This window comes from Sorex fumeus, unplaced genomic scaffold, assembly GCF_029834395.1.
Source record: "Sorex fumeus unplaced genomic scaffold, SorFum_2.1 ptg000063l, whole genome shotgun sequence".
In the NCBI taxonomy this organism is placed as follows: domain Eukaryota; kingdom Metazoa; phylum Chordata; class Mammalia; order Eulipotyphla; family Soricidae; genus Sorex; species Sorex fumeus.
This window is the reverse complement of record NW_026606120.1, coordinates 32,899,276-33,187,633: the sequence shown is the minus strand read 5'-3', so window position 1 is coordinate 33,187,633 and position 288,358 is coordinate 32,899,276. Positions and strand designations below refer to the sequence as shown.

Here is a 288,358-nt window from a genome sequence, read left to right as displayed (position 1 = left end):
TGTAGGCACAACTCTCCAGGACATTGAAGTTAAAAGCATCTTTAAGGACGAAATAGCACTGACCATGCAACTGGAAGTAAACATAAACAAATGGGACTACATCAAACTAAGAAGCTTCTGCACTTCAAAAAAAAAACAGTGACCAAAATACAAAAAGATCCCACAGAATGGGAAAGAATATTTACCCAATAATCATCTGATAAGGGATTAACATCCAGGATATTCAAGACACTAGTAGAATTGTACAAGAAAAAAACTCCTATCCCATCAAAAAATGGGGAAGAGAAATGAACAGAAGTTTCTTCAAAAAAGAAATACAAATGGCCAAAAGACACGTGAAAAAATGCTCCACATCACTAGCCATCAGGGAGATGCAAATCAAAACAACAATGAGATATCATCTCACACCACAGAGACTGGCATACATTCAAAAAAACAAAAGCAACCAGTGCTGGCGTGGATGTGGGGAAAAAGGGACGCTCTTTCACTGTTGGTGGGAATGCTTACTAGTCCAACCTTTCTTGAAAATCATACAAAAACAAAACAAAATACAGCCCTTCAAAAACTAGAAATTGAGCTTCCTTATGATCCCGCAATACCACTTCTGGGAATATATTCCAAGGACACAGAAAACCACAATAGAAATGACATCTGTACCTATATGTTCATTGCAGCACGGTTCACAATAGCCAAAATCTGGAAACAATCAAAGCGCCCTAGAACAGATGACAGGTAAAAGAAACTTTGGTACATCTACACAATGGAATACTATGCAGCTGTCAGGAGAGATGAAGTCATGAACTTTGCTTATAAATGGATAGACATGGAGAGAATTATGTTAAGTGAAATGAGTCAGAAAGAGAGGGACAGACATAGAAGGACTGCACTCATTTGTGGAGTATAAAACAACTTAACATGAGGCTGACACCTAAGGATAGTAGATACACGGGACACAAGACTGCTCCAGAGCTGGAAGTCTGCCTCATGAGCGGAGGGGAGAAGGCAGCTGGAATAGAGAAAGGATCACTAAAAAAATGACGACTTGAGGAACCAGTAGGGATGGGAGATGTGTGCTGAAATTAGATAAAGGACCAAACATAATAACCTCTCAATGTCTGTATTGCAAACCATAATTCCCAAAAGTAGGGGGAGAGTATGGGGAATATTCATGGAGGCGGGGGGAGGATGGGAAAGGGGAGGTATACCAGGAATATTGGTGGTGGGAAATGTGCACTGGTGGAGGGATCGGTGTTTGATCATTGTGTGACTGTATCCCAAACTTGAAAGCTTATAACTATCTCATGGTGATTCAATAACATTTTTTTAAAAAAGAAGAAATAAAAGAGGACACGAGGAAATGGATAGATATCCCCTGCTCATGTATTGGAATAATTAACATTGTCAAAATGACAATACTCCCCTAAGCATTGTAGCAATACCTATAAGGATACCCATGACATTCTTCAAAGAAATGGAGCAAACACACCTAAAATTCAAATGGAACAATAAGTCCCCATGAATAGCTAAAGCAATTATTGGGAAAAAGAAGATGGGTGGCATCGCCTTCCCCAACCTCAAAGTCTACTACAAAGCAGTGATAATTAAAACAGTATGGTACTGGAACAAAGGCAGAACCGCATACCAATGGAACAGGGTTGAATATCCTGACACACACCTTCAAATATATGATCAGCTAATCTTTGATAAGGGGGCAAGAAATGTGAAGTGGAGTAAGGAAAGCATCTTTAACAAATGGTTCTGGCAAAACTGGACAGTACATGCAAAAAATGGGCTCTGACCTCTACCTAACATCATGCACAAAAGTAAGATCACAATAGATTTAAGACCTCAACATCAGACCAGAATCTAACAGGTACATTGAAGACAAGATTGGCAAAACCCTCCATGACATTGAAACTAAAGAGATCTATAAAGGTGCACACCATTGGCCAACCAATGGAAACAGATAAACAAATGGCACTACCTTAAACTGAGAAGCTTCTGCACCTCAAAGACACAGAGACCACAATACAAAGACAGTCTATGGAATGGGAAAGGATATTCACCCAATACCCATCTGATAAGGGGTTGATATCAAGGATTTACATGGCACTGGTTGAACTCCACAAAAAGAAAACATCCTACGCCATCATAAAATGGGGTGATGAAATGAACAGAAACTTTCTCAAAGAAGAAATCCAAAAGGCCAAAAGGCACATGAAAAAATAAATGCTCCTCAACGCTAATCAGGGAGATGCAGATCAAAACAACAATGAGCTATCATCTCACACCACAGAGACTGGCACATCCAAAAAGAACAAAAGCAACCAGTGTTGTCATGGATGTGGGGAGAAAGGGACTCTCCTTCAGTGCTAGTGGGAATGCCGACTGGTTCAGCCCTTTTGGAAAACAGTATGGACCCTTCTCAATAAATTAGAAATTGAGCTCCCATTTGACCCAGCAATACAACTTTCGGGAATATATTCCAGAGATGCAAAAAGGTATAGTCGAAATGACATCTGAACTTCTATGTTCATTGCTGCACTGTTTACAATAGCCAGAATCTGGAAAATACCAGAGTGCCTGCAAACAGATGACTGGTTAAAGAAATTTTGGTACATCTACACAATGGAATACTATGGAGCTGTTAGATGAAGTCATGAAATTTGCATATCGGGTGATCAACGTGGAAGTGAAATGAGCTAGAAAGAGAGGGAGAGACATACAAAAATTGCACTCATCTGTGGAATATAAAGTAACAGAATGGGAGATGAACACCCAAGAACAGTAGAGATAAGTACCAAGAGGATTTCTCCACAGCTTCGAAGCCAGCCTCGCATGCTGGGTGAAGAGGCAGCTCATATAGCGAAGGGAACACCAATTAAGGGTGCAAGGAGGACCTGCTTGGGATGGGAGATGTGGACTGAAAGTAGACTACAGACCAAACATGATGGCCACTTAATACCTCTTTTGCAATCCACAACATCCAGAAGGAGAGCGAGAGCAAAAGGGAATGCCCTGCCACAGAGTCACAGTTGGTTGGAGGGTACAAGGCTGGGATGGTGGGAGGGATGCTGGGTCCATTGGTGGTAGCAAATGGGCACTGGTGGAGGGATGGGTACTTGACCGTTGTATGACTGAAATGCAAGCACAAAAGTTTGTAAGTCTGTAACTGTACACCATGGTGATTCACTAATAAAATTTTTAAAAAATTATAATTGAATAAATTATAACTGAAAAATTGTAATTGAGGAAAGATCTTATGTGGTAATACATATTTCTGAGTGGAAAAAAATCTTTCAAAATATTTGAAGAAAACACCACAGTAGATCAGCTGGTATAGATTTTTTTTCTCATTATGCTGGGTAATTGACTTGTTTACTAGGAACACAATTTCTCAGAATAATCTGACATTTTCCACACAATATGAAATGTCATATCACATGCTACTAACCTGGAATTTGAGAAAAGGCAAGTGGAGTGTTTCATCTTTCTGCCTATTAATTAACACTATGGTTTCTAACACAGTGTTCTCTGTAGATTAAAGAAGAGTATTTTCCCCAGGAGACTTAATGACACATGGATTTTGGAAATGACTGAAAGATAGGTTCGTCTTTACGTTAGAAGGATCTGTTAAAATGTCTTTAATCTTGTCTTGGACACAAAGAATATCTCAAGAACAAGATCCCTTGTACTACAAGCATGAGGCCACAAGTTCAACGCCTGTTGCCATTCATAAGCTCTGGGGTGGTCCAGTGGCCCTGCTGATGAGTGTGCAATCTCTGGAATATCATAAGCCATGCACAGCCACAGATGTGTGAATATTTGTGAATAAAGTGTGTGGCCCTGGAGAACACCACAGCTAAAGATGTTTGAGCCCTACATCCCAGGAATGAGACTTCCCAAGTACTATAGCAAGTGCCACAATCCTAATGTGCATGTGTGCCACAACTAAAGAGCTGAGACCCCCAGTCAGCACAAATGCAAGTACCACTAAGGCGTTAGTCCCTGGGGAACACGCCAGCTAAGTGTGCAAGCACAGCAGCCAGATGAAAAGAATCACAGCCATGCAGTGACTAGGGTGTGACATTCCAGTCATTTTGGGACATTGTTCCAAAAATGATAGCAAAAGGGAAAGAAAAGTGAAAAAATAATAGAAACCCACAACTAATGAACTGTAGGATTCTCCAAATATTCTTTCTTTCTTGGTCTTATATGTTTATCTTTTTCTTATGATTGACACAGCAAATTAAATTATATTTGTAAATTAAGATTATCCAGGCATTTTATAGTAGATCTTTATGAACAAAGGACAATTATCTAAGATTACCTTTAGCTCTTCCTTTCCTCTTTAGAGGAAATAATTATCTTAGGTTAATGGGAATCTAAAACTGATTTCCTTAAACTTTCCTTTTCATAATACTCAATGGGACAGGAGAGATCGTACAGTGTATTATACACTTGCCTTAACATGAGTTAGGTTCACATGGGTTAGATCCCCAGCACCTATATATAGTCTCAGAACCAGGAGTAAACCCTGAGTATCATTGAGTGTGGCCCAACAACACCCCCCCCCCACACACACACACACAAATTTTCAACTAATACTGTATGATATCGGGAATAAATTATTGGACAGATTGCCAATTATGTCGCTGATGTTTGAGTTCTTGTAGCAATAGACTACCCAATCCTGAATGATTTAAGTGAAAAAGGAAAACTATTGGATCAAAAAGGTGAAAAGTCAGTGGAAAGGAAAGACTTCAATCTGAGACATTGAAAGAGTGATGGCAGGAGTTAGCTGGTTTCTCCATCCCTCAATTCCATTTCCCCGGGGCTCCTTCACTTCTCAACAGCTATTTTCTTTTTCAGAAAAATGGCAGCAGCAACCCCTGGCAGCACATCTTGTAGTTCAATTGTAGCACAAAGAGCAAGTGCCTAGTTGTTAAAAGTTGTAGCAAAACGTCACTCACACTTCATCAATGCCAAAGAGATCACGTGCCCATACCTGAACCAGTTACTACAGCTGGGGGGAAGAAGTCTTCTGATGTGTTGTGGCCAAGTAATATCTCTATTTCTGAGCCAACCCTGGACCCGGCCCAAAGCCCTGGGCTAAGGATGAGAAAGTAAATACATGAAATAGAGAATGAGAGTTGGGGTGCGTTATCCAAGGAGGTATAAACAAAGACAGGACGCCAGCTATTCATTTCAGAAAAATGTTTTTTCAATGAAAGTCATATAATTTCTTCATATATCTTCACAGAGTGTGTGATCCGTGAAATGGATACCTTAAAAACAGTAGCTTTGCTCAGTCAATCAAGAATTAAGAGTGCACGAATTAGAGAGCAAGGGAGCAATTATCAATCTACCTTATGGAGACATTATTTGTAGATATTTTCTGATTCTAGTGGTAGAAATGTTCCTACCAAAGTCAATTTCAGTTTACCAATACTGCACTGCTCCTAGAGAATTTAGGAATGGATAAACATTTAACTTCATGAACCTATAAACCAATACAAGCCAGAACAAGTTGGATTCAGCAAATCACTGACAATAAGTAACTTCAGAGATTTTCAAACTTAATATCCTTCATGCCACCAAAATAATCAGCAAAATCCCTCAAAACTTATCAAATGAAGACAACATGAAGATTGGAGCAGGGGAAGAGAGTAGTTACAAGTAAGCTTTGTTACCTGTTCAAAAACAAATATATTTTTAGCTACTTTTGACAGAAACCATGCAGATCCATCATTTGGTTGGTCATATAACCACATTAAAATTGCTTTCTTCATTCTAAATAAAATGCTGGCAAAAAAAAACAGCAATTAGGTAACCACAACCCCCTCTTTCCAGTGAACTGCCATACAGCCGAAGCATTGCAGTCTACATTCCCTAGGGCGTCACTTACTCCCCAGGCTGGTCTCCTGGGCTGAAGGTTTTCTAGTCATAGATGGCACATGTGTTTGCTGATATTTTTCTAGACTGCTAATTACGTGAACCCCATGATTTTCCACTCTACTGAATGACTAAAATAAGGCTCGTAGTCAATCCAGAACTGCAATTCTGAACACTGGTGACTTGTTATGATAATGAAACAGTCACATTGGAATAGGCAAATGTAAATGCTAAGAAAAAACATCTTGAAGGTTTAAGTTGACTCTCTATAGTCAGCACAGCAAGTAAAAATATTGAATATAAGCAAACTTCTTTTTTGAAAGTTTCTGGAAAACCAACATTCTTTTTTATAGCTTTTCTGTTTGTTTGTTTGTTTTGGAGAGTCACACTAGGCAATGCTCAGGGCTTACTCCTGTCTCCGCACTCAGGAATTACTCTTCATGGGGTTAAGGGAACCATATGGGATGCCAGGAATAAAATCCAAGTGGACCATGTGCAAGGCAAATGCCCTACCTTCTGTACTATCGTTCTGTTTTCCCTACCCCCTATATATCTATTTTCATTGAGGTGCCAGGATTTGCAATACTTTTTGGACATACATCATTTCACCCATCATCAGAGAGCCCCTTTCCCTCCACCAGTGTCCCAAGGACCTATTTCAAATAGTCACCACCATGTAATCTCTTTTCTACTAATAAAATCGTCAGTTCTGATGACTTTGACCATTTTTTATTCCCTTCTCTATGGCACACCGTGTAACCAAATTTTTCCCTGTAAAGAGAGTGATAGTACTAAATCTGGAAAAGAGTCCCTTCAGATTGCTTCCCTTCTGTCATATCGGGACCTACTTTGGAGTATTTAGTTGACAAATATAAATCAGTCAATATATTGGTTAGAAAAATACAAAGCTGCAAAAATTTTTTTCAAGTCTTCTAACTTCCCCCTTCTTTTAACAAAAATGCATAAAATTTGAGGTGCTGTACAAATGTTAACACAGTTAAAAATATATGTCTTTCATATTTCAAATAAGTTGCACCAAAATACTGGAATATCATCCAGTTCTTCTTGGGTATCTAAGGGGGCATACAATTTGCAGTAGCCAAACTAATATCTTACTAAAATGATTAAAAATGAGCTTATATAAGAATACTATCTGGAAGAAATTGAACTCCTTCCTACCGATAAAGACAAGATATTAGTACACTTCTTAGTAAGTCAAACTGCCTAAAAGAGCAATCCCCAACTATTGCCCAAATATCAATTTTTAAAGCACTATGAGTAATAGAAAAATAACACTTATTCCAGGTTTCCTTTGGTAGCACTGTAGCACTGTCCTCCCATTGTTCATCGGTTTGCTCGAGCGGGCCCAGTAACGTCTCCATTGTAACAATTGTTACTGTGTTTGGCATATTGAATACATCACGGGTAGCTTGCCAGGCTTTGGCGTGCTAGTGAGATACTCTTGGTAGCTTACCGGGCTCTCCAAGAGGGGCAGAGGAATAGAACTCAGGTCGGCCATGTTGGCTACGTGCAAGGCAAATGCCCTACCCACTGTGCTATTCCTTTGGTATGGAAACCAAGTCAGGCTCTTTACATGGACACATAAAGGATGGTCAGAATATCACCACCCTCAGAACAATGCCAAGAGATAGGTTCATTAAGTAAATAAATGCAGTGGGGCTTAAAATATTCAGTGGCTAAAATTCACAAAAACAAGGTTTGGCAGAGAAGAAACTGGAATGAGCTCTTAATCATAATGAATTTCCAAGTCAATTAGACAAAAATGTCAAAGCACATAAATGGGAAAAAATTAAGAAAATCTTGTGATGATTTACCTCAATAAAGCCAATAGCTTTGACCTCTGTCTAACAGGGCTGGTCACAAAGAATTAGATGATCACTGTTTGTCTAGGTAACAAGCTAGTCTCAACAGCCCCAAACAAGTGTTGCCAGGCTGGCCTTTTATTAGTTTAGTGATACCTTCCTCCTGGCTCCCATCATGAGGGCCCTTCTTTAGGGGATAGCATACAAATTAGATAAACACTGATATATTTAGATAGCTGTGGCCATGGGCACTTAGAATGGCATCTAACACAGTCATAAGGCCCGAATGACATAGAAGAATCTTTTACAAAAAAGCAAGTATTCAAAGTTTCTAGTAACTTTTCTCCCTTTAATGTTTAGCAAAATCCAGTATGAATAGTTCAATACTGCAGAAAAAATAGATGTTACAATAAAATGTCAGATGTTATCTATCATTTTTCTTGAGAATTGTGAAGAAAAAGGTGAGTGAAGTTGAGCTGCAAGATTTCTTGTTTCTTGAATTTTCCATCCTTTCATGTGATAAGAAATTTTTACAAAAGATATAATTAACTCCTTCAACATATTTTTGATACCATTAATTAGAGTATGAAGCATTTGTTATATTATCAGCTTCATATACATTTGAGAGATTGCGGTAGCTATTTCTAGCAGTTTAAGGGAGAAATCATGGTGCTTATAACTGCAGTTTACACCACACAGCAGTACTATAGTGCATACTGAATCAAGCATATATGCTCTAAAGTAGGAGAAGAAAATGAGATGTTTAGAAACCCACCATAAAGGGAAAATATTCCACTTAGCTGATATCTGTGCATAACTTAACTATATGAGAAGTCTTCAAACAAAGCCATAACGTTAAAAGACCATAATCCAGCTCAGTCCTTCCTACTACAACCTTGCCCCCTGTCTATAGAGAGGACTAGGCACACATCCAGCCCTGTCACCAAGCAGCTCTCATGATGAACCATGACTGAGTCCATGGATGGACTCTCCTCTTTTACATGCTGACAAGTCTTGATCTACACAAAAGAGGGGTGTTTCTTATTACAAGTATAAGTAACCTACATGGTCCTTAAAATCTAAAGCTATTGACAAAGAAGAAAACACTGGCATCTTCTCTCTCTCAGTGAGAAATGCCACAAACCTTGAGCGATAGCACAGCGGTAGGGCATTTGCCTTGCATGCAGCCAACATGGCCAACCCAAGTTCGATTCCTCTGCCCCTCTCGGAGAGCCCGGCAAGCTACCGAGAGTATCTCGCCCGCACAGCAGAGCCTGGCAAGCTCCCCGTGACGTATTCGATATGCCAAACACAGTAACAACAAAGTCTCCAATGGAGACGTTACTGGGCCCGCTCGAGCCACAAACCTTATCAGATCACATCTTGTATGACTATTGAACACGTGCAAATATCTCCTATCCTCAAAATCGCAACCACACAACGAAGAAACTAGCTACTCCTTATTAAACACATGGAACCCATTTTTGTCTGTTAGTCTTATTTTGGGGCACACCAAGCAATACTCAGGGGCCATAGTGCTCAGGTATTTGTGGGGCCGGATTAAAAGTAGGGCTTCTGCATGCAAAGTATTTGCTCCAATCCGTTGTGCTCTCACCCCAATTCTATGTAATCTAACTTGAAGGAATTACTGCCTCCCTACATATATGCATCGCTGCTAGGTTTGAATAAGTTCAACACAATTTATGCTCAGATGCTTTGAGATGAAGCCATGCATGAAACATCTTGTACATCTTTTCTCATGGTGCCAGAAATGGCATGTTCTGAGGGGTATTAAGCTAGAGCCCAAACTTCTGTTAGAAATATTAGTAGTTCATAAAAATGTTAAAAGAGTGGAAAGAATGAAGTAATTTTTTTCTTCATTTCTTTCTCCTCCGTCCCTAAGTCTCTGAAAGAACACAGTCACTCAAATACCTGATCTACAATTTTTATTTCAAAATGCTGAACAAGAAAACTATTTACTTCATTGGAGATACCCCAAAAGGAAGTTGATTACCATTGTTACACCTTTGTATCATCAACAACTGTAGCCTTGCACTGTCCTCCCATTGTTCATCAATTTGCTCGAGCAGGCCCAGTAACGTCTCCATTGTGAGACTTGTTGTGACTGTGTTTGGCATATAGAATACGTCACGGGTAGCTTGCCAGGCTTTGCCATGCAGGCAACATACACTCGGTAGCTTGTTGGGCTCTTCCAGAGGGGCGGAGGAATCAAACCAGATCAGCCGAGGCGGCCGTGTGCAAGGCAAATGCCCTACTGCTGTGCTATCGCTCCAGCCCAACAATAACGTAATAATAATAATAATAATAATAATAATGGTTTAGCATGTTAGAAATTAAAACGAGTTCTAATCACATCAAATGTTTAAAAACAAATGTTCAAAAACAAAAATGTTCAAAAACAAATTCTCTACTTGCAACATGCAATGGCATTTAGAAAAAATTAAAGCCACCCAGATCAGCTTTAGTCTTACTTCTTTGGGCTAAAGCTGAAGTTTTACTTTACAAAAATTGTTTGTAATTTTTGTACATGTAGAAATGAGTGTTCTTTGCTGCACCTTGATCACTACATAGAATTTGGCTCATAAGCCTATGGAGGTTGGTGAACTTTGTCTTACTCACTCCTGTGTATCCCCAGATACCTTGCTAGCTGGATCCAAATTTTAGAAGCTATTTTAAACTGCACAATCCACCCTAAATGTTTTGATTTAACATTATAAATCTAAAAAGTTAATTTTTCCAATAAGATTAAAATGGATGCATTAAAATGAATCCTTAAATGTCTATTTTTAATTAGACAATTTAATTCAAATATGTTTACAAGACAAAATGTCACCGTGGGCTAATTTTACTTCTTTTTAAACACTGAGAAGTGAATATTGTAAATAATCATTCTAAGAACTACCCATCAATTAGCTATAGTCCAATAAGAAGTGAGATTGTAGCAATTTTCTTAGTTAGAAAACATACTAATTTACCTTAAGTGTTTCCACTTCCTGATTTGTTCCATAGAAAATTTAATGTAAAATATACTCGTGCAGGGCTGGAGTGATAGCACAGCAGTAGGGCATTTGCCTTGCGCACAGCCAGCCTGGCCGAGCCAGGTTCGATTCCTCCGCCCCCTTGGAGAGCCTGGCAAGCTATCGAGAGAATTCAATATGCCAAACACAGTAACAAGAAGTCTCATAATGGAGATGTTACTGGGCCTGCTCAAGCAAATCGATGAACAACGGGAGGACAATACTCATGCAATAAAAAAATTAGCCAGACTTGAAAAGTGGCTCAGTGGCAAAGCACTTGTCTTACATATGTGAGGTTCTGTGTTCAATTCCCAGCAACATGTTCCCCCAGGAATCACCAGGAGTGATCCCAGAACCCAGAGAAGAGAATAGCCCTCGAGCACCATTGAGTGTGGCCCCTAAAACTCTCCAAATACTCAAAGTTTCAAGGAAATTCCATTCATTGGAGGCTCTTCGTTTGGGTAACTGTATTTTTTAAGTATTTATTTATTTATTTAAATTTTATTTGTAGTCTCATTTTTTAAAATTTTTTATTATTATTATTATTTTTTTTAGTGAAACACCATGAGGTACAGTTGTAGATTTACAATATTTTGTGCTTGGGTTTCGATTATACAATGATCAGATACCCATCCCTCCACCAGTGCCCATTTTCCACCACCATGGATAATATCCCCCCACCCCCATCCCCCCATCCCCCCCTGCCTCTGTGGCAGGGCAATCCCCTGTGTTCTCTCTCTCCTTTTGGGTGTTGTGGTCTGCAAAAGAGGCATTGAGTGGCAAACATGTTCAGTCCATAGTCTACTTTCGACATGTATCTCCCCTCCTGGGAAGATCCTCCAAACACCCTTTATTTGGTGCTCCCTTCTCTATCTGAATAGCCCTTTCCTCTAGAATGCTCAGTTGGCCACTAAGCTATGGAGTAATCCTCCAGGTGTTGATCTCAGCTATTCTTGGGTATTAATCTCATATTTTGTTGCTTTATATCCCCCAGATGAATGCAATCTTTCTATGTCTATCCCTCTCTTTCTGACTCATTTCGCTTAGCATGATACTTTCCATGTTGTACCACTTGTATGTAAATTTCATGACTTCATCTTTTCTAAGAGCTACATAGTACTCCATTGTGTAGATGTACCAAAGTTTCTTTAACCAGTCATCTGTTCTTGGGCATTCAGGTTTCTTCCAGTTTCTGGCTATTGTAAAGAGTGCTGCAATGAACAAACAAGTGCAGATGTCACTTCGACTATACATTTTTGCCTCTCTGGGATATATTCCCAGGAGTGGTATTGCTGGGTCAAATGGGAGCTCAATTTCTAATTTTTTGAGAATCGTCCATACTGTTTTCCAGAAGGGCTGAACCAGTTGACATTCCCACCAACAGTGAAGGATACACATACGTGCCAGCATCGGTTGCTTTTGTTCTTTTGAATGTGGGCCAGTCTCTGAGGTGTGAGATGGTATCTCATTGTCGTTTTGATCTGCATCTCCCTGATGATTAATGATATAGAGCATTTTCTCATGTGCTTTTTTGCCATTTGGATTTCTTCCTTGAGAAAATTTCTGTTCATTTCATTGCCCCATTTTTGGACGGGGTTGGATGTTTTCTTCTTGTGGAGTTTAACCAGTATTTTGTATATCCTGGATATCATCCCCTTGTCAGATGTGTATTCGGCGAATATCCTTTCCCATTCTGTAGACTGTCTTTGTATTTTGGTCACTGTTTCTTTGGAGGTGCAGAAGCTTCTTAGTTTAAGATAGTCCCATTTATCTATCTCTGTTTTCACTTGCTCGGCCAGTGGCGTGGCATATTTGAAGATACCATTAGCTTCAATGTCATGGAGGGTTTTGCCAACTTTGTCTTCAATGTACCTTATGGTGTCTGGTCTGATGTTGAGGTCTTTAATCCATTTTGATCTTACTTATGTACATGGTGTTAGGCAGAGTTCTGAGCCCATTTTTTTGCATGTAGCCGTCCAGTGATGCCAGCACAATTTGTTAAAGAGGCTTTCCTTACTCCACTTCACATTACTTGCACCTTTATCAAAGATTAGATGATCATATGATTGAGGGGAGATGTCAGTGTATTCAACCCTGTTCCATTGGTCTGCAGTTCTGCCTTTGTTCCAGTACCATGCTGTTTTAATTATTACTGCTTTGTAGTACAGTTTGAAGTTCAGGAGGTTGATTCCTCCCATTTTCTTTTTCCCAAGAATTGCTTTAGCTATTCGTGGGGGCTTATTGTTCCATATAAATTTCAAGAGTATTTGCTCCATTTCTTTGAAGAATGTAATGGGTATCCTTATAGGGATTGCATTGAATTTATATAAAGCTTTTGGTAGTATTGCCATTTTGACAATGTTAATCCTCCCTACCCATGAGCAGGGGATATCTTTCCATTTCCTCATGTCCTCTTTTATTTCCTGAAGTAGCGTTTTGTAGTTTTCTTTGTACAGGTCTTTACTTCCTTAGTTAAGCTGATTCCTAGGTACTTGATTTTCTGGGGCACAATTGTGAACGGGATTGTTTTTTTCATGTTGCTTTCTTCTCTCTCACTGTTTGCGTATAGGAAAGCCATAAACTTTTGGGTATTGATTTTATAGCCTGCAACTTTACTATACGAGTCTATTGTTTCTAAGAGTTTTTTGGTGGAGGTTATTGGGTTCTCTAAGTATAGTATCATATCATCTGCGAATAGTGATTTCTTGATTTCTTCCTTTCCTACCTGAATGCCCTTAATATCTTTTTCTTGCCTAATCGCTATTGCAAGTACTTCCAGTACTATATTGAACAGCAGTGGAGAGAGTGGGCATCCTTGTCTCGTCCCTGATCTTAGAGGGAAGGCTCTCAGTTTTTCCCCATTGAGGATGATGCTTGCTGTAGGCTTGTGGTAGATGGCTTTAATTATGTTGAGGAAGGTCCCCTCTATACCCATTTTGGCTAGAGTTTTCATCATAAAGGGGTGCTGAATCTTGTCAAATGCTTTCTCTGCATCTATTGATATGAACATATGCTTTTTATCTTTTCTTTTGTTGCTATGATGGATTATGTTGATTGATTTCCGAATGTTAAACCATCCTTGCATCCCTGGGATGAACCCTACTTGGTCATGGTGTATGATCTTTTTGATGAGTAGTTGGATTCTATTTGCTAGTAGTTTGTTGAGGATCTTTGCATCTGTGTTCATCAGGGATATCGGTCTGTAATTCTCTTTCTTTGTGGTATCTCTGTCTGCTTTTGGTATCAGTGTGATATTTGCTTCGTAGAAACTGTTCGGAAGTGTTTTTGATATTTCAATTTCGTGGAAAAGCTTAAAGAAGTTTGGGAGTAAGTCCTCTTTAAAGATTTGGAAGAATTCACTAGTGAATCCATCCGGGCCAGGACTTTTGTACTTGGGGAGACTTTTTATTACCATTTCAAATTTCTTGATGGTGATAGGTCTGTTCAGGTATTCCAGGTCTTCTTGGTTCAGCCTTGGTAGTCTGTAGGAGTCTAGAAATTTATCCATTTCCTCGAGGTTTTGATATTCCATGGCATAAAGCTTCTCAAAGTACTCCCTGAGAATCCTTTGAATTTCTGTAGTCTCTGTTGTAATGACCCCCTTTTCATTTCTGATTCGGTTTATTAGGGTTTTCTCTCTCCCTTTCTTTGTGAGTTTTGCTAGAGGCTTATTGATATTGTTAATTTTCTCGAAAAATTTTATTGAGTTGCTGTGAATTACAAAGTTACAGAGATAGTTATGATTGCATTTCAGGCATATATTGTTCCAACACCAATCCCTTAAAGCATTGTATTTTTTTTATGTTTGAGGGGAAGAAATAAGCTAGTTGTGAAATTCAAAGTCACAGCTAGTGTAAAAGATGAATATTAATTATTGACTCTATTCTTGTTTTGTCTTTTACAAGCCATGGGACATTATTCTATAAGAATTTGGGCTGGAGCTATCTATAGTACAGCTGGGAGGGCGTTTGCCTTGCACATGGCCAACCTGGGTTCTATCCCCGGCATCCCATATGGTCCTCCAAGCACCTCCAGGAGTGGTTCCTGAGCTTTGAGCCAGGAGGAAACCATGAACATCAATGGGTGTGACCCAAAAATCAAAAATAAATAAAGATTTTTAAAAAATTATAAAAAAGAATTATATCCACAGGCACATCCACACAATGGTATCACTGTCACTGTCCTCCCATTGTTCAGTGATTTGCTCTAGCGGACCCTGTAACATTGTGAGACTTGTTACTATGTTTGGCATTTTGAATACGTCACAGGTAGCTTCCCAGGCTTTGCCATGTGGGCAAGGTACTCTCAGTAGCTTGCCGGGCTCTCTGAGAGTGGCAGAGAAATCAAACTCGGGTCAGACATTAGAAAAATTAAAAAGTGAAACCAGAGAAATAGTCCTAGGGTTAAGATGTTCACCTCGCATGCATCCAACCTTGATTCAATCCCTGCCCCCAAGATGTCCCCCTAAGCCCTACCAGGAGTAATCTTTGACCACAGAGCCAGGAACAATTCCTAAGAACAGCCAAGTCTGACAAAAACCAAAATTGAGAAAGAGAAGAAAAAAACAGAAATTAAAAAATAAATTTAATTTTAAAAGATATTAAATAGATATAAAGCACAAAGGCAACAAGCAAATAATCAAATATTATGAATTTAGTGTTCCCATCAACTTACATAAATTCAAAATCAGAACAGTTAGTCTGCTAGGCAGAATGATCAGTCATCTAGGGCTAAAATAAACCAAAGTTTCATCAACTACAAAAATCGTGCAAAAGTACAAGGCCCAAATAGTGAGAGAGAAGAAAGTGACATGAAAAAACAATCCCGTTCACAATTGTGTCCCAGAAAATCAACTACCTAGGAATTAGTTTAACTAAGGAAGTAAAGGACCAGTACAAAGAAAACTACAAAACGCTACTCCATGAAGTAAAAGAGGACACAAGGAAATGGAAACATATCCCCTGCTCATGGATAGGAAGAATTAACATTGTCAAAATGGCAATACTCCCCAAAACATTATGTAGATTCAATGCGATCCCTATAAGGATACCCATGAAATTCTTCAAAGAAATTGATCAAGCACTCCTGAAGTTCATATGGAACAACAAATGCCCACGAATAGCTAAAGCAATTCTTGGGAAAACAAAAATGGGAGGAATCAACCTCCCCAACCTCAAACTCTACTACAAAGCAGAAATAATTAAAAGAGCATGTTACTGGAACAAAGGCAGAGCCACAGACCAATGGAACAGGATGGAATATACTGACACCCCCCCCAAATATATGATCAGCTAATGTTTGATAAGGGTTCAAGAAATGTGAATTGGAGCAAGGAAAACCTCTTCAACAAATTGTGCTGGCAAAAGTGGACAGCTACATGCAAAAAAAAAAATGGCCTCAGATCTCTACCTAACACCATGTACAAAAGTAAGATCAAAATGGATTAAAGACCTCAACTTCAGACCTGCATCCATCAGGCACATTGAAGACAAGGTTGGCAAAACCCTCCACGACATTGAAGCTAATGGTATCTTCAATGATGACACACCACTGACCAATCAAGTGTGAACAGAGATAGACAAATGGGACTATCTTAAACTGAGAAGCTCCTGCACCTCAAAAGAAACAGTGACCAAAATACAAAGACAGTCTACAGAATGGAAAAGGATATTCATCCATTACCCATCTGATAAGGGGTAGATATCAAGGATATACAAAACACTGATTGAATCCACAAAAATAAAACATCCAACCCCATCAAAAAATGGGGCAATGAAATGAACAAAAACTTTCTCAAAGAAGAAATCTGAATGGCTAAAAGGCGCATGAGAAAATGCTCTACATCACTAATCATAAGGGAGATGCAGATCAAAACAACAATGAGATATCATCTCACACCACAGAGATTGGCCCACATCCAGAAAACAAAAGCAACTGGTGTTGGCACGGATGTGGCGAGAAAGGGACTCTCCACTGCTGGTGGGAATGCGGACTGGTTCAGCCCTTTTGGAAAACAGTATGGACGATTCCCAAAAAATTAGATATTTAGCTCCCATTTTACCCAGAAATACCACTCCTGGGAATATATTCCAGAGAGGCAAAAAGGTATAGTCAAAATGACATCTGCACTTGTATGTCCATTGCTGCACTGTTCACAATAGCCAAAATCTGGAAAAAAAACCGAGTGCCCGAGAACTGATGACTGGTTAAAAAAATTTTGGTACATCTACACTGTGGAGTACTATTAGAAAAGATGAAGTCATGAAATTTACATACAAGTGGTACTACATGGAAAATATCATGCCAAGTGAAATGAGTAAGAAAGAGAGGAATAGACATAGAAAGATTGCATTCATCTGCGAAACATAAAAGTAACAAAATAGGAGACTAACACCCAAAAATAGTTGAGATAAGTACCAGGAGGTTCACTCCATGGCTTGGAGGCCAGCCACACATTTTAAGGGAAAAGGCAGCTCAGATAGAGAAGGGAGCACCAAGTGAAGGGTGTTGGGAAGATCCTCCCAGGATGTGAGATACATGCTGAAAATAGACTATAGACCAAACATGATTGCCACTCAATGCCTATTTCGCAAACCACAGCACCCAAAAGCAGAGAGAGAACAAAAGGGAATGCCCTGCCACAGAGGCAGGGTGGGATAGGGTGGGATGGTGGGGGAGGGATACTTGGACCATTGGTGGTGGAGAATGGGCACTGGTGGAGGGATAGGTCCTTGATCATTGTATAATTGAAACCCAAGCACAAAAATCTGTAAGTCTACAACTGTACCTCATGGTGTTTCACTAATACAAATTTCTTTTTAAAAAGTTAATTTAGTATACTAAAAAATAAACAATAAGCTTTACTTCATGGTCAATTTTCCTTTAAGACATCTCTACGTAGAGCCTAGCGTTCATTCATACTTTTAGCAATATTCTATTACATATTCTTTCTTGTGGGTCCTGGGCAAATAGAGGGAACACAGGAGAAAATAGAGTCTCTGCTGAGAAATAACTGGGCATATAAATTAGTAATCACCACAAAACACTATAACTTATCATATAATAAAAAGAGCAAAAAAAAAAAAACCAAAACAGTTAAGCTCTGGGAAGATATGGTAAGGTAAAGGTAAAGGTAAAGGTAAAGGCCCTCCCGTTGATCGTCGATTTGCTCGAGCGGGCCCAGTAACGTCTCCATTGGAGACTTTGTTGTTACTGTGTCTGGCATATCGAATACTCTCGGTAGCTTGCCGGGCTCTCCGAGAGGGGCGGAGGAATCGAACTCGGGTCGGCCATGTTGGCCGCTTGTAAGGCAAATGCCCTACCCACTGTGCTATCGCTCCTTCCCCAGGGGGGAAGATATGGTATCACAGAAAAAAATAAATTGAATTATAGAAATATAAGGATCAATTATAGAGGGAAATTAAATATTACACCTCTGGTCATCCCTAGAGAGACAAGAAGAAGGATTTTAATGGCCATAGGAAATGAGGAATTCTGTCTTTATGTTCCAGTCAGAAAAATTGAAGTTCTGGGAAGTGATGGTGAAAGACAGATTAATAGACAAGAGAGAAGAATATGGCTTGAGATTTAGATGACAGGATTACAGACTGTGAGGCCAGGCAATACACACCCAGGCAAAGTTGAGGGTGACTGTCTTTTGGGGGGTTTACTAAAGTACAAGACCACTGAGATATTGTGACTTCATGGGAAAACTAAACTTTCTCCTCGTGTTGTCCCTTTCCTCAACTCTCCCTTAGGATTTTCTCAGCTCTGCCTCATCAATAGAGCATTTGTGAGCCTTGGGGACGGGTCAGCAGCAAAGCACCTGTATCTCTCTAGCATGAGACCTGTAAGGTTGGTCCCAATTCCACCCCACACCTAACTGTGACCCCTGGAGCTCTGTTTGGGGTCCCTGGTGAACAACAGTTTTTAGAGCCACTTTTTAGTGACATGACTGAAATGTGTGTGGGCACTGAGACCAGGCGCAGGGTCCCTGACAATCATCACAATTAAGTGTGGTGAATAATCATCACAGAAAGTCATCAAGTATATAATTAAGGGAAGGGGAAGCGATTCTGAAATAAATCACTTAAAGTAAAGAAAATACCTTGGATGAGCATTTCACATGTATTCACATGTATCATGTGAGTATTTCATATATAACAATTTTCATAAGTTATTGAAAGAAGGGGAACACGAGATAATACAAGGGTGAAGACACTTCACTTGCACTCAACTGATCCCAGATCAACCCCTGAGCACTGCCAGGAGTGATTCTTGAGCACAGAATCAGGAGTTAGCACTAAGCATAGCTGGATTTGGCCAAGAAACAACATCAACAACAACAAAAAAAAATGAAAAGAATCTGGAGAAGAAATGAGAGAAAGTTTTCATACAGTGTCCAAATTGATCACAAAATCATTTTTAAGACTATAAAATTTCCAGATTTAGTGTTGAAAATCTGCCTTTATCTCACAAGTTAATGTCAAATTAATGACAGCAAAAAACAGGGTTCTGGGTTGTAGAGATACTACAGCAGATAGGGAGCTTGCCTTGCATGAAGCCAATCAGGGTTCAATCCCTTGCACCTATATAATCTTCCAAACCCTTCCAGGAGTGATCCCTGAGCACAGAGCCAGAAATAAGTCCTGAGCAACACCAAATATTGCCTCAAGACAGCAACAACAAAAAGGATAATTTTATAATTCTACCTCTTGTAACATGCACTTGTAACATGTTTTAAGTGTTTGAACATTCTGTATTATTGTAAAATATTTATCATAGTCAATATATAGGAAAAGTGAAAATTATTCTATTAAATAATGGCTAAATATCTTTATGGCTAAAAATCTTACATTTAAAGATATGAGAAACTGTTCATAAACAGAATGAGTTTGCAAGTCATTTACATAATTTGCTCCTACTTTCATAACATCAAAAGAAAAAAATAATTGAAGAGTAATAGCCCCCAAAACACCCATGATTCTCTCCAGTCAATGCAATTGTGGGTCAATGTTATTTTCTTTATACTTTTCATCAGTTTCTGATTTTTTTTCACATATAATAATTGGTCCCTTTATAGTCAGAGATGAGCTTGAAGTATTCAGTTAAGTCAATAGTAGCAATTAATAAATATTATTAAGGTAGCACTGTAGCACTGTCCTCCCGTTGTTCATCGATTTGCTCAAGTGGGAATCAATAACGTCTCCATTGTGAGACTTACTGTTACTGTTTTTGGCATATAGAATACGCCACGGGGAGCTTGTCAGGCTCTGCCATGCGGGCAGGATACTCTCAGTAGCTTCCCAGGCTCTCCGAGAGGGATGAAGGAATAGAACCCGGGTCAATCGTGTGCAAGGCAAACGCCCTACCTGCTGTGCATAAACTCACTAATATAAATAGATTCAAACATGAATATATGAAGTTCTACTTTCAAGAGAAGTTCTAGAATTCCAGAGACACAAATTTGTTTTCGGCACTTTTGCAATCTTCATAATATTTTTGACAATAGTAGTCATGAGGTCTGTGCTATTAAGGAAAGAGCCTCTTGTTATTCCATACTCTGATGAAACAGTTTGTGATTTACAGTTTGTAATGACAATGACGGTGATGACAATGAAGATTGGTAATGATCACCAAGGATGAAGAGATGGATGACTGTCCAACTAATGTCCCTAATGTCATGTGGTAGCCAGTACAACAGTTCAAGCACCAGGAATTCCATGTAAAAACTGAATTCGGACTTCTTAAAAATGTTCCAACTTAAGGACTGAAAAGAGCTTTGGAAAACTCAGGAGGTGGCCTTCGATGCCCATACATCTCTAATTACAGTGATAAAACTGTTCAGAAGCAGTTTGTAAAGGTCACAGATCGCTCAACAATTAATTTGAAAAAGAAATCCTTGACTATGGAACTAAAAATTAATGTACCACTACAGAAAGAATTATTTCCAAGGTGGGAGCTATTTGGGACAGGGAGTTAGAAAGGTAAGAACATGATAGTGGAAGGAGGAAAAAGAGAAAGACAGGAGAAAATATTATGTGTTATCCAAAACAGGTTTTTCCATGGTGGAAGAAAAACCAAGATAGCATTTTAAAAATTATGGAGTTAGAACCAGAAATGACAGCCATAGAAATAGACACAAATAGTCAGGGAACTCTGGATAACTAGGCAAAAGCATGAGAAAAGAATGGAAATTTTTTAGAAGTCTTACAAAAGAAGATAAAATTCAATGTATTCAATTTCAGTCTTTTAAAATGCACTGTCTAAAATAAAATAGGCATCATTTGCCAACTTTAAGTAGTGCTCCTTCAGCCAAGCATGATCAAAGCTGGCTTTCTCTTGGTTACTAGAGGCCAAGGCCAGGTTCAGAGAATGAACAGAAATCTCAAAGCCTGCAGGCAAAAGAGGTGTTGCCCAGCTCTCTCCCCTGAGAGGAGGTCAGACATCGGGCAGCTACAGTTAGCCCAGAGTGAAGCAGCAGAGCATGTGCAGATGGCTCCTGACCATACCGCCCAAGCTGAAGGGCAGGATGCATATCTGCATGGACTGGCTTACAGCCCCAAGAGTTCAGAGATAGTTACAGCAGTTTGTCAACAAGCAAAAGGCCACAGCACTCAGAAAAACACCTCTCCTATGAGATCTTACGGAAGGTCTAAAACTAACCAAACTGGTAAGTCTTACTTTAAACAAAACATATGTTTATTATATTTGCTTTATTTTGTTTTGGGACAACACCCAGCATTGTTACAGGATTACTCCTGGATCTGGCTCAAGGATCACTCTTGGAGGTGCTCAGGGAGGCACATTGGATTCCAGAAATTGAAAGTGGGTTGACCGCATACAAGGCAAATGCCCTACTAGTTATACTATCACTCTGGCCCAGCCATACACTTTTTTTATGCCTTTTTTTACAGAGACAAAATAAGAACAATAGAAAGCAAGTGATCTGTTTTGTGCATCCTTTAAGTATTTTAAGGTATCATTTTATTGATTTTATAGTTAGGAATGACGATACTTATTCCTGTCCTCATTTCTCATCCTTCATCATCTCCCCTTTCAGTCCTGACACTGTACTAAGGTCAGTACTCTATTGTCTCACTCCATTAGTACAACAGCATTTTCTTTTCCTCTTATATCCTTCTTTAGGGTTTAGCATTGTAGCACTGTAACACTGTCCTCCCGTTGTTCATTGACTTTCTCAAGCGGGCCCAATAACATCTCCATTGTGAGACTTGTTACTGTGTTTGGCATATTGAATATGTCATGGGTAGCTTGCCAGGCTTTGCTGTGCGGGTGAGATACTCTCGGTGGCTTGCCAGGCACTCCAAGAGGGGTGGAGGAATCGAGCCCCGGTTGGCTATGTGCAATGCCCTACCTGCTTTGCTATCGCTCCAGCCCAAACATCTAGGATTAATAGTAATTTCTCTCCGACTCACTTTGTAATTGTTGCATACAAGGGGCACCATGGTATATGCACCCTTCAAATTGGAGAAACATACCCACCCCAGAGCCAAAATAATTCACTACCAAAGACTGACTGGCACAACTCATCTCTGGAAATTGTCTTTAGTAAAATAATGTATACCCCACCCAAAGTTACACCCCATCTCCAAGGGCAGCTGCAAAATTCCACCCCTGTGTCTCAGATAAGAGCAGCCCTTCCCTCTCTTGGGTCTGGTAAGGTGAGCACTAAAGCCCTAAAGCTAAAGCTCTTCTCTCCCCCTTCCTCCTTTACCCATAACCTTTACAAAGGCATTTCCCAAGAAACCTCCTGCCACAAATCTTCTTCTCAGAGTCTCCTTCAAGAGCACTAGACCTTAAGGCCAGTCCAGGGTGATAGTACAGAAGGCTAGGGCATTTGTCTTGCACATGGTGCACTTGAATTGGATCCCCAGTACCGCATATGATCCCCTAAGTCTGCTAGGAGCGATTCCTGAGCACAGAGGCAGGAGCGAGTCCTGAGCACAGAAGGTTGTGCCACCCACACAACACTCTCCCTATCCACTCCCCCCAAAATAACGAGAACTTAAAATACCTACTAAAACTCTGAATCTGCCATATCAACCAGAATCTCAAAAATAAATGTCCTCAAAACTGGTCATCCAAGAGAGTTTTCTGAAAGTCTATGAAGTTAATAGCACTATGAGAACAATAAGAGTATGTTAAGTGCTGCAGGAAACTGAAGCCCAATTGGTTTAGGTGGAGGAATACTCTGTTTCTTAGCTAGTAATTGTTTATATCAACAGTACAAAAATGAGCACTTGTTACAGCAGACTTGACATAGACTCAAGTTCTATGAAAGGTTAATAAATACTAAAGATAGTTATTGAACATTTACAATAAATACGACAAATAACCAGCTAATAACACAACTCAAACCTTTAGCAAATTATTGTGGCTCCATGCTGTGAATAATTTGAAAGTAAATTGTACCAAATCAACATCATTTCTGGAATCTTATAATAAGCAAAGTCATCCTAACACAAAAGGAACATTATTCTCCTTGCAAGACTAAATGTAGTCATAAGGATAAAATTGTCTTGAAAACATTTTAGGGTGTTTGCCTTGCACACGACCGACCGGAGTTTGATCCCTCCACCCCTCTCAGAGAGCCCAGCAAGCTACTGAGAGTATCTCGCTCACATGGCAAAGCCTGGCAAGCTCCCCGTGAGGTATTCGATATGCCAAACATAGTAACAATAAGTCTCACAATGGAGACGTTACTCGGCCTGCTAGAGAAAATCGATGAACAACAGGAGGACAGTGAGACAGTGCTTCAGTGCTACCAACAAATGTAAATGTGCCAAGAGACCCTGTAAGAAAAAGAAAATGACTTTACTTCCTTTAGTCTCCCATCAAATCTGCCTTTTATTATTTTTACACTGTTTAGTCCTTTTTTTAAAATTTTATTTTTATAACTGAGCTCCTCTCAGAGAGTCCAGCAATCTACCAAGAGTATCTCGCCCACACGGCAAAGCCTGGGGAGCTACCCGAAATGTATTAGATATGCCAAGCACAGTAACAACAAGTCTCACAATGGAGATGTTACTGAACCGCTCGAGCAAATTTATAAACAACGGGAGGACAGTGCCATAGTGCAGTACAGTACTGATTTTTATAAAGTTGTTCACAATATTTGATTGTATTTAATATTTGAACACCAATCCCAACACCATTACACCTTCCCACCACCATATTTCCATTCCAAACCCCAAACCTTACCCCAAAGAAGAACCAAAATAATTTATTTTGTATTGCTTTTTATGAATAATCCACTAAAACTGAGACAAAAAAATGTTTCTTAGAGAAAAACGTGTGAAGATTGTTGTATTTCACACAGGAGCCATCAAGCCCTTCTATAGGATATTAGTAACATGCTGTTAAAGGTTGAGACTTGTGTGCTTATATACATACCTGTATAAATACATTTCCCCCCTAAGATTGGTTGCCTTCTACTTTAAACCCAATCAAATGTGGTATGCTACTCTTGGTATATTTGCGGTGTAAAGTTTGAGATGTCACACGGCCACGAATGTGGCCATGTGGTCCAGGAGTAGATTCACTAATGGGTGAGGCTCAACCGAGAGTGTGGAGAATGGCTGTGAGCATGGCGGTGATTGAGTTCTGGAGGTTTTCAGCTGCCAGGGCTTGCTCCACTGGGGCAGGGAGGCACCTCACCCGCCCCACTCTGGAGTGCCCCAAATGAAACAGCCTGGCATGAGGTCTGGTGGCCTGGCTATGGTGTCAAGTCCTTTTTGCTTATAAAAATTTAATTTGAGATTACATATGTAAATATAAGTATATATCAGTTTCTTTATCTAGTCATGGGCTGGAGCACAGTGACTAGGGCATTTGCCTTGTGAGCTGCAGACCCGGTTTTGATTCCTCCACCCCTCTTAGTATACCCGGCAAGCTACCAAGAGTATTCCTGGCAAGCTCCCCATGGCGTATTCGATATACCAAAAACAGTAACAACAAGTCTCACAATGGAGACGTTACTGGTGCCCACTGAAGCAAATCAATGAACAATGGGAACAGTGCTACAGTGCTACAGTTATCTAGTCATCTGTTCTTGTGTACTTGGTTGTTCTTGTGTACTAGGTGTCAAGAATTGAAAGTTCAGAGTCATAGGGAAATTCAATTCTTATCTTTTTGAAGAGTGATCATATTGTTTTCCAAAGACGTTGAACCAGTGGCATTTCCGCCAGTAGAGGATGAGGGTTCCTTTATCCCCACAGTCACTCCGATGCTAATGGTTTTTGTTTTGCTTTGTTTTGTTTATTTATTTGTGCCATTCCTACTGGTGTGAGGTGATTTCTCATGCTTTTGAGGTGATATCTCATCTTCATAGCCATTTCCCCCTTTTTGTCTTAATTTATAAATAAAGATTTTCAGTATAGTTAGGTAGAAAATTGCCCTTTTTAATTGCAGAGTTAAGTGGTTGTAATTTACAATAACTTCATATTTACATGGAGTCTATGGTTTTTTATTAAGGAGTGAGTGACTTGCAAACAACCAACATTGATTTCATTAATTATATCAATGCAGAGAACATACATTCTTATACGTGTGTGTTTTTAGTGGCATCATTTTTTATTTCATTGCAGGTAAATGCCAGTTATCTATTCATCTTCCAATTAAATAGAATTTCTTGAGTGTTTGCCATATTCAAGATTATGGGACAAGATAGAAAGTCTAACAATTGGGACTCATGGTAGGGAAACGACAGATTTAAATACCAAGAAGCAATTACAACCAAACACTTAAGACCTCACAGATACTTCAATCTCTTAAAACAATCACTGAAAAATACAGAAAAATATGACCACTTTTCTTGTATTCAGGAGAGGATATTTAAAATATTTAGTATGTTCAAATAAGTGGAGCAAACACTCCTGAAATTTATATGGAACAATAAGCCCCCACGAATAGTTAAAGCAATTCTTGGGAAAAAGAAAATGGGAGGAATCAACCTACCTAACTTCAAACTCTACTACAAGGCAGTAATAATTAAAACAGCATGGTACTGGAACAAAGGCAGAGCTATAGACCAATGGAACAGGGTTGAATATACTGACATCTCCCCCCAAGCATACGAGCATCTAACCTTCGATAAGGGGGCAAGAAAAGTGAAGTGGAGCAGGGAAACCTCTTTAACAAATTATGCTGGCAAAATTGGATGGCTACATGCAAAAAAATGGGCTCAGATCTCTGCCTAACTTCATGTACAAAAGTAAGATCTAAGTGGATTGAAGACCTCAACATCAGACCGGAATCTATAAGGTACATTGAGGAAAAAGTTGGCAAAACCCTTCATGACATAGAAGCTAATGGTGTCTTCAAAGATGTCACACCGCTGGCCAAGCAAGTGAATAGACAAATGGGACTATCTTAAACTAAGAAGCTTCTGCACCTCAAAAGAAACAGTGACCAAAATACAAAGACAGTCTACAGAATGGGAAAGGATATTCGCCAACTACACATCTGATAAGGGGTTAATTTCAAGGATATAAAAAGTACTGGTTCAACTCCACAAAAAGAAAACATTTAACCCTATCAAAAAATGGGGAGATGAAATGAATAGAAACTTTCACAAAGAAGAAATCTGAATGGCTAAAAGGCACATGAGAAAATGTTCCACATCATTAATCATCAGGAAGATGCAGATCAAAACCACAATGAGATATCACTTTACACCACAGAGACTGGTCCATATCCACAAGAACAAAAGCAACCGGTGCTGGCATGGATGTGGTGAGAAAGGGACACTCCTTCACTGTTGGTGGGAATGCCGACTGGTTCAGCCCTTTTGGAAAACAGTATGGATGATTCTCAAAAAATTAGAAATTGAGCTCACATTTGACCCAGCAATACCACTCCTGGGAATATATCCCAGACAGGCAAAAAAGTATAGTCGAAGTGACATCTGCAATTGTCTGTTCATTGCAGCACTCTTTACAATAGCCAGAATCTGGAAAAAACCTGAGTGCCCAAGAACAGATGACTGGTTAAAGAAACTTTGGTACATTTACACAATGGAGTACTATGTAGCTGTTAGAAAAGACGAAGTCACGAAATTTACATACAAGTGGTACTACATGGAAAGTATTATGTTAAGCGAAATGACTCAGAAAGAAAGGGATAGACATAGAAAGATTGCATTCATCTGGGGAACATAAAGTAACAAAATAGGAAACTAACACCCAAGAATGGCCTAGATTAGTACCAGGAATTTTACTCCATGACTTGGAGGCCAACCACACATACTAGGGGAAAAGGGAGCTCAGATAAAGAAGGGAACACCAAATAAAGGTGTTGGGAGGATCCTCCCAGGATGGGAGAAGCATGCTGAAAGTAGACTATAGACCAAACATGATTGTCACTCAGTGTTTCTTTTGCAAACCACAACACCCAAAAGGAGAGAGAGAACAGAGGGGAATGCCCTGCCACAGAGACAAGGTGGGATGGGGAGAATGGGGGGTGGGAGGGATACTGGGATCCGTGGTGGTGGAAAATGGGCACTGGTGGAGGGATGGGTATTTGATCATTGTATAATTGAAACCCAAGAACAAAAATGTGTAAGTCTGCAACTGTACCTGATGATGTCTCACTATTAAAAAATTTGTTAATAAAAATAAAAAAATTTTTAAAAAATGAAATGTTTAATATGTAATATACATTTTAAAAGAGGCTTGTCAGTCTTGTTAATTATAAACTAAATGAATCTTTCCAACAGAGATATAACAGTCTAACTGAGATATCTACCACAGAACACTTTTAGAAAATATAACTACAAAGTCTCCAGATATTGGAGGACTAATCAAACGCCTTAAAATTACATAGAGAATATTTTTTAAAAGAGAGATCATTAGAGACTTATAAATAGTTCAAATTATGAAAATCAAATCTTAGCTTCTCAAAATTTGAAAGATGAAGCTTAAGAAATCCTTAGAGGAAAATTTTATTCTTTTAAATACATGAATTAGAGAAGAAACTGGTGTTTTAAATTAGTGGTCATAGTTTTTACCTTTACCATAAGAATAAAAGCAACAGCTCTCTCACGCCACCATCACGTCAACTCATCCACCAACACTGCTTTACCAATTCACAACTAAATCTCCAAGGAGATGAAGCCAAGCAGCTGAAATTCCTGGACATACCAAAGCCCCTCGCTGAGAGCTCTGGGGCACCCTTAGCGGGGGTTGGGTCCTGGAAACCCCCCGAATCCGCATCCACATCCCACTGAGGCAGACACACCAAGCGCTCAACTCCCCTACTTTGCTAATCCATCTACGGAGATACCAAACTGTGTCTGTTACCCAGGTGTTCATGCTGAGAACTCTAGGGTCTTCTCAGAGTAGGACTGAGCAATCTCTCCCCACCCGTCATACTTCCAGAAGCCCCAGTAGCCATGCCCACCTCTTACAGCCGCCGTCATGTTAAGTCACTGATCCAGACTATGGATCCTGAAGTTTCTGACACCTCAAATTCCTCAGTACTGAAATTTCATAGAGCATACCAAATTAGATGGGAAAGTAATATAGAAGGCAACTGAATTGAACAAAGACAATAACACAGAAGGCTCAACTAGCAACAAGCAGCTTAGTAAATCCTTAGAAAAGGACTTAACACTGTGGTGAGATTTTCATACGAAAATTGATTTTTTAAAACATTGATTTTAATATTGGATTTTGTTATCTAATCAGTTTTGACTCTAGATTTGTATCAACAGTTGTAGCTTTTGTCTATATTAAAAATAAATACATATTTTTGAAAGAATAAAAGAGGTAAATCAAACCCAAAATAAAGGTAAGGAAATGGTTTCATTAAATAGAAAATATGCAGTATGAAAGTGCCTCAAAACATTTATGATATCATATAACTCCACATTATTCTGTAACTCTACTTCTGAGTATTTATATGGAGAAAACAGAAACTTGGAAGAATATTTGCAACCCCATGTTCTTTGCAACTTTGTAACTTTGCTTAGTCAAGTTATAAAAACAACTGAAGTACCCATTAATGGAATAATAGATAATGTATAAAGATCATGTGGAGGATTTGCGTGTAGGTATGTGTATATTCTCATATATATACATATACACAATAGAATATCAGTCAACCATTTTTAGGAAAACCTTTTCATTTGTGACATGAAGAAACTGGAAGACATTATGCTAAATAAAATGTCAGATAAAACAAGTACTATATGACTCATAAATGTTTTTTAAAATGAAAGCAAATAAAAACTAAAGATATAAGATATAAGATATCACAAGTATTTCAAAACGTTGATTGCCAGAGACAGGGTTGGAGATGAGAGAAAGAGGTAAAGGGGTTAATACACAGAGAGAGGAAAAAAAATGGAAGTGGTACATCAACATTTTTCACTTTTTATTTATTCCTGATTGGATGAAACATTTAGAATTATAAAATTATGACCATAAAATTTGCATTAACATTTATTCTGACCCCAAAGTAAATTAATTTTTGTATACTCAAATAAAAGAGCCAATGTATAGCATGCTATTTTTCATTTCTCCCCTTTCCACCCACTACGTTTACTTTTTTTTTTACAAAGGCATTAATACGCATTCTATTAAAGCACAAAACAGACATGTGGAATTTGCCAAAAATATTGCTATTTTTGTTAAAGAGTAAATAAGATCCAGGGCAGGGAGATTGTTGGAGCACATGCTTTGCATGCAGGAGGCCTTGGTGTGATCCTTGGCATCATATCATCTTGAGAGCACCACCAGGGGTGGCCCTTGAGCACCAAGCTGTTAGCTCTGAACACCTCCCAATGTGGTTGAAAACTTAAAAATAATTTAAAAAAAAAAAACAAGAAAAAAAGAAGACTCAAACTTTTCTGTTTACAAGGAAGATTGCTTAAGAGTGAAGAATAAATGAAGAGGGGGCACAGCAAAAGTTACAATGTTTCAAATCACATTTTATTGGCATGTTCATGAGCTTAATAGGTATATTCAAAAAAATCAGCATGTTACATTTTTTCATCTATGCACTTTTCATGCACGTATTTTATAATCCAGTCTTAAAAGTTATTTCAGATTGTGAAAGCTTAGCGGACTGCTATTCCATTTCTCTGTTTCTCCCTCATACCTGGTAACAGCTGTTCAAATTAATTTGCAGCTTCAATTTAAGCACTGTTCTTTCTTACTCCAGCTAGAATTCTCATGCCGCATTACTTTTTTTTAGTTGAAAACTCTCTGCACAACTGAAAAAGCTTCCAAGTCTCTATTAATGGCATACGTGTCATGAATAATGTATTCAATATGTATTTTTAAAACTCAGGAATGTTTAAGCTCCTTGGAATTCAGCCTTGATGGGACACTGCCTATATTCATTAGTGGGCGTGTGATCATAGCACAATCAGGACTTTCTGGAAACCCAGTTGGGGTGAGTGGCCACATCCAGTTCCGTGGGAGGATAACTGTCTTGGTTACTGGAGTGTGCTCTAGGCTGGCAGACCCACCTGAGCTGTGGTGATTAAGATGGAGCTAGACTGTAGGGAGTTCAAGAAAGCTGCCAGGGCATTGGAGATGAACTCCAAAGACAGGTATCTCTGCATCCTTGTGGCTTTTTCTCCAGGTCACGGCACATAGCAGATAAGACAATGTCTACAGAAGCAGCAGAGAAATAAAAGATCTAGGCACTGCACACAATTCTGCATGGAGTTTTGCATAAAGGGAAATTGAGGTTTGTCTTCAGATGTACTTGATGTGGCAAGTGTGTCCAGATTCTGACCCGTAATCCCAGACAGAAGACTGAGAAATGTAGGGTCACTCCGCTAGTTTATATGAACTAGTTGAAACCACCAGTTTTCAAACAACTGTCAAGAAATTCCCTCTTATATTCTATTATTCCATCAATAAACATCAATAAACATGGGTAACATGCATTATGTGTGCCTGCTCTTGTACTGTGCTTGAAGATGTTGAAACATGCTTGCATGGAGTTTATAGTCTGCTGATAGGACAGACAACAAAATAGAAGGCAAGGGCTCATCTCAGAGCTTGAGGTTGCTGTGAGGCATGTAAAATAGAGTGGTGAGAGAGGCATGGCCTGTGCAGTATGACCTGATTCAACTTTAGAACCAAGATCCTAGAAGATCCCTGGAACAGTGCAGTGATAGAAGGCCTCAAGCTCAAACAGAGACTCCCCACTTGAAGATTAATACTTTGCTGTCATTGTATTGAAACTCAGAATGCATGGATAAATGCACCCAGCCACGCTCAGGTCCACAGGGACTCAGGTCTGTGATGTCAGAGATCAACTCAGTGGTCTCCCCAGTCTCTGGACAACTCATTTTTTAAAAAATTGTTTAATTGTTTTACTTTAGGCACTATAATTCATGTGATAGGTTTTCCCATGACCAGTGTTCTTATACACACTCCTCACCAGGCTCATAGCCCCACTCCCCATTCCCCTGCTTTTGGCTCCATATTTGGTATGTAGCATCTGGTGGGACAGCACAGCGTGTTTTCTAGGGTCTCAGAATCTGTGCTTGACCAGGCCTGGGGTACCACGGCAGAGAAACTGAGAGTGAAGCATGACTTCCAGATGCCTGAGAGGACCGCCCTTTTAGAATCTTCATGCCCTCGGGAGCATGGAAATAATAATAAAGATATCATGACAGTCCAGAGACAAGACAGTAGTAAAGAGCACTGCCCTTTCATGCTTTTGAGAAAGGAGCCTCAGGCTTCACTTTTATTTTGGAGGGAGGTGCAAATGGCAGTCTGGAACTACTGGAGAAGTTGTGTGCTCAGTGTGGGCAGGGGAAGCAGGTGCAGGAAAACATGAGCTGGTGTCTTTTTGGTCCTGAGTGACCAGTGGCAGGAACTCCTGAGTGGGCCATAGCCTGGAACAAATGGAACTTCAGGAAGCCTGGGATGGTTTGATGCATAGGTTCCTATGAGAAATAGACCTGCAAATAAGGAGAACTGACAGTGGGAAAAGAAAAAGAAGGGGGAGCACTGTTTACAATAGCCAAAATCTGAAAACAACCCAAGTACCCAAAAACAGATGACTGGTTAAGGAAACTCTGGTACATCTACACAATGGAATACTATGCAACTGCTAGAAAAGATGAAGTCATGAAATTTGCATATAAGTGGATCAACATGGAGAGTATCATATAAATGAAATGAGTCAGAAAGAGAGAGACAGACATAGAAGGACTGCACTCATTTGTTGAATATAAAGTAACAGAATGGGAGACAAACACCCAAGGATAGTAGAGATAAGGACCAGGAAGATTGCCCATGGCTTGGAAGCAACTCAGAGAAGGGACCACCAAGTAAAGGATGCTTGAAGGGCTTGCTCGGGATGGGAGGTGCATGCTGAAAGTTGACTATAGACAGAACATGATGGTCACTTAATACCTGTATTGCAAACCACAACACCCAAAATGAGAGAGAGAGAGCAAATGGTAATGTGCCTGCCGCAGAGGTGGGGGGATAGGGGTGGGGGTGGGGGTGTGAACATTGGTGGTGGATAATGGACACTGGTGGAGGAACTGAAATGTAATCACAAAAGTTTGTAAGTCTATAACTGTACCTTACAGTGATTCATCAAAAAAAAAAATAGCTGGTAAAAGAAAAAAAAGAAAGAGCAGGGGGGACTGGGGAATTCAAACTATGTACCTCACTTCCCAACTCCACCTGGAAAGTGTTGGGGGACCCAGACACTTAATTTATACTTCCTTCAGCTCAGTTCTGGATGTTAGAACTCCTTGTTTCACTCCTACTTTGCGCTGTGGCTTGTCCTGATCCTCCACACTGCCCTTACCTGAACACACCTAAGTGCTTTCCGTCTGTGCCTGTATTGGCGCCTGGGAACACTATTGTTCAGCCCAAATTTATTCCAGGACGGGAAATCCTCTTTCCCTTCAGCATTATTCCACTTTCAACATTTTCCAGGTCTTGCCTTTGCCCAGACACTTCTCTCAGCCACATCCACCCAGATCAGTTCTCCTCCTAAGACTCTTAGATCCTTTGAGAAGATGTCTTTTGCCCAAATTTCTGAACAAGGTTAGGCCTCTTCAATTGTTAGTTGACTTCTTTTGTGTCAATTGTATAATCTTCATTTGGTCATCTGATAATATCTGAGTCTGAAAATGGACTGCAAATGATTCTTGAGGGCAGGTTCTTGAGGTCCTGTTTCCTACAGTGGTGTCCTTAACACATTCCACAGGGCCTGGCACAGAAAAAGGTTCTTATTCATAAAGAGCTAAAGGGAAGACAGAGAGAAAGAAAAGTAACCTGCCGGGGGCAGCCGGGCCATGGAACATGCAAGAACAGTGAGGGAATGAAAAGCCCAGGTAACAGAAGCAAAGAGGAGGATGAGATTAACAGGAGACCTCCTCTATTACTGTCATGATCCTTGAGTGGGGAGGAAGGCAGCACATCAGTCTTCCCTCTTGCCTGCTCCCCTTCCTACCTTCTCAGGCTTTCTGATAATATTGATATCAATACTATCACCCCACAAAAACTGTCACCAAGTCTCTACTCCAAATTTTTGGTGTACCATCCAATGCTTGTCGGGGGGAAATATGCTCATGGAAAAAATATCATATAAATTTTCTACCTCCCTGGTCCAAGAACAAAGCAAAGAAAGTGAAGGAAGAGACTCTCTACAAAGAGGAAAATCTGCTGTGCAGGTATGCTTGCTTGGGAAATGTCTTTTGTAGCTTGGTCAAAGTGCAAACTTTAACTTATAAGACATTTCACTCTCCTCTTGGTGCTCTTGGCCCCACTCCCTCTTTTTCTACCTAGGATTTGGGGTTCCTAGGTAGAAACTGGTACATTAATGAGGCTAGACACAAAAACTTAGCCCCGGACAACAGAATCTAGTGAAAGGAGAGGCAGCCAAGGGGACCAGTTTCAGTTCCCAGCCCAAGAGCCAGGGTTAAATCTGACTTGCACCTGTGGTCTGCCCAAGGCTGGTTCTAACACCAGAGATGCTTGGGGCTCTGGTGCATAGGCTGGGAGAGAACATATTCTCACCGATTACATTTCTTTTAGGGAAGAGGAGGGGTCATCTCCCCTCAAAGTCGAGGTTAGAATCAACCCCCATGCTGACAACTTTGGGATTAGAGTTCCCCTCCTGAGTGCTTTCAGCATTCCCCAAAAGTTAGAGGTTGGTATCCCTGACTGAAATTTCAGACAAAGACTTAACATTGCGAGCATCTAAAGCCTTCTCACCATCTATATAATTGTTCTAATACCTTATGTTCAAAGGGGTCTGCAGTAAAAAGACTTTAACAAGTGCTACAGAGTACAAAGTTGTCATGAAAATGAAAAATTTTAGGGAATCAAGATTCCAACAAGTATTTTTTGTTCTTTAAATTGTACTATACTTCATCAAATGTTCACAGCTCTGTTTTGATCTATGACCTGCAGCAAAGGGGTAGATTACATTTTATCATGAGTAAAACTAGGACATTTGCTCTTCTCTTTTTTTTGACATAATTTAGTGAACACATTTCTATTTCATGGTAACATTTCATAAATTCAGAAAGGAGTTATTTTCTCTCTGCCCTTAATACAAATAGGAAATCTCAAGTCAGTTATAGGACCCCAATGCACAATTCCAGAGATTCAGAATGCCCAAAGAAGTTGGTTTTTAAAATGGCAAGAGCAGGTTCAAGTGATGGCAGTCACTGACACTAATGTCCTGTAAGCCACAGGTAAACCCAGAAGGACAAGTCAGGAAGAAACTGTGAGCATCATGCTAGGGAAGCAAGGACTCTTCAGATTGTGACCACTGCCTGGGCTGTGCTCTCAGTGTCAAGAGAAAAGTCTTGACAACAGTGATCTCTTCTAAGCTTGGTCAGGGATGGGCTGGGTTTCTGCATGCCAGGCACTCCTAAGAGAGAAGGAGAGGTCTGAGACTGCCTCCAGCTCACTGCACTAGTCTGATATTCACACTGTGCAGGCCTTAACGTAACAGGTAAAATATTAATTTATTTATTAATTTGAGTCACCTATTCTGTCATTAACCAATCCCCATGGCATCTCAGCAAAATAAGAGGGTACTACCCAAAAATAGAATATTCTCTAGTCTTATAAACAGCTAAACAGAGCCAAATAAAGCATAGGGAGAACATTTTAAAACTTTTAGAGGCAGCTCTTCCTCTTCATCCCGAATGCCCTGCCAGTCTTCTTCCCATCCCAGATCAGTTAATCCGCCAGCATTCCAACTTGGGAATTGGCTTTCGCCATCAAGCGCCCCAGGTATCCTCTAGAATGCTGGAACAAAAGCAGCCCTGAGCCTCTTCCTCTCCGTCCTGAATGCCCTGCTGGTCTTCTTCCCATTCCAGCTAGTACTCCCCCACACACCAGGTTCAGAAATGGGCGTGGCTTCCTCGGAAGTGGACGTGGCCTATTCTTAGGAGGGCAGCCAGTTAGTTTACTCATACCAAGAAGTCTCGTGGTACATCTCAGTTCCCATATCTACACACCAACATGAAGAAACAACACAAATTCCCATCACGTGGGGACAGAGATGAAGAGTCCAGAAGCCCCAGTAGGTGCTACTCACCTAAAGGACCTCTCTAAGATAGAATTCAGATATGAAGTCATGAAGATGTTCAATGAACTCAATGAAACTGTCAGGCAGATATCTAATAACATGACAGAAAAAATTGACAAATTACAAGAAGAAATGAGAGCAGAAATGTCATGAATAAAAGACTCTGTAGATGAAATTAAAAACTCAGTCTGTGCCCTCAACAGTAGATTGACCACAGCCTCTAGGACATAATCAGTGAGCTGGAAGATCAGCTGCACCAAGCCAACAGACAACAACAAACAATGGCAAGAGACCTCAAAATAGTGCGAGAGCGAATCAGAGTCCTAGGCGATGATTCCAAGAGGAACAACATTAGAATCATTGGAGTACCAGACTCTCAGGGAAAGAATCCCAATGAAAAAACCACAGTCAAACAAATCATTGCTGAAAAATTCCCAGAGCGGGACAGTGCAGCCATTCAGATTCAAGGAGCCTGAAGGGTGCCAGCTAAAAGGAACTCTAACAAAAACACTCCAAGACATATCATAGTTAGAATGATCAACAACAATAGAGACACAATACTGCAAGCAGCAAGGGCAAAGAAGGAAATCACACACAAAGGAGCATCCCTTAGATTCACAGCAGACCTATCAGAGGAAACCTTCCAAGCCCTAAGGCAATGGTGGGATATAATGAAACAATTCACTGAAATGAATGCTTCACCAAGAATACTCTATCCAGCTGAATTCTCACTCAAACTAGAAGGAATGGTATACTGTTTTCTGGATAAACAGCAGCTCAGGAACTTCATAGACTCAAAACCAAACCTAAAAGAAGGGCTGAAGGGGCTACTATAAGACAAGACAAACCCTACAAGCACAACACACACTTACAGAAAGATGACACAAAACCCCATAACAATAATCTCTCTCAATGGCAACCATCTAAATTCACCAATTAAGAGACACAGTGACAAAATGGATTCAGAGACAGAACCCAACATTCTGCTGCCTACAAGAAACTCATCTGAACAGTCAGAGCAAACACAGACTCAAAGTGAAAGGACGGAAAACAATCCTGCAAGAAAACAGTTCCCACAAAAAAGCTGGGGTGGCCATACTAGTATCAGACAACATCAATTTCACGTTGAAAAAGATTAGAAGGGACAGTGAAGGCTATTTCCTATTCATCAAGGGATACATACAACAGGAAGAAATCACACTTTTAAATGTATACGCACCTAATGAGGGAACAGCTAAATATTTAAAGCTAACGGATTTCAAAGAGGCCATTGCTAGCAACACAATAGTAGCCGGAGACTTCAACATAACCTTATCACCTCTGAATAGATCAACAGGAACAAAACTCAGCAAGGAAACAATGGCTTTGAAAGAAGAAATAGAAGAGAGAGGGCTTATAGACATATACAGGGCATTGAACCCAAAAAGGAAAGAGTATATATTCTTCCCCAGTGCACAAGGAACATTTTCCAAAATAGAGCATGTGCTAGGACACAAAATATACCTCAATAGAATCAGGAAGATAGAAATAGTATCAACAATCTTTTCAGACCATGATGTAATGAGGATAGAAGTGAATCACACACAGACACGGAGAACCAAATCAAACACCTGGAAATTAAACAACTCAATGCTGAACAATGAGTGGGTCAGGAAGGAAGGCAAGAAAGAAATCAAAAGATACCAGGAGGTTTACTCCATGGCTTGGAGGTCAGCCGCACACACTGGGGGAAAAGGCAGCTCAGATAGAGAAGGAAGGGCCAAATAAAGGGTGTTGGGAGGATTCTCCCAGGATGGGAAATGTGTGCTGAGAGTAGACTCTAGACCGAACATGATTGCCACTCAATGCCTCTTTTGCAAACCACAGCACCCCAAAGGAGAGAGAGAACAAGGGAAAATGCCCTGCCACAGAGGCAGGGTAGGATGGGGGGTGGGGTATGGGGGGTGGGAGGGATACTGGGATCAGTGTGGTGGAGAACTGGCACTGGTGGAGGGATGGACATTCGATCATTGTATAACTGACACCCAAGCACAAAAATTTGTAAATCTACAACTGTTCCTCATGGTGTTTCACCAATAAAAATCTAAATTAAAAATACCTTTGGACATTCATGTGGGGGATATAAAGTAACAAAATATGAGATTAATACCCAAGAATAGCTGAGATCAGCACCAGGAGGACTACTCTATGGCTTAGTGGCCAGTTGGGTATTCTAGGGCAAAGGGCAGTTCAGATAGAGAAGAGAGCACCAAATAAAGGGTGTTTGGAGCATCCTCCCAGGAGGGGAGACGCATGTCGAAAGTAGACTATGGACTGAACATGTTTGCCACTCAATGCCTCTTTTGCAGACCACAACACCCCAAAGGAGAGAGAGAACACAAGGGATTGCCCTGCCACAGAGGCAGGGTGGGATGGAGGGGATGGGGGTAGGAGGGATAATTATCCATGGTGGTGGAAAATGGGCACTGGTGGAGGGATGGGTATTTGATCATTGTATAATCGAAACCCAAGCACAAAAATTTGTAAATCTACAACTGTACCTCATGGTGTTTCACTAATGAAAATTTTTAAAAAATACCTTTGGAAGCAGTGAAAGTCTCCAGAGAAGTAGCAGTTACACAATGCAGGGGCCGTCAAAATGGGGATACTAAGGGAATTAATGGAAATAGTCAAACAGATGCTGTAGCTGAAAAGACTCCCTTAACTCTTGGGACTTACATTCCTTAAGAGAATATTTCTATTAAGCAGAAGAGGAACAATAGGCACTCAGTGTCCAAAAGGAAACTAAGGGATGGCTGATTATACAAAGAAAATTATTTATTCTTGGTCCAATACAATGGAAAACTGTTCAAAGATTCCATGAGGTTACCACTTAGGAAAAGATGCCTTACCAAACTAGTAAGACTATCTTCCAGATCAAAGTGTTGAGCAGACAGTGAGAGGGGCAACTTGGATCTCTGCTTTAAGTGCTATTGCTGAGTCTACTAGAAACCCTAGGTCTCCTTTCCATCGAAGAACTTACCCAGGAGAGAACTGACAGTCAGAATTCCAGCAAGTGCCGAAATGCTCAGGACTCAAATATTTATCAGTAGACCCCTTTCCTATGTGGTTAGTAGTGTTCCCATCCCACACTAAGAAAACCAGAAAAGTCTCTAAAGCATTACTTAAGGAAATAATCCCTAGATTTAGCTTAGCTAGGTCACTACAGAGTGACATGAATTTCTTTCATATATGAAGTCATCCATGACTTAACTTCTGCTTTAAAGATTAATGGTCAGATCCACACAGCCGGGATCCACAATCTTCAGAAAAGATGGAGAAACTCAATCACTCCCAATAAAGAATATCAGCAAAACTGTGTCCTCTGAATTGTGGTTGTCACTCTTACCTATTGCCCTTTATAGGTACAGAATTGTTTCTAAGGCCAAAATTCAACTTAGTTCCTCTTTGACCACAAATTTTTCTTATTGTGCTCTGAAAATGTAGAATTAACCAAGTATGTTATCCATCTAGGACAGGTGTAGCAGGCAATTCAAAAACATGGAAAAGCTGTTTTTCTCACCCAAATGGAGACTTATTACCAAGCAAAATTCAGTTTGGTGGTTAAGTCTTAGTGAGACCCCAGAAAAGTTGATCTCCTTTGAATCAACAACTGCATAAATAAATGGACAGGACTGCCCCAAGTTATACTGAGAAACTCCCATTGCTGTAAAACTTAATGAAATCTTAGAGATTCGTTAGAATCTCAACTTGAGATGGATCCTCTCCTCATTCTTGCCCTAAAGAAGTTCCTGTTCTCTCAACATGTATTGCTCTCTCCTGCAGCCTCCCCTTGTAAGTAAAGTAAAGGCCCTCCCGTTGATCGTGGATTTGCTCGAGTGGGCCCAATAACGTCTCCATTGGAGACTTTTGTTGTTACTGTGTCTGGCATATCGAATACTCTCGGTAGCTTGCCGGGCTCTCCGAGAGGGGCGGAGGAATCGAACTCGGGTTGGCCATGTTGGCTACGTGCAAGGCAGACGCCCTACCCGTTGTGCTATTGCTCCAGTCCGAAGGTAGGACACAGCGGTAGGGTGTTCGCCTTACAAGCGGCCAACATGACCGACCCCTTGTATGTCTCTAAATAAAACTATTTTACTTCACTATTAATCTCCTCCTGAAATTATTTTCTGAAAGGGAAGGCAATGACCCTGAAAAACTTCAGCAGAGATTGGGACTGATTTTTCTTCTCTGCGAAGAGCAATTCCTTGCTCCAGCCTTAGTCCGCGATTCCCCAAGAGCTTGGGTGGTGGCGACTCTGGGCACAACTTGACAGCTATCTTGTTGGATGGGTGGGATAGTAGCATCCATGACACACAGCTGCTTTACCAGTTGGAACCCACCCCAGGTGACTGAGGTGAGTCGAGGAGGGCAGAAGAAGCACTCGCTTCATGAGTCTTTCTCACTTGCTCCCCACACACATAAGAGACCATTGTGGACTCTGAAATGAGTCTTGTAACTCCCATGTATCTGTACACACATCCTTGAATGGCCTTACATATGAGCTGGACCTTCTGATTTTCTTCTAAAATATAGAATATGACAGAGTGAGCAGGTGTCTGGGATCAGTTTACTTTTTAAAAGACTGTGATTTCTGCCTTTACACCCCCTCAGTTTCTTCAAGTCTTGCTTGCTCTGGGGAAAGTCACGTGCCATGTCCTCAGGCAGCAACCCAAGAAGAAGCCCACATGGCAAGGGACTGAGATTTGCCCAGAACCACACAAACAGCCCAGAAGCACATTATCCCGACAAACTTAAGAGGAGACCTCAGCTTGGGCTATCAATTTGACATCACACCAAAGACAGATTTGAACCAGGGGTGCCTCAAAGTTTTCTGATTCATAAAAATTATCACAAAAGAAATGATGCCACAGTTTCTTACACAATAGATAATATACACCCCGTATTATACCTATGCTGAGGTTTGATACTTTAACATATTTACTTTATAGACATATCTGCACTATTGCAAAAGGTTAGTTGGAATTCCTTCCCACAATAAAGGAGCTAATAAACAACAAAAACTATAAGATATGTCTTGCTGAGAAGTTTTTTATAACTCTGGTTGTTTAAGCAACATTTAGAAATCCATAATCATTACCAATATCCTTTCCTTAAAAAGAAACTTATGAGAGAAAAAGAAATTTTGGGGGGTTGAGTCCTTTTTAAAGCATACATGGAAGCATATGTCTGCAATATGTAATTCCAAATTTACTTGACTTGGCCAGTTCTTTCTCATCTTGTATTCACAAATTGTGAATAATTCATTTCATACATAGTCTTTGAAGATCTTGCTTGCTTCTTCTCCCTCTTCCTCTTTCTCAGTCTCTCCCTCCTCATTCCCCTTCTATTCTTAGCTACTTCCTTCCTCCTTACTCTTCTCCCTTTCCTGCTTCCTTCCCTAATATTAGAGGTGAAACACTAGGAGTCCTTGGTTTATTGAATAAAGTGGCCCTAAATTATCCCAGTGTTCGTTGTATCTTTTAAATTTGAGCATCACACCTAATGCAAATAAGTATAAGTGTTATCTATATATAAGAAAAATTTAATATAAGGAAGAAAACATTTCAAATAGTGTAAAGAAAACCAAATCTGCAACTTATTAAACTCCATGGAAGCATAGCTCTCAGATCTTGTACATATAGCCTGGGAATCTTAGTAAAGGTGGGTCTAATACAGTACGCTTTGGAATGCCTGAGAGTTCACATTTCTAATAAGTTTCCAACCCATTAACTAATCCCTGTATTAACCTTTAAGGTTACCTACCTCATTTTCCTCTAGAGATTTGCAAGGTGCCCCTTCCCAACCTCTCACTCCTCAGTTTCACATGTCTGAAATGTATCTGTGGCATCCCAGTTACAGCTGTGGGTTTAATTTCCACCCATCTCTTCATTTGTAGTCTCACTCTGGCCTATGCAGATCATTGCACCATCTACATGCTATTTTTTAGGTCAATGTATCGTCATGTGTTTTGATAAGGTAAATCTAATTTGCAACACTTCAAGGCTAAAACCCTTTGATAATAAGGCATATTTGAACAGTTCTTTAAAAATATCAATATCTTTTTAAACCTTAGAAGCCTTTGCATGATTTGCTGGTCCTAGAAAGCCGTACTCCAGTCTAATCATCTTTTGGACATGGCTACCTTTGGTACAGCCTTATCTGATCCCCAGTATGGTTTAAATACTTTTTTTGGAGACTTTTAGCAGGTTGTATTATACCTTAATGTCAATAATAGTAATACAGTAATAAAATGTAAGTATAAGCCCTGAGCTGTTTCTGTATCTCAGTGTCAGCAAAATTCCTGTGTCTAGCTCGAGATTGGCACATTTGAACACAAAAATCAAAACTGTTGAAATAAATAAATATTTATCACCCACATTCAACACTCCTTATAGATATTACAACACTCTATATTAGATTGTAATGGGAACTAATGGCCTTTGCTAGAATTTTGAGTTGGGCCTCTCATAAATAACTAAAATTCCCATGATGTCTTGTAATTATTACATAATTTTTTGCTCGGTGTGTGCATCATTGGGTTAGGGGTGATAGTAATTAGTGGATAGATGCAGGGAGCATGTATGGCTCATATATTGAAGTTCCAAATAATTGGCATTGAAATAAAAAAAATTGACATGAACAATGCAGAGACAACACGTGATTTCCAGGCCTACTCCCTCATAATTTTAGTTTGCGTTCACTTTTTCAAATTTTGAAACAATAAATTAAAGAAGTAAATTCCTATATATTAAAATCTAGATCATTCCCAAATCATAAACAATCATGGCCAAGAAGAGATATAAACGGGAGTACCATTTCTGCAATACTTTCCCAACATGTGAATTCCACCAAAAAAAAGCATGTTTCTTCAGAATTTGGAGATCTTTGTTGAAACGCAAATATCCTTTGCCTAGCTGAAACATCTGAGATTAAAGAACAATATATCTTCAAATAGATGATATATAGACAAAACATACTAAATTTTTTAGATCATCTTTGTTTTTTATAGCAGCAAACCTCAACATAAATTCTATTTTTTAAACATATTTCTACATTTGCATCAATCTTCAAAGGTACTCAAGGAAATAATACAACTTTTGAAAGTATTCATGAATGATATTAATTCAGGCTTATAGTACTAAGAACCTCTCCAAATATTTAATATGCATAAGTGAAGTGTGTTCTCTAACAAAGCCAGTCAGCCAATAGGACCAACATCCCAGCCCACCAGTGTGTGATAGGCATGTGGAAGGGAGTTGATCGTCTCCTCATAGTCCATCTCAGAGCTTTTGTTTTGATCTTAGTTCATCAGTGGAACCACAGTCTGGATTTCCCAGCCTCCCTTGCAACAATGCTTGATCAAGGACCAAGCTCAAGGACCACATAAGCCAAAAGATAATGAGGTAATTTCTGGAAGCTTTCTTAAAAGAGTGGTCCATAGAATCTGTCTACTCTTTCCCTCTACCTTTGTCCCTGCTGATTGGGGTTTCCTACAGGGATGGAAGATGGAACAAACAAGCATGGAAATGGAAATCGGTACCCTGGATGAGTAAAATGGAAGAGGCAGACCAAGGGGCAGCCCCTGAGTAGACAACTACAGAAAAGAGAAGCAATCTACTTTCCTTAAGCTATAGTTGCCTGCTGTGTTACCTGTTTATCCAAACAGAATTCAACCATTGAGGAACATTTTGTTTTGTTTTCTTTGTTTTTTGTGCTAGTGATATGCACTGGAGCCACAACTCCAGTCCTAGGGAAAAAATATTTAAACCTTTTTATCATCCTACCTGGAATACTTTTCATAAAATAGAGCATTAAAGTGATTAAAATCATATAATCTTAGGTATTATATGATTTTAATTTAGTTAGTTGTAATTGACAAATTGGTTTATATCTTGATGGACATACAGATAGTCAATTTAAGAACTAGTTTTTAAAAACAATTTTGTCGATCTTCATTGAGGAACTGTAATCAATACTGTTAATGATGGTTTCATGCATACATCCTTCCTACTCTAATTCCACCATGAGAACCCACTTCCCTCCATCAAGATGCCAAAAGCCCATCCCAACAGAACTCCCTCCATAAAATCAGTTCTTTAAATCAAGTCTTCAGTTCCATTTCCTCAAGAACATATTTTAATAACATCTAAGTAACATGGAACCAGAACGATAGTACAGTGAATAGGGCGGGCATCTCATGCTGTCATTCCAGGTTTGATCCCTGGCATTCCATATGGTTCTCCAAGCTGGTCAGGAATAATGGAGTAATTCCTGAGCTCAAAGCCAGGAGTAATTCTTGAGTATCACTGGGTGTGGCTCCAAAACCAATGTGATATGTGGTGGAATGTGAATATGTATGCATATATATATATATTATCTGTGAATATGGATAATATATATATATCATATATGTTTGTATGTGAGTATGACCAAAATTGAAAATTTCTTTATGTTGATTATCTGAGTTCTAAAAAAAAAATAGAACTATTCTTGGATAATTGTATGCTTTCATCTATGTCTTTGCTATCTCTATCTCAAATGTCACTTATAACACTAATTACTTTTCTTGAAAATTACATTTTCCTCAATTTGGTCTTGTTTTTGTGATTTTATCTTTTATAAAACTGCCCACAATTTTCTTCAAAGTTACTTCCCGTGACATATGAAGTAGCATCAACCAAACTTATCCCAGCTTACTTTAATGCAGTTACTAAAAATATCACCTCTTTAAAATTGGGACAAATAGTAAATTCCATGGGACTCCAGGACCATAAGCTTACACTGGGACTCTCCCACACCATAGAAAACTGTTCCCTTGGCATAAATAAGGTAGAGCCAAAAATGGACCCTTCCATTTTGTACAGGGTACTCAAAAGTTTCCTTCAGTGAAATTAGTAGCCTAATTCACTCCCTTTCCTATTGTCAAATATTTGTGTTTCATCTCAGAGATATTGCATTTTTTTCAAAAACCTTAATATTCTGTAAAACAGATTCTAACATTTACTATTAATACTTTCATGTCAATTGTTTTCATTTCATGAATTTGATTCACTATACTTCTTCTAAACATGTTAGATGTGACAACCAAAATATCAGGACTAATGTAAGTCACACACTGTAAGTCACCACATCCTCCACAAAATAATAAGATGTAAGTCAGAATCCAAAGTAGCCTAGAATGTGCTTCAACGAGAGAGCACACACCTTTCTTGTGTGAACCCCTAAGTTTGATATCTGGCAAGCACTGTGAGAAAGAAAAAAGAAATAATCCAGGATCAACTGAAAGATGAAATTGTTCCTGAAAACGGGGAACAAGACTTTCATTGCAGCAAAGAAACAGCAGAGCTAGTGCAATCAATTTTGCTCTTATACCAGACACCATTTTTTCTGTGTAAGGAACATCTTGATTTTTTTAACCCCTACTTGGAAAAAATAACCATTTAAGGCTGTCAAACTGACTTTAACTGATAAATTTCCATTAACCACAGAAGCTTTACTGATTGTTTATATTTATACCAAGTAAAGAAAAGACCTCTGTTATTTCTAATGACTAAAGCAACTACAAACTAACTCATAGCATTCCTAAGCTTAATTTTTTTTACAATGGCTTTTCATTGTCTATAGAAAAAAAAATTAAACCTCCCTAGACTGATGCTTTATGAGTTGTCCTAAGGCGTTTCAGCCTCCTTAAAGATTAACCTCAGTGCCCTTTCCTCGCACCCTAAGTGTTGCCTCAACATGCCCATCCTAATTTGTGCTAGTTCCTTCTTGACTTTTAAGATTCAGGCTGTAGCTCATTTTATCTTGAAAACATCTCCAAATGATTCCTGCTCACCCCATCTTCTCCCCAGGCCTTCTCTGCACCCTGCATCCCACCCTAACTGTTTGTTATGCATCTCTGTTCAAAGTTCTCAGCACACAGACTTCGGGACAGTTCTTGCCTGCCACCAATAATTCTAGAAGTTTCCTAAGAGCTGGCTGCCATAACTGTGTCTCTGGATCCAAACACAGGCCTAGCTGAAGGTACAAATATCCAGGCAGCATTTGGTGAGCAAAAGAATCATAAACATAGCTTTTTCTCTGACTTTGAAAGTAAAAAAAATCAGTTTTTTAGCTGACTGTGGATGTATGGAAGTTTCAAAAGCCTGAATTAATTTCATTAAAAGGATCACCTCTCATCTAACCATCAGGGTCAGATTTCTTTCTGCACCAGAAGCTGTTTCTGCTAATATGCTTCCAAGTTTAAGGTATGGTTATATATATAACCTATCATTAATCACCCAATTAGTATTCCCTAGCAAAGAGAAGATGACCACACCCAAGAAGTATACATTCTCATGTTCTTAAATATGTTTAAAACAAAACATCTTGGGAAGTAAGTATAGGAAAGTTGTCTTCCTTGTCAGTTGACTTTTCCTCTTTGTTTGATTTTTGGTTTTTGGACCACACTTGGCAATATTCAGGGTTTATCCCTGACTCTGCACTCAAGGATCACTGCTGGCAGGTCTCGGGGGACCATATTGGGTGCTAGGGGATCATACCCCGGTCTGCTGCATGCAAAGCAAATGCCCTGCCCACCATACTATTACTCTGGCCCTTCTGTTGACTTTTCTGAGCTGTTATGCCACAGTGAGAGACACTGGGACAACAAATAAAGTTACACCTTTTGGTCCTTAGGTTTGGACACATCCTAGTACTTCTTGAAAACAAAAAAAATTCCACAAAGATGCAAATGTGGGAATGAGTGTTTTCATGCAAAGCAAGATATGTTCTGAAAGCAGATCTGAGGACTATGATATAAAATCATTTAAAAGCAGTAAAAATAATTACTGAACATGAGGTTTTGATAATATATAAGAAAGGAACCTTTGAGGCTTGAGCAATAGTACAGCGGGCAGGGCATTTGCCTTGCATGCTGCCGACCTGGGTTCCATTCCCAGCATCCCATATGGTCCCCTGAGCACTGCCAGGAGTATTTCCTGAGTGCAAAGCCAGGAGTAACCCCTGTGCATCGCCAGGTGTGACCCAAAAAGCAAAAGAAAGAAAGAAGGAAAGAAAGAAAGAAAGAAAGAAAGAAAGAAAGAAAGAAAGAAAGAAAGAAAGAAAGCTTAGAGCACTTGAGAAGGCTAAAAGATTCATGCTTCAGTGACTAAGCCAAACACAGCATCAAAACAGACCTCCAGCAGTAATTTTCCCCATACATCATATCCTGGTAGAATTCCCACCTCTTAAGAGGAAACCTTTATGACCACATAAGGGGTAAAAAAAGGTTTTAATTTCATTCCAGTTTTTAAACGAGTCCAAACTAAAACAAAGATTTTATGACTCTCTCTGTCTGCCATGCGGATTTCCGCCTCTGACAAATGCCAGGAATCCTTGTGGCTACTTTAGATGTTCAAACCATTTATTAAGAAGAATGAGGGTGGCATGTCAGAAAGGTAGCTAAAGCCATCACTTTGAACTTTAACCAGAAGAAGACTTTTCAACAATGAAGTAGGCGGTTTCACGAATTTCACAATTGCTTAAACTCTCCTGCACAATTTAAGAAAAGTGTTTTCAGTGGCAAGGAGGTACCACAAAGTTATGGATACAGATGGGAGAATTTTCTCCAACTAGCATTATTTGCTTAAAATATAAACCATGACCCAATAAAATGCTGCCATTATCCATCATTGGCCAATTCTGTTCTAAATCATCTTGGGTTATTAGATGAAAGAAAGAAAAATAATAAAATGGACCTATATTTGTAAGAACACAAATTTATTAACTTTCAATTTAATTGGAGTCAAGCTATTGATGGGAAGAAAAGCCTACTTTGTCTATTACATCTATTCTATAGCAAACATAATTGTCTTTTAATCAAGCTGAGACTAGATATTGCCATGATTATTTCCTCTGGATGTATATATGTCAAGTATTTAACTGCTAGAATGCATTTGGATGCAATGACAGAGGACTAGATGGAAGACCTTAATATTAGCTGGCAGCTATGTAAAGGAAATATTTATCAGTGAATAAAGTAACTTAGCTGTCCAGGCAGTCACCAGAATTCTATTCATGGTTGGTAGGGGGAAGATAATATGTATGCATATGTGTAGTTTAATTTGGTTAAAAGTAAGGCAAAATATTTAATGCATGTACAATCAAGCAAAAACCAAGTAAGATTTGTATCTAAGTTAAGATTGTGTCAATATCAGTTTGCTATTTTTAATAATGCACCATGATTACAGAATATGCTACCATTTGGGAAAGTATAGGACATCTTCTAACTAATATTTTTTAGCTTCTTGTGAGTTTTAAAATACTTAAAAATGGGGCCAGGGCGATAGTACAGCAGGTAAGGCACTTGTCTTGCATGCGGCCAACCCAAGTTTGATTCCTGGCAACCCATATGGTCCCCCAACACCACCAGGAGTGACTCTTGAGTGCAGAGCCATGAGTAACCCCTGAGCATTGCTGGATATGACCCAAAATCTAAAATAAAATAAAAACAAAAAGGTAAAAATTAAAGAAAGAAAAAAGAGTAAGGTATAAGATACATCCTTGATATTTAACAGGTTGAAGATGACTGAATTAATACCCAGAAGCCAGGGCCCAAAATGGCAAAAGAATGGAAGATTATTCCCACTGCCCTATGGATTAGCCCAATCTCATCCTGTGAGTGAGAAACAAATTTCTTACTCCTTTGCTTATCTCAGTTACCTTTGCCTTTTCTATCCTACTTGATACTGTCACTCTCCTTCACTGCCAGTGGATAATAAAGCTCCATTATGTACCTTGAAAACCAGGTTAATAAAACTATTAAAGAGTTACAAGAAAGAAAGAAATATGGTAAAAAAATATGATTTTTACATTAAACTTCTGAAAACAAAACGAAGCAAAAAAAACCCCACTGAGGGCAATTTTAGTTCCTGCTCTGGGATTTGTTTAAGTGCTCAGTGATGGGTAGGAAGAATTTTTAGCTATGAAAACAATAATTCAAATATTGTTTGAATGGGCTGGAGCGATAGCACAGCGGGTAGGGCGTCTGCCTTGCACGCAGCCAACATGGCCGACCCGAGTTCGATTCCTCCGCCCCTCTCGGAGAGCCCGGCAAGCTACCGAGAGTATTCGATATGCCAGACACAGTAACAACAAAGACTCCAATGGAGACGTTACTGGGCCCGCTCGAGCAAATCGATGATCAACGGGAGGGCCTTTACCTTTTACCTTTTATTGTTTGAATATCACTGTCACTGTCCTCCCCATTGTTCATTGATTTGCTTGAGTGGGCCCAGTAACATTGCTAGACTTGTTACTGTGTTTGACATATTGATTACGTCACGGGGTAGCTTGCCAGGCTTTGCCGTGTGGGCAAGATACTCTCAGTAGCTTGCACGACTCTCCGAGGAGAGCAGATGAATCAAACTCGGGTCAGCCGTGCTGGCCGCATGCAAGGCAGACACTCTACCCACTGTACTATCACTCCAGGCCTATCTGAATATAAACATTTAAATATTTTTGAATATAAACATAAAAAATATAAAATACTCTTAAGATGGAGATAATAAGACCCCACAGAGGAGAACAAGATCAAATAGTAATGCCTGTTCTTGTCCGTTCAAATAGCCCTTTGCCCTTTGAGGGGCTTTTGTGGCCAGCATCCCTCACATTTATGGATAACTCTAGATGATGGATGGTTTGTGATTACAAATCCAAAGTCACAAGTATTTGAAGACCATGAATGGTACACAATATGATATTGATGAATGAAAAAAATGATTAATTAATTAATTAAATAACCACAGAGCTGGCATTTTCTTCCAGTGATGTTGCCTGTGAGGTTAAAAAAAGAAAAGCAGTATTGGTCAAAGGAAATTCAACCCCACTGTATACAGAAAGTGTAAGGAAAAGAGTCTTCTAAGATGAAACCTTTATCTCCTGGTCTGGACAAATCATAACTGGGGTGTTAGTAGAACTAAAACCATCTAGAAACCTTGGAGGGTAATTGAGAAATAGGCACAAACTTTTTTCAGCTTCCACAGGAAAAAAATGATGGATCCTGAAAATGATGTGACTCAGTCTCAGAAAAGTGAAAAGACCAGGGTGGTAGCAATATCACTTCTGGGAATATACACTTGGGACCCTAAAACACACAGCAGACACACCATCTGCACTTCTGTGTTCATTACAGCGCAATAGCCAGAATCTGGAAGCAACCCAACAACCCAGATTCAACCAAGTGCCGGAGAACAGATGACTAGATAAAGAAAACTATGGTATACCTACACAATGAAACACTACACAGCTGTTAGTAAAAATGAAGTTATGAAATTTGCTTATAAATGGATGGACATGGAGAGTATCATGCTGAGTGAAATGAGTCTGAAGGAGAGATATAGAATGACTGCACTCATTTGTGGGATATAAAAAAATAATAGTATGAGACTAATATCCAAGGTCAGGGAAAACAGGGGCCAGGAGGACTGGTCAACGGTTGGAAGCATGCGACAAGTGTGTGTGTGGGGAAAAGGGCAGTTAGGATAGAGAAGGGACCAGTATGACAATAATAGTTAGAAATGATCACTCTGGACAAGAACTGAGTGTTGAAAGTAGTTTAAAAGATATACATGAAAACCTTTCAGTATCTGTATTAGACCATAGTTCCCAAAATGAAAGAGAGATAGGAAGAGAGAGAGAAAAAAAGTGCCTCCTACATAGTCAAGCAGGGGATGGGGGCAACGGGAGGGAAACTGGGGACATAGGTGGTGGGGAATGTACACTCGTGTTGGAACTGAAACCCAACCATAAACAACATTGTAACTATATATCTCACTGTGATTCAATTAAAAAATTTTAAAATAAATAAAAATAAAGACCAAGGTCATTGCTGAGCTTGCTGGGAACAAACCATTGCAGATGAACTTCATTTCCTTTTATGAAATGGTTGCTGGACATGTGATTGATGTCAGAAAAATGCTACTAGTAAAATATTTGACAAAATCGTGGTAATGCAGACAAAATGTATTAATAGGCATAAAGGGATGGTTGATCATTGACTGAATCCATTCATTCACTCAATTCATTATAGACATGTCACAGGACAGAAACCAGGGCATTGTTTCTGAACATTAAAGATTTAACTTTTGTAATAATATGAATAAACACATGGGTCACACATTTATTATCGAAACAAGAATCAGAATCTAAAATTATCTTAACAACTCTATTTTGGAAAGTTTCCCCATCTCAGCCTGAGATGTGTACTTTCACTCTGTCTCTCAGTCTCTCTCTCTCTGTCTCTGTCTCTCTCCCTCCCTTTCTCACTCCATACTTACCTAAAAACAAAAAACATTTTTAAAAAGAAAGAAATTCAGTAAAATGATCTAAGTTGAACCAAAGAATCTGGAAACAACCCAACCCTTCAAGAGCGTCAAAGAAATAGCTAAGAGGACAAAGAACCTCCAGCTCCAGGCACATCTCTTCGATTCCACTGTTCTTACTGGATTAACATACGCTTCAGAGATCTGGGCCCTACAAAAACAGGATGAGAATGCTATTCTGGCCTCCCAAAGAAGAATTGAAAGAGCTATGCTTGAAGTATTAAGTTTCACTCAAATGAGAGAAAAAATCCAGAGTTCTGACCTCCGTTGATGGTCAAGAATCAGGGATGGTGTCTTGTTTGCCAAGGCATCGAAAATAAGATGGGCTGGACACGTAATGAGATTTTGAGACGACCGCTGGACTAGAGTCGTTAACGACTGGATTCCACGGGACATCAAAAGACCATGTGGCCGCCCACCTACCAGATGGTCAGACTTCTTCATCAAGACCTGAACGATCGGTTTGAGGCTCTTCGTGTTCCTAGAACAAACAGACGCCATTGGGCTACACTAGCACGCAACAGGGACAAATGGAGACATTACTGGCACTCGCTCGAGCAAATCGATGATTAATGGGAACTCAAGTGATCAAGTGAACCAAAGAAGCAACTACTATTAAGAAGAAAATGGAAAAAAAATTAATTCCCAGGACTGGAGCAATAACACAGCAGATAGGGCATTTGCCTTGCATGCGTCTGACCTGGGTTCAATTCCCAGCATCCCATATGGTCCCCCGAGCACCACCAGGAGTAATTCCTGAGTGCATGAGCCAGAAGAAGTAACCCCTGTGCATCGCTGGATGTGACCCAAAAAGAAAAAAAATTCAATTCCCTTGATTTCTGCTTTCAACACCATGCCTTTTTCCCTCTAAAACCTCCCAAAGAAAACACTGAAAATGTAAAACTGTTTTTAAATTAGTAAATCATTGCCAAAACACAATAAGGATGCATTGCTCTTTATAGTACCAGAAACAGCATTCTTTTTGAAATGGACAGAAACAAGATGATCTCTCTCATATGGTGGGACTTAAAGATATACAGGAAGGTAGCAACAGCAATCGAAATGTAACATAAAGGAAGATTGTAAACTCACAAAGGTATGGGGGGTGGAGGGTAGTTAAGATAGAGGAGGGCCCATTATAACAACATTAGTTGGAAATTATCACTCTGGACAAGAACTGAGTGTTGAAAGTACTTGAAACGATATACACGATAACCTTTCAGCATCTGTACTGTCACTGTCACTGTCCTCCCGTTGTTCATCGATTTGCTCGAGCAGGCCAGTAACATTGTGAGACTTGTTACTGTGTTTGGCATATTGAATACATCACGGGTAGCTTGCCAGGCTTTGCCGTGTGGGCGAGATACTCTCGGTAGCTTGCCGGGCTCTCCAAGAGGGGCGGAGGAATCGAACTCAGGTCGGCCATGTTGGCCGCATGCAAAGCAAACGCCCTACCAGCTATGCTACTGCTCAGCATCAGTACAGCATATTATAATGCCTAAAATGAGAGAGATGGAGAGAAAAAGAGAGAGAGAGAGAAGAGGAGAGGAGAGGTGCCTGCTATAGAGGCAGGCTGGAATTAAGAGAGGGTGGGAAGAAAACTGGGGACACTGGTTTTGGGAAATTATACTGGTGGAGGGATGGGTGTTGGAACATTGTATGACTGAAACCCAATCTTGAACAGCTTTATTATGCTCTATCTCAAGGTGATTCAATAAAATTTAAAAAATTAAGAAATAGTATTGTAAACCAAAAGGTAAATTTTAAAATAGAAACAACATTCTTTCAAAACTGTTTGTTTTTAAATCTAATTTAGTATATTTCAATTTCTGATCATTCATAAAACCAGAAAGAACTATTTATTTTATTTTCCCCAACCTTTACAAAATAACACATATATTAAACCATTTCCCAAACAGCTGATTTGGAAAAGTGATTCCAAGGAATTTAACAGATATGGCATATAGAAACAATCTGAATAAAACTAAACTAAAAGATTTCATTTCCTCAGTACTTCTCAAAATCTTTAAGTGTGGTTGAATATGAAAATAGAAGATGCATGAACAAACTTCAATCTACAATACCAAGGCCAAATGTGGCTCAATACCTGCTTTTATTGGAATGCTATCACACTCGCATGTTTACATATTGTTTTTGGCTATAAAAGTAGATCTGAGTAGTTGTAGCATAGGATATATAAAACCTAAAACTCTAAGAATACTTACTTGTGTTGTTGTTGTTATTGTTGTAGGAACCAAATCCTGTAGTGCTGGAGGGCCAGGGGCAAGGAGAAGTTCAACCAGTATTGGAGACTGAACCCAGGGCCTAGCATATCTCTTTCAGGTGCTCTAGCCAGATCCCTAGGAAAAGGATCATTACTTTCATTTGAACTTTTAACAAAAAAGTTTGTCGATCTCTGAGATTTTCTTCAATTTGTCTAAGTACAGAACCGTTTGGTATAGCATTCCTATCAACATCTCTTAGAACTATAGAACACCAAGAAACTAATTCTTTAAAAGTAAGAAAACAATCTTCTAATGAAACCACTCAAGGGGTAGGGAGACAGTTCAGAGTTGGAAGGAGAATACTTTGCTAAGTTCAATTACCAGCATTTCATGGCCCCAGCACCATTGGTTGTGGCCCTAGTGGACCCCCAGCTTGTACTGGGTTTATTTATGAAATGGTGACATTCCATAACATTGAAACTGTCTATCCTGGTTGGGCAAGTGTCACTGGAAATGGACTTCAGGACAAATACCCACTATATGGGAAGCCCAGCATATTAAAAATTAAATCACTGGACAAAAACTTGTGTGGAGAGGAATTATGTCATGTTCTATGTTCTGCCTTATATTCATTTCTCTCATTTGGGCTTGTAGTTTGCTTAATTATAAACTTAATTCGAGCATTAAATTATTGAGGTTGTTTATTATTAATTTCTTGGATTTATCAAATAATTTAATATGGAAACTTTTAAGGGTTTTTATAAAATTAATTTTTTTATCACGGGTGCAAAAAATAAGTTAGTACAGTTGTCAAAAGGTAGAGTCACTGTATTTTTAAATGGAGATTTGTTTCACAGTGAGCTCAGGGTGACTACTATACTCTGTGGGTACTGTAAAATTGTATTAATGTATTTCTAGGAAATACATTACTAGAACATGATGGATAAATGGTGCAATTGCAGCATTCTATTCAATTCAGGCTATCAATTAAATGGCATGGAAAGAAATAAATCTCAGGGAATAATTTTCAGGTAGGAGAAATAACCTGAAACCAGAAAAAATAGTTTGATAGACTACAATTTTTTGCCAGTAGATAAAGTTCTGAGATCTTCCTGGCTGCATTCCAATATTTGAAGGCTCATTGTGAGAAAGAAATAGCAGCACAAACAAAAAGAACGAATTAGAACATTTTAAATTATTAGATACTCACCGAAATAAAACTGACTCTTTTCATGACAGCTAAAAAGTGCCCCATCATTAACCGTAAACAAGTAGAAGCTGGGCATTCATTTGGTACAATAGGGCAAGACAACTGATTAATGTGACTTGTAAAAACCAGCTACTCAGACTTTATACATAAGGATATTAAGAAGGTTTTTTGTTATTCTCCAAAATTCCTATTGAGTAAAGAGATCTAATTCTTAAATTCTAGGATTCATTCTTGCTTGTGAGTTTTTAAAAATTCTACCTATATGAAAGTTCCAAATCAAATTATCATCAAGTATTACTAATTGTTTAAGACTTTCTACTCTGATCCTTTAGAAACATCTATATCAAATACAGCTATTGGATTATGTTTTAAACTGCGACACTCATGCATAAACGTATTTAAATTGTGCAGAGAGTCCAGTGAAGTGTTTAAGTGAACGAAGCCACAAAACCAGTACCCAGACTAAAAATTAAAACATGACCAGTGTACTTCATACAGAGATTGCCACTGCGGTCACTTCTACCACTGCAAAGTAACCATAAACTTGACTTCTAAAGGCAGAAATTAGCTTCATTTGTTTATGAACTTACATAATTGAATGGAATTATATAATATGTTGAGTCTATTAATTTCTTTTATTGTTTTTCCCTTTCCCCTGAAAATTTCAAACATATAATAAAGCAGAAAATAATGTAAAAAATACCAATTAAACAATAACAAAATCATGGTGAATTTTAATCTATCCCTGTCCCTACCCACTTGACCCTTAGATTATTTTGAAGCACATCTGGGCATATTATCTTTTCATTCATTAATATGTCAGTATGTATTTCTAAAACATAGGTTCATAGGTATTCCATACTCATGGATTGGAAGAATCAATGTTGTTAAAATGACAATCCTACCTAAATTACTATATAGATTCAATGCAATCCCTGTCCAAATTTGAAGCATTCTTCAAAGACTTAGAACAGTCAAGAGTAAAACTTGTGTGGAATCATTAAAAACCCCAAAAAGTCAAAACTATACTGAAAAATAAGAAACTGGAGGCATGACAGAGACAGTTTCTTATTGTTACTTCTATCTGCTATTATAGTATTGCTGCTATTATAATACTACTACTATTATACTACTATTACTATTAGTCATAGTGGTAGTAGTAATAATAAAAATAATAATGTAGTGGGTCTGGAATGAGTGCAATGTGGAATTTTCTCCCTCCATTTGAACTTTCTGCTACTTATTTCTTTAATCCGGCTAATAAAAAATGTTACTGTTATCTTAAAACTGATGTTCTTTGCCAAGGAAGAACATTTTTTCCTGAGAGTACTCTCTGGGCAGCAAATGCTTAAAGGAAATTAGGAAATTGTCATAGCTGTCTCACCTTTGATAATAAAGCAGGGTCAGCATCAACAACTGCAAACAAATTCTAGGGAAACCTCTCTAAAGTTTACACAAAGTGATCCAATTAAGATATGACTGGCAGCCATGAAAACTTCGGTGCTGCCAATGCAGAGAAATTTTAGATGCAGAAATATATTGAAATATCTTGCAGGATAACAAAATATTTTTAAGACCCATATAGTATAGACTTAAACTTCCAAGATTTCATTGACTATTTTTCTTGCTCTCCAGCCAAAGATAACCTTAAACTAGGAAAAGACTGACTATCCCACGAAAGCCAGACAAGTAAACAGAAATTTGCCATGAATCTTTCTTAGTCTCAGCAAAGGCCAGGCCTAAAATCCGTCTTCAACACGTAAGACTGGAATCTCTTAAGTCAACTAACAAGATCCCATCTTTGAACAGTGCTGGCACATTGCTTTGGAATTCTCTGCTACATGCACCTCAATCTTTAGTCTTAAAGCAGTTTCTAAACAGGCCCCAGATACTTTGGGAATCTCTGAAAGCTGCCAGCTCGCCTTGACTCCAGCAGATTCACACTTCATTCACATCTGCTCCCATCACTTAATCACTTAACTTCCCGTTAGTCGTCGATTTGCTCGAGCGGGCGCCAGTAACGTCTCCATTTGTCCCTGTCGCGTGCTAGTGTAGCCCAATGGCATCTGTTCGCTCCGGGAACATGAAGGGCCTCAAACCGATCGTTCATGATCTTGACGAAGAAGTCTGACCATCTGGTATGTGGGCGACCACGCGATCTTTTGACATCCCATGGAATCCAGTCAGTAACAGCTCTAGTCCAGCGGTCATCTTTAAATCTCATTACGTGACCAGCCCATCTGATTTTCGACACCTTGGCAAATGAGACAGCGTCCCTGATTCTTGATCGTCGACGGATGTCAGAACTCCGGATTCTTTCTCTCATTTGAGTGAAACGTGATATTCCAAGCATAGCTCTTTCTATTCTTCTTTGGGAGACCTGAATAGCGTTCTCGTCTTGTTTGCATAGGGCCCAGGTCTCTGAGGCATATGTTAATGCAGGAAGAACAGTGGAATCAAAGAGATGTGCCCAGAGCCGGAGGTTCTTCGTCCTCTTAGCTATTTCTTCGACTTTCTTGAAGGCGATCCAAGCCACTCTCTTCCTCCTGCGTAGCTCGGGTGCCAGGTCATTTGTCATGTTGACCTCTCGACCTAGGTACACATAGTTGTTGCATTCGGAGATGGTCATTCCATTGAGAGCGAATGGGGCGTCAGGAACGAGGCTGTTTCTCATAAACATTGTCTTCGTAAGATTCAGCTGTAGTCCTACCTTTCCACACTCACGGTCAAAGTCGGCCAGCATTTGTGCCGCTTGGCTGATGTTTGGTGTTATTAAAACAATGTCATCAGCAAAGCGGAGGTGGTGTAGTTGCCGACCATCTATCTTCACTCCCATTCCTTCCCATTCCAGTCGTCGCATGATGTTCTCGAGGGTGGCACTGAAGAGTTTCGGTGAAATGATATCACCCTGCCGCACCCCTCTCTTGACATCAACGATCACTTCTTTGTAGAATGGTGAGATCCTGGTAGTGAATCCGCAATACAGCTCACGGAGGATCCTGATGTATTGGGCTTGAATGCCCTGATTGGCTAGGGCTTCAATGACCGCTTCCGTCTCAACAGAATCAAAGGCCTTCTTTAAATCAATGAACATTAAACAGAGCGGCATCTTGAACTCCCGAGAAACCTCAATGAGCTTGGTTATTGTGTGGATGTGGTCGATGGTGCTGAATCCTTTGCGGAACCCTGCTTGCTCGCATGGTTGTCCTTCATCTAGTGTTCTGCCAACCCTATTTAGGATGACTCGAGTGAACAACTTGTAGATGACAGACAATAGGCAGATCGGGCGATAGTTGCCAATGTCATGGATGTCTCCCTTCTTGAACAGTAGTACGGTCCTGCTGGTTTTCCATTGGGACGGAACCTTGCATTCAGACAGGTAGCGAGTGAAGAGCCGAGCCAGTGTATTGATGAGTACTGACGGCAGGTTCTTCAGGTGTTCAGGTCTGACCTTGTCTGGGCCGGGTGCTGTTTGCTTCTTTACCAACGAAATGACGTGTCGGATATCGGAAGGGAGAACGTTAGGAACGACATACCCATCCTGTGGAATTTGGTATGTCGGCAAGTGGACATGGCTATCGAAGAGATTTGAGTAGAAGTCATGGATAATCTTCTCCATTGCCGTTCTGGAGGATGTGATGGATCCATCAGGACGTCGGAGGGCAGTCATCTTGGTCTTATAGTTGGCGAAGGACAGGCGGGCGTTACGAATACTTTTCCCGGCTTCTGCCGCATCTACCAGTACTTCTGCTCTTCTCTCTTTGAGGTCTTCCTTGATCGCATCTCTGCACTGCTTTGCAAGCTCGGACGTTAGCTTGCGGTTGCCTGAGGCGTGCGCCAAACCACGCTGGTGAATTAGCTCAAGAGTTTTCGAAGATAGGCGATTTTTTGTGGCTATCTCTCTCTTGGCGTTCCTTGCACAGTCATGGAGGTGCTGAACCAGTCTATCGTATTCCTCATCAATGTTGTCAACAATGGCATCTTCCCATGTTGCCGCAATAGTACCAGAGAGTTCCCAGTTGGTGGTCATTCTGGGAGTTCTCTTTTTGAACTTTGCAGCCCTTTCTCCCCGCTCTGTGAAGTAGAATTTTGCACGAAGAAGACGGTGGTCCGATCCCGTTCGAAATTTTGGGACAACAGCGACATCAGTCAGGCAAAACCGTCAATTGAATATGATGTGGTCTATTTCGTTGTGGAATCGTCCACCGGGAGACTCCCATGTCCATCGTTTAGATTCTGCCTTCTGGAACTGTGAGTTACCATGAATGGTCTTGGTCGACATGATGAACTCAGACAGTCTCTCACCCTGTTCGTTCCATTCTAGGCCATGGGTCCCAATGTGAAGTTCTTCAGCTGATCTTCTCGGTCCTATCTTGGCATTAAAATCACCCACAATGATCTTGTAGAAGGTGTGGTCTTCTTTATAGAACTTCTCTAGCTCCATGTAGAACTTCTCGATTTCTCTTTCATCATAATGAGATGTTGGTGCGTAGACAACGAAGATAGAAACTGCAGGCAGTGAGTCACATCTATTCAAATGTAAACGTCCGATTCGGGTTGTTAGGCATTCGAATGAATCAATGCTCTTGGCCAAGTTTGTGTTGACAAGAACACCGACGCCTCCAACACCTCTTTTATCGCATGTTCCGAGGAACAATTCTTCTCCAGTTTCGAAAATGGCATGGTGAGATTCGTGCCTTCTTGTCTCGGTCAGACCAATGATGTTGTACTTGATCATTTGCGCTTGTACCATCAGGTCCTCGATGGATGCATCTGATGCTAGCGTACGTGCATTGAAAGTACAGACGATCATTTTTGTCTTCCTTCGTTGTGGCAGCCTAGGTCGGCCTCAAGATTTTGTTGGCCTCTCCTTTCTCATCCTTCTCAGTGCTGCCATGTCGGTGAAGCCTTCAGGGTCAGGTGAATGAGACCAGTTGTAGTTACTGGTTTTGGCATATCGAATACACAGCGGATAGCTTGCCAGGCTCTTCCGTGCAGGCGGAATACTCTCGGTAGCTTGCCAGTCTTTCCGAGAGGGATAGAGGCTTTTGGGGTGACCTCTAATCACTAATGGACACCAGTAGTGGACACTACTTTCACTACCCAGCCATCGCCACACTCCAGGACGCTTACCGGGCCCGCACGGCTGCTTCGCAGCTGCGCGACACATCATAAGACACTAAATACCCATCTTCCGGAATTGTCGTACCATATTTGATAGGGTTCAAATATGGTAACACCTACAAGGGTGATTAGAGGTCGCCCCAAAAGCCTCTATCTGCTCCCATATACAGTGAAATATCAATGGAGTTATCCTTTGACTTAGACCATCTTAGATGATGGGCAATGGTATTAGTTGGGGTCAAGAGAAGTTGGCATTTTACACACTACACAATGTACTTTTAAGAAAGAATATTAAATTTAGATGAGAGATTCCTTAAAAGCCAGACCTCCTGCCACTTCCCACTTTGAATGGTGACATAGAAGATGTCACCAATGAATGAAATTACCTAGAAACCTAGGAAAACGCCTCCCAAAACAAACTTCTCAAACTGACAGTATAATAAAATATCATTCTTCTTAAAATACATTACTTTACATATCCTATATTGTATTCTTGAATTTTGTTAATCAGAACCCTTTGAAATAAGGAAATATTCATTGAGTGTCTTTAGATCTGTTGTGCAAAGTTAACTCTTTTCTGGATGAGATTGAATATCAATAAATCAAAGAACATTGACTTAGATCCATCAAGTCTGCTCCTGAGGATACTTGAATCATTTTCCTAAAACTATAGAGAGATTATAATTGACTTTAGTCAGTATATTATGAAGTTGTAAAAGGTAGTTTTGATGAATATTGGCTTCTTAATTAGCAGTGCATGCTACAGTATAATTTGTTTTTCCATTTTCCCCATAAATAAGAAAACTTAAACTTTGAAGGTTAAACTTGAAAATGAGAATATTTATCACTTTTCTGTAAACACTAAAGGATTATTAGAGTGTATTCACAATAAATCCTCATTAATATTTCAAGAAAAAAAAATAACAGAAGTCACTGGAGCTATAGCACAGCGGTAGGGCGTTTGCCTTACGCGAGGCCGGCGAGGCCGTGCTGGGTTCGATTCCTTAGCCCATCTCCGAGAGCCTGGCAAGCTACTGAGAGTATCTCACCCGCACGGCAAAGCCTGGAAAGCTACCCATGACGTATTCAATATGCCGAACACAGTAACAACAAGTCTCACAATGGAGACGTTACTGGGCCCACTCGAGCAAATCAATGAACAATGGTAGGACAGTGCTACAGTGCTACACAAACTTCAGAGAACTAATAAAACATTACAGCCACAGAACAATACCAGAATATCCTAAAATAAATAAAAGGGAATCTTAAAAATTAGTAAAAATATCGGCAGTTGGATGATAAAGGCAAAATAATTTCTCAGATATTAATTGAGGACAATGAGATAAATCCACAGTCCATGGTCCTCCCGTTATTCATTGATTTGCTGCCTGCCACACATATTGGCCCCTGAGCCCCACCAGGAGTGATCCCTGGATGCAGAACCAGGAGTAAGCCCTGAGCACTGCCAGGTGTGCAAATATATATACACATACATACAGATACATATATATATATTTAACTACACATGCACATATATAGGCATATATGCATATATATGGGTGTATATATATGTATATATGCATATATATATTTGAATGTGTGTGTGTCCAGGTAGTTAGTGGATAGAATTTGCTCTGAGCAATAGTACAGCAAGTAAGGCACACAATCAACCGAACTCAATCCCTTGAACCTCATATGATTCCCCCACCCTACCAGGAGTGGTCTCTGAACCCAGAGCAAGGAGTAAGTCCTGAGCACAGCCAGGTGTGCCCCCACTCACCAACATCACAAAAACAAATCAATAATATAAACTTTCAGTCCAAGAACTTCTATTCTAGTTCCCTCTTGTTGAGTGACCTAGGCATGGACTGCTGGGAGTGAAAGAATTTACTCTGTTGCTTTATTGAAACCGTCTCTGCAGAAAGCAGGCTCCTCCAACGTTTAGGACCTTCGAGTCATGCTAGTGGGTGGTACAGTCGCATGTGTGATACATGTGCCTGCTATGCAGATGCCTCACATCCACAGCTCTCACAGGCTGGCACTGAGCCAAGGGCATATACTAATGAGACATTCGATTAAGATCAAGCCCTGCCCACTCATTTGAAGTGTGTGTTAACAAAGCATCAAAAAAAGGAATCTGAGTGCCAGTTCTTCAGGAACATGTGGGGGCAACTCATCTGTGTGTGTGCTGGCCGGGAGGCAAACATTCCCATTTCCAGCTGCTGGGAACCAGATGAGACTGTGGCCTGTGTCACACCAAGGCTGCGGGTGAGGGAATGAGCCTCTTGGAGCAAACATTTTAGATAAGATCTACAGGCCAGAAAAATGCTCCAAGGAAGTTCAAAGGCCTATGGAGATAATGCAGCACTCTCCCAAAGTGTGTTTGGATTTTGCTTCCCTGGGGCTTTCTAGTTGAGACCCATATCTGTGCATGGGGAAGGAAGACTGAGAGGAATTACAAAAATGAGCAAAATGCGCTACATATGGGTCTCTAAATAAGACAAAGCTGCCTCTGTGTAGGAGCTCTTGTTTCCAGGAAGGAAGATGAACTCCAGCCTCTCAACTTTGGGTCATAATCTGAATCTTCAATGCTTTGCATGCGAAAGCTGGCTTTACACATGTTTGGCTAGGGTGCATGAGGAAACGCTTATACCTAGAACATAGGAAGACTTGAGTCATACTCAGTGATGATAAACATGACCCAGTTCTATCTTTGACTTGGATTGTTAAGCAGATCTCACCTTCTGCAGATAAGGTTCTCCATCTGAGAAAAGCCAACCAGAGAATGAGAGTGCATTGAAGCTAAATTTATCTGGAATTTGGAGGGAAAAGGCATACAACATTCTTTCAGATAGAAAAAAAGAGAGAGAGCACTACCACAGACACCATCAGTCAAACCTTCAGAATGTACCACAGTCTGGGTATAATTACAATTTTTGCATCAAGATATCAAGATGGGGTTGATAATGGTGATGACAATGACTTCCATTTTTAAGTCCTTAGTATGGGCATATGTAAAGTGTTTAAAATACTAAGTCCTGAGTACTTTACATATGTTTGTTTATCTTTAAAATGATCCCAAAATGAAGAAGGAAACTGAGTCCAGGGAAAAGGTCATCTAAGGTCATACACTTAAGAACTGGAAGTTAGGGATGAGGCAGAGCATAGTACCGAGAGTAGAGCAACTGCCAGGCATGCAGCTCAGTGGATTCAATCCTCGGCACCTATTATGGTCCCTTGAGCCCACTGGGAGTGCTCCCTGAGCATGAATTCAGGAGTAAGCCCTGAGCACTTCCTGGTGTGGCCTAAAAACCAAAATAAAATAAAATAAACGTTAAAAAAAAAAGAATTGGATCTTGTGACTAAGAAGATATAATACAGGGTTTATGGTGCCTGCCTTAAATGCAAGAGACCCAGGTTTGATCCCCAACACCACATATGGTTCCCTGAGCACTGTCAGATCTGGCCCAAACATAAATTAAAAATTCTAAATGATTGGAAATCAAGTACCAAGAAGGTGGTTCAAAGGGCTATAGTGCATGCCTTGTATATAGAGGCCCTAAATTCTGTCCCCTGAACTGTGTGGTTCCCTGAGTACTGCCAGGTATAACCCTCACACTCACAGTGCCTCATGGCAGAGCTTGACACAATACATTAAATCTAGCCAATTTTCAGAAAGTTTGTAGTTGAACTTTAGTTGAAACTATTTAGGCTAATTTTTAGCCTAAATATTTGAATCTACCAAAATCACTGACCCATTCCAGTCCCTCCCACAGGGGTCTTCAGATCTCTTTCTACTGACCTATTCCAATCAGTAAACATATGCTATTAGTGATTCACATAATTGTGAGTCAAGAAGATCCCCCCACCCAGTCTTTCTTTGGCTAGTTTCTGTTCTAAAACAGAGCATAAATAATACAAATTTGCTTAGAAAACAAATTTTGATCTCACCTGTTCAATGTTTTACAGCAAAATTCAAAACTGTTAGAGCACTATCACCAACTCTATTCCCTCTCCTCTCATTTAATTGTAGGGTTCCTTTCCGGGTCTGTCACAGACCTGGTCCAGCATTTTACTTCTAACATGGCACTCACTATGCCACTTATCAGTAACTTTGGGTTTCAGTTACAAAACAAAAATAGAACCATTTTGTCCCCTCATACAAGACTACCACTAAGCGCTGATTCTTGGGAGCCACTGAACTCCCTGAGCCTCTCTTTCTCTCCCTTTGTATTCAATTATTTATTATCACTAGTCCTATGTTGCCTAAAATGCCTTTGAAGGCATAGAAGTTGCTTAGACCAGGATTTGCAAACCCATACCTACGAAGTCCAGGCCATCAGTGTGGTTGAAGAAGATATACTAGGATAAACTGGATCATGGATAAAGAAAATTGATAGATAGGTTTGGGGTTTGATGGTGAGACCATGGTCAACAGAAAGGGGACACTACTGTCCCGTCTGAAGAGGACAGCAATTGCCTTTTTCAGGCCAATTATTTCTCTGTTGAAATAAGGAATCAGGATGCCTCCACACCCCAAAGTTTTAGTTTCTTAAAAGATGGCAAAATTCAAGGGTATAGCAGGTACTTGCCTTGCGTTCAGTGAACCAAGTAGGGTTCAATCCTCAATACCCCATAGTTCCCCAAGATTTCCAGGAGTGATCCCTGAGCATATTTGAGAATGTAGCCCTAAAACAATAAATAAATAAATAAATAGAAAGAGAAGGCAAAAAAATAGCTTTTCATTAGAAATCTCAAAGTGTTTAAATATTGCTCACTGATTCAAATTTTCTACCCAACACTTAGGAACAAACAATGAGAAAACAGTCAAAAGTATATCAAGGAAATGGAGCTAGTATCCAGGCATTCCATTTGCAAACTTGGCCTGAGGGCTAGAGAAATAGAACAGCTGGAAGAGTATTTGTCTTGCATGTGACCGCGATCCAGATTTGATCCCCCCGCACCACATTAGGCACACACCCTGAGCCCTGCCAGGAATGATCTCTGAGCACAGAGCCAGGAATGAGCCCTGAGCACCATTGAATGATCCCAAAACAAAATAAAACAAAAGAAATCAGAACCAGGAGATATACTGACAGAGAGCAGTACTTTTCCCACAGGGTGTCTGTAGAGCTTTGTTAGTGATTAACATAATTGTGGGTCAAGAAGATTCCCCACCTAGTCTTTCTTTGACCGGTTTCTGCTCTAAAACAGAGAACAAAGAATACAGTCTCAGGTGACCCATCATTTGAAAGAACACCCCCCCCCATGCACATCCCCCAAAGAACTCATTGCCATTGTCTGTGAACTGAAAAGCCCCAAGCATAAATCTGACCAGAAAATTAAGAGAAAATAATAAAAGTGAGGACCAAAGGGGACTAAGGCCTAACAATTCTTTTCTCATTCGATCATTCATTTTGGTCTCACCAGTAAAACTTTCTTGTCTTATTTCTTCCATTAGTGAAGATTGTTCAGGAAATTCATAGTTGGAGGACTATGCAGAGCTGACTAACCGCAGGGCCGGCGAGACATAATGTACTGTACCTTAACAAAAGTATCCGTTATTCTGAAAAGAAGCTGTTTATTTGGAAACAAATTAGCAGAAATGAAGACAGACTCTAGAATACATTCACAAAACACCCATACACATTTCCCCAATACAAGGTCAACAACTTTCTACATAACCTCTAGAAAATAGAACCCTGGATTCATCTGGAGGGGAGGACAGTGGGGAAAGGCAGGCATGTTGGGTCCTGCAGTTTGCTGGCTTGTACATGTGTGGCCCGCCTGTCCTTCGCCAACTATAAGACCAAGATGACTGCCCTCCGACATCCTGATGGATCCATCACATCCTCCAGAACGGCAATGGAGAAGATTATCCATGGCTTCTACTCAAATCTCTTCGATAGCCATGTCCACTTGCCGACATACCAAATTCCACAGGATGGGTATGTCGTTCCCAACGTTCTCCCTTCCGAAATCCGACACGCCATTTCGTCAGTAAAGAAGCAAACAGCACCCGGCCCAGACAAGGTCAGACCTGAACACCTGAAGAACCTGCCGTCAGTACTCATCAATACACTGGCTCGGCTCTTCACTCGCTACCTGTCTGAATGCAAGGTTCCATCTCAATGGAAAACCAGCAGGACCGTACTACTGTTCAAGAAGGGAGACATCCATGACATTGGCAACTATCGCCCGATCTGCCTATTGTCTGTCATCTACAAGTTGTTCACTCGAGTCATCCTGAATAGGATTGGCAGAACACTAGATGAAGGACAACCATGTGAGCAAGCAGGGTTCCGCAAAGGATTCAGCACCATCGACCATATCCACACGATAACCAAACTCATTGAGGTTTCTCGGGAGTTCAAGATGCCGCTCTGCTTAACGTTCATTGATTTAAAGAAGGCCTTTGATTCTGTTGAGACGGAAGCGGTCATTGAAGCCCTAGCCAATCAGGGCATTCAAGCCCAATACATCAGGATCCTCCGTGAGCTGTATTGCGGATTCACTACCAGGATCTCACCATTCTACAAAGAAGTGATCGTTGATGTCAAGAGAGGGGTGCGGCAGGGTGATACCATTTCACCAAAACTCTTCAGTGCCACCCTCGAGAACATCATGCGACGACTGGAATGGGAAGGAATGGGACAACTACACCACCTCCGCTTTGCTGATGACATTGTTTTAAATACACCAAACATCAGTCAAGCGGCACAAATGCTGGCCGACTTTGACCGTGAGTGTGGAAAGGTAGGACTACAGCTGAATCTTATGAAGACAATGTTTATGAGAAACAGCCTTGTTCCTGACGCCCCATTCGCTCTCAATGGAACGACCATCTCTGAATGCAACAGCTATGTGTACCTAGGTCAAGAGGTCAACATGACAAATGACCTGGCACCCGAGCTGCGCAGGAGGAAGAGAGCGGCTTGGAACGCCTTCAAGAACGTCGAAGAAATAGCTAAGAGGACGAAGAACCTCCGGCTCCGGGCACATCTCTTTGATTCCACTGTTCTTCCTGCATTAACATATGCCTCAGAGACCTGGGCCCTACGCAAACAAGATGAGAACGCCATTCAGGTCTCCCAAAGAAGAATAGAAAGAGCTATGCTTGGAATATCACGTTTCACTCAAATGAGAGAACGAATCCGGAGTTCTGACATCCGTCGACGATCAAGGATCAGGGACGCTGTCTCATTTGCCAAGGTGTCGAAAATCAGATGGGCTGGTCACGTAATGAGATTTAAAGATGACCGTTGGACTAGAGCTATTACTGATTGGATCCCACGGGATGTCAAGAGACCGCGTGGCCGCCCACCTACCAGATGGTCAGACTTCTTTGTCAAGGTCATGAACGATCGGTTTGAGGCCCTCCATGTTCCCGGAGCGAAGAGATGCCATTGGGCTACACTAGCACGCGACAGGGACAAATGGAGACGTTACTGGCGCCCGCTCGAGCAAATCGACGACTAACGGGAAGTTAAGTGATTAAGTGATTAAGTGACATGTGTGGCCACTTTCCTTTTAGCCTCCCTAAGTATTAAATTTTACAACATATTTGCTTAACTTTCAGGGTCCTGAAAATTAGGAAAACTTCTATACCAGCCATAAAAAAAAACTAGCAAAAGATTCTCCCTTGTTTCTATTAGACAAGAAGTTTAGCCGACATAACAATATCTTAAACTCTTTCCAATTATTTTTGAGGGGGAGCCTCTCAAGTTGTGCTCAGGGGGTCCAGGAACTCCTCCCAGTAATCTCCAGTCAATCAGACAGCAGTTGATGCAGTGTGCAGGGCTGTGGGGTGCCTGGGCTCTGTGTGCGGTGGCTCACCCAGGTCTCCTCAGAACCTGCAGGGATGTGCCAGGCAATGCTAGGGAAACCAGGAGGTGCTGAAGACTGAGATGGGCTTGGTCACGTGCAAGGTAATTGCGTTAGCCCTGTTCTGTCTCTCTGGCCCAAATGATCATATTCTTTAGAAAAAGCATACATCATTCACTTACCTTGGTATTAAGTAGATTTCAGACAGTTCCTAAGTGACTTTTTTGCAGGGGGGGAGTTTCACCAGAAGTTGAGAGTGATGTGCATTGCAGAACTGAAGATATAGTAAGGTGTATTAGAACTCATCAGCCCCCATATACTCCTCCACTTTTCACTGATGCCCTTACAACTAAGTTGACCACATGACTAGATTTAGCCAATGAACTTGCATTTTTTGGTTGAAGTGGTCAAGTGTCTAGAGCTCCTTTAGCCCTCTCTCTTCTCTCTCTTTTTTTAGCATGTCTTTTTAAAATTCTTTTATTTTATAAAGCATTTCACAATATTTGATTACATTTAATATTCAAACACCAATCCCACCACCATTATTCCTTCCCACCCACCACCATATTTTGAATGTTACCATCCTGAATTCCAACCCTTGCCTCAAAGCAGAACAAAAATAATATATTTTATATTGTTTGTTAAGAAAAAACATTGAAAAAGCTACAAAACATTTCCTTAGAGGAAAGAGTGTGAAGATTGTTGTATTTCACCCAGGGGCCATTAGCCCTTCTATAAGAGATCACTAACATGTTGTTAAAGGTTGAGCCTTTTGTGCGCATATATCACGATCACGACCACCCTGCTGTTCGTCGATTGCCTCGAGCAGGTGCCAGTAACGTCTTCTTTGTCCTAGCCCTGAGATTTTTTTTTTAAAGTGCCATATTCAAGGCTTTTTCAGGGTTAGGAGAATGAGACCCATCATTGTTATTGGTATTTGGCATATTGGGTATACCATGGGGAGTTTGCCAGACTCTGCCATGTGGGCAGGTTACATTTGGTAGCCTGCCAGTTTGTCCAAAGTAGGAATGAGATGATAAGATGTTAAGATGATAAGGTTCCGGGAGCTGAGTGTGATAATCTCTGGATCCTGGCCGTTGTTGGAGTTACACGGCAGTTGGTGGGTGTAACTGTCTAGTTACTGGCAGGTCCAGTCCCAAACCGTGCAGGCTTGGAGATCTCAGCCCCGGATCCCACACACCTGGGTTCCTCTGCCAGTTCTTTTATGCGTGAGGCTCATCCAAGTGTGTGGAGAGTGGTCCCAGCATGGCCTTGACTGGGCCCCGGTGGTCTTCAGCTGTTGGGCCCTGGTGGAGACAGTCAGGCACAGGGTAGGAGACTCTGCCTTGTTCTCTCCCAGGAGCTGAGTGTGATAATCTCTGGATCCTGGCCGTTGTTGGAGTTACACGGCAGTTGGTGGATGTAACTGTCTAGTTACTGGCAGGTCCAGTCCCAAACCGTGCAGGCTTGGAGATCGCAGCCCCGGGTCCCACACACTTGGGTTCCTCTGCCAGTTCTTTTATGCGTGAGGCTCATCCAAGTGTGTGGAGAGTGGTCCCAGCATGGCCCTGGCTGGGCCCCGGTGGTCTTCAGCTGTATTATATGTACACACACACACGCACACACACACACACACATATATATATAGCACTGTAGCACTGTCATCCCATTGTTGATCGATTTGGTTGAGCGGGCCCAGTAACATCCCCATTGTGAGACTTGTTGCTACTGTGTTTGGCACATCAAATACGTTATGGGTAGCTTGCCAGGCTTTGCCGTGTGGGCAAGATACCCTCGGTAGCTTGCCAGGCTATCTGAGAGGGGCAAAGGAATTGAACCCAGCTTGGCCGGGCTGGCTAAGTGCAAGGCAAATGCTCTACCACTGTGCTATCACTCCAGCCTGTATATATATATATATATATATATATATATATATATATATATCTGTAAAAAATATATTTCCCTCTAAGATTGCTTGCCTCCTACTTTGAACCCCATCAAATGTGGTACGGTACTCTTTGAGTATGGGGAGGTTGTATGGTGTGAAATGTCACAGCTGTGTGGTCCAGGAATAGGTTCACTCGTGAGCCTGAGCATGTGGAGAGCAGCCATGAGCATGGCTGTAGTTGAGTTCTGGAGGTTTTCAGCTGTCAAGGCTGGGTCCCTTGGGGCAGGGAAGAGTCTCACCTGTCCCCCTCCAGGGAGCCCCAAATGAAGCAGGTTGGCACAAGTCTTCTCTCTATGTGATTTGAAATCCTTGACTCTTATGGCAAAAGCACGCACTAATCCAGTTCTGGTTCACTGCTTGGAGAAGAACTGCCACAGGAACCACCCAAACTCTGTAGATTGGGTACAAATGAGAAATGAACTTGTACAAAAGTCAATACAATTATGGGAATAATTGCTATAAAAGCTAGTATTAACTGCTATGCCTAAAACACAAAGAAGTATTAGAAAGACTAGCAAAATGTTTCTTATAGATCTTTCTAGCCCCTAGGCTGTACTTCAGGAGGGGAATTGAATGCCATTCCATCTATATAAGAAAGGTCAATTGTAACTGCTCCTATAGGTGTTGGGTTTATATGATCTAGACTTACAGGTCTTTGCAGTGTGTTGACATATGTTCTCCCCTCTGAAACACTCACATGATCACCAGTTTCCTTTCACTGTGAAACTTGAACAGGTTAGCTCTATTCAGTTCTGCTGGACACAGTGCGACTCACATCAAAGTAGCTTGTAAGCTTCAACAGTGAAAAAGTACTTTTCAAAGAAAAAAAAGTCATTACAAGAGACAAGTGGAACCAAAGTGAAATTGATGCTACTTGCAAGAAAAAAACAAATGTCATTTGCCACAGATGATGAACATAAACAAGGAGAGCCATGAATTGGCTTATTCAGCTTCTTTTCTCAAACATCGTTTTCCATGTAGTTTTAGTAGCATTTTCTATTCCAGAGAAATCCTTCTCACACACATATAAAAAGAGATGATTAACTTAGCTACATAGACATGGTGGGTTGGAGCGATAGCACAGTGGTCGGGCATTTGCCTTGCACGCAGCCAACATGGCCGACCTGAGTTCGATTCCTCCGCCCCTCTCGGAGAGCCTGGCATGCTTCCGAGAGTATCTTGCCAGAACGGCAGAGCCTGGCAAGCTACCCGTGATGTATTCGATATGCCAAACATAGTAACAACAAAGTCTCCAATGGAGACATTACTGGGACCGCTCGAACAAATCGATGAACAACGGGAGGACAGTGACAGTGACATAGACATGGTAAGAGAGAAAGGTTGTGGAGTACCAGAGCAATAGTACAGTGAGTAAGGCATTTGTTTTACACACAACCAACTTTGGTTCAATCCCTGGCATCCCATGTGGTCCCCAAAGGCTGCCAGGAGTGATTGCTGAGTGCAGAGCCAGGAGTAAGCACTGAGACAGGTGTGGCCCCAAAATGAACAAAACAGAGAGAGAAGTTGAGCAAGCTTCAGTCAAAAACGTGCCATCTTCATTACACAGTAAAAGAAGGAAGCAAAAAAGAAAAAGAGGAAAAGGAAGAGCAGAGAGAAGAGGAATGTGTCCTTCCTCTCAGACCTGGGTGAAGAATGAAACATATGTGTTTGACAGTTCTGAACTCCCGAGTTCTATTACTCATCAAGAGACTTCTGAGGCTGCGGTCTTAGAGACTTTCTCGTTCAATCTGTATTTGCAGATTAATTTTTTATCACCAACATAAAATAAACTCCTGGGGGCTTAGCCCCTTAATTCAACAATTCAGGTGAGTGAGAAAAAATCTGAGGGTTCAGAAAGATAGTAGAGGGGATAAGGCACTTTTCTTACCTTCAGTCTATCAGGGTTTGATCCCAGGTACCCCTGTGGTCCCTCAAGCACTGAAGAAAAGATTCTGTCTTGAGTGACATGTCTACCGCCTAGCCAGAATGGTGGCTACATGCCGTGATTGACAGTCTACCAGTTCCAGTGAGCTAATTTTCTGGAATGCAGAGAATGGGGGTGAGGTCACTTCTGGAAAGGAAACGGGGTGCTATTAGCATGAATGGGGAGCAGCAAAAGCAAAAGTCCATTCCATCTCCACCCTAAGTTCATCTATTTTATTTTAACCCAAACCTAGAGACAGATGGCTTAATCCAAAAATTGGCAGTCAGAAACAGATCTGCAGGCCCAATGAAAGGAGAGGGCTCAGTTCCAACTACCCCCCAACACTGGAATCTCACAAGGGGCTACACATCCAGTTCTTCCAGGTTAATTATTACTCTCCCATTTCACAGACGAGAGCAGGCAGAAAAAGTGCCTCAGCAGAAAGTGTGCCACGAACCAAGGAGCTTTGGTTCTAGGTTCTATCTTCTGACCCGAAGCATCTTCGCCTGCTGAGGAGAACTGAGAAGTACCTCCAAGGACTCCCTCAACTACCACTGGAAAAGCTTCCTAATTGACTATCTTCCTAGAGGCTGGGTGTGTAACTAGAGGACAGCCATTAGGTCCAGATTCCAAGATGGTAGGGAGATGAAAGCCAGAAAAGAAACCCATCACAAACAGTTTCAAAGGTGGAAGTCCTTTTCTGAATACACAGCATCTGAACGCAATAGCCGTTGACTTAACTGACTAAACTGTCTTCCACACAGAAAGGAATGGATATTTTCACAGGAAGAGGAAATGCATGGGCGTAGAGCTGCCAGCAGTGACAGGAAATTTGGACATTTCCAGGCATCTTGTCATGGCACAATTTATAGAAGCAAATCTTAGGAGAGCTGAAGCAGGACTCTGGACAGGGTGAGATTTGCTGGTTGTGGAGCCTGGTACCTGGCAGCCAACCATGTTGACCTAACTCAGCATGCATATATGTCAAGTCTGCAAGGAGATGTTATCTGGGCACTGGGAAAGAGCAGAAAAAAGAGGTACTCCCCCTCCTGTGGGGAGACCAAAATGTACCCCAGAAAGGAGTGGAATCATGGTGCGGGGGAAGGGGATGAGTGAGAGAAAGAGCTGACTGGGTGAGCCAGGAACAGCACACCTCTCCCTGACACCTGCCTACAAGCAGTCAGTAAAACGCGCCCTTTCTCTCTAAAGGATACACTGGGTGCGACCAACGTCTCTATCAGGGAAGGCAGGTGAGCCGGACCCTCCCCCCCCCCCCCCACCACCGGGAGATGAACAAATGGGCATTATGGGACAGAACCGAACAGACAGAGGCTTCCCTTTAGAATCACAAAGCCCAGAAAGCAGCAGCATATAGCAACTCTGCGAAAGCCAATTAGGCAGTAAAGCATGACAGTCAGCACGCGTGCTCCTGAGAGGCCCGCGCCAGTCACGCAGTGTTTACAGAGGCCTGCGCTGGTGCCAGAGCTAACAACCCGCACGCAAGGCCCATCTGGGCTGACTTGGAAAGTAAACTAGCTTCCTCTGGCTAGTGATGGCTGCGACTCAAAACATTTCGCACAGCCACATTTGATTCCCTCCTCCCAGCTCCTTCCAGAAAAACCCACACATCTGTATATACAGCTTTAAATAAATATGTATAAAAGCAGAATCCAAGTTTTAGGTTGGAGGGGGAAGGAGTTCTGAGGTTCTATCTGGGGGGAACCCTGCCCCCAAAGCAACTCTGTCAGCCCCCTTGTGCCTCAGCAGACCCTACTGTAACATTTTTTCAGAAAGTGTTAGGATTGTACAGTCTATCTCTGGCTCCCTGTCGAATACAAACACAATTTTGAGGTTTTCAGTACAAATTTTCTTTCCCCAAAGGCATCTAAAGCTTCTGAACTCAGCTAAGAAGGATAAAAAGTCCCATAGTTTCTTCCAAGTTCATTTCAACTCAAGACCCCTCTCAACCCCACCCCCATCTTCACCAAAGATTTCCTCCCCACCAAGACAGCAAAAGCCACAGGCTGCTTCTGCTCTTCATGCCTGATTCCTATTCATTTTCCAAACCCAGTCTGGCCCTGTGGATTGAAAGAATGGAAAATGCCAGTCTGGGTTTGGAAGGGTGGGGACCTCCGGTCTAAATTAAACTATTTTACTTGACTATCTCTATCGTTCTCTCCCCTTATATTTCTCTAGATAATTTTTTCTAATTAAAACAATTTGGCCTGATGCATATGCAAAAATTAATTTATAATTTATAAGCTTAAATAGTTGCAGGAGACATTGCTTCCTTAGTATTATAAAATGTTGGCATTTTTTAAAATAAAATTATTACATCACTCTTTGTAAGGTTGCCAATAAGGGCCAGGGATATACTCAATAGTAGAGCACTTGCCTTACACATACAAGGCTGAATTCCTTCTTTATTTTTTTCATTATTCCTGGTACTTCCTAGGTGCTAAGTATGGAGTCCCAAGTTCCAGGTGGTCTAAACAGGGAGTTCATAATATTAGGCCAGTACTTAGGAGTTTACTGATTCTTTCTAGCCACAGCTGTTGTAAGGAATTCTCAGTAGGACCAGTGTGAGGAGTATGAGGACCAGAACATTAACCATGGAGGAACCAGAGTTTTCCAGGACTACAAAGAAACCTGGTGGATTCAAAATATATTTAAAGCTCAACAACAACCACAACAAAACCATCCACATGGGGGAAAAATGGGGAGAAGAGATGAACATAATCTTCTTCAAAGAAGTATGTATGCCCAAGATATATATGAAGAAACTTTCTTCACAAATAACAGGAAATACTAGTCAAAAATGGGGGGTAAATAATGGGCTATCACCTCACATGAGTGAAATTGGCACATATAAAAAAGAATAAACCAAAAAAATGGCATTGCATTGAATGTGGGAAAACAAAGCCTTATCCACCATTAGTAGGAATATGTTGGCATGACCTCTTGTAAAAAACAATTCCAGCACTTTTCAAAAATCTAAGAATTGAGATTTCATACAATACAGCAACTCCACATCTTGATATATATATATATATGTACATATATATATGTACATATATATATCCCATGAACTCAAAAACTATTTCACGAAGACATTTATGTTCTTATGCATACTGCAGCTCTATTTACAATAGTAAAAGATCTGGAAACAACCCCAGGGTCCCAAAACAGGTGACTGAATAAAGAAACAATGAGGAGTGTATGTGTGTGTATGTGTGTGTGTGTGCGTGCATGCACACCGCGCACACAAGCACATGTGAGCATACACACACAATAGCTATTAGAAAAGATAAAATAATGCACTTGCCACTACATAAATAAAACTAGAGTGTATCATGCTGAGTGAAATCAGTCACAAGTTGAGAAACAGATACAGGTAATCTGTCTCACATGTGAGATATAAAGAAGCATAGTAAAGGAACAACAAGTGTCCTAAGGCAACAGAACCTGAGAGTTCATCTTTAGAAAAAACTTCCAGTGGTTGAAAAAGCTAAGTTGGGAGAGTGTTAGACTGAAGAAATCACCTTCCAAAGGGAAGAAATTCCATGCCATTAGCAATTATTCTTCATTTCGCCCCCCCCCCCTCCCGCCCCAGGAGTCAACACACCAAATCCTTTTTATGTGACTTCAGTGATCAACAAGGAGGGCTGTCTGGCACTATGACCACTCCAGTGAGAAGGAAAGAAGAGCTACACAAGATTCATATCTGGCACCAATCTTTAGGCCAAAGATTTTACTGATACCAAGCCAAGTTGTCAACTACGGGGTTCATTACCACTAGAATTGGAACTGGAGTATTTCCACAGGCCTTGGTGTCCCAAGCCTCAGGAGGTGTGAGTCAACCCTGTAGAGGATTTTGTACACTTTAGTGCAGAGATTATTGGGGATTGTGAGAGATTAAGGTGAAGTGGGGAAGTGATAACTATTTAATGCTTCACCTAATGACCTGAGAAACAGTTTCCTGCTAGAGTATCTGCCTGAATCAGAGATAAGGAGTCACCTCCTCTTTAACCTGAGGCCTAAGGCAGGGCCAGAGGAATGAAAACAGATACATGTCTAGAAACACCATATAGTCCAGAAATACCACTTCTGAGCACTTATCCAAAGGATACAAAAAAACAAATTCAATGTTATTTGCCCCTCTATATTCATCACAGCATTGGCCACAAGAGCCCAAACAGGAAGTCCCACTGTGACCCACTGATTGATGAATGGATAAAGAAGCTGCGGTTTATATATTCACCTGAAAACTATTGGATAGAACTATGCCATTTGGGACTAAATGAATGAAAGATGGGGTGTTCGTGCTATGTGAAATACTTAAAAAATCATTATCAAATGATTTCACTGATAAGCTGAATACAAGGTAAATATAGCAAACAAACTAGCCAAGAAACAAAAATAAGTCCTAGACTTGGGAAATCATGGTAATTACTAGAGTAATACATGGTGGATGGAAGGAACCGGGAATAAGTAGAGTTGTGAGGTGGCATAATCATTTTGTAACTAAAGAATTTTGATGATAGGTGTGTTAAGTTATATGTAAATATATATGTGCATGTGTGTATTTTTTTATGGTGCCAGGCATCAAACCCAGTAGATGTGCTCTTTTTATTCACAACTTCTCAGTCTTTATTAAAATAAATAAGTGCATCATACAAATCTTTAAAGAAATTAATATTACTGCCAATGTTCCGCTGTTCCCCCAGAACATCCCGTCTTGGTTGACACTAGTCCCCTCTTGGGAGAGATTGTCGGAGCTTGTGGAGAGTGGCCTTAAGCATGGCGACTTTCCAATTGCCTTCTTTCACCAGGAACTGGGAATGAGAAACTGCTCTTCTGAAGATTTTATAGATTGCTGCATCAAAAAAAAGAGGCCTACTGGAGAGATAGCGGGTGGGCAAAGCACTTGCTTTGTACCTGGCAGACACTAGCTCAACCTCTGGGAAGCAGTTCCCGAACATGGGTCAAAATCAGTATTTCCAGCTGCCAGGGCCCTGCTTGGGGCAGTGCGGGCAACTCAACCCACCCCCCTCCAAGTTGCCCCGTTGAGGACAGTCTGATGTGGGGTCAGGAGATTCTGCGGCGCTCTCTTCTGGGAGCTTTAGTCTTGGCTGTTAATGAGATTACATGGCACCAGGGGCAGTCTGTGGGTGTGACTGCCAAGCTACTGGAAAACTGGGGACCTGTCGGGAGGAGACCCAATCCCAATCCAAGCAGGCCTGGATCTCAGTCATGGGTTCCTGCCTACCTCTGCACTACAGGTCCTAACTGTGTCTTTTGATCTCTTTTGAGATTTATGGGTCTCTGAAATAAGGTCAATAAATAAGCTTGTATAACTGAGCCGGAGGTGGTTTGTGGGTGTGGCTCCCACATACCTAAATTTTTGCCATTTAATTTCTTGGTAAACTTGGTCCCAAGTTGTTGGGGTCTGGCCAAAGGCACAGCAGCAATTTTGGGATTTCAGGAAGCCTGAAGGCACCAGGCTGCTGATTCACTTGTCCCACAAGTACAAGGTTGACCTGTTGGCGACACCATACCCTCTGCTGTTAGTATCTTCACTTAACCTTTTCCTTCCCTTTCTTTATCCCTCAAGCTGAATCAGTATTTCTTCATCAGTACTGCTTGAACCTCAAAGATGTGCATATGAATCCCTGTTAAGTCAATATAAAGGGGCTATTCACGGGGGTTCTTAAGCATCCTCCAGGACCTACTATATCTGAGAAAAACCTCCAGACTCTGGGTGGTGACAGGTGGAAGGCTGTAGACTCTCCACAAGACTTCTCTCTCAAGAACCCAATCCTAACAGAAAAAGTTCCCAAGACCTAGGCTTCCTAGGTAGGACAGCAGAAAACAATGAAAGGGAAACACATTTCAGAATCAGGTCAGAGTCTTCCAGCCAGAAAACTTATTAGCTGCCCATTTAGAAGGGTTTTTTTTTTTCAGACCTCCTTAAGTCTACCCTGAAGTCTGTGTTTCTATATTTGGAAAATGTAGCTACTTCCAGCTGACTTTCCAATTGCCTTCTTTCACCAGGAACTGGGAATGAGAAACTGCTCTTCTGACGATTTTATAGGTTGCTGCATAAAAAAAAGAGGCCTATTGGAGAGATAGCGGGTGGGCAAAGCACTTGCTTTGTACCTGGCAGACACTAGCTCAACCTCTGGGAAGCAGTTCCCGAACATGGGTCAATTCCAATTGCTTGGATTATTGGTTACCTCTCAGCTGTGCTCTAGCCCTGATCTCTAGGTTCTGCTTCCCAAATATTTATCAATTATGCACACAAGAGGAAGGCAACCGAAGAGCTGTTGGTTTTGATGTGGTCTAGTTTCAATCTCAGTAATAGAGATAGATATAAGGAGGGTGAGTTTAAAAGTCTTTGAGTGCTGTCAGTAATTTAAAATGGAATAAAAACTTCCCCTCTCTTCCTTAGCACTGCCTATAGACGTGGTCACCATCTCCCACTAGAAGGCACAATGGTCACCCTCAGAGCCCCATGAAGTCCAAGCTTGTCAAAAAGGGGACCAAGAAGTCCATTAGGCACCAGTCTCACCTCTATGTCAAGAATAAGTGCAAATGGTGGAAGCCCAGAGGTGCTGGCAACAGTGTGTGCTGAAGATCCAAGGGCCAGATCTTGATGCCCAACATCAGTAAAGGGATCAACAAGAAGACAAAACACATTCTTCCCAGTGGCTTCCAGCAGCTCAATCCACAACGTCAAGGGGCACAAGGTGCTGCTGATGTACAATAAATCTTACTGTGCTGAGATTGCTCACAATGTCACCACAAAAAATCACAAAACAGTTGTGGAAAGAGCAGCCCAGCTGACTATCTGTCGCCAACCTCGATGACAGGCTGCACAGTGAAAAAAGCAAACAGACAGCTGCTGGGTACAGCACAGTGTGTTTGCAAACCCTACCACTTCCCTGGGCATTTAAAAATGGGCGTCTAAATAAAAGCTCTCTCATAAACCACTTTCAATTCCTTCACACTATGTTCTGTGTCAGGATGCAGCAGAGGCAAACACAATTCTAGTGGTAAATCCTGGTATAAGCAGAACAGATGATGCCTTACATAATGTAAGCCAGTTGCCAGGAAGAACCCACTTAGAAGGAGCCCACAAATGGAGCTCATGCAGTGCAGGATATGCAATGCAGCTTCTTGAATTCAGACACAAAACGCTTCATGGCACACTCAAATCCCTGGGATCTTCATGTCTTATATCCTCATTGTGATTGGTACATCCTACGTGTTAGATACATAGACACTATCATTAATTTTTCTCTAGTAATCCCGGATTACATGGTAACATACTTACACATGAGTTACACAAACGAGTTCTGAAAAAACACTTTAAAAGTTTTCATTTGAGTCAAAGGAAGAAACAAAACGACCTACGGTCGAAGACTTTCAGGTTCCAAACTCAGGACTATTCCAAAAGAAAGATGTAATGGCATCCAAAAAAAAGGATGTAATGGCATCAAAATGATTTTTCAAAGATTGTATAATCATTTCAGAATTCTGAAAAAATTATAAACATTTGTCTTTGTCTATGAAATATCTAGAAACTGCATAAGCAGTAACCTTACTATTGAATAAATTTCTATTATCTTCTTTTACTATTACTATGACTAATAACACTCAGTATTAGACAAACCCTCTACACAAATTTATAAGAAATATTATGGTCTCCACTTAATAAATTGAGAATTGCTGACTTATGTTTAAAATTTAAGATTTGAATCTCAATTTTTAATAGTCCTTTTTTCATATGGATTCCTCTGTCTTCCTTAGAGAGTGTGTATATCAAAAGCATTGAAACAACCCTTCTGAAGGGAAATAACATGGTAAGATGAGCAAACCAAGAACCTAGCATTCAAGGGTCTGATTCATAGTCTATATCCTACCATTTACACAATTAAGGAAACATCTTAGTCATCATCTTTACTTGTGTAAAGGGTAAAACCATATTCAATGGGGAAAACTAATACAATACATGCAAATTATAAACCACTTCACAATATAAAATAATGGATATAAATTATAAACAGTCAAAAACTTCATACTTGGCAAGCTTTTGAAAAGAAGTGAAAAGAAAGTTGGGCATCATAAAATGTCTCATCAAACATTTACTAAATTCATATGAAATTTGGTGCTTGAAACTGTGATGCTTACAAATTTTAAAGTAGGGGGCAGGCTATTACATGGAAAGCAGTTCTGCTCACCATGGAGTCCAATTTTGCCAATGCCCTTTGGGTAGTACATAAAAATATAAATTGCTGGACACCTGCCCTGGCCTATAAAATCAGACTTTTTGTGGGTGAGGTTCAGTAATCTGCCCTGTCACACAGCCTGCAGGTGATTCTCACTTACATTCAAATTCATAGCCTACAACAGTGTTTTCCAACATATTCCTGGCTGCGACCCACTTCCAACATCATTGACTTCCTGTGGATCCCTTGTCTCATGCTGTGGCCTCCTTGAAATATCCTGGAGATCCACAAGGTACCAGAGGGCTTTCAGTTGAGAACCACTGACTTAGAGGACTTCAAATTAGTCCCAATTAAGTATAAATCCACCTAAAATAAATGCACTAAAAGTTTTAGGCTCAAACTTGACCCACTGTGGGAAGTGGTCTGTATCCAGGACAGTCAGGACTCATTCACCACAAGAAACTTGAGTGAACAGAGGGTGCCCAGAACGGTTCAGCTTTGGTTGCACGTGGTGTGCCTCCTTAGCTCGAAGCCTGCCTCATGAGCAAAGGAGAGAAGGGAGATGGAATAGAGAAGGGATCACTAAGAAAATGATGGCTGGAGGAATTGGTCGGGATGGGAGATGTGTGCAGAAAGTAAAGGACCAAACATGATGACTTCTTGGTGTCTGTATTGCAAACCATAATGCCCAAAAGCAGAGAGAGATTATGGGGAATAATGTCTTCCATAGAGGGAGTGGGAGGGTGGGAAAATGGGGGTATACTGGGGATATTGGTGGTGGGGAATGTGCACTGGTGGAGGGATGGGTGTTTGATCACTGTGTGATTGTAATCCAAACATGAAAACTTGTAACTATCTCACAGTGATTCAATAAAATTTTTTTAAAAAGATAAGAGGAAATAAAGAAAAGAAAAGAAAAGAAAAGAAAAGGAAAGGAAAGGAAAGGAAAGGAAAGAAAAGAAAAGAAAAGAAAAGAAAAGAAAAGAAAAGAATGGCGGAGAGGACTTAGTGGAGGCCCTGGTGCAAGGAAGCTGGATGGCTGGTCCATCTCAATGGCTAGAGTTTCCGTGACTAGCCACCCAGCCAATTATCTGTGCTAAGTGAGGTTGTAAGAATCATGGGAGCGACTATATAAAGCACGTGGCAAGAGTTCAGTAAACTACGTCATCTCCTTCCAGATTGTAGCTATGGTCTCTGTATTTCTAGTGTGGGCCATGTCCATACATATCTGTGAGTCAACTTCTCCCCTTCATGTGTATCTATATTGAGAAATAGGTCGGGAAAGGGCATTTTCATGTTTTAAAACAGGTCTTTTGATCATTCATAGAAATACTTAGAGTCAATAGGAACCTCAGAGGGAAATTGGGGTACTGTTCTGTGCCCTGCAGGCTGCTGCTGACACTGACCCCATCATCAAAGGGATCGTGGTAAACCAACTGCAAACCAAACAAAACTGGTTTCTAAGATGAGAAGTGATTCAGAGTGTATAGAAGCTCATTAAAAAGGAGGGGGGATGGGGGTGTGACATTTGCTAATGACTCCAGAAAATACCACCACAGAGAGACACTCCATTATGATGGTCCCAAAGTTGCTCAAACCTAATTTTGCAACAGCAGGGAGAGAATAAAATATCTAAAGCCAGTTGCCCTCCTCTCAGAGACAGGTTAATCTTGGAGAAACATTTTACGGTGCATGACTTGAAGAAAAGTGCATTAGCCTCTTCTGGAAAAAAAATTATTTGGTTGACCTTGAAAATAAAAGCTTTAACGGTAAGTATTAGCAGAAGTTTTCATTATTCTTTAAGCCTCGCTTCAGAGAAACAAAAAATTTCAGCCTCCATTGCAACACCACAATGCCAAGTTGCCAAGCAACTGATCTTTTATGGTAGATGGCCACAGAGACTGATGTAAACAAAATCATAAATCCCATTACCCTGCTAAAAACTGGGTCTGGGTGAGAAAAGGAGCAGAAGAACTGCTTTTCAGGTTTAAAAAAGACCTTAAGAAATAGTGAGTGGCAAGATATTAGTCAGAGTAAATTGTCATCTGTGAGACTGAAACTAATGTAGCTCTTTACTTCAATATTCAGCAGCCGCTGATTTTCCTGGATCAGCCATCACAGGCAAAGTCATATCCAGCTGAGAAATTCACTCCCTATCCCCAAAACTGGAGAAGCTGTTTGCAATGGTCCCTTCCAGCCACCCTCCAGGGACCTTCATCAGCAAACTCTTAGACCAAGGAACAGTGACCATTCATAAAACAGCTTCTTAGAAGAAGCCTCCCTCTCTAAGCACTATCTTCCTATCCCTCTCAGCAAAAGGAAAGACAAATAGCACTGTGGAATGAATCTCTATGGCAAACACTAGGGCTGATAACCAATTCACACTGAGTCCATTCACACATCTACTCCCATTGAATGGACAGGAAACCAGAAGCCCTTGGGAAGAGAATATTTTATCCAAGGTCACATAGTTCATGAGCAGAGGCATGGAGATTCCAATTCTAAAGCCATACTAGAGACCAAATGTTGGGGTGAGGAAACCTCTGATCATTAGAAGGAAGGTCACACTGGTGGTGGGATTGGAGTTGGACCATTGTGTGCCTGAAACTCAATTATGAACAGCTTTGCTAATCATGGTCTTAATTTTAAATATATATTTGAAAATTTTTAAAGACTAAAGTGTTGCTGGCTTAGCTTGAATTTAAAGAGCAGAGTATCAAAGCATACAGAGGCTTTCTGACCAAAGTGTTTCACAAACCCCACACCAGAAACAATATCCCTTGAGAAGGGCACAACTAATGTTGTGGTTTCCCTGAGAATAGCCCATGAGTCGTTAGGAATGTATAAAGAAAGGGCTTATCCAACAGTAGAGCAAAAGCCTATTTTTAGAGATCAAGTAATCAACTAGAGAACCACTCCTGAGTTCTCCTGAGTTGTACTAAATAACATGGCACATACCAACATATGTCATTTCTGGTTTAGGCCCATTTGAGTGAAGTCACGTTGGGATTCTACCAGACTGGACCTCTGTTCAAAATGGAGACCTTACTGGGCCCGCTCGAGCAAGTTGATGAACAACTGGAGGACAATGCTATACCAACATATGCAAGAATAACAGCACCCTGGGACAACTCCAGAAAGGTCCAGCCAGAAGTCCCGGGCAGTATATATAAGTCTTTATATATTTAGTAAGCAAGTTTAAGTATTGAGAATCACTGGACTAGAACACTCTAATTAACAAAATCAATGTATGGAAATCTGCTGCTTTCTTATCTAGGAACTCACTAAAGGAGATAAGATATATTTAGTAAAAATTATAAATGACTTCTGAAAAGGAATAAAAAGCACAACGAAATGGAAAGATAGTCCTTGTTCATGGATTGAAAGAATGAGCATTGTTAAAATGACCATCTTATTGCATTCATCTGGGGAACATAAAGTAACAAAATAGGAGACTAACACCCAAGAATGGCCGAGATTCATACCAGGAATTTTACTCCATGGCTTGGAGGCCAGCCACACATGCTAAAGGAAAAGGGAGCTCAGATAGAGAAGGGAGCACCAAATAAAAGGTGTTGGGAGGATCCTCCCAGGATGGGAGAAGCATGCTGAAAGTAGAATATAGACCAAACGTGATTGCCACCCAATGCCTCTTTTGCAAACCACAACACCCAATAAGAGAGAGAGAACAAAAGGGAATACCCTGCCACAGAGGCAGGGTGGGAGGGTGGAATGGGGGGTGGGAGGGATACAGGGATCCGTGGTGGTGGGAAATGGGCACTGGTGGAGGGATGAGTATTTGGTTATTGTATAATTGAAACCCAAGCACAAAAATTTGTAAGTCTACAACTGTACCTCATGGTGTCTCACTAATAAAGAAAAATGACCATCTTAACCAAAGTAACTTAAAGATACAATGCAATTCCCATCAAAACTCCAAAGGCATTTTTCAGGGACCTATAACAAATACTTCTTGTTTGCTTATTTGTTTGTTCGTTTGTGGACTGCAGTTGGCAGTGCTCAGGACTTACTCCCGACTCTTCATTCAGGGATCACTACTTGCAATGCTTGGGGAACCCATATGGAGTGTCACAATTGAACCCAGGTCGGTCACATGCAGAGCAAGTGCATGACCGACTGAACTATGTCACTGGCCCCCACAAATATTTCTAAAATTTGTGTGAAACCATAAAATTTCCTGAGTAGTCAAAACAATCCTGAAAAATAAATAATTGAAAAAAATAAAAAAGATGGAAAACACTTTATTCCCAGACTTTACTACAAAGCTACAGTAATCAAATCTGCACAGAACTGGAACAAGAAATATCAATATTGGTATGAAGAAGATTCTGTTTCCTGATTCTGGCCTCTCTAGCCTCCTGGGTGGACTTCAAATGTAATAAACACCAATTAAAGGACCCTAAAATAAGGAGGGCCAGGACTGGGGTATAGCTCAAAAGTGCTAGTGTGATATCCAGATTCTATACTCAGAATTACATGTTTTCCCCGAGTACCACTTGGGGTGACCTTTGAACATTGAACTAGAAGGATCCCTCAAGCACTACCAGGTGTGCTTCTCTCCCACCCCCACCCCCCCAGCTCCCTGCTAAAAAAATATAAGAGGAGGCATCCAGGGTAAAGCTGCCAAGATGAAACCAGAGGGTTTTATAAGGAAAACATCTGGAGAGAAAGCCGGGCTAGACAATGCTTGGGAAGGCATCAGGGCCCTACAGCTCTTTTCTGCGTGGAAGGAAAGTTCATGGGACTTTCTTTCCATGGAAATGGACTAAAAGTCTCATGGAAGTATTAAGAGGTCCACCAGGATCCTCCAGGAGACCTCAAGCCAAGGTTGGGTTTCAGGAAAGCCCAGATCCCCATGGTTGGCCATGGACCCCTGCTCTGCTGAGCCAAGTGAGGCTTCAGAGCAAACACCACTGTGGAATTCAGTGCCCAGCAGAACCCATGGGGCAAAAAACATTCCCCTTTCTCACCCTGAAAAACTCTTAGGAATAACAAAAATGGTACTGAATTTTAGGGTGGGTGAAGGACAAAGCTACTTTAATTCAGACGAAGAGAGCATTCAGTGTGAAAGTGAGAACAGTGTTGTCTGAGCTGTGAGATAAGCAGAGATTTTTCCTTTGCCCTTTGCTTTATTTATTCATTCTGTTAGTCTGACTTGATGACTTTCACAACTGTGGTGAGAATTCCAGTCCTCCAGTCATTCACCTCTCCCTCTGCTAATACTTTTTCTCTCTTTTCACCTTTTCTTTTCTTTTTTCTTTTGGTGTGTGTGTGTGGGGGGGGCGATAGCACAGCAGGTAGGGCGTTTGCCTTGCACGTGGCCGACCCCGGTTCAATTCCTCCATTCCTCTCAGAGAGCCCAGCAAGCTACCAAGAGTATCCCACCTGCATGGCAGAGTCTGGAAAGTTCCCCATGGCATATTCGATATGCCAAAAACAGTAGCAACAAGTCTCACAATGGAGACGTTATGCACAATGCCCGCTAGAGCAAATCCATAAACAACGAGAGGACATGTTACAGTGTTACATTGTGGCGGGGGGGGGAGATAGTTGGGCCATACCCAGGGTGCTCAGGGCTTACTCCTAGCTCTGTGCTCAGGGATCCCTCCTGGTGGGCTCAGGACCATATGGGATACTGGGCATCAAACCAGTAAGGCATATGCCCCATCCACTGTAACATCATGCTGGTCCCTGCTAATACCTTTTTCTGAGTGTTGGGCACACTCGACTCTGTGCCCAGGTACTACACCTGGTGGTGCTCAGCCTTATGTGGGGCAGAGATTTGAGCCATTGTCTCTGCCACAGCCCTATGCAAGGCAAGTGCCTTCACTCTGGGCTATCTCTCTGACCCCATCTCTCAGCTAACACTTACAGACTTTTCTCCACACTGAATGGTGATCCTCTTCCATCAACAACAAAGACTGACTAATGCAGGAAATAGGCCCCTGCCTCAGTGGGCTACAGCTGGTGCTATTCAAGTTGCAGAATTCCTGTGGAGTCTGATCAAGATTTTATCTTTGAGAACTTCCAGACCCTTTCTTGCTCTTGCGAACTCCTTTATGCAAGGACATTGCATAATGGATTCTGTGCTTTAAAAACCTTGGTTTGAACTGTCTTTCTAGGAAATGCAACCTAGGACAGGGAAGTATTTGTCATATCCTTGTACAGGGAGCAAGTCATAGGTTTATATACTTTGGTAAACCATACATTGTGCTCTAAAAAAACTAATTTCCAAGATCATGTCAGTCTCTTGACATTGAAGTAACTTTACTTCTGGGTTGGAAAATTCAAATTGTCCTAGAATGAGAAAGATACTGATCATCATTAGCAACATATAAGGTCCAAATTAATTCACATATATATGTGCAAACTCCTAAGTTTTACATCTTGGCTCTGAGTTTTCTAAAGACCAGCTTTAGCTATTTGGGCAGTTTTGCCATTTTGATAATGTTAATCCTCCCTATCCATGAGCAGGGTATGTGTCTCCATTTCATGGTGTCCTCTTTTATTTCTTGAAGTCGTGTTTTGTAATTTTCCTTGTATAGGTCCTTCACCTCTTCAGTTAAGCAGATTCCAAGGTACTTAATTTTCTAAGGTACTACTGTGAACAGGATTGTTTTTTAATGTCTCTTCTCTTTCATTATTTGTTTATAAGAAAGCCATGGACTTTTGGGTTTGATTTTGTAGCCAGACACTTTTTTTTTTAATTTTTTTTTGTTTCTTTCTTTTTTTTTTTTTACAGTTGTAGATTTACAATTTTTTGTGCTTGGGTTTCGATTATACAATGATCAGATACCCATTCCTCCACCAGTGCCCATTTTCCACCACCATGGATAATATCCCCCCACCCCCATCCCCCATCCCCCCCTGCCTCTGTGGCAGGGCAATCCCCTGTGTTCTCTCTCTCCTTTTGGGTGTTGTGGTCTGCAAAAGAGGCATTGAGTGGCAAACATGTTCAGTCCATAGTCTACTTTCGACATGCATCTCCCCTCCTGGGAGGATCCTCCAAACACCCTTTATTTGGTGCTCCCTTCTCTATCTGAACTGCCCTTTCCTCTAGGATACCCGGCTGGCCTCTAAGTTATGGAGTAATCCTCCTGGTGCTGATCTCAGCTATTCTTGGGTATTAATCTCATACTTTGTTACTTTATATCCCCCAGATGAATGCAATCTTTCTATGTCTATCCCTCTCTTTCTGACTCATTTTCGCTTAGCATGATACTTTCCATATTGTACCACTTGTATGTAAATTTCATGACTTCATCTTTTCTAACAGCTACATAGTACTCCATTGTGTAGATGTACCAAAGTTTCTTTAACCAGTCATCTGTTCTTGGGTATTCAGGTTTCTTCCAGTTTCAGCCAGACACTTTATTAAACCGACCTATTATTTTTAGGAGCTCTTCTGTAGAGTATTTAGGATTTTCTAAGTATATTATCATATCATCTGCAAATAGTGATAGCTTGACCTCTTCCTATCCTGTCTGTATGTCCTTGATACTTTTATCTTGCCTAACTGCAGTGGCAAGGACTTCTAGTACTATATTGAATAGGAATGGCGAAAGCAAGCAACCTTGTCTTGTGTCCGATCTTAGAGGGAAGGCTTTTAGTTTTTACCCATTGAGAATGATACTTGTGTGGGCTTGTGGTAGATGGCTTTGACTATATTGAGGAAAGTTCCTTCAATGCCTATTTTGCTGAGAGTTTTAATCATAAACAGGTGCTGGATCTTGTCAAATGCTTTCTCTGCATCTATTGATATGATCATATGGCTTTTATCTTTTCTTTTGTTGATATGATGGATTATGTTGATCAATTTCCAAATGTTAAACCATCCTTGCATCCCTGGGATGAATCCTACTTGGTCATGGTATATGATCTTTTTGATGAGTCATTGGATTCTATTTGCTAATAGTTTGTTGAGGATTTTTGTTTCTGTGTTCATCAGGGATATCAACCTGTAATTCTCTTTCTTTGTGGTTTCTCTGTCTGCTTTTGGTATCAGGGTCATATTTGCTTCATAGAAACTATTCGGAAGTGTTTTTGATACTTCAATTTCATGGAAAAGCTTAAAGAGGATTGGGAGTAAGTACTCTTTAAAGATTTGGAAGAATTCATTAATGAATTCATCTAGGCCAGTACTTTTGTGCTTGGGGAGACTTTTTATTACCATTTCAGTTTCCTTGATGGTGATAGGTCTGTTCAGGTATTCCAGGTCTTCATGGTTCAGCCTTGGGATACTATAAGAATCTAGAAGTTTATCCATTTCCTCAAGGTTTTCATGTTTCGTGGCATAAAGCTTCTCAAAGTACTCTCTGAAGATTTTGAATTTCTGTAGTTTCTGTTGTAATGACCCCCTTTTCATTTCTGATTCGGTTTATTAGGGTTTTCTGTCTCCCTTTCTTTGTGAGTCTTGCTAGAGACTTATCGATCTTGTTTATTTTCTCGAAGAAACAGCTCTTGGTTTCATTGATCTTTCGGATTGCTTTTTGGGTTTCCAAATTGTTCATTTCAATTCTGAGTTTGATTATTTCCTTTCTCCTATTCAGATTGGGATCCTTTGTTGGTCATTCACCAAACTCTTAAGCTATGAGCTTAGGTTACTTATGTGGGCTCGCTCCTCCTTCCTGAGGAATGCTTGTAGAGCTATAAACTTTCCTCTTAACACAGCTTTTGCTGTGTCCCATAAGTTTTGGTAACTCGTGTCTTCATTTTTGTTTGTTTCCAGGAATCTTTTGATTTCCTCTTTGATTTCCTTTCTAAGCTACTTGTTGTCCAATAGTGAGCTATTTAATTTCCAGGTGTTTAAATTAATTTTCTGTGTGTGTGTGTGTGTGTGTGTGTGTGTGTGTGTGTGTGTGATTTACTTCTAATTTCAGAGCATTGTGGTTTGAGACGATTGTTGATACAGTCTCTATTTTCTTAATTTTATGGAGGTATGTTTTGTGGCTCAGCATGTGATCTATCTTGGAGAATCTTCTGTGCACACTTGAGAAGAATGCATATTCAGCTTTTTGAGGATGAGGTGTCCTAAATATATCTATCAAGCCCCTTTGTTCCATTTCTTCCCTCAGATGAAGTGTGTCCTTGCTAAGCTTGAGTCTGGTTGATCTATCAAGAGATAAAGCAGGGTTTAAGTCTCCCACTAGTATTGTGTTGCTCTCGATGTCTTCCTTCAAGTCTCTGAGTAGTTGTTTTAAGTACTTTGCTGGTTCCTCATTAGGTGTATATACATTTAGTATTATTTATAAGTTCTTTCTGTTGTACAGATCCTTTGATCAATAAGAAATGAACTTCACTGTCTCTTGTGACCTTCTCAGTCTGAAATCAATGTGATCTGATACCAGGATGGTTACCCCAGTTTTTTATGGGAGTTGTTTGCCTATAGGATTGTTTTCCAGCCTTTGACTTTGAGCTTGTGTTTGCTCTGACTGTTGAGATGTGTTTCTTGCAGGCAGCAGAATGTTAGGTTCAATTTTCTAATCCATCCTGCCACTCTGTGTCTTTTCATTGATGTGTTTATCCCATTGACATTGAGAGAGATTATTGTTATGGGGTTTTATCCCATTTTCTGCTGAGACTTGGTGTATTAGAGGGGCCTGGCTTGTCTTGTCTTAGAGTAGCCCATTTAGTTGTTCTTGTAACCGTGCTTTTGAGTCTATGAAGTTCCTGAACTGTTGTTTGTCTGTGAAACTGTATGTTGTTCCTTCTGTTATTAATGAGAGTCTAGCTGGGTATTTTGGTAAGGCATTTATTTCATTGAGTTTTTTTCACTATAACCCACCACTGTTTTCGGGTCGTGAGGGTTTCATCAGACCAATCGGCTATGAATCTTTAGGATGCTCCTTTATAGGCAATTTCTTTCTTTGATCTTTCTGCTTTCAGAATTTTGTCTCTATCTAAGGTTTTGGTCATTTTGATCAGGATGTGTCTTGGGGTATTTTTATTCATATTTCTTCTAGCTGGTACCCTTCAGGCCTCCTGAATGTGGTCACATATTTTCTTCAGTTCTGGAAACGTAGCAATGATGTCTTTGACAATTTCTTCTTCATCGGGGTTTTCTTCCTGTCCCTCTGGGACTCCAATAATTCTTATGATACAGCTCTTGGCTTCATCACAATCTTCTCTTGCCATCTGTTCCCAGATTGTGAATCTCTTTTCCATTTTCTGCTCTCTTCTGGAGAGTCTCTGGACTTCATCTTCAAGCTCACTGATTCTGTCCTCAGCAGCTGTTATTTTGTTGCTGAGGCCTTCCACTGAGTTTTTCAATTTGCCTACCAGGTTTTTCAGGTCTGACATTTCCATTTGCAATTTTGTTGGCATTTTCCGCATTTCCACTTGCACATTCTCTTGTATTTTATTGACAGTGCTTTTGATTGCTTCTTTTAGCTCCCTATGCATCCTCAGTAGCTCCCTTGTAAATTCCCTGTCAGAGAGGTTGCCTAGCACTTCATTACTTTTGGGATCTTCTGGGCTAGCCTCTTCAATAAGTAAGCTTGATGGGCTTCTGCATTGATTTACCATTGTGGGCTTGTGGTTTATCCCTTCACACTCACTGTTGCTATTCTGCTATTGGTGCAATGATAATTGAGGTGGGCTTAATTAATTCATTAATTATTGGTTAATATGGTTCTGGTGGCTAAACTAATCCACTGAAAGTTCCACCTAGGAGGGTAACTTATGGTTCTTAAGGCATATGGAGGAGAAGAAAAACTAGCGCCTGCATTAGCAGCCATGACTCTGGAAGGGGCCATGGATATCAGGAGAGTACCTGGATGGGATGAAGGGAAAGGAGGTCCGGGACGCCACAGCTTTGGGTCTGAGCTGTGTGCCTCAGTTCGCGTCCCCCAAAGTTCAAGGATTAAAAACTGGCCGCTCTAGGGGTTACTTAGACAGGCAATCCGGAAGGGGCCATGTATACTGGCGGGTACCTGGGAGGGATGAGGGCAGCAATGTCCTTTTTGTATAGATAAAGGAAGACAGTTGATGCTATGCTATGTAATATGGGAGTTATTTGATTCCAAAATAATATTTACTCCTGGGCATCCATATTTACTTGACTTAAGCCTCAGTTGCCCTTAGTTCCTAGCACTCTAAGTGTAGGGTCCTGACGAGGGACTGGATGGACCCAGGGCAAGCTGTGAGCTCCCCTGGTATTGAAATGGGCCAGACCAAGCTCCATAATACTTAACTATAAGTTAAGAGCACGGTCATAGACAAATTCTTTCATGATCCAAAGAGTAACAACTGGATTAGGACCCTGCCGGGGTTAGGAAAGACTAACCTTGCCTGAGGACTATGGTCTAGAATATATAGCGAGATGTACCCAGGAAGAGCCAACCTTTAAGCTTAATATATCTCTTACTGTGTTCATACAAAATGACATTGCTAGAAACATTACAAGAAATAAATTTACCATGACTGTTTAAATGGATTACTAGCTGAGGAAAGGAGAAAGTAATATATCCTGGATAGAATGCTGCCCTTGAGCTGATCTCCTAGTAATTTGGAGTAATCTCCTCAAATGAGATTTTTTCCTTGAGTTAATCCCCTGTAGTAGTGACTTTACCTCTCTTTATTGTTATGCTAATGTTCAACCCCACCTCTGTATCCCTATCGTTCATGATTTCTATATAACTATGCTGTAAGGGCTAAGAAGAAACTAGATGTTGAGGAGGAGATGTTGAAGATGCTGAAGATGAGACGTTGTAGACGTTGGAGAATGAGAAAATCAGGACAAGACATTGGGGACTAGACGCTGAAGATCAGATTCTAGGACTATACGTTGAAGACTAGAGTAGAACTGAGACTTTGGGACTTTGAGATCTGCAAGGACTAGAAGGAAGAACCAGAAGATGACAATGACTGAAAGTAAAGGACTATGAGAATATGTCAAGACGAGGAAGAGGATGTAATTAGGGAGAGGACTTTGAGGTCTACAAGGAGTCTAGGGTGATGGAACTGTGATGACCAGGACTACAACCAAACCTACAAGTACGATTGTGCTTTAAGGGGAGAGATCGGACTATGCTGTGGAGGAGAGAGAAATAAACCAACTACTGACCAGCCTGGAGCCCTGTTCCTGTTCCTCCATTTGTCACCTGTCCTTCACCCTTCCTTCATCCATTGTGCGGCCTAGGGAAGCAGCTCAGCCACCGAACACTCGAGTCCCACACATGTGCCACCACACCTTTTGTCTGGAAATTTACAAGGTCTGGACCAAGCCAAATAGGGGCACTTTAGCCACTGCACACAGTATGTTTCAGATGGGAACCATGTCAGATCTTGGCCTTAGGGTTATCACACAAAGGGTCTTGGAGGTTGGAGAGTACAGCAGAAAAGTTGTTTTCCTTGCATACAGCCAGTCCAGGTTCAGTCCCTGGCACCACATATGTTGCTTCAAACACCCCCAGGAGTAATTCCTGAGGATGGCCTTGATGACCACCCTAGTCTCCTTGTAGACCTCAAAGTCCTCTCCCTCATTACATCCTCAGTCAGGATCACTGGGTGTGGGCACATCCCCCAAAAAGAGGGGTCTTAGTGAGGCTTTTTTTAGCAAGTTTTGTATGATAGGGGGATCCCTCTATCACCATTTCCACCTACATGCTGATAAAGGGGACACTTCTTTGTCGTTGTTTCCTACCCTCATCCCAAACCCAGTTCCAACTCCTTGGCAAAGAAGCTCTGAAAATCTGATCCACATGAGAGAAATGAGAAACACAAAATCCTTGTCTCTGTCTGACAAAGATTTTAGGAAACATTTTGTCCTCCATGGTGTTTGATGCACAGCACCACAATGCCTCTTCCTGCTGAGATGCTTCTTGGTTGTTCTTAGAGTAGGACAATAAATTCACTCCAATCTGATTATCAACTCAAGAAATACTGAAAAGTTCTTACACTACCTGCCTCAAATCATTTTCAGATTAAATGTTCCAACCCTGGCTATGTCTAGGGTCTCTGCTGAAAAAGTCTCTGCTGCCTTCTGGGGAGGTCAGTTTCTCCAAGATCCTCTGGGACTTCAAATTGCCTACAAGTGTTGGAGGGTCAGACTAAGAGGACAAACCTCAGTCCCTCTAAGTCAAGGCCAGTGTGCAGAGAAAACAAGGTTTAAAGCCTAAAAGTTTATGTAGGAAGAGATCAAGAGGGAGCCGTGGAGCAACCCATTATGCAGTAAGTCCCTTTCCCCCAGTATCAGAATGGTAGCACCTGCTTCCCAAGGGGTTGAAGGATTCATTAAAAGGGAACAGAAGCTGGAACATGGATTGTGAATGCAGGACCTAGAACATGATAAGTGAATATCAACATCAGATTTGATATGGACAAAGGTGCTGGGAAGTCTGAGCTATTTCAAAGTATAGCAAATTAAGGGAAATATTAGTCAGAATAACCTTACCCTGAGAAATTTAAACTGTCCAGTCATTTGACAGATTTTAACTGAGGATACTTCTCACTGAGATGGATTTTTGAGTGCAGAGTGAACCACACTGAGTCTTTGAAAGGAATTGCATCACTGTATCACTGTCATCCTGTTATTCATCTATTTGCTCGTGTGGGCACCAGTAATGTCTGCATTCATCCTAGTCCTAAAATTTTAGCAGCCTATCCTTACTCGTCCTTTCCAACGGTGCCGCATTGGAGGCTCTTTCAGGGTCAGGGGAATGAGACACATCATTGTTACTGTTTTTAGCATATTGAATATGCCACAGGAGCTTGCCGGGCTCTGCCGTGTGGGCAGGATCCTCTCCATAGCTTGCCGGGGTCTCCGAGAAGGAGAACTAGACTATAAGTGGTCATAGCCACGTGCTACCGGGAGCTTTGTTTTATAGTCTCTGTGTCTTGGTTGATGGGATTTCATGGAATCGGGGGCAGTTTGTGGGTGTAACTGCCTAGCTACTGGAAAATGGGGGATCTGGGTGGAGGAGGCCCAGTCCCAATCCAAGCAGACTTGGAGATCTCAGCCTCAGGACCCAGGCACCTGGGTTCCTCTGTCGGTTCCTTCATGCGTGAGACCCGTTTGAGCATGTGGAGAGAGGCCTTGAGCATGGCTATGGCTGGGTTCTGGAGATCTTCAGCTCCAGGGCTCTGCTTGGAGCAGGGCGGGAAAATAAACCTGCGTGCCCCTTCCAAGGGGCCTTGGTGAAGACAGCCTGGCATGCAGGCAGGAGACTCTGTGTCACTCTCTTACAGGAGCTTTGTTTTATAGTCTCTGGGTCTTGGCCATTGATGGGATTTCATGGCACCAGAGGCAGTTTGTGGGTGTGACTGCCTAGCTACTGGAAAATGGGGGATCTGGGTGGAGGAGGCCCAGTCCCAATTCGAGCAGGCTTGGAATGGCATCAGAAAAAATAAATCAAAACGGGGAGAAACAAGCTTTCCATGCTGTATGAAAACTGAAAATCCCAGCGCACAAGGGGAAGAACAGAAGGAGTAGAAAGCAGAGGGATGTGGGAGAACTGTATATATCACAGTAAGAACGTTGTCTCAGACTATGAACAACGTGGGAGGTTGAGACCTGGACTCATTTGATTTATTTTCTAACAGAATCAGTTTGCCCACCATGTTGAGAAGAGTCAAGAGAACTCAGAATTAAGTCGTTAGAAACTACTAAAAAATTGACTACATGGCTGATGACTATTGTCCAGGACAGAGAATTCCTGGAGTTAATAATTGTTATATAAGACTGGAGTTCAGGAAAGAGCCCCAGCGAGAGAGAGCTCCATCATCAACCCATCAGGAATGCTTCAAACACAGGACTATAAAAAGTCCTTTAGGACCTAGAAGGTGAATACAAGAAAAAGAAAACTCAGAGGTCCGGACTTGCAGACAAATGTGTTCTCTCATAGAGCATAGCAGCTGCAGAAAGTTGCTTGAATACTAAAAAAGAAGCCATCTTTCTTTGTTTTTTTTTTCCCCTTTGGTGTTTTTTTTAACAAATCCACTGCTAGAAAGCAAAAGGAATGAAGAAAAACAGCCCCAAGTACACATCTACAAACTCACACCATTCCTTCTCTATGTTTTCAAAAAAAATTAATACTAAGCCTGGCGTTCTCTCACCAGCAGTGTTTAGTGGTCTCAGGCCGCTTCCCCCACCTGGGATGACTGATGGCAATGGACTGATGAAGGGGGAAACAAGGGCCAAACCGATAGGTGATCAGTTGCAGGTTACTCCAATCTCGTCTCAGTTCTCCTCCAATCCTCCTCCATTCTCCTCGATTCTTCTATTGTCAGTTCTTGATTCTCCTTTTTCCCACTCTTACAGCCTTAGTTATATCCCCAAATCATGAGGGATTGGGGTAGCAATTCATACAATCAAAAAATGTAAAGTCCCTCTTTCAGGGGAAGCTTCTAATAGGACAAATTCTCATCCAGCAAGATGACCTGCATAAGGGTGAAATACTGTCTATGGGTACGTTTCTCCTTTCCTTAGTCCAACAACCATTTAAACATTCATCTTAATTCTACTTCTTAATAATATTAATCATTTTGTATGGACATAGTAAGAGATACATTAAGCTTATAGGGTGGCTCTCCTAGGGACATCTCACGATAGATCTCAGACTATAGTGCTCAGGCCAGATTAGTCTTTCCTAACCCCAGCAGGGTCCTAAAAGGTAAAGGTAAAGGCCCTCCCGTTGTTCATTGATTTGCTCGGGCGGGCCCAGTAACGTCTCCATTGGAGACTTTGTTGTTACTGTGTCTGGCATATCGAATACTCTCGGTAGCTTGCCAGGCTCTCCGAGAGGGGCGGAGGAATCGTTGTTACTCTTTGGATCATGAAAGAATTTGTCTATGACCATCCTCTTAACTTATGGTTAAGTATTATAGCACTTGGCCTGGCCCGTTTTGATTCCAGGGGAGCTCACAGCTTACCCTGGGTCCATCCAGTCCCTCATCAGGACCCTGCTCTTAGAGTGCTACTGAGGCTTAAGTCAAGTAAATATGGATGCCCAGGAGTAAATATTTGGGGGTCAATTAACTCCCATATTACATAGCATAGCATCAACTGTCTTCCTGTATTTATACAAAAAGGACATTGCTCTAAAGTAACTTTGCAAAGGACATAAGGAAAAGAGAAAAGCAATATTGCAGTTACAAATAAAAATCCAGTGTCCTAGAAGGATCTGACCTTACAATTCAGTCTGATTTGGGGATAAAAGTGATTGACCAGTTGGGGAAGCAGAGCACAAAGAAGAGGTTACAGATAAACACAGAGGGATGGGAATGCCTTGGGAGCACTGTGATGGGTGTAACCCAATAAATCTAAGTTCCCTGTGGCAAGGCAGAGAGGACATACCAATGTTAAACTAAAATGTTTAGAGCTATATTCCAATAAACACTGAGGAATGGGAGTGTCTCGGGAACATTATGATGGGCGTAACCCAATGCACCTAAGTTCCCTGTGACCAGGAAGAAAGGACAAACCAATGTTAAGCCTAAAATGTTTAGAGCTATATTCCAACACTTCTCTTCTAAGAAAGTAGAGTCTTGATAGATTTAATCCTGGAAAATGTACATATAATGGTCCTTTTCACCCCCTCAGTATTTAGTTCGGAATTTTTACCTGTCACAGACTTCAGAGTCTTATTCACTTTATCAATTTTATTCTCTCTACTCCCTGGTGGGGAAACACAGTCACTATTCAGCCTTACTAGTTATCTATGAATTCTGTACATACGCTCTCATTTTTTTGAGGTTCTGCCATAAAACCTCTGTTGCAAAGCTGCTTGAGTCAACTCTAAACTCTTCAAAAGAACAGAGTTGTACCTCATAGGGAGATCCTTCCATTCTTCAATTGTGTCAGCACAATATAGGATGTAAATTTAACTAGTCTGTAATGTACTTTTTCATGGTTCATGTAATGAATCAACTTAGCTGGGACAAGCGAAAGCTGAGCATACAGATAGCAAAAAATGACTGAAGGAGATGACGTATATGAGGTGCTTTGAGCAAAGATCAGCACTTCAATCTATAGACTGAGAAAATGGACATCACCAAATTAGAGGGATTTCATCTCATTTACTGCAGGGTCTAAATAGAATATGCAGTCAACAGGCAATAAGGTTAATTTGGTCTTTGCTCCAATAGAATAGCCATTATCTCCTGCCTTTTGGCATTTGAACAATTTTTCAATCTACCTTACAAATGTCTTTAACTCTTTATCTCTTTATAGCAATGCTTCATGATACATATACAGATATCTTCCAATCAAGCATATGCATGCATCCCTGCACTTTGTAAGTCAGAAGCAACATTATAAAATATGCCCTGGGAATGCTTTTTGGCAGCCTTAAACCTCATTTGTTTGCATACTTGCTAAGAACTTCTGTGAGACTAAATAAGAAATAATGTATCCAGATGAGATGGTTCAGAGAGGTAGCTGACAGTCTTAACAGAGTTGGATTTAAGCAGTAGATGTAGAGCAGGCTGGAGACAGCGAAAGAGGAAAATCATTCAAGGTTTTAATATAATTTTTCTCACCCGGGCTTTATAAATAGGAGTAATAATGAAATTGGCCCTGGACACTTCACACCCAAATGTTTTGTTAATTTGACCTTTTAACCACAGGATTAGCAGGAACCATTTATTCTGGCTAGTTCTACAAATTCTTCCAGTTTCATAATTCAATCAAAGATAATAGTTAATGGAATGAGAGGCTATTCATGGGAAAGCAAAATATAAGGTGGAAATGAAAATAAAGGAAATCAAAGACTTAAATTTTATGTATGTCTTGATCTGGTTTGGCAGCAAATCAAATAGAAGAAATTTCTTCCCCTCATTAGTTGGCTTATTTCCACATCGCAAAAGCAATGTGTACTTGGCTTCAGCTGTGCAGCTTCTTCTTCTGAAAGGCATAAGCCCAGAGAAAATTCTGGTGCCAAGGGCAAGTAATGAACAGAGGGGTACAGGAAAATTAACTGGTGGTTTTCTTCCTGCATCCAGATTCATCCTATTCCCTGATGAAGATGCTTCCAGGAACCCACAAGTCTACAAACAAGAAAAAGCCAGTGTTTTTCATATTGTTACCTTTTCCTCAAATCCAATGGTTAAAGAGCACTGTATCCTTCTTAACTCTATTGGTTAAACTTGAGCTCAAATCCTGGAATTGTTAGTAGCATTATGATCTTAGTCATACTTCCCCTCCCTGAGCCCTGTATTCTCATCTCTGCAATGTAGAAAATGACATCTACCTCTTAAGGGTATGGTGAAGATAAAGAAATTGGTGCAAGGACAGAATTTACCCAATGCATGCATAAATAGAAGTTATTACTAATAACTGAAGGAAGCTTTGTTAAATTACAGGTACAAATGAGAATTCCTCTAATTTTCAATCTCCTGTGCTTATTGAAATGGAAAAAGAGCAAAACATGAATCATCTGCATACCAGTACTGGATTCTACCTATCTGTGTATACTACATGAAACTCCAAAAGAGAAGAGACTGGGAGACAAATGGGGGAGCATTCAGCCCAGGAGAATTCCATCCTCGGCACCCCCTAGGGTCCCCGAGCACTGCCAGGAGTAATCCCTGAGTGAACCGCCATGAGTTACCCCTGAGCTCTATCTGGTTAGCTCTCCTTATTGCTCCCGCAACATGGCCCCTGCCCTGGGCCTCCAACACACAACAAGGATTGATGTAGGCACTTCCCTTGCCCTGTTGAGTGAGTATATTACAGGTTCAGAATCAGCCCACATAGATTCTATTTTCTAACCTATTATACTGTAAATACCTGGAATTCCAGTTTTCCCCTGCCCAAAGTCTCTCTCACCTGTTCTTGAACCTGTAGGGTATCTTTCCCTGCCATGTAAGCCATGCTTCTAGACTTCAGAAATTAAAACTGGTTAAAGGCTGTTTGGATCAGGGAGATAGCTTGATGGGCTGGAGTACATGCTTTTCATGTGGAAACTCTGAATTAGGTCCCTGGCACTTAAATAGTTCCTTAGCTCTACCCAGCATGTCAATCTTCCCCCAAAAGATGGCTTTGCGCATGTTGTGTGGATGAAACTTCCAAGTGTTGGCCTTGCGTGCTGCCTACCAGGATTGAATCCTCAGCATACCATATGCTCCCCTGAACACCATCAGGAATGATTCCTGAGTACAGAGCCAGAGTTACCCCTGAGCATCACCAGGTATGGCCCCCAAATCAAAAAATAAATCAATCAATGAATTACACACAGATCTCTTACTGTGAAGAAAAGGCCAAGGATTCACTCTCCCTCTTCAGGAACTCCCAAGAATCCAAGAAATCCCATATAAATAAATGTAAATCATACCTAACAGTTTTTATGAAACCAAAATTACACTGATAATTAAAAGTAGACAGAGATATTACTAGAAAAGAAAATTTCAGGGGCTGGAGGGATAGCACAGCGGATTGGGCGTTTGCCTTGCACGTGGACTGACCCAGGTTCAATTCCCAGCATCCCATATGGTCCCGTGAGCACTGCCAGGAGTGATTCCTGAGTGCAGAGCCAGGAGTAATCCCTGTGCAATGCCGAGTATGACCCAAAAAGCAAAAAAAAAAAAAAAAGAAATTTTCAGGCCAATATCCCTGATGTTCACAGATACAATTATATTCAACAAAATCTTAGGGAATCAAATCCAAATAATATATCACAATGATAAAATAGGACTCATTCTAGAGTTTAAAATAATGGTTCAATATATGCAAAACAAATAGTATAAAACACTAAGTCAATAAAGGGAAAGATAAAAACCATATGATGATGAGCATATCAATAGATGCCAAGAAAGCATTTGACAAGATATAACAATCATTCTTGATTAAAATTCTTCAATAAAGTAGTGATAAAAACATTTCTCAAGATGATAAGAAGTTATATACAACAAATCCACAGCTTATATTATACTCAATGGCAAAGAAAAAATAAGATGAAGGCCTTCTCTCTTGGAGCATACACAGATAAAAATGTCTATTTCCTCCATTATTATTCAATATAGTTTTGGAAGTCCTCTTCACAATAATCAGACATGAAAAAACGAAATCAAAGACAATCAAATTGGAAGAAGAATCAAACTCTCACTATCTGCAGATGGCATGATACTGCATGGGAGACCATAAAGACTCCATTATAATCTTATAGATACAATAAGCCAATTCAGCAAAGTAGCAAGCCACACAAAACTAAATACATATTGCATTTTAGAAGGTTATTTTTGATTTAGGACCATACCCAACAATATTCAGAGCTTACAACTGATTCTGGCCCAGGGATCACTCCTGCTGGGCTCAGGGTACCTTGTGGAGTACCAGGAATTGAACCCAGGTTGGCCATGTACAATGCCAGCACCGAACACACTGTACTATCACTCTGATTCTCTACTGAATTTTTATATGCAAACAACAAATAGAAAAGAAAGGAGAAAAAAAGAGAGAAAAAACACCCATTGAAAATAGAGTCCATATGTATCTCACAGTGATTCAATTTAAACAATAAATAAATAAAACGGTGTTCCAAAAAAACCAAAAACCTTGGCATCAACTTATCAAAAGAGGTGAAATACGTATACATTATAAACAGGTCATTTTTGAAAGAAATAGGAAAGAAATAGAAAAAGATAGCAGGAAATTGAAATTTTTTGTGGTTATGGATTGGAAGAATGAATATTATCAAAATGACCATCCCACCCAGAGTGTTTTGCTGAGTAAATACAATTCCCATTAAAATTCAAATTATATTACTCAAGAAGTGAACTTGTATAAACTGTACCAAAATTTGTATGGAATCATAAATTTCTCCAAATAGCCAAAGTTCAAGGGTCAGATAGCCCAGCGTTAAGGCGTTTGCCTTGCATGCAGCCAGCCCAGCAGAGCTGGGTTCGATTCCTCTGCCCCCCTCGGAGAGCCCGGCAAGCTACCGAGAGTATGTCACCCACACGACAAAGACTGGCAAACTACCCGTGATGTATTCGATATGCCAAACACAGTAACAACAAGTCTCACGATGGAGACGTTACTGGGCCTGCTTGACCAAATCGACGAACAACGGGAGGACAGTGGACAACAACACCAGCCAAAGTTAATTCTGAGAAAAAAGAACATAGGAGATATTGCTTTAAATTATACTATGCTGACTTTTCACCATAAAACTATAGTAATAAAAAGACCATGGTACTGGAATAAATAAGGAAAATGGAACCCTCATTCACTGTTGGTAAGGATGTTAACTAACTTAGTCTCCAAGTAAAACCAGTATAGAATTTTCTCCCAAGTAAGAATTGAGCTTTTATATGACCCATCTTGGCATGTAGTTCCATCACATAAAACACTGATTAAAAAACTTTTGCGCACACCTATGTTTCTTGAAACACTAAGTATAAAAACTAGCCAAGATATGGGAATAATTCAAATGTTATTTATAACCAACATAACAGTGTTATTTATATCCAACATAAGATAAAGAAGTTGTAGTATATATACATAATGCAATTTTAAGAAAGATAAAAGCTTACAGTTTGTTACAACTTGGGTAGAACTGGAGGCATCACTTTAAGCAAAATAGGTCAGAAGGAAAAAGATAGACACTAGATGATCTCATTAATCTCTGGTATATAGAGAAATAAGAGAAGAGGGTGGACAAGACAATATCAAACAAGCAACCTTTGCCCTTGGGTTACAAAACTCAAATTACCCGGCAGTGGTGTGGGAAGTGATGTGGGGGAGGACGAGGTGAATTAGAAGTGACACAGAGACAGCGGTACAATCCTGGGTACGTTGGTGGTGGTAATGTGCAGTAACTTTACATCAAATATGAATATTGGGCATCCTACTTAAGAGACCTCTCCCAGAGGGAGCCTTCCTGTCCTTTGCCCCATCTTTCTATCCTTTATTTTCTTAATTGAAATTGTGTGGCTTACAATGCTATTAATAATGATTTCTTATGAACATAATTCCAACACCACATCCATCACCAGTGTACCCATTTCCCTTTTGCAAGGACCCCAACACCCCCACCTCTCAATCCCACCTCTGAAATCAATTGTGTGGGTCAATTCTCCCATTGTGTTGCTTTGGACTTTTGTTATTACCTTGCTGTACATTGCTAAGTCCCACATATAAAAGATCATTCTGCATCCATCCCTTTCTTTCATCAGCCTGGTATCATCCTCTAGTTCTATCCAGGTTGCTGAAAATCGCATGATCTCTTAAAAATTTTATCACTAGGGAAAAAATAATAAATGCCACACCTACTCATCCAAGTTGTTATGATATGTATTACTCAAGATGCAGGACGCTTATTAAACTTATCTTTAAATTTTATAAATTCAATTGGTATATATTTGTCAGTTGGCAGCATTTACATAATTTGTGGTACTCCACCAACATTTGGACCATACCAATATCAGAGACAGGCTGTCACTTGGCAAACTCCAGGAATTTAATGACTAGAGACTTAAATGTTACATTTCTTCCATTTTTTTTGCTTTAAGATCTCTGAGAACAGTGCTCAAAACAAGTTCACCACCCAGAAATGCAAGGAAAAGCCACAAACAGTGGTCTCATTTGAACTTGTGAATTCCACTAACTAATAATGCCAAAGTAGATCCTTAAACTTCTCAGAATAATTGTACTTATACCCCCACTCTACCTCACAGAGCCAGGTCTAATTAGGAGACTGTAATAGATAACATTTTCCAAAAATAATTGCAATACTATTTCCTCTCTGAGTGCTAATCTAGAACATTACCCTATAAAAAGATGAAGATCATGTCTCCTTGTATGATTATATGTGGCATTAATTTTTTTTCCTAATAATAAAATTTTGAAGAGATTATGCAATTTTCAGCAACATGGATGGTATTTGTAATTACTGGTTTTGGCATATCGAATACACAACGGATAGCTTGCCAGCTGAATCTTACGAAGACAATGTTTATGAGAAACAGCCTCGTTCCTGATGCCCCATTCGCTCTCAACGGAACGACCATCTCCGAATGCAACAGCTATGTGTACCTAGGTCGAGAAGTCAACATGACAAATGACCTGGCACCCGAGCTACGCAGGAGAAAGAGAGCGGCTTGGAACACCTTCAAGAACATCGAAGAAATAGCTAAGAGGACGAAGAACCTCCGGCTCTGGGCACATCTCTTTGATTCCACTGTTCTTCCTGCATTAACATATGCCTCAGAGACTTGGGCCCTACGCAAACAAGATGAGAACGCCATTCAGGTCTCCCAAAGAAGAATAGAAAGAGCTATGCTTGGAGTATCACGTTTCACTCAAATGAGAGAAAGAATCCGGAGTTCCGACCTCCGTCGTCTACGATCAAGAATCAGGGATGCTGTCTTCGTTTGCCAAGGTGTCAAAAATCAGATGGGCTGGTCACGTAATGAGATTTAAAGAGGACTGCTGGACTAGAGCTATTACTGACTGGATCCCACGGGATGTCAAAAGACCGCGTGGCCGCCCACCTACCAGACGGTCAGACTTCTTCATTAGACATCATGAACGATCGGTTTGAGGCTCTTCATGTTCCCAGAGCGAACAGATGCCATTGGGCTACACTGGCATGCGACAGGGACGAATGGAGACATTACTGGCGCCTGCTCGAGCAAATCAACGACTAATGGGAAGTTAAGTGATTAAGTGATGGATGGTATTAGAGGATGATACCAGGCTGAGTGAAGTCAGTCAGAAGGAAAGGGACAGATATAGAATGAACTTTCGTATATGGGACTTAACAATGCACAGTAAGGTAGTAACAAAAGTCGAAAGCAACATAATGGGAGAATTGACCCACACAATTGATTTCAGAGGTGGGATTGAGAGATGGGGGTGCTGGGGTCCTTGCAAGAGGAAAATGGGTACACTGGTGTACCATGTGTCCTCCCTGTAGAGACCTTTTGAGAACTAGTCCAACTGGCAGAGTTTAAAGAAGATACCACTCACATCAATGAGTTTGCAGACATCTAAAATAGAAGCAGTCAGAGCTGGTAGGAATGTTGGAAGAAAAAAAAAAGCACTCATTTACCATTGGTGAAAACATCCTTTGGTCAGCATATCACTGTCACTGTCGGTCTCCATCGTGAGACTTATTGTTACTGTGTTTGGCATATCAAATACATCACGGGTAGCTTGCCAGGCTCTGCCATGCGGGCGAGATACTCTCGGTAGCTTGCCGAGCTCTCCAAGAGGGGCGGAGGAATTGAACTTGGGTCGGCCATGTTGGCTGCGTGCAAGGCAAACGCCCTACCCGCTGTGCTATTGCTCCAGCCCTAGTCAGCATATATAAGATTTAAATAAAATAGTGTGGAGACATCTCAAAATCTAAGAATTCCTGGGCTTAGAGATAATACAGTAATTAACATGCTTGCTTATCTGTCACTGTCACTTGTCACTGTCCTCTCATTGTTTATCAATTTGCTCGAGCGGTCCCAGTAAAACCGTACAGGCGAGATACTCTTGGTAGCTTGCTGGGCTCTCTGAGAGGGGCAGAGAAATCGAACTCTGGTCGGCCATGTTAGCTGCGTGCAAGGCAAACACCCTACCCACTGTGCTATCGCTCCAGCCCATGCTTGCTTATCACGCAGCTCAGTTCCAGCCCCACATAAGGATATCCCTGGAGCACTGCAAAGATTGACCCCAGAGAACAGAATCAGGAGTAAACCCTGAGAATCAGGCATGGCCAAAAATATATAAATGAATAAAGAAGAAGAATGGGTCCAGAGAGAGATAGTACAGGGGTGAAGGAACCTGCCTTGCATACACTCAATCCCAGTTCAATCCCCAGCGCCACATGCAGTACCCTGAGCACCACCAGGACTGATCCTTAAGCCCAAGCACTACCAGGTATGGCCCAAAACCCACCCCCCCCACATTCACCCACACCCACAAAAGAATTAAAAACTGAATTTCTATATGACCCAACAATTTCATTTCTTGCTATTTGCCCAAGAGTCCAAAAACAAAATTTTGAAAGGATATTTGCTTTCTATTGTGATTAGCAGTGTTATTCACAGTAGCCAAGATTTGGAAACAACCCAAGTGCCAAAAACAGATGAGTGAATAAAATACGTGTTGTGTATAAACAATGAAATGTTGATCAGTTATAAGCAAAGATGAAACTGCAATTTACCATTACATAGATGGAACTAGAGAGGATCATGCTGGATAGAGTCAGTCAGAGACAGCGAGTGAGAGAGAAATACAGATTGATCTCTCGTTTAAGTGGAATATAAAGAAACATAATATGGGAATAGCCAATGGTAAAAGACCCTGAGAACTGGCCTAAAGAATTGAGTTTGCCAGGGAAAGATGAAGGTGAGTGTGAGGGAACCTTGATACAAGGTGGAAATATGAAGGCACTCAAGTGGCGGGTGAGGTATTGAAACACTGCATGCCTGAAACTATTGTTAACAGTGTTGTGAATTAAGGTGCCTAATAAAAATTGAAAGAAAAACCAACAAAGAAGAGATATCACATGGTTTCCAAAGCCTAATGGTAAAAGGCAATAGAGGGTCACAGGACTCTGCCAGGACACATCATATGAGAACCCGACTCTCTGCTCTGAAATTCCTAAGCTAAACACAAAGAGTGACCAGGGAGAGAAAGACACCCCTTCTAACGCAGGTAGGCTTCCCCAAACAGAGCTAGAGGCTAGAACTAGAGGCCATAACCACGGGGGTCAGGGTCAGGTTGCCCATATTTGTGGAGATTGCACTGAAAGGCTGACCCTAAAAGAACAGTCCTGTTGTTCTCTGATGATAGTCTACTCTGTGTGTGTTGGGAGAGATATAATCTATAAAAATGAGCAGCTCTCACTGTGCATGGGAACTGATTCTGCAATGTCCAGCTGGCCACAAAAAGGACCCAGTCTCTGAAAATCTGGTCCAAGGGCTCTGCTTACTCCCACTCCACGTGAAGCTGTGCCCAAGGCCACAGGGTATCAGCAGGTTTCTCTAATAGGAAGCAGGACTGATGCCTAATGCCGGGCCAGGATCCATCTAGAAGCATGACAAAAGGGCTGGCCTGTGAGAGTCTCCCTGGTTCCTGGGCTTGGTCATGCACATCTGAGGACGAGTCATGTGCAAAGACGCACCCAGTCAAAGCCCTGGCCCTGCTAGATTTGGTGGCTATAGGCGCTTAAAGGGACAACATACATGAAAATTGTGCCAAGAACTATCAACATTCTCTCAAGTCAAGCATGTAGAGGTTTCATTTCACTGGGTCAAATATTTTTTAATCCATTTATATCTTGTTACTGTGTTTGGCATATTGAATATATCACGGGGAGCTTGCCAGGCTTTGCTGTGCGGGCAAGATACTCTCAGTAGCTTGCCAGGCTCTCTGAGAGGGGCAGAGGAATCGAACCCAGCTTGGCCAGAATGGCTGTGCGCAAGGCAAACGTCCTACTGCTATGCTATCAACAAGTCTCAAAATGGAGACATTACTGGGCCCTCTCGAGCAAATCGATGAACAACAGGAGGACAGTGTTTGTTTGTTTATATCTTATTTTCTTATATGGCACCTTTCACAGGATACAGGAGTTGTGTGGCCATGACAAGAATTAAAAAAATAGAAATGTCAGCCAGGGCCACAGAGGAGATGTAAGTGGGTTCAGTGCAGGGCTCGGGGCAGGACAGAGTGGACACAAGCTTCTTCCAAAAGCGGCACTGGGAGCTGCTGAGTGAGAACGGCAGCCCATATTTCCCACATTCTTTTCCTCAAGGAGCCAGAAATTTGCATTTTTGCATGAAAGTTTTCTATTTTTTTTATAATTTATTTATTTATTGAATCACTGTGGGAAAAGTTACAGAGCTTTCGGGTTTAGGTCTCAGTCATGTAAATATCAAACACATTTCCCTTTACCAATACTTATTTTTAACCCCGAACCCCAATAGAACCCCACCTCCCACCCCTCCCAATTCCTGTGAGGCAGATGAGTTCTAGTTAATACTCTATCGGCTTTGACTAGATACATTGTTTCGATAGAAGATGCACAATTATTGTTTAGAGTTTACGACCCACCCCCCACAATCAGACATGCTGAAACAGCGTTGTGAAATGATTTGCTTTCTACAACTCGGTTCAAGAATAAAATGACTGCAATAGCGGCCACGCGGTTTTGGATTTCTGCTATTTTACTTATTGACCCTGGAAGAATTTCTATTAAAAGTTAGATAGTTAAGAGATTGGTTTCTGTGCCCTGGAGTCAGGGCCGTGCCGCTCGTGGGGGGCAGCTGGCGACCTCGGTCGGGCGTGAGGGACGGCCCACAATGCCCCCCTTCCCATGAGGTCCCTGCCGCTCCCACCAACCCCGGCTCAGACCTGCTGTCCACAAGGCTCCCGTGCAGCCGCCATCTTTCTTTCCAGAGAGGAGCGGGCGAGCCGGTCAACCGAAAGTTTTCTATTTTTTAAATATTAACAAGCAAGAGGAAATAGTGGGTCTAACACACAAATTCCAGGCCCTTCCACTTAGTGTAGCCAGCTCACCTCCAGCACCCAGTGATGACAGCTCTGGGTCTCAGGGGCTTCCTCAAAGGTAAGAGAATGGAACTGTAGGTAGAGAATGGAACTGTCAAGAGTTTATACCCTCAGGAAAACCACGGGTGGAACTGGCTTTGAAGCTTGCATCATGCACCATTTCTAGACTCTCCATCAGCATCAGTTTCACCCTGTGACTAACAAATCTTGGTTGTGTTCTGTCCTTTTCCTCTTCGAGTCCTCCTTGTCCTGCTGACTTTTTTTTTAAGAGAAAGAAACCAGACATGGCCAATGGATCTGGATCCCAGAAGAAGGTGTGCTGGGGATATATGTGAAGAATAGATACAATTTAATAAATGAAAGAATGCAAATTCCTTCAGTAAGTATGCTTCTGTTTAATTTGGGAGCCACCTCTAGAGGTTCTCAGGGGCTTCTCCTGGCTCTGTGCTCATGGGTTGCTCCTTCGTGGTGCTTGGGAGAACATGAAGGACTGGGGATTGAACCCAGACCAGAAGGATGCAGAACATACGCTCTTTAAACTTTCTCCAAGTCATGACAATTTGTACCTCAGACTTACTAGAATATAATAATTATATTGAGCATCTACTATGTGCTTGATATAGGCCCAGTCTTTCATTGAATTGCCACATTCTACACATATTCCTTTAATTATTATAATTTACTGGTATTTACTGTCAAGAATCAGGGATGCTGTCTTGTTTGCCAAGGCATCGAAAATCAGATGGGCTGGACACGTCATGACATTTGGAGACGACCACTGGACTAGAGCCTTTACCAACTGGATTGCTCGGGATGCCATCTCGTGGCCGCCCACCTACGAGATGGTCAGACTTCTTCGTCAAGACCCTGAACGATCGGTTTGAGGCTCTTCGTGTTCCTAGAACGAGCAGATGCCATTGGGCTACACTAGCACGCAACAGGGACAAATGGAGACATTACTGGTGCCCACTCGAGCAAATCGATGAGTAACGGAATGTCAAGTGATCAAGTGATTATAATTTAAGTTAATAAAAACAGTGACAATGATCGACTCCTTTGACAGAGCAGCCATGGTTTTCCAGACACCCAAGTACTTTGCAAGAGATTGATGCGGACAGCTGTGGGGGTGGGGGTTGTGCACGTGTGGTAGGGTGGGTTTGAGGGTGGAGGTTGGAGGAATGGAGGCATTGATACCTTAGTTTTATATACTCAGTTCCTGTTCTATTAGGGTCCACCTTCTAATTCAAACAGTGGCAGCGTCTGCTACTCACATTGATCCAGGACTGACCCTCCCGGTCAGTCTGACTGACTGACCCATCTGACCATCTAGCCCACTGCTTCCATGCATCTTCCAGAGTTCTCTGATTTTCTGTACAGTCTCCAGTCATATCTCCATCTAGTTCTCTTACACATAGGTTTCGATGGACCATAAATAAGAGTATTGCCCAGAGTAGGGAAATTTAAGTCTCTTGGAAATCAAAAAGTCAACACAAGCGTTTCTACTTTAGTTCACACAGTAAATATTTATTGAGTTCCATTTGTGCTTGGGCAGACAAGTGACAAAACAGATGAGTATTCCTGTCCTTATGTCACTGAAGCTACTTAAATAAGCACATTTTATTTTAAGCAATCTTTTTGATCTATAACACTCAGTCTAGAAAAGTAAGTACATGATGCAGTGGTTTATATTACAGTCAGAGATATGCAACCTTTCTGGTACCCCCAACAAAACTGCATATACATCAGCTGTCACTCTGTATCCAATTTCCTCCCTCACTTTAGATTATGACAACTGTAAATGTTGCCAGTTTGTGGTTTTGTTTTTATTTTTTGTTGTTGTCTCTTAAGATTTATTTATTATAGACATTTTCACATAAATGTAATCATACAATAGGGAATCTTTGCTAACTGATTTCTTTCACTTAGAATAAAGTGTTCAAGACACATCAATATTCACTGTCACTGTTCTCCCGTTTTGCTCATCGATTGCTAGAGCGGGCCCAGTAACATTGTGAGACTTGTTACTGTGTTTGGCATATTGAATACATTAGGGGTAGCTTGCCAGGCTTTGCTGTGTGGGCGAGATACTCTCGGTAGCTTGCTGGGCTCTCCAAGAGGGGCGGAGGAATCGAACTCGGGTCGGCCAGCTGTGTCAGCCACATGCAAGGCAAACCACCCTACCCACTGTGCTATTGTTCCAGCCATATTATGGTGAATAATTTGTATTGGCAAATAATATTCCCTTGTAAAGGATGCAAACCACTCTTTTATTTGTTCGTTCATCAGTTGGTAGGCTAAACCAGAGAGTGGCTTACATCTTTAAATCACCAAGAAAAGTGTTATGACAAGTATTTATGTTAAGGTAAGGTAAAGTAAAGGCCCTCCCGTTGTTCGTCGAATTGCTCGAGCGGGCCCAGTAACGTCTCCATTGGAGACTTTGTTGTTACTGTGTTTGGCATATCGAACATATCACGGGTTTCTTGCCAGGCTCTGCCGTGCGGGCGAGATTTGTGTTCAAATATGTATCTTTAGTTCTTTGGAGTAGAAACCTAGGTGGGCAATCTTGGCAATCCTATATTTAACTTTTTAAAAAACTGCTATGTTGCCATCCATGAGGCAGACTTCCAGCTATGGAACAATCTTCCTGGCTTTTGTGTCTACTATCCTTGGGTGTCAGTCTCATGTTATGTTATTTTATACTTCACAAATGAGTGCAGTCCTTCTATGTCTGTCCCTCTCTTTCTGACTCATTTCACTTAGCATGATGCTTTCCATGTCCATCCACTTAAAAGCAAATTTTATGACTTCATCTCTCCTAACAGCTGCATAATATTCCACTGTGTAAATATACCAAAATTTTTTTTAACCAGTCGCCTGTTCTCAGACAGTCAGGTTGTTTCCATATTCTGGCTATTGTGAACAGTGCTGCAATGAACATACAGGTACAGATGTCATTCCTACTGTGCTTTTTTGCATCCTCGGGATATATTTCCAGAAGTAGTATTGCAGGGTCACATGGAAGGTCAATTTCTAGTTTTTGAAGAACTGTCCACATTGTTTTCCAGAAAGGCTGGACCAGTTGGCATTCCCACCAACAGTAAAAGAGTTTTCCTTTTTCCCCATATCCATGCCAGCACCAGTTGCTTTTGTTCTTTTGAATGTATGTCGGTCTCTGTGGTGTGAGATGATAGCTTATTATTTTGATTTGTATCTCCCTGATGACTTATCAATGTAGAGCATTTTTTCATATGCCTTTCAACCATTTGTATTTCTTCTTTGAGGAAGCTTGTGTTCATTTTCTCTCCCCATTTTTTGATGGGATTGGAGGTTTTTTTCTTGTACAATTCTACTAGTGTCTTTTATATACTAGATATTAATCACTTATCAGATGGGTATTGGGTAAATATTCTTTCCCATTCTGTGGGCTCTCTGTATATTTTAGTCACTGTTTCTCCTGAAACCAGCCTACTTTTTGACCGCATATATACAAAGGCTTATTTATGACTCTTAATTCTTTGGGGCTTTTTTTTTCATTTCTACTTTGTTAGAGGACCTAGAAAAAATGGATAAATTATAAATTTTTGAACTTCTGTAATCTTTCAAGTCTAAATCAAGAGGAAATAGCACTTGAAAAATATTTATTATCAAAATAATTAAAATCGTATTAAAAATCTTCCCCAGAACAAAAGGTCAGGTACAGAGGTGTTCATTAGTAAGTTCCTTTAAACCTTTAAAGACCTACTCCTATCCTTTTCAGTCTTTTCTAGAAATTCAAAGAAAAAGGAATCCACCCAAACAGTTGAGGTAAACATTTCCCTGATACCAAAAACAGAGACACCACTAAAAATAAAAATTATAGACCTATGTGGGCTGGAGGGATACCATAGTGGTAGGGCATTTGCCTTACAAGCGGCCAACATGGCTGACTGGAGCTCGATTCCTCCACCCCTCTCGGAGAGCCCAGCAAGCTATTGAGAATATCTTGCCTGCATGGCAAAGCCTGGCAAGCTACCCGTGACGTATCTGATATGCCAAACACAGTAACAATTGTCACAATGGAGATGTTACTGGGCCTGCTCGAACAAATCGATGAACAACAGGAGGACAGTGACAGTGACATATAGGTGAATAGACCTATATTCCTGATAAAGATAGAGATCCTCTTTTTTGTTTGTTTTTGCTTGGGGGCACACCCAGCTATACTAAGGGGTTCATGGTTTTCTCCTAGCTCTGCACTCAGGGATCACATCTGGTGGAACTTGTGGAGTGCCAGTGGTTGAACCCAGTTTGGCCATGCGCAAGACAAGCACTCTACCCACTGTACCATCACTACAGCCCCCAACGATCTTTAACAACATATTAACAAACCAAATTAAACAACATATCAAGAAGATCATATGACATTGCCAAGTGGGATTGATCTCAGAGAGGAAAAGGTGGTTTAATATATGCAAGTCAGTCAACGTAATACACTATAGCAATACAAAGAAAAATAAGAACTATATAATCAGGAGATAAGGAGATAGCATTTGACAACATACAATATCCATTCATAATGAAAACTCTCAATTAAATAGAGATAGGATCCCACAACCACACCAAATACGCTCATCTACTGGCCCAACTTTACAAACTTATGATTAAATCTCAGAAGAAATTTTTTTTCTTTCTCAACTATACTTTTTTTAAATTTTATTAAATCACCATAAGATAGTTACAAGCTTTCATGTTACAAGATTTCATGTTTGGGTTACAATCACACAATGATCAAACACCCATCCCTCCACCAGTGCACATTCCCCACCACCAATATCCTCAGTATAGCCCCCCTTTCCCCCTCCCCCTGCTCCATGGCAGACAATATTCCCCATACTCTCTCTCTTCTTTGGGGCATTATGGTTTGCAATACAGACACTGAGAGGTTATCATGCTTGGTCCTTTATCTACTGACAGCACACATCTCCCATGCCGACCGATTCCTCCAGCCATCATTTTCTTAAATCTCAGAAGAAATTTACTTAGCTACAAAAATTCTCAGATACACCCCCTCCCTGGCTGAGACCTCTGGGGAACCCTTGAGAAGGGTGTGAACCAAGTCCCAGCCCTGCCTAAGCCCAGCATCCATACTCGAATCCCAACAGCTGGCACCATGCCAACAGTCAGATTTTACCTCCTCATGACTGAGCTGCAAAGAGATGCCAAACTACTGAAAATTTTAGGAACACCAGATTTTTTCTTTTTTTGGCTGCGAACTATGAGGACTTCTCAAAGTTGGGGCAGGCACCACCCCACCACCCCACCCCCATCTCTGTGTTCCCCGAAGCTACAACCACTGCCATGTAAACTCACTCCTCACATAAATACTGTGTATTGTCCAGCTTAATCAATGGCTGAATAAATAGCAGTACTCCTCCATTAAATAATAAAAAAATTAATTTTAAAAATTCTGGATTTTTTGGAATATCCAGAAAATATTCACAGCCCTGCAATATTTTCAAACTCCACAATACTAATATCCCAGCTAGAGCACACCAGATGAGAAGAGAATGTAACACAGAAGCCAAACAAGCTCAGTTACGAAAGCATTAACAACAAAGGCTCAACTAGAAACAACACCTTAATAAATCCTCAGACAAGAATTTAATGCCCCAATGATGAAATATAACAATTTTCACAAATTTTCTGTTACTGAAGTTGTTTTTGATAATTCCAGTAGCCTTTTAGTGGTAATAAGCAGTATAAAATAATTATTTTGGATATGCTACAGGAGCATATTGAAAGGTGGTTGGGGAAATGAGAACAATGATGGAGAGAAGGTCACAATGGTGATGTATTGATGCAATCCCTATTATGATACCCATGACATTTTTCAAAGAAATGGAGCAAGCACTCCTGAAATTTATATGGAACAATAAGCCCCCACGAATAGCTAAAGCAATCCTTGGGAAAAAGAAAGTGGGAGGAATCAACCTTCCCAACTTCAAACTCTACTACAAAGCAGTAATAATTAAAACAGCATGGTACTGGAACAAAGGCAGAGCTGAGACCAATGGAACAGGGTTGAATATACTGACATCTCTCCCCAGGCATGTGATCATCTAATCTTCGATAAGGGGGCAAAAAAGTGAAGTGGAGCAAGGAAAGCCTCTTTAACAAATTGTGCTGGCAAAACTGGACTGCTACATGCAAAAAAGTGGGCTCAGATCTCTGCCTAACACCATGTAGAAAAGTAAGATCAAAATGGATTAAAGACCTCAACATCAGACCGAAATCCATAAGGTATATTGAAGACAAGGTTGAGAAAACCCTCCAGGATATTGAAGCTATTGGTATCTTCAAAGATGGCATGCCACTGGCCAAGCAAGTGAAAACAGAGATAGACAAATGGGAATATCTTAAACTAAGAAGCTTCTGCACCTCCAAAGAAACAGTGACCAAAATACAAAGAAAGTCTACAGAATGGGAAAGGATATTCGCCCAATACTCATCTGACAAGGGGTTGATATCAAGGATATACAAAGTACTGTTGAGCTCCACAAGAAGAAAACATCCAACCCCATCAAAAAAATGGGGCAACGAAATGAACAGAAACTTTCTCAAAGATGGGATCCGAATGGCAAAAAGGTACATGAGGAAATGCTTTACATCATTAATAATCAGGGAAATACAGATCAAAACAACAATGAGATGTCATTTCACACCACAGAGACAGGCCCACATCCAAAAGAACAAAAGCAATCGGTGCTGGTGCGGATGTGGCAAGAAAGGGACCCTCCTTCACTGCTGGTGGGAATACCGACTAGTTCAGCCCTTCTGGAAAACAGTATGGACGATTCTCAAAAAATTAGAAATTGAGCTCCCATTTGACCCAGCAATACTGCTCCTGGAAATATATCCTAGAGAGGTAAAAATGTATAGTCGAAGTGACATCTGCACTTGTTTGTTCATTGCAGCACTCTTTACAATAGCCAGAATCTGGAAAAAACCTGAGTGCCCGGAGAACAGATGACTGGTTAAAGAAACTTTGGTACATCTACACAATGGAGTACTATGTAGCTGTTAGAAAAGATGAAGTCATGAAATTTACATACAAGTGGTACTACACGGAAAGTATCATGCTAAGCGAAATGAGTCAGAAAGAGAGGGATAGACATAGAAAGATTGCATTCATCTGGGGAATATAAAGTAACAAAATAGGAGACTAACACCCAAGAGTGGCCGAGATTAGTACCAAGAATTTTTCTCCATGGCTTGGAAGCCAGCCACACATGCTAGGGGAAAATGGAGCTCAGATAAAGGAGGGAGCACCAAATAAAGGGTGTTCGGAGGATCCTCCCAGGATGGGAAATGCATCCTGAAAGTGCATACTGGGACCTGTGGTGGTGGAAAAGGGGCACCGCTGGAGGGATGGGTGTTTGATCATTGTATAATTGAAACCCAAGCACAAAAATTTGTAAATCTACAACTGTACCTCATGGTATTTCACTAATAAAAATTTTTTAAAATAAAATAAAAATTTGTAGGAACTATGAAACTAAAAAAAAATAGTGGTGAATTGGTGGTGGAATATTGAATATCTGTAACAAATGCATCATGAACAACTTTGTAAACCACGGTGTTTAAATAAAGTGAAAAAATTTATATCCTATGTCTTAAAAAACAAGAACAAAAAATGAGGATAAAGGAAACTTTCCGGCTGGAGCGATAGCACAGTGGGGAGGGTGTTTGCCTTGTACACGGCTGACCCAGACTCAATTCCCAGCATTCCATATGGCCCCCCAAACACCACCGGGAGTAATTCCTGAGAGCATGAGCCAGGAGTAGCCCCTGTGCAACACCAGGTGTGACCCCCCCCCCAAAAAAGAAACTTTCCTCAATATGGTTGATGTTGATTATCACAAACCCACAGCTAACATTATACTCAATAGTGAAAAACTTAAATCTTTTCCCCTAAGATTAGGCTTCCCGCTGTTACAGCTATTAGTAAATATAATATTGGAAATCCTTGCTGCAGGAAGAGAAATTAAGAATAATTGGGAAAACAGGAGTTAAAATATCACTATTTGCAGATGACATAATAATATACTGAGAAAACCCTAAAGATTCTTTTAAAAAAAACTCCTAGAAAGAATAAACTTGTACAGTAAAATGGCAGCATTCCTATATGCAAAAAATGCAATAGAAAAAAGTCATTTTTTAATCAAATGCTTGTAATAAAATCAACTTCACAAAAAAGACATTTAAAAAATTAAAAATAAAGGGCTGGAGTGATAGCACAGTGGGTAGGGCGTTTGCCTTGAATGTGGTCGACCTGGGTTTGATAACCAAAATCTCATCTGGTCCCCCAAGCACACCGCCATTAGAAATTCCTGAGTGCAGAGCCAGGAGTAACCCCTGAGCATCACCGGGTATGACTCAAAAAGCAAATAAATAAGTAAATAAATAAATAAAAATAAAATCACCTCAGGAGTGAGCCCTGAGCACAGAGCAGGAGTAATCCCTGAGCATAGCTGGGATTGTCCAAAAAAAAAAAAAGCAAGGCAAATACCTTACCATATGTATTCTATCTCCAGCACCTGTACATATTGTTTTAGGCTTTTTTAAAGCTATTTTTAAAATTTTTATTAGTGAAACACGATGAAGTACTGTGTCTGGCATATTGAATACTCTCCATAGCTTGCCGGGCTCTCCGAGAGGGGCGGAGGAATCGAACTCGGGTTGGCCATGTTGGCTGCGTGCAAGGCAAACGCCCTACCCACTGTGCTATCGCTCCAGCCCTGGAGTGATAGCACAGCGGGTAGGGCGTTTGCCTTGCACGCAGCCAACATGGCCGACCCGAGTTTGATTCCTCCGCCCCTCTTGGAGAGCCCGGCAAGCTACCGAGAGTATTCGATATGCCAGACACAGTAACAACAAAGTCTCCAATGGAGATGTTACTGGGCCCGCTCGAGCAAATCGACGATCAACGGGAGGGCCTTTACGATGAAGTACAGTTGTAGACTTACAAATTTTTGTGCTTGGGTTTCGGTTATACTATGATCGAGAACCCATCCTTCCACCAGTGCCAATTCTCCACCACCAATGATACCACCAGTACCACTCCCAACCCCCGCAACATCTACCCATCCCACTCCGCCTCTGTGGCAGGGCATTCCCTTTTGTTCTCTCTATCCATTTGGGTGCTATAGTTTGCAAAAGAGGCATTGAATGGCAATTATGTTCAGTCTATAGTCTACTTTCAGCATGCTTCTTCCATCCTGGGAGGATCCTTCCAACACCCTTTATTTGGTGCTCCCTTCTCTATCTGAGCTGCCTTTTCCCCTAGCATGTGAGGCTGGCCTCTAAGCCATGTAGTGAACCTCCTGGTACTTATCTCGCCTACTCTTGGGTGTTAGTCTCTTATTTTGTTAATTTATGTTCCCCAGATGAATGCAATCTTTTTATGACTCCCTCTCTTTCTGACACATTACACTCAGCATGATACTTTCGATGTAGTACCACTTGTATGTAAATTTCATTACTCCATCTTTTCTAACAGCTACATTGTACTCCATAGTGTTAATGTACCAAAGTTTCTTTAATCAGTCATTTGCTCTCAGGCACTCTTGCAGAATCTGGCTATTGTAAAGAGTGCTGCAATGAACAAACAAGTGCAGATGTCACTATGACTATGCTTTTTTGCCTCTCTGGGATATATTTCCAGGAGCGGTATTGCTGGGTCAAATGGGAGCTCAATTTCTAATTTTTTGAGAATCATACATACTGTTTTCCAAAAGGGCTGAACCAGTCGGCATTCCCACCAGCAGTGAAGAAGGGTTCCTTTCTCGCCACATCCACGCCAGCAACGGTTGCTTTTGTTCTTTTGGATGTGGGCCAGTTTCTGTGGTGTGAAATGGTATCTCATTGTTGTTTTGATCTGCATCTCCCTGATGACTAATGATGTAGGGCATTTCCTCATGTACCTTTTTGCCATTCGGATCCCATCTTTGAGAAAATTTCTGTTCATTTCGTTGCCCCATTTTTTGATGGGGTTGGATGTTTTCTTCTTGTGGAGCTCAACAGTACTTTGTATATCCTTGATATCAACCCTTTGTCAGATGAGTATTGGGCGAATATCCTTTCCCATTCTGTAGACTTTCTTTGTATTTTGGTCACTGTTTCTTTGGAGGTGCAGAAGCTTCTTAGTTTAAGATATTCCCATTTGTCTATCTCTGTTTTCACTTGCTTGGCCAGTGGCATGCCATCTTTGAAGATACCAATAGCTTCAATATCCTGAAGGGTTTTTCCAAATTTGTCTTCAATATACCTTATGGATTCCGGTCTGATGTTGAGGTCTTTAATCCATTTTGATCTTACTTTTCTACATAGTGTTAGGCAGAGATCTGAGCCCACTTTTTTGCATGTAGCAGTCCAGTTTTGCCAGCACAATTTGTTAAAGAGGCTTTCCTTGCTCCACTTCACTTTTTTGCCCCCTTATCGAAGATCAGATTATCACATGCCTGGGGGGAGATGTCAGTATATTCAACCCTGATCCATTGGTCTACAGCTCTGCCTTTGTTCCAGTACCATGCTGTTTTAATTATTACTGCTTTGTAGTAGAGTTTGAAGTTGGGGAGATTGATTCCTCACATTTTCTTTTTCCCAAGAATTGCTTTAGCTATTCGTGGGGGCTTATTGTTCCATATAAATTTCAGGAGTGTTTGTTCCATTTCTTTGAAGGATGTAATGGATATCATAATAGGGATCATATTGAGTTTGTACAATGCTTTGAGAAGTATTGCCATTTTGACAATGTTAATTCTCCCAACCCATGAGCAGGGGATAATTTTCCATTTTCTCGTGTCCTCTTTTATTTCTTGAAGTAGCGTTTTCTAGTTTTCTTTGTACAGGTCTTTTACTTCCTTAGTTAAGCTGATTCCTAGGTACTTGATTTTCTGGGGCACAACTGTGAATGGGATTGTTTTTTTCATGTCATTTCCTTCTCTCTCACTATTTGTGTATAGGAAAGCCATGGACTTTTGGGTATTGATTTTATAGCCTTCAACTTTACTATACACGTATATTGTTTCTAGGAGTTTCTTGGTAGAGGTTTTAGGGTTCTCTAAGTATAGTATATCATCTGTGAATAGTGAGAGCTTGATTTCTTCCTTTCGTACCTGAATGCCCTTAATAACTTTTTCTTGCCTAACTGCTATTTCGAGTACTTTCAGTACTATTTTGAACAGCACTAGAGAGAGTGGGCATCCTAGTCTCATCCCTGATCTTAGAGGGAAGGCTCTCAGTTTTTCCCCATTGAGGATGATGCTTGCTGTAGGCTTGTAGTAGATGGCTTTAACTATATTGAGGAAAGTCCCCCCTCTATACCCATTTTGCCAAGGGTTTTCATCATAAACGGGTGCTGGATTTTGTCAAATGCTTTCTCTGCATCTATTGATATGATCATATGGTTTTTATCTTTTCTTTTGTTGGTATAATGGATTATGTTGATTGATTTCCTCATGTTAAACCATCCTTGCATCCCCGGGATAAATCCCACTTGGTCATCTTTTTAATGAGTTGTTGAATTCTATTTGCTACTACTTGTTGAATTCTATTTGCTACTACTTTGTTGAGAATCTTCAAATCTTTGCTACTACTTTGTTGAGAATCTTCACATCTGTCTTCATCAGGGATATCAGCCTGTAGTTTTCTTTTCTTGTGGTGTGTTTGTTTCTTTTTGGTATTAGAGAGATATGGGCTTCATAGAAACTGTTTGGGAGAGTTTCTGTTTCTTCAACTTCCTGGAAAAGCTTGAGAAGAACTGGCAATAGGTCCTCTTTACATGTTTGAAAAAATTCGCTTGTGAATCCATCTGGACCTGGGCTTCTGTTTTTGGGAAGACTTTTGATTACAGTTTCAATTTCCTTGATGTTAGTAGGTCTATTCGGGTACTCTAGATCTTCTTGATGCAGCCTTGGGAGATTATAGGAATCCAGGAATTTATCCATTTCTTCTAGGTTCTCTTGTTTTGTGGCTTACAGACTTTCAAAGTAGTCTCTGATGATCTTTTGAATTTCCTTGGTTTCTGTTGTGATATCCTCCTTTTCATTTCTGATTTGGTTTATTAGGTTTCTCTCTCTCTCTTTCTTTGTGAGTCTTGCTAGTGGTTATCTACCTTGTTTATTTTCTCGAAGAACCAGCTCTTGGTTTCATTGATCTTTTGGATTATTTTGTTGGTTTCTATGTCGTTGATTTCTGCTCTAAGTTTTATGATCTCTTTGCTTCTGTCTGATTTTGGCTCTTTTTGTTGATTCTTTTCTAAGATGTACATATTTTTTAATGAGGAAACTGAAGAACAATGAGATGACTTACCTGATAAATCAGCAACTTACCCAGATTTCTGAAGATTAGAAGTAATGTAGGGATTAAGGAAATGGCTCAAACTGTTGGAGTATATGCTTCATATGTGGGGACTTCAGGTTCAATCTCTAGGACAATGTGATTCCCTAAGAAATACAGAAAATGACACTCTTCCCACACCATTCCCATGCACTCCACTGATTATAGTCCAAAGACAAACAAAAACTGGTGCGGGCACGATTTTAATCCATAATATACATATGCCCACTATGGGTTCTAACTCATGAGAGTTCTCCAGAGAAACAGACCACTGGAATAAGTAATAAAAAAAAAACCGTGTTAGTTAATAGGTTTGTGTAATTATGAGAGATGACAAAATCCAAGGGTGAGTGAGCAAGCTTGAGACCTAGAAGATGCAGAAGAGATTATAATTTAGCTCCTGTCCAAGGGCCTGAGTCCCAGGAGAGACTAAGGTATAAGTTTTAGTCTGAAGGTGAGCAGGCCCAAGGAGAATTTAAGTTTCAGATCAAGTCTGAATGTTGAAAAGTGTCACTGTTACAAGAAGAAAGAATTTCCTCTTACTCAAGGAAGCATCTTTTATTCTATTCAGACCTTCAGCTCACTACATTAGACATTCCCACATCAGGGAGGGAATACTGCTCTATTCAATATTGATTTCATTATTGATTTCATCCAACACACCCTTTTAATCATGTCTGGAATCATATTTGACCATTCACCAAATTACCCATGACTCAGTCAAGTTGAGGCATAAAATTAATCATCACATATCATAAGTATCATTTGGATATTAAATGAGACACTAGATACAAAGGCTATATGAGGGTATACATATATATATGTATATATATATATATATTTCTTTTAAAATAGAGAGAGGATGTGGGGTGAGTCAAGAGACCTGACAAACCCTGATCCATTAATGGCAACTAAATTAGAAAAGAGGAAGATTAAGAAGAGTTGAATGACCTAGTTTCAATGGTTAATAAGTGGGTTTGGTCTGGCTTTGCTGCTGCTGTTGTTCTTGGACCACAACCAGCTGTTATCAGTGTTTACTTTCTGCACTCTCTGATCACTTCTGGCAGGCTCAGGGGACCATATGGGGTGCCAGGGATCCAGGTCAACCATGTGCAAGGCAAGGGCCTATGCTGATCTTAGCTTACCTACGGCTTGCTTAGCTTTTAAAAATAACTTTTACTTAACTCTTTTTTCATTAAATATGCAGAGAACAAACACTAGTGTACAGATCCACACAGATGACTCTGAAATGTCCAGTAGCTAGTACTAGAAACTCATAAGAACAGCATCCACATTCAGTCCCATTTTGGTGTTGGGAAGTAGGGGGCTGGAGTCAGACCCAGTGCTCAGGAAATCATATTTGGTCCCATAAATTTGAATTGAAGTAGATCATTTTCTAGGCAAGTGCCTTAACCTCTTTGTTCTCTCTGGCCCTCAACCACAATTTCAACTGGCGTATACAATAGACGCAGTGTCAAATCTGTTTAACTATTAATAAGAATCTTTGCTTCTAAATCACTTCTACTTGGTTTGAAAGGATTTGGCAATGAACCAAAAAATTAGAAATAGGTTGTCTTGTCCTCAGAGATCTTCCATAAACTCATACAAATCAACATAAAAATATATATGCTTTGATTCAGGTTTTAGAGTTGTCACTCTGAAGCCTCACTTTCTCTGAAAGTGCTAAGAAGGAAGACACTGGTTTATTTCTTTTAGTCCCTCCACACAGTCTCTGAGGTCACCAAGGGAAGGAAAAGTCTCAGCGAAGTTTCATTCCTTTCCTTTTTGTTTGCTTTTACCCCAGAATCAGATTTTGTGGAAGTCGATTGTCACAGCATCTCTTTCTAACCTTACTCTACAAATGGGCTCTCTGCAGGAGGGGAACCCTAGACAATGAAACCTCTGAGCCCAGGAGGTAGGCCCTGTTCTGCCCAGAGGGTGCCAGAGAGAGGAAGGTGGAAAATATCTCAAAAGGGCAGAAGGTAAACATGGGGTATCTCTGAGAGGCATCTTAGAAAAGTAAGGACTTCTAAAGAGACATATCTTTTAAGGGAGGAAGACTAAATGTCCTGACCTCTGAGAATGACATCACATTGACCCTGTGGCCTGATACGACACCAGTGGTGGTCCTTGAAAGTCTCAGAAGCACAGCAAAGAATCCTAGAGTCATTTTATGTATTTGAAAACTAAGGTAAGAGTATCAGACAAACAGCCGAATGCTGTTTGCTTCCTCTGAGGTCAGTTCTGTTTCCTTGGCTCAGTGAATGACTGATAACTGCCTCCACAGAGGCCCAGGCCAGGAAGGTCATTGGTCTGCTGGAGGTCATGAAGCACCCAGAAGATCAGCAGTCTCTTGTCACTTTCACACAGTACACCCAGTTAAATTCTACTGAGGTGGGTGAATTCTCTAATGCTAATGAGCCCAGCATGAAACCAAACTGCCTACAGCTGAGCTCCTGGTCCAGGCTTCTCTAAGAAGAGGTGGGGTCCTTAGAAGTTTCATTCCTGGGGTTTCGTGATTTGGAGATGTTTTCTGCCAAATCTTTCTGCTCAGCCCATCCTTAGTTCCCACAACACTGATTCTCATGAGCTTTAGAAATATTGTTTCCTATTTTTTCCCCAATTCCTAGTACATATAATACAAACCAAAAAACTTAAAATAATTTGAATTTTAATGACTTTAATTCCTAGTAGCCAGACCTAAATAAGAATCAGTCTGTTTCTCAATCCCTCTCTCCCCCTCCCTCCGTCCCCCTTCTCCCCCACCCCCTCCCTTGGCTCTTGTTTTTTTCTCCCTAACTTCTTTTTTTCCCCCTAACTTCTTTAAGAAATGGAAAATAAAAGCAAAAAGGACATGGGGCCCACGTAACTCCAGGAAATGCTTGCACAAAGCTTCTTTAGCTTCTAACTAACATTTGTAACCAAGGATTAGCGGAGCAGCCTCTTGTAATTACTGTTGTTGCCCCATTTGTGGCTATCTCAGTGAGGCCAGTAAATCTTGAAATTACAGGCTGACCACCCCAGAGAACTGAGACTAGAGTCAGCCACATCTCTCAAAGGCACTGCCCTGGGCTATTTGCCCCCCCTGAGATGACTTGCAGGAGTGGAAGAAGGCCCCGCCCGCCTGGGAGTGTCTCCGAAACCTCACTGTGGCTTGGAAGTAAATAAAACCGGGGTGGGTGGCCCAGGAAGCACTGACCCCCTGGTGCTAGGACAGGAGGCAGCTGGCTCTGACCATCAGGAACACACCTTCCATTATTCCTACCCCAGCTTGGATTCCTAGTTCGGGTTCCCAAAACAGACAAGACTAGGGCAGTGATAGGAACTATTAAGAGATACGTAGACATACCTTGAAAAGATTTGGCCATTTTAACTACTAATTTTCTCCACTGCGGGACGTAGTAGCTGCAGAAGATGTGTGGGCTCTTTTACATAACAACTTGTTCTATTGCGTACATGGAGATGATATAACCATGACTTTGGTGATAACTTTTAAATGAACACGAATATTCATAGCAGATGCCTATTCTAAATCTCTAGAAAAATGAAATCCAAAGATTTACTGAAACATCTCAGGATGAGATTTCATTGTTTTGGAAATGAAATTCAAGGCCCAAACTCACATCTTCACAAGGACCAAGACCTAAAGGGTAATGGTGGCCCCCCTTCTCTCAGCAGGAATTGTGACTCTTTTGTTATTCACCCCACTATGGCCCCAGATCTGTATTTATATGTATAAGGACAAGGAGTGGATGAAAGAATGTAGAGCCAAGGAGAGGCTGTCAAATCACACACTTAATTTAGTATATTCAATTTTGTCACAGATTCCTATAAAATCTGTCTCACTACTTGTAATGATCAATTCCATTGTTTATAAAAGCTCGGTGGCATATGACTTTTATGGTTCATTGGCTTAAATAACACATTCAGGTCGAACATTAAAATAATATTTCCCAAACCATTTAGCACTATCAGTAGTCTGCAGTCCAGATGTTCTGTCTTATCTACTCTTAACTTGGTTCTGCCAGCTCTCCGCTGATGATCCTTAATTCCCTACGCATGTTCCTTCATATCTCCAGAAATGTGACGCTGTGACTTTGTTTGGGTGGCAGTGTGTGACCCCCATCGTGCCCGCCCTCCCTTTCCTCTCCTATAAGAGAATGGCCCAGAACCTTAAAAGTCTTGCCCAAAGAAATTGAATTTCAAAGCCAGGAAATAAAATTCAGTTGACTTCTCCTTGCTGCCCTCTCTATAGGCTACAGAAACTGGAGTATGAGAAGCAGTGAGAACTGTGCAGCTGCGTTGATAAGAAAGTTCTTCAACTATCCGCGTTGCCTTATTATTTAACAACGGTACATATACAGACTAGAGGCAGTTATGAATTATGATTCTTACACCGGAATGAATAAAAAGCCAAGCAAAACAAAATAGTGCGTGGGGGGGTGTCGTGGGGGGGTGGCGAAGGTAGGACTAGGAAATGGAAAGAGGTTGGGAGAGAAAAAGGGAGCGGAAGGCAGGGATCGGTCGGGAAGTCCTTTTTGCAAAAGTCAGGTTTTCAGTTGTTCCAGAAGCAGTTGGGAGAGGGAGGGTGGGAGCTAAGGCAAAGAATTCGCTCCCCACTCTGGTCGGCTTGGGGATGTTTACAGCTCCAGAGCCCCGGGGAGCTTTGCCTGGAGCTGCAGACTTCAAAGTTCAGGTCAGACATTAACATACTGACCCCTCCACCCTTCCCACCCGCAGACTCTGGAGGGTTAGTTCAGGTTGGCCATTGGGAAACTGAGGACGAAAAAGAAACCGGTGAAGAAAGGAGGTAGTCACAACGATGAGCCATCAGAGTTTCCATCCTATCAGGCAGCTGGTCCGAGAGCCTCAGCATTTAAAGGAGAGTTTTCTCTGGGGCCAGAGACAGGAAGTCCCAAATGAATCATAAAGTCCAGCAGTTTCCAGTTCCTTTACTTCAAGGCGGGTAGTCCTGTTGGCCCACGCTGGTACGCTAAGCCAGACTAAATTCCTGAGGACTGGCAGCATCCTGAACATGCTCTCCCCTCAGCCCCCCAAATGTTTGTGATCTCTTCTCCGTCTCCTGTGGAGAAAAGGCTGTTGCAAACCCAGACACCCCTTGGAGGGGCCTGGTGCCAAGTCGTCTGGGGGCCCCTCCCCCGGGAAGCAAGAAGCACAGCCAGCCTTGTCACCGTGCCCGAAAGGAGGATGGATAGCCCCAGTAAACTGATCCTGGCCAAGGCAGCCATAGGTGCTATTTCATACAAATACATTCCCCCAGACACTTCCCATCAGCTCAGCCCTCTGCTCCCCCCAGCCTCTGCTCTCTGACAGCTTCCAACTACTGGGGTCAAATGCATGCTAAGGGTGGGGACCAGACTGTGTAAGTGTCTTTGCAATGGCAAATAAAGGGCCCCCAAAGTCTTCCCTTTCTTCATTCATCATCTTCTATAATGTACCTATCGCATCCACTACTCCTCTCATCTTTGCCAAATCAAACAGCCTTAGTCCTGCTAATCTCTCCTCAGATAGAGACAGGGTCCTATGTCTATTGGCTATAGAAAGGCCTCCCTTGCCATGGCTTGGGTACTTGGCGCAAGTCAAATGTAAAGCACACAGCAGATAATGGTAGAATCAGTGTCACTGGGTCTCATAGAGAATGCAGATGTTAGAATATGTACTTATTGTGAAGTTTGGGCTAAAGAGATAAAGAGCTAAAGGATTCATGCTAAAGAGATAAAGGACTATTGTTGTTTTGTGGCCATAGCAGCGGTGGTCAGACCTTACTCTTGGCTCGACACTCAGGATCACTTCTAGTGTGGCTCAGGGAACTATGTGGGATGCTGTGGAGAGAGCCCAGATAGAAACTAGAGAAAGAATGATCGGCATTGACCTTGCCAAGATAACATGAAATTAAATCCTATTCGCATTGACTTCTTTTCTGTTCTTTTTCTTGGGAGGGTGGGGGCTAGGCCACACTCAGCAGTGCTCAGGGGTCATTCCTGGCTCTGTGCTCAGAAGTGACCCTGGCAGTACTTGAGTCCTCTATGGTGCCTGGAACTTGAACCAGGGTCCAGCCTCTGCAACCACATGCAAGGCAAGTCTTTACCTCCAGTATTATCCCTTCAACCCTGCCCCCACTAGTTTCTTGAATCAGTTTTAAAGGTCAAAGTGGCTGGAGAGATAACAAGCAAGTCAAAGTACGCTTGCCTTTCGTGTGACTGACCTTGGCTCCATTGCAGCACTGGCAGGAGTGACATATGCACTGAGCTAGGAAGAGTCCCTCAACATTGTCATATGTGTGGCTTTCCCTTCCCCAAAATTAAATAAAATAAACAGCAAAATGACTTTATGACTCAGTAAAGCATGTTGTCTAGGTGCCTTTTTTTTAATTAATAGAATAGCTTCTTCAGTCCCCAGACCTCATTTAATATCTCCAACATGACGTGTTGAGATGATTTTCCTGTTCACCCCCTCCTCCAAATCACCCAGGCTTTGACAAGGATTCCATAAATTAATTCATGTCTCTTTCAACAAATTCTAAAATCCCAATGTCCTGCTCTCAAAAAGTGCTAGTAATGGAGTCTATTTTGCAACTTTAAAGAGAGAAACGTGAGCTAAATCTAGCCCTTTGCAAGAATGTTAAAAAGGCCTTGAAGGAAGGAGGATCGATCCACTGGCTACCAAGGAAACTAAATTATTCCTTTCTTCTCTCTTCTCCCCGTAGTGTTCAAAAGAGACAGGAGTTTCCAAAGAGATAGGAAACATGAAAAAGGAAATATTAAGACTGTTGGTACTTGTCATGCTTTAAATATCTTAATGGAACAAAGAGCTGAGTTTGAGACATGGGACACAACTGTTTTGTCTCACACTTGCACCCGTGGAAACATTCACCAAATCAGCGCTCCTCGGGCAGGATTAGACTAGCCTCACTGTTCCCAAATCTAGGACTTGTCTGACCCTCATTATAAACAGAAAATCTGGGAAACAAAGGATTCCAGGTGATCTGGTAATTTGTGCTTCTCTAACAGCCCAAGTGGGGAACTTTCGGAAAACATTCAATTCTAAGAATAAACATGGACCATCTTATAGAGGCATCAATTCATCTGATGGTAAGTAGTTGAAATACTAATATATACATATAAAGATATAACAAAGGAAGTGGATCAGAGAGATAAGACAGGATATAAGGCAATTGGCTTAATAAGCAGCTCACCCCTATTCAATCCCTGGCACTGCATAGAGTTCCCAAGTACTACAAGGAATAATGCCTGAGCATAGAGACATGAATAGACCTTCAGAACAGTCAGGGCTGGCCCCCAAAATAAACAAACAAATGCAAACAAAAAATAGAGGAAGAGCATACTTATTTTGCTTTAAAGGCAAAGTAACAAACTTTAAAGTGTTTGAGGAGCAATTGGATTAATTTTCAGTTTAATCTGGTCCCCACAGCCCTCAATATTTCCCACCTCTGCAAGTTTGAGAAGCATCTTAGTGGGCCATATATTCTAAGAACACAGAGATTAAAAGGAGAGGAAAGAATGGGAACAATGTAGGTTTAAAAGGGCTATTATTGAGTATTGCAGCTCAATGAACCATAGCACCCTGGATAAAAGTCAGTTGGTTCAGAAATTATTCTCATGGGGAACTAGGACAAGATGAAAATTGGAAATCAGGTATCTCCTCATCATAGATGAGGAAACTTCATTCTCTTTATATGAGTTTCCTAGAAACAGACAAAATTTAGTTATTTTTAGGGAATTCTATGAAACTCTGAAGGAAATGGGGAAAAATATGGATAAGGTAGTCATCAATTAGTGATGCATTTTCAACAAGTTATCACCATGGATGATTATAGCTTTATCGTAATGAATCAGCCTTCCCACAACTGTCAGAGCAGACCTTTCCAAGACATGTCATTTGGCACGTGACATTTCAAGCTAAAGTCAATCAAGGCCCTGAGGCTCAAGAGAAACTACCACTTCCTTAACCACCTAGAAGAATGACAACTTGGGGATAATACCCAAAATATAGGTTTCTTTCAGAAAAGAAAATAAATCTACCTATATGACAGATAAACATCTAGTTATAGACATCTGGTCTTTATCATATGAGACAATACCCTCTTCCTCTTTCTCGTATTTTTTTTGTTTTTGGAGTCACACCTAGATATGCTCTGGGCTTACTTTTGGCTCCTTATGTGGGGATCACTCCTGCCAGAGCTCAGGAGACACTATTTGGTGCCTGGGTTGGAACCTGGGTCAGCCATATACAATGCGAGTATCCTACCCTCTTTGCCATTTCTCTGGCCCTCCTCCTTTCTTTCTCCTTGAAAGACCAGGTTCATATCCCATTATTTAGCTCAGGATACATACCCCATTTTTGCTTCATTAGCTTCAGAATCAACATCTATACTGATTCCCCAAATATCCAGTACTTAATTTTTGTCCTATTAATTTGCTTAATTTTATTAATTCTGTGATGAATTGTAAGGGTAAGGAGAAATTTTCGTCCTTTTGGAAGAACACACAATTCTGAAGCATCGCACAAGATGGCACGGGGATGGGATGCTTAGATATCCACAGCCTGCAACTCAGGGTCCGGGAGCTGATCAAGGAGGTGTGAAATCATGAATTCTCTACACTTCTCTCTGCTTTGAGCAGAGCTCTCTCCAGAAGACAAAGAAATGTGCTCAAACAAAGAGCTGTAAAGCAACAGTTAGATGTCCACATGCAATGAAATTGAAGTTGAAATACTAATTGAGACATTGAGCTAAGGCAAAGGGGTCTTGGCACTTAGCAACTGGTGCTTAGGGACCTCTGCTTCTCTTCAGCAAAGGTTAAGTCGTGGTGGTTGGTCTCAGCCTTTAGGTAAAAATGAAGCACTGCCTACTCTAGAAGCTTATATATTTGGCAATGTGCAAGGTGCTTCTGTGGTTCTCCTAACAAAACTGATGGGGAGGCGGGTACTGTGATTATAGAGAGAAAAACCAATCACCACGTTTTTTTTTTTATCTCCCAGCAATTACTTCTGCCAGCCACTTGAAAGATGAGGCTGCAGTCTAGAGTCTTTGGTCATGAGCTCTGAGTGTCCAGTGTGGGATACCTACCTGCTCAGGTATTCTTTACTGCCATTACTGGTCCACCTATAGCCCTACCAATGAGATTTTTTAAGCCCATGCTTGAGCCTTCCTACCTAGTACCAGCTTTATAGACTAGGGAATGAGAAACTGACTACTGAACTACCCAGGACTACATATGGCCTGATGTAAAAAGAAGAACTAGATAAATAATCAGACTCTCATCTTAGCATTTGGAACTAGTAACTGAAGTCCTAACAATAAAGTGAAGTGGGAGGCTGAGGGTTGGGTGAGATGACATAGAAAGCATTTTTGTCTTTTGGCAGACCCTCCCTTTTTGTTCTGAGAGAGAAATAGAGAGAGATAGAAACTATTTTTAGAAACTACACTCTCCATTCTGTATCTTGGCATCATAGTCAGTTAAGATGTCAAGATGTCTCATCAACTCTGGCACCATCACTGACCCTACTAAGATAACTGGATTCCTCTTCAGGAATTTGATTTTTGAGTTTAATAGCTCTGGGGCAGAAAAGAGTTTCTATCAGTCCTCTGATGTGAAGTTCACTCTTCCCTGCAACTTAGATACATGAAGTATCTATGGAGTCCGGACATCAAATTTTTATTCATTCTTTGCTCTTCCTCCTCAGCATGCATGTTGGTATCCTGCCATATTCTCCACATCCACTTCTCCCTCAGTGTTCCAGTTACTTAGTATTGCATAACAAACCATCTCAAACTTACCAAAGTAAAACAATTTATTGTCATTTTCACTCATCTTATCATAATCCTAGGGTTTGATAGGATCTTGTTTGATAGATCTTCTATCTATCAAAGATAAGACTATCTTTGATAGTTCTCATACAATTGCAATATTTTGTATGAGACAAACTTCATGTATGGCTTCTTAACTATATGGTGCCTGGTGTAAGATGGCAAGAACACTGGGGACTATTCAGGAATCCATCAATCTCTTTTCGTGTGTCTTCTTATGTAACAATTTTCTGGGCTTCCTCATAGTATGGAAGTCTTGGAGTCATTGGGCTTCTAACATGGCTACTAGTTTCTTTCAGAGTACTCCAAGACACTCAGGAATAAGCTATCCCACTTAGTACAATAGCTAGGATATGGAGCAACCCAAATGTCCAACAAAGGATGAGTGTATAAGAAGTGTGGCACATACATAGAATAGAATACTAGGTAGCTATAAGAAGAGGTGAAATCTTACAGTTTTCTGCAGTGTGGATAAAACTGGAGCGTGTAATTTAAGAAAATCTGAATTGTCCACACTGTTTTCCAAAGGGGCTGAACCAGTCGGCTTTCCCACCAGCAGTGAAGAAGGGTCCCTTTCTCGCCATAACCACGCCAACACCAGTTGCTTTTGTTCTTTTGGATGTGGGCCAGTCTCTGTGGTGTGAGATGATATCTCATTGTTGTTTTGATCTGCATCTCCCTGATGATTAATGATGTAGAGCATTTTCTCGTGTGCCTTTTTGCCATTAGGATCTCTTCTTTGAGAAAGTTTCTGTTCATTTCATCGCTCCACTTTTTGATGGGGTTGGATGTTTTCTTCTTGTGGAGCTCAACCAGTACTTTGTATATCCTTGATAGCAACCCCTTGTCAAATGGGTATTGGGAGAATATCCTTTCCCATTCTGTAGACTGTTTTTGTATTTTGGTCACTGTTTCTTTTGAGGTGCAGAAGTTTCTTAGTTTAAGATAGTCCCATCTGTCTATCTCTGTTTTCAGTTGTTTGGCCAGTGGCGTCACATCTTTGAAGATACCGTTAGCCTCAATGTCGCGGAGGGTTTTGCCAACCTTGTCTTCAATGTACCTTATGGATTCTGGTCTGATGTTGCGGTCTCTAATCCATTTTGATTTTACTTTTGTACATGGTGTTAGGCAGAGATCTGAGCCCATTTTTTTCATGTAGCTGTCTAGTTTTGCCAGCACAATTTGTTAAAGAGGCTTTTCTTGCTCCACTTCACATTTCTTGCTCCCTTATCAAAGATTAGATGATCATATATTTGGGGGTAGATGTCAGTATATTTAACCCTGTTCTATTGGTCTACAGCTCTGCCTTTGTTCCAGTACCATGCTGTTTTAATTATTACTGCTTTGTAGTAGAGTTTGAAGTTGGGGAGGTTGATTCCTCCCATTTTCTTTTTCCCAAGAATTGCTATAGCTATTTGTGGGGAGTTGTTCCATATGAATTTCAGGAGTGTTTACTCCACTTCTTTGAAGAATGTCATGGGTATCATTATAGGGATTGCATTGAATTTGTACAATACTTTGCGAAGTATTGCCATTTTGACAATGTTAATTCTCCTGATCCATGAGCAAGAGATATCTTTTCATTTTCTCATGTCCTCTTTTATTTCCTGAAGTAGTGTTTTGTAGTTTTCTTTGTACAGGTCCTTTGTACATTTTCTTTGTAAGGTCCTTCCTTAGTTAAGCTGATTCCTAATTAAGCTCCCATTTGACCCAGCAATACCACCCCTGGTAATATATCCCAGAGAGGCAAAAAAAAGTATTGTCGAAGTGACATCTGCACTTGTTTGTTCATTGTAGTACTGTTTACAATAGCCAGAATCTGGAAAAAAACCTGAGTGCCAGAGAACTGATGACTGGTTAAAGAAACTTTGGTACATCTACACAATGGAGTACTATGTAACTGTTAGAAAAGATGAAGTCATGAAATTTACATACAAGTGGTACTACATGGAAAGTATTATGCTAAGCAAAATGAGTCAGAAAGAGAGGGACAGACATAGAAAGATTGCATTCATCTGGGGAACATAAAGTAACAAAATAGGAGACTAACACCCAAGAATAGCTGAGATAAGTACCAGGAGGTTCATTCCATGGCTTGAAGGCCAGCCATACATGCTAGGGGAAAAGGCAGCTCAGATAGAGAAGGAAGCACCAAATAAAAGGTGTTTGGAGGATACTCCCAGGATGAGAGATGCATGCTGAAAGTAGACTATAGACCGAACATGATTGCCACTCAATGCCTCTTTTGCAAACCAGAGCACCCAAAAGGAGATAGAGAACAAAAGGGAATGCCCTGCCACAGAGGCAGGGTGGGATGGGGAGATGGGGGGTGGGAGGGGTACTGGGATCAGTGGTGGTGGAAAATGGGCACTGGTGGAGGGATGGGTTCTCGATCATTGTATAATTGAAACCTAAGCACAAAAATTTGTAAGTCTATAACTCTACATCAAGGTTTTTCACTAATAAAAACTTTAAAACAATGAGTCATACACAAAAAAACAAATAATGGATGATTTCACTTATTTGTGCCTTATAGGAAAACAAAAGAAGGAAGTAGACAGCATTGAAATGATAAATCCTTCACCAGCATTAATTACATCATTGCTATTACTAAACAGAATTGGAGAGAATTTGGGGGAATTAAGAGGCAAACTATACGCAATATAAATAGATTTGTAGTGAGTACTGGTCATTTGGGTGGTGGGAAATTGTGAGAACTGTACATCAAGACCATATGTGTTTGGGGCCAGAAGAGATAGTAGAGCTAGGTAAGGCATTTTCCTTGCATGTGGCCAATCCCGCCAGGAGTGATACCTGAGCACAGAGTCAAGAGTAAGCCCTGAACAGCAACTGGGTATGACACCCCCACCACACCCCCCAAAAAAAGACTATAAGTATTTTGTAAACATGTCAACAACAACAATAGAGAAAGAGAAAGGAAGAAAGAAAGAAAGAAAGAAAGAAAGAAAGAAAGAAAGAAAGAAAGAAAGAAAGAAAGAATAGGCTGACAGTTTTCACTGTATTTTAAACCAGTGGCCAGTTTACCCAGATAGAGAGAAGAAGGACTCCATCTCTCCTAAGGGGGGCAGGGCACACAGCTTGTGCACCCTGGGGAGGAAGCATCAAAGCATGGTTCCTGAATGCAAACAGCATCAAAGCAAGGTTCCTGAATGCAAACAAACACCTGCCCAGGACTCTTCAGGCCTAGGGCATGTTCTCCACACGGAAGCATACTCTGCCTGCCTCTGGCAGATGAAATTAGAAACCTAACATTCCAGAAGCAGTGCCTACTAAATAGAATTGGGTGCTTAAAGTCCTAGCTTCCTCATGCTTGAATCAAAGGTGGAAAGAACAACCTGTGTCTCTGAAGACCTCAGAGAAAGGGGTTGAACTCCAGTTGCTCAGAAACATTTCACATATCTGCTATGTCCGTCTTCCTTTTTCCTGACTCCCTTTTTCTACCCTCTTATTCCTCTCCTTTAGATGGGCCTCCTGAAATCTTCTCTCAAAGGAAAGTGACTTACACCCACTTTTCTTCTGAGGCAACCTACAGAGCCTACGTAGCCCATATTCTCCCCCAAACGTTTTTTTTAACTCTACCTAAAGAATTTTGACATATTTGGTTCATTTTTCTTGCAACTGAAGTGACAGAATGCTGAAAGCAGACAGAGAGAAGATGTGAAAGGCCCTGCATCAGGGTCAGCAACCTCACGAAAAGTCACAAAAACAAGACCATAAAGGACAGTGCTCAGAGGGTGAGAATATAGCAAGTCTACAAAAGCAATGCCTGGCTGAGAGGCCTCACCAACCCTCACACTGAGTGCCTGTGGAATGTCTTGTCCTTGGAATGAAACTATGATTGGATGTCTTCCACAGAAGCAAGCAATCCATACATAGGTTTCAAGGGCCAGGTGGAGCTAAGAAGACACTCCCTTCAGCAATAGCACTTTAATTAAAAAAAATTTCTCTTCTTTCGCTTTTTCTCTTCTATCTATGCCCCACAGGAATTGGCTCTACCTGTGAGCAGTATGATACAAAAATCATATCTAGCTCTCAAACATTTCCATTAACAAGGCTTAGGAGGATTAATAGAAATGAGGGCGTTCCTAAAGAGCATCTGAAGATACTAATTTTTTTTAAATTAAATTCAGAATGTTCTGTGAGGAAAGATAAAAGAATAGAAGAACCCGGACAACAATCTGAGGCCACTTTGTAGCTGAGGGATGGGAAAGGACAGAGAAGGGGAAGGGCAAAGGTGTCTTGTCAGCTTTCCTACTGGGAGTTCCAAGCAGGTGTTACCAATCTTCCTTAAAATAGATGAGAAGGGCCTACAAACAGTACAGGGATCCAGGTGATTCCCTGCCTGTGGCTGACCCTGGCCCGAGCACCTCTGAGCTCAGCCCTCAGTTCCTCAATAACCAAGCAATAGTGCATCTTCTGACTCTTACATTGAACCACCACCCAACTGACTGAGAATCAAAGGGAGCCCCCTCATCTCTTATAAAAAGATAGCTGAGCCACCCATACATACCTTTGAAATAAAGCAATTCATAGAAGATCTGTTCAGAAATAAGTAGTAAAGAATTACATGAATGAAAACAAATATCTTGATTCTACACTATATTTGCATCAGAGAACCTAAAAACTTTCTAAAAATAGTCATTTTCATGCAGAAAAATGCTAATTAAAAAAACACAGTAGCATCTTACATAAAAAAAGCTCAATGATTTATATAAATACAGCTAGCAAAACTGAACTCTTAGATAGAGTTCATTGTCCACTGTCCACTGTCCACTGTCCTCCCCTTGCTCATCAATTTGCTCAAGTGGGCTCAGTAATGTCTCCATTGTCACACTTGTTGTTACTGTGTTTGGCATATCAAATATATCACGGGTAGCTTCATTGTAGAATTTTGAAATAATTGATCATCTAAACTGAGACTTTTCAGAGTAAAAGGGGGTGTTAAAGCAGTTTTGCCCAAGTAATGGCATGTGAAAATTGAAAACTTTCCACCTCCTACCTTGTTAGATAGGGAATAGTGGGAAATGCTCTGGTATTAGGACTCTTAAAACCTGGGTTCAAGTCTAGCTCTAACTCTTCTCAAAAGACGGGTCTAGAATCAACCACTTTTGCCCTTTGTTTGGTTTTGTTTTTTGGGCCACATCCACTGGAGCTACTCCCAGTGCTCAATATTCACTACCAGCAGTGCTCAGGACACTAAGCCAGGGAATTGAGCCAGGTTCCCAGCCCTTTGAGTTATCTTTGTACTCACTAAACGAATCTCTTTAACTTCAGTCAGTCCAATGTTGTTGTCTGTGAAGGGGGATTAATTCACCCTTTACAACTTTGTTGTGAAGATTAATGACAAATGTATGAAAAATGACTTTTAACAAATGTGTGGTGTTAGTGTGTCATTCATCAGTATACCTGGACAACTTCAGTGCATAATTCAGTTTAGATCTGATATATGGTTTCTTGAAAAACTATGTGAAGATTTGTTTCACGTTTCCATTCTGGCTGCAGGATGAATAAATTCTAGTTTTCGTGGGTTTTTTTTTTCCCATGTTGAAGCACGTCCTTTTTTCAGTCCACAAGACTCCTCCTTTCTTTCATTCAGCTTGAAGGCAGTTTTTGACCCTTGAACTTTTAGCACCTTTCTCATTGGGAGAAAGAACAGCTCACATTTAAGTGAAAACGCATGTATGTATTCCTGATTCCCTGCCTGGATCTGCGCAGTCTCACCAAGAACAGACAACTGGATTAGTTTATGTTCAGAACTTGGGCCTATTTGTGGCCAGCTTGAAGGGTAACATGGAAAAACTTATAGGGACATGAGAAGAATAATATGGGGGTTTCAACTGTAGAAGAAGACCACACACATGGCCCCATGTGGATTGCGCCCTGGACCATCTTCAAAAAACATGGAAGTTCCATTCTCTGCAGCCATGCGTAGGCCTGGTTTAATTAAATGTAGGCCACAAGCAGGCTGGCACACTTGGTGCCAAAGCACTCTTGATTTCTGTGGTAGAAATTTCCCATAGCTCAGTTCCCCGATAAGAAAGTATTTGTGGCGCATTCAACCTGAGTGCTTGGCAAATGGTTCTGTCTGTTTTTCCGTCATTTTGAATCTAGCAGGAAAACCTCAAGATGTGTTCTAACACAAGTGTGCTTTTCCCTTCCCCACATTTTGAAATGGCTGCATTTGGAGGCTAATTAAATTCATATGCTTCTGATTCATTTACACTTAACTCATCAAAATGTTGTTTTGTAATAGCCATTTGAAGTCAAAGGCGCCTCTCTTGAGTCTCTTTTTCTAAAAACCAGGAAGTAATGGTTTGCCAGCCAATGGCAGGATTCTCATACTGGAGGGTTCAAATACGGTTCATGACAAGATAACACACCCAGGAGATTCTCGTGGTTAGAAATTGTCCTAAAGCATCAACGTCAACTGTGGGGTGTGACTTTGATTCTTCTGTCACATTCCACTATCTTAACTATGCAGAATAGCAGAAAACAATTTATCAGAGAGGAAAAAATAGTTAGAATCACTGGGTACAATAGAAAAATTTAGTTTAAATGCCAATCGAATTGTTTCCATCTAATAAAATCCCAAGTTAATTTTGTATAGCAGAAAGAGAACCTAAAAGATTACCATTTTATTGTGTTGTGGGACATTAACCAATATTATACCTAACCCCACAATATTATTTCAGCATTTTTCTAGATATTTAGATAGCATTTTTATCATTTGTATGTACCTCCACAAGATTATTTCAGCATTTTTTCCTTTGGCTATGTGTGTATGTGTGTGTGTGTGTGCGTGTGTGTGGTATATTCAGAATAGTAAATACTGATATGTGCAATATATATGTATATATACATATATACATATATGTGTGTGTTTTATACACATACACACACACTCACATATACACCAGTATGGTATGTATATACATACCAGTCTTTCCTAGCCTCCCTCACATAAAATAAATCTTTCATAATAAATATGTGTATTTGGGAGTATTTTATTTCTTTCACTTTTTGAAAGTTGTACTCTAGAATTGCACAAGCATCAAGTCTGACTTTCCTATCTTTTTTTCAACTGCAGCTCATTTAAATTTTATAACTGTGTAATGCAATGGGAATTCCATTACTTTTAAATATAGTACAGGTAGCATTAGAAGAGACCTAAAGCCTCAGCCAAGAAGAGACGAAAGGAAAGGTTTGAGTATCCATTGAGTTTATAGACTGCTGCCCTTTCATCCATGTAACAGCCCTGGAGGAGGCATCCCCCGTCTCCCTGTGAGAATGCAAGGAAGGTGTGGGTCACTGTGCTGGAGTGGCAGCACCCAGCATTGTACCGGAATTTCCAATTACAATGCACTTATTCTCACAGAATCTGGTCCTACACTCTGTAGTTAAGGATTTCAGATGGCCTTTGAAGGCCTTTGATCTACCTTTTATCAGTTACAGACTCAACACTTTCATATTCATCTGCTTCCTAGCAGCTCTGATTCTAAATTCAAAAAGAAAACACCACTAAACCCCCAAGGTATGAGCCAGTTTAACACTACAGAAATCCAACAAAAGTGAACAAATCAATCTAAAGACAGAGTAGAAACAAAACTGCAAAAAGAATAAAGTTCAAAGTAGCATCATTCACTTACCAACAAGGGTAGGTGAGTCAGTTGTTTCCTGGACACTTTGCTGTCTGCAGTCATCAGGCTTCTCCATTCCACTGTTAGGGAAAATTTTCCCCAAAGTTTAAGTTTCTTTCCATTGAAAGTAGTCTAAAATTTAAATATAATTACACTTGAATTATTTGGGTGTTTTAAAATATATTGATGCAATAGAGGAAGACCTGGGTCATTGCAATGGCTAGAGATGAAAGCTTTTGGATGCACGGGGGCCAAACATAGGCCAGAATGCAACTTGTTGGAAAATGAAAATTTGTCTATGATCTCTAATACTCATAGAAGATATGTACAAAGTGTAGACAAGACATGAAAGAATACAGTAGCTTGGCTGAACCCCCAAGCTGTCCCCAGTGGAAGCAATGGGCTCTTCTCCAAGGCTGTACTTGCAGAGTCTGTACACAGACCAAGCCATACTCATTTCCAAGAGCTTCCCCATTTGTTCTTCTGAGCTGGGATTTCTTCAAAGATCTTTCCAGTCAATGATGATGAAGATTTTACGGTCATCCTTGTGTGTCTGGCAGGAAATCTAAGGAACAAAAAGCTCAGTAAAAGAGCTGTCCATCTGGTGGGTTCACAGGCATCTACCCACTTGCCTGGCATGACAGGCCGGACCTGACCATGACTCCCAGACCCGAGTGTGCATAGGAGGACCTCAGTCAGGAGAGGCAGATGCCTGAGATTGTTAAATTGAAGACCCAAAGGATTTTTCATAGACCAAACATCTAGCCTCAATAATAGCCTTGACCCTTTGCTAGGCCCAGAAGACAGTCAAAGAAAAGAAGCTCTCTCTCGGGATGCTACCATGCCTACTTTTCCTTCTCTTCAACATGCTTCTTAAATGAAGCCCCATGTGCTATCTGCACAATAAGAAATGAATTTAAAGTTGCGAGGAAGCAAACTTGTTCCCTAGGACTCTCTCAACAGTTAGAAGTAATAATTCAAATGCATAGTTGACACCCACTCCGCAGAGTTGGCACTGGCAAGAGCACAACCATCTTACAAGCATTCTTCCAGGAGGGGAGCTGAGCTCACTTCCTGAGGGACTTAGCACAGGGGTGTCTGCAGGGGCCAGCCAGGTCTGGCTTCCATGGTGTAATCGGGCATGAATATTGATTCAGATAAATTATGCATGTTTATATACTGGCTTATTATTTTATTCACATGCTTTCTCCATGCAGTTAGCCAGAGCAACTGCCACAAAGGCCAGTCAGGTCTTGGATGCTGTAAAAATAGTTGTTCTGACATATTTGGTGGTCAAAGGGAAATCCAAGTCATTAACTGAAAATTATAGACCAAATGACAACAAATTTCTGTTGCCTGGAATGGCTATAGCAGGTCGGTGTCATCAAGGTCAGATGTTGCTTTTTTCCACAGGCTTTCATCAGACCGGGAACAGTAAATACGGATGGCTCCAGAGCATTCTAGCAATTATCATTCTAACAAATAGGGCTCTTTTCTAATACTCGCATTCCTTTCTCATGGCCTCATGAAACACAAACATTCACTCCATCCTCAAAAAATGCAGGCGCTCTGGAAGGAGAGAGCTATCTGCATAGCCTGTAGCAAGACTGCGGGACCCAAGATGGACATCAGGTCTTGGGTTATGAGGCTAATTTCTCTGACTCTGCTACACATTTGGCCACACCTCAGGAGCATTGTCTTTCCTGTTCTTTGGATCATTCGGGAGAGGGGAAATCTCTTCTGGAAGCTACATGAGAGGCACTATCCAGAAGCCCTGACTTGAACAATCGGTAAAGGAGAGGAGTTAGCAAGTGCTCCTATTTGCTCTCAGGTGGAACTAACTTCACTGAGCAAAGCCGGGACCCAATAGTTCTTTGCATATGAGTGATGATTGGCTAGAAGCAGGTTTTAAGACAGGGACAGATGGAGCTTCTCACCAAGAGTCACACTTGGAGGGGAAAGAGGTGTTTCCAAAGTCTTGTGTTTTGAGGAATAAAGCTAACACTATCGTTTTATCTTCTTATTTCTAGTGTCTGCTTCACAGTTTTCAATCACAAAGAGGAACAGTAATAAAGAATTCAGATTCCCTCACTATTTGATCAAAGGTATCATATTTACCTCTTCACTTAAAAGACACTGAAATAAACTAGTATTTCTCTTAATAAGTATTTCAAAACATATTCGCACCCTTTAAACATGTACCAAAGACTATAGTAGTTAAAATCAGTGTATGACCCTACCTGTGTATGTGTGTTTGTAGGTTACTTTCTAATTTTATTGCACAAGAGAAAGGAAAGTTGATTTAAAAGTTAATTAAAAAAAAACAAAATAAACTTATTTGAAAGTGATTGGGATTTTCACCTTCTATATTACACCTCTTTACAATTTTTTTCAATGAGATGAATTTTTTCTGTAATATGAAAAGAATAACCTTTAAGGAAAGGTAAGGTAGCAATATACAGAAAAAGTAAATACTTAGAACACTTTGGGGAAAGAAAGCAGTAAAAGGAAGGGAAGGAGTTAGGAATTGTGATCATAATCCCAAAGTGCATTTTTCAGTTGATATTTTTTCTTGTTATTTTTATGGGGGTTTTTTCTTGCTTTTTTTTTCTTGCTTTGTTTTGTTTTTAGCATCATCTAGTGGTGTTTATGGCTACCCTCATCCCATTGCTAAGACTAGCTCCTGACAGTGCTCGGGGATCAACCCTGGGCCTCTGGAATACACAGCATGTTCACTAGCCCTGTGAACAATCTCCCCAGCCTTCTCACTTGTTTTTTACTGAAAAGGTTGATCAGTCTGGTGCCATATGGGCCCAACCTTAGAGTTATCGCTCTGAAAACCGAGATGGTGAACTATTGGTAAGCGATGAGATACTAAGTAGTGATAAAGCAGTATCTGACTTTTCTACACACTAGGGGGAAGGGGAAAAAAGATATCAGTGGAAAAGAAAGTTATGAAATTTATGAAAAATTAAGGAAAAAACAACATTGGGCTAGTTCCATTTGTAGTGTAGATCCATCCGATCAGAAAACATTGCATTCAACAAACCTTTGAAAGGATTAAAAAAGCAAAATGTCCGGGCAATAAATTTATCATCAAAACTCATCTGCAAACTAAACTGCTAGTAAAAAACTTTCCCAGCACTCGTCATGAAGAAATTCTATATTTTCAACTTAATTGGGTTGTTTTCATTAACTCATAGAACACTTAACCCAACCCAGAAAGGGAAACACCCTTTTCATTAATTTCTTAGTACATTCTAGGTTAAATGAAATGAGATGATTCAGGGACCACTGTTCTTTTATTAATGTTTTAACCCATATTCAAACATTCTTCCTTTGGAACTCCCACTATTTCATGAGTAGACAAGGGCAGGGATGGTGACTCAAGTATACACAGATTGACACACACACAACATCATGTTACCCCACCACACACACAACTCCATATGAACTATGCACACTTTACATACCATACACCATACATGTCACAATATCACACATATGAAAGTACCACACACATTTAAATTCCATATTTACATTACATACAATCCACACCACACATGAAGGCCACAAACCACAACACCCAAAAGGAGAAAGAGAACAAAAGGGAATGCCCTGTCACAGAGGCAGGGTGGGATGGGGGGGGGGGGACGAGGGGGGGAGGGATACTGGACCCATGGTGGTGGGAAATGGGCACTGGTGGAGGGATGGGTACTTGATCATTGTATAACTGAAACCCAAGCACAAAAATTTGTAAGTCTACAACTGTACCTCATGGTCTTTCACTAATAAAAATTTTTAAAAAATATGCAGATACTGCAAAGACACAGTATTTATGCCAGACACTTAGCATGCACATGCTACACAATGCTCTCATGTAAATACATATACCACATAAATAACATATATCTTACACATACACCATACATACATCACACACACCAAAATTTATATACACTGCATGTGCAGACATATAGATGCCACAAACTTTCCATGCATACACATGTATATATTCAGTGTACATAGCCGTACATAACATAAACACAAATTAACACCAGACACATGTGTACCAAACAATACATCTACACACACCACACATAACATTCATACACACACAACATGCACTTTATATTTAATAACAAATGCCCCCTCACATATATATAACACTTACAAGTTCCAGTTGCTCAGGTGGCATCCCATTGTGCTGATATTCATTTTTAAAGAGTGAACAAGAGTTTCAGTAGTACTGACACTAATTTTGGATACCATTGTGCAACTGGGTAGCCAAGTGTAACAACATCCTGTGCTACTTCTAAGAGGACAATAGACAACCTAGAGGGAGTTGAGGGGGGAGAACACTGGAAGTCATCAATTTACTGAGACAAAGTAGACTGCATGCCACATTGCAGAAAGTGTGATTGGCATTGATTGTATGAGTTTGTGAAAAGGAGCAACAAACCTCAACACTAAACGAGCACTCTCATTGATTGTGTTTTAAAGCAAGAGTCTTTTCAAAAATTTTTTAAAGGCAGAAGTAATCTGTAATCTGAAATTTTCCTTTTTCCTCTGCACATTTCCCTTAGGGAAGGTAGGGTTAAAAGATGTCAATTACTATAAACTCTTAAATAGAATGAGATTGGTCTCCAACAGTTAATATTCCCATAAGAAAAAGAAATCAAATAAAGGGTGGGGCCAAAGTGGCCAAATAGGAAGAATCTGTAAGCTTTCTAGACTCTGATCATGGAAAATCTGTCCCAGAAATTTGATTATATATGGACTCCTATCTGAAGCCATAGCAAATAGGGTGCAGAGGGGTCAACATGTCTCCCCAGAAGAAAAATTCCACACTGAGCAAAAACTGGTATACCAAACTTGAAAGCTAAGTGTACATCTCTCTCTTGGGAAACAGTGAACAACAGAACAGTAACCAGCAACTGGGGAGAGATCTCAAAGACCCTAAACACACCTCGCCCTGGGAAACGGGGGTTTATGCCAAAACCCAGAACCCCACCACACAGGTGTAAGTCCAGCACCAGGAGACAGGAGCCCAGAATCAGGCCTGCGTGCGGGGACCTGAGCAGCAGCAGTCACATAACAAGGACTCTTTGCAATCTTGCAGGGAGGTCAAATCATCGATATCTGGTAGAAATAGAAACATTCTGAGGATGAATTCCCAAGATGAACTCCAACCACCAAGCTAAGGACAGAGCAACTAGTGAAGAGGTTGAGTGACATTTGCTTATGCCTAGCTTAGCTCCAGCATCTCCCAGAATACATCTTACTAATAGGTGTGAGTCATATAGTCTTACCTTAGGAAATAACAGAAAGTTCAAATGAAAGAGCCTGATATCACAGACTGAGAAACTGAGATTAAAAACCATAAGGGCAGAAAAATGGATCCCAAAGGAAGAAGAGGGAAGGAGATCATAAAAAGTAGGAATTCACGTAATACAATGAAAAATACAATATAAAGTTTCAACAAAACCAAGAACCATTTGTCCAAAAGAATAAAAAGATTGATAAACCCTTAGCTAAACTTTGAGGCAAAAAAAGGAAAGGAAAGAAAAAGAAAGTTCAAATAAATCCTACCAGAGATAAAGAGATGAACGGGAAAAATTACAACAAACACCTCAGAGATAAAAAGTTACTATGGACAATTTTACGCCTATAAACTGGTGGGTCTAGAAGAAATGGATGACTACTTAGAAGCATACAATCTCCCAATGTTTAATCAGGTTGAAGTAGAAAACCTAAACAGGCTAATCATAACTAAGGATTCAAAGAGTACTAAAAAATTGCCCAAGAACAAAAAGCCCAGTTCAAGATGGGCTCATGAGTGAGTTTCAACAGCTTTCAAAGGATACTTAACTTCCTACACTCCTCAAATTCCAAAATATCAGAGTTGAAGAGAAAAATATAGGGGATAAGGCACACCTTTGGCATATGGCTGACCCCAGTTGCATCCCCAGTAGTTTATATGGTTCCTTAAGCACCAGCAGGATTGATACCTGAACACAAAGCCACTTGACCACTGTTGGATGTGATCCAAAATACAGGTATCTATATATGACTTATGGATGCCAAAAACAGGAATCCTTCCCAATATCCCTTATGAGGTGAATGCCACCCAATATCAAAAGCGAAGATATTGTTGAAAAATAAAATTTCAGACCAATTTCCCTGATAAACATCAATGCCAATGTTCTCAACAAAATTTTTGGTTGATAATCAAGAGGATGGAGAGATAGTACAGAGCGTAGGGCACCTGTCTTGCATGTGGCTGACCCAGGTTCATTTCTCAAAACCCCATATGGTCCCTGTAGCCCCACCAGGAGTGATCCCTGATCTCAAAGCCAGGGGTAAGCCCTGAGCACCCCAGAGTATAGCCCCCTCCAAATAAAAATAAAACAAAATAGCAAAGCAAATCCAATTATATATAAGGAGGATCACACACTGTGGTCAAGTAGTATTCATTCCAGGAATGAAAGTATGGTTCAATACAGCCAAGTCAATTTATGTAGTATACTATATCAACAAAAGAAAAAGATAAAAATCACATAATCATATTATGATGCCAAGGAAGCTTTTGATAAGACTCAATACCCATTCACAATGAAAAAAAAAAACCTTCAATAATATAAGGTAGAAAGAAAATACCTTAAAATTATAATTCAATTTATAATAAACCCACACCAATATCACAATGGAGGAATACTGAATTTCTTCTCTCTGATATTAGGCACAAGGCAAAGATGTTCACTTTCTCCACTATTATTCAAAATAACTTTGGGAATCCTCTCCACTGCAATCAGGCACAAAAATAAATTAAGATATCCTAATGCAATTTTAAAAAGAAGTTAAATTGTCACTCACATGTGGCAATTTAACATGTAATGTACCTAAAATGCCCTAAAAGCTCAATTAAAATAACTTTAGGAAAAGATGAACCAATATCGCAGAGTAGCAGGTTACAAAATCAATACACAAAAACCTGTTGCATTTTTTATGTGTAACCAAACCAGAAGATAATTTTTAAATCCCATTTAAAATAGTGTCCCAAAACAACAAAAATATATTAATCAAATGAGTCGAAAGATACACATGAAAATTTTTAAGTCACTATTTCAAAAAACAGAAAAGGAGGGCAGAAAATGGAAAACATGGAATCAGAGTGATAGCACCGTGGGTAGAGCGCTTACTTTGCATACAGAGAACCCGGGATTAATCTCTAGCAATCTATATGGTCCCCTGAACCATCCGGGTTGATTCCTGAGTGCAAAGCCAGGAGTAACCCTTGAGCCCTGCCAAATGTGCCCTACTCTATTCCCCTTCAAAAATAAAAGTAAATAGAAAACATTCCGTGATTATGGAAGAATTAACATCATCATAATAATCATCCTACCTAAAACATTATTGGATTCAGTGCAATCTCCATTAAAAGTTCAACAAAATTTTTCTTCAAGGACTTAGAACAAATTTTACTAAACTTTGTATGGAATCACAAAACCCGTAAAATAGTCAAAGTCATTCTAAGATAAAAACAGGATGGGAGGTTATATATTTCCTAAAGTTAAACTATACTATAAAGCTATGGTTATCAAAACAATCTGTAAGATACTTATTCCCCCTGACAGACTCAGAGGACCCTATAGGATGCTGGGAACCCAATCTGGACTGGCTGGCTGCAAGAGAAACAGCCCAACTACTGTACTATGGCAATGCCTTCCCCACCTAAAATTTTCTTAATTCATTTCAAACTTACAAAATCTTACATTTATATGATCATACATTTTATTCACATTTTAAAATGTATTAGCACAGAAACATTTATAATATTAATTTTTAAATGTATATATCCATAAAAAGGTATATAGTTTTTTTAAGGTAGGAGTACTATTTATTCAGCCACTGATTAGCTGATTGAATTGGGCACAAAGTCCACCTTACCTTTTTTCATAATTTTATTTATTTATTTATTTATTTTTCTTCTTATATTTATTTATTGAATCACTGTGGGAAAAGTTACTAAGCTTTCAGGCTTAAGTCTCGGTCATACAATGATCAAACACCTCTCCCTTCACCAGTACTCATTTTCACCACCAAGAGCCCCTCCTACCCCTCCCAATGCCTGTGAGACAGATGATTTCCACTTAACTCTTCTCCACATTGATTACATTCATTATTTCCACAAAAGATGCACCATTATTGTTTAGAATTCTCTCCCCCCCCCAACAATCAGAATCGCTGAAAAGGCATTGTGAAATACTCTGTTTTTTATAGCTGGTTAATAGACTCATATAATGATTTTGGATTTCTGCAAAGAGCCAGATAATTATGAATTGGATTTCCGCAAAGGTATATAGTTTTTGAAAAAGCTTTTTATCAACTTCTCATGGATTTACAGTTTTGTGTAATTTAGCTCTATTCATCTCTCTGTGTGTACTTGTCACCACCTCCACAATACATTTTTTAAACGAGCTCTCAAAACAGTATTGTACTAAAAATAAACTCTCAGACCAATGGAATAGAATAAAAAAGAGATTAATAGGCAGATTATGAACAATTAATCTACAACAAAGTGGGTGCATAAAGAGGAGTAAAGAAGGTCTTGTTAACAAAAGGTAACAAAATATTGGACAGCAACATGCCAAAAAAAAAACTGAAACTGGACCTATATCTCACACATACACAAGTTACTTCAAAGTGGGTTTAAGGACATCAATATTAGACCAGACTACATAAATTACACTGAGAAAAATACAGACAGAATTTTTCAGGATATGAACCTCAGATGTCCCTTCAGTGATTGTTAACTCCATCATCAAAGATTAAAAAAAAAATCTTAAAAATAGGACTACATAAAATTTGTAAAGTTTTGAATGCAAAAGAAACTCTGGTTGAAAATACTTATCAAGGATCACCAAAAGATATTAAATCTTGGCATGTTAAAGTGGTTACATTAAAATACATAGTCAATTGTTATATTAAAATAGCAATAAAATACCCCCTAAATCCAGTGGCTATATTGAAAGACCAGAAAAAACAAATGTTGTGAGGATGTGGAAAAAAATTTATCCTTATTAGGAATGTAAACTGTTTTAGGTTTCTATGGAACACAGTACTAATACTTCTTAAGTAATAAAATGTAAAGTACTATGTGACCCAGAAATTTCACTCTTATGTATCTATGCCAACAATATGAGACACAAATTTACAAAGATATCTGCACACCTATTTTTACTGCAGCTTTATTTACAGTAGATAAGATTTAGAAATAGTATAAATGCTTGTGGACAGATGAGTAAATGAAGAAATTGTGTTGCACAATGGAACACTACTCAGCAATTAAAACAATTTTAAAAGGTTGACATCTTGAATTTTGCTACAACAGAGATGGAATAGGGGATTTCTATGCTAAGTGAAATAAGTCATAAAAATAAAGCCAAATAACAAATGATTCCATCCATATGTGAATATTTTTTAAGCCAGGGGGAAATGATAATGTCCAGTGGAAACAAACCCATAGATTCTAACCACAAAACCGAGGTTGCCCACGCTGAGCAGGGGAGCAGAGAGAGAGAGAGAGTGAATTCTATGAATGGTGTTGGAAAGATATTTGTACGTTTGTGGTGGGTGTGGTGTGGTGATTTTGTGCCCCTAAAACATAAGCATTTATATTCTTGTTACCTCAAGAAATTAGAAAATATATTTTTAAAAATCAATTCATAAGGCCATACTTAGAATATGAAGTCATTTATGTGGAAAAGGAACTTCATTTCATGGCTACATGTATGTATGTGAGCACTTCAAAAAAAGATCTGTTCTAATTGCTAACTATTCTCTCTAAGGAAGAAAATAAAATTGTGAGAAGGAATAAGTGGTCACGAGGACTTTAACATTTTATTCTTTGTATTCACTTGAATCTATGATAAAGAAAAACATACTTTGCTATTACTTGTATTTTTTTCTTTAAAAAGAAATAAAATAATGCAAATGACATGCAAGTAATATTTACATTCATAAATAAGATTCTCCCCCCAATAGGCAGGAAAACGTTTTTCTTCAATAGGCAGGAAGCCCTGGTGTTTTGTTTGATTTTCTTCCAAACAGACTTTCAATATTGCTAGTAGAGAACAAGAAGCATTAGACAACTGGAGTTGGGTTCTAAGTCTGCCTAACTTCCTCAAGAGCTGAGGAGTTCCTAGAACTTGATGTCCCCAGGTGTCATTGGCAAAGATGCTTGAGACCACCAGATCGTGAAGGTTTTAACACTTGCTATGTGTTCTAGAACATCACTTCACCTGTCCAAGCTTTGGTTCATTTTCTTTTCCTTTTTATTTATTTATTTTTTGGACCTCACCTGGCAGTGCTCAGGGGCTACTTCAGTCTCTGCGCTCAGGGCTCATTCCTGTCAGTGTTTGAGGGGTCTATAGGTAGTACCAGAGATTGAATCTGCCTTTGTTGCATGCAAGGCAAGTACATTAACTCCTACATTATTGAATACTCCAGTCCCAAGCCTTGGTTTTCTTAATCTATAGACTGGAATTAAAAATACTAACTGCTTTCCCGGGTTGCAAAAGGCAACAGAGATTTGCCTTTAAAAAAAAACTCTGACACACTTAATATAGCACTAATATATAATTATTGTTCTGGGAATATTGCATATTGGTTTAATGAAACATCTTTTAGGATTACCACCAGAATTATATCATATTACTACAAATTTAGAATTAACTAGAGTATTCCATAGCCTGAGTCAAATTTCAAGTGTACATATTCAACATTCCCCAAACCATCATTGAGCAGTTTCTCTGTGACAAACATTGAAGACACTACTGAGAGCGACCCGGCAGTCCCCAGGAGCCTGTCTCAAAAGATCAGCAGCAATTACAGAAGAGGAAACGCACCAGGCGCCCTGACGGTCCATGGGAGGAAGTGCCAGAGAAGTGAGGTCTGTGCTAGAGAGAACTCAGTTAGGCTGCCAGGAGGAAGGGCCATCTGAAACTGTGAAAGTAGAACAGAAGGGTGTCCCAGACAGAACTTAGAAACAAACGCTCCTCCTGAGAAGTAAGCAGGTGCCTAGCAACAGAGAAAATTCCGGCAGAATTGGACATGGCTGTTGAGGTAAGCAGACATCAAAGATGAATCATGCCTTATAAATTTCCTCCTCAGTCATACATATTCCTGACAGGTTCTCCAAGACACGTTGAAAGCAAAGGCTTGGCTCACTGCACCTTCCATGATAAAACTTTATCAGGTCAGGGAGTCCCTGCAATGTCAAGAGGACAGATCAAAGATGAAAAATATCACAGCAACATCCATAGATAAGGAAAGCAGCTTTAAAATGTCCTGAACTTTACTGTACAAGTGGGGAGGACCAAAGCTTGGAATTCCCACAAAAATCTTTGCAGGACAAGTTTTCTGAATGTAGAGTCCTCAGAAGAGCCCACCTGGTTGCCAAATATCAAGGTGACCTCCCAAAGGGATACATTTCAGGTTCCTTTTAATGGAGGATGTGGAGCCTGGATTAGAAACAGTTGCCTCTGTGAAAATCCTCAGTGGGGAGAAAGAGTACAGAACAATACATGTAGCTGGGTAAATTAAGGTCTGAGAGGGAAAATTCCTGCTGCTAAAGTGAACCAGAAACGGGTCTCCCTAGAAATAGAGAATATGGCAGCCAATAACGTTCAAGTATCATTTGCTTCCTTTTCAGCTAGGTTGGAAAATTATTGTTCACTCTTGACGTTTTTCTTACCATCACTAGAATGCTTTAGGAATTATAATAGATTCAACTAAAAAAAGTAACAGAGTTGGGGTCAGTGAGATAATTCAAGGTTTGATGCCCTGCACTGCACACCTCATGCACCCAACTGCCAGGTCCACTGGATATGGCCCTAGGGGGCACTATTAAAATCTATCAATAAATAATAGAGAAACCCAATTGTCTATCTTGCCCACAAGTTCTTCTTTCTTAGAAGATTGAACCAAACCTCCAACAAGGTTCACCCTCGTGCCTTCCAAGAGTTTAGGTGCAGGTAAGTTGCTGTATGGACTTGCCAGGACTTGGCTCTGGGTTTCTTACTCTTGGATACTTTAATTGTGGAAGGATAGAGCTGAGCTATAGGAACTAAAGCTGAAGGGATGTATAGAGAAGAGAGAGATTTGAAGCAAAGTAGAAACTTCAAAAGGCCATTAGCAAGCTAATATCATAAGAAATATGTGTCACTAACGAGATGTGTTGCCAAAAGGTTAAAAGAAAAACGAAAGCAAGAAGACAGAAAAAAAAGAGACACTAAGGCAAGGTCCACTGAGTTGAAGGCAGAACACTCTAGAGAAGATGTTGGTGTTTTCAAGAGCAATGTTGGATCAGGTTCCTTTTCCAGTTCCTAAACATGATGATTGGGCATTCACAGGTTTGCGTAACATGTGTCTCCCTTAGATCTTGTTACACATTTGACACATTACCCATCTGACTTTAACTTAAAAAAATGTTGGATCAGAAAATGAATCCCAGGTATCCCAGCCCCCACCTTTTTCCTCTTCAGAGGATGACTCCTTTGTCACATGAGCTCAATAACATCTGGCCTTCCTGAATCAACTGGGAGTGCCTCAGTTCCTGGGAAATGCGGACAAGAGATGGCATCAGGAGAAAGCTGTACACTACTGGGACAAGAAGAGTGTGGGTGTTTTTCACAAAATATTTGCTGCTAATTACTGAATCACAAGAATGGTGCAACATGGCCGTGCCAAAATTGTCTGCATTTTGTAAAGGTGGGTAGGCTGTAGACCCCACCTCCTTGTACAACTGGAACTCCATTGTGCAGAATTCTGATTAATCAGACCAAAGAGGAGGTCACAAGAACTTGAATGGCTGGTGAAGAATCATTTGTGGCAGATTAAGTAAATTCTTTTTTTCTGAGAGTGGTGTGGAAATTCAGAGTCTCTAGAATACATTTCAAAGAACTAACTTTCTTAATATTTGTCCCGATATAAAAATATTTCTTGAAAATAAAGACTTCAAAAAGCTAACACAGCATAAAGGTGGCAATTTGACACTAATATAAGCCTACTTTAATATAAGTCCTTGAACATTTTCTGCTTCAGCTTTAATTTACTCAATGATAATAAGTAATTTTTCCGCCTTCCCAAATTCTTCATGCCAATTTACCACTACTTTATATTAGTAAGAAAACAGAGCAAAGCTTTCTTATGTAGCCTTAGTGAGTTAGCATTTTGCTAAGGGTTTTCCTCTTTCCTCCCCTCCTCTCTCTTCTTTTTTTCTCTTTTTAATATAAAGGAGTTTTTATCAATAGTTTATTTTCAGAAGACAAGAACACTATATATCAACTTTGAACTATCTCCATTCTCCACAAGTTCCCATTTCCCCCAGGGAGGAAGAAGTCACAAGTTGTCTTATTATTTTCAAGTGCTCCATTTTTCTCTCTTCTTCAATGGTATTCCAACTGTGAAATCTTCCAGCGATTCTGAGTTTTGCAAAATTGAAAAATTCCTGCTGGCAGGTAAATGATGAGGGAGTTATAGACACAAAGGAACCTGGACTATCCAAGGTTTTTCTTTTCTTTTTTTATTTTTTGAATATGTGCCATATGTGGTAGAACTCAGGGTTAACTCCTGGAAGTGCTCGAAAGACCATATGGAGTGCTGGGAATTTAACCCAGGTTAGTATGTGCGCAACTTGCTGTATTGTTGTATGCAATTTACCTGCTATCTTGATATCCCAAGGATTTTCTTTTTCTATCTCAGTAGCTTAGAACTTCATGAGGTTGATTTTTACTCACATTTCTTTGTTTCTTTCTTTGGGGGGTGTCATATCCGGCAACACTTAGGGGTTACTCCTGGTGTTGCTCAGTAGAGTCCATGGGATGCCAGGGATTGAACCTGGGCCAGCCACATGCAAGGCAAACTATCCACAGTACTATCATTTAAGCAGTCTCCTGTTCTTTATCTTTTTAAGTCAGTCTCGGGATTTTCAGAGTAACTGTAAGCCCAGCCCCAGAATCATTAGGATGAACCATTATGAATAGGATCTGGGTTTTGGTACAGAAGTCAAAGTGACAAATCAAACATTTGTTGTCATCTACCTGGTTCAGTAAACAAACTTCATGGTATAGTAGCAGAAGAGTTAATATGATGATCAGACTAGATGTTAGCCTCATCATTGAGGAGATCATGGAAATATTATCATTTTCCACAATGAAGATTTTGTCTGGTTGGACTCCAATTAAAAACAAGCACCGTCAACCATAGCACTATTTTCTTACCATATAAGTGAAGCTGGTTCTTACTGAATCCCTGCATGCACAGCCCCAGCAAGGGAGCCTCTGTGACACTAATCACCATTCTGAATCCAAGTATATGTATGTTTTAGAATCTCCATTACAGTGTTTTTCATTCCTACGCATTTCTTTTGAGTTCTTCCTGAATACTTATGTCTCTCTGCTTTTATTTACCATCTGTTTCAACATGCTGCCTTGTAGTATCCATCAGTGCCCCTAAGATCATTGTTTTTAATTTCCAAACTCATTACTTCAAAACAATCTCTGCTGTGCTTACTTCTATTCCCATGCCTGCCTCCTCAAACTGCGTTCTCATGACTTTTATTTTATTGACTTTTATTTGACTTTTATTTTATTTGGCTTTTTTCATATATCTAGACATGATAATTCAGATAGAAGAAACTGCTATACATTTGGAGTGGTAGTGAACCACTGGTGGAGCAGAAGTGTCTTGCCATACTATATTAAACATTGACCAGATTAAGAAATCAATAATTCTTTATGAATCCCAAGTGACAACACCAGGCAACATTTTACTCCAAAGATTGATGATATGGACTTAAACTGGATGTGGGCACCAGTACCAGGTAGGATAAATGAACCATCCATGCAAAATGTTGCATAAATCTGAATGCTGAGAATTCTCCAGGACAACTAGTGCAGGCAAATTGTTCCCCACCTCACTCAACCCTTAAGGGGTGTGTATTTAGGGAATAGGGAACTTTGGTCCACATGCAACTGTATTAGGGCTTACTCCTGATCAGCACCCAGAGATCATTCCTGGAGGTGCTCTAGGAATAAAGCTGGGTTGATGTGCCCGGAAGACCAGTGCTATCCCCTGCACTATCCCTCCAGCCCAGGGGACTGTATTTTATTAATTAATTAATTTATTTATTTTTCTTCTTAAGTTTATCTAGGTAATATGCCAAGTGTGTAACAAGATTTAGTGGAGGCACACATCATACAAATGTGTGTACACCCAATTGTCATGCTTATGAAAGGAGAAAGGGTCCCAAATGACAGTATTTAATGACATACACTGTCACTGTCCTCTCGTTGTTCATTGATTTGCTCAAGTGGGCCCAGTAAAGTCTCCATTTTGAGACTTCTTCTTACTGTGTTTGGCATATCAAATATGACATGGATACCTTGCCAGGCTTTGCCGAGCAGGCGTGATACTCTTGGTAGCTTGCCGGGCTCTCCGAGAGGGACAGAGGAATTGAACCCGGGTCGGTTGAGTCGGCCACATGCAAGGCAAATGCCCTACCGTTGTGCTATCGCTCCAGCCCCTAGGGCTATAAATTGCAAACATGTTCTTCAGTTCTGCTTTTCTCTCCTTGGATGGGGTAAGATGGCTACAGTGCCGTGGAGCTGGTTATTCCCCTTGACCATTTCCACTGAGTTCTGATAATAACTGGAGAGTTTAGGTAAACCTTATTTGTTGTTCCTGAGGGCAGAACTTGTAAGAAATAGCAGGTGCTGGAGATTTTCCAAAATGATTGTTTTTCTTCTTGTCTTCCTGTAAGGAGGCAGGAATTTTTCTCCCATATTCACTGCGAAAAGCTTGGTCTAGCTCCTGGAGGAAAATTTCATTGAAAAAGGGTTGAGTGGAGTGGGGAACAATTTGCCTGCACTGGTTGTCCTGGAGAATTCTCAGCATTCAGATTTATGTAGCATTCTGCATGGACTGTTCATTTTTCCTACCTGGCACTGGTGCCCACATCCAGTTTAAATCCTTATCATCAAACTTTGGAGTAAAACATTGCCTGGTGTTGTCACTTGGGATTCATAAAGAATTATTGATTCCTCAATCTGAACAATGTCTGAATTGTAAGGATGGAGTAGCCATTCCCAATCTTCTTACATTGTAAAACTGGAAACAGAAAGTTCCTAAAAAGTTTAAAATCAATTTTGACTGCCATTGCCCTATGAAACTAGACATTGAATGGTTTTAGCAGCATTCTTATTCTGTTACCTGATAGTATGCTCTGAATATAAGAGACAGCATCACCAAAATCAAAGACCTCACAGAAATTTTTTAAAAAAATTGAAAGTAAGGCCATGTACCTAAAAATGACTCTTCTGAAAGTGTCCATGTAACTTCCCTGGCAGAGTTGCAATCCTCAGGTGAATTAGATGGATGCTTATTTTTGTGCTCTGTTCTTAATGATGTAAAACTGATTCTGAGAAGAGGAGATTCCTAGAAGAACAATGTTTGCGGTAGAACTGCAGAGTTAGTACAGAGGTAAAGACACTTGCCTTATACCCCAGATCTTCATAGGGTCCCCTGAGCACCCCAGAAGGAATCCTGTGTAAAGAGCCAAGAGTAATCCCTGAGCACAGTTGGATATGAGCCCTTGAAGATCAACAACAATAAAAGAATATGTTTGAGAAATGTAGGTAAGAGCCAGGTAAATTTTTTATTTCTGAATGGGATTAGTGGCAGGAGGAGATGAGGTACTTGGGAACATTATTTCATTTGGTGATTTTGTTAATAATTTATGGTATGTACTAAGAATAAGTTTAAACATCATCTCTGAGAGTATCCAATCTAAGTCCCTGCCCTGAAGAAGTAAAATGGGAAAAATACCCTTCCCTAAGGACCTGAAGAAATACACTGAAATAAACCCATGGGGAAAAAATGGGGAGAGGCAATAAACAGACACTTCTTTGAAGAAAACATATAGACAACCAATAGGTATATGGGAAGTGCTCAGCATCATTTCATCAAGAAATGCAAATTCAAATGACAGAGATCCTACATCTTCTGTGTGAGGAATCATGTCCTATGTCAAAAGAACTGGAAACAACCTGTGTCAACAGAAGTACAAGGAAGTCAATAGGAATGCTCTCTACTGCAGCATCTATGGGAAATGATGTGGAGATTTCTCAGAAAGTTAAAAATATAATTGTGGCTGTTAGAAAAGATGAAGTTATGAAATTTACATACAAGGGTACTACATGGAAAGTATCATGTTAAGCGAAATGAGTCAGAAAGAGCGGGATAGACACAGAAAGATTGCATTCATCTGGGGAACATAAAGTAACAAAAAGGGAGAGTGACACACAGGAATGGCTGAGATTAGTACCAGGAATTTTGCTCCATGAATGGAAGGCCAGCCACAGACTCTAGGTGAAAAGGAAGCTCAGATAGAGAAGAGAGTACCAAATGAAGGGTGTTGTGAGGGCCCTCCCAGGGTGGGAGAAGCATGCTGAAGGTAGTCGATAGACCAAACATGATTGCCACTCAAAGCCTCTCTTGCAAAACACAGTACCCAAAAGAAGAGAGAGAGAACAGGGGGGAATACCCTGCCACAGAGGCAGGATGGGATGGGGGGGGGGATGAGGGTGGGGGGATGCTGGGACCCATGGGGATGGATGACGGGCACTGGTGGAGGGATGGGGATTTGATCATTGTATAACTGAAACCCAAGCACAAAATTTGTAAGCCTATAACTGTACCTCATGGTTTTTCACTAATAAAAAAAGAAAAAAATATATAATTGTGATGTGACCCACTGGTTCCACTCCTTGGCGTCTATCCCAGGAACACAAAAACATTAACCTGAAAAGACATATGCACACCTATGTTCATTGCCATGTTATTTGCAATAGGCGAAATATGACAAAACAATGCCTGATACAGATGAGTAGATAAGCTGCGATAGATGCATAGATAATGCATAGCTTTGAGAAAAGATGGCTTTTGTTACAACATTTTTTTCTATACTTTTTGTTGCTGTGGTTACTGGAGGTTTGTAGGTCAATACTTTGTAGTGCTTGAGTACTGCTACCAACTCTGTGCTTGGGTACTGAACCCAGTGGTGTCAGGGATTGAATCCAGGTCTTCTGTATTCAAAGCATGTGCTCAGTCCTCTGAGCCATCTCTACAGCATTCTGCTACAACTTTAATGGAGTTAGAAGGGCTCACGCTAAGTTGTTAGGTGAAATAACTCAGAAAGATGACAATATCAGATGATCTCACAAATCTGTGATGTATAGAAATACAAAGTAAGAAAAAGAATACTGTCTAATGATAATATACCCTTGGACTTTGAGTTCAGAATTGAGGTGACCAATCCTGGGGTAGAGCATGGCCAGAGAGAAAGGAGTACCGGAAGCAACAGAAGGAAGCGTGGATGGTCTTGGGCATATTGGTGCTGCTGGATAGGTGTTAACTTTGCGCATCATAAACATAAATGTTAATACTATTATAACTTCAACTACACTAAAACATTTCGGGGGGCTAGAGTGATAGTACAGCTGGTATGGTATGTACCTTTTTGCCTAGCATGTGGCTGACCCAGATTCAATCCCTGACATCCTGTATGGTTCCCCAAGCATTACAAGGAGTAGTTTCTGAGTGTACAGACAGGAGTAACCCCTAAGCATCATTGGGTATGACTAAAAAAGAAAAAAAATAAAAATTAAAAAATAAAACACTTGCTGGGATTTAGTAATATTAAAATAGAAATAACAGTGATATGGCAGCAATAACATATAAAAGAAACAGAAGAAAAAGACAGAACAGGTATTGTCAACACAGTATTAGTTAATACCAGCACACACACACACATACACACACACCACGTGCACGTACACCTCTTTTAAATATAGAAAGTATGATACAATTCCCATACTAGCTGGAAAACAGTAGTCTGGAACAGAAAAATGGGCTTGGGGGAAATAAGGAAGTGTAGAGAATCACCAGAACAAAATATCTGCATGAAGAAACAAACAAAATGGGTGGGGTGGGGGCAGAAATGCAAAACAATGAGACAATAAAAGATAATGGGGCAGTGGACTGGAGATACACTAGAGAGGGCAAGGCCCTCACCTTGCACACGTCTGACCAGATTCTATCCCCAGCTTCCCATATGGTCCCTGAGCACCACCAGGAGTAATTGCTGATGGCAGAACTAGAAGTAATTCCTGAGCATTTCCTGCTGTGACCCAAAAGGTAAAAAAAAAATTAATTTTAATAAAATATGCAGCAAGTGAGTCCCATTTATCAATAACTACCCTAAATACAAATGCTATGAATTTACCAATCTAATGATACAGATTGGCTGGATGAATGAAAACTAGGACCCATGTAACATATATATATATGTATATATATATATATGCCTCACATTTGATATATGTAAAAACAATCACAGTGAAAGATTGGAGCAAAATATTATAAGAAAATAAGAAAAAAGGGAGAAAAGGAGGAGACTGCTATTTTTTAAATTTTTATTTTCTTATTAAATCATCATGAGATACAGTTACAAAGCTTTCATGTTTGAGTTTCAGACATACAATGAAAATGTTCAAATGATCAAATGATCAAAAATGATCAAACACCCATCCCTCCACCAGTGTACATTTTCCACCACCAAATGTCCTGAGTATCCCTCCCCAATCCCATCCTGCCCCTTCCCCCACCTCTATGGCAGATAGTTTCCCTCTTATTTTCTCTCTACTTTTAGGCATTACAGTTTGCAATACAGATACTGAGAAGCCATCATGTTTGGTCTTTTATCTACCCCATCAAAAATGGGGAGAAGAAATGAACAGAAACTTCCTTAAAAAGAAATACAAATGACCAAAAGATGTATAAAAAAATGTTCTACATCACTAATCATCAGGGAGATGCAAATCAAAACAATAATGAGATATCATCTCACACCAGAGAGATTGGCACACATCCAAAAGAACAAAAACAACCGGTGTTTGTTGATGAGGATGTGGGGAGAAAGGGACTCTCATTGTTGGTAGGAATGCTGACTGGTCCTGCCTTTCTGGAAAACAATATGAACATTCCTTCAAAAGCTAGAAATTGAGCTTTCATATGACCCAACAATACCACTTCTGGGACTATATCCTGGAGGTGCAAAAAAAGCACAGAAGAAAAGACATCTGCACTTGTATGGTCATTGCAGCACTGTTCACAATAGCCAGAATCTGGAAACAATCTGAGTGACTGAGAACAGATGGCTGGTTACAAAAACTGGTACATCTACACAATGGAATACTATGCAGCTGTTAGGAAAGATGAAGTCACTTAATTTGCTTATAAGTGAATGGACATAGGGAGTATCATGCTGAGTGAAATAAGTCAGAAAGAGAGGAACAGACATAGAATGATTGCACTCATTTGTGGAATACAAAATAACATTATATGAGATTGATACCTAAGGACAGTAGAGACAGGGCCAGGAAGAATGCTCCATGGTTGGAAGCCTGCCTCATGAGCTGGCGGAGAAGCCAGCTGGGAGAGAGAAGGGATCACTGAGTCAGTGATGGTTGGAGGGATCACTCAGGATGGGAGATGTGTGCTGAAAAGAGACTGTATAAAAGCTAATAAAACAGATGTTTGACCAAAAAATTTAGTAAGAGAAAAAGATGGGCATTATGTTTTGATACATCTAACTAGAAAATATAATGGATATAGATATGTATGCAGTCAACAAAGGTGCAATTGTACAGCCACAAAAGCAGTTCACATTATCTTTCTACTCTTTTCTAACACTATCAAAGGATTAGATGAGCCTCCAGTGTTCTGAGAGGTGATTGTGGTGGACTAGCTAGGAGACCTGAAGCAGTGCTTAAAAACAGATCAGATGGGGCCAGACAGACAGCAGGGACTTACCCTGCATGCAGACAACACTGGTGCGACTTGTGGCACTGAATGGTCCCCTGAGCACTGTAGGAAGTACAGAACATCACCGGATGTGGCCCAAACCCTCTACTTTCCAAAAAAACTAGACTATGAATCAATCTGAAAAGTAAGACACACTGTTAAACTTATTATACTTCTGATATCTTTATTCTAAATGAAATGTTTTGAAGAAGTAAATTATAGCCTCTATTCTATTCTAGAAGCTTACCTAAATGGTCTCAAAATAGTTAAAATTTATTGTAAGAAAATATATTTGAAAAGAAAACAAGTTTTCTAATTCATTAGTGCGAGTTCGAAATAAGTTGTTTGAACACATTCATTTATATTTCTAAGTCCAAAGCTCTTTATTTGGATTTTACCATCATGTTTCAATGTCTATACTATTTCCCTCAAAAGATATTATTTAAACAATTGTATTTGTTTTGAAATCTATATCTAGATCTACTAATATGTCAGGATAGCTTTACCCTTATTTAAAATCTGGATATTAACCTGAATGTTTAGGTTTATGTAGTAATTAAAGAAATTAATTCACACATTGAAAGAGTAAAGCTGCGGACTCGGTGACCACACAATGAATAAATGGTGATGAAATGGGTAAAATGAAAGTGTTAAAAACAGGAGGTATGTTTTGTTTTGAGATTAACTATAGTAAGATATTGATTGGGACTATGACAGATGGGAGTGGGGTAGATTTTAGTTGCTACAAAAGGAATTTGAGGTCCATCTGAGATGTCCCCATGGTAGAAAAGGACAATCCCTTTCACCCAGTTCTGCAAGCCAGAAACCTGGGAATCATTCTCTGCACTGCCCTTCCCCAACTCTTCATAACTGATCCATCATCAGATTTTGCTCCAGCTCCAACAAGTTTGTTGAATTCATCCACATCTTTTCAAGTCTCCTGGCATCATCCTTCTTTGACTGAGCAGCATCTCAGCCTGGATGACAGCAGTAGCCTCTGAATCAACCCGCCCTTCTCCCTTGCCTACCCTTCTACAATCCCATCTCCCCAGAGCAGCCAGAGATTAAAGCAGCAGGTCTTTAATGCCTGAGACTCATGCCTGAGCCCTCACCAAAATCACCTCATCCTACTTTCCTCTACCAGGCTCCATCACAGTCTTGCTAGTTTATCCTTGCACTCCCCCTCAGAGTCTTCTCAGAGCCTCTTCCTAGAGCTGACTCTCTCTCCAGGCCATCGGTCCCCCTCCCTGCTGGCACATATCTGGATGGTGCCATCCATCTCAGAAGGCCACAGGGAATATTCCTACTGGAATAGTCATGATTCATAATTATACGCTTAAGTACATATTCTCTTGTTTATGTTTTTTCCCACATCAAACGTTAATCTTCTTGAAAGTCAAGCTCTTCACCATGGTTTTCCTAGGACCTCTCAACACCTACAGATCCTTATTCATATTCATTTCAAAGTCTGGAAAGCTGCAGAAATAGCATATGATATTCATTCAGGAAGATTTACAGTAATCCACCTAGGAGAGGTTAAACTTATCAACAGAACTCCAATTGTCACAAATAAGACCAGTATCTAGACAAATTGAGGGAATGAAATGGTAATGGTGGCTGTCTCCATCCACCAGCCTGCACTACTACAGGTAAAATTTCTTAAAATGGCCACTTGAAGTGAGCAGTCTGTGAACGAACTTGATTGTTCACCTCTATTCATTGTATCTTTTCATCTCTATCTCTTGAATAAACTTCCAAACAAAGAGTGGGTGAAGCCAAGAATGATACAATGTCATTAAGATCACAACTGCATAACTATGAGAAAATTAACCCCTGCAACATTTAACCACAATTGATCACTTTTCTTAACTTTTTTCATAGGGTGGCAGAGGGAGGCCCCACTTTTCTTCTAAAGGAGAAACCATATGATCATTGTTGAGGTTATTGTTGGATGATTGTCACATGTCAAGAGTCATCATTTGTCATGTGTGATATCAAAAAGTAGGCCCACTCCTGGCACATGCATTAACTCTGTGAAGGCTCCCGTTCAAAACAAATATGTCCTGCTGAAAATACTCTTTGATTTTCTAGGGAGACAGCTAGAAAATGCACGATGCAATGAACAGATCCAACATCTGAGCATTTCCTAACAACTCTGCAAGCTTCCCTCTCAGCAGCAGCTTCTGAGCCCTATATTTTTCCATGCACTCTTTCCACCCCTTGGGCACTGTGATCCACTTACTGGCTTATGCTCAATTTTGCAGCAGTTTATTGTAAGTGCTAAAGTCACCAATTGGAAACTGCTCAGCCTGAACTAGCCCAAAATACCCATTCACCAGAACTACTCAATATTAGATCCTAATGCTACTCACTGTGTTGCATCGGATTAGCTGGTTGTTCTGCATTTAAACCTCCAAGATATGATATCTTCATGCAGTAAGTTCTTCCCTTTCTCTCTTTATACCCTGCTTCCTTCTTGGATGTCATGACTTTTTGAAAATCTATGCTAAAGATTCCTTCAATATTGACTGAAACCAGACGAGTTTGGGGAACATCTGGAATCCCCATCATTCTTTCCCTGGACCCTGCAAGCAGCTTTGTCTGGAAGTCCCCTACTCTGATGGCCCACTTGCCCATGAGGATTCATCCACAACCGATGCCCTGTCCACGCTTCCCAAGCCCTAATTTTCTTCTTGCTCTGACCAGTCATTTCTGTGCTTTACCCCTTACCCTCCCGTCCACAGACCCTTAGGCAAATGGAAACTACTGAAACAGTTACAGCATAAAAATTAGGATGGGCTTTGAAGACAATGGCCGGGGGCACATGTCTGAATTTGGAAAGCCATGGAGGAAAAAAAGAATTATAAATATACAGGCACAGCCTCTTAGCACATTTTCCAGTGAGCTTAAATGAATTTTTTTTCAATACATACAAAACCAGAAAAACTGCAACTTTGTGGGTGGTATCGAGGAAAAAAAATTGGGCCAGGAGGGAAGAAAAGGATTTTCATCTCTTCTCTACCAATAAATAACATGGGTCCTTAAGCAAATATCCTGATCCTCAGTTTCCTCACTTCTACAAGAAAGTATCTGGATTTGCCAACAATTTTTCTAGCTAAAATGTTCTATAAATTTATGGATACATATTGTTCAGATTATATTATTATCAGAATAGGAGCAAAAACCCCAACTTCAGAATTTGCCTGCACTGCTTGTCTCTGTTAATCCTTTTCCTCTCTGGTTCAGCTATGTGATATGTCCAACAGTACCCACTTGGTTGAGTGTGACCTGCTTACCCAGTGGGACTGGTGCACCCAGGCGTCTGCCCTCCAGCATATGCATATGATCCTTTATGCTTTCAATAATCCCTTACTGCTCTCCTGCCTCATATTTGCCTTGCAAAGAAGAAACTATACAAATAAAATTGCATAACAGGAACAAACAATTAGAGTTGGAGAAATGTAAATTCGTCTGGAAAATTCCAACTGGAGAGAAAGACATTCAAATCCCACAAAGCTGTTACAGTTTGGTCTCAAATTTGACCCGGAACATCCTCAAAACCAAAAGAGAGAAAGACAGTTCTGAAGATACATGCTGAGCACTGAGAAGAGGACATTCCTGGAGCTACAACCCGGGGCTTTCAGATCTTGCAGCTTCCTTGGGCCTAGTTCCTAGAATATGGGTCTCTGGGAGCACTTCATTCCAAAATAAAAAGCAACAGAATAGACCATGTGCTGAGTAGTTGTCCTTACAGTGAAATTCATTTATACCAGCTCTCACAAAACTCGGCAGTAGTTTGACTGTGGCTAGATAGTCTAGTGACACTCAGTATCCCAAAGGAATGGAGGCTGCTAAGGACATCCCAAGCTGGGGTGACTGGTATGCTACTTCTATGGGGGTCATTAGGAAACCTCCACGAGAAGAGTCTCGGAGGAAGTAAGGTCAGCCTTTGTGGCCTCTGGGCATAGAGCCTTCAGGCAGAGAGAATGTGGGGCAGACTCTTTTGGTGTGTTTGAGGAAGAGGAGGCCACTGTGGCTCTAGCAGGGTATGGGCAGTGAATAGTGACTTCGGGACCTGTATGGAGAATCTAATGGGTATGGCCAGCAAGATCTCTGAGTCTCCCTGGGGGCCAGATGGAATCCTCTGCAGCTTTCCAGGCACACAGAGGCTTGATCTTGCTGACAGAGATAGTCAAAATAATCAGTAGCTTTTCCCTGTGTCTGAAACACCAGAAGCCACAAAGAGCCAGGATGCCTTCTCCAACAGTGTTGGGGCATTTTTTACCCACTCCAAAGATTTCATAAGGAGGGTATCGGAATGAGCATGAGAAAACTCCTTTAGTTTCAACACATTTACCTCGCACTAGACATAACCTTAACTCCAAGGGCCAGAATTCCAAGAGATCCAAGTGTGTTTTCAATTTGTTCTGTTCCTTCTAACTGAGGGTGTTTTTCAGAGACCCTAGGATAAATAGTCAGTGAGCCCTAAAATACCCCTTCTGAGCCTGCTTCAACAAGTACAGATCTGCTTCCACCTGCATCACAGCCTCTAAGTCGCTGATTGCTGGAAAATATCTGCCCAGAGTAATTGCAAGGACAGTCTCCAGATTTAGTGGTTATATAGTAGGTGGTCTAGAAACCAAGGTGGAGGAAGCCAATGAATGAAGGAAGAACTGGTTCTTCCAAGTTGTTTCAAGTTTGTACAATGTCCAGGCATAAAAATAAAGGTGTGGAGACTAGAGAGACAGTTCAAGGGATAAAGCATTTGTTTTATACACTGCAACCCTGGTTTGGTCCCTGACAGTGTTAGGAGTAATCCTTGAACAGATTCAGGAGACACACACGCACACACACACATATGTACCTTTATATGTACATACATACATGTACCTATACATGTGTGTGTTTGGCTCATATATATGTGTATGAATGTGTGTATATATATATATACAAGTGTGTATAATATATATTAAACCAGTAAAATTATCGGCAGTTGTCAAAATATGACCCTCCTAAGTGTCTGTTGGTTTTGGTGGATGCTATTTAGTCTGTATAAGATGCTAGAAGAGAAGTATTTTGTCCTAGTGGACAAACTGAAACTTTCTAGAAAAGGGAAAAATTGGGTTGATTCTTTAAGTGAGTCTAGAGTAAGAGTGTTGAATTGAATAATGTCTAACACAGATGCAGATGCAACTAAGTCAAAAGCAGGAGCATCTTTGTCATTGGTATGGCCTATCTCTTTGTTTCCTCGGCTTCCATTATGAAGTTCCACAAACTGAACAGATTTAAATGACTGTTATCAGGCTGGAGAGTACTTTTATAAGGGCTAAGTCACTTGCTTGCATATAACCTACTCCAGTATGATCCCTAGCATTGGATATGGTCCCTGAGAGATCCTATCCCCTATTAGGAATGACCCGGAGCACCGTCACCTATAGCCAAATACCCAAGTTCGCTTCTTGCATAGTTTGGAAAAGTTTATATCTAAATAAGAGTATCAATGGGAGGGAGGTACAGTGCAACTCTCCAGCTGTACGGTACAGAACAGAAGTTCTGTTCTGTTCCAGACAGTACAGAAGGTAGGGCACTTGCTTTGCTTATAGCCAACCAGGTTTGATCCCCAGCACCCCATATGCTCCAACACATTTATAGGAGAAATTGCTGAGTATCATGCCAAGAAAAGCTCCTGAGTATTACTGGGTATAGCCCAAATTTTCAAAATAGTAGCAATAGGGCCATACTTTCTCCAGATGTGCTATGGTATGACCAAGGCATTCTGATATCATTCCAGCCTTTTCTCCATCTTCCTGTGACCTCCTCCTTCCTGAGTATCTTCACAAGGATCACTCATTGGACTTAGGACCCATCCCAAATCCAGAAACCTTTAATTAACCACATGTAGAAAAACCTTCCTTATAGACAAGGTAGCACTCTATTACATGACCTATCTTTTAGGCACCCACCATTCAATCCTCCCAAGGGCCATTTCTGAAGACAATAAGAGTGACAATAAGACTTAGGGATGGACATTACTGCCTCTATGATCAGAGAGAGCAGAGAAGCAACCATTCAGAATCAGGTCAGGGTCAGAGAGATAGTGTAGCGGATAAGGCATTTGTCTTGCCTTCAGCCCACCTGGATTCTATCCTGGACACCACAGAGGCACCACCAAGAGTGATCTCTGAGCACACCCAGGAATAAGCCCTGAACACAGCTGGGAGTGGCACAACAAAAAACCGACAGAATTAGAAAAGGCCACCAAGTCAGAAAGCAAAAGGTAGAGGAGGGTTTATGGAACTAGGGGAGCAATGTGGCCACCCAGTAAGGATAGAACTGCAGAAGGAAGACAATGATTGGTGCAGTACAACAGCTTCCAACTCTGAGAGCACATTAGAATCACCTATGAACTTTAAAAAAAATATTAAGAGCCAGTCCCCTCCTTCCAAGATTCTGATTTAATGGGGTTGGGTTGGTGCCAGGGTATTAGTCCTTTTTTAAAGGTCCCCAGGGGATTCTAATGTGCAGTTCAGGTGGTAGAACACTGGCAGCTGCAAGAGAATGAGGTCAGGGTTAGCGACCTGGGTTCTCTGCTGCTCTCAGGCGCACACTGGACAAGTAATTTCACATCTCATGTGGGGACGTGGGTGTGGAATCATGGATAATAGCCAAGGTTTCCTTTTACTGTGCTAGTCAAGCACGCTCTTCACACGATTATTTTAATTTTCCTCCTGCTGCCAGGCCAGTTGAGATGCCTTCTATGGAACCACACTTCTGACTTTTCTTACCTTCTGCTTCTGCACAACTTGGTCTGTGCCTCAGGACTCAGGAATAACTAGCTGTTCACGTCAACACAAGTTCTTAACAATTAAGGCAACTTGCCTGGAGTCACCTTCTGGCCATGAATTCATTTGATAGGCCTGGTTAAAGACATTTGTGTTCTTTCAGAGAATTTCCAAAATAGCTGATATTTTAATTTTAGGACCCAGCACTCGATCCATGTCAGACACTCTTTTTCTCTACTTTGTCCCTCCAAGTACTGCTCTCAGCTCTCCCCACCTCCTGCTACCCCCCTCCTTCCCTTGGAGTCTAAACTGCTTTCTGTGGAGAAAGAAATTTTGTTTCTCTTCAAAATTCTTGAAAGGAAGAAGACACAAACTCAACAATTCTGTGTTGCAATTATTACTCATCCTTATGCCCCAGATTTTTATTATCCTCCTTAACAGTTTTATGGGAATATCTTATTATAAGTATATTTTCAAGTATTGAGTGTATTTTCAAATCTTTTGCTTTAGCTCCCTTCTCCACTCAGTCAGCATTGAGTGTATACTCTGTGTTCCTGGTCACATACATGTTGAGTGTATGGCCCTGTGTTCCTGGTCACATACATGTCCTAGATCCTCAGATGCTGCTCAAACAGAGCACAAACTCCTGCATATAATTACACTCAGCATGCAAGATTACATTTTCCAAAGATGATGATGACCAAGTCGGTCTTCTATAAGGAAGTGGCCCTCCCATCTTTCCTAAACATTCTAAACACCAAGACTTCAATCAGAAAACTGTCTATTTTGGGATGGGATAAATAATTTTTCCAAGATTGAGAGTTGACAGATGATCATAAGCAAAATATAATGAAAAAACTTATTGGGCTAGCAATATGGTAGCGATATGGTTTCGTAGTATTCGGATCAGCTTAAAGTTTGGATGAGGTCTTTTCTACTGTTCTCAGATTCCACAGTGAGAAGTCCAGACTTACAGCTACTACTAGGCCTTACTCACTCTAAATTCAACTAAAATAAACAGGGAAAAAACCTCATAAATAACTATGATGTGATAGAAATTATCACGCGGTAGGAAAGCTATTGAACCAGGAAATGAGAAATCTGGATTTCAGTGCTCACTTCTTCATGAACTAGTTATTATGTCTAGGATAAGTTATATAACATTTCCAGAGTCCAAGTTTTCTCACCTATTAATGAGGAGGTTGAATTACAACATTATTAAAGTGACTTTCTACACACAGACCACAATCTGTGTGTAGTAGAAGTAAGTAGGATATTAGATGTAAACTAATATTTATTTATTTAAAATTTAAATTTTATTGAATCACTGTGGGATAGTTACAAGCTTTCATGTTTGGGTTACAATTACACAATGATCAAACACCCATCCCTCCACCAGTGCACATTCCCCACCACCAATATCCCTGGCATACCCCCCTTTTCCCACCCGCTCCCTGCCTCCATGGAAGACAATATTACCCATATTTTTAATACTAAGAGCAAAGCACCGAGCTGAGAAGTGTTCAATGATATATGTTAACTCAACACAGTTTTACAAGATATAATGAGAGGCCGGAGAGGGACAAGCAGTCTTACATGCAGGAAACTCAGACTTTGTCCCAGGCAACATATGGTTGCCTGAGCACTACTGGGGATGACTCCAGAGCACAAAAAGCCAAGAGTTCCCCCCATGGCTTTCAGGTATGGCCAAAAATTAAAAGAACAAAAACAATAATCAAGCTATAATGAGGTAAGTAGCTTGTGTTCTCTTACTACCTCTTATTTAGCTAAGTAAACTAAGGTCCCATGGTTAAATAATTTTGTCCGAAGTTATACATCCAGTCAGGAGTGAAGTTGGAAATGCCCACTTAGAAGTGGCATGACTTATTTCAAGCGTCTCTTGGGCTAAAATCAGTCTTCAAAGATTGGTTTGATTATTGAACCAGGAAATGAAAATGGTGGGTTTCAGCGCTAAATTTCTCATAAACTAGTTATTCCATCTTAGGTAAGTTATATAACATTTTCAGGCCCCAAGTTTTCTCACCTATAAATGAGGAAGTTGAATTATCTTTATCAGCCAATGTTCCAGCAACTTGGAAATGAGTAATCTTGAAAGAAAATCAAGGCAGCACACTACAGTATCTGCTATACCTTAACTATTTCTCTTTTTACCAAATTCATTAGGTAGTTTGTTTTGTTTTCTAATCAAGTCAACCAATAGATAGAATCATATTTTTCATTCTGTAGTCTTTAGTTCTTCAAGGGGTTTAGCAAGCAAAGTTGAATGAGAAAGAAAAAAGAAGATTCACACAGAGTGGTGAAAGAATTCTATGGCAATTGTCAAGAATACTGACAAATTAGTGTTCAGATACTAAAAAAAAAAAAGCTTCTAAGGGATTTACACAAAACATGAGCATTCAAAATGAAGATTACAGATATATACAGGCAGGCTGATGGACAGAAAAACCAAGAGTTCTCAAGGCAAGCAAAATCTTAAATTACAGCAGCTCCTGGCTTATTTATTTTCTCCTATTAGACACTACATTCAAAGAAACTTCATGTGGTACATTAATGATCAAAGTAATTCTTTTCCCAGAGGAAAAAATCAAAAAGAACTAACTATTCAAAATATACATATGTTATGAGTTGTGAATATTTTCCACACTTTATTGTAGGAAAATAAGTTGAAAACAGGAAATAACTAGGTGATAGAATCAATTGTGTACATATCATTGTCAAAAGAAAATGCCAAATTCAACATAATGTTGGCCAGTCTGTAAACTTTTAGAATTTAACCTGATCAGGACTGACTCCTGGCTTGATGTAACCTTTTGCTATTACTACATTTGAGATATCTGTAAACGTATACTAAGACTTTCAAATACAACTTTTAGTGATTTCAGAATTTCTTTCTGCAAACAAAATTGTTTTTCTATGGAAATGCATTTCCCCCTTCTATTTCAAGTATAATTTAAATAATTGGGTCAGAGAGATAGCACAGGGCTTAAGAAACTTGCCTTGCTCACGCTGACCCTGGTTTGATCTCCAGTACCACAAAAAGTGTTCCCTGAGCACAGAGTCAAGAGTAATCTCCCATCAGGTGTGGGAAAGAGGAAGGAAGGAAGGAAGGAAGGAAGGAAGGAAGGAAGGAAGGAAGGAAGACTTTATTATCTTAAATATTATAAAAGAACACTATCATCCACCATGATCTTGAAATTCTTTCTCCTTACATATTTAACAACACAGATCAGCTCATACTGATTGTCAGACTCCTGTATGTAGGAAGTGTAACAGACATCAAGACTACATGGGTGGCCAAGACGTTTTAAATTTTAGTGCGTGAATAAGACAGGAAGTTCTAATATTAAACAGAAAATTCCAAAAGGATATGTTAAGAACAGATTAAACACTTTAGAAACTAGCCATTCCTGGTGAGGGAATTAATGACTGGGGAAAGGTTTTGTTGATAAGATGGTACATGAATGCATCACACAGCATGAGTGTGATAAGTTCTGGAAAGCATATTCTGGACTTTGAGAATGCTAACATATGACTTACTGTCACTGTCCTGTCACATATAAAAGGAAGAACAGGATGAGAGACCATGTGGACAGAGGTCAATGAAAGGACTTTAAATAAAGCTCAGAGTTACTGAAGAGGAACATTTGCTTTTAGACTCAATGTTCAGACAGTTGCATGGAGAAAGAATTTAAAGGAAACAATACAGAATAGAAGAAGAGAGCATTAAGGTGGTTCCTCCTATGATTCTGGTAACAGATGGTAAGAGCAAACCTTGTCAGGCAAGGGCATATAGGGACTAAATGAGGGATCAAAATCATTGTATAATTGAAACCCAAGCACAAAAATTTGTAAGTCTACAACTGTACCTCATATGTCTCACTAATTTAAAAAAGGTTAAAAAAATAAAGAATTTAACTATAAAAAATAAATAAATAAATAAGTAATAAAAGTGATGGGAGGGCTGAGTTATATATGGGCTGAAGAAGTGAGGGAGAATTTAAGAGCAGTTTCCACTCTCTGAACTGGGCAGCTGGACAGAAAGATGCATGTGTGTGAGCACAAACTGATAGAGGAGACAAGAGAGCAGGTACAGAACAAAGGGTTGAGTTGGAAGGGACCCAAGGTGGGGGGAGGAGGGGTCAAATCTAAATGTAAAAATGGACTTGGAAGTCATAGCATATTTCAGTATTAAAGGAGCATAAGATTTTTGTTTGATTTGACATTTTATGTGCAAAATTTATTCCCATTTTTGGTAAATCACACCAATGTTCCTGTAGAGGTACAAATCAGAAAAATGGAAGTCCCCCTGAAACCACATATTCCCTCTGTTCTCTGACTAGGCCCTCTCTGTATCCTGTCGGCCTACCAACTTTAAATAACTACTCATTTCAAAAAATAACTAGAAACTATCCAGTTCCAAATAATGTGCTAAAGTCAAAAATGCCGATATTTATGGGTATTATTGTTTCTTCCATTTTTTCTCTGTTTTGGGGGGCTACACCTGGCAGTGCTCAGGGCTTACTACTGGCTCTGCGCTCAGGAATCACTCCTGGCAGGGCTTGAGGAACTACAAGGGGTTCTGGGGATCAAACTTAGGTTGACTGAGTTCAAGGTAAGCACCCGACCAGCTATAAGATCACTCCAGCCTGATTATTGCTTCTTCCTTAAAAAAAAAATTATGACATTTGTTCTGATTAACACCTGAAAATGCTCTGGGGCTACTCCCAGGAGGGTGCTCAGGTTCCCCCTCAGCAGAACTAGGAGTCTGAGGATCTGTTGGGAGAAGGCAGGCAGAGCATGGCTATCAGCCTTTGGGCCATCTCTGGCACCTGGAAAGAAAATGTTGCTCTTTTGCACAGCCTTGCAAGGTAAAAGCTGCATGACAACATAAACCTCTCTAAAAGGTGAAAAGAAGAGAGCCAGAGAGACAGAACAGTTGGTTAAGGTACTTGAGTTGCACAAGGTCAATCCGGTTCAATTCCTAGCCTCCTGTTTGGTTCCCCAAGTCCACCAGGAGTGAGTTCTGAGAGCAGAACCAGGAATAACCCCTGAACATTACCGGATATCTTCCCAAAACCAGAAATAAAAACAAACAGAAACCAAAAAATAAATAAAAAACAAAAGATGAAGAGAGACACCAGAGCAATAGTACAGCAGGGATGGCACTTGCCTTGTATGTGACTGACCTGAGTTCAATACCCAGCACCGCCTATGGTTTCCCAAGGGAGTGATCCCTGTGTGCAGAGCCAGAAATAAACCCTGAGCATAGCAGATGTGGCCCAAAAAACAAAACAAATAAATAAATGTGAAAAGAATGGCTATTGAACATCAGGAATTACTGCTGAAAAGAGACAAATTTGCATCAAAGATTTTGAGCAGTTTATTGTAGCAGTTCCTGGAGTTGTGCTTTTAGATCAACTACACACACACACACACACACACACACACACACACACACTCACACACACATGTTACTCAAATATGTATTTTGTAAAGATCTACCAGCATGTTAAGTATCTTGGTGATTAACCCTTTATCCCAAGAGTGGTGGGCAAATATTTTCTCCCACTCTGCGAGGTGACTTTTTAATCTTCATCATCATTTCTTTTGCAGCACAGAAGCTTCTTATTTTGATGCAGTCCCATTTGTTTATCTTTGCTTCTGTTTGCTTAGCCAATGTTTTTGATCCTTGAATATGCTCCGAGCTTCAGTGTCATGAAACATTCTGCCTTGACTTTCCTCCGCATCACATATGGATTTAGGTCTGATATTCAGGGTCTTTAATCCAATTTAAACTGACATTTGTGCATATACTTGAGAATATGTTCTGGATTCTCAATTCTATTTTGTTACTCTTCGAGGTCGTCTTCATTCCAGTCACCCAAATGTTTAATATGACTTAACTTTTTCTTGCAAAAGGATTCTTGTACCAGATTTGGGAAATGGAGCCATATAAATGGTTAGACCTGAGGTCAATATTCATAATGAAAGTTCTTTCCTCAAGTTCAAAGTGATGGTTTCAACGTAAATTTTCTTTAAACTAATCCCCAGAAAGAATTTGAGAGTAGTTTATTTTGGAGTAGAAGGCCCTCCTGTTGATCGTCGATTTGCTCAAGCGGGCCCAGTAACGTCTACATTGGAGACTTTGTTGTTACTGTGTCTGGCATATCGAATATGTCACAGGGAGCTTGCCAGGCTCTGCGAGCGGGCGAGATACTCTCGGTGGCTTGCCCGGCTCTCCAAGAGGGGCGGAGGAATCGAACTCGGGTCGGCCATGGTGGCCGCTTGTAAGGCGAACGCCCTACCCGCTGTGCTATATAATAGGGAAGAGCAGAAGGAAAATGAGGGAGGACATGGAACCTAGAGAAGGTCTGTTACTGACGAAGCTACCTTTGAATTAGAGCTCACTCCCGCTTGGGAGTTCGAGAGCCGGTGTGAAGCATGAGGTCCACATTAGCCCCTTGTAAAGGCAGGGGGAGAGACGAAGTGCTTACACACCTGCTGATCCTTCATTGACAACTGCAACTCTGGGCAACTGTCTAAGCCCAGAGAGCACTCTGACAGAGAAATGCAACTACTGACAGTTGAAAGTTGGACAAGCATGTCCGCAGTGGCAGGAACATGAGGGATAGACAGGTGCCAGGGTATCCGTCAAGTGCTAAAATCCACGTGATTCCTATGATTCCTGTGTTCCTATGATCCCCATGCTCCTGTGGTGATTCCTGTGTTCCTTTGATCTCCATGCTCCTGTGACTGAGTGCTTGTACTGTGTCGAAATGAAGCCTTTACACTGATGATTTTATTTTCCAACTGTAAGGGAAGGCGGTGTCATTATCATCATTTTACAAAGAGAAAGATCACTAACTCTGCCAAGGGCACATGCAAATGCCCAGCAGGATTTCTCTGACTCCAAACCCTACAATCTAGACTCCCAGGTCTCTCCCTGCACCTCAGTAAATACTCACCCCTCATTCCTTACACGGAGGAATTCGCTCAAGACCAGCATTTCCTTCCTAAATGTCAAACACTGCACTCTTTGCCCTTACTGGTCCTTTCACATTGGCATTGAGAGCTGTGCCAAATATTCAACAGTCAGTTGACCGAATACAGGACAACTCTGTGTAGAGTAGCAGAGTTCTATGGGCTGTTGCCTGAGACTTCCAAACGAGCATTCCAGGTGACCAAGTGCTCAGTGAGAAGCAGGAGGCCTACAAGGTGTCACATGGTCCCCGAGTTGCTCTCAAGCACCCTACCAAGAGTAACCTAAGAACCTGCAGGGTGTGACAACCCCCCAAATAAATTAATAAATAAATGAAGTTTCCACCCCCAGCCCATGATCATGAGAACAAAATTGCATGATTTAGCACTTTGATCCATGAAGTTATTTTCAGAGGCATCCCCTGCAACAGAGAAAAACACATCTATCTAAAATAACCTCCCTTTTATAGAGCTCTGCAGCAGTAAAGAAAATTATTTTTATGGAGTTTGCTGTATATACAAAGTGAATTTGAACCAATAGCATTGCTATCTTTCTGGGAAAGTGTAGTAATGACTTTTAATTTAATATTAATACATTCAAGTCACAACATTTAAAGTTTTGTTAAGCAAACCAAATTCCTTTAAATTTATGTCTAATATCTCAGGGTTCTTGTTTCTTTTTTTCCTAATGTTTGAGGTTTTTGGGTTTTGATCCTATGCAAGGCCCATTGTGAAGGAAAAAGTTATCTGTCTTATATTCCTTTCTAAAACAACAGAATTGTTTGAGACAATTGTGCTTAAGTTCAAGAATAAATGTTTAGAAGGAAAGGCAGAATCAGACGACACTAAACCCTTCAGGTTCTGTCTGATGCTGGTAAATTATCTATATCATGCAAGTTAACTAATATAATTTGCATTTTCCTGAGGCAAAACAAAAAATTGTGGATGAGCAGACTCCACTTTCTGTAATGACTAATTAAAAGGAACATTGCTCCAGATAGGTATCTAGAACATCTGCAAGTCAAATTAGAGCACAAAATATGAGGGCTCCCTGTATTCCAGACAATAAGGAGCCCCCGTATCCCCGACATAAGCAATCTCCTGACATTTTAAAGGGAATTTATTTCATTTTTATTTATTTAATTTTTAATTTTTTTTGTCTTTGAGCCACACCCAGCAGTGCTCAGGGCTTACTCCTGGCTTTGCACTCAGGAATTACTCCTGATGGGCTCAGGGACCACATGTAGCTCCAGCAATCAAATCCGGGTTTATACAAGGCAAGTATCCTACCCACTATGCTACTGCTCATCATGGGGACACTCTTGGTAATTTTAGTCTTGACCCTTTAATATAGACATTTTACTTACCCCTTTATCTCCTGTTGTTCATTATTGTTTGTTGTTCTGAGCAAGATCATTGCTTCATTGTTGTTTGTGTTGTAACTGGGAGTCCCTTTGCTGCCTGCAGAGTTAGGTGTTTGCAGACACTTGTTGTGGCACTGAGCATCACAAACAGCAATCATTGTAGTAGGGTGGCCCTCAACTTGGGGACAATAGCAGGGTCTGGATTATGGCTCCTGCATGAAAGGAGTCACTCTACCACTGAGCCATATCCTCAGGCACCTTATAGACCTTTAAGAGGCCAATGTATAGTCACGGTCACTGTCACGGTCCTCCCGTTGTTCATCGATGTGCTCGAGCGGGCCCAGTAACGTCTCCATTGGAGACTTTGTTGTTACTGTGTTTGACATATCAGTACTTCACGGGTAGCTTGCCAGGCTCTGCCATGCGGGCGAGATACTCTCGGTAGCTTGCCGGGCTCTCTGAGAGGGGCAGAGGAAGAGGCCGATGTATAGTAGAATGAAAAAATCTTTTAGGTATCCCTTAGAGAAAGTCTCCAAAGAGTGGCCTTAAGAACAATCTTTGCTGGGGAAAAATAACTCAAAACTAACAATGCTGGATAAACAATGACATCTCATTGTAAGAAATAGAGAAATCATAGTATATGCATTTGGTATCTGTATTCCCCTAAAATATTACACACTGTATGAGAGATGTTTTGTTTTGTTCACTGCTATACCCCGTATCCCTAGAACAGTGAGTCAAAGCTCCAGTGCTCAGTGTTTATGAATGACAGCATCAATCATTGGCATACTCTTCTTTACATAATCTATATTTGTTAAAATGCACATAAATAAATAATTCTTTAATTTCTGTAAAAAAAAAAAGAACAATCTTTGCTGTCACCTCCCTAATTTAAACAGCCAGTCTTCTTTACTCCAGGTCCCAAGGATTTCCTTTCATCACATACTCTTCTAAAGACCAACTCAGTTGGGAAGTGGTTCATACTCTTTCACTGATCCGAAGGTCTCTTCTACCAAGGAGTGAAATGTTTATTGCTGTGAAATAAATTAGAGTTTGCATGAAATAATAACTCCTGACTTATGAAGACTCAATCTTATATATAGAGTTTGTACCTAAGGAATTGGCTTGGCAATCATCACTGCTATCATTGGCTTTTGATAGCAAAATATTGTGGTGCCAAATTATGCCACCCACTCAGTCAGCATTGATTTATAAAAAAAATAACTAGACTCTGTAAAGAAATAAGAGAAATTATGATTTTTCAAAGGGGGATATTATTTAGTCTGTGGTTTTCTCAGAACTAAAAATTAAAAACAAGAAGTTTTTTATGTTCAATCTCAACATATTAAGGGACAATGCAAAAATAAAATGTACCAGCTATATATACTTGTATAGTTAGGTATATAAAGGATCTGGGAACAAAGCTGGGAGTTGGCAGAGAGCTGGAGTTCACGCTTTGCATGAGGGTTTCATCACCAGAAATGTAAGGTCCCCTGAGCAAAAACAAAAGAGAACCCCTGAGCACTCCAAGTAGTCCTTAAGCACTTGCAGAGTATGGCTCCCAAGTCATTTGATAACTTTTAAATAAAAGAAAAGTATATAGATTACTTAATTGACTTATCATGGTCTAACAAACTTATGGCATTTCAGGGATTGATCTTCCTACCTTTACATGTGTGCAATTATCACTACCAAGTGCCAGTGCCATGCCCTCTCCTCCATCCTCTTCCCTTCCATTTTCCCTCTCCGTACAAGCACCCTGTGGAGACCACTCGAGTTTTCCTGCCTCTCAGAGTTCCTCGCTGTTTTACTGTTCACAATAGCCAAAATCTGAAAACAAACCCAAGTGTCCCAGAACAGATGACTGGTTAAAGAAACTTTGATACATCTACACAATGTAATACTATGCAGCTGTCAGGAGAGATGAAGTCATGAACTTTGCTTATAAATGGATAGACATGGAGAGTATCATGCTAAGTGAAATGAGTCAGAAAGAAAGGGACAGACATAGAGGGACTGCACCCATTTGTGGAGTATAAAACAACTTAACATGAGGCTGACACCTAAGGATAGTAGATACACAGGACAGATAGATTGCTCCAGATGAGCAAAGGCAGCTGGAATAGAGAAGAGATCACTAAGAAAAAGATGGCTGGAGGAATTGGTTGGGATGGGAGATGTGTGCAGAAAGTAGATAAAGGACCAAACATGATAACCTCTCAGTGTCTGTATTGCAAACCATAATGCCCAAAAGTAGAGAGAGATTATGGGGAATTATGTCTGCCATGGAACAGGGGGAGGATGGGAAAGGGGGGGTATACCAGGGATATTGGTGGTGGGGAATGTGCACTGGTGGAGGGATGGGTGTTTGATCATTGTGTGATTGGAACCCAAACATGAAAACTTGTAACTATCTCATGGTGAGTCAATAAAATTCAAAAAAAAAAGTTCCTCGCTGTTTTGTGCGAGTTTATTTGCTTTAGAAGTTCATACCCCACATATGAATGAAACCATCTCATAAATGCCCATCACTTCCTCACTTATTCCATGTGGCATAATTACCTCAAGATCCATTTATTTTGTCAAACAGGACACAATTTCACCTCTCTTTTCTTTGAAATATCATTGTAGTATTCCACTGAATATATACACCATAGCTACTATATCCATTTATCTATGAGTAGGCATCTAAATTGACTACATACTTTGGTCACTGAAGTAAAGCTGCTGTGAGCATACAGATGAAAATATCCTTTTAATTTATGTTTTCATTCAGATGGGCTGGAGTGATAGCACAGTGGGTAGGGCATTTGCCTTGCACGCGGCCAACCTGGTAGACCCAAGTTTGATTCCTCCGCCCCTCTCGGAGAGCCCAGCAAGCTACCGAGAGTATCTCGCCCGCACGGCAAAGCCTGGCAAGCTCCCCGTGACGTATTCTATATGCCAAACACAGTAACAACAAGTCTCACAATGGAGATGTTACTGGGCCCACTCGAGCAAATCGATGATCAACTGGAGGATAGTGCTAGTGCTAGTGTTAGTCCTTCAGATAAATGATGTTGCTGTATCATATAAAATTTTTGATTTAATTTAAATTTTTTTGTTTTTGATTTTGGTTTTTGGGCCATATGAGGGAATGCTCAGGGATTACTCCTGAATCTGCACTCAGGAATCAATCCTGGTGGTGCTTGAGAGACTATATGGGAGGCTGGTGATCGAACCCAAGTCAGCCACATGCAAGACAAGGACCCTACCCAGTGTACTATCCCCCCAGCCCCGTAGGCTTTTATTATTTTAAAGAAAACTTTGTATTATATTCCATAGCAGCTCTCCCAATTTACATGACCACCAACAGCGCACCAGATTTCCTTTTTCTCCACATCCTTGCAAACACCTGCTGTTTCCAATCTTTTGGAGACAGGCCATTCTCACAGGTGTACCTCATTGTGGTTTTGATTTGTACTTCCCTAATATTAAGTTGAGCATTTTCATATGTCTGTGGGCCATCTGTATGTTTTCTATGGAGAAGTATCTAGTCACGTCTCTTGCCATTTTCTAAATTAGGTTGAAAGAGAGAGCCTCAACAGACATTTATAGGTTCTCCACACCCGACGCCCCCCCAAAAGTTGATTATACATTTTTCTCTAGCACACATGCAACATTACCAAGGATAGACCATATGCTAGGATAAAACCATAAATATTGAAATAATATTGAGTATCTTTTAAGTTACAATACTATAAATTTTGGCATTAACATTAAAAGACAAGCTAGCAAGAAAATTTGGAGACTGAATATTATGCTAGTAACTATTGGATCATTGAAAAAATCAGAGAAAAAGTTAAATAGTTTCTGTAAACAAATGAGAATGAAGAAATGTGCCATCAGAACACATAAAGCATAACAAAAGCTGTGCTAATAAAATAAAAGCTCAGAGGCCAAAGAGATAGTACAGTAGATAGGATGCTTGCCTTGCATGACGCTAACCCATGTTCAATCCCCAGCACCCAATATGGTCCTGGTCTTATCAGAAGTGATTAATGAGTGCAGAGTCAGAAGTAATCCCTGAGCACAGCTGACTGTGCCCCCAAAAAACAAAAGGAAAAAATTTAAACAGCTTATATCAGAGAACAAAAACTCAGAAAATCTAATCTCACATCTTAAGAAATAGAAAAAAGATATGAAACCTAGAGACTGTAGAAGAATAAAAAGATAGACTGGAAATAAACAAATAGAAGTAAAAGTGACAATATGAAAGATCAGTGAAGCGAAGAGACCTGCTTCTTTGAACGGATAAATAAAACTGACAAACTCTTAGATAGATTCATGATAAAAGAGAGGAAACTCCTATAATATTTAACAGAAGTGAAAAGGAAGAAGATAAATTATATATCACAGAAATACAAAATATTTTAAGAGACTACATTGACTCATTTTATGCCACTAAATTAGAGACTCTCAATGAGTGGGTTAAGTTGTAGAATCTTACAGAATCCCAAAACTGATTCAGAAGGAAAGATAAAACCTAAACAGAACAATTAGAAATAAGAACAATTAAAAAGTACCCCCAAACAAAAGCATAGATCCAAATGGGCTTACTAGTGAAATCTATCAAACTTTCAAACGTATCATTCTTAAGTTGTTCCCCCAAAAGTAAATAAGTAAGAATTCTTCCAAAGAGTCACTTTTTGTCCAACATCACCTGATACTGAAAAAAAAATCGTGCAAAAAGAAACACACACACACACACACACACCACCACCACCACCACCACCACCACCACCACCACCACACCACCACACCATACCACAAAACTCACAGTCCAATATAACTAAAAAGCATAAATTAAAAAATTAAATAAGATCTCAGTGAACCAAATTCTACAATATACTAAATCAGTCAAATATCAAATATCAAACAGATGAAACATTCATTCAGGGATGCAATAAGTTTCAATAGGTGTGAATCAGTTAGTGGAATATACCATTTCAATGGGCTGGAGTGATAGCACAGCGGTAGGGTGTTTGCCTTACACGCAGTCAGCCTGGTCAAGCTGGGATTGATTCCTCTGCCCTTCTCGGAGAGCCCGGCAAGCTACCGAGAGTATCTCGCCTGCACAGCAAAGCTTGGTAAGCTACCCATGATGTATTCAATATGCCAAACACAGTTAACAACAAGTCTCAAAATGGAGATGTTACTGGGCCCGCTCAAGCAAATTAATAAACAACGGGAGGACAGTAACAGTGACAGTGACCATTTCAACAAAAGAAAGATAAATGTAATATGATCATATCAAAAAATGCAGAAGAAACTTTTGTCAGATTCATCATCTGCTTATATTAAAAACTCTCAATAAAATAGGATAGAAGGAACTTAGCATAGTAAAGGGCCTGTACAACAAATATGGAATTAATTTCAGACTCAGCAGCAAAAAACTGGAAGGTTTCCTCTAAGATCAGGCACCATACAAGAATGCCCATTCTCACCACAATTATTCAATATACTAATGGAAAGGGCTGGAGCCATAGCACAGCGGGTAGGGCATTTGCCTTGCACACGACCAACCCAAGTTTGATTCCTCTGCCCCCTCAGAGAGCCCGGCAAGCTACCGAGAGTATCCCTCCCACAGGGCAAAGCCTGGCAAGCTACCTGTGATGTATTTGATATGCCAAAAACAGTAACAACAAGTCTTGCAATGGAACGTTACTGGTGCCCACTCGAGCAAATCGATGAACAACAGGAGGACAGTGCTACAGTGCAGTGCTACTAATGGAAATCTTAGCCATGGCAACAAGGTCCAAAAAACTAATGGAAAAGGTCCAACTTGAAAGAAAAGTTTTTATTTGCAGATAGTATGCTATTATATATATACTGTGATGTATATATATAATATGTATTTATTTGCAGATGATATGGTATTATACATAGATAAAACTAAAGATTACACCCAAAACTACTAAAAAAATAAATAAATAAGTTCTACAAAATCTGTGTTGCATTTCTATATATAAATGATGAATTAAAAGACAAAGAATTTTTAAATTTCCATTTATAATTATATCTAACAATAAATTACTGGGGTCAGAGCAATAGTATAGTAGGTAGGGTACTTGCTTGTATACAGCTGACCCAGATTTAATCTCTGGCACCCCATATGGTCCCCTGAACACTGCCAGAAGTGATCCCTGAGTGTAGAGCCAGGAATAAGTCCTGAGCACCGCCAGGTGTGGCTCCAAGTTAAAAATCAAATACCTTAAGTACTTCATACAAGTGGTACTACATGGAAAGTATCATGCTAAGTGAAATGAGTCAGAAAGAGAGGTACAGACATAAAAAGATTGCATTCACCTGGGGGACATAAAGTAACAAAATAGGAGATTAACACCCAAGAATAGCTGAGATAAGTACCAGGAGGATTACTTCAAGGCTTAGAGGTCAGCCGGGCATCCTAGGGGAAAAGACAGCTCAGATACAGAAGGGAGCATGAAATAAAGGGTGTTTGGAGGATCCTCCCAGAATGGGAGATGCATGTTGAAAGTAGACTATAGACCGAACATGATTGCCACTCAATGCATCTTTTGCAGATCACAACACCCAAAAGGAGAGAGAGAACAAAAGGGAATGCCCTGCCACAGAGGCAGGGTAGGATGAGGGGCTTTGGGGGTGGGAGGGATACTGGGATCCATGGTGATAGAAAATGGGCACTGGTGGAGGGATGGGTATTTGATCATTGTATAATCGAAACCCAAGGACAAAAATTTGTAAGTCTACAACTGTACCTCATGGTGTTTCACTAATAAAAATTTTTTAAAAAAAAGAAACTTTGATACATCTACACAATGGAATACTATGCAGCTGTTAGAAATGATGAAGTCATGAAATTTATGAACAAGTGGTTCTACTTGGAAAGTATCATGCTAAGTGAAATGAGTCAGAATGAGAGGGGCAGTCATAGAAAGATTGCATTCATCTGGGGAATATAAAGTAACAAAATAGGAGATTAACATCCAAGAATAGTCGAGATAAGTACCAGGAGTTTCACTCCATGGCTTGAAGGCCGGCTAGCCACACATGCTAGGGGAAAAGGCAGCTCAGATAGAGAAGGGAACACCAAGTAAAGGGTGTTGGGACGATTCTCCCAGGATGAAAGATGCATGCTGAAAGTGGACTATAGACCAAACATGATTGCCACTCAATGCCTTTTTGCAAACCTCAGCACCCAAAAGGAGAGAGAGAACAAAAGGGGAAGGGTGGGATGGGGGGGATGGGGGGTGGGAGGGATACTGGGATCTTTGGTGGTGGAGAATGGGCACTGGTGGAGGGATGGGTAGTCGATCATTTTATAACTGAAACCCAAGTGCAAAAACTTGTAAATCTACAGCTGTTCTTCATAATGTTTCACTAATAAAATTTTTTTAAAAAATTAAAAAATACCTTAAGTACTTAACAAACAAATTAACTAAAAATCAACTTAATAAATGAGGTTAAAGATTTATTCATAAAATCAAGTCACTACTAAAAGAAATAGAAGAAAATTCAAGGAGACTGAAACATATTCTATGTATCAACATACCCATCCTAACCATAGCATTATATAGATTTAATAAACTTCCTACTAGAATTCTAGTGGCATTATTCAAGGACTTAGAGCAAATATTACTCATATTTTCACTGAACCACAAAACTCCTCAAAATAGCAAAACGATCCTGAGAAAAAAACAATGAGATATAAAGTTCTAACAGTTAAAAATGTGTGTTATTGAAATAAAAGCAGACACTCAGACTTATTAAATAGAATTGAGAATGTAGAGATGAATCCTCAGAACAGCCAATGCCTTACAAAGGCACCAAGGTAGAAAAGGAAAGAAAGACAGTTTATTCAACAAATGGTGCTAGGAAAACTGGTTAACCACACTACATACAAAAGAATGAAATGGGATCATTTATACCATGCACAAAAGTTAACTCAAAAATTGATTAGACTTAGATGCTTGACCTAAATCCATAAGATATATAAAATAAACAGAAAATGTTCCATGGTGCTTCATGTGTGTAATCAGTTTTATTCTATTCCATTGTCAAGGAAAACAAAAGTAACAAAAATAAATGAAATTATATCAAACTAGAAAGCACCTCTGAAGGAAAGTATCAAAAAAATGCTGCTGGATGGCAGATAATATGTACATACCATACATCTGATAAAGGGCTAATATCCAAATTCAAATAAAACACCAAACCCAAAAACAGAAAAGCAAATTCATTGAAACAACATAGGGATACGATCTAAGAAGACACATTTCTTAAGAAGACATCTGAGGAGCCAACATGATAGGACAGTTTGCCTTGCAACATGGCTGATCTGGGTTCAGTCCCTGGCAACCCATATGGCCCCAGCCCAGGTGGGAATGATCTCTGATACTGACATGATGGGATTGAGATCTGAAGTTGGGAAAACTATACACATGGAATTTGATGATGGATGATTGTAAAGTTGGGTGCTGTGAATAATTTTGTAAATTACTGTACCTCAATAAAAAAATACATTGAGCAATAGTTACATGGGGAAAAATGCTCATTATCAATGGTTATTAGGCAAATGCTAAGCAAACATCACTTTACAGCTGTGAGAATGGTCTATATGGAAAAAAGCAAGAAACAACCAGTGCTGGGGGAACATGGTGACAAAGGCACCCCCGTTCACTTTTGGAGGGACCATAAACTGAATTTGTCTATTTGTCTCTACAGAAAACAGCATAGAAATCCACAACCAAACGCCAAACAAACGTAGAAATATGACCACCTTATGATCCAGCAATTCCACTCCTAGGTATCCCAAAGAGAGCAAACACACTACATCAAAAATTTGTATACACACTTATGTTCATTGTAGTGCTACTTACAATAGCCAAGATTCAGAAAAAGCCAAGTGCTCAATGACAGATGAGTGGATAAGGAAGTTGTACCATGTATACACAGTAGAATACTACTCAGCTTTAAGAAAAATTTAGATTTGGTCTTTTTTCTACAACATGAATGGACCTAGGGTGTGTCATGCTAGATTAATACATCTGAAGGAGAAAGAAAGCTGATGAGATTTATAAAACCTCACTTATAAGAGGCTTATAAAAACACAAAGCAAGGAAATAGATAATATTAGTGACAATGATCAGAGGCTGACCATAAGAACAAAGTCAGCATAGGTAGGAGGATTGAATGAGCAGAGTCCTATGGCCTGTGATGGTGAGTTATTGTCATTCACTTTGGGGGTGGAAACTTTGTAACCTTTTAAACTTATAATCAACGTCATAGGGATGGTACAGTGGGGGAGGGCATTTGCCTTGCCCGCTGCCGACCAGGGGTTCCATACCTGGTATCCCATACAGTTCCCCGAGCATCACCAGAAGTAATTTCTGAGTGCAGAGCCAGGAGTAATCCCTGAACATCTCTGGTTATAGCCAAAACAAAAAAAATGAAACTTTTAATCATTTACACACCTGTAAACTAATGGTATCTCAATTAAAATAAACTGATAAGAATATTATTTGCTTATATCCTAATGCCAAGTTCCTCAGAATGTCAAGTAACTTAGAAAAAGACTCATTGCAAATATAATTAGTTACATTGAGATAATCCTACAGAAGGGTGGGCTCCTAATCCTAGATGAGGAAAATCCTTAGAATAGATATACGAGGAAATACCATGGGAAATATTAAGACAGAGTTTGGCATTTGCAAGCGAAATTTGAAAAAGATTGTAAGGCCTCAATGAAGTTAGGAGATAGATCTTAAATATATTATTCTCAGAAGTCTCCAAGGGAGCCAACAGTACCAGTGAATTATAGCTTCCAAAATTGAGTGAATAATTTTCTATTACTTCAAGCCACTCACTGTATGGTACTTTGTTATGACACCCTATGAAGCAAATACACATGGAAAACTAGAAAACCATGAAAAGTGTCTGAAGACATTTCAATAGGACATTGAAGAAAGGAAAAGAAATTTGTCTAACGAAGAATTTGTTAGAATTGATGCATAGAATTTCAGCAGGTACAAATCTTGGTTTTATTTTCAGATTTATTGAGGTATAATTGATGAATAACTGATGAATAATAACTGATGAGACAAAGTATACTAACTGGTCATTTATTATATGTATACAAAGTGGAAATATTCCCTCATTGAGTTCACACATTCATCTCCCCATTGAGGGTTTCAGACAACTACAATTAAACGAGTCATACTGTTCTCTTGGTTTCACTGTGCATATAAAAGTTATGCTTACACTATAATATAATCTATTAAGCATGCAATTATATTTAAAAATATACATAACTTAAATGTGACATAAACACAGAGTGTCAGAAAAAAATTGTCAATGATATGTTTGCTCAATGAAATATTTCCCAAAATCTTTTTGTGAGGCAAAGTAAAGTGAAATACAGTGAGTATGCCTGTGATCACTGCTGTCTACACTGTGGATCTGAATCATCTTAAATGTATGTACCAAACAACTCAAAGTGAACAACCCTGTGTTCTTCCACTAACCACTCACTATCGCCCCACTCCATGGTAATCACTTTTCCACTCATTTTTCTAGAAATTTGACTCACTTTTACAGAGATTCTACATAAATTAATACCATATAGTATTGTCTCAGCTTATCCCACTTAGCATAATGCCCCTTAACTTCATCCGTGATGTTGCAATTCCTTCTCTTTAAAAAAGGTAAGGTAAAGGCCCTCCCGTTGATCGTCGATTTGCTCGAGCGGGCCCAGTAACGTCTCCATTGGAGACTTTGTTGTTACTGTGTCTGGCATATCGAATACTCTCGGTAGCTTGCCGGGCTCTCCGAGAGGGGTGGAGGAATTGAACTCGGGTCGGCCATGTTGGCCGCTTGCAAGGCAAACGCCCTACCCGCTGTGCTATCGCTCCAGCCCAAAGGTAAAGGTAAAGGCCCTCCCATTGATCGTCAATTTGCTCGAGCGGGCCCAGTAACGTCTCCATTGGAGACTTTGTTGTAACTGTGTCTGGCATATCAAATACTCTCGGTAGCTTGCCGGGCTCTCCGAGAGGGGCGGAGGAATCGAACTCGGGTCGGCCATGTTGGCCGCTTGTAAGGCGGACGCCCTACCCACTGTGCTATCACTCCAGCTGGAGCGATAGCACAGCGGGTAGGGCGTTCGCCTTACAAGCCTTACATGTTGGCCGACCCGAGTTCGATTCCTCCGCCCCTCTCGGAGAGCCCGGCAAGCTACCGAGAGTATTCGATATGCCAGACACAGTAACAACAAAGTCTCCAATGGAGACGTTACTGGGCCCGCTCGAGCAAATCGACGATCAACGGGAGGGCCTTTACCTAGGGCCTTCTCTTTAAAGTTGAAGAATATTCAAGTCAGGGGGGAAGGGGTACTTTTATATTTTATTGATCCATGATGAACACTGGTTGTTTCCATACGTTGCCTATTTATTGTGAATAATGCTGTGATGAACATATGAATATAGATCTCTCTTCAAAATAATGCTTGTGTTTACTTGGAATATATACCCAGCATGGGATTGCTAGGTCATATGGCAATTAATTACATTTGTCATTTCTGAAAACTATTTATAATTTTTTTCATAGTAACTGAACAGCTTACCTCCCCACTGACTGTGCTTGAGGGATCCTTTTTCTACAGACCTTCACCAGTGTTCACTGGCTCTCGAACATTCGATAATAGCCATCCTAACAAGAATGACACCCTGTCTTACCATGGTCTTGATCTGCATTTCAACAAGTATCAGTTTTTGTTTTTATTTTCCCCTAAGGCTTGTCAAATGAATATCATGGGGGGTTGTGGTCATCAACATTGTCACTCAGGGACTAAGCAGGTCCCAAGACTGTTTTAACGGTTCCCTAGATTATGATCAATGTCTCCTCTATTGGGGAATGATGACAGTCTCATCAAACTGCTGTTTCAACTGCGCTTTGTGTTTTCTTTGTCCTACCTCTTAGAAGTTCCCCCAGGACCACATGACCAGGCAGAGACAGGGCCACCAGCAGCATCTGCCCTTTTCTTTTGATCAAATGTACAACTGGACTCAGCTATCAGCTAAGGACAACTCTTTGGTGATCTTTTGTCCAGATTCATCGAATGCCAGTCAAGTCCAATATGCTACCTACATTTGACCCTAAGGAAATCAATGTGTACAAACTGTACCATCTGTTCTGGAGGAGACTTTCGCTTCATACAAATGGAATGAGACCTTCAGCCTCAGACCTCAGATCTCCCAGTCCCTCATCTTGGCAATGTCATCACCAATCTTTCTTTAGGAGGACAAAGCTGGGTGAGGGTCAATAAAGTGGATCATTGCAGGTGTGGCACTTCACAGTTTGTACACATTGATTTCCTTAGGGTCAAATGTAGGTAGCATATTGGACTTGACTGGCATTCGATGAATCTGGACAAAAGATCACCAAAGAGTTGTCCTTAGCTGATAGTTGAGTCCAGTTGTACATTTGATCAAAAGAAAGGGGAGGTTAAAATTTTATCATCTAATCAGAAACTTACAAAAATAAACAGCCTGTTAGGTGGCCACTAACATCCCAAGGTTTCAAACCTAAAGCTAAACGTAATTAAAATTTTGTTACCTGATTAGGCAAGGTTTTAAATCTTGGTTATTAAACACCCTGAAGAAATCATTCTCAAGTGTTAGTCAGACAATTTTCCAGAACATCTTAAGTAAAAGTTGACATAAAAATTAATATTCATGAAAGGAAATTCAACTTTCTCAGTTGAAAAATTGGAAAATACTGGCTTTACACAAGTTTTATACTTAACATTTTTCCAGTGCTTTGTAATATTTTCTAATGATTTTACAATTTGAAAATATCTATTAAATATCTAACTCCTCCCCCAAACAAGTGCCTTCAAAACTCTTCCATTTATTCCCTGGTGCAATACCAATAAATATCATTCTCTATGTGTCAAGATGTAAAAGATAGGAAAGCACTAGAAACACAAGAATAAAAAAGCATTAAGAGATTAGAGAAGCCAAAAGGCGCTGACTGCAGGAGTATGTATGAATGTGTATGTGCACATGTGTGCATGCATGTGTATTTTGGGAGGAAAGAACATAGCTATAACTAGGTCATTAAGTGGAGGATTGGTTAGTAACCTGTTTCAGATCATGGAGCTTAAACAGCTATGTAAGCAAACAATAAACATGTCATCACAAGACAACTCCAGAAAAAGAAAAAGATATTTTTAAGGCCAGGTTGACCTCGCACAATTCCACAATTCCTAAATTCCAGTGTGTGTAAGTTCTTTCCCTCAGAAAAGATGAACGGATTTCTAGCTCACTGATGGTGTTGCATTGACATAAAACAACCGTTAAGGTAGTGACTCAGGCTGGTGAGATTTAAGCTAAAGTGGGGTTTGCATTCTAAGAACAGGATTGACTTCTGGGTCCCTCTGGTTTTCCCTTTGTTTCCCTCACTATGCCCCTTTCCTGTCCTTTTAATCCAGTCACAGTCTCCTGTCTTGTCTATCTATCCACACCCTTTAAATAGGAGCTCAGCGCAATGCTGCTCTCCATGGCCCTGCACCTGTAACATGATTCTAGAATTACTTGTGTGTTTCATACCCTGTTATATCATGTATTTTTCTAACACCAGGAATGCACCATTATTTTCTTTTATTTTTTTATTAAGGCACACCATGATTTACAAAGTTATTCATAGGAGGAGCCAGAGAGATAGTACAGCTGATAAGACACTTGCCTTGCATATGGCCATTACAGGTTCAATCCTTGATCCCCCAGGCACTGCTAAAAGTAATCCCTGAACACAGAGCCAGGAGTAAGCCCTGAGCAAAGCCAGGTGTGGCCTAAAACTCAAAGGGGAAAAAGCCATCCCAAACAGAAACAACAAAGTTATTCACAATAGTTTTGGTCATACAATGTTCTGACTTCAATCCCATCATCAGTGTCAACTTCCCACACAAGGGTCCCCAGGTTCCCTCCCACCCCATCGCCCGCCTCTTTGACAGGCACATTTTTATGTTTGATTGTTGGAGAGGGGATCTCATGCTTGCAGTACTGGTGGCTCTGTGGTTTAGATATACAAATATGACCCACCAATGTGCCTGAGATCCCTGTCCCCTGCCCCAGTTACCTCCTTCCTCTTCTTATTATTCCTCCTCACCTCAATTTCTTTCATTCCCAGTTCTTCTAATTTCTATACCCTAGTGTCCAGGGTTCTATCACTTAGGGAGCTTGCCTTGCAAGTGGCCAACATGGCTGACCCAAGTTCAATTCCTCTGCTCCTCTCGGAGAGCCTGGCAAACAACCAAGAGTATCTCGCCCGCACGGCAGAGCCTGTCAAGCTACCCGTGACGTATTCGATATGCTAAACACAGTAACAACAAGTCTCAAGATGGAGATGTTACTGGGCCCAATCCAGCAAATCGATGAACAATGGGAGGACCGTGACTGTGACCTACAGTGTCCGGGGTAATCTAGGCATACACCCTTTGATACCAGGAAAGTATTTTTTTTTTAAATTTTTTTTTATTAGTGAAACACCATGAGGTACAGTTGTAGATTTACAATTTTTTGTGCTTGGGTTTGATTATACAATGATCAGATACCCATCCCTCCACCAGTGCCCATTTTCCACCACCATGGATAATATTCCCCCCACCCCCATCCCCCCATCCCCCCTGCCTCTGTGGCAGGGCAATCCCCTGTGTTCTCTCTCTCCTTTTGGGTGTTGTGGTCTGCAAAAGAGGCATTGAGTGGCAAACATGTTCAGTCCATAGTCCACTTTCGACATGCATCTCCCCTCCTGGAAGGGTCCTCCAAACACCCTTTATTTGGTGTTCCCTTCTCTATCTGAGCTGCCCTTTCCTCTAGAATGCCCGACTGGCCACTAAGCTATGGAGTAATCCTCCTGGTGCTGATCTCAGCTATTCTTGGGTATTAATCTCATACTTTGTTACTTTATATCCCCCAGATGAATGCAATCTTTCTATGTCTATCCCTCTCTTTCTGACTCATTTCGCTTAGCATGATACTTTCCATGTTGTACCACTTATATGTAAAACTCATGAATTCATCTTTTCTAACAGCTACATAGTACTCCATTGTGTAGATGTACCAAAGTTTCTTTAACCAGTCATCTGTTCTTGGGCATTCAGGTTTCTTCCAGTTTCTGGCTATTGTAAAGAGTGCTGCAATGAACAAACAAGTGCAGATGTCACTTCGACTATACATTTGATACCAGGAAAGTATTTTTAAAGCAATGTTTTTGTTACAAAATTAATTATAGACTTAAGCTTCCACATGGCCATGATGGCCATGATCCAGAGACACACAAACAAATCTCGGACCCAAGCAATGTGCTGCAGAGAAGGCCCTGGACTTTGCAATAGGCCATTTCCACTGGGCTACTAGAGATGGGGGCAGAAGTCGTCCCTCCACCTGCCCTCTAGGAGCCCTGGTGACTGCCATTTTCTAGAAATCAGTGAGAATCTCCAAGTACAAGTGGCGGTGGCAGCAAATGCCAGACCTCACAGGACAGGGGAAGAGTGGACCCTTCTCCTTCCCCCCACCCTGATGGGTCTCTGAGATGATGCCACATCCAGCCACCATCTACTTAAGCTCCCTCACGGCCAAGATCCAGAGACACACAAATAAATATCGAACCACAGCAACTTGCTGCAATGATCTCTTCAGACCTTAATTATTAAAATTTTAGAATTCCTAGAGGGTGCGGCCGCTGTCACAGCCGCACGACATTATATTGTATCCATAACAAGCAAACAAAACACATTGTCTAGCATTGCCTTTTAGGCGGGTATGAGTGGTGGTGGGTCTGGTCTCAAAAATTAAATGGTAACTAAAGTAGAGAAGGAAGTATTGTGCAAATTGTTTGCCACACAGGCAGAGAAGGTATGAAATGAAAGGTGGGAGGATACTGGGGATTTTGATGGTGGAAAATGTGCACTGGTGAAGGGATGCGTGTTTGATGACTGTATGATCGAAGCTCAAACATGAAAGTTTTGTTACTGTACCTCACAGTGAATCGATTTTAAAAAAAAAACAAATTATATAATAAAAAGTATATTTATATGTTCATTTTATTTTTTATTTTTGTTTTTAAATTTTATTTTATCTTTATAAAATTGTTCACAATGATTTATTAGATTCAATATTCCAACACCAAGCCCATCACCATTACACCTTCCCACTTGATCACTTGACTTCCTGTTAATCATCGATTTGCTCGAGCGGGTGCCAGTAATGTCTCCATTCATCCCTGTCACGTGCTAGTGTAGCCCAATGGCATCTGCTCGTTCTAGGAACATGAAGAGCCTCAAACCGATCATTCAGGGTCTTGACAAAGAAGTCTGACCATCTCATAGGTGAGCAGCCACGCAGTCTTTTGATGTCCCATGGAATCCAGTTGGTAATGACTCTAGTCCAGCGGTCGTCTCCAAATCTCATTACATGTCCAGCCCATCTGATTTTTGACGCCTTGCCAAATGAGACAGCGTCCCTGATTCTTGACCATCAACGGAGGTCAGAACTCCGAATTCTTTCTCTCACTTGAGTGAAACATGATACTCCAAGCATAACTCTTTCGATTCCTCTTTGGGAGACCCGAATAGAGTTCTCATCCTGTTTTCGTAGGGCCCCAGTTTCTGAGGCATATGTTAATGCAGGAAGAACAGTGGAATCAAAGAGATGTGCCTGGAGCAAGAGGTACTTCGTCCTCTTAGCTATTTCTTTGACGCTCTTGAAGGCATTTCAAGCTGCTCTCTTCTTCCTGCACAACTCAGGTGCCAGGTCATTCGTCATATTGACTTCTCGACCTAGGTATACATAATTGTTGCATTCGGAGATGCTCATTCTGTTGAGAGTGAATGGAACGTCAGGAACGAGACTGTTTCTCAAAAACATTGTCTTCATGAGATTCAGCTGTAGTCTGACCTTTCCACACTCACTGTCGAAATCGGCCAGCATTTGTGCAACTTGGCTAGTGTTTGGTGTTATTAAAATGGTGTCATCAGCAAAGCGGAGGTGGTGTAGTTGCCGACTGTCTATCTTCACTCCCATTCCTTCCCATCCCAGTTGTCGCATGAGGGTGGCACTGAAGAGTTTCAGTGAAATGGTAACCCCCCTGCCAAACCCCTCTCTTGACATCAATGATCACTTCTTTGTAGAATGGTGAGATCCTGATAGTGAATCCGTAAAATAGCTCACAGAGGATCCTGATGTATTGAGTATGAATGCCCTGATTGGCTAGGGCTTCAATGACCACTTCCATCTCAATAGAACCAAAGGCCTTCTTTAAATCATTGAACATTAGACAGAGTGGCATCTTGAATTCCCAAGAAACCTCCATGAGCTTGGTTATCATGTAGATATGGTCGATTGTGCTGAATTCTTTGCGGAACCCGGCTTGTTCGCATGGTTGTCCTCCACTACCTCCACTACCATGTTTGTCCTTCACTACCTCCACTACCCAGCCACCGCCATGCTCCAGGACGCTTTACGGATGCCCAGGCCGAGACTCACGCACAAGTGAAGCCCCACAGAACAGGATAAGCGGAACTCTGAGACCTTGGACTCCAGGCTCAACGGACCTGAGGACAGAGATCCTCTGCTTGCTCCCACCAACCACAGGTGATGAAGGGATTAAAACCAGGAGCCCCACCCTACCCTGCCCTGTCTGCTTCCACCAACCACTAGTGACCCAGGGATTGGATTAGTCACAGAAGACCCACCCTATTGGTACCAGATAAATACCTCGCTGGCAGACCTACACTGCCTCCACTACCCAGCTGCCGCCACGCTCCAGGATGCTTTCCAGACCGCAAGGCCACAAAGCAGCCATGCAACACATCATAAGACACTTAATACCCATCTTCCAGGATTTCCACACCATATTTGATAGGGTTCAAATATGGTTTGAACCATGGGAACACCTACAAGGGTGATTAGAGGCCGCCCCAAAAGCCTTTATCCCTCTCGGAGAGCCTGGCAAGCTACCAAGAGTATTCCGCCCGCACAACAGAACCTGGCAAGCTATCTGTCGCGTATTCGATATGCCAAAACCAGTAATTACAGTGGGTCTCATTCCCCTGACCAATACACCTTCCCACCACCATTATTTCTAATTTTCCCAACCACCCCCCAAGCCTGCCCCAAAAGAAGGCACTAAATAATTTATTTTATATTGCTTGTTATAAATAATTTGCTAAAATGACCAAAAATTTTCCTTAGAAGAAAGTGTGTGAAGATTGTTGTATCTCATCCTGGAGCCATGAAGCCTTTGTGTAAGAAATTGCTAACATGTTGTTGCAAGTTAAGCCTTGTGTGTTAATATTTTCTTAATCAAGATTAGTTGCCTTCTACTTTACATCCCATCCAATGTGGTATGCTATTCCTGGTATATCAGTGGTGCAGTGTTTGAACTTCAGGAATTCTAAAATTTTGAATGGAGTGATACAGCTGGAGTTAAAATTTTAACTCGATGTTGACTTTGGGGCCCAGAAGCATCTGCAGATTGTTGACCTATTTCAAGATTTATTTATGAGTCTCTGGATCATGGCCAGTTAATGAGCTTAGATGGTGCCAGAGCAGTTCATGGGTATGACTGCCAGGCTCTCGGAAGAACAGGGAGATGTGGGAAGGTCGCCTATCCCTGATTCTGTGAGAACCTAGAGATTTTGGTTAAAAGAAAACCACCTATCTGAGTTTTTCAACAGATTCATTCCTGGAGGGGACTCATGCCAATCCTGTGGAGTCCATTCATTAGCATGGCGGCAATTGGAGTATGGAGGAGGTTTTGGCGGCCAAATCTCTGTTTGTGTGAGTGGTGGACTCAACCACCCCTATCTGGGGTGCCCCAGATATCTATATGTATATTTTAGAGAGCAATGACAACATTCTTTTGGGGAGTTCACATCTGGTGGACTTAATCCTGACTCTGCATTCAGGACTCAGCAACTGTTTGTGATACCAGAGATCAGACCTTGATCAGCCATGTGCAAGGCAAGCACCTTACATGCTATACTGTTGCTCCAGATAAAATTCATTATTTTTGAAGCTCCCCTATCCTATTACCTCCTATAGCTCTGAAGGCAGCTGCTTCCCTAGATGGTGATTTGTGCTCATCTCTTTTAATAAATTCTACTAGGTTTGATCTTTTTCATATATGGACGTTTATATATGCATTCTTATGTGATTTGCTGCTGGTCTAGGTTTTCCATTCAAGATTATGTATATAAGATTCATCTGTGTTGCTATAAGATGCTATGGCAATTTATTTCCACCTCTTGAGAGAATGCTACTTGTGAATTATTATAGTTCAATTTTTTCCTCTTTGATGGACATTTTGGTCATATCTATTTTTCATTCTTGTAAATTTTACTGAACCCTTTTCTTGAAACATATCTAAGAGTGGTGTCTGGCCTTTCAACATGATAACACATAATTTTCCAAAAGCACTGAGCCCAACTTAAGCAGTGTGTAAAAGTTCTTATTGTTTCAGCCATGCTTGCACTTTCTATGGCCAGATTTTTTGAGTCTGTCAATTGATGGGTATGAAATGGTATTTCATGGTGTTTTTAAGGAACATGGTTTTTTTCACTCCCCAACTACCTGTACTTATAGAGAATGCAGGTAACATATTTGATCTTTTTTATATATGGATGTTTATATATGCATTCTTATGAGATTTGCTGCTGGTCTAGGTTTTTCACTCAAGATTATGAAATTCTCACAAATTCTTTACTTGATTAATGAACAGCAATAGAACAATGTGATGGGTATCACAATAGAGGAGAATATAGAGGATAAATTTTCAAATTAACTGTGTGTCCCTTGATCTTCAAATATACTGATCATCAGTAACACTTGGGTATCTTTCCATTGTCTCATCAGCATTTTATGAAAATTTAACACATGCACCAAAATTAAACATCCATTAAGCACACACCTAATTCCTACTGACAGCATTTTACTACAGAGAAGATCCTCAAAAAATATTGCTTTAATAAAATTGTTGACTTGAAAGAAAAAAATCCCAATGGGCATTGAACAAAAAAATGCTATTTTAGGACCTAGTTTTGACATACATAATTCAACTTAAAGTTGTAGTTTCCAATAACTTATATGACATTAAGAATGCACTGCATTGTATTTGGAGGATTCTTTCTTTCTCTTCCTTTCCTTCTTTTTTTGCTTTCTTTCTTTCTTTCTCTTTCTTTCTTTCTTTCTTTCTTTCTTTCTTTCTTTCTTTCTTATTCAAAGCCAGAAAGATAGTTTAACAGGCTGAGCACATGCTACGTATGTGTAAGCCCCTGGTTTGATTCCCAACACCACATGGTCCCTAAAGCCATACTGGGAGCAACCAGGAATAAGATTCAGATTCTATAACTCTGGAATAGGAGTAAATAAGATATTTTTACTTTTTTTTTCCTTTAAAACTCCCTAAGTGATTCTGATAATCAGTTACCCTTGGAAACCACTCCCAGAAGGAACTCATTTATAGCAGATTTATATAGAATTACTCTTTTTGGTTTGTTTTTGCTTGGACCATACCTAATGATGCTCAGGGTTTATTCCTAACTCTGTAGTCAGGAATCACTCCTAGTTGGGTTTGGTGCCAGGAACTGAACCCAAGCCGGCTGCACGTAAGGCATGAGCCTATCTTGCTGCCATAATCTCCCTGGCCCAAGCACTCTTTCCTCATGGAAAAGAAAGTTCTTCTGGGTACATATGTTCATTCTAAGATCATCAACATTCCTAGAAAAGAAGTCATCACTGCCAGTTGTGTGGAGGTGTGGACAGGAGCTTTGGAGGTAGCTTCTCAGCTTTGACCAGCATCAGGCACCAAGAGGAAATGGATTCCTGTCTATATCCCCTCTACTTCCCCCCAACAGCCTCCCAGGAGAGGAACAACTTCTGTTCAGATTCAAGCCAGCTCCCCATTGTAATATGTGCTGGTGTTATAGTCTGTGATGGATCTCCCACCCTCCTCCAACTAAATTAAAGCCCTAAGCCCTGTATCTCAAAAATACCTTACAGGAACTGGGTTTTTCGACCCAAGGTATTCACAGGGTAAAGACAATGAGAAGATAGGGACAAGGCGCAGATGATTCTCTCCTATCAGAGCATAGCCAGTTCACACTAACTTCAGAGGAACCTTGATATCAGACTCCTGTTTTCCAACAACGTGAGAAAAAATCATTGCTTCAAGCCTCTGCAGGCATCTAAGGAAATATAAGCACAGATCCATCCTTATCAGGGGCTTGTTCTTCAGCGTGTGTGTGGGGTGGGGGGCGGGGAGGAGAGAGGAAGGGGTCCCTGCAAAACTGTAGAAGGCACTGAGTGTGTATGGCGGAGTGGGGGAGGGGGAGGTCAAGGTTCACCAACTCTAGTTCATAGCCGAAAGGCAGATCTTCAGGAGGCTGGACTTCCCCAGAGAGTTCAAATCCTCTTCCTAAACACTTACCCACATCTCAGCTTCACACAGCCTCTTTCCTGCACTCACAGAGGGCAAGTGCCATTCAGTGTACTCCCAATCGGAACCATGCAGCTTACAAGAAGTTGAGTTTGGTCATGTACCTTTCCCTCCATGCTCAGCACTACAGATGGTGAATCACGAATTGCAGCAAATGCCAGTTGTGAGGGCAGCACTTTTTGTCTGGTGGAGACTAGTTTGTAGATACTTATGTTTGATGTTTTTACTGAGTCTTTTAGATATGATTAGCACTTTGGGATCATTTGTCTTATCTGTGTAGTTGTAAAAACTATTTCTTCTTCCTCCTTCTCCTTCTTCCTACTTCCTCTTTCTCTTCTTCTTCCTCTTCCTCCTCTTCTTCCTCTTCCCCTTCTTCCTCCACCTCTTCCTCCTCTTTTTTTTTGGTTTTTGGGCCATACCCAGCAGTGCTCAGGGGTTACTCCTGACTATGCACTCAGGAACCACTCCTAGCAAGCTTGGGGGACCATAGAGTGTCAGAGATAGAACCCAAGTTAGTTGCATACCAGGCGAGTGCCCTATCCACTGTCCTATCTCTCCAGCCCCCAAAGCTATTTCTTCTGACCTGCAATGTCAGGAATTCATCAGTTAGCCTGGTCACACCTACTTGCCCACAGTTTAAAGTTTCCCAGGATATTTCATTTATTATTACAGTAATCATTGGCAAAATGCTGCCCCTGCAGTTTCCTGTCAGGGAAACTCATCAGAAAGAGTCTTTAGTGGGTATTAGCTAAAGAGGAAGCAGTCTCCACTTTTTGTGGTACGAGTTTCCATGCTTACCTCTCCCTGCTTCTGCCTGTTTGGAGATGTTCTCTCTTTGAATACTACAATGCCTCTCCTTGTGACTTCGTACTTTGTATTGAGAAAGCTGGGAGTGGGTTAGACTCTGATTTATGATATTCCAAGTTCCACTTCACCCCTTTTGCTTCTAAGATGCCTTTTTCAATTTCACAAGCCTGTTCGACTTCTTAGTTGCTGGCATTTTTTCAAACAATTCTCAGTTTACTTTTCCAGTAACCAGTAACCAGTTGTGAGGGCAGAATCTTACTGTGTAATTGTGTTCTTCACTCAATCTGTGTTGTAACATACCACTTTTAGATGGTACATTTCTTCTCTGTGGTACCAAATTCTCCTCCCTCCTAAATCCCTGATTCTAGAACCCCCACCCCACCAAAATCCCCTCCCTCTTAAGTCCCCAATTCTAAAACTTGGTTGGGCTTGTGGGGATGTTCCCAACAAGAATGAGGATGAAGATGGGTAGTTGTTTTAGAACTGGAATGCCTACGAAGCCAACCTGCTTTAGATGAAGCTCAAACTGCATGGTCCTATATTAAAGAGTGGTCACAGCTAAAATGAGCTGAGAGTATGCAAAAGTGAGAGTATGCAAGAGTGAGATGCTAAACTCTTTGAGTTTGGGCCAAACCCAGTGATTACTATTAGTGGGCATGGGAGGTCACGTGGGTGCAGGGGAATCGAACACCAGTTGGTTGCCTGCAAGGCAAATGCCCTTCCCACATTCTATGACTCTGGCTCCCGTTTAGTCCTAAGCTTTTGAAAGGTGAGTTAATGTGTCTTCAGAGCACACAGCTGTGGAAGTTGCTGGGGAATGGAGTGTTGGGGCGGGCTGTGAGTGGAAGGGCTTACCATCATTTTGTCAGGGGTAGCAGAGGGGAGCAAAAAAGGGGGCAAAGGCGTGAATAACTGCATGCGCCTGTACAAGAGACAAGACCTTATCTCAAGTCCTACAGAGAAGCCAGGTGCCAGGGCAAACCCTGCTAGTGAAGAGCATTGCCCATGCTTCTCTGGTTTTCATACTTGTTTAAAGGCCTTGTTAGTAGGCCCTCTCCAGCACTCCACGTGGCTCTGCTAGGCCTTTCTGAAACACTTAGTTTGGAATCACTCCTCTTGGCCAGTGCCCCATGTTCCAGTTAACTAGCAAGAGTGCTGTCTACAGGGCAACAGCACTCTTCCTGTGCCTGGAAGCTTCCACAGGCGTCTTGGTTTTGCTTCAGGGTGCACTGTCTTTGAACAATGACAGGAAAAGGCACCCATCACTTTGCAGGAGTGGAAACAGATACTCTGGGAGAAATCACTGCCGTAGGGGAGAGTTTCTGAGAAAGACCAAGTGGGTTCCTGCAAAGCTGGGCCTGGGAAACACAGCTGGGACCTGGTGGTTACCGGTCACTTCTAGCCTGAGAGATATTTGATCCAAAGCTTCTGAGGTCCAGAGCATCTCACAACAAGAGCCCTCTTTCTTGGCCCAGGATTTTTAATTTGGATTTCCTGAACAAGTCTTCCAGGGGTTGGGAAGCTTTGTAGGTGCCCCGGTTTAGACCTTGCTACAGTTGGTCCCCCTGAGTTCTCTTAAGCACTGCAGTGGTGATGTCAAAATTAAAGAACCAAGGCCCCCAAATCGAGATAAATCCTCCACTCACAAACTGCATAGGTTTCTCAGCCCCCATAACCTGGGTCCACCCCTACTTTGCAGTCTTGCCCATACTTAAGCACGAAGCCAAATGGACTTGTGGTCTTACTTGCATCAAGACAGGCAAGTTCCACACAATCTGAAATTTTGCCACAAAGCTAGCATGTATGCTGACCAGCTTTATCTGTGAGCCATTTAAATGCCTTTTCTCTTTTTATTTCAAACCTCTCAGCTCCCCACCCCACAACCCACACCTTTCTCTTATACTTTCCAGATTATTTTCCTTTCCTCTTTTTCCCCCCAGCCAAGTTTTCAGAGGGTATGAACAGGAGTCTTTGATTTGACACCAAAATAGTGAGGGAAATCTTGGAATGATTTTTACCAATTATTAATCCTAGGATCTATACTCAGCTAATGGACTGCCGGACACTCCAGCGATAATTACTTGAGACATCTCAAATGGAAACACTCAGAAAACCCAAATGGCCCTATTAAAGGATGGTCCATGTCTGGGGGGGACATGTTAGGTACCCACTGCGTCGTGCACAGTTTAGTTCTGAATAACTTCTGTTCACACACATACACCCGTCTCACAGACTAGGCCTAGGAGGAAGACAGCCGAAAAGGCTGGCTTGATTTGAAGACCACATCTACTTTAATGAACTCTTGAGAGGTTTCAGAAAAATGTTTTCACCCTTTCTTCCTGCTTGAAATTCGACATCATTAATAATGAAGTCCCAGGGGAAGAGCTAACTCAGTGGCCCCATTCTGCAGGCAGGATATTCGGGTTCACCCCAGCACCACATATTCCCCAGGCATCAAAAGGAGCTATGTAAACAAGCTCTGTGTGGTCCCCCACTGCCACGGACCACTGGAGTGTGGTCACCAAATCAAACTCAAGCATAATGAGGTTCATTGAAAACAGCACCTTCCAGGGCTGATCTAGCACACACTGGGTAGGGCATTTGCTTTGCCAGTGGCCAACCCAGTTTCCATTGCTGGCCTCCCATATGGTTTCCAGGAGTGATCCCTGAGAGCAAAGTCAGGAATAACCCTTTGCTGGGTGTGGCCCAAAAAGTGAAAGAAAGGGAGAGAGGAGGGAGAAAGGAGCTAAGGTGGAAGGGAGGGAGGGAGAGAGGGAGCGAAAGAAAACAGCAACTTCCCATCACAGAGAGAATGAGGGATAAGCTCCTGCATTGCCCATGTCAAACCCTGTTCAGTTCCAGGTACCACATGGTGCCCCCAGCTTCACCATTAGTAACCCCTGGGCATAGAGCCAGGACTAAGGCCTGAGCTGACTCCTATGGTACTGCTCAACCCCCATAAAAAGTCAAAATAAATAAGAAAGAGGGATCAGAGAGATAGTACAGCGAGTTGGGCATTTGTCCTGCACACTGCCTACCTGGGTTGGATCCCCGGCATCCCATATGGTCCCCAGAGCACTGCCAGGAGTAGCCCCTGAGCATCGCCAGGTGTGGCCCCAAACCAAAAATACATTTAAATAAAAAATAAATACAATAAAGCATCTTTCAGTCGTGTGGGAAACACAATCAACCCGTGTTTGCGGGGGGGTAAAACGTTAAAGCATTGTTCCTGAAAAAAATCTTTCCACTTAGGGCAAGAGGTTCAGACTACTTCTCCAGGCCTCACAGCACTTCCGTCTCCCCAATCGCCCCAGCTTGTCTCATTTGGGAAAGCAGCGTGGGTGGGAGCATTTGGGTGGCATACCCCAAAACCACAGTAATTGGAAGCGGGGGCGAGTGGGGGGCAGAAATCAATTAGCGATTCCTCTGCCAGCTACCAATCTGGGTTTCCACCGGACTCCACCTCGTTCTCCAAAGCAGCAGCTAGGGACCCGGCGAAGGAAGGACCCGAAAGCCCGGAAAGCCGGGCACGCCGAGGGCCGCCACCGCACCCTCACGCGGGGAAGCGCGCGCCGGCCGGGCGCCCGGCGCGGCGGCCTCCCAGCGGGAGCGCTCGGCGTTCGCGCGTCCGTGGGAACGCGCGGGGGGCCCGGGCACGCGGGCCGGCCCCGAGGCGGGCGTCCCGCTCTCCCCGCGGTGCCCGCCGCCCGCAGGGGCGGCGCGGCTCCCCGCACCCCTGGCCCGGCGCGGGGGCCCGGCGCAGGGCGGAGACGCGCGCGCGCCCCCCTCGCGACTCGCGTCCCCGCGGTGCGGCCCGGGCGGCGCGCTCACGTGACCCTGACAGGTCCTGCCTCTGGCGCGGCGGGACCACCCACGCCGAGGGCCATGGCACAGCCGCATAGAAGCCGCCTTGTGATCGCGCGTCCGCCGCTCGCCGCCCGCCGCGGCCGCCCCGCGCCGCCTCGCGCTCTCCGCGCCTTTTGTCGCGGCGCCGGGGCCGGAGCAGGGGACGCGGCCGGACCCCCGGGCCGCCGCCGCGGGGGAGACAAAGAGGCCGGCGGCTGGCAGACCGGGAGCCGGGGGCCAGCCCGGGGGGCGAGGGGCTGGCGGGGTCCATGTGAGCCCCGAGCCCACCTCCACGCCAGCGGCTCCGCGCGCTGGGCAGGCTCGACGGCCGGCTATGGTGAGTGCTGCGGCCGCGCGGGTGCGGCGCGTCTCGGGGCCCGGCCGGGGCTGCGACTCGGGGTCCGCGGTTCGGGGGCCTGTCTCCCGCTCCCCGGGCTGGCGCGCTCGGCCTCCGCCCCCCGGGGTGGGGGAGCGCGGGGGTGGGGGCCCGGGATCAGCTCCCGGGGCACTCCCGCAGGGGCTCTCGGGACTCCGTTTTCACGCCTTTGCATCCCCTCGCCCGCCCGTGTGGACGCTGGGCGCCGCGCTAGGGGTGGCAGAACGGACTCGGGCCGGGTGACAGCCCGGGCGGTGCGGACGCCACGCGCCACGCTGGGCGCTGGGAGCACTCCGGGAGGGACTGGTGCCTAGCTGCCACCCCTTCTCCATTCTTTTGCGGCCAGCACGGGGGAGCGAGACCTCCTGGGTGCAGAAACCCCCCTGCCCTCCACCCGCGGCCAAGAGCAAAGCGCCTCCCCAGACCTGGGCCCCGAGACCCCCCTCTGAGTGCAAAGGGGCCGGAAAGGCGTTCCGAGCGCGGGAGGGGCCCGGCACCACACAGGTGTGTGTTCACAGGGGCGGTTGGCGCGGCCCCCAGACGCCCTGGGGTGGGCGAGGGGAGGGCGCCGAAGACCCCTGCAGAGCCTGCCTCCCGGGTGCCCAGCGCTGACTCCAGGAGGGGCGTTCCTGTCAGAAGAGACTGCTCAGTGCAGGGGCAGCGAGGGCGGAGTCCGGGGCCCTCCGAACCCTCTCCTAGGCGCAGTCTGTGGAGATACCCAAGATCTCCAGGTCCCGGGGTTTGGAGAGAAGACCCCTCAGCCCCCGTGCGGGAGCGCTGGAGAAGCGTGGACGACGGAAACCCGAGTCCGCAACTGCTGGCGCTGCGGGATTGGCTCACGGGGGGTCTCTAGCTGCTACAGCCGCTCCCTTGCCGCATTGTTTGTTGTTGTTGTTGTCTACTTTGTTTTTATTTTTTGGCTCCTGTGGTTGACTTGCGATTAATTCCTTCCACAAAGAGAGGTAATGCAGTTGGGTGTCATCTTTTGTTACTTTAACGTATTATTTCTGGGCGGGACCTCCGGATAAATTGTTGCCCCGGTGCCTTGTGTTTCCATGTTGTAAAACAAGGGGCTTTCAATGGTGAGTTTGTGTGTGTTCCACTTGTCACCGGCTTCCTTCCACAAGGCTGCAAAAATGAGACGCAGATCAGTTTATAGTATCAGGTTGGATTTAGGTGGACACTAATAGGCCCCTCCCCCATTGGAGAGTATTAAGAGCATCACTTCAAACGCACTGAAAAGTGCATCAAATTTCTAGTGATAATCTAACAAACCATTTGAACAGGAGTTAATTTGAAATTAGTTTGTGAAAAACTAAAAGCTGTGTTTACAAATAGAAAAACTAATGAAGCAAATCAATATGGATTAAAATATGTTCTTCCCTGTTCTTATCCTAATCTCTCTCTCTCTCTCTCTCTCTCTCTCTCACACACACACACACACACACACACGCACACACACACACCTTTTATTTTCTCCAGTCTCTGCCAGTATATAAAGCCCTATTGAGACATGTAGGCGTGATGTGTAAACCGGATTAGCAGTATGAAAGAAAGACACACAATAAGCTGGAATTGTTTTACTTCCCTTTCATTTCTCATGCCTATATCTCTAATAAATTTGTTGCTCCAGCAGTGGGTCAAAGGGATCATGTTGCTCAGCTTCTTTTTCATGCAAGACCAATGGCAGAGATCACTGCAGTGAATGGCGTGCTTTCTGCCAAGTGTAAAGCCTGATATAGATATATCAGATGGGGAGATGGAAATGAAGCATAGAAGAGATGGAGAAGAAATGGTTCAAAATCTGGGTCTTTTCAGATTCCACCTCTACCATTAGAATAATGTGGCTAAAAAGAGGTTTAGAAGGGAAGAAGTCAACATAAGTGGATGCTAAGTTTTCTTTCAAGTTCATTAGGCTCTGAGTATTTTCTCTGCAGTTGGTGACATTTGCAGCAAGAGAATGCCAATAGCTTTGGCACTGCATAAAGTCCAATTCTGCTTTCAAGCTAGTATTTGAACCCAAAGCAATAAAACTGGAGGTTTCTGGGACCTTCTCAGGACCTCTACGCTCCGCCACTACCTCCATGCCCCCTCCCAAGCTCACTATAAGTTCAAAACATGCCAGTACTGGGGACCACTCATTTACTCTTTTGTAGAATTGGGAGCAGCTTCCCATTAAAGGAGATCAGGGATAATTAGCAGCATTATTTTGACAAGTTGGCTAGAGCTGTTCCCTTTCCTCCAGTCCTTCGGGGTGGGGGTGGGAGTGGATAGGCTGGGAAGGAAACAAGATGAAAGAGGGGTGGGGGTGCTTAGAAAGAGGCGGTCATGCTTCAGAGTTTTACATTCTGAGATACTAAATCTTTCTTCTTCTCCCTCTAACACTGTTTACAGACTCATTTTCTGCCATCACTTTAAAAGTAAATACAAAAGCTGCCAATGAGAAAATAATAAGGCCTTTTTAGGGAGCCAAGAAAATGTGGTGGTTGGTGCCATGCTAGCTAGAACTGAGTTAGGATTCTTATCCAAGGTACCTGCTTGGAACTGCCAAGGATGTGGTCATTCATTCATCCTGTGGGTGGGTGTCCTATTCATCGTAGGTTATTATGTCAATTTCCATCCTCATCCCACCCCAGAAAGGGATAGAATGGGAGTTAGCATAATGTGTGAGCACTTTTACATTCATAGAAGAGAATTAAACTCAGCACACGTGGTCCTAGGGTAAGACTACTAGAATGTCTTTACCTCCCTCTTTATTTATGCTCCACAAAAAATCATTAGTTTTCAAAAAGTGATTTGATTCATGCTGAGTAAATTTCCCTGTGGCTTCTCATTTCTCCCCAAGTCCAGCTCCCACACTTGCTTATCACTGGAATGTCCACAAAGGCAGATGTTTCATTTCAGTGTCATCATTGAATAGCTGGATGCCACATTTGTGATCTGTTATGGTGCGATGATGTGTATTTGAAGTATTAGGGCAGAGAAGGGAGAAGTTACAAGAGACTTGTGCTTTAAGAGTCCTGTTTCGAAAACTACAGGCTCCAAGTGACGGCTTAAATCATGATGGTGAGATCAAAGTGACCATTAAGACACTGAGAAGAGCTTTTCTCGAAAAAGGGAAATTCAGCAGTTGTCCCAAAGTTGTTCCAAATTCAGCAGTTGTTCCAAAAGAGGGCCAGTAACTCCTACTGGTCAAAATGCCTCAAGTTCTCACTTCCTTGGTGACCCTCAGGAGGGGGTTTGGGGGCACGGAGGGTCAAGAGTACTGAGGACACCAGCAAACTTCATCTTTGGTCTGGGGAATCCTTTGGTTCCTTGAAGTTAACAAACCCGGTGTGGTACAGCGGTCCCCTGCACAGGGCATGCATATTAAAGCTGACAATGCTTACAAATGTAAATAAGGGCAGATTGATTAGGAACAACATTATCGCTGGAATGTCCCACTCGCATGCATCAGCAATGAGGCAAATTGGGGGCAGCCTCAGCCCTGGCCACCCAAGTCGACAGGCTTTTACACTGCCTCCTCTTCCCTTTCTTAAAACGTTACAGAAACAAGACCAATTAGATCCTCAAAGTAATTCATCTCTGTGTATGAAAAAAGCAGACCACAGGGGAAGTGGCTGGTGGGGGCGGGGAGATTAAGATTGAGCTTGTTAGAGCCCAGACCTGTGATTGCGTCCTGGTACTGACCAGGAGAATTTACAGGCCTGGTCCATTGTCTGAGATGCTGAAAAGTTAACCTAGCAAGAGGTGGGGGGTGGGGGTGTCTCAGGGCATTGAAAGACCCAGAGATTCATTCCTGAACGTTCAGGAATGAAGTTAGGCGGGGAGAAATGGAGCACCATTGGAAGAAACTTTGCCATCGCATTTGTGCGTCCTTGTGGGGAGTGACGAGGAGCCAGTTAGCCTATGATTTCATTAACAATAACGAACAATTCAAGTAGTTGTAATGAACTTGCTATAGATAAAAGACTGGGGGTGGGGGTGGGTAGCTAATATTTCTTTCCAAAACACTAAAACTGAAAAGACAAACGTAGCATCTTGTCTAAGGTGACCTGGTCATCATAGTACGCCTCAAACTTAAGAGTAAAAGCAAAAACCCAACTCTGGGGACCTCCTCCAGGTCCTAAAAAACTTGCAGAGGCCAGCATGAAAGGATCTGACCAAAACGCTGTTTCTCAAACGCAACCAAGGCCAGGATGTTGCTCACAAATGAAATTTGCTACGTGTGGCGTCCAGCCTCCCCGAGCCCCGACTCCCGCACGCGGCGCGGAGCAGCCTGTCCCGGCGCAGCGCACGGTCACGTGCTCCAACGGAGTTCGGGACTTTGAATTTCCGCGCTGGTCGGGTCGGGTCCCTGCCCGGCCTGGAGCGCCGCAGACACTTGCGCTCTTTGTCTCCGTTCCCCCGACTCCCTCGGCACTGCCGGGCCGCCGGGGACTCGGGGGCGCAGCGCCTCCCCGCGAAGGCTCGAGGGCGCCGGCTGGGCCGGGTGAGAAGGGGCCGGGGAGGAGCGTGTGCGGGACGGCGATGGGCAGGGGAGACGGGGCCGGGGGCAGGCCGCGGCGGAGGGAGCCGCGTGGGCAGCCCGGGTGGCCGGCGCCCGCAGCTGCAGTCCCCGGGCGCGCCGCGGCCGAGTGAATGGGAAGAAGCCGGGCCAGGCCATTGGCCGGCCGCCGGGAGGCCGCGCGCGCATTGGGTGGCGTCAGTGCCCGGACCGCCTCCAGGAATGTCCTACGGCGCGTCGGGCACGTCCGTGTGCGCCGGTCCGGCGCGCCGCGCGCCGGGCTCCTGGGAGGCCGAGCCGCCGACGTGGGGCCCGCGGGGCGCCGGCGGAGCGCGCACCCCGCCTTACCTGCCGCACCTGGATCGCGCGCGGCGGGATGCTCGGCGCGCAGCGCGCCCCCGCGCTTCCCGGCCGCCGAGGGCGCGCGCGCCCGCCAGGCCCGCGTCACGTGGCCGCGGTGCCCCGCCTTCTCCCCTCCTCCCCCTTCCCTCAGTCTGGATTTTTTCTTTTCTTTTCTCTCCTTTTCTCCCCTTTCTGTCCCTTTTCTCCCCTTCCCTCGTTTTCAGTGAACACACACCGCACGCATCTTCAAACCACGTCGCCCCGCTTCACGGCCGCTTCTTGCTGCCAGTCCCTCTTAAGTTCTAGAGGAAAGAAACCAACACTAAAAGGAACAGAATCGGGGATTTGTAGAACTGGTACCTAACGTAGGGAGTAACTCCATAAGCTGCAGAAGTAAAAACAAACTCCACTCTCCAAAAGAGCCTTTTCGAATCCAAAGCGGAGGCGCGTACCGTCTCCGCTCCTGAGGTGCGTCTGAGAGGAGCGTGTTTTCCTCCCCGGCGGGAGCGAGCCCTTGGATGACACCGCTGCAGAGTCCAGATCAGCCCTCGAACCGGTGCCGTTTGTTTAGAATGAATACCGTATATACCCCACGTCACACTTTTATGGAACGTAATAGAAAGCGGATCGGTTTAGAGGTTAAAAAAAAAACCCTCAAAATAGGAAGCCTTGTGTCCTTCTCTAAGATTTAATTTTATTTTCTCCTGGTTATTAAAAATATGTTGTTTCTCTTATATCACATGAAAGATTCAAATAAAAACGTTTCCACGTCCATGAGATTGCTTGTCTGGTGTCTCGAGTATTGACTTTTCACTGCAGGACTATGCGGGGAAGGGGGCTGTGTGTGTGGGGGGGGGGTGGATGGAGAAAGCATTTTTAAAGGGTGGCTTTTTCCAACCTCCCTTACTTTGCTCTTTAACTTTTCAGTTTGTTTATCTTAATGCGGGGCGTTGTTCCCTGCGAGAGCCTAAGACTTCTTTTTAGTTATAAAAGAAAAAAGGAGGAGGAAAAAAAGAATCTGGCACACACTGGCGCAGTATCCATCCACCCTGTCATTATTGGTGCAGGCCTGGGAATTCAAGTCGGACCTCCCAGTATTCGCTGCAGCTTGAGGTGCCTGAAAGGGTTTTCTTTGAGGAATTTCAGAAATTGTTTAAGCGCTTAAAAAAATATATATTACCCCCACCCCACCCCCGGTCTATCAGGAGGGAAATGCGGGCGCGCGCGCACACGTGTGTTTGTGTGAGTGTGGGGGGGGAGGGAGAGAGAGCGAGCGAGCGCAAACGGCGTCTAACAAAAAGAAGACACAGTTAAAAAGAAAAGGAATAAGAAAGAGGGGGGAGAGCATTCCTTAATGGAAGGATTGCATGCGAGAAGGCTGGCGCTCGGAGGCTCCCCCCGCAGCCCGGGACGCACACACTGGGGTTGCCTACCTGGGTGGTCTCTCTACTTTGGTGAGCTGTTGCTAAGCAGCTAATAATAGTCATGTTTGCTGAGTAATTTCTGCCCTCCGCGAGCCAATCGCGTCGCAGAAACCCAAGCCATCTGACAGCCCCGGGGGCGGGCGCTCCAGCCTTTTTCTCTTTCGCTCGCTCTCCCCCGCCACCCCCTCCCCTCCTCCTCTTTCTCCAAATGGAGAGAGTTCTTTTTTTTCTTCTTCCATCTCATCTATTGAATCAAGGAGCTGCTGCGGCCGCTGCCCGCTGCACACACACAGCGCGGAGTGCCCAGGTCCCGGGAGCGAGGGCGGCGCGCGGCGCGGGGGCAGAATGGTCCCGCGAGTCGGCGAGGGACACGAGAACGCCGCGTCCGGGACCGAGCAGCCTCCGCGAGCCCAGCAGCCCCAGCGCCAGCGCCAGCAGCAGCCGCAGCCGCCGCGCGAGCAGCCGCGCCGGGAGCCGCCGCCGCCGCCGCCCGCCGCCGCCGCCGCCGCGCTCGGGCGCCCGCGCCCCTGAGCGCCGCCGCACAGCGTCGGCCCCGCGCTGGCCTTGCGAGGCCGCGGGCGCGAGCCGGCCGGCGCCCGGGGAGCCCGCGGGAGCGGCGCGGCGCGGCGGGCGCCTGCCGCAGTGAAGGGGTCGCGGCGCGGGGCGGGGGGCGCGCGGGGGGAGCCGCGGACTGCGAGCCGCCGAGGGACCGGCTCGTCGGCGCGCCGCGCTCGCGCTCGGCCCAGCTGAATGTGGGCAGCGGCGGCCGCAGAGACCGCGGGAGCCCCGCGCGATGTGGCAATGGGAGGCGCAGGGGCTGACTCTCCGGCCGCGGCCCCGGCCGCGGAGCGCGGCGTGTGAGCGGCGGCGGCGACAGCGCCCGGAGCCCGCGGCCAGCAGCGTCCTCGCCCCTCGAGCGCCCGGGCGCGCGCGGAGCCCGCAGCGCAGGCGGCAGCCCCGGTGCCCGCGGGGCCGGCGGCGGCGGCAACATGGCCTCGGCGGCTAGCGCTGCCCGGCCCCAGGAGCGCGCGGGCGGCGGGCGACGCCGACGGACTGCGGGGGTGCGCCGCGGCGCCGCGCCGGACCCGGACTATCTGCACCGGCCCAGCTACTGCGACGCCGCCTTCGCGCTGGAGCAGATTTCCAAGGTGCATTTCACACTGCTCTCCTCCTCCCGCTCTCCTCCCTCCTCTTCCTCTCCGCGGCCGCCCCGCCACACGCAGCTCTCCAGGAACCGGCGACAAGTGGGCGCTGGAGAATTAAAGCCCTTTCTCTGATCTGGAGGGAACGGGCTGTCGGAGACCCGCAGGGGCTGGAGGACGGGTGTGTGCGCGAGAGTACGAAAGTGTGCGAGCACACGCGCCCTCCACGGCGGCGGGGCGTGTGCGCGGGGCGTGTGGACGCGCCCTCCCCGGCGGGCCCTTCCGGACCCCGGGACAGCGGTCCGCAGAGGACCACCTTGCGGGCGGCCGCGGCGCGGCGCCCGCTGCAGCCCCCTCCTCCCGCGCCCCTGCCCTGGTCTGCAGCACGAACGCTGTAACGCTGCCACATTTCAGAGCTCCTTGGAGGGGAGGCGTAGTGGCGAGAGGCGGAGAGAGGAAGGGGGCCGGAATAAAGGTGGTTTCCTTTTTTGGCACCCGGCTTTGCTTTTGTTAAGCATGAAATCTGTGATCCCTTCAAAGTCGCCCCGAAAGGCGGGCACCTTTTCTCCGATCCCACTTTCGAGACGGTGACCCCCGGGGCCGAGGGGAAAGGGGGAAGGCTGGAAGCAGACTGCCACCTTAAGTCGCCGTGCGGGCTCATTGTGTTTACGAGGCGCGCTGCAATGTGTGGAATCCGGAGCCGGCGCGCACCCAGACCGGGGCCCGCCCGCGCCGCGGCCAGCGCCGGCCCCCGTGACCCCCCGCCGGCGCCCCCGGGGCCGGGCCCTGGGCGGTGGCGTCCTACGCCCTCCCCGCAGGGCCGGCGGGCAGAGGCCCGCGCGGCCGCCCCCCTCGTGCCCACGCGGCGGCGTGGGTCGCGGAGGGCCGCCGCCCGGCCCGCCCGGCACGTGGAGCCCCCGCCGGGGCCGGAGCCGGAGCAGCCGGGCTGGCCTCCGCGCCGGCGGCCGCTGGGCCCCTCCCGCGCCGGGGCCGCTGGCCCGGCCGCCGCCTCCCCGCGCCCCCGCCGCGCCGCGCGGGCCCCGGCGCTCACTGCCCCCTGTGCTTCGTCCCCAGGGGAAGGCCGCTGGCCGGAAAGCGCCGCTGTGGCTGCGGGCGAAGTTTCAGAGACTCTTATTTAAGCTGGGCTGCTACATTCAGAGGAACTGCGGCAAGTTCTTGGTGGTGGGCCTCCTCATCTTCGGGGCCTTCGCCGTGGGGCTGAAGGCGGCCAACCTGGAGACCGACGTGGAGGAGCTGTGGGTGGAAGGTAAGCAGCGCGGCGGGGTCCCTTTTCCGCTGCGCGCGCGCCCTCCCCCACCCACCCACGGCGGGCGCGGGCGCGGGCGGGGGGCGGCGCGGAGCGCAGGGGCCGCCCCTCGCCGGGAGGAGCGTGCGCGCGGGGGCGGGCGGGGGGCGCGGCGCGGCCCTGCGGAGGCGGCCGCGTGTGTGGTCCGGGGTTTGGACGGCTTTCAACTCCCGAGGAAAAAAACATTTGTCTCTAGGTACAAAAGGGGGGTGGGCTGGGGAGAGGCGCCGGGGAAGGCCTGGGCCCGCGGCCTGGAACGCACGTTTGCACAGAGACGGACGTTTGCTCGCGGGGGGCTGGGGGGAGGTCGCGGCCGTGGGGCTGTGCTGGGGGGGGGGCGGGGGCGGCGCTGGGCCCTGGCCTCCCAGCCTCCCAGCCTCTGGTCAAGCCGCTTCTCAGGAGGGGTCCCGGGGGGGCCCCCCGGGGCTTGGGCCGGGCTTTGGCAAGCATTCCTCAGTCTGGGGGTTCTGGACAACTTGTTGAAAAAAAGCTCTTGTGGATTTGAAACAGCTCCCACCCTCTCCACCCCTGACGGAAACGGTTTACATTCTTTTGGTGATTTAACTTTGGGGTGGTTATGTGGGTTCCCCCCTCCCTTTCCCCCCACTTTTTTGCTGCTGGTGGTTTATTATTGATTTCTTTGAAAAGTAACAATCTTACCGCAACATTCCACTAGTGTCTCTTCTGCGGTAGGAAGGAAGAAGCCAGGTAATGATGTAGATGCTTCTACCAAAATATCTGCAGTTTCTCTAGCGAAAACTACCCAAGAAAAACTTGAGAAACCTAAAATTTCTCAGTACTTGCTTCAGTTGCCCGTTGCAGGTGTCCCGGAGTCTAGCTTGGAGAATGTTTTGCCAATGTGCCTGGTTTGTGAAGATTTGGCATGCAGCAGAGCAGTTAGGAATGACTATACACCCCGAGTTCGATTCCCGGCTTCCCTTATGCTCTGAACCCTGCCCCCCAGCTCTGCCTAGAGTGATCTCTGAACAAAGAGTCAGGAATAAGTCCTGAGTACCAGTGGGTGTGCAACCTGCCCCCCCAAGTGACTATTTGAAATAATAGTCCAAATTAAAACCAGAAAACATACTTGTCTTAAGTAGTTTGATACTAATACAAAAATGTTTCTTGGATTGAATCCATGTGGTGATTTACCTCAGCTCAATGCTTCAGTATCATTGTTAGAGTAAAGCATGTGATTCGTGGAGCTGGCAGGGCCTTCCGTGCTGAGCACATCCTGGGCACAGCCAGTCGCCTAGGTGAAGCTTTCAGGTCTTGAATGGGTTTATGCCGAATCTGAGGTCGCAGTTAAAATGGGCTATAAAAGTTCCATGGGAAAACAAGCAGTAGCAACAAGTGTCTGCCCAGCTGGTCGGGCAACATAGCGTCTGGGATGAGAAGTTCTGTCTCAGGAGGAGGCAGGATAGACCAAGGTTGGGGCGCATCAGCGGACAGTATCACCCTGAGGGGGGGCACAGAGGGTCTTCCTCCCGGAGGGCCTAGACTGGTTTGGGGGTGAGAAGTGAGGCCTGCCCAGGCGCTGGGACCTAGTACAGGTTGAGCAGAGAGGGCTCCTGGCTCTGGCCATGCTGGCCGCTGCCCTCCACCTGGGCAAGCAGGTTTGTTTCGGTTCAATAAGGAGGAGGATGACAAAAGATAGTTTTTGGTAATTCTCTTTTGAGCAAGAGTTTTCAGTCGATTTGATAAATTTGAGAAGTATTTATTTTGGTAACAGAGCATGTTTCTAGAAGCAGTGAAATTTCCACATTGCACATTTCCAGGTCTGGAAGAAGTCAGGAGTGACACATGGGGAGTGAACTGTTTGTGCCACTTCTGGCCTCAGAACATTTCTGTTTCCCCATCAGATAGATTCTGGCAGTTTCAGTGTGGCTCATTGGTTCTCTGGCCAAATATTCTTTAACTGTTGAGTAAATAACATGACTATTTATCACAATTTGCAACTCAATAAAGTGGTTATCAACTAGTGTCTATTTTTATTCCGTAAATGTAATAAAAATGTAAATTGTTGCTTATGGAATGTTTTTACATATAATAGCTGAATTATGGTCCTAATTTTCAAATGCGAGGTGATGGCTTTAGATCTTGACTTTACCTATTAATGCTATGAGCCATTTTTTTCTCCCGCTGCTCTACTCCGTGTCAGTAAGAACTTAATATACAGAAAGCTAAAGTTTCACAAACGCCAGTAAATCCAGCCAGGGAAACTACCACACTGAATGTATCATTTAAATTCAGAGTTAGAGATAGCAATGTGGAGGTCTTGGTTGTGATATGATGAGTTTTGTGTTCATGGCAGCAGTAATGAGTGTGGGCATTTGTGTTCAGAAGTTAGAATTCTCTGCAGTAGATATTGAAATCAGAATTCAGGTTCCTCTTGCACTTGAATCTCTTAAGCACCTCGCACCTCATTACAGTGAGCAAAAATGAAAATGTAATATGCATGAGGTGGGGAGGTCCTGTACACAATAAATAAAGAAGTATATTTCCTTAAAGAGCATTAGAGGGGACTGAGGAGAGAGCTCAGAGACTGGGGTGTATGCTGGGTGGTCCAGACACAGGTTGATGCCTGAGCATCTCCAGGTATGTTTCCAAGACTTGTCAGTATCCCATCCCTGGATCCCAGCAGCCCTGAACAGCCAAGCCCAGTTAGCTGAGTATGGTCAAGAGTGTCCACTGAATCCTTTAGACATCAGAAGGAAAACATGAGCTTTCAGGGGGCCAGGGTGGGGCGGGGAGGAGAATGTTGTGGGACAGTTTGGAAAACTGACTTGAGATGGGCTGTCATGCCAGGCCCTCCCAGGCCGCAGGGAAGTGTGCCGAATCACACTTAGGCAGAATATAAACTGCCTGTTTGCAAGGATACCGTTCTCTTTTGGATCCAACCAACAAGTGAAATGAATGTATCTGCTACTTAGGCAGTATTTTTGATTTCTGACTTTTGCACTTTAATCTGCTGGAGAGACCTGCTTGACTTAAAGCTAGTCAGTATACAGATTTACAACAAATTTGTTGTCAGGATTCCTCAGTGATATAAAAATAGTTTGATACTTGTTTTTCTCTTTGAGCCTTTTAGGTTTTTTATTTTGTTTTTCTCAAAGCTTAGCCCCTGGCTTCTGTGACAGCAAAAGTCATTGGCTTTGGTGTGAACCCATACTGCCTTATTACTGACCCATATTTGTGGGCAAGAGATAGTACAGCGGGTAAGGTGCCTGCTGACCCTGGGCTTGATTCCTGGCATCCCATGTCCCCTGAGCACTGTCGGTAGTGATTCCTGAGTGTAGAACCAGGAATTAACCCCTGAGCATTGCCTGATATGCCCCCCTCCCCAAATTAACCAAAAAAAACCCCAAACCATATTGTTTAGTAATTAATGTCCTGAAGACCAGAATCAAAAGAGGAGGACATAAATTGTGGATTTGATTTTGTTTTGTGGGGGATAAGGTTCAGGATTACACCTGGAGGTGCTCAGGAATCACCCCTGGCTGGACTTGGGGACCATATGTGGTGTTGACGTCTGAGCCAGGGTCAGCTGCATGCAAGACAAGTGCCTTAATCTGTGCTATCTCTCTGACCTCTGTGAATTTAATTTTTTAAAAAGTTACATTTTTAAAAAATGCGTGTTTAATGGCATGTGCTTCCAAGTCTGTGCCTTGCTAGCATTATGCCTTTGACATCCTTAACTGGGACTGAGGCAGGTGTGAGAAATCAGTGAGCTTCACCTTTCCGTTTCAGAGCGGGATTTCTCACCGTTAGCACCTTGGCACCAGGCTGGGTTAGTCTTCATCGCGGGGGCTGTCATTGTAGCAGAGGGGCTATTTGGAGGTGTCCCTGGCTTCTGCACGTTAGATGCCACTAGCAGCCTCCCAGTTGGTACCGTCAGAAATGTCAGAAATGCTTCTAGTCTTTGATTCATGTTTGTGTGGGAGAGATTCTCAGGGTCACCCCATTCGAGAGTCTCCAGAGTAGCTCAGCGGTTGTGACGTCAAACCTTGCTTTGCAGAAGAGATGAAAACCGTAAGTCCTCGGAAACAAAGTCTGCTTCTCCATGTTGCTCTTCCACCTTTGCTGATGCAGATGACAAATTTTGTTTCTTGCTAATCATTTAAAACTGGAATTTTGGCATACTAAGAGTGACATTAAATGTCAAGCGCCATGGCAGAAAGAGGGTCACGTGGGTTAGAAATAGAAATTAGAAATAGGCACGGAGGCCATGGAAGAAAGCATAAAGCTTTATATTTGAATCCGCGTTTGTTTTCCACCCTCGGAAGTTTAGTTTTGCAAAGACCTTGCTGCTATCAGGCGCCATCGACTGAGGGTGTCAGCGGGAACGTGCAGACCGCACCTGTGGAGACCCTCAGAGCCCAGCAGCACTTGGTGCTGCTGTCTCTCCTCCGGATTGGTCTTGAAGACTCTCCCCTGGGATCCCTCTCAGCACCCCGTGGGTGGGAGGAGCAGGGCAGGCTGGCCCTGGGGTCTAATCCCACTGGGGTCTGATCCCACTGCACTCTTGACCGCGGAGTGCTGCACACACAACCAGGGCTGCGAACTTTGGGGTTCTTTTCATATTTGGGAAAAGCCCTTGATAGTTGCCGCCCTAGAAATAATGGACAGCCCCAGGCCCCCTCTCTGGGCAGCCCGCCCTGCAGATCCCCAGGCTTCCAGCAGCTACTGCTCTTGGCCCTCCAAGGAGTTCGGGGCCCTGTGGGGGCATGGGGGTGTCTGTGTGTGCCTGGTGCCCCCCGGAGGGTCCCAGTGACGACTTCCAGCTGAGGACCCCCGGGCTCTGCTGGCTGGGCTCCTTCTCCACAGCTGATGGCGAGATTAGTGCTGCCCAGGCCCAGAGAACTGTTTGGCGTGCTCAGGGCCATGTTTATGCTACTCGGGGCTCGCTGTAAGCTGCCCTCTCGGTGACCCTCAGCGCTGCCTGGGGCGGCTGCCCCCCCTTCCCTCATCTGGGCCCCAGCCCAGATTTAGCCCCTGAAGAGTGTGTGTGTGTGTGTGTGTGTGTGTGTAAGTGCATGTGAGCATGAGAAAGAGTGTGTGGCTGAATGTGTGAGTGTGAGCATGTGTATGAATGAGTGAGTGTGTAAGAATGAATTAGACACCAAATCTCATAGAAGCTGTTTTGCAGAGAGAATAGTACTTTACCTCATCGTTTTTTGTTTTGTGGGGTCTGGAGGTTTGATCATATACACAGCACGTGTTTTCTCTCCTCTCTCTCTCATGTGCTTTCTCTCTCATGTGTTTTCTTTCTCTGTCTACTCATGTGTTTCTCTCTCTCTCTCTCTCTTCCCCTTTTCTCTGCCTTTCTGAACCAACCTGGTCGTGCTTGGGAAACTAACTTCAACTTGGTGCTCAGAGCTTGTTGCTCCAGGCAGTGTTCAGGGTACCAAGTGGACCCAGGGATCAAAACTAGGGTTCCCGCGTGCAAAAGTCTGTGTTCCAGCCCTTTGAGTCATCCCCCTAGCTCTGTAGCCGTCTCCCTAGCTCTGTATTTGGGGAATAAAGGTAATTGAGGGGATTCTAGCACAGTGAGACATTCCCAAGTAATCACCATCCTCTGAGATTGTGTTTTCATAATACTGCCACCTCTGCCCCTCCGTAGCTTCCAGAGCCTCTTCCTCTGCCCTCCTTGCCCTGTCTCTCCTCCCTTCCTTCCACCCACTTGCTCCTAAACTTCCCAAATAATTTCTTCCCTGGGGATCTAGAGTGACATCTGAAATAAATGGTTGTAAATCTGGTTAATCACAAATGTCAGGAAGGAAGTCGAGAATGTATATTTCAAGCCAGCTGTGTGGCCGTGCTAGCCAGAGCTTCCATATCCACTCTGAGGTTCTCTGTGTGCTGGAGACAGGAGTATCTGCGGAGACAGGCGTTTCTAGCCTAGAGCCCCGCAGCAGGAGGTGTAGAAAACAAGTCTTGGTTCACTGTTCTTACATGTGTCCTATGAAATGTGGAAAAATCGTGGGGTTTTTTTTTTGGGGGGGGGGTCATATCCGGCAACACTCAGGGCTGACTCCTGGTTCTGCACTCAGTATTCACTCCTGGAGGTGCTCAGGGGACCATATGGGATGCCAGGAATTGAACCTGGGTCGGCCACGTGCAAGGCAAATGCCCAGTGTGCTATCACTCCAGCCCAAAATCATTTTTTAAGCCCAATTCTGAGATGGTAAGTGATAAGCAAAGTTGGATAAGTGTGGCCATTGACGCCTGCCAAAACCAGAGGGAACATGAGACTTGGCTACAGATGGGAAAAGATCAGTCTCCTTATCCAGATGTGAGCTGACTCCATGGCAGTAGGTGGTCCATCGGCCTGAGCACTTTCCACCGGCACTCTAAGAGCAAAGTGTCCTGCTCAGAAGAGAAGGAAGCTCTTTGGGATTTCCTCAGTCAGAACCTCCCTTCAGATCATTAAGGTCACCAAAGTACAAACACATTTTCTATTCTTTCTTTGCATTCAGATTCTCTTGAGTTTAGATTTTGGATGTTGTACGATAACACTTCTTAGATTTTTTTTTCCCCTCCCTCAAGTTAAGGACTTTGCTGTTATTGTTGCTTTTAACCCCACGATATCTGTATTAATACCTACATCATCTGTCTTTAAGTTTGAGAGCAATCATTAGCTTTCCAAAAAAACGGGTTGCTGTCACTGAGGAGTTCTGGTGACAGTTGGGAGCAAGCTGTCATAAAGATGCATTTCTCTCCTGTCCTTTCATGACTTTTACTGTCCTGTGACTGTCTTCTGGTATCTGGGGACTAGAGTATAGTTATAAAAGCTGCCGTCCTGGGTGGGGTAAACTCTGGGTGAAAACCTGCTGTTACAGAGATTTTCTCACTTATCATTAATGCAGAAGCCAGGTGTGGTGGACTCCAGCAGCCCTAATGGCGTTGGGGGCTCACAGCACTGCTCTGAAGATGAGTCTAGGGACAGGCAAGCTTCTACTCCCTCCACATAAGTGTTTCTTATTCTCATTAGACTAAAGGAAAATAAAAAGCAGCCTTTCTGGTTGATAGCAGAGTTATTCTCAGCTACTTACTGATGAACCAGATACCAAGTAAGTGGAAGGGAACGGGAAGTGGGCCCTGAAGTCAGTGTGCGTGCTGTTCGCGTAGTTGTGGCTGGGGGCTTCTCCCTGTGCAGTTGTGCTACCTCCCCCTGCTTCAGAAGAGCTGGAGGCGCAGCGGGAGAGGATGGGCCTGGTCCGCTCTGCGCTCCCTTGCAGTGCTCTGCTCAGGGGTATTGGCTGCTGAAGGGATGTGCTACTCAGCGACCTACAGAAGTCACGGCTTTAGCCTGACACACAGAAGCAGTTTGATTGGGCTCCTCAAGAGAGTGAGGTGTGGCACAGATGGTGTTGCTTTATTGGGTCAGATGAGTTTATAAAACTAAAACGTTGAACAAAATGGGACCATGTTGGGCTGGGGAGATAGTGCAGTGGGTAGGGTGCTTACCTTGCTTCCAGAAGACCAGAGTTTGATGGCTGACACTACACATGGTTGCCCTGAGCCCAGCCAGGAGTGGTTCCTGAGTGCAAAGCCAGGAGGAAACCCTGAGCACTGCTGGGTGTGGCCCTTCAACAGAAAAAGAACATGTGCGCTAGTAGGATGTTGGCCGGCACATCACAGCAGTAGCTTAAGGTCACTGCGGGTTCTGACCTCTGTCACCCTTCAGATTGGAGAGTGAGGGAAGGAAGGCACAGAGGAGCCAGAGTCCTTGGGGTTCCCCTCCCCTCCCATATCTGAGAAAGCCCTCCGAGGTGAGGTATCTTCTGTGAGTCAAAGATGAGTCACAAACTTGCTCTGACATTCAGTAGGAGCCTGGAGATCCTTGCAGAGCTTAAGTGCTCACCCAGGTCTCTCCCCGAGCCTGAATTAGAACATCTCAGCGCACTGACCATTCAGACAGAGGTAAGAAAGCACACAGGTGCTCGGTCCCCGTTCTGGGGCTGTCCCTGAGTGACCACCTGGGCCTCAGCTAAGGCCAGGCACCACTCACAGGCTCCAAGGATTGCTTTAAGTGAGTCACAGAGAAATGGGATTTGCACTTACATTTGGGGTCATTAGCAAAGCAGTCCAACAGGATTCCAGCTTACATGGTCTATTTTATAAAGTGATATCTCATAAACTCGAAGTTGTCACGACAAACAAAATTCAAGATACTAAAAAATGTAAACATCTTGGTACTCTTTCCTCCCCCTACTACATGTCTCTTTTGAATTCTCCCATCCTCTCTTCTCCCATCTCCTCTCTTTCTTGGCTCCTGTAGTAGAAAAACAAGAAAAATTTAACAAACTACATGTAAACTTCATCTAGTATCTTTTTAAATAGGGGGTTTCTAAGGGAGAAGATTACAGAACAATTTTTCTCGTTGCTGTAAGAAATCACTGATTTCCTCACACCTGATTTTTCTTCCTTGATGTCCATACATTATAGTGATACATTTTTAAAAAATGATCAGTATGATCCCCTCCTTTCCGTTCACACATGATCCAGAAAGGGGTGGGGGTGGGGAAGCGCATTTGATACCTGCTTAATTGCAGACTGAGCTCGAGTCCAGAGAGCTGGGATTAGGGCTAAATATCCATTAACTGCTCTTTCTAGACATTTGGGGAATGGGATGACCCTGTTTTTCCTTTTTTTAACAGGCTACAGTTTCACATGCTCCCCAAAGAAACCTGCCCCCTTTGTTTCCCACACCAATTGATTTATCATTTTGCTTGCAAGCAGATTCAGAATGTTAGGGCAAGAACACACTCACTTTTTTCTCGTAACTTTTTTGTTGCGGACCGAAACCAGTTGACTTGAATAAATTTTTCTGAGGCCTGAATGTAGCCAGCAACGTGGAAAAATCTTGCCATTCAGGACCGTCTGAATGTACATTTCAGCCACACAGTAAGCTGCATTGGTAGGCACTGGACTGCTAAATACAACCATTTTTCGCTGCAGCGCGTTGGACAGGTGATTAGCATAATTAGCACTGAGCAGCTATACATATGGTAATGCTGAGTGTGTAAATGCCAGCTGCGGTGTAAAATTTATGTCAGGGCTCTGCAGGGCTGTGCGAGACCATTGTCTTCCAGTGCAGGTCAGGCCGCCAGAGCTTACCTCCCTTTCTCTTTCTGGTGAATACGCCAAACAGAAGAGAAAGACAGAGAAATATAACAGATACGGCTTTGATGGAACAGCCCAGTTCCGTGCAAGAGAGACTGTTCTGTAAAACTCGCCACGCGCGTACTTGCACACGCATGCGCACACAGATGCAGAAAATCCATGACTTTTCCCAGAAATTATATTTATGTGTACTGGTCCTGCTGGAGTGGTGGCCAGGAAGAGGGTCAGCATAGGTGTAGGGTCCTGGGAGAGCTGTGCTGAGACGGCGCTGTTCCAAGGGGCCCAGAGTCGCCCTGCTCTCTGCTCCTGGGGGGGAGGGGAGGTGCGACTCTGAGGGAGGGTGTTTGCCCTTCGCTGGAGATAGACCTGCTCCAGGTATGAGTTCAAAGTGGAATGTCACGGAGCACCCGGACAGTTAGACTCTCCCCAAACTGCTCACCTGGGCCTAATGAAGGACAAGTTCCCTGGCACGTTTTCCTGGCGCGCTTGCCTTCCCGTCCACCCCCACCTCCCTCAGACCTGTGACAGCCACAGGACTGGGTTGCTTTCTAGTATGGAAGCAGACACCGTCCTCCAGGGACTTTGCCCTTGGAAATACAACTGCGTGCCTTTCTGGCCAGCCTTCCCTCCTTCCCACGTATTTGGTAGGTGTTGGGAGGGTGTTGGTGGCTTTAAGATTTAGTGATGAATATACTCATAACACAATGACCTGGTGATGAAATTTCTGCCCTGGCCCCAGGAGGTCTTTTTGCATTCACTGACTGGCCCAAAGCGCAGCTCCCCCTGATGGCAGTAGAATTGAGAATGGCCCCTAGGGCCAGCTAGCCTGCCTCTGGCACACAGGTGAAGGGTTCAGGTCCTTGTCGAAGAGAAGCAAGAGAAGTGTGTGGTGGGGGGCGGGGGGGAAGTGCAGTATGGAGTTCGGGGGGGCCCCAGCCCTCCTGGAGGTGGGGCCAGGGGGAATGTGGTTGGTGCTTTCCTGTGTCTTTCCATTCAGACCTCATGCAGAACTCCCACCTTCTAACTGTGCACACTGCGCAGGGGTGCCTGGTGCTGCCTCCTGGACCCTCCTGGATTGCACCAAGGACATGCCCAGGGACAATGTGTTGTGTGCAAGTTACCCTGCCCTGATGCCAGCCAGAAGTCACCGAGGGCATACCCCAACCCTGAGCCTGGCAGGGCAGGGTCCCCCGGGGAAACAGGTGCCCCCGTATGAAGGAGCAGGAACTGGCAGCAGTGCGGCTGAGAGGGCAGCTCTGGAGGAAGCGGCCCTGGGCGGGAACAGATGGTCCTGGCAAACAGGTGGTGTGGAGGCCAGTGGCAGGCTAGGGCTCGAGCTCCTGCTCTTCTCCTGGCCCAGCACCCCCGAGGGAGGGCAGAGACGTCCAGCACTTCCCGGTGGGGGGAGGGCTGCCGCTCACAGCGCACTTTGTGGAGGCAAATTCTCTCTGGGTTATTTGATTTTAGCATCTTCCCATGGCAACACCCGAGGCCACAATCCCACACGGAGAAAAACAGCCCAGAAGCTTAAGCAGCAGTTGGCTAGTCATGAATAAAAGAGATGGTGGAAGAGTCGCTGAAATACACAGCCACAAGAGTTTTCAGCCAATTGCCCAAATTACTGAATCTTTTTTTTTTTCATTTTTAGAAAGTGAACCAGTACTCATAATTTGCAGTTATACTTTTTTTTTTAAAAAAAAATCACCTTCACAATTAATTTCAGCATCGAAAGAGCCCTGCAAAAAAACCAAGAGGGGGGAAAACACCCACTCTGAGGCTGTTAGATAATTCATGGGATTAATCAAATGCAAATGCTACACTTGCATATACACACTCCATTTTCCTAATTGGACTCTGAGTGGGTACTTTTCAGACTGAAAGGGTCATTTGTCTTGACTGACTGACTTTTGTAGGCTTTAGGGAGAATTAATATCTTCTACAGATGACTGCCTGCTCCCCAGGCTCTGCCCTGACATTGCTCCTCACTCACCCTCAGCTCTGAGCTCCCCTCTGCCTGCTCCCAGGATGGGGAGTGGTGGGCAGTGCTTCCCTGAAGGCTCTTGGGCATTTCGGGGCCAAACTCTGGTGTATCATCTTTATGTGGATCTAAGTAAGCATTGGCTATTTTTGCCTTTTGGCACAAGTGCCACAAACATTTGTGAAGTTTCGTACAAAGTCTGTGCTGATACTGTCACCCGGGCTGGGAACAGCATTAGTCCTGGTGGAATTGTTTCCCACCTCTTCAGGGACCTCTTAACTCTGGAAGATCACCGTTGATGGGGTGTGAGAGGAAAGGAACAGCAAACTTGATGGAGAGTTGGAGTTGGGGCTGGAGAGATAGCGTAGGGTGAACAGACACAGTTTGCATGGTGCAGAGCCCCCACAAAAAGAAAGAATTTCATTACAGAAAAGATGCTTTTAAAAAATAAATACTTCCTTCCTTCCCCCCCCACCCCCCACCCCATTTGCATTTGTTTAAATGTCCATTCCTAGAGAACAAGGTAACAGGTTCTGGAGAAGCTCCTCCCTGGTGGTGAAACCCTGGGAGGCAGCTTTGATAACATTAAAAGTGAGAAGTACTTTTAGGGGGAGGGGCGTAATTAATTCTCACAGATCTAGTAGGAGCTTAGAATGAACTCAGCACTCCTGGGCTTATCCGAAGTCTGCCTGGGCTCAGGACCAAGGGCTAAGGGCCGTTTCTGCATCTGGGACAGGACTGTCCACCCCTCTGACAGCTTGGTGCCAGGTGTGCCACTGGGGGCCCACACTTGATTGAATCCATACAGATTGCAGCATCGGTATCAATGTGTTAAAGAGGGCTGCTTATGTTGATTTGTACCCTGCAGTGAAGGAATCAGTGATGTGCTTCCTGGGCTTGGGGTGAGGGTGGAGATTCCACAGACAGTCTGTCTTTGTATGGCCCTAGGAGATTAGCAGTAGCATTCAAGAAAATTTGGTTTGACATTTGGTTTGGGGCCACCAGCAGTGTTCAGCGGCTGCTCTGGGCCGGTGCCGCGTGTTCTGGACTGCCCTCAGCGGTGCTCTGGGGCGGTGCTGGGTGCTCTGGGCCGCCCTCAGTGGTGCTTTGGGCACTCAGGCTGCATGCAGCCAGAGTCCCATCCACTGCAGCTCCGTGAAGCAGTTCTTTGCTCCCAGTCAGTTTATCTCACAAAAGTCGCTCGGGGTCCATTGTATGAAAGATGCCCAGGATCTCTGCCACAGAGGCAGTGCTAGGGCTCGGACCCAGACCCTCACTTTCTTGTTGTCTGTTGAGCACGGCATCCTTGATGCGCCGAGGTGAAACCCTGGGCAGAGGAGAAGCAAACCAGGGGAGTATAAGATTTGCCAGTGGAACCAGATTCCCAAGGAGGCCCAAGAATGCCCAGAGGACAGTGTGCAGTCACATTGGAGGACTGTTCTGTTCCCATGCCTGGGGGTGTTTCTGCTCTCCTTAGGAGTGAGCTGGTGGTGCTGGGATGCAGGCGGTGGTTGGGGTGCAAGGTACCTGCACTGCCAGCACTTGGAGCCCAGGGACAATATTCTTGTCACTTAAAAACTGTTTGGTTTTTTTTTTTTTTCCATCTTGGCCCCATGCTTGAAATGCTCCCTATAGTGGCTCTGGGCAGGCAGAGTCGCAGTGCCACTTCCAGTGCCCTGCCAGTCCTCTTGGCAGGGTCCCTCCCGCCTCACCCTTTTGCCAAGTTCATTTGAAAAAAGAATTTCATGATTGGAGGTTGAGTCTCTTGTTTACAATGGTGTGCCTGCCATTAGCTGATGCCCTTGCCTCCCCAGCACCAATGCCCAAGACCTTATCAGTGCCCTCTGACACCTCCCATCTGCCCCAGCATCACCCCTGGCCCAGGTGGTGGTTTCTGTTTTGTAATCTAGGCCAAGGGGTTCCATGGTTGGTGCTTCCCTCCCTCGCCTGTCCCTCCAAATACACAGATGAGCAAGAGCACCAGGGGATCATCCTCTACTGGCTTTATTTAGGGAGACCATGGCTCCAGCTCCTTTCCAGTTGCAAAAAACCACGACTTTCCCTTTCTCGTGACTGTAGCTTCACACGGTGTGTGTTTCATGGCTTCCTAAGCGCTCACCTGCCCTTGGACACTTGCGTTGCTCCATCCCTTAGTTACTGCAGAATGCTTCAGTGAACAGAGGTACGCATTTCTTTTCAAATTAATGGTTGTGTTAGTTTTTGTGGGGGCAGGCAGGGGGAGAATTCAAGAAGTGGGATCACTGGGTCATTTGGAAGAGGTTTGTTGTAATTGTGTTGTTAAAGTTGCTACGTTTGAAAGAAGGGAAAGAACATAAGACTGGAGAATAGGAGAGTGAGGCATGCTATTTCTGCATGGAGCTTATTTTTAAACCAGGGCCTAGTAATTGCTTTTATCTTAATTTTCTCCTTTTGTTACTTGCACATCTTTAATTATATTCATTGTAGAAAAATTAAGTAGTGGATAGATTCTTTACAGTAAGGTAAATATTATCTGTAAGCCATCAATCACATCCTTCCAGCAACACATGACTGAGTAAACTTAAATGGACATCACAAACAGTGGATCTTACAGTTCATTCTGCTAAGTAATAAAAATGGTGTGCAGGGCCAAGGTGATAGTCCAGTGAATAGGGCGCTTGCCTTGCATGCAGCAGACCCAGGTTCTTCCCTTATGGACTGGTGGTGCTAGATGCCCAGCGCCACCAGAAATGATCCCTGAGTGCAGAGCCAGGAGTTAACCCTGAGAACTTCCAGGTGTGGTGCAGACATGTCCCCTCCCAACCCCTCTCTCCCCCCCAAAATGACATGCAGCCTTTTGGGAACATTGGATTGTTGTTTAAAAGTTCAAAGACCAACCTCGAGTGGATGAGACAGAGCAGAGCATCATGCACAGCCTCCAGTGTAGCTGGGAGCAGGCACGGCTGCCACTCGGCTGTAATTTAAGTGGGCATTTGCTGGAGTAAAAAGCCAGACCTGTTCACAGAGTTGCTCCATTTAGAGGGTTCTGTTTCTGGTAGACTGTTCCAGTGACATCAGGCTCTGAGGGTGCAGTGCAGTTTATGACACAGATAAACCTGAGAAAGAGCTAAGTTCCATGCGACTGCATGATGTGTGATGGTACTCCCACAAGCTCTGGTTCCCTCGGCTCACTAGCTCTCCCTGCAGCAGGCCAGATCAGAGGGCTTCACAGCTGTGCCTGCCGCCCCTTCACATGGCCAGGGTTTCCCCCTGAATTCTTCCAGGTGCTTTTCTAGCTCACTGTGTCCATCTGGCTCCTGTGCAGATGGGCTGTGCTGTCCCTTCACAGCCAACCAGGAGGCCAACCTGCCTTTCAGCTGCTGAATTGCTTTGCACAGACACTCATAGTTGGTTACATAGGTGAATTCAAGTCAGAGTATAAAGGGGCCATCTTATAGGTAAAGGCAGACAGAATGTAAGTGGTCTTGAAGAACTGGCTAAGTAATTGGTGGAAGACACTCATTGCGAGTCTTTGAACTCCAGGTTTTTTGCCACTGGGTTTCTGTCACTAGGGCTTTCAACTCTGCTTTTTTCTAACTCTAGGTGGTCTGGTCTTGGTTAAATCAAAGGGTCATATTAGTAAAATTCGTACTTAACAAGAGCAAAGAAGTGGAAGAGCAGAAAGTTTTGCAATTCTGGAGATGTGACAGACATGTGTGTTAAATCCTATGTGTTTCTTTGTACATGTATTTAAGATATTTGTAGCAGCTACATTATGGAGTCTCTGAGGTACATTTTGTAACTTGTAGGAAATAGCATAATTTTGGAGGCGGGGGACCCTGTGATCGTGATCGGAAAAATGACCTACTAGAAAGGTTGGTCTCGAAGAGCCTGTACATTAATCCTCAAATTCTCAAATGCAGCGTGAACCTTGCAATTGATGTTTAGTTTGCTTGCGCCTCTCTCCACCCCCTTTGCTTTGTGGTGTTTGTTTGCCTCTTGATTTTAACTCATCTGAAGTTTTAAGCTTCAGTGAAGGTAAAGAGAGCACATGCTATCTTGGTGCGGGAAGAGGTAGAAAGACGTAGAGAATTGAGGCATTGATGTCCAGTAGTGAGAGAAAAAGGTTGTTTTTGGTTTTTTTTTTTTTTCCCAAAAGACTATTTTAAAGACTCTTAAGGTGGTTCCAAGGGCTAGAGGCTAGAGGCCATCCTTTGCCCTCTGAGGTCTGGGTGTAAGCCCTGAACTCCGATTTTGTAGTACTTTTCAGAAATAATCTTTTGACTAACAATTGATTTTTTTAGCCTCAAACAGCTTTTCTATCTCTAGAGACTGGGGTGAGTAATCATTTCTTGTTAATTAACTGAAATGATGTATTGAGATTCCTGCTGAGGGTCCCCAGCCTGGCCTACTGCCGCCTTAGAGCACCTTTGGAAAGGCTTGTGGCATTATGGAAATTCATCCTATGTTGCCACTTGAGTACCAGGTCCCCAGTAATTCCCCAGGGCATTGTTATAAGTTTTCAGCGCTGATGTTTTTGGATACTAAGAAATATGCCCTTCTATGGTCCCCTCTGCGGTTCACCCCTTTTCTCCTGCATCCTGGATCTGCTCACCGTCCCATCTTCATCTCTGTGACCCTGCACCCATGGTTCGTGGCCTGGGCTACTTCCCCCCTGCCCTTTTTTTGTTTTGTTTTGGGTCCACTCCCAGTGGTGTTGTGCAAGGCAGGTGCAGGTGCCTTCCAGCGCTACTGTCACTCTGTCCCCAAGCTGCTTTTCTTTCTTCATGCTCAGGGGTTCCTCCTGGCTCTGCACTGAGGCATCACTCCTGGCAGGCTCTGGGGACCAGTTGGGTTGCTGGGGATTGAACCTGTGTGCAAGGCAAGTGTAGTAATCACTTCAGATCCCTGAGCCCTGGGTGGGAGGGTGAAGGGTTCTGGGCGCTCCTGGTTCCTTCCTGGTCCTTCCCACAGTGCTCACCGGAGCCTGCCCAAGATCCCCTTCGCTGACCTGAGTCCTGCTCCCATCCACACACTTGCCCTGGGACACACTCCTGCTCACCACGCCGCCACAGCAGCTGTGTCTCCAAACACCAGCCCTAGTGATGCACTGTTGGACCGGGAGAGGAGACCACAGCTGGTGGCAGCTGCTGCTCCACGCAGCAAGGCAGCCCTGGGGCAGGGCGGGCTCCAAGGGGTGGGACCTGCCGCTGGGCTTCGGACTGCTGCCCAGGTGGGCTGGGTTTTGCCCTCCTCGGCCTCGACTGATGCATCCTGCTCCTCTCCAGCGGGGGCTCCCTGTGTGCTGCTGACTCTGAGTCAGTGTTTTATCACCTCCTGGCAAGTTTGGGGCAGAACACCATTTGCCAAGCCTCCTGTTTCGGCTGCCTTTTCTTTTCCCCTGACAAGAAGAAACATTTCCTTCTTACCTTTACCACATGATTCAGAAGAAGAGTGTAAATTGAAACCAGTTATCTTTAAATGTGCTACAGGAGCACATTGTTTATACAAGTGAAATGAGTTGTAACAAGGGCTGGGTCTGATCTGCAGGCAGTGTTTCAGCCTCTCCTTCCCTTTCCTTCACTGCAGGCAGCTGGCCCTCAGGTGTGACCATGGCCAGGGCAGCCTGGTCCCCGATGGGTGTAGAGAGCAGGGTTTTGATGTTTGCTGTTAACAGGGTTAGCATAGCCAGTGGCAGTAACTAGAAACATCAGACATACTTTTTCCTTGTGCATGAAAGTGTGCCTTGCCCATCTTTGTGAGATCACCAATAGATTGAGAGCGGGAGGGGGTTTTGCTGATGCTAATCAAATTCTGTCCCAATTATCAGTTGGTGGACGAGTGAGTCGGGAGTTAAATTACACTCGCCAGAAGATTGGAGAAGAGGCGATGTTCAACCCTCAGCTCATGATCCAGACCCCGAGAGAAGAAGGTGCCAACATCCTGACCACAGAAGCGCTACGGCAGCATCTGGACTCCGCGCTCCAGGCCAGCCGGGTCCATGTGTACATGTACAACAGGTGAGGCCTTGGTCTGGGCCACTGTCCTGGTAAACATGCTTGCCGGAAATACTTACCAGGCCTACTGCCTGCATGGTCTTTCACGTATCCTGCTGCATTCTTAGTATCAGGAAGCAGATGGTGATCTGTACACCCATTCTGGAAAAGTCACTTTGCTTTAAAGGATGGTGGAAGGTTATAGTTTCACTGAGTCAGTCAAGTTACAAAGTGTGAAAAGAAACAGGGCACTTTTTCCATTTTTGTACAGGTACAGTTGGGTGGGCAGGAGCGATAGCACACCAGTAGGGTTTGCCTTGCACGCAGAAGACCCGAGTTTGATTCCTCCACCCCTCTCGGAGAGCCCGGCAAGCTACCGAGAGTATCTCACCCGCACAGCAAAGCCTGGCAAGCTACCCGTGACGTATTCAATATGGCAAAACACGGTAGCAACAAGTTTCACAATGGAGACATCACTGGGCCTGAGCAAATCGATGAACAATGGGAGGACAGTGACAGTGACAATTGGGATATGTTAGGAAAACAAACAGGGGTTGGAGGCACCTGCTGGCAGGCAAATGTAGAGTAAGGTGGCTTCATGCACATCCTTACCAGTACAACTCTTGAGCTTTATATTTAAATTCAGCAACATTGCCATTTTAGTGAGAGCATTAAAGAGATTCTGATGTTTGCGGGTTCCTGTGCATCGTGTACTCCAGTCCTTACGTCAGAGGCAGCATTTGGAGTTTGTTTCTTGACTAATAGATTAAGCTCAGTCTTCCTGAGCAGTTTTAAGTAGTCTGTCTTGCTACTACAAGGAATAAAAACATGCTGCTTGCAGAGAAGGTTGTGGGTCGCTGAATGGGTAGGTGGGTCGATGATGGCTGCCAGTCCAGCTGGTAACTTCCACCTTGCTCTTCAGAGCTGATGTTTAGTCATAGAGTGGAGGGCATCATAGATGCCCTCAGACAGAGGCTGCCCCACACCAAATATTTCAGGGGTCAAGCAGGAGCTCTGACCAGCAGTACTTGAGCAGAGTTCTCAGCCTCTCCACACCCTGCAGGCCAGCACCTCTCCACACACCAGGAGTTAGAGCCGGGGCAGTCAGCCTTTGGTTACTTTCTGCCTACTCACAGGGTCCAGTCTGTGGCAGTGGGTGAAGGCCACTGCTCCTGAGCTCAGGAGACAGGGCTCCTTTTCAGAGGCAGTAGCCAGAAGAGGCTTCGTGGGAAGATGGTATCTTAGTAGCATAGACGGCAGGATGAAAGGCTAGATGGGGCAGAAGACCAAGACCAGAGCACTCTGGGATAACTGTCTACACAGAGCAGTTTGAAGGGGTGGGCTGAGAGTGCTTGGGGGACTCGGAGGTGCTATGGACAGCACAGGGCCATCCACATGCATGGTGGGACTGGCCTCCCACCGGCCAAGCCCACTCTCAGCCTGTGGCCTGTCTCCCTGGCTCCTGGAGGAAATTTTTTCATACTTGTTTTCTTGGATAGCTTGTCCATGCCCTTTCCAATTTCTTGCTCTTTTCTCCTTCCTGAGTCAGGCTTTCCCCAAATAAAAGCCCCTTTGTACAAAGGCAAACCTTGTGCAGCACTCTGCTAGGGATACTAAGATGCTCCGATCAGAGGAGTGATCGTCAGTATTGGGATTGTTGCCAGAGCATGTGAATAGACTCGAATAAGAACTCAGCCGGCCCTTCACCCTGCCAGGACCAGACCCCAAGTCGCCACCCACTGAGGCCTCCTCCACTCCCAAGCGGCCATGATCCCAGAGGCACACAAACCAATCTGGGAACCTCTGGACTTGATTACTAAAATACCAAAAATCAAAAATTGCATGGCCGCAGTAGCAGCCACGCGACATCACATGCTCTTCATTTTCAGCAATAGTAAACAAATTATCTGATGATGCCTAGGGCAGGTGTGATGGTCTCGGCCACTATCCTGGTGAACAAGCTTGCCGGAAAAACTAAGTTGGGGGAAAATTCCAAATAATAATAGTGGGTCTTTGTCGAAAATTTGAATGTAATCAAAGAGAGACTAAGGCGAAAATCATCTGCCACACAGGCAGGGGGCAGGGGTGGGATGGGGGGTATACTGGGGTTCTTGGTAGTGTAACATGTGCACTGATGAAGGGATGGGTGTTTGATCATTGTATGACCAAGACTTAAACCTGAAAGCTTAGTAACTGTTCTCAGAGTGATTAATAAAAACAAACAAACAAAAAGGTGAAGTGAGGTCTATAAACCTCATTCATAAATACTGCAAATTCACAATACAATTATATGCACCTCTTAAAAAAAAGAACTCAGCTGGGTGGAGTGTATTTACAGCAGGAAGTTTCTCTTGAAACACTGATGGGCATTATTACTTCATAAAACTAAGCCAACAATGTTTATAATATAAGGTAAAGGTAAAGGCCCTCCCGTTGATCGTCGGTTTGCTCGAGTGGGCCCAGTAACGTCTCCATTGGAGACTTTGTTGTTACTGTGTTTGGCATATCGAATACTCTCGGTAGCTTGCCGGGCTCTCCGAGAGGATTTAAGCTTTGATAATTTAGTCCCTTCTTATTTTGAAGGACTTATTTCTGATTTGTGTGGGTTTTGTTTGTTTGAGGGCCACACCTAGCAAAACTTCGGGGTTATACCTGGGTCTGCACTCAGGAATTACTCCTGGTGGTGCTTGGACCATATGGGATGCTGGGGATTGAACTTGGATCAGCCATGGACAAGCCAAATGCCCTATCCACTATTCTATCACTCCTTCCCTTATTTTGAATTTTTGATAATTCAGTTCTGAATTACCAGCCCTGAAGCTGGTTAATACAAGTAGAGAATCAGAATAATAGTGTAAACAAGATTATTGGGTGAACACTTAAGAAAACAAGACTTTTTAAGTACTTTGGTAGTGTTCATTTACATAAAGACCCATGTGTTAATTATAATTTGGTATCACCTATTCATTAAAGCAAGTTTGTTAGGTCTCTAGTTGGCAAAAGCTTTGCTTCTTTGAACAGATACCTAATAGTGATAGAAATAGAGGTTTATATATATATATATATATATATATATATATACACACATATATATATATTCTGGTTTTGCACTAGTCTCATTCAGTACAGTGAAAACTTTTTAACTCTTTTTTTAATAGGCAGTGGAAATTGGAACATTTGTGTTTCAAATCTGGAGAACTCATCACAGAGACAGGCTATATGGATCAGGTATGGTTTTTTATTTGCAAAAATATTCTCAAACACCGCATAGTATGTATAGCTTAATTTGTGGTCTATTCTCTTTGAATTTGACAGATAATAGAATATCTTTACCCTTGCTTAATTATTACACCATTGGACTGCTTCTGGGAAGGGGCGAAACTACAATCCGGGACAGCATATTTACTGTAAGTGTGTGATCTTGTTTTCTGGTGTCTATATGATTTTTAAACTTTAGCTTGTTTCCAATGCAGTGTTATCATGTTTTATTTCATTTCAGTTTTGAACAAGAAATAAAAACATTGAAATTCCAAGTGCATTTTTTGAGTGAATAGTTGAAGGAAAGAAGCTTCAGTACAATGTTTTTCCTCTTTTCAAAAAAAGGTTCTGTAGACATCATTAAATTTCATTCACTTTTACCAGCCTATTTTAATGCAAATAAGATGCAAATTGTCTCTGAGTATGTGTGATATTTAACTCTTTAAAATGTTCTGAAGTTTTGTAGGCCAGGCTTTTGTATAGGCTTGGCTAATTTTTTTTTTTTTTGTTTTTGGTGTGTGTAGGGGCAGGGGTGGGGGGGACTAAATGTCAGAACTAAATATTTTGAGTAAAAGTTCAAGTTCATCCCTGTGGTAATATGCTGATCCTACGTGGGGTTTAAGTGTCATTAATGACATTTAAAGATGAAATCTACTGTCTTCCAAGGTCATCTAAAAGCTGCAGCAGCGTTCAGCAGTTGTATGTAATAAACACCATGTCATTGAAAGCATGATTGTTCATCACTGTGGACATTTTCAGTTCATTATGCAAGAGTTAGCGCTTGGGTTATTGTTTCTCTCCTAGCTTGCACATATCTGCAAAAGCAATTTGCAGTGGCCATACCCTGACCTTCAGTGTACAGTTTTAGATGGGAAATAAGGGGGTTTGTGTTTTCTGGTTGGGAGATTCTGAATAATGACTTCAGCCTGGTTAAGCAGCTACAGTGTGGTTGGAACCACATAACAGGCAGCCAAAAGCCTTTCTGGTCTGTCAACAGCACAGATTCAAAAGTGAGTGTCGGGGAAGCGGTCTTGATGGCCGTGGTGGCCAAGGCAGCGGGCAGTGCCAGTGTGTCAGAGCACTCTGACATAAATATGGGATTATTAAAGGTAATGGAGATCAAATATTTTGATTAGTGACACTTGCAAGGCATCTATTAGGCTGGTAAGTGCTAATTTTTTCCTCTTTTCTCCCTCTTATTGTGTGTCTCAGTCTTTGAGATAGCAGCACCTCTAGCTGATTTGGGTTATGGATATTAATTATGGCATCAGGGAAATAAAGATCCAATGATGCTATTGTTGATTTGTAAGTTTTCTGCTTGCCTTCCATACTCAGGACCTGTCTTACCGACTTGCGCTTAACATGTAGCTGTGCCAGAAAGGAGCATTTGTTTTCTGTTCCAGGTTTGCAAAATCATATTATTAACAGAAAAGCCGCATGCAGCTTGGCTGAGCTCTTGTCAACTTGTTATCTCGCTGAAGGGTTGGAAGCTTCTTTTCTTTCTCATTGTCTCACCTCCTGATTTTTTTCACAGAGGTAAGCCCCCTCTGCAGTGGACAAACTTTGACCCCTTGGAATTCCTAGAAGAGTTAAAGAAAATAAATTATCAAGTGGACAGCTGGGAGGAAATGCTGAATAAGGCTGAAGTTGGCCATGGTTACATGGATCGACCCTGCCTCAATCCAGCCGATCCGGAGTGTCCAGCCACGGCCCCCAACAAAAATGCAACCAAAGTAAGTGTGGCCGGTGGTTCTTATGTCAAGGGGTGGAGAAAAGCAATTATGATTACTTCCACTTTTAATTCTTATTTTTCATTTTTAAGATTTCATTCTCTGCAACCTTTTTTCCTCTATAGTACTAAGTTTGTTTGTGGAGCTAAATTTTGCTGTAAGATTTGCCATACGCCTCTCATTAGCCTTGTTATAAATGTTCTCTTGGAAACAAACAAGCACTTAATGCACTGAATTTTAACAAGGCATGTGACTTGCCTACTAATTTCTGTAACTATGTGGCTGTCTTTTTGTTTCAGCCCCTTGATATGGCCGTTGTTTTGAATGGTGGATGTCATGGATTATCGAGAAAATATATGCACTGGCAGGAGGAACTGATTGTGGGTGGCACAGTCAAGAACAGCGCTGGGAAGCTGGTCAGGTAACCCAGTGCCCAGGGCACCGTGGGGCTGCCCTCCTGCCTGGCCTGAGAAATCACATCCCTCAACATTTGCATGTCTGGTGTACAAGCCCTTCACTGCTCCTGTGCCCGCTATCTCATGTTAGGAAGTGTCAGCAGGCTAGGCCACTTTAAATATGTTCAGGATTGGGTTGGTTCTCATGGAGACTGCTCTTAGTCACCATAGCATTAGAGATCTGATTGCTTTGTCAAAAGTCGGGTTCTTCATGCAAGAAACATTAGTCATGACATCTAGACTTAAATGTTGTCTAAAAGGTGTCTCGCTAGCCTTTTATTTTGTTTGGGTTTTTGTTGTTGTTGTTTTGTTTTTTGGGTTTTTTTTTCTTTTTGGGTCACACCCGGTGATGCTCAGGGGTTACAACTGGCTCTGCATTCAGGAATCACTCCTGGCAGTACTCGGGGGACCACATGGAATGCTGGGAACCCAACCCAGGTTGACCGCATGGAAGGCAAAACACCTGCTGTGCTACCACTCTAGCCCCTCAGCTACTTTAAGAGCACCTCAGGAAGTGGCCACTGTGTTCTGGACTCCAACTGCCCACCATGCTTGTGTTTCCCCAGGAGAAACTGCCCAGCCCAGCAGTTTGGGCTCCCTGGGCCTTTACCTCTGTTGTCTCATTGACAAGGAGCTTGTCTGTTTTATTTTGGGCCTATCTGTGGAAGATATGTGGGGTCCCACCTGTAGCATGGTCCTTCTGTTAGCTGCGGCCCTGCCATGTGTTCTAGGACAGACAGGCTCTGTAAAAGTGAGGGGTCCGTGGGGGGGGGTGTGCTTACTCTGTGGGGCTCACTGTATCCTTCTCACTCCCGGCACCACACAGAGCCCAGGCCCTGCAGACCATGTTTCAACTAATGACCCCCAAGCAGATGTACGAGCACTTCAAGGGCTACGACTCCGTGTCCCACATCAACTGGAATGAGGACAAGGCGGCCGCCATCCTAGAGGCCTGGCAGAGGACATATGTGGAGGTAAATCAGTGCCTTCCTCCCCGCCACCTTTCAGTCTGGGTGCAAATTCCTCAGCTACAAAATGCTTCTAGCAACTCTTTTTTTTTTTTTAAGAAGAATCATTAGTTTTTCAGTAGGCTTCATTTGTAAAAGATGATAAACGCTTTTGGTGGGCTGGAAGCATTTCCCCTCTCCTCCCTCGGTGGTGAAAATGCTCAGATATCCAAGTGGTGCAGATTTTAAGTGGGAAGCCCAGAGCCAGTTCGAGTGGCCAGTCGTTAACCTCAGAGCTTGGGCATAACGACAGTGTTTAAGAAAACAACTTGGTTAGCAAGAGGCAGTATCTGGAACACATTAGCGAGGCCTAGAAGCCAGTCCCAGCTGCAGGCCCAGACAGGAGGTGGCCTCTGTTTCCCAGCAGTGACCTCCCCTGAGTTGACTGTGACCTTTTGAAAGTGGCCAGCAAACGAAGGTGGAGGGGTATGTGGTGGAGGGTGGGTGCCGTCGTCTCAGGGAGGTGAGAGGGCACAGGTTGGCTGTGGGCGTGGATGGAGAGCAGGAAACGGTGGTGGAGCTCCACCGCGGCGGGCGTCCTCCAGCCCTTGGCTGCCTGTGCTAGCTCCAGCCCTCATGTCCTAGACGCAGTGTCCTCCCCAAACACCAGGGACCCAAACTCATTTCCCCAAGTTCGAGAGTATGCTGGAGCCTGTCAGGAAAGTGCCGATGGAGCCTGGTCTTGTGGCTCCAGCTTCTTGGCCGAGCTCAAGGGCTCTGGGTTCCAGTGGGGCTTTCTCCTCGTGTGCTCCCCAGGTGGTCCACCAGAGCGTCGCCCCAAACTCGACTCAGAAGGTGCTCTCCTTCACCACCACCACCCTGGATGACATCCTGGAATCCTTCTCGGACGTCAGCGTCATCCGTGTGGCCAGTGGCTACTTGCTCATGGTAACGGTCCATTCATCGCTCCTCGGGACGGGCAGGGCCATGGTTCACTTGGTAGTTTTGACCATTCTGTGGTCATGCCTGCTTTCAGTGCTCCTCACCCCCAAGCTCTGTAATGGTTTATAAGGTGGTCATGGGAAGCCGTGTTTTTCCCCTTTGCAGCCTTGTCCCTCTATGATTTGTATCATTTTGTGTGGTGTCTGGAATGTAAATTTTTGTGGTTGGATTTTATAAATTGTTACCTTTGGGTTGGGGGCAATGTGTGGGGAAACATTAGAATCCTGACTTATTCTGATGTTTGGCTCTGTTTTTGTCGTCCTCCCCCACCCTCCACCCCGTTCTGCTCGCAGCTTGCCTACGCCTGCCTGACCATGCTGCGCTGGGACTGCTCCCGGTCCCAGGGCGCTGTGGGACTGGCGGGCGTCCTGCTGGTGGCACTCTCGGTGGCTGCAGGACTCGGCCTGTGCTCATTGATCGGGATTTCCTTTAACGCTGCAACGACTCAGGTACTGAAGAACTGCCAGGTGGGGGATGTAGAGCAGCAAACTTCCCGAGGCATGCCTCGGCCACGCCCAAGGTGTCCCTGTCACCTTCCGCTAGGATCGAGTTCAGTCTCCCAGTGGGCCAGATGGATGGGGCAGAGGTCAGAGTGGACTGTTGACTGGGGAACCTGCTTTTCTTCCCAGCAGACGCCAGTCATGGTGATAGTGTGGCCCTAGAGCTGGGGTGTAGGGCCAGACAATAGGACAGCGGTGGGGCTCTTGCCTTGCATGCAGCCAACGCAGGTTTGAGTCCCGGCATCCCGTCTGATTTTCTGAGTAGGAGTGATGCTGAACACAAAGCCAGGAGTAACCCCTGAGCACTGCCAGTTGTGGCCCACAAGCCAAAAAAATTAATAAAGCTTAAGTATACATTTGTGGGCTTTGGGGACACACCTCTTTGACTTACTGAAATAGTCATTTTGGGGTGCGGGTAGAGAATGTAAATTGAACTCGAACCATTGACACTGGGTCAAGTCCTTGAGACTTTTCTGTAGATGAATTAGTTTCCTTCTCACTAAGTGAATTTTTTTTTTTAAATAAAACCCAACAATTTAGAAACATACAACATAGAAACTCCTGGACTTTGGGAATTTACTAACAGACAAAATGAAATCATTTCCATGAGTAAGTGGGAACTGCCCTTTCGCTAGCTCTGGGCATGGGGCTCTAGTGATGTTTGTATTGACTTGAGACCAGCCAGAGTTGGCCCTCACATGTCTAATGCCATTGTCCTCGATTTTCACCACAGGTTTTGCCATTCCTTGCTCTTGGCGTTGGTGTAGATGATGTTTTTCTCCTGGCACATGCGTTTAGTGAAACAGGACAGAATAAAAGAATCCCTTTTGAGGTAATGAGAAAACAGAAGAAATCTTGGGACGGTCCAAGATCCCTCTGGTTCTGAACACCATTATCTGTACACACTGTGAGCAGCACAGGTGTGTGCGTAAAGCACTGAGCATCTCCCCACGCCCATGTCCTGGGTGAGACAGACCCCTTTCCTATCCCTTATGCCAACGTCAGAGCCCTCCATTGCCCTGTTCTTCACCTTCTGACTGAAGGTGCACTGTGCACCACTCTTAGCATGGTCATTTCTCATTCCTCATCCCCAGGACAGAACTGGAGAGTGTCTGAAGCGCACAGGCGCCAGTGTGGCACTCACATCCATCAGCAACGTCACCGCCTTCTTCATGGCCGCGCTCATCCCCATCCCCGCGCTCCGGGCCTTCTCCCTGCAGGTGAGTGTTGGGCCAGAGGCCCGAGTTGGCATGAGGACTCCCCCTCTGTTTTTGGGCGCAGTTGTGTTTGGTTTTGATTCTGCTGCCTGTAAGTGTGTTTGCATGCCTGACTTTGGATTTCTTCCAGGTGGTACCTCTGCGGTCAGTGACCTTAATATTCTCTTGCTTAAAAAAAAAAGAAAGAAACAATTTTTTTTTTTTGGTTTCTTACCCCCCCCCCCACCCTTCCAAACCGAACTGCCCAGATATCTGTGAACTTGTGTGTTCCAAAGCCTTTTGCCTTATGGAGTTGCCTCTTCCTTTATAGTCAGACTAAAATGGCCCTCCTGAACCCCAGTAAGCATTAATGCAGCCAACACCCTCCTACGGTATGCCATCGACGGGACCCGGCCAGCTTCCTGGCTGTCCTAAGTGTGCACGCAGCTCGCTTTGGTTCTTGTTTCTCTCCCTGCTAGCTGTTCCTCCTGCCCGAGAATCACCTGAATGCCCCACCTAATGCAGATGGGTCGCGCCGGTGAGTGTGTGAGCGGAGTGCTGAAGTGTTGGACAAGACAGTGTCCACACGCACTAGCCCAAAGGGGTTCTGGGATGGGACCTCCATGGCCGCGGCCCCTGCCATGTCTCCACGCTCCACGGGCTCTTGGCTTTCAGTCCTTTCAGGATACTCAGAAAGTCAGGATTCTCCTGGACCCCATCTAGAGGTTTTTCTGGACAATTGCCCGCCTCTGCAGGAGGAGTACAGCGCTGGGAGCTGTGGCAGGCAGGAAAGGTTCTCCGTGCCTCCGTACCACTGGCGCTCAGGAGTCCAGAAGGCGCCAGGGCTGGAGTCAGTTCCTCAGACCTGAAACAATTGAGGATTTTTAGGAAGTTTGTTAGTGAATTCAAGTTTTAAGACTTCGGCTGTTGCGAAGTAATATCGAAGGAGCATAAGCTTCCCCCTTTCTCTTACACCATGATGATGTATAATCCGTGAGGCAACTTGTGTTTAAAGGAAAAGGCTTTTGGTGTACTTCCTAAACTGTTTAAATTGACAGCCAACCTATGGGGCCGGCATTAGAACAGATTTCTGAAGTTTATATTTTTTCAGTGTTTTAACTTTTTTCCAGTCTTTGTGTTTGAATTTGACTCTCCTAAATATAGATAAATGCCTGAGCGACCTATGGCCCTACTCCGCTAGGGGGACTTATTCTGTGTAGCATGCCACACAGTGTCAGAAAGTAGTGGGCATCGTACCTTCATGACTCAGAGCTTGGGGACGCCGCAGTGGTGGGCACTGGGAGTTGGAGGCCCCCTCCCCAGGTGGCCAGCCCCTACTGTCTTCGGGCTGCACGACAGACACCCCCTCCCGAGGCTGGCCAGTGGGCCACCCATGTCACCTTTCCTGCTTGCTTTTTTTCCCCTCTGTCAATCTGCTCGGCCTCACAGTCGTCCTTTGATTGTCCCTTTCTCATTCTCTCCTCTCCTCTCTCAGTACACACTGGTTGATGATTCATCAAGGCATACTCTTCTTTAATGATATCCTATGGTGTGGTGGTCTGAAAAGCTCCATGAATTTTTCTTTCGCCTTTTAGAAAATCCAGTGCACTGTGTTCTTTCAAGGTAAGCACCATAATGAGATGCAACAAGTACTGTTTGTAGTTCTGTCCCCAGACCTGGGGTAGTCCCTTAGACAATTGCAGGTTCCAGAAGTGCCACTTATGGAAAAAGAACGGCCTCCTGTAACCAGCCTCCTTTTCTTGGCAAGAGAAAAGAGGAATGAAATGTAACAGAAAAGAGCCTAGTACTCTGGGCATTTCTGGAATACCCACCAGCAACTTCATACCATCCCCCTTTCTGTTTTTTGACATTTGAGGTAACCATTGGGTAACTTCCCTCTCTGTTCATGAGCTCAAGTAAGTTCTGACTCTGGGCACTCATCTTTGTCTCCAGAAATCAGATGTTACTTATTTTAATCCTCTAAAGAGGTGGTTCTGTTCATTTCCCCCCGCCCCCCCCCCCCCCCGTAAGGAATTTTTTTCCCTGTGAAACCTGGGGCAATTTTGTAATATAAACAAAATGAATAGAATCTCCCCCTAAAGACATGCTCGTAGATGTCCCTGTCAGGGTCCATAGGTGCAAATATCATGTCTGAGCCAGAAAGTAGTGGCACTGCCCCTGCAGTCTCAGTGACCTCTCCACTGTGGCTTTGCTGGACAGTTGGTCAGGGCTGCCCGGGGCAGGGTCTCAGCAGGGAGGGGAGGGTGTTTCCCCGAGTCCTCAAGCCTTCTCGACAGTGTGCTCACTGCAACCTGTAGCAGACTCAGTCGTGTTCAGGGCACCTCCTCTTCCTTCCTGAGAACTCCTTGCTGTCTGTTTTTCCTGTGTTAATGCTCTTTGGCATTGAGATTCTGTTCATCTCTTGTTAGAAAGTGTTCTCCCTGTTGAGTGTTCGGGGTGGGGAGCTGCCATGGGGTTCTTCTGTCATTCCCTCCAGGAAAGTCACCAAACCTCCCCTGTTTTCTTCTGTGCACAGGCGGCAGACTCTGTCCTTCCATGCTATGGACAGATCACAACTGTGCCCAGAAACCAGCGGGCCCAGCGGTGTCTTTTATTCTCCATTGTTCTCTGGAATGGAGAGAGGTGGTTTGCTGAGGTGGGCCCAGAGCTCTCTGCATGTGAACATGAGTAGAAAAAAAAAATGGGCATGACCCCCCTCCCCACCATTAGTTTCCGGGGGTGAGGGGTGTGTGCTCCGCGTGTGCTCTCCACCTCTAGTTCATTTCCAGGGGTCAGGGGTGTGTGCTCCGTCTGTGTTCCCAGGGTGCCTGCTGGCTGGCCAGGCCTTCTGATCTACTCAGGATCCCATTCAGGAGGCAGCCAGACCCAGTGGGAGCTCCCGGGTCGCCACTGGCCTGGATTCTCTTCCTGGTGGCTACGGGCAGGTGTGGTCACTCTCAGGGGCAGCACTGCCGTGTGTCTGGGCTAGGGATGGGTCAGACCCCTCGTGCTCTCTGCCCTGCCCCACAGAATCAGAAACCCCGGAGCCGTGAGCCGCCATGCTGACCTGGACTCCTTCACACATGTCTGTTTGCTCCCTGACTGGCCCCTCACTCATCCACCACTGTGCCCAAGCACGCATCTCACTCATCTGTGAACACATGTTCACTTCCCAGAGCCCTTCAGCCACTCTGCGGGTGCGTGCATGCGTGTGTGTGTGTGTGTGTGTGTGTGTGTGTGTGTGTGTGTGTGATGCTGAGGACAGAGCCGGTGGCCTCCTGTGGGTGAACAAGCTGTCTCTGAGCTGCATACCTAGCCGCATGAACCAATAGCCTTATCACAGTATTTCGAGGATGTGTATGTGTGATGGACTCTCGTAGAGTTATACACAGGGCGTGCCTCCAGGCACAGGAGTTAGGGGGCTTTGAGGAGGCGCGTGGCTAGTTTGGGTTTCAAAGCCTCCTTGGACATTCACAGTAGAAAGACATTGCTCTCAAACCTGGTCCCGCCGGGCCATCGTGACAGAACCCTGGGCACGGGCCGGGCCAGCAGCAGCCTCGACCCAGGGACAGAGGTTTCAGTCTTGGTAGTTCCTTGAGAAACTCCTCAGAGATTTGTAGTTTTCGGAAAATGCTGGGCCGCTTCCTTGGTTCCTTTGCATTCTGCTCGTCTCCTTGTCGTTGCCCGGCTTCTCGCTGCTCCCGGAGCCGACAGCCCTTCAGCTGTCCTCTGTTGACTTTTTCCTATTAACAGCCCAATTGTGTAATTTTTACTAGGTCAATGGGAGATTTGCCAAGACACTGCAGCATTTAGCCCCGTGTTTATTCTAGGTTATAGAGTGACTTTTGAATCTGTACTTATTTATTCTGCATACTATAATCACACACAAGAATTTCTTTCTGCTTAACTCTCCTTGACCTCTGGTGCTCGAAGCTGCGCGCCACAGCTCGCTCCAGGGCCGCTTGGAATGTGCCAATTAAAAACCTCGGGGGACGTGTTTGAAATTTTATTTCATGTTTGAAAGGTGACATTTGGATATAATCGGTCCTTTCACATATAAACCCTCTCAGTGTTGCATGAACTCTTAGAAATGTTGAGAGGGAAATGTCCCTTTCTGTTTTGCATTTAAACCCCTCCGGTGTGTCTGACTTTGTCGGTTTGGTTTAAGTCTGTCACTGGTAAGATGGTAGTTGAAGCTGCTCTGGGTTCGTGGAATGATCGGAGGTGGAAAGGGTCAGGTTGAGGGGACCTCCTCTGTCTGGCCAGAGGGTCTCAGCGCTGAAAGCAGCAAAGTAACAGGCGACCTTCAGCATAACTCAGGCTGGGGTCTCTGTAGGAGAGGAAAGACGCCATTCGCAAGCACCTTGTTTTCTCCAGGTAGACTCTGACTGCCGCAGTGTGTAGTGACATCAGCTTTCCTTTCCCTTTCTGCTCCCAGGCAGCTGTGGTCGTGGTGTTCAACTTTGCTATGGTCCTGCTCATCTTCCCTGCCATTCTCAGCATGGACCTGTATCGGCGCGAGGACAGAAGGCTGGATATTTTCTGCTGTTTCACAAGGTGTGTTTCTGGCTGCAGCGGCCGCTATTCACTGAGTGCATGCAGATTGGGGGCCTTGGGAATCCGAGCCTGTGCTCTCTTAGGAGGGAATGCAGCATGTGCTGGCGGTCGGGGAAGGGGGCACCAGGGCTGACGCTGGAGCCACATGGCTCCTCTCCCCAGTGAGAGCTTTCCTGGCCCAGCCCACTGGCCCCTCTCCCGCCAGCGCCGCAGGGAAGCTGCAGGCTCAGCGAGATTAGCCAGGAGGCCTCCACCCACTTCACTGTTTGCCAGGCAGACTCGGGTCTGCCACCCACCAGCCTCCATTGACCTATCCCTGTTGGTCTGCGACCCAAGTCAGATGCTCCGCATGGGGCTTCTCATTTTACACTGTCAGAAGTCAAGCTGCTTCCCGGACGTGGGCTTGGCTCCCCACTTGAGTGTCACAGCGTCTCCTCCCCCCTCTGCAGCCCCTGCGTGAACAGGGTGATCCAGGTGGAGCCGCAGGAGAATGCCTGCTTCCCGCCCCCGCCACCCTACAGCAGCCACAGCTTCGCCCACGAGACGCAGATCACCATGCAGTCAACGGTGCAGCTGCGCACCGAGTATGACCCACGCACACACGTGTACTACACCACGGCCGAGCCTCGCTCCGAGATCTCCGTGCAGCCCGTTGCCCTCACACAGGACCCCCTCAGCTGCCAGAGCCCCGAGAGCACTAGCTCCACCCGGGACCTGCTGTCCCAGTGCTCAGACGCTGGCCTGCACTGCCTGGAGCCACCCTGTACCAAGTGGACGCTGTCCTCCTTCGCCGAGAAGCACTACGCCCCTTTCCTCCTGAAACCCAAAGCCAAGGTAAGCGGCTGGGGGCCAGCCGAGGGGAGGGCTTCTGTGGGAGGGGTGGCTGCTTCTCGGTTCAGGTCAACTCTTCACTCCGAAACTCTTTAAGGAAAGAGGAGGCGAGGACTCTGGTCTCAAGCTTCTTCCCCTGGGGCGGTTCCTGGCATTTCCAGTTTGCGGGCTGGTGCCGGTCCACAGAAGAGCTCCGAAGTTGAGAGCCACTGGTCCCTGTGCAGTGTTGGCCAGGTGTGAAGCAGGTGTTTCTCCCGGTCTCACGCGGGCCTCTCCCTTTGTTGCAGGTGGTGGTGATCTTCCTTTTCCTGGGCTTGCTGGGCGTCAGCCTTTATGGAACCACCCGAGTGCGTGATGGGCTGGACCTCACGGACATCGTGCCCCGAGAGACCCGAGAATATGATTTTATTGCTGCACAGTTCAAGTACTTTTCTTTCTACAACATGTATATCGTCACCCAGAAAGCCGATTACCCAAACAGCCAGCACCTGCTCTATGACCTCCACCAGAGCTTCAGCGGCGTGAAGTACGTCATGCTGGAGGAGAACCAGCAGCTCCCCAAGATGTGGCTGCACTACTTCCGGGACTGGCTTCAGGGTAAGGCGCTGCCCGGTACGCTCACCTCCGCCCGCGAGCTGCCTGTGTTCCCTCTGCTGAGCCCCCACCCTGCATCAACAGGGAGACTCAGGTGGAGCCCCAGGTTGCAGGAACACTGGTGTGTGTCACTGACTTCAGAAGGTCACCCAAAATTCTTCCCTTGTGTTTTCTCTGGGGAAACTTCCCAAAGCTGACTTTTACCTGTAGAACTATTGAACAGGTGAAGCAGGGGATCAAGGACCTGGTGCGAAGGTCAGAGTGGGTGACCCTGAGCTGGGGCCAGTGCTTCTCATCCTGAGGCCTGGTTTGGAAGCAGGTCAGGGTGCTGCGTGGATGAAGTTTCCAGGCCAGCTCATCAGCAAGTCACAGCCTGCTTCCCTAGTGTATTTTTGTCTTGATCTGTAAATATACCTTAAAATTCCATACTTTGAATCCCTTTTGATTTTACCTACGAAGGAAACTTATAAATGCCTCATCTCATCACAGAAACAGTGAAATCCTGCTTTAGAACACCTTCCATGGCTCATAGCTTGCTCTGAGAAGCTTTTCCTAGAACATGATTGTTGGTGGGGAGTATGGATTTCTAAGTGTGCACTAAACTGTGCTGACTGAATATGGATGCATTTGGTGATTCCAAAGACATCTGTTCGGTGAAGTGGAGAATCGAGATAATTATTTGCTCAATTCAAGCAAAAATGCTTCCACTTTTAAATGGGACTCCACCAAATAATTATGGACCCAACATTTTTGGCTTGAGTTATCCAATCATTTGGATAATCATTATCTTAATTTCTCAATTAGGTTTGTTTAAATACAGATTCAAGTGTTCTTTTTTTGGTCTTGAATCAATATACTTTACATAAGGAGGAAACACTCCATTTCCCAGTGAGTTCACATGAAACAGAAAATTGTTCAGTAGTTTCTGGCCTGGGTTCATGCTCCAAGAGTTTCATTCATGCTTACATACCAAATTTTTACCTCTCTCTCTCTGTCTTTATTTTTTTTTGAAGAAGGCAAAGAGCAATATGTCTTTAATACTATTTTTTTTTCAAACATGCTCCTGAGATCCACTTCAATTTGCTCCAGATTAGATTTTCTACAGTCGTTGGTGAAGCAGTGGTTTTCAGATAATGAGTCAAAAGAAGACTAGACCGTTGAGAGATTCCTTGCTTTTCATTTTCCCCCCTTGGCCAAAGACATGCAAATAACTTGCCTGAAATGACAAAGATCTGCAGTGCCTCCAGTGACCAAGCAAAGGAGGGTCATTGTAGGGTGATTCCAGTGTCTCCAGCCATTCCTTTGGCTGCTCAGTTTGGCCTGTTAGGCCCAGCTTGGGGAGGGGCAGAGGGTCTTTGTCTCCGGGCAGAGGCGAGGCTAGACCTTTTATAGGAAATTATAAATTATTCCTATGCTTTCAGGCCTTGAAGGACCTAAAGCAGTTGGGCTCGCGTGTGAATCTGTTTGGGTTGCTGAGTGAATCACACCCACCTAGATCAGCTGAGAGCAGTCCCCTGAGTGGGATCCCAGACCAAGAGCAGCTTCTGCCCTAGAGGGCTTAGCAGAGCCTGCAGCCCAGGCTGGCCAGAGGGGTCTGCACTGCCTGGACATTCCTCAGGCTATTGAGTGGTTGATTTGTCTTTGAGCATTTCTTGCTTGGAAGTTCAGTTGCTCCTTCAGAGCACTCTGTGTGGTTTCTAAGTGGCTGCACAGAACCTTCCTTGGTTTTGAATGCTAATTCCATTCATGTCAGCCCAACTATCCGTTTTGGCCTTTTTAGTTCATCAAAATATTTAGAATTGAAAATTGTCATCTTGGAACATGTACACAGATAAGGTGAAGTTCCAGATACAACTGTGTCATATACAAATGGAGCTTGTTTATATTTCACTCTGAATTGCGCAACTGAAACAGATTCACATTCTTTTTAAGGCCCTTTATCTAAGAGAAAACAAGTATCATGATGATTAGCTCACAGCCTTTCACTAGAAAATAACTTTAGTAAATATTTTAAATCAGAAAAGTTTTGGCTAAGGTGTGTGTGTTTTGCTCCATCTCATTGCCACTGTCCTTTCTGTGGTGTGCAGGTGTCAGACTCCAGGGGACAAAGCCTGGTCTGTCCCTTCTTCTGTGTCCAGCTTAGACCAGCACTTTTACTTAGATTTCTTGGAATTTATCAGAAAGCAAAGAAGTGCCAGTTATGAAAGGACTTAATATTTCCTTAAAGTCAGTGACCGACTCCCATCCCTTCAACCCCAGCAGAGCAAGTGAGACGTGGTGTTTACTTGACCAGCGCAGTGACCAGTCAAATGAAACAGCCAGTGTGATGGACTCCCAGATTGGTTCTTCCTCTTCTGTGTCCATGGCAGTATTTCCAGACTGGGCACCAGACAGCCCTGTGCGTGCCCCAGGGTTGTTGGGGGGGGGGGGGGGGGGGGGGCTGGAAATCACAGTGAAAATCAAGTAAACTGGGGGCGGGGTCACAGTGAAAATCAAGTGAACATTGGAGGTGGGAGCACAGCATGAGATTAGGGAGCCAAGTTAGCAGGCCAGATACAGCTGATGCACACTGACCCGAGTGACCCCGCAGGCCCCTTGCCTGGACTTTGCCCATCTCTCCAGTGCTGGCACAGTGGGGCTGAGCTGCCTCCTCCTTCGGCGCTGGGGTGTCCAGGGTGATCCGCACCTCGTGACCCAGCTGCCCGGGCGTGGGTCGAGTGCCCCTCACCTGCTGTCTGGACCCTCCTGGGCACCCCAGGGCAGTGCCAGGTGGGACAGCCCCTGAGCACTAGCTGCGTGGAAGGAAGGGACGAGAGGAGCGGCCAGTCAGTGACAGATGTGCCGGCGTGGAGTGGAATGTGGGGGGTCTCGGGGCAGGCAGCGGCGAGGGAAACTTCTTGTTTTTTCCAAAAGCAGAAGGGAGAAAACCTCAGGTGCTAAAATAAAGCCCCATCCGTTGGCTGCCGCTCACTCTGCGCGTGCTTCCCACAGAGCAGTGGCCAGCGTGCGAAGCCAGCGCTGTCGAGGTCCCCATCCTCAGCTGGGTGATTGGGACAAAAATAGTGCCTGCAGCAGTGGGTGGTGTGATTTGGAGGCAGAGAAAGGGGCTCTGTTCCTCCACCCCCACTCCAGACCCAGGAGTGCTGTCCTTGGGCCGGGGAGGTACAGGGCTCTGCTTAGCGCGTGTCAGGAAAGAAACACCCCTTTTTCCCTCTTACCCACCATCCGTTTCTCACCGGGCCTGAGCCAGCTTGTTCAGAATAGCGCTTTCTCCAGCTTCGGAGCTTGCAGGTTCTACTTGGGAGGTGCTGGGGGGGGGCCCGGGCGGGGAGCAGGGGTGCCGGCGGGAAGAGTGCAGGGCCCCCGAGCCTCTCCAGCTGTGACCATGGTTTTGATTACAGAGGCCAAGCACAGCTGTGTGTGGTGGGCTGCTGGCTTGCCCAGCCCCCCAGAGCTAGAAAGCGTTTTCCTTCCCCTCCCCAGGCTTGCGGTTTGTCATCTGTTCTCACAGAGCCCCTTGTATTGGCCTGTGCCTTCCTGTTCTCAATCTGATCCGCATTTCCCCTGTGAGGTATTTCCCCGCACATACAGGCACACTCACGTGCTCCTGCCCTCGCCCGCCCTCGCCCGTGGCAGGGTGGCAGAGAGGAAGAGAACAGTCGGGAGTGAAGAGGCGTTGGCTGTGATCTTTACACAACCTGGCAGCTGAACCCACAGCTTGTATTAGCTCCACAAGTCAAACAGATGGAACAAATTGACAGAATCACGTTCACTCACCCTGGGCTGGAGAAGCAGCCGAGTTGCTGTTTGAAGTTGGGAATTTAGACGTGTGTGTGCATCCCCGGTGGAGTTCCTGGTCCCTTGAAGAAGCGATGGTGTAGCACGCCTTGGGGCAGGAAGTGGTTAACGGACATTGCATTTCTCACCATCAGTCAGTGCTCCTGCTGTCTCCGTCCCTCATTTTCTCCTTCATTTTTTCTTTTTTCTAAAGTGAAACCTATGTGGTTTTTGAAAAGCTCTTTCCTCCTTGCTGACTTTGAAACAATGATTATTAGGAACCTTTAATTCATTCATGAAGATGACGTAATAGTATCACTGGGCCTTCAAGCCGAAGCCAGGCACAACCCAGAGGGTTTGGTTGGTGTCCAGACCCCCAAGGTGGAGCGGGCCACCCTCTACACACCCCTTCAGGACCACTGGGTGCCATTGGCTCAAAGTAATGGATTATGCTTATTTCCTTTTTTAGGACTTCAGGATGCATTCGACAGTGACTGGGAAATGGGGAAAATTATGCCGAACAATTACAAAAACGGATCAGAGGATGGGGTCCTGGCCTACAAGCTCCTGGTGCAGACCGGCAGCCGTGACAAGCCCATTGACACCAGCCAGGTACTTGCATGGCACTGCCGCTGGGGTTGGGGTGCTGAGCAGGGCCCCGGGGACTCAGCCGTGCAGAGGACAGTTGGACTTTGGCAGATGGTTCTGGGCACACTCTGGCATCACAGTGGTAGAAACACCCAGTTATCTCCAGTTCCGTTGGTGGCACCAGGTGATCATGGGACTGCAAGCAGGCCAGAGAGGGCCTCTCTCTGCCCATCTGTGAACTTGAGTTTTCCAGAGAAATTGCCAGAACAACGTACACTGGAGGCAGCAGATGCTCCTTCCAATATTTCTCAGAGTTATAGTACTTTCTTTCAAAATCAATTGATTATGTTCACGTTCTTGATTATACTCAAACTAGGGGAAATGGCTGCACTGGATAGTCGTTACTAGAATGAGCAGAATTTGGGGTAGATGGGGGGTGTGGGGATTGGAGAAGCCACCGGATGGGTGGAAGGTTTGAGGCACATACCCCAGCATTAGGGAAAGGACAGGGAGTCTCTGTCCCGAGCAGGCAGGCAGAAAGGAGCAGTGCAGAGTCAGAATAGATTCACCCTTCTTCTCACTGACTTAGGCAGGGTGAGCTGATTCTCTTTGATGCTTGTATTTTCCAGCTAGATGCGTGTATACCATGCACTGGCATTCCAGAATCTTCCATCTGATTTCCTCTGGTGTGTTCAAGCAAATAATTCCAATACTGCTGCTGTCTTACCCAAGAAAAAGCCTATTTGTTCTTTGTCTCTGTATCTCACTTACTTCACCTCTGGGCAGAAACTGGTCATGTTAACAATTTCCTGGCAGTTCTGTGTATCACCTTTCCTCTTCTTGCTGGCTTTTCAAACAACAGTTCTACCACATGCATAGTTCTGAGCTGTTATGGAGGATGAATTTGATGCTTAATGACCACAAGTGGGTGGCATCAGGTGTGACAAGGATGTGGGCAGCAGAGCCAGCCTGAGGGGTGCCTGAGCAGCAGGTAGGACAATGCCTACATGGACCCCTGAGCAACATCTCCCACCTTGGAGGGTGAAGCAGAGACTGAGTGTGCTGGGGGACTCCGAGGGTGCTTGGGACATACAGGTGTTATGTATCTTGTAGATTAATTGAGTCCAGATCCCTGAAGTTTATTCTCTCATTCTCCTCCTGTCTCTTTCTTCACTCTTTATTGTTATCACTGTTGTTTTCATTGTGTTTTTAAAAAAATTTTAAAAAGACCAAAAGTGTTGGAACCAGGCCTAAAGTAAACAGGAAGACTGTGTGTGTGTGTGTGTGTGTGTGTGTGTGTGTGTGTGTGTGTGTGTACATGCAGAACCCTACTTTAGAGAGAAATTGTGTCCAGCCTCGTGCTGGAGAGGCATCCCGACTGTGACTGTCCCTCTCAGAAACCAGAAAGGCAGATCCAGGCACGCAGGTTCCGTCCACTTTCTGGCAGTAGACGTTTTTTTTTTTTTTTTCAAATCCACAGGTCATAGGAGGCTAGTGTTAGCAAAATTTATACAGATGTTGTTTTATTTTTATAGCTCTCCTCCATTTACCGGGTGGCATTTCCTTCAGTGTTAACAACAGAGGTTAACTGCACACAGACGTGCACGGGGATTCTTGCCAGGTTTTTCCCCCTTCCCCTTCTATAAATATATTTCTCCAGATTGTTCATTCTCTGCCTTGGCTGCAGACTGTCTCTTAGCATTCAGCTTTAATTGGTTCAGTTGATTCCCAGGCCATCTGCAAATCCCCGTGTTATAAACACACTGGTTTTTGCATCCTCTGATGCGTGCATTTTGAAAGAGAACAAAGGTGCTCGGATGGGATTTTTCTGCATTTTCAAACTGTGGGAACTCTATTCTTTGTTGCAAGTGCTTTTCTCTCGCAGTGGTGTTGCCCCCAACCTCGATTCTGAAAGCTCCTGTTTTCCCATTTTGTAGTTGACGAAGCAGCGCCTGGTGGACGCGAATGGCATCATTAACCCCACGGCTTTCTACATCTACCTGACTGCATGGGTCAGCAATGACCCTGTGGCCTACGCCGCCTCCCAGGCCAACATCCGGCCACACCGCCCGGAGTGGGTGCACGACAAGGCTGACTACATGCCAGAGACCAGGCTGAGAAGTAGGTACCACCCTGCCCGGACCCGCAGCCCAGAGGGCGCTTGCTCTGTCCTTCACTCGGCCACTTCCCTCAACTTCTGAAGCTAGCCAGAGTTCAGAAATGTAAACAGAGGAATAGATTTCTTTTAGCTTAAAACACCCGGAGACAGATGAGGCTTATAATGGAAAATGCCCCATTCTCTGCCGTGCTGAGAAATAGTCTCCTGTCTTTGACAGTAGCGTCAAGGCTGGGATGTATCCTGGGCATCTCTGCCGATTGCCAGCTGTTCCCTGTGCAAGGTGGGGACGCTTCTAGGTTGAGTGTTTTTTCACTATTGTAGAGTTTTATTACCAGGGATTATGTGTTTATCTTAGTTTTTGTCAGCTGTGGCGTTGAAGGAATTTTTTGGCAATTGGGTCATTCCTAGACACTACCAAGCACCTGTACTCTGTCAAAACTGTTTAAACTGGTGTAGACAAATCTGTATACAACAGCGTCCTCTTCCTTTCTCCTCTCAGCTCTGATTTTGAAAGGTGGTTCTGTGTGGATGTAATCTGCATTTCCATTAGTTATTCGTGGCTTTTCATTGGGATGTTTGGACCAGTTGGAAGATGCGGGGCAGAGGAAGGCGGAGCTGCTGGAGAGCAAGTGTGTTGTGCTTCTCTCTGTCGAAACCCCAGGCCTGTGGCAAGCAGCCAAGACTTGTCTTAACGAAAATTTATAGTTGAGATTGTAATAGGGCAAATCATGTTTAGCATGTCGCCCGGATGACCCCGAAGGATCTGGAACCCACAGCCACAGGAATTAAACGGCTGTATGAGGGTTCTCCCCTTGCTGCTGAGGCTTAACATTGCATTAAAGAGATGTGGAAGATTTAAATGTGTTAGATCTCTAGAAGAATAGGAAAGTTGAGCAGTTTCCTTCAGAGAGCACAACTTTTGACTTACTTTGCTCTCAAAAGTGAGTGAAATCCAGTTGTAGAATAACCGAAAAAAAAATCGTCCCAAAATTTTATTCTTTGGAGAAGGTTAGACTCAGACTAAAATCAAAGGTTAAATAAATTTACAAAGCACGAGTCTCTCTCCCCCTAAAAAAGAGGAAAGAAAGACTGATTGATTATTGTTTGGCTTTATAAAACTGGGCCAGGAGTGGAGCTCTGGTGGAGCATGTGCTGCACGTGGCTGGAGTTCTGGGTTTAATCCCCTGCACCACAAAAAGCAAAAGTTAGTGGGGAGGTAAGTGAGGCGGGGGAGAGATAACCTGACAGTCTGAGCACATGGAAAACATCTTGTATGTGGGAGGGCGAGGCTTGATCCCCTGCCCCACGTGGTCCCCTAGGCACCCCTGGAAATACCCCCAAGAGCCCCTTAAGTTTTAAAAATCGGATTGAAATTTTAAAAACCCAGAGATGATCATCCGTAGTGTTGGGGATTGATAGTGAAGGGAGCACAGGAGCAAAGGATTCTTGCGGAGCTTGCTAAGAAGTGGGGTGGGAGGCAGCGGGTGTGGGCACAGTGGGACTTGGCCACAAGCTCTCTTCTCTGCCTGGACTGTGTCTGTAAATCTGTGTTTATACTATCTCATGGAGCCCGTAACTGGCCTCTTCCTGTTGCTTCTCTGTCCAGTCCCAGCCGCAGAGCCCATCGAGTACGCCCAGTTCCCTTTCTACCTCAACGGCCTGCGCGACACCGCAGACTTTGTAGAAGCAATTGAGAAAGTCCGGACCATCTGCAACAACTACACGAGCCTGGGCCTGTCCAGCTACCCCAATGGCTATCCCTTCCTCTTCTGGGAACAGTACATTGGCCTCCGCCACTGGCTCCTGCTGTCCATCAGCGTGGTGCTGGCCTGCACGTTCCTGGTCTGTGCTGTCTTCCTCCTGAACCCCTGGACAGCTGGGATCATTGTGAGTTACTCTGAGGGTCTTTGTGGAAGTCACATTCCTTTCAGCATAGCTCTCTCTGTAGCCAGGAAGTTTTGTTTATGTCTGGGCTCAGGAGGAGGTATAGATTGCATCACTCCATACTCTATTTATTCTGCTTGAGGTGGCAAGGCTGTGTGTGTGTGGGGGGGGGGGGGGGGGGGTGGAAGCTTTTATGGCCTAGTCCTGTGCTCCCCTCCTACAGTTTCCAACAGTTTCGCTAGGATAGGTTTTAAGCACACATTCCATAACCACTCTGAGCTTTTATCAAATGCAAACACACAAAGCACAACCATTCTACTTTAATTCAGGTGTTATTTGTGACTGCAACCCAGACCCAATACATAGATTGTTCTTCTAAATGGAGGGATAGAGAGGTTCGACAGCATAGTTCAGATGAAATGGCTTTGCGTGGTATGTGTGTGTATGTTTTAGCTCTTGGGGAAATGAAAAACTGGTACCGCTCACCTATTGTTGGCAGACTTTCTCCAAATCGAATGCTCTCAGATTTGCAGTAAGTGTTACGTAGAGGCTTCTTAAAACCATGGCAGTGTTTAGCTTCCATGAACTGTGGTCTAACCTTCAAAATGCCAAAATTATAAAAACAAAGCCCATGTCTTGTTTCGGCTCTGTGGGTCTGCAGCACGCACGGTAGAAGGTAAATGTTTAGTCTGTAGTCGCTTTCATGGTCCTTAAGCAGTGGATGTTGTCCGTCTTTCATGAGCTTATTAACAGAGAGCAAAGGAACTCGATCGCGCTTCCCTTCCCTTGCCCGCACTGCCGCTCCCCTGCCCTCCAGAAAGCTCACTCTCCTTTCAGCCTATCTGTGTCAGGTTTATGGGGTTAATTGTATTTGCCCTCCTTCAGCCCAGCGAACTCTAAAGTCCACTGCACAGGTTTTCGTGCTCCCAGCAGATTTTTACAGGGCAGATGAAAGGCAAATAAAATCTTGTCCTTGGGCTTAACCGCTCACTTTGTCCACTCCAGCTGCTGCCAGGTTCTGCAGAGTGGAGGGCTGTAACCTGACCTGCGTCGGCTGACCACTCAGCCCTATCCCAGTTTAACTTGTTTCCATTCACCCTCAGCCCCTCTGCTCCAAACAAAAGCAAAGCCACTTGTCAGTCAGAGAACTCTCTCTCACTGCCCTTGGCTTTCTTTAGGATGGAGAGTCAACTAAGGAGTTTTTCACCCCCAACTATTAGGTTTTATTTATCTTATACCATTTTTGTTGAGGTCCCAGGATTGATAATACTTTTTTGGGGCGGGGAGGGGGGCGGACCACACCTGGAGAAGCTCAGGGCTGCTCATGGCTCTGCACTCAGGAACTACTCCTGGTAGAGCTCAGGAACCATACAGGAGGGGTACTGGGAATCGAACCCTAGTCAGCCATGTGCAAGGCAAACATGCTCCCCGAAGTACTGTCACACCAGCTCTGATTTCCGACACTGTTACTCAGAGTGTCCATGCATGCATCGTTCCAACACTACACCCTTACCCAGAGTGCCCACTCACAGGGCCCCAGGGGCCCCCACTCACATGTCAGCTCAGTTCTCTAGACACGTTCTCTAGTTCTGGTGACTTTGAAAAAGCTATTAGGTTTTAAAGATCCAAAACCAGAGAAAGTACCTTCTTTTTAACTAGATTTTAATTTGTGGCTAGTGAGAAATTTGTGCTTAGGAGATTCTTTGTGAGCAGTTCTGGTGGGAGAGTTTGGGGGGAAGTTGGCCTTCTAGAGACACTGTCAACTCCCCACACAAACCCGCCCACTGCAGCCTCCAGCCTCCTATGACCAGGGGGTGGTCAGCTCAGGAAGGCAGGGCGCCCAGACTACATTAGGATCCCCATGTTCCTCAGCACCAATGTCAAGTTTGGCGCTCTCTGTGCCCTGATACTCTTCACCAGGGGTGCTCTTGTGCCAAGCCTCACCCTGTGTGTCTTCCTCAAGGTGACCGTCCTGGCCCTGATGACAGTGGAGCTCTTCGGCATGATGGGTCTCATCGGGATCAAGCTGAGTGCGGTCCCTGTGGTCATCCTCGTGGCCTCCGTGGGCATTGGCGTGGAGTTCACTGTGCACGTGGCGCTGGTAAGGGGCCTCAGCCCAGGCAGTGAGCCACCTCCTTCTGGGATAGAGACCTTCTTACTGCTTCCCTTCACCAAGGCACGGTGTGTCCCTTCTCTGGGCGTGGCCAGACTCTGTTTCCAGTCTCAGAAGTGTGAGACAGCTGGCGGCTGCTGTGTCCCTGGGTGTAGGCACAGCGGCGCCATGTGGCCAGCACTCACGTGCTGTGCTTCTGACACACACCGTGCGGTGTCTGGAAGCAGGACACACTCAGTGTTTTAAGCTGCAGTGATTAAGCAGGGATCAGCGGAGCCCACGCTCACAGGCTCGGGAAGGGTGGAATCATTGGGTGAAGTGAATTGGCAACTGCATTCCACCTGTGGCTCGGGTGCCAGTGCCTGAGAGCTGACCTCATCTGCGCCCACCTAGCTCTGGCCCCTCCTCCCGGCCGGCTCCCTGGCAGCAGGAAGTGTGCGAACCCACATTGCATTGAGAATTTTCCCCCGTCTCTGCCTGCCCGTGTGAATGCTTTGCTGGAGAATGCTAAGCTTTCGAGGAGTCACGTCCAGAGATAAGGCCGCCTGCGCACCTACTGATCGAGGCTTGGATGCGGAGGCCTCCTAGTAGTGTGAAGTCTGTTCCATCGAAGTGTGCTCAGAGCTTGAGCTCTTGGGTGATTGCAGCATTCAGTGTACATTGGCTGAGTCACTCCTGCTGCTTAGCCTGGCTGGCTAAAACCCTGGCACTGGACTCTGGTCAGATGAATTTTTGCCTTGCTTTTGCCATCTCTGGCATTAATCATCCTTAGACTTGGGGCCATGGAAGCAGCGTATTTTCACAGAGGCCAGTTTTGGCCTTGGCGTTTCGTATTCCTTCCATGGGGAGATTCTTCCCAGGGTATTTTAATGCAGCAGAGATGTGTAAACTCGCACTTGAGAGAGTACAGGGACTCAGACGCTCACCTGCATGTGGTCAGCTCGGCCCACAGGGTCCCCTGAGCACAGAACCTGGAACATGGCCCTCAAGCATGTCCCTCCAAAGAATTGTAAGTTTAGGCGTTTGGGGAATAACATTGAATTAGAATGATCTCATTCCCTCGCCTCACCCACTGGAATGTTAAGATAAAAGCAGCTCGTTGAAAGAGTCTCCTTTGATTTGGTTTCCCCGATGTCTTATCCCCAGGGTGCTGGGAGGAGAGGGATTCTGTTTTTCTGGAGGTGCCCACTATCCTAGAAATTTGAGACTCAAAGTCGAATAACATTTCTGCAGAGAAGACAGCTTCACCTCAGAGCTAGGCCTCCCCATGCCGTCATCTTCTGATTGTGTATTTAAGAAACCACATCTTCAATGGCGTTGCAGACAGGAGTGTACGGGCGTGCTGAACACAGCCGTTGAACTGTAGTGGAAGCTCAGGTGTCTGTGTCTGGCAGCTGTGAACAGAACCACTGTCCCCGCAGTGTCTGGAAGCAAAGAATGCCCCTGCTGCTCACACAGGGCCGCCTTCTGGGATCTCAGGGACTCCAGGCCTGATCTGTCTCTGTGCAGGGAAGTGCCCCTGCATCCTCAGTAGCAGCACTGCCCTCTCTCAGGACACAATTCTCTTCTGTCCTGTAGGTGAATGTCCAAAGAAAGGAAGTTACTGGGCCAGAGTGATAATACAGTGGAAGGACATTTGCCTTGCATGCAGCTGACTCTCCAGTACCCCATGTGGTCCCCTGAGCCTCACCAGGAGTGATCCCTGGGCACAGAGCCAGGAGTAGGCCCTGAGCACTGCTGAGGGCCTCCCCCAAAACAAAAAGAAGAGCTTTAAGGGTGTGTAGAACATGGAAATAAGTTCAGAGAGTTTGAACAGACTTGATTTCAACTTACAGTTCTGTATTTTTCTTGTAATGCCTTTCTGGTTTCGAACTGTTCATGAGTGCATTATGTTTGAAATAGAATGAAAGAAATTCTAGCCTCAGAGTAATTATGAGGAAATACAGGTTAGCTCTAAGTTGCACGAGTGCTGCCACAAGTTAAGAAAGTTCATTTGGAAGAAAACCTTGCCCATTACAAAAATCAGGCAAAACCCTGGCCTGGATCTTTCTCAGGGAGCTGGCGGGAGGTCATTTTAGTCGGGAAGAGCATGGAGAATGATCAGCAGTGAGAAAGAAGGGACCGTTCTGCTCGTTTCTGTATAAATGTTGACTTTGCCTTCAGAGACGACCGTCCTCACCCAGCACTGCTGCTGCTGAGATGGGCATTGATGCCCAGTGCCAGGGTTTCTCTCGGGCGCAGCCTCATGGCAATGAGCTGAGCTGCAGGCCGTGGCTGGGCAGGAAGCTCTCAGCCCTGGACAGGCGGGGAAAAGTCACTCACGGTGTGGACACCAGACCCGCCCTCATGTCCAGCAGCTTAGTCGCCCCCACCCTTCCTCCACAGGCCTTTCTGACCGCCATCGGCGACAAGAACCGCAGGGCGGTGCTCGCCTTGGAGCACATGTTCGCACCCGTCCTGGATGGGGCCGTGTCCACTCTGCTCGGAGTACTGATGCTTGCGGGGTCGGAGTTTGACTTCATTGTCAGGTGAGGAGCGGGAAAGTGGTGGCAACAGCCCGTCTCGCCTGTTTGTACATGACTGTCTTCCGCTGCACCTGATAATGCTGAAGCATGTTTTATGTCTCTTCCTGCTTGACCACCCCGCCCCCCAACCCCCCTCCCCCCCCACTGTGACTGAGAGATTCTTGACAAATAAAATAGACATGGTCTATGTGTTGTGAAGCTGTTCCTACCATCTGTCACTTCCCTTCTGGAGGTTTTCTTTGCAGCTTGTGTTAGGGACCATCTTGAAGGGAAAAGATGGAAGGAAGTACAGCCGAGCGGATACTTCACAGCCAGTTCCAGATACCCAGATTAGAAATTGCCCCGGGAAGAGATGAACATGGTTCCATTCATTGACCCAATTTTACACTTCAGCACTATAGAAAGGAGAGCTTACCAGTAACTAAAATCGTCTCGCCTAGATAATTCTAAGAAAAGAGAATGTACTCACATTTAATATTCTATTTCCCACTAAGATGTAGGAAGCATTTAACCTTTAACTTTCTTTGTGTCATGTTTTGAAAATTCAGCCCTGGTCTGGACACTCCTCTTTGGATCTCAAGGCAAACAGTTTCTGGGAAACTCAACTAAAAATGTGACTATATAGGAATAATAAAAGGAGAACAAGTTTTTCTTCTTCTTTTTTTTTGGGGGGGGGTCACACCCGGTGATGCTTAAGGGTTACTCCTGGCTCTGCACTCAGGAACCACTCCTGGCAGTGCTCGGGGGACCATATGGGATGCTGGGAATCGAACCCAGGTCAGCCACGTGCAAGGCCCTACCTGCTGTGCTATCAGTCGAGCCCGAACAAGTTTTTCTTTTGAAAATAAGATGGTAGCACTGGGATGTAACTCAGTTGAGCACTTACCCTCGCATGTGCAAGGCCCTGGGTTTGAGCCCCAGCCCAGTTTAAAAAAAAAAAAATTGACAAAATTTTGTTTTGGGCTACACGCAGTGATGCCCAGGGATGGCTCCCGGTAGACTCTGGGGACCGTCAGTGGTCGCTGGCAAGGCCGTGTCCACCCTGCTTTACTGCCCTCCAGCTCCAGTCCAAACTTTTTAAAAAAAAATTTAAAAAAGGAAGCAAGATACTACTATTCTCAGAAAACACTTATTTTCTCCAAATAGCCTCCATAGCTCTGTGGACCTTTCTCTGAGTTGTGACAGCTGTTTTGTGAGGCAGTGTGTGGAATGACATCAGGATCATCAGGTCAGATTTAGAGTCATGGCAAAGTGAAATCAAATTGAAGAAGCGCCAAGCCAGTTTGCCATGACCACTGTCGAGAGGTCATCTGAACAGACTTTCCCAGAGTGCCTACGGTGGGGCCCTCACTTTCGGGCTACCAAAGCTGGTTGGTTGGTTCGGACTGGAGCTGGAGAGCAGTAAAGCAGGGTGGACACGGGCCTTGCCAGCGACCACTGACAGTCCCCAGAGTCTACCGGGAGCCATCCCTGGCATGACTGCGTGTAGCCCAAAACAAAATTTTGTCAATTTTTGAAATGCACCACCTTGTGACATGCCCCAGGGCAGCTCAGTGTCGTGGTGCCTGAGCCCTTCGGGGTGAGTGTGGCAATCCGCTCGCTGAGTCTGGGGGTCCGGAAACGGGCACATGCGCCTCTGCTGTGATCTGTGCGCAAACCTTGTGAGGGTCTCCAACTCCTGCACGTGCTTTCCTGGCACAGGAGTTGCTGCATTTCCCACAGCTCATGGTCCCCCAGACACATCAGCGAGTGCGCCTATGCGGGTGTTCTTATCTTCCTGAGGCAGAGCTCTGTACCCCAGATCCGGCCGTAGTTTGAGGCTGGCCTGTACTAGAAGCTCTTGACTTTGGTTTGGACCTCTACAGGTCAATTGTACTTGTTTCTGTATGGTCTGAGAGTTTTATGTTGAAGAGTTTCTTTTGTGCCATTTCTCACTCAACACAAGCGCATCTCCTAAGTGCAGTTCTGCCTAGCTGTGTTGCCCATGTGCTGCCCCCACAAGGAATCTCCTGACCTATGGAGCTGTAGTTCCCAAGCTGTTGAACACCCTGAGAAGTGCAGGGTGTAGGGGGACCTCAGAGGTCTCCCATCTCCTCCTGGATGATGCTGGGTGAGTCAGGGAGCGGCAGGGCCTGGAAAGCAGACCCCCAGGCCTCCCTCCTGTCCATGAGACGGTTCTCTCGGTTCTCTCGCTGGCGTATCAGTCTTCTTATGTCAAGCACTTAGAAGGGCTCCTCGTTTCCTAGTGCCGGAGGGGTTGACCTGACGAAGCCCTCTCTGGGGTCAGCTAAATGAGCAGACATTGTATACACTGGGCCGTCAGAAATCTAATTGGTGTGTTTATGCTACAGTTAGATGGATGGGATGCAAATGTCTTAATGCCGCTGCTGCTCTGTGCCTCTACCAAAAGTTCCAGCAGTTTACATTAGAGCAAGACATTTGCTGCTTGGGCTTTGCTAATGCAGCTCAGAGTTTCTGATGTTTCTAATAGCTGCGCGGTATTTGTATTTTTATAGGGATTCTCTCTCCTTTCATCTCATGTCCAAACATATATAGGCATGGCAGCATTCGGCGCCTGTTCCGTTTTACGATTAAGAGGACCATTAACGATATGTCACCCTCCCTCTCTCGACATTCTGGGGCCCGCTCCTGCCCCAGCATTTGCAGCAGAATCCCCATAGAATTTGCTGGAGCAAAGCCCTGCTTGCATAGCGCTGCTCTCAGCAGCTGTGTGGAGGGTCGGCCCATAGGTTCACCTTGGTATTCATGAAGGATCCCAGACTTCGCCTTCAATGGTGGGAAAGCAGGGCCACTTGTGTACTCTCCTCTTCTTCATGGTGCTGTGGCCTTTATGTTTGAATTGGCTGACGCAAAACAAGAGTATTCAGAGATGCTAAATTGTTCAACAAAAGATTGGCCCACAGAGCAGCCCCTGCATTGTGGCCCTCCCTCCCCTGAAAATGCCCCAGCAACTACAGAATGGGAAGCACTTTTTTTTTCTCCAGAAAGCTGGTTCCCGTGTTCTAAAAAAAAGGTTGCATTTGGAGCTATTTGGTAAAACTGGAACTCACAGAATTCTAGGCAGAAAGTTGTGATTAATGAAAGCCCAGGGAAAGCCTTACCTGATCGGCTGGAGACTTAATTAGAGCTTCTGCTGAGATGCAGAAGCATTTCACAGTGGATTAGCTGCCTGCAGAAGTGGGCTGCTTTTCCTCCTGGGCGAAATTGTTTAAATTCTACACCCTTCACTTCATTTGTTTGCTTCTGCTGGGTTTTCAAGAACAGGGCCCCTTTGCATTGTGTGTGCATTCAGTCTGCTCAGCCATTCACTCTGCATTCCATATTTTTCTGTTTGTGTTAACACATTCATAAATAACATGACATGCTTTGAGATTTCAGCAAATTATCAAACTAATTTTTCCGCCTTTTCTTTATGAACTAACACTTTAGGTGATGGAATGTAGTCCTCAAAGTCAGAAGGTTAAAAAAAAAATCTAATCTTGTGCTGAATTTGAAGTGGGGTTTAGTGCAGCCTCTCCGTGATGCAGGCTGCAGAGCTTACACTCGGGATGGGGAGCTGCCTGTACTTGTGTGACCATGAACTTTGTTCCCTGCTTGTCTTTAAGGTATTTCTTTGCTGTCCTCGCCATCCTGACGATCCTGGGTGTTCTCAATGGGCTGGTTTTACTTCCAGTGCTCCTGTCCTTCTTCGGGCCATACCCTGAGGTCAGTGATGACAACAGGCTTAGTGCTCAGACCACTATCCCCGGAAAACTATTTTCCTGATACCATTCTTCATTTAGATATGTCCACTTGGGATTATTTGCTTTTTCAGTAACGTAATAACTATGACATTGTAGCCTCTTAAATTTAATAGTGGGGGGAGGGGGCGATAGCACTGGATTGTTTTGGGTGTTTGGGGAGAGGGGTTGAGTTTGGGGGAGGGTTGTTTTGGGTGATGTCTGAGACCACTGGGGCTAGTTGTGATGGTTCTCCAGGGCCCATGCTGTGGCGTTAGACATGGAGAGCCCCCACCCACCCGTCTCCGCCCCAGCCCAGCCCCTGGCTGTAGAGACCTCTTTTTTGCCCCATGAATGACGGCCAAGGTCTCACAGATCTGTATCAGTTAAATACCCCCGTCCTGGGCTGGGGCCAAGAGGACCTGCCCCTTTCCCCGGTGTGAGACAGACCTAGTCTCTCCTGCTGTTCTGAGGCGGGTCCCCAGAACAGTGACGGTGTGCCGGGGCACTGTGCCGTGTGGGCAGCGAGTGAGCCTGCTGACGTTCTTCCTTGCGCAGGTATCCCCGGCCGGCGGGCTGAGTCGGCTGCCGACCCCGTCCCCCGAGCCTGCCGCCAGTGTGGTCCGCTTTGCTGTGCCCCCGGGCTGCCCACACGCAGGCTCCGACTCCTCAGACTCGGAGTACAGCTCCCAGACAACGGTGTCGGGACTCAGCGAGGAGCTGCGCCACTACCAGGCCCAGCAGGAGCCACGGGGCCTGGCCCGCCGCGGGGCCGCAGAAGCCCCTGAGAACCCTGTCTTCGCCCGCTCCACCGTAAGTGCCTGGGTGGGCAGCTGGTTGGGGGCAGCTCCAGAGGCCCGGGGCACTGCCAGGGTCTGTTCTGGGTGGGAGACTGGTGTCCTCTAGTGAGCTGAGGAGAAAGCAGAGATCCCCAGAACAACAGCATCCGCAAGTGTGCTCTTTCTTTTTTTCATTTTACTTTTTTGTTTTTTGGTTATTTGGGCCACACTGGCAGTATTCGGGGCCGACGCCTGGCTCTGTACTCAGGAGTCACTTCTGGTGGGGCTGGGGGACTATGTGGGGTCCCAGGAATCGGACCCAGGTCAGCCGCCCTCTGTACTATTACCCCAGCCCCTCGGAGATACCACCCTTCTCTTGCCGCAAAAGCGAGTTTCCTTCCTGTCCCTTCTGCTCTGTCCTGACTGTTACTGCCCACGACTGGCGGCTGCTTCTAGAAACTGAGAGGGGCAGAGACTGAGACACAGCCGGGGTGGGGTCTGGAGCACGTGGGGGCCGAGGAGGGCCTGAGGTGCTTGCTGTTGTTGGGGGCACGCCTGCTGTTGGTTCAAAGCCCCCTTCCAGGAGCGGGAGGAAGACCGGGCAAGGACCTGTGTCCTCCTCCTGCTGCCCCACTCTCCCCCGAGGGGCCGGCTGTGCGGCAGTGCCATTCCTGTCCTGTCCAGCGGGAGCCTGGAAATAGGTACAGGCTGAATGCCTTTGAAGTTGGTCACGGTACTTTGATGGATGCGGCCACTGTGTCGCGCCGCGCTTTGTTCAGAGACCCAGAAAGCAGATTTCCCGAAAGCCCAGCTGCCCTGCGAGCTGCCGAGGCTGCGGCGCTGGTTCTGCCTGTGAGCAGGAGCTTGGTGCTGAGAGGGCACCTGCCAGGCACTCGCCGCACAGCCCTGTCTCGGCCCACCTGCGGGGTCGCATGGGAGAAGCCCGAGAGAACACGCAGGCGAGGCCGCGGGGGGAGACGCTGAGGGCGGGAGGCCGCGCGGGGTGGTGGAGCCGGGATGGGGCAGTGTGGGTGGCCAGGCTGGGCCCAGCCAAGACGCAGGGCGCTGAGCCAAGCGCCGGCCGCAGCCTGTGCTGACCTGCCCGCCCCTCTGCTCCGCAGGTGGTCCACCCTGAAGGAAGGGCCCCCCCCGCCCCGGAGGGAGCCCCCCCGGGAAGGCTCGCGGCCACCCCCGTACCAACCGCGCAGAGACGCCTTTGAGACCCCTCCTGAGAGACCACCGTGCCCAGGACCCCGGAGCGCCCGTCCACACCGGCACCCCACGCCCGGCTACTGCCCGCCCTTCGCCACGGTGACTGCCTCGGCCTCGGTGACAGTGGCTGTGCACCCGCCTGGCCGCGCGGCCCGGGGAGGCCTGTGTCCCAGCCACGAGGACTGTTCCCAGGCTGGCCCCGGGTGCTTCGCAGACCCCCACGTGCCATCCAGCGTGCGCCGCGAGAGGAGCTCCAAGGTCGAAGTCATCGAGCTGCAGGACGTGGAGTGTGAAGAGACCCCCCAGGGACACAGCTCTGGCTGAGGTGTGGAGGCCATGGGAGGGACACAGGGTGCCGGGCCTGGGCGTCCCCGGAAACCTGTCCGGTGCTCATGCCCGGGCCATAGAGCCTAAGCCTGATGCCCGCGGGGCCTCTGTGGTGTGTGGCCCGAGTCAGGTGGCCAGACGGTGTCTGGGGTCCGTGAGTAGCCACGAGCAAGCGAGTCCCTGTCACCAGCACCCAGTTACTCCGCAATGGGGACTTGCCTGACACCTCTCAAGTTCCCCGCCCCGCCCTTGACGCCTGCCCTCTATAAATCTGCACTCACTTTGACTCGCTCTTACTTGCCTTTTTTAGGCTGAGTAAAATCGGAAGCAAAGAGGCCAAAGATTGGAAGCCCCCGTCCCTGCCCCCACCTCCTTCCAGAACTGCTTGAAGAGAAGTGTTGGAAGTTATAAATACAGCTGCACCCCAGGAGCAGTGTATTGTTACTGTAACCAATTGTATCATTTTGTGAAATATTTCTATAAATATTTAAGAGGTGTACACATCTGTAATATAGGAGGAGTGATGTAAAGTAGTGTGACGTGGCTCTCCCCACACAAGCCCCAGGGCCTTAGCACGGCCTCTCCCTGTTTGTACATTGGTCTTGTGCCACAACCAACCTTAACTTACTCTTAAATTCCAGCATATGTTGCTGCTGCTTAAATATTGTATAATTTACCTGTATAATTCTATGCAAATATTGCTTATGTAATAGGACTATTTTGTAAAGGTTTTTTTTTTTTTAAAAAAATATTTTAAGTTTGCATATCACAACCTGTGGTAGTCTGAAATGTTACTGTTAACTTGCAAACACGCTATGCGTGGTAATTTTGTGGTTGTTTAATGAGCAGACATGAAGAAAGCATGTTAACCCCAGTGGCTTCTCTCTCCCGTGTGGCTGCGTGTGTGGGCGTGTGTGACTTCCCAGCATTACTGTACTGTGATTTTTTTTTCCTTCTCACTTTTGTAACCCTCAGTGGGTTGTGACCTTGTCAGGCTGGAGGAGTCGGGTGTCTTCACAGCTTTCATAGCGGGCTTGTCCTAAGTGTTGCTCTATTCTTCTGTCAGACCTGCTTCAAATCCATGGTCTCTCAGCCCTGAGACATCCCCTCATGCCTCAGAAGCTGCACTGGTGACATAGGCAGTGCAGTCGGTAGAGCTCACTTCTCTTCATCTTTGGTCATCAGAGAGCCACGTGCTTAGCTGTGACCCATAGCTAAGCCCCTGCTGGGCCGGTCTCCTGAAGCAGGCAGCCCTCACTGACTAACCCTTGTGTACCCCACAGCTCACCCCGGCTTACCTAAACCTTGGGGTGAATTGGAAAGATTCAGAGGGGAAGTCCCCACCCAAGGTTCATCTGGACCCACCATCAACCCAGAGGGACGGTTCCTAGGCCCTTCTGAAGCCCCCCTTTTAAATTGCACAGTGGTTGGGAGTTTTGGGATTCTTTTTTGTTTGTTTGTTTTTTAAGTAATAAAGGGCCTCCAGCATGGGCACAGGAGCTGCTGGGGAGTGAGGGCTCCGAGGCCCTCCTGAGCCGTCCTGGGTCCACGGGCCCTGATCGAGTGCAGAGTCCCCTGCACACAGTCATGAGCCGTGAGAAGCAGGGGAGGGATCTCCCAACCAGGATTCTTACAAATTTTTAAGATTTGCTTCTGAACCCTCTGCCAGCTTGCTCTGAGGCCTGGGCTCACCTGCCTCTTAGCCAGCCGCTTGCCAGGGCTGCACTTGCCATGCAGCTCAAGCTACTGTGGGAGCATGGGACAGCCCTGTGGTGCCACCTGGAACATCTTCATGGAAAGCCTCCAGCCCCTCGGTCCCCAAGCACAGGACCTCCGAGCCTGCAGCCTGCCCCACGCAGGGTGCTCTCGGGCTCCAGGTTGATACTCGCATGCTGGCTCTGGCGTCTGCTGCTGCGGGTCAGCCACGGGGCTGGTCTTCCGGGGTCCAGCTCTGCTCGGAAAGTGGCCACAGTCAGGGTCACCCTTCCTGCACTGGCCGTGTGCTCAGTGGCCGCCGTATGCACGGCCTGGGGCTCCCCGCGTCAGCAGCACTGGGAGAGGTGGGGACTGGCGGGCAACGGGATCTCACTTTTAAATAGTTTTATTTTGTCTGTCTTGTTTATTTGGATGTTTTAATTTTTTTAAAGTCTTTGCTGATATTTATAATTTTGTATCATAAGAATGTTTTCCTACAGTATTTGTCATGCCAGTTTATAACAAAAAAAAAATGCAGGGATTTTATTTGTATTGGAAACACTATTACAGCTATGTTTTGAACAGAATTTTTATTTGTATAGAGTGCTTACTAATGTTAAATAGTTCAGAGTATATAACATTTTCATTAAGGACTCATGGTAGGATGTAGTGTAAGGAGATTAAAGGAAATAAATATTCAAACTGGGTCTCATTGTCTGCCAGTTTTGGTGGAAATGGGTTTGTATCATTTCAGTTACAAAGATAAAAGTATGCCATATAATTTATTTATATGAAAATTTATTTTTGTAGTGTACATAGTAGTCATCAAGTCTTTTGACAGAAGTATATTTTTAAAGAATTTATATGTGATGAATCCATAATGTCTGGAACTTTGCTGAGACGTGCATGGGGCAGACTTTTTGTTGTAAAGTACATCAAGAGAAGGAAAATGTCTAACAGTGTTAAGAGAGTGTGATTGAGTGAATATTCACACGATTATAAACCATGTATTAGCTACCATTTGTGACCTAGTGTGGTTTTTATTTTAAAACTTGGAAGGCAGAAATGTACAAACTCTCTGAATATTAATGTTAAAACACTGATAGAAACTCTAACATGAATAAAAAATAATATAACTTGTTGGCTACGCCTTTGTTCATAGAATTTCTTAAAGTACTTATGAAGATAGGGCATGTCAAGCTACCTTAAATATTACTTTGTCATTTCATCTTCCTAACTTTGTTGCTCTCTTTTTCATTCTACTTCGTGGAGGCATTGTTGATATTAGAAGGGTTCGATGTGGTTATTTTCTGACACCACAAAAGTTCCTAAATTACCTTCAAAATGACCCCTCTGTCACCTCTTAGACTTCCTGTTTTCTTATGTGATGAGAGACTATTATTGTAAAGATAAATTCCTTGGGTGTCAAAGTAAATGAGAATGTCATAGTTAATAGCTGATGATAAGACTGATTGAACTTGATACAAAGTGTTTTTTGAGTATTTGTGTTATACTCTTCATCACAGCCAAGGAGAAAGATAAAACCAGGAATATCACCCATTTTATAGCTGAAACTGAGGAGGGAGGACTTGAAAATCAAATTGCTTTAAGTATGTCGCCAAGTCAATAAAGGGCAGCCTCGTGCCGATCCCAGTGATGTAAGCACTGAGGGGGCACACATGCCCACCCACATGTGCACTGAATGCTTGAGCCCAGCAGCTGCAGCACAGACTGGGCTGCAAGCTTTAAATACTGGCCAGCCTGGGCTCCACGGTGTCACCCAAGACCTGCCAAGCCAAGACCTCCTGGAGGGAGGGCTGGGTCTCCGCCTTAATGAGCTGTCCTGATGTTCCAATGCACCAGAGAGGTAGCATTAAATTCCTTCCAGCTGGATGCAGCCCTGGTTCTGTAATCTGGCTCAGACTGCAGTCAGTGAAGGCCAGATCTGGAAACAACATGGAGATTCCCAACTGTTCTGTGTGGTCTTTTCACAAAAACACATGTTCCTCAGTGGGAAATGCAGAGACCAGAGCTCCACACTTGTGTCTGGACGTCCGGAGAGGATGATTCTCGCTCAGTGCTCCACTACCACTTGGGGCCAGCTGCCCAGTTACGGGGCTCCCCACCCCACCCCACTTCCCATCTTCTAGTGAGAAGGGCCAGTTCACAGATTGAGTGGAATTAGTTGTTTGAAGAGGGTGTTGATGGTCCTGGCCTGGCGGCAAGGCTGGTGAGGGGTGTGGGGCAGCGGAGATACTCCGTGAGGCCTGCACCTCATTTTGCTTCAGTCACAAACCTCCTGTGTCCTTTTGTAAAGATGTGAGCTTATGTGGACTTTCTGTACTTCTGAGTCCCTATGTGAAGGTAATAGAATAATCTCTGACCACAGAAAAACAGTTGATGACATGGTGTCTAGAAAAAAAAAAAGATTCGAACATTATAAACTGTTACCTGACTTAGGGTAGGAGCGATAGCACAGTGGGTAGGGCGTTCGCCTTACACACGGCCAACATGGCCGACCCGAGTTCGATTCCTCCGCCCCTCTCGGAGAGCCCGGCAAGCTACTGAGAGTATTCGATATGCCAGACACGGTAACAACAAAGTCTCCAATGGAGATGTTACTGGGCCCGCTCGAGCAAATCGACGATCAACGGGAGGGCCTTTACCTTTACCTTTTTACCTGACTTAGAACTTCATCTTTCACTATAGTTAGGGGTTTGTTTTTAAACCAAGCCCTTCAGTGGTAAAATTTATATTTTTTTCAGCCATACCTGGCAATGATCAGGGTTTATATTGCCACCAACCCGGGGTTCGATCCCCAGCCTCCCATAGGGTTCCCCAAGTACTGCCAGTAGTTATTTCTGAATGCAGAGCCAGGAAAACACACACACACACACACACACACACACACACACACACACACACACACACGAAAAGACTGAGCCCAGGGATCACTCCTGGCAGATCTCTGGTGACTTACAGAGTGCCAGGGATTTAACCCAAGCTTGCTCTGCAAGGAAAGTGCTTGCCCTCTGTATTACTGCTCCAGCCTCTTAGAGAAGAGCTGTATGTTGACAAGTGACCATTACAATCTGATTTATAATATACGTAAGTTACATCACTTACGTAAGCTTAGACTTTCATGCTGGCCTAGGAGAACTGTTAATCAGATTTATATCACCAAATCTACTGTATTTATGCAGGACCCAATTTTATTTTGCTTCCATAACAGACATTTATTTAACAGCCTTGAAAATGCTGTATGCTATAAATTTCAGGCAGCAGTCTCATTGATATGAGGGCGGGTATTTGAGTATTAATAACTCGTAACTGACCAACTAGAAGTGGAGAAAGCTTAGTAATCATGATAAAAGAACATTTGCCATGTTTCAATTACTTTTAATGCAGGTGATACCTACTGAGAGCAAGCCTCAAGTAGGAATCTATTAATAGAGGGAGCTCAAGAAAGAAGGTAAAAAGATGAAAATTCAATCGTGAGTTCAACAACAAAATAGTCAAAATCCACACACACACACACACACACACACACACAAAACCTGTAAAAAGTATGGCAGCAACATAAAAAGAAACTTTAAAGGGATCAGAGAGCTAGGACAGGGATTAAAGTACTTCTTTGGGTGCTGCTGACCCTGGTTCAGTTCCTGCCACCACATGACCCTCTTCTCTGTGCGGCCCTGAAGACCTCTGAGCACTGCTGGCTGGGGTCTGAATATCCTCAGCAATGCAAGGCATTGCCTTCTCAGACCTTTACATTGAACCTACAGCCGGTTAGACCAGACTCACAGGAAGGGGCCCCCATCTCCCCTACAAACAATAATAATAATAATAATGAGGAGGAAGAGGGAGAAGGAGAAGAAGGTAACATCAAGAGGAACAGTATTCATTTCAGAGGGGATCCAGAAGGGAAAGAGAGAAAGGGATAGACTCCTTATTTGAGGAAATAATATCTGAGCATTTCCCAAAACTGAAAAAGGAGACAGACATCCAGATCCAGGAAGCTCAGCATTCCAAACAAAATAAGCCCAGGTACACTTTCCAAGATACATTATCAAGAAAATGGCAAAAATCATAGAATCCTAAGGACGGCAAAAAAAGGAAAGAGTTATATAAAAGGCTCCCCATTCAAATCCCCATCAGAGACTTGATTAGACTATCAGCAAATTCCTCCACAGAAGCATGGAAGGAACCTTGAAGGTTGCAAAGAAGTGGCATGACAAAGAAAAAATGAACAGAAAATACCTCCCGCCAGCAACACTGTACCTGACTGGGTTATAACACAATTTAACGGTAGAATTATGAGATTTGAGGACAAAAATACTAAAAAGAGTATTTTTTTAAAAGTTAAATTATTGTCACTAAATTAGCCCTGCCCCCTCCAATAATGTTTAAAGAAAATAAACCACTTGGAAGTAATGAGATACATCCCAAAACATAAAATACAGGAGGGGTGGAAGTTTAATAATGATTTGAATTAAAGATTTGCTTGCTTTCAAGTAAATATAGGTTATTTACTTAGAAGCCTATATGAAATCCTCATCGGAATCTTGAGGGAAGACAGAAATATCAGAAGAAGGGACTGGAGAAATAGCCGAGTGGCTAAGGTCAAGGTGCATCCCTCGCACGTGACCAGCTAGTTCAATCATACTACATACTATCCCCACCTCGAGCACTGCCGGGTAAGCTCTGAGCCCTATCAGGAGAGAGCCTAACATAAAAACACAAAGAAAAAGAAAGTCGACCTCGAACATTACACAAAGGCAGATATCAAAATACAAGGGGAGGAAATCAAAGTACAAAACAAGAGACATGGTGAAATAGTATCTAGAATCCACCTTCCCAAATACAATGATGCATTATTTGATATCAATAATTTCACTAGTGATCAAGAAAATGATGATTATGCACAGTGGCAGGTTGGATTACAGTATAAAACCCAATCTTCTATTGTGTACAGGAGACACACATGAACTTCAGTGAAAAATGTAGACTCAAAATAAAAGGTTGTCAAGAATCGTACAGGCAAATAGGAGGCTGATACAGAAGGGAGCTACCATACTGATATCAGATAAATTAGACTTCCAGCCAAAAAGACAGTGAGAGACAGGATCAGACATTACGTGATGATTAACAGCGCAAATCACAAAGAGGATTTTTACACTCACTAACTTATAGGCAATATTTGGAGTGATATTATATGAAACCCTGGCACCCCCTTGATATCAATGTACATATTGATATCAGTGTAGCACTATAGCACTGTCCTACCATTGTTCATCAATTTGCTCATGCGGGCACCAGTAACGTCTCCATTGTGAGACTTGTTGTTATGTTTCTGGCATATAGAATACACTACAGGGAGCTTGCCAGGTTCTGCCGTGCGGACAGGATATTCTTGGTAGCTTGCCGGGCTCTCCAAGAGGATTGGAGGAATCAAACCCAGGTCGACCGCGTGCAAGGCAAACGCCCTATCAGTGTACCAGACACTGGGGCCCGGAGAGATCTCCAGCACTGTGGTGTCATCTGGGATTTGCTGCTGTGTCTCTGGGCCAGGGCTGTTGGTGCGCTAAGATCCACATTACAAAATTTTCAGCAGATTATATCTTGGTGAGATTCATCCTGAGATGGTAGAGTCAGGCTTAGGGTATGGCGGCAATTTTGGACTGTGGAAGCAAGTGGCTGCCGGGAACTCTGCTTGGGTGGGCACAGGCCAACCCGCCACCTCCAATTTACTCCAGACTGTTCTGAGCTTAACTGTGGCTTTTGATCTCTCTTATGATTTATTTAGGGGTCTCTGAGGCAAGACCAATAGTAGAGCTTACAAGGTGGCACTGGATTTGGTTCATGGGGGTGACTGGCCAGTTCTTCCATGTGTATTGGGAAGTGGGGGAGGTAGCCCATCCCAACTCTGAGTGAGCTTGTATAGCTGACCCAGAGGTGGTTTGTGGGTGTGACTCCCACATACCTAACTTTTGGCCATTTAATTTCTTGGTAAACTTGTTCCCAAGTTGTTGGGGTCTGGCCAAAGTCACAGCGGCATTTTTGGGGTATCAGGAAGTCTGAAGGCAACAGGCTGCTGATGCACTCACCCTGCAGGTACTGGTTGACCTGTTGGCGGCACCATACTGCAATATATATAATATACATTTCACAAATTCAGTGTTACCCTGAATAAAAAGCAGAAAGGGCATCACAAGAGAAAGAAATAAAGAAAACGTTAGATAATTATTACTGATGAGCATAGAGGCAAGATTCCCAAGAAAGTACAAAGTAAATTCACTGATTTATTAAAAGAACCATATATCAGAACCAAATAGAATTTGTTCCAGGGATGATGGGTTAGTTCAAATCTACAAATCGATATAATACATGGCATCATCAAAGTGAAAGATAAAAATAACATTCCCTTGTCAATAGACTCAGAAATTTATTAACAAGATTCATATTGACTTATAATAACAGTCCTCCCGTTATTCATCAATTTGCTCCAGTGGGCCCAGTAACGTCTCCATCATGAGACTTGTTACTGTGTTTGGAATATTGAATATGTGAATACATCACGGGTAGCTTGCCAGGCTTTGCTGTGCGGGCAAAATACTCTCGGTAGCCTGTCGGGCTCTCCATACTCTTGGTAGCCTGCAGGACTCTCCAAGAGGGGCAGAGGAATCAAACCTGGCTCGGCCGGGCTGGCTGCGTGCAAGGCAACCACCCTACCGCTGTGCTACCACTCCCCCGACTTATAATAAAACTCAACAAATTAGCAATAATTTTAAATGATGAAAAATTGAAAGACAGCGGTAGGGCGTTTGCCTTGCACACAGCCAACATGGCCGACCCAAGTTCGATTCCTCCGCCCCTCTCGGAGAGCCCGGCAAGCTACCGAGAGTATCTCGCCCGCACAGCAGAGCCTGGCAAGCTCCCCGAGACGTATTCGATATGCCAAACACAGTAACAACAAAGTCTCCAATGGAGAGACGTTACTGGGCCCGCTCGAGCAAATCGACGAACAACGGGAGGGCCTTTACCTTTACCTTTACCTTTACCTTCTCTATGATCAGATTTCCTCTTCATCCACTACTACTAAACATTGTATTAAATTCCTAGTCAGAGAAATTAGGCAAGAAAAGGCAGTAAAGGGGATTCAAATTGGAAATAAAAAAGTAAAGACTATCACTATTTGCAGTTTATCAAATAATATTTATAGAAAAAAATGTAAAACTCCACTAAAAACTCTATTAGAAACAAAGAAAAAGCAAAAAAGGCAAATCACAAAATTAGTACACAAAATTTAGTTACATTTCTATCTGCAAGGAATGAACTAGAAGTTGATAGTGTTTAAAAAAAAATCATCCTTACTGCCTAAAGCATTTCAGTGCAATTTTAATTCAGTCCCAACCAATTTCCAGTAACACCTTCAAGGAAATAGAACAAATGTTACAGAAATTCATATGTAACCTTAAAAGGTTCCAAGTATCCAAAGCAATTTTAGGTCAAAAGAAAGAAAATAGACATCATGCTCCCAATCTTAAACTATACCACAAACATGAGTGATCTAAACATAAGTATTGAAATTAAAATTGACAAATTAGAATTTGACAAAGATCAATGAAATAGAATTGAGAAGTAGAAAAGAGAAGCGGTGGACTGGGGCCAGAGCAATAGTACAGCAGGTAGGGCATTTGCCTTACATGTGACTGACCCAGGTTCGATTCCCAGAATCCCATATGGTCCCCTGATCACTACCAGGAGTGATTCCTGAGTGCAGAGTCAGTAGTAACCCCTGAGTATAACCGGGTGTAACTCCAAATAAACAAATAAAAGGGGAGGTGGAGTCTTATCAATAGATGGGGACAACACCCAGAAAACTCACTAATACATAAGAACTTTCTACACTATCTGAGGAACATTTCAAACAATCCTACTGATGTTCAATGAAATGAAGAAATTCATGGGGAAAAAAATCAATAAGCTTTGAGGAAGTTTGGAGATAAGAAAACACCTTCAAGAATAAATAAATGAACTAAAGTTTTTAAAGCAAATAGTTGCTTGAATCTAGTGATAGTTGATGAGGAGATATGTCAACAGCAACACAATAGCAGTTAAGAGATTTTGACACTCCACTCTTCTCATTGGACATATTAATTAGAAAAACAAGAAGTTAATGTCAGCTCTAAATAATGAATTGGGAAGTCAGAGTCTAATACACATATACAGGGCTCTCCACCCCTCAAAAGCCAAATAACACATTTTTACCCAGGGCACATGGAACATTCTCCTGGTAGACCACAACCGAAGTGCCCATAATACCATGAAAATAGAACTAATAGCAAGTATCAAGTTCATGATGGTATGAAGATAGAAATTAATCATAGAAAGAAAAGTGAAGACTATAGAGAGAGTATAGCAGGGAAGACACTTGCCTTGCACACATCTAACCCAAGTTTGATCTCTGGCATCCCATATGGTCCCCTGAGCACTCTCAGGAGTAATTCCTGAATGCAGAGCCAGGAGTAACCCCTGAGCATTAACCAGTGTGACCCAAAAACAAGAAAGAAAGAGAGAAAGAGGGAGAGAGAGAAGGAAGGAAGGAAGGAAGGAAGGAAGGAAGGAAGGAAGGAAGGAAGGGAGGGAGGGAGGGAGGGAGGGAGGGAGGGAGGGAGGGAGGAAGGAGAGAGAAAGAGAAAGAAAGAGAGAAAGAGAAAGAAAGAAAAGAAAGAAAGGAAGGAAGGAAGGAAGGAGAGAGGAAGGAAAGAAAGAAGGAAAGAAAGAAAGAAAGAAAGAAAGAAAGAAAGAAAGAAAGAAAGAAAGAAAGAAAGAAAGAAAGGAGAGAAAGGAAGAGAACAAGATGAAGGGAAGGAGGGAAGGAGGGAGGGAGGGAGGGAGGAGAGAGGAAGAATTTTTCAAAAACATAGAACAAATACTATCATAATACATACAGAGCCACAAAAGAAGCTGTGATTTTTAAAAATGAGAGGTTTTGTATTGCCAGATTTTATACCGTAAAGTGATAGCAATCAATACAGTTTTAGGGACCAGAGTGGGACCTCAGTGGGGAGGGTACTTGCCCTGCACTTTGCCAATTCAAGTTGGATCCCTGGCATCCCATGTGTCCACCAGGAGTGATTCTTAAGTACAAATCCAGGAGTAACCCCTGAGCACTTTTGCATGTGGCTCCTGCCAAAAACAAAACAAAACAAAAAACAAAAAAAGCAGTTTTAGTACTGGAATAAAAACAGACTCAGACCAATGGAATAGAATTAAGATGCCAGAAATAAATTCTCATACCTATGGACAATCATTTACGGCAAAGGCATAGGAGCATTGGGAGCACTAGAAAAAGCTTCTACAACAAATATTATAGGGAAAACTGTTAGACACATGCAAAAATAAATTCTAAAATACACACAAATATATATACATATATATATCACAGCTTATACAAAATTAACTCAAAATGGATTAAAGATTAAAACTAGAGACACTAAACACATAGAGGGAAACTGTGGCTAAACCCACCATGATACTGACTTCTGACATGCCTTCAACAGCTAAAATACATTTGCACATAAAATAAAAGCAAAACTAAACAAATGGGATGATATTAAACTAAAATGTACTATACTGTAAGATACTATGGCAAAGATAAGGAAACTCACTGGATGGGAGAAAATCTGTACACCTCACCGCAAAGGACTGATATCCCAGATATATAAAGCAGTTGTTGAGAATGCAACAACTGAACAAACTATTTTTCTAATAGGAATAAGAGTTTGATGGACACTTTATCAAAGAAGGCATGCAGAGGGCCAACAGACATTTGAAAAAGATTTTTCATCACGGATTATCAGGGAAATGCAAATAAAAAACAACAGAAATACCACCTTCCGTCAATATGAACGGCCAGAAAAAAAGCTGAGAGAGATGCAGTAAATGGACCCCTCTGTGCCTGTGGGGGAGGCTCGTGTCTCCTTCAGCCCCTTTGGAAAATAGCTTGGTGACTTCTCACAAAATTTAAACTAGAGCTCTCCATATACCAAGTGATTCCACTCCTGGACATCTATCCACACAGATAAAAAGATACATGCACACTCTGAAAGCAGCTCTATTTGAAATCAGCATGATCTAGAAACAGCCCAAGTGCCCAAGAAGAGATAAATGAATGAATTACACAATGAAATACTACTCAGTTATAAAAAATAAATAAATAAATCCTACCTTTTGCTACAACTTAGATGGAGCAAGGTGTCAGATTAAGAAAAATAAATCAGAGGGAGAAGGTCAAATGTTGGATGACCTCACTCATCGGTGGCACATAAAGAAACAAAGAACGGAAGTAGAGGGTAGTGAGTGAAAAAGGCAGAGCTGAGCTCTGACAACAGAACTGAGGCGGCTAAGTGTTAGGAGGAGAATTGGGGGGAGAGGCTGCAGAGGCGTGGAGAAACAATATTAAAATCATTGTAAAATAAAAGGGATTTTTTTTTAATATTTCAAAGAAGATATACGTACTCCTATGCCACTGAGGTGCTGCTGTAACAGCCAAGAGGTGAACCACCCAAGTACCGAATGGATAAAGAACTTGGCAGGCAGGCCTATTTTGTGTGAACCTGTACTCAATCCTCACACCACACTGCACTCAGAGGTCTCAGATAGGGCCCCTCTGAATGGGAAAACAAAGAAATATAAAGTATATGCTACACAGAGAGAGAGAACAGACTTCAACTTGGGTATAAGAAATGATGAAATACAGCTACTTGTAGTAACATGGACGAAACCAGAGGGGCTCATACTAAGTGAAATAAGGAAAGAGAAATACCAAATTATCTCACTCATATGTGGAAGGTAAAGCAGGCAAGCAAGGGGAAAATACAGTTGAGTGAAAAAAAAAAAAAACTTCTGGAATTTGACCACAGAACTAAGGTTACCAGAGGAGAACAGGGAAGGGAGGTGGCAGAGTTTAGAGCATGCTGGGCAGCAGATACTGGTACTTTGGTTTTGGGTGTGGTATGGCAACATATGTTTTGAAGAGATGTGAAATTGCACCCCACATAGATTCTTACAAATGAATGTTAGTTTCATTTTAAAAATAAACCAAGAATAAAATAAATAAAAGGAGGGTAGGTAATAAGAAGTTGTTTTATTTTTATAAAGGAAAAAGTAATGTAGATGGAGGAGAAATTGATGAGCAAGTTCTAACTGGAGAGTTATTATATAATAATGAGGATTGCACATTAAGCTCGAGTTAAGATGCCAAGAAAATAATCTTTGTAATTACGAAGTTCAATCAGCAGCAGGGTAGCTGGGCTTATGTTGAGAGGCTCTTTGCAGCAAGATGAGAAGCAAGATGAGGCAGGAACTAGTACATGTGATGCTCTGCATTGCGGACCGAGAGAAAACAGCTGTCTAGGACAGCCAACATGATCAGAGGTCCAGAAGTTAAGCTGATACTGTGGAAAAACCAGTGTGCCACTCAAGCTGTGAAAAGACCAAAAGACCATGATTAGAGGTATATGGAAATGGAATGGACTCAAGAAATGATCAAAAGATCTTTTTAAAGTCCTGCAAAGGGCTGGAGAGATAGCACTTTGGATAGGGTACTTGGCAGCACACAATCAACCTGGCTTCAATCCCCAGCACCACACTGACCCCCTGAGCCCCATCAGGAGTGAGCTTAAGCAGAGTCAGAAGTAAGCCCCGAGCACCACAGGCATGGCTCCCCTGCAAAACACAAAACAAAACAAATCCCACAAGGGTATTATCAAGCCCATATTCCTAGGGCTATGTTGAATTGTCCCTTGACCCTCTTGCCAATAGAGCCCCTTTCCCCCCTTTTACCACATAGCTCCCCTCTTAAACCTGAATCATGGAAGAGCATCATAAATCATGAAGGGCTAAAACTTGACAGTATCTATTCATCTGGATCCAAGAAAGCTGGAGTATTGTTATGATTGGCCTAGCATTGATACCCTCGGCAGCCAGAGCAGACACCAAACATGGGTCTAGGTCCATCCTGTGTTCTTGGTCTCTCTTACTGCCTTCTTGTCCCCCTACTGGCCTTATGGTCCTTTTTTCTTTAATTCATTCTTTTTCTTTTCTTTCTTTCTTTTTTCTTTTTTTCCATTTCTTTCTTTTTCTTTTTTTCTTCCCCTTTAAAAAAAGTGGTATACTGTTGCCTTTTTTAAAAAATGGTATACTGTTGCATTGTGAAATTTTGTATTTCTAGTGTACATGATCAAAACTCAACCTTTACATCTACTAATGGCTGCTGTTTACAAAATCACTTCAGCAAAAGCACCACAAGTATCTATATTACCATATGCTCAAAGAGCATGTTTGGCATTGAAGGCCAACAGATGCAATGAGGTGAGCAATTAGCAAACCTCTGAATTATCCTTCTGATTACACTTAAATTCCAAAAGCTAATTGACTAAAATGTTTCTCCTTAATTAAAAATATTAATATGCGAAACCAGGTTTGCATTTCATAAGAGAGTTTCCATTTCATGATTGAAATCTCATAGTTCATTTACTAATGGTCTCTAATGGCCCATAATCAGAACGCAGACAAAATTAAGGGGGAATTTTCAAAGTGGCTGTAAGGGAGGATGCCTGAATTTGTGAATTATTCTACCACTGCTGAGAGCATAGCAGTGGTAGAATAATTCACCTTGGACTATCACACACACACACACACACACACACACACACACTGTATGCATGTACTTGCCCAAACACACCCCTATGAGTAAGAAATCCTGGCCTGTCAGCTTTGACACCTGAGTTTCCTTCTCGGTGCTCTCATTCTCTCTCCTTACAAGAATCCTACTCCACTTTTTCAGTTGAGTAGGATTCTTTCAGCACCAGCAGCAGCAGAACTATCCCTCAAAGACAGATGTTAATGGTGGAGCTGCAGCCAGGAGAACCATGATATTAGTAATAAAAATTATTTCTCATTTCAGTATGTGTCAGGCCGTGGGTGATCTCACCAAACATACCTAACAAACATGACATAGCAGGCTGAAAATAAGGACAGAGGACTAGGAACAGGAGGGAAGGTAGAGAGATAATACGGGGGTTACGGCTCTAGCCTCAAACACAGCCAACCTGCACCCGTTTCCCTGAACCCCACCAGGTGTGGTCCAGAAACCAGAAAAAAAGAAAACAAGAAGAAGAAAATAGGAACGGCAGAGAAAGCGTCAAGACATAAGGAAGAAGGTCACAGACCCGAGGAGTTTGAAAGAATGGAGGTGAATTAAGAGAGAAGGAAATGACAAAACGGGCTTCACAAAGCCTCCAGCCTGCACCCGAATGTCCTGTGGGAATAGTGGTGTTCAAAACCCAGCATAGCAGCATAGCTGATAAGATTATTTTAAAAAATTCTATTATTTTACGTAATTTTGCCTCTTTCCCTCACTTTCTAATATCTCAGAGTGATGGGCCAGAAAGTTCCCTGAATTAAGGAACTAGCCTTGAATGTGACCAAATGGCCGTCCAGGTTCAAATACCCATTCAATTACCTGTACGGTCCCCTGAGCACAACTAGATGTCACTCCTGAGAATTGAGCCAGGAGTATCCCCTGAACACCCCTGGGTGTGGCCCAACCCTCCCCCCACCCAAAGAATTCCTTCAATTGCAAATGCAATAATCTCCCCCACACACACACCAGTAAGTACATCCTACCTGCCTTATCTCCCTAATTTCCCCCAGGGTTTTTAGTGTCCTCTAATATCCTATGTATTTTGCAGATTTACTTATTGCCTTTCTTGTGCTTAAAGACTGCTAGCTCTGTGCGGACAGGGGTTGGGGTTGTGGAATACTCACTGAAGTCTCCCAAAGGCTGGAACAGAGTTTAGAACATAACACTCAGCTTAATTTGGCATTTCTTTTTAGTGGGGCATACAATATAACTACTAAAGCTGTTTAGCAGATGAGGAGACTCACCCTCTGAGATGAAGAGATTGCCAGCAAAGTTCTGAAAGTTGCTTGAATGCCTGCAGCAAGTGGCCAGGGTTGTGACATGTACTGTATACAATTAAATTTGGGCAGTTCTGCTGTCTGCAATCTACAGCACACAAGATATGTGTGATCACTCTGCACGCAGGTGTGCGCAGGCACCACCACAGCAAACTGCAACTAAACAGACGTGCAGAAGCTGGGCGAGAAAACGTGTTCCCTAGCAAACACATTTAAGCACCATAGCAACTGCTGGCGAATACTACAACCAGAGCTTGTGCCCCTCCACTGAACAGAGAATGTGTGCAGACCACACTGAACACTGTAGCCAAGTATGTGAGCACTACTGCTTGAGGCGCAGCTCCCAGCAAGCATTAGAGCCCAAGATGTGAGAACAATACACCAGCATGTGGGAAAACTCTGTTTATCAAAATGACAATATCAGCAACAACACAGGTGCTTGCTTTGTCAATGGCAAGTGACCTGGTTCAACCTCCCACACACTTATGGTTCCCCAAGCCCTGGAGGAGTGATCCCTGAGCACAGAGCCTGGACTAAGCTCTAAGCATAGTGGGGTGTGGTGCCGCGTGCACACACACACACACACACACACACACACATCTCATACACACAACAATGACAGATGAAAGGAGAATTTGGATGAGAAGGGAAATAAGATGGCAGAGATGGTGTGCAGGGAAGGAGAGCTGGGTACGGACTCCCCACCTGCAGGCAGGGCACTGTGGGAGGTCACTGTCTGCCTCCTGGGTCACTCCTGAGAGTATCCCCTGGACACTACTGGGTGTGGCCCAACCCTCCCCTCACAAAGAATTCCTGAAATTACAAATGCAGTAATCTCCCTCTTTCCGTGCACAGCTACTGAGCATCCTGCCCTGTCAACAGAATACCTCAGAGGGCTCTGCCATCGAAAACCACCATGGCCAGGTATGCCACTTCCAGGGAGGACACATGTGGGCACTGCAGGGACAGTCAGCAAGCAGGGCAGTCAGAAAGTGCTTGAGCAACATCACTGAATGAGGGTGGATGACTCCCGTCAAGCACTACGACTAGAAATGTGAGCACTGCAGCTGAGGTGTGAGTGCTACAGCCAACCACGTGTGCAACCCCAGGGAACTGCAACAAAAACAACAGAGGAATGGGGGAATGAAAAGTTGTTTATATTCCTATGATATCCATATAAATATGCAGATGCGGAGAATTTTATTTTGCTTTGTTTTTATTATGGAATTTTTTTTGTTCCCTCTCCCCCACCCCTTATCTCCCCTTCTGAGCATTTTATCCTTCTGGTCACCTCAGTTTTGCTGTCAATGTAACTCTTACTGGGCTAGAGCGATAGCACAGCAGTAGGGCGTTTGCCCTGCACGCAGCCAATATGGCCAACCTGAGTTCGATTCCTCTGCCCCTCTCGGAGAGCCCGGCAAGCTACTGACAGTATCTCGCCAGCACAGCAAAGCCTGGCAAGCTGCCTGTGACGTATTCGATATGCCAAACACAGTAACAAGTGTCACAATGGAGATGTTACTGGGCCCGCTCGAGCAAATCGATGAATAACAGGAGGACTATGACCGTCATTCTTACTATTTTGTTTAGTCCAATGATCATAATTCCCCCTCATATTTCATATACGGGGGCATGACCCAGCGTGTCTTTCTTTTTCCATAGTATAGTCACTTTGAGGGTTGTTTTTTTATAGCTGAAAACCCTCCTGTTGCATATCCGTGTATCTTCCTTACCAGTCAGCTGCCTGCTTGCTTTCTGTTTCCTTATCTTGGCTATTGTCAAGCACCCTTTGATGAATCTCAATGTAATCTTTTGGGTTGTTTTTCATATTCTTTGGAGAGACATCCAGAAGTGCAATTGCTGAATCATATGGCAGTTCTATTTGATTTCTTGTGGAAGCTCCATAACTATTACAAATAACTCTGCAATGAACATGGGGTGAATGTCATTTTTGAATTAAAAGGTAAAGGCCCTCCCGTTGATCGTCGATTTGCTCGAGCGGGCCCAGTAACGTCTCCATTGGAGACTTTGTTGTTACTGTGTTTGGCGTATCGAATACTCTCAGTAGCTTGCCGGGCTCTCCGAGAGGGGCGGAGGAATCGAACTCGGGTCGGCCATGTTGGCCGCTTGTAAGGCGAACGCCCTACCCGCTGTGCTATCGCTCCAGCCTTGATTTTCATATTCTTTGAATGGACCCTCAGAGTGCAATTGCCGAATCATGCAGCAGTTCTATTTTTAAAGTCTTGTGTAAGCGTCATATTGTTTTCCAAAATGCTCGCACCAGTTTAGCGCTGTGAGCAGTGTATGAGAGAATTCTGCCCTCCATTTTCTTGTCCAACACTAGTCATCAAATGTCACCTGTTGACAAGCCAACACTTTTTCTCCAGTTGTGTGTGAGCCACTCTCACACAGGTGTGAGGCAGTTTCTCACTGCATCTGGGATTTGCATTTCCTCAATGATCAGTGATTCTCATCAATTTTTCCTGCGCAAGCTAGCCATCTGTCTGCACTCCTGGAAGAAGTGTCTATACAAATTTTCAGTCTGTTCCTAAAATTGATTTGTTTGAATTTTTCACTTGTTGTTGACTTTAATACATTTTAATACATTCTTTGGATACTAAAAAACTCATAACTTGGAGATTTTTAGGATTTTTATCACACACAGGATAGCGAATATCTTCCTTTATTCTTTGGGCTGTTCTTTAATACTATCAATGTTTTATTCTGCTCTAAGGAAGCTTTTATTTGGGGGATTTCCCAGCTCTGCTTGGGAGCCAGGGAGCACTCACAGTGGTACTCAGACCAACTAAATGGGCTTGTTGATTCAATGGTCCTCCCAGTGACACAGGAAAACTTAGTTCCATCATTGCTGGGAGCCACCATGGCTCCACCCTGCAATACTCTCCAGCTCTTTGAGCTATTATCTCTGGCCCTATTTGTTTTAGGTTTTATTTTCTTTGCTTTTGAGGTTAGGTTCCCAAAGACATCTCTAATATTAATATCATGAAATAATTCACCTCTGTTTTCTTCTAGGCAAATGATGATTTATTTTCCACCACACATCCAGGACTCTAATCTATTTTATTTTATTTATTTGTTTTTTGCTTTTTGGGTCACACCTGGATCTGCACTCAGAAATTACTCCTGGTAGTGCTCAGGGAACCATATAGGATGCTGGAAATCTAACCTGGGTTGGACGGGTACAAGGCAAATAAATACCCTACCCGCTGTGCTATCACTTCAGTCCCTCTAATCTGTTTTAAATTTGTTCTTTTATATGGTTTTAGAGAGTTCTGTTCTTTTGCATAAAACGGCCCAGTTTTCTGAATTCGTATCTGTTGAAGAGATTTATCTTTCTCTATTGTAAGACCATGGCTCTTTTGTCATAGAAAAGGTGCTGATAAGTTTGTGGGTTTCTTTCCAGGCACTTGAGTTTGTTCCACTGATCTGGTTTCTATTTTTGTGTCAAAACCACAGTTTTCATTACTGTCACTTTGTAATGCAGTTTGATATTGGGTAACATGATGCCTACATTTTTCTTTCTTTTTCTAAAAATTGCTTTAAATTTGGGGGCCTTTTATAATTTACAAACTTTTGTTCTATTTCCTTGAAAATATTATTAGACTTTTAGCTGATGTTTAGTAGACATTCATTAAACTTTTATACTACTTTTGGCAAAATATAAATATAGCTTTGACTATAATTATTCTCTACATCAAGAACATCAAATATGTTCATCTCTTACTCTCTTGCTCTGTATTTTTAAATAGAGTCTTAAAGTTTTCATTACATAGGCCTTTGGTTATATAGGTTGAATCTGTATCTAAGTACTTAATTATTTTTGATTCAATTAAAAACTGGATTATTTTCTTAATTTTTGTTCTTTTCTAACTGTGTCCACATCCACCTGCCCACATACCAAATTCTGCAGGATGGATATGTCATTCCCAACGTTCTCCCTTCTGAAATCCGACATGCAATTTTGTTGGTAAAGAAGCAAACAGCACCTGGCCCAGACAAGGTCAGACCCAAACACCTGAAGAACCTGCTGTCAATACTCATCAATACACTGGCTTGGCTCTTCACATGCTACCTGTCTTAATGCAAAATTCCGTCTCAGTGAAAAACCAGCAGGACTGTACTACTGTACAAGAAGGGAGACATCCACAACATTGACAACTATCGCCCAATCTGCCTGTTGTTTATCATCTACAAGCTGTTCACTCGAGTCATCCTGAATAGGATTGGCAGAACACTAGATAAAGGACAACCTTGCGAGCAAGCATGATTCCGAAAAGGATTCAGCACGATCAACCATATCCGCACAATAACCAAGCTCATTGAGGTTTCTTGGGAGTTCAAGATGCCACTCTGTCTAACGTTCATTGATTTAAAGAAGGTCTTTGATTCTGTTGAGATGGAAGCGGTCATCGAAGCCCTAGCCAAGCAGGGCATTCAAACGCAATACATCAGGATCCTCCATGAACTGTATTACAAATTCAGTATTACAACTGTATTACCACTACCAGGATCTCACCATTGTACAAAGAAGTGATCATCCATGTCAAGAGAAGGGTTCGGCAGAGTGATACCATTTCACCGAAACTCTTCAGTGCCACCCTCGAGAATGTCATGCGATGACTGGAATGGGAAGGAATAGGAGTGAAGATAGACATTCGGCAACTACACCATCTCTGCTTTGCTGATGACATCGTTCTAATAACACCAAACATTAGCCAAGCGGCACAAATGCTGGCTGGAAAGGTCAGACTACAGCTGAATCTCATGATGACAATGTTTATGAGAAACAGTCTCGTTCCTGACATTCCATTCCCTCTCAACGGAACGAACATCTCCAAATGCAACAGTTATGTGTACCTAGGTCGAGAAGTCATAGAGGTCTCTTCACTATCCAAACTATTATTATAGTGGTCAGTTCTCTATCCTAACTTCCCCACCCACAACACTTGTGACAAGCTTCCAACCATGCACCAGTCTCCTGACCCTTCTTCCTATAGTCCTTGGGTATTAGTCTCATACTATAATTTTTATATCCCACAGAAGAATGCAGTCATTATATGCCTCTTCCTCTCCTTCTGACTCATTGCACTCAATATGATACTCTCAATATCCATCCATTTATAAGAGAATTTCATGACCTCACTTTTCCTGGTGGCTGCATAGTATTCCATTGTGTAGATGATATTTTTAATTTTAATTTTTAAAGTTTATTTTCATAAGGTTGTTTACATTAATCGATTACATTCAATATTTCAACACCAATCCTACCACCATTACATCTTCCCACTACCATTATTTCGAATTTTCTCATCACCATTCAAGCCTGCCCACCACAGGCAGATGCTGGGTGATTTATTTTCTATTGTTTATTATGAATATCATGAGATTTGCACGGCTGTGTGCTCCTGGAATTCTGAAATTATAAATGATTGGGGTTCAGAGACATCTCTGTAGGGAGCTAATCCCTTTTGAGATTCATTTGTGAGTCTTTGGATTGAGACTGTTGACTCGCTTAAGTATCACCTGGAGGCACTTTGTGGGCATGACAGCCAGGACCCCGAAGGTGTAGGGAGCCGGGAAGGGCCTGCCCATCTCCCCGCCATATGGCATGGAGTCTTCAGTCCCTGGTCCTGCATACCTGGGTTTTCCTTCTGAAAGTTTGTGGTCACCATGCGGTGATCTGGAGTGGGCAGCGGGAGTACACCGGCTCCATCTGAGGTTCCCCCTTCCCATTTTTGATAGGTGTTTTTGGATTTCTTTTTGTTGGATTTTTGAGCGCGTCATATGTCCTGGATATCAACCCCTTGTCTGATGTCTTGAACATGAATATTTTCTCCCATTCATTTCTTTTAGTTTTTACATGTGTTTCTTTAGCCATGCAGAAATTGTATAATTTTACTTAGTTCCATTTGTTTATTTTTTATTCTGTTGCCTTTGCCAATTGCATCATATCCTTGAAGACAGCTTTGAGGCCCAAATCTTGGGCCTATATTTTTGCCTATATTTCTCCTCAGTGTACTTCACAGATTCCAGTATAATCTCTAGGTCTTTTATCCACTTTGAATTGACTTTTGTGTGGTGTGAGATATAGATCCAGTTTTAATATTTTAGACATGGTTACCCAGTTTTACAACCACCATTTGTTGAAGACTATGTCTTTACTCCATTTCATGCGCTCAGCTCCTTTGTTAAAGATTAGCTGAGGTGTGTGTGTGTGTGTGTGTGTGTGTGTGTGTGTGTGTATGTGTATGTGTGTATGTGTGTGTTCTCTTACAGAGATTAGAACTATGTCAATGAACTAGCTATATTCCAGGTACTATATACTTCAGTCTGCTTCTTACATGGGTGGGGCCAGATAATTGGTTCTTCCCCATGGAATTTGAGTTTGAAATGATATGTGATATATTTAACATCTGGAATAAAGGTTTAAAAGCAAGAGAATCATTTTATACGTTCCTAAGTGCAAAAGGAGTGCCCATAACTCTACTATTTTTGGAATGGCCATGTCATATAATGGATTGTCTGAATTTTGATTGTCAAAATTTTTCTCTACCAAATTACTAAGTAGAGAAAAAATTGTGATAACTAAAATTATTTTATTTAAGTGATTAGGGAGAGCCCGGCAAGCTACCGAGAGTATTCGATATGCCAGACACAGTAACAACAAAGTCTCCAATGGAGATGTTACTGGGCCCGCTCGAGCAAATCGACGATCAACGGGAGGGGAAAAAAAAAAGTGATTAGGGTTAATATCCTACTGTATTGTTAAACTTTGTTAATTTGTTTCAGTAGTCTGTAACCCTAATATATTAATTAAATATCTCTGCAGAAAAAAAATTAGCTGAGCATATATATGGCGATTTGTCCTTGGATATTTGTTTCCAGTCCATTTTTTTGAGAGTTTATCCTTATTTAAGTACCATGCTATTTTAGGGCTGGAGCGATAGCACAGCAGGTAGGGTATTTGCCTTGCACATGGCCAACAAGGCCGACCTGAGTTCAATTCCTCCACCCCTCTCGGAGAGCCCGGCAACTACCTGGAAAGCTGCCTGTGACATATTCAATATGCCAAACACAGTAACAAGTCTCACAATGTTACTGGGCCTACTCAAGCAAATCGATGAACAATGGGATGTCAGTGACAGTGACTATTTTGATCATTATAGCTTTATAGTATAGTTTTTTTGGGGATGGTCACACCCGGCGATGCACAAGGGTTAACTACTGGCTCTGCACTCAGGAATTCCTCCTGGTGGTACTCAGGGGACCATATGGGATGCTGGGAATCAAACCCCGGTCGGCCGCATGCAAGGCAAACACCCTACATGCTGTGCTATCACTCCAGCCCCTGTAGTATAGTTTTAAGTTAAGTAATGAGATGCCTCTGAGTTTCTCATTTTTCAGGATGGTTTTGGCTATTTGGGTTTTTTAATTATTACATACAAACTTTATTATTGACTGTTTAATTCCTTGAAGAATGTCATCTGAATTTGGCTAGGACTTGAATTGAATATATCTAGTAGTTTAGGTAGGATGGTAATTTTAACAATACTTATCTTCCAGTCCATGAGCATGGAATACTTTTTCCATTTCCTAAGATCTTCTTCGGGCTGGAGCGATAGCACAGTGGGTAGGGCGTTCGCCTTGCAAGCGGCCAACATGGCCGACCCGAGTTCGATTCCTCCGCCCCTCTCGGAGAGCCCGGCAAGCTACCGAGAGTATTCGATATGCCAGACACAGTAACAACAAAGTCTCCAATGGAGACGTTACTGGGCCCGCTTAAGCAAATCGACGATCAACGGGAGGGCCTTTACCTTTACCTTTAAGATCTTCTTCAATCTCTTTTTTTTTAAATGATTTAAAGTTCAATGGTATAAATTTTCCATATCTTTTGTTTTCTATGCTTCACGCAACCCACTGACTATCATTCTTTTGAAGTGTTTGTCAAAAAATTTAAAATGAGTTGAATTAAAAATACACAGTACAGGGCTGGAGAGAAAGTACAGTGAGTAGGGTGTTTGCCTTGCACATGGCTAACTTGGGTTTAATCACTGGCACCCCATATGTTTCCCTTATTCCTACCAGGAATGATTCCTGAGTAGAGCTGGGTGTGACCCCAAAACTAAAAACGTTACACAATACAGTAAATATTCATAGGGCACAGAGCAGTTGATTTTCATTTGCTATCTTTACTATTATCTTGCAACTTGCCACCTCTTTAACTTCCCTTCCTCTCATGTTTCCTTTCCCCTCTCTGCTACCTAAGTGAGAAGCTCCTCAGGCTTTATCCATCCCTGTTTCCCTCTTTTCTTTCTGCAGTCTCTCTTGGCAGGTGCTCACTGAGAATATTTTCTCAAGTGTTTGAACCACTTCTAAATGAAATCTCTGTTTTCTCTGACTCCATTTTCCCCTCCTTAGTCCTCCCTTTCAGTATCTTCACACCTCTCAGACAGGCTGGACACTCGGTGGTCACGAGTCCTCGAGTCCTCGGCTGTGCCTCCAACACCCTAACTCAGCACACATACTCCAGCTCTGAAAGCATAAGTGGTTGATGATTTGGCCACATTCCTTCTTGGGAATATCATTTGATGAAAAAAAAAAAAAAAACTCCTGCCCCAAATCACATCTCCTTTCTGGTGGTAGGCTGTATTCAGTGACTAGACGATGTCAGGGTGTTGGTCCACCTTGAACTGACTCTCTTGGGACAGTTGCAGGGCAGCTTAACTTCTCTTCGTGCACTGCAGCCTCTTTCATGTTCTTGTAGGTATTGATACTGGGGCAACTGAAGTCAGCTTCTGGAGTACACAGCCCTCTCACAGTCTGATCCTCGATGATTCCATCGGAAACAATGCACATTACATCAGACTTTTCTAGCCTCTTCTCTCACTCACAATCCAAAGCCTGTAAATATTCTGCAAATAGATTACTCCCTAATTAAGTATGAGTCCATGGTTGAGTATAGGTGATCCAGAGCAAAACAATCAAGATTCTAATTTGTTTGAAAATAAAAGCCTACTAAAACAAAAAAAAAAATAAGGAATGGTTAGTTTTAGATAGCACGGATACAGGGCTCAAATGATGCCCAGACCTCACAAACTTGCTTTCTTAATTCTACTTTATAACATTTTTTTGGTCAAAGTTCCATTTAGAAACAACCAAATCCACCTTAGTGTTTAAGCAAAAATGTATTATAATGGAAGCTTTACAGAATTGTTGAAAAGGATATAAAAAAATAATTGTGGACTGAGATTTGAGGAATCATGTCCGGGCCTCGGAGAAAGACTTCTGCCTTCTGCTCTAACCATACTTAGTGGGTGGGACTAAATCACATTTAAACCTCTAACCTCCAAGGCAGTCTTTATTTTTCATCTCTGAGATGTCAGGCAACTGGAATGGTTTATCTCAGAGCTAGAATTCAGAGAGAGAGAGAGAGCTAGAATTCAAATACAGACATTCTCCACGGTCCAGAATGGTCTTTCTTGCTTTTTAGATTTTGGGTTATTTTCTGTCCAGAACTTATACAGAAATATTTCTGCTCTTCACTATGAAATTTTGTAATTACCTATTTTATCCACATTTCTAAGACAGCCTATGCAGGTGAAAATAAAATAACCAAGTGTTACTATTTTAATTATAATAATTAATAATAACCTCAGGCATCTGTGAGGTTATAGTAGAGTGGATTCTTTTCTGTCTGAGCTACTTAGTTGAGCAATTCAGTTCAGTGGTCTCAGTGGTACTTGGAATGATAACAAGCATTTGGTGTCAGGCAATGAAAAAATAGGAAATAGCTACATGAGAGTTAAGCCTTCCCCAGATGTTCTTGTGCCCTAGTCACTTAAGTTCTGTTTTCCCAAATAAATAAATGAATGATGCACTGGACCATTCTGGGCAGACACAGAGATGTAGGCACAACCCCTTATATGAAGCTCCCAAGCACCATCAATTGGGCAATTCCTGAATGAACATAGATTTGCATATGAGTCAGCCTGGCTCTTTCAGACCACTGCGAACTTAGAAATCGATATTTTAATGTCTCCAAAGAAAATTGAATCATCATTCCTTACAAATGTTCCCAATATCAAAGTTCCAGGTAAATGCTTTTCAGCTTCAAAGTTTCCATTAAAAGAAACATAAAACCAAATTTGCAGTTCTGAACAAATGGATTTTTCTGACACAATTGTACAACTTCTTTCTGGGGAAGAATCCCCACAATAAGCCCTTGTTTCAGAGAAATAACCTTGCTTTCTGGGGTTTGTTCAATATACATATGTATGCTCATACATATGCATCTAATTGCACCCTATAAGTGGCTAAACAGACTCTAAATATGTGTTTATTTGTGACAATCTTATTAACTGGAAAATCAGAAAAAAATCCTGTAAATCACTGATGTTGAAAAAGTTCATGATCTAATCAATGAAAAATCTAATTACCAAAAAAGTAGGCACATTTTCTGTACCAAAAAATATTTAAATGAAAACAGAGTCAGAAAAGGTGTAAATTTTCAATACATCAGTCATACAAATAGCATTCAGTATTACTTAAAATGCCAACTGATTATAATTTATTATCATGCATTATAGTTTAGCATCTTGTGTAATTTATTATGTATTAAATTATGTGATTTCATTACATTTTTAAGAAAATTTATGCATATTTGAGAAATAGTTGTATCTGCATTTTAATTATTCTAGAAAAAATAATTTATTTACCAGACTTAAAAAAAAAATTCCTTCATTTCCCTTCTTCACTTACTTTTCTCCTCTGTCCTTCAACCTCTTCCCTCTCACTGCCCTTCTTTCTTTTTCCTTTTCAAACTAGCATTTTTTAAAGTAGCTTTCTTCACAAGCCATCAAGGAAGCAGGCGAGGTCGTGGAAATTTGTAGAATATTCAAACGTGCTCAGGGCAAAATGAAGGCAGTACAGGCCCGGGAAATGCTGTAAGTGAGAGCCGGGCTGGGGTCTGCTCCAAACAAAGGGACCCTCACACATGGGAGGGGAGCAGATGCCAACAGACAGCTTTTGTGAGTCCCTTCATGTTAATTAACTTTTGTGAGAACCTTCATGTTAATTAACTTTGCTTGAGCTTTCCCTGGAACTTGAAAGCTTTGGAATGGTTTGTTTTTGCAAAATGCTTTGACTCCACGGAGCGCTGCTTCAAGAGGGAAAAAGGAGAAACAAAAAGAAAGAAAGGAAAATTTTTTAAGTGGGGCTTTGCTTACCAGGAAATTTCTTTCCTTGGCTTCTTTTCCCCTCCCCCCTGAACTGACTCAGCCATCAGAATTTTAATGGCCTTTTTCTTACCCTAAAAAATAAACCAGAACCAGCCTTCTGTGGCAGTGGAAATTGGTTTTGCCTCACCCATTGAAGACAGGTGTGCGCCCGTGCATGTGTGTGTGTGTGTGTGTGTGTGTGTGTGTGTGTGTGTGTGTTTTCAAGATAAAAAATACTTGGTCTAATTTTTTACAGGTTAGAGAAAAGGGAAAAGAGAGACAGATTTGTGTGGGCCTTTTCCTTTAGTGAATGAATTTGTCCATCCATAGACTGTCAGGATCCAGGTAAGACACACTATTGGTTCCTGCTAAGACCCAGCTCAGTACAGACCAGGGAAAAGAAGGAAAGGGCTGAAAAGTATGGGACCTACTCAGTCATTTAGTTATATATGAAGCCTGCACAGCATGAAACTCCTGATAGACCCTTTTTGATTCCTTTTTATTATGAATATTTTAAAATTATACAAATAATTATTTGCAAATAATTGCTAAAAAAATACATTGGTGGAGGGAAGGTCACACTGGTATTGGGATTGCTGTTGGAACATTGAATGCCTAAAACAAGCTTGCAAATCATGGTGTTTAAATAAAAAAAACTGCTTCTATTTCATTATTTACTTGCTTCTTCAGCACCCACAATTATCCATGTGTTAGACCTTTTGTTTCTACCTTCCATTTTAACCACTTTCTCTGACCCCTTTTAGAATATTTATTTTATTTTAATTCTATTGTTTGTTTACCAACCTTTCTTCCAATAGCCTTTACTTTTTTTCAATGAAATCTACCTCTGTAACTATAAAATAACTTATCCAATATTGTCATCAACTGATTTCTCAATAAAAATAAATCACAAAAGGTCTATTGCAATTAAAGTTGTATTTTTAATTTCTGAGATAACTGAGGTTTTTCTTCAATTTATCTTAAATTTAATTAATTTATGTTGTATTTCTTCCTACTTTGAATCTACTTCTATTCATATTGTACTTCTACTTCTGATCCTTGAAAATTTATGATTCTAGTACTTAAAAAATAAGTTGCATATATTTGCTTTAGGATGTTTAATTAACTTTTGAAGGTTTTGTTGAGATTCCTTCTGCTCTGTGAATAACTTTGGGGGAAGAATTTTCATCAGCAGAAATATTATCAACATGTTCTGTTTTCTTCTTACATTCGTTGTTTAGTTTTGGGGAGGCCACACCTGGTAATGCTCAGGACTTATTCCTGGCTCTGTACTCAAGCATCTATCTGGGTGATACTTGGGAACCATGAGCAGTGCCAGGGACCAGACCCAGGTTGGCCATGTACAAGGCAAGCACCCATTGTACTATTTCTTTCTTTTTTAAAAAAAAATTATTGAATCACTGTGAGAAATAGTTACAAAGCTTTTATGATTGAATTTCAATCATACAATGATCGAACACTCACCCTTCTGCCAGTGTGCATTTTCCACCATCAATGTCCCCAGTATCCCTCCCACCACCCCACCCTGCCCCCTGCCTCTGTGGCAGGCACTTCCCTTCTTAATCTCTCTCTACTTTTGGGCATTATCCATTGTATTATTTCTTCAGCCACCTTATGACAATTGTTTTCTTGGAAGTCAACTTGATTTTGCCCCTACCCTTGTTTTTTCTAAGAAGCTTGTTTGCAGGGTCCCTGGATGATGAATTTTTTTTTAAGAAGAGTCTATGTTCTACAATACTATTAACAGTGGTTTCTCATGGACATAATTCCAGCACCACACCCATCATCAGTGTCCCAATCTCCCAACCCCAAGGATCTCAACACCTCTTCAATGCAATTATGTAGATAAGTTCCCATTTATATTGTGTCTGGCCCTTTGTTGCTACTTTAATGTGTATTTTTAGTTCTCACATATGAGATATCATTCAGTATCTGTCCCAGTAACTGATATCAGTATCAGTCATTCTTCTGACTTCACTCAGCATTATACACTCTAGTTCCATTCATATTACTGCAAATCACATGATTTTGTTCTTAAGCTACATAATGGTCCATTGTATATGTAGACCACTTGGTACATTGCCTGTAGTTGGGCAGATGCAAGTTCATTGAAATGCAGTCTCTTAATGGATGATGTGGCTGGAAGTTGTGGTAATAACAGGGAAAAGGAATTGATTGGTACAATAGTATGCAGAAAAAATATTTAGCTTTCTGATCTCCTAGGAAGCAGGGGGAGGTACCCTCGTTTGTGACATTGCCAGTGTATCTGATGTATATATTCCCCCTTATGGCAGATTTCATGCTATCCCGAATG

General features: G+C 43.1%; 3 protein-coding genes, 2 non-coding genes and 1 pseudogene across 5 annotated transcripts; 5 read left to right on the top strand and 1 right to left on the bottom strand.

Moving 5' to 3' along the window:
* Positions 1 to 77,484: 77,484 nt before the first annotated feature.
* LOC130034986 (60S ribosomal protein L32-like) lies at positions 77,485 to 198,361 on the top strand (annotated as a pseudogene).
* Positions 148,925 to 149,028, top strand: LOC130036376 (small nucleolar RNA U13). Its single transcript, XR_008794407.1, has one exon. It is a non-coding gene; the product is annotated as a small nucleolar RNA U13 (small nucleolar RNA).
* LOC130036380 (small nucleolar RNA U13) lies at positions 151,758 to 151,861 on the bottom strand. Its single transcript, XR_008794411.1, has one exon. It is a non-coding gene; the product is annotated as a small nucleolar RNA U13 (small nucleolar RNA).
* A 657-nt stretch (positions 198,362 to 199,018) lies between the features above and the next one.
* LOC130035503 (protein patched homolog 1-like) lies at positions 199,019 to 228,379 on the top strand. Its single transcript, XM_056127237.1, has 5 exons — positions 199,019 to 199,126; positions 207,655 to 207,847; positions 224,803 to 224,992; positions 228,127 to 228,196; positions 228,284 to 228,379. Exons 1-5 carry the CDS (start codon positions 199,124 to 199,126, stop codon positions 228,377 to 228,379), a joined length of 552 nt encoding a protein of 183 aa, XP_055983212.1. The 5' UTR covers positions 199,019 to 199,123.
* An 881-nt stretch (positions 228,380 to 229,260) lies between these two features.
* Positions 229,261 to 233,746, top strand: LOC130034985 (protein patched homolog 1-like). The gene is made up of 7 exons (XM_056126477.1): positions 229,261 to 229,335; positions 229,780 to 229,959; positions 230,256 to 230,377; positions 231,238 to 231,385; positions 232,175 to 232,306; positions 232,654 to 232,809; positions 233,594 to 233,746. The coding sequence occupies exons 1-7, from the start codon at positions 229,261 to 229,263 to the stop codon at positions 233,744 to 233,746; spliced, it is 966 nt and encodes a 321-aa protein (XP_055982452.1).
* Positions 233,747 to 233,976: 230 nt separating this feature from the next.
* Positions 233,977 to 259,099, top strand: LOC130034983 (protein patched homolog 1-like). The gene is made up of 14 exons (XM_056126476.1): positions 233,977 to 234,080; positions 235,652 to 235,679; positions 238,495 to 238,613; positions 239,063 to 239,447; positions 239,732 to 240,041; positions 244,285 to 244,427; positions 246,341 to 246,524; positions 248,129 to 248,409; positions 250,370 to 250,507; positions 252,905 to 253,047; positions 256,671 to 256,770; positions 257,343 to 257,597; positions 258,685 to 258,740; positions 258,799 to 259,099. The coding sequence occupies exons 3-14, from the start codon at positions 238,525 to 238,527 to the stop codon at positions 259,097 to 259,099; spliced, it is 2,385 nt and encodes a 794-aa protein (XP_055982451.1). The 5' UTR covers positions 233,977 to 234,080; positions 235,652 to 235,679; positions 238,495 to 238,524.
* Positions 259,100 to 288,358: the final 29,259 nt, after the last annotated feature.

What these genes read in the sequence shown, in the direction of transcription:
- LOC130034983 (XM_056126476.1), top strand. Translation starts at nt 238,525, where the DNA reads ATGGTCCTGCTCATCTTCCCTGCCATTCTCAGCATGGACCTGTATCGG. An exon ending in CTTCCGGGACTGGCTTCAGG is followed by an intron (nt 240,042 to 244,284) that starts GTAAGGCGCTGC and finishes TTCCTTTTTTAG; the next exon opens with GACTTCAGGATGCATTCGAC. An exon ending in GAGGGAGCCCCCCCGGGAAG is followed by an intron (nt 258,741 to 258,798) that starts GCTCGCGGCCAC and finishes CCCTCCTGAGAG; the next exon opens with ACCACCGTGCCCAGGACCCC.
- LOC130035503 (XM_056127237.1), top strand. An exon ending in CATGTGTACATGTACAACAG is followed by an intron (nt 224,993 to 228,126) that starts GTGAGGCCTTGG and finishes TTTTTTTAATAG; the next exon opens with GCAGTGGAAATTGGAACATT. An exon ending in AGACAGGCTATATGGATCAG is followed by an intron (nt 228,197 to 228,283) that starts GTATGGTTTTTT and finishes TGAATTTGACAG; the next exon opens with ATAATAGAATATCTTTACCC.
- LOC130034985 (XM_056126477.1), top strand. Translation starts at nt 229,261, where the DNA reads ATGGCCGTGGTGGCCAAGGCAGCGGGCAGTGCCAGTGTGTCAGAGCAC. An exon ending in CCAGTGGCTACTTGCTCATG is followed by an intron (nt 232,307 to 232,653) that starts GTAACGGTCCAT and finishes TTCTGCTCGCAG; the next exon opens with CTTGCCTACGCCTGCCTGAC. An exon ending in TTAACGCTGCAACGACTCAG is followed by an intron (nt 232,810 to 233,593) that starts GTACTGAAGAAC and finishes TTTTCACCACAG; the next exon opens with GTTTTGCCATTCCTTGCTCT.